Source organism: Phalacrocorax carbo, chromosome 2 (assembly GCF_963921805.1).
Source record: "Phalacrocorax carbo chromosome 2, bPhaCar2.1, whole genome shotgun sequence".
Classification (NCBI taxonomy): Eukaryota; Metazoa; Chordata; class Aves; order Suliformes; family Phalacrocoracidae; genus Phalacrocorax; species Phalacrocorax carbo.
Genome location: NC_087514.1, coordinates 37,626,506 through 37,870,298, shown reverse-complemented (window position 1 = coordinate 37,870,298; position 243,793 = coordinate 37,626,506). Strand labels below are relative to the sequence as shown.

At 37.9% G+C, this 243,793-nt stretch overlaps 1 protein-coding gene across 1 annotated transcript; it reads left to right on the top strand.

Annotated features, from left to right (window-relative positions):
* Positions 1-3,467: 3,467 nt before the first annotated feature.
* C2H8orf34 (chromosome 2 C8orf34 homolog) lies at positions 3,468-174,311 on the top strand. Its single transcript, XM_064442579.1, has 14 exons — positions 3,468-4,014; positions 36,832-36,979; positions 37,920-38,051; positions 49,486-49,614; positions 59,926-59,954; positions 66,645-66,814; positions 71,966-72,132; positions 113,021-113,156; positions 135,161-135,246; positions 140,330-140,403; positions 151,448-151,568; positions 156,213-156,715; positions 161,935-162,043; positions 173,279-174,311. The coding sequence occupies exons 1-14, from the start codon at positions 3,946-3,948 to the stop codon at positions 173,284-173,286; spliced, it is 1,881 nt and encodes a 626-aa protein (XP_064298649.1). The 5' UTR covers positions 3,468-3,945; the 3' UTR covers positions 173,287-174,311.
* The last annotated feature ends 69,482 nt before the right edge of the window (positions 174,312-243,793 follow it).

Sequence of the window (243,793 nt, the reverse complement as noted above, 5' to 3'; positions counted from 1 at the left end):
TGCCAGGCAGTGGTAGCTCTGACCCCTGAAGTACACGTTCTTTGCATGTAAAGCCTGGGTATTTTAACTCCAGCAATGATGAATGGGTACTGCAAGTGCCTATAACTTTGAAAATCTGGTGCTCAGCATTGGAATTGCAGCAATCTTATTCCTGAAAAATGGATGACAGGACTGAAATTATGTAGAATACTATGGAATTACTTAATGGGTCCCTGCTGTAGAGAAGTTCTTGAACTAAGTAAGTCAAATCAGACACAACCTACCAAAACATGTATGCTTTTCTCCTCTTGGTGAGAAGAGCGAAGGGCGAGAAAACCACTAACAGATGATGGTAATAAGCACGGAGCTCAGATATCACAAGTGCGGACACAGAATAGAGCGTGGTCACAAGCTTCTTAAAAATTAGCTCTGTTCTTTTGTCCCTCTCCCTGTTTTTTTTTTTTTTTGAATCTTGTGGTTTTTACTTTGTGTGGTGCATATAATTTGAAATTGGGACACCTTTCATTTTTTGATGCCTGTGTGCAAATTCTTGCAGTCATTTCTGTTCTTGCAGTTCAGTCCTGAGTGTTATGTAGATGTGCATGCTGTGTACTGTTCTTTAAAGAAAAGTATCTAAAAAATGAAACAAGGATCATAGCAAAGCACAATACAGAGACTATATTTTATTACCTGGGTTGTAAAGTAATTTATTGTTCAGTTACTCATAGAAAAACATTGCCGAGAGTAATATAAATTTATACATGTCCCTTTCAGTAATTTTAATCCAAGAGATTTTTTAAAATCTGTGGTGCTTCAGTATTAAAATGAAAGTTCATTTTAAAAGACCTGTATTGATAACAATTTTAAAAACAAATTTAAAGTATCTTAATTAAAATAAATTAAAAAAAAGGGACACACCCAGCTATCTGTGCTTATTCCCAAATCACAGGTATTTATTGATAGCTATCTCAGTGTGGCTTGTCTTAAATATAGCAAACATTTTTGTGCTTTCTTGGAAAAAGAGGAAAAAAAAACCACTAACACTGGAGTTCCTTTTCCTACCCTATCGTGTCACTGAGCCTATGGTCTCTGCAGGACGCACCTGCACTCCCATACTTGAGCACTCAGAGAGCTTTCTGTTAGAGAGCTGCTGGAGACCTTCAGCTAGGAAACAGTAACAGGGAGCTCTTGGAAGGGACTGTCTGTGATCATGTCTTCCTGAAGTGCCCAATTCATATCAAAGGATAACCTGTCATTTAAGTGTTACGGGAGCTGTGGGATTATGAGATGTGTGTCTGTTCAGAAAGCTAATTCTCCATTTGCCCATGGAAGCTTTCCCAGCCACAGTAAGATTGCTACTGTGTCTCCCAAGCCAACTGGAAACTCTAGGATAGTCTGGGTGAGAATCAGGAGAGGGAAGAGAAGGTCTAGGGAAATAGGAAGCAAAACTGACAAGGTATCAGAAAGATCCAGCATCCTTGGTAACACTCAAAAGCCATCTGGAAGTAGTGCTGGGCAACCAGCTCTAGGTGACCCTGCTGTAGCAGGCAGGGTTGGACTGGTCCCTTCCAACCTCAACCATTCTGTGTGAGAAAAAAAAACAACCCACAACCAAACCCCAAAACTCTGAGGTTTTAACAGTGAGATCTTAGAATCTAGATAATTGCACAATACGAAACCATAGACAGTTGTACTATCTTTAAAACCTCCTTTAGTAAGTTCTCTATTCTATTCTATTCTATTCTATTCTATTCTATTCTATTCTATTCTATTCTATTCTATTCTATTCTATTCTATTCTATTGCCGATAGTCGTCTTTTCCTCAGCCTTCTAATTGATCTACGCAGAGCAGTGATAGTTTGCAGATCGTGGTGCGGTCAGGTGCCAGCAGGTCTGGAAGTACTGCTGCTTTGAAAAGTCAGGCCATAGAAACATATGTTCTCATTTTCGGACCATGGCTGGGAAGCATCATTTTGCAAAGAGGGAGACTTTTCTCTATTGGCACAGTCTGGGTTCTGGTTAGATTTGTGAAATTTTACAAACATCCTCATCTGATGGGAATCATTAGAGCCTCTGTAGAGAACCTGCATCACTGGCAATTACCCTTCTGATCGTATGATCCTCATTAGGCTGATTAAACTAGCTTAGCACCACATTATTTAAGTGGCACCAGGCAAAGCAGCTGTACTTTTGCTGGAGACAATATGCTAAAACGTTGAGCTGATATGTATTTTAGAAGACTACCAACACACTAAAAATCTGAATTAAAAAAAGGCCATTTTTTAGTGGGTAGTACAGAAAATAAACTGCCTCACTGAGTCTGAGATGAGCAGTGAAACTGAGCATGTTCCAGCACAACCATTAAAAGAATTCTACAAGCTATTGCTTATGTTAGAGCGCACTGCATAGTCTGTAATACACCTGGCCTCCTTCTAGGTAAAGGTAGGAGTTTTAGGTCAGTAGAGAGGACTTTGAAGTCAAACAACAGTCAATGGCGGTGGGAGCAGAACTCACGATCTTTTGACTCCTGACAAAATTCACCTTTTTCTTTAACGGTTTCTGAACCAAGAGAGGCTCATACTCTTGCATTTGCAGAACACTGCAATTGGGAGCAGACAGCCCGATTCTGCAGATGTGCTGGATGTTCCCAATATTCTTCAAAGCTGTTTTGTGCTTTTAAAAAATTCTTATGAGAAAACTAGCTTTTTTACTTTTTTTTTTTTAACAGGTGAATTCAGGTACAGCAGAATCAGTGATTGCAGAAGAACAGAAGTGTCAAATCCCAAGACGCATGTTTTTGTTTGTTTTTCTCTAGAGAAGGAGGGGTTAAAAAAACCCAACTGGTTATGACCCTGCTTCCAGAAAAGGTGGGGAACTAATTACTTGAAGTGGAGAAAGGATAAATCCTGCTTCTTTGATGTAGCCGTTAACTCACTACTCCCTGAAGCCAGCTGGAAATTTCCAATTTACTCCACTGGGTTTTGGACGAGAGCCCTTGGCTGTCGGAGGGAACTCGACACAACCCGCGACCAGGGTGCACCTACACAGCCACTCGAATCACTGCTCGGTGTCGCTAATTGGGATTTTAATCGGTGTCCTAAGAAAGGCAGCATTTTAAGATTTAATTTAGACAAAAACTAAGGAAAAGCACCGGCTGCAGTCCCTGCACCCCCATTCCCTGCTCGCCGAGCGACTCGTTTCGCTCCCCCCGACCCTCCACCCGCTGAAGTTCCCAAGCTCGGTCAGCGCCCCCCCGCCGAGCGCCCCACGGCGCTCACCCCCGCCCGTGGGACCTCCACCCGGGTGTGTCCCTGGCGGGAGGCCGGCGGGCAGCGCCCCCGGAGAGCGGGAACGTGGCTCCGCCGGGGGAGAAGCCCGTTCCCGAGAGGGCAGGGGAGCGGCGGGAAGGAGGCAGAGCAGCCCCCGCCTCCCGCCCGCTCTCCTCCCCCTTCCCTCGCTCCCGCCTTTCGTGCGCCGGAGCCCGGGCGTCAACGGGCGCCGGCGGCCGCGGCGCTGACGGGAGCCCGCGGCCGTTGGCTTCGGGAGCGGCGCCGTCGCCAGGGCGGCAGCTGGAGCCGCGGCTCTTCCCGTAACCAAGGCGCTGCCCAGCACCGGCACCCAACGCGGAGCGGCGCCGGCTCGGGGGCCGCCGCCTTTGCAGCTCCTCTCCTCCCTGCACCATGCTCCGCTCCAGGCAGCGCTCGCCCGCTGCTCCCTGAGGGGAGACGGCCCGCCATCGCCCCGCGCCCAGTTAAGCTGGCGACTGGCACCCCCACCCCCCCCGGTTACCTGAGTTAGCTCCGTCCCGGGGACTTCGGGCTGCCGCCCCTTCCCAGCGCTACCCGCCCCGCTCCCGCTGTGCCAGCCCTTGGGCGGCGGGGGAGCCAGCCGCCAGCAGCCGGAGGGACCGCAGCCGCCGCCGCCGCCGGGGGAGAGGAGCTCCAGCCCCCGCCTCCGGAGCTCTTCATGGCGTCTCACCAGCAAACCAGGATCCAAGCCTACCTGGAGAAGAATAAGATCGGTCCCCTCTTCGAGGTAAGGTGCGCTCCTACCGGCCGGCTCCTCCGCGGCGGGCAGCGGTGGGGCCGGGGGTGCAGGGGCGAGGGCGAGTTGGAGGCGCCGCTTTCCCGCCTGTCCGGCCGGTGAGGGGAGAGGAGCGGGGGGCAGCGCCGGCATCCCCTGCCCTGCCGCCCCGCACCACACGCGTGTGCCCTCGCGTCCCTCCCCGAGTGTCAGAGCTACGCGCAGCCCTTCCCGGCCATCCCTCGGATGTGCCCCGCTTCTTCGCCCCGCCACGGACGCGCCGGCAGTGAAACAGGTGCCCCTTCGCCCGCCCACCCACCCGTGGACCCGGTCACTGGAGGCGCCCCCGCGGGACTACCCGCCTCGCCACGTCGCCACCGGCTCACCTTCCGTGCGCTGAGGCGGGGGGAGGTGGTTCCTCGTCGCCGTCCCCCCGGGGCGGCAGCGCTGAGCCGCGGGGCGTGGGCACCCCACGGCCCCACCGCGGGCGAGACCCGGGGCGCTGTCCCTCCGTGACCGGCGGGCGGGGAGGGAAGCGGGGGTAGATGCCTCCCCAGCGGGAAACCCGCCCTCTGGACCGGGCGCTCGGGGTGAAATCTGTCCTGCGAAAAGTCCGTGTCCGTGGTCTGCTCTCAAATTTTTATCCGCAGTCGTACACTTGGGGACCGTATTTTTGCTCTAGATTTTCTTTGGTCTCACAAAGATGCACTTGCTTGGATTTGTAGGTGCACAGATGTGCATATTTTACTATTTCTGTGCATAAGCTATGAATACTTAGAATTTAAAAGGGTACTAGAGCAATCCTGATCATTACCATTTTATCATCCTGTTTCTCATATGGTTTCTACATCTAAATGCACATATATTATACTTTGGCAGTGTTATCCCACGACGCAAGTCTCCCCTTTTCAGCATTTAACTTGTTCTCAGTCAAGCTTCCTACGTAGGAATTCTCCTTTATTCTGGTGTATTGAATGTTTCGGGTAGCATTTGCCAACCCTTATAAGACAGGTTAAAATTTTGTCAGAAAACTGTTTGCTAAGAGTCAGTTTTTTATATTTTGCATGGGCTGAGGCTGTCGCGACAGATTAGGTTGGCTCAGTGTCAGAGGTGTTATGTTCATTTTGCAATAAATAAAACCCCATTTGACGGAACTGTAACCGGGTACTAGGGAACAGCCGGTGATTTTTCTAGTTCTAGAATTCATAGAAATGGAAACATTTGTGCTGTTCAATTTCTGAATAAAAGACTCTTCAATCAACACAGTTGCTAGGGCTATATACGTAACTGACTCCTGTGTTTCAATGGGAATTAAGGGCTGTTGAGGAGCTAGGCCCTCAACAGCTGTCATTTTCTTCTGAATTTTCTTAACCCGTTGTTTCACACATTAAAATTCAAACAAACTGCTTGACATCGCTGTTCTGAGTCACTGTGTTTTAACCTAGTTTCTCAGTAGTGTAAGATGCGCATCTCTCTGCTTTAAATAGTACGATTCTTTGGTTATCAATAGTTGAGGGAAAAATGAAGAAGTTGTACCTGTTACAGCGTTTCATGTATCACTAAATATTTCACTAATCACTGTATTGTAGGAATTTCATCGTGGTAGAAGTAGTCTGTGGAACGCTCGTCACATAACCTTGCAGGCTGTCTACAGGTTGTTAGAGCACTCCTGAACACCAGGAAGAGACTTTTGTGTGAAATCCACTTAGACCTGAATACTAGGGAGTGGATTTAAGATACAGTGCTGTAGCATTCACATAGCTGTTCAAAATTATTCTAATCCATAACACTGGAAGAGGATCGTAATTCTTATCCACTTCCTGATTAGCCATGTAAAATCTACTTACATATTTCATTTTGGTGATGCAGTTTTTGTTCTCAAGAGGTTTTTGAAGATCTACAACCTGTGCTTGATCTTTTAGTCCTTAGTAAGGAGAGGGCATGTATGTGAAGTTGATGGGAATTGATCAAAGACTATGCATTGGGTGAAGCTTATGCTCTGTACTAGTATTGCTGTTGCATATGCATTGCGGTGTATCAAGAATACCATGTGTTCAAAGTCAGATATATCCATTAATGCATCAGTTTTTCAGGTCTTTGAAAGTTCTGACACATTGAGAAGAGAGACCCGTGCTTCGTCTTTCATTCAGGAACAGCTAGCATTTTCTTACACCACTTCTGTTTTTGATGCTAATTAAGCACCGCTTGTCACGGATGACAGCCGTCTTTTTTTGCAGTGAGTACTAATTTTCTAATACCAAGTCAGAACAGAGTAGGCTTGGATTCAGTTTTTTTGAAGTGTTATTTGCTGAGCAGGTTGTGACTATAATTGCTTGATATATTCTTCAAGCCAACATTTTAGGGAGTTCATAAAATAATATTGGGTAATTGAGGGCAGTCACAGGAAAGAAGAAAGCAGAGAGAGGACATGCAGGCTTTTTGACACGAAGGCAGGGATGGTGGTACGTAAACAGATCATATTGCATGCTTGCATAATGAATGAGCAGTGATCAGGAGGACTTCACACCATAGATGGTAGACAATTACGCAGGCACAGTTAGAGGATGGCTGGAACACTTGCTGGTTTCCTGATGATGAAGTGTGATTTCCCTGCACTACAGTCAAGAGCTGTAGATGCAGTTAGCTGCTAGCTGGTCGTTCTGTTTCAGTTGCTTGCACTGTTCTGGTAGTGTTTCTTTTCTCCCTTCTGTCCTGTATTTGTGGCCTTCTGTTACGGTAGTTAGGGCTTTTTGTGCTTCATTAACCAGCAGTATCTACCTAAGAACAGATGTTCTTAGGTACTTCTGCTTTTTGTTTTTTTGTTTGGTTGGTTTTTTACCTTCAACGCATGCTGCATATGCAGATGAGTTTTATTTCTTTGCTGAAGTTGTGTATGGTGTGACACTTGAATTATCTAATTAGTGTAAAAGAGAAGTATTCAAGAGAAGTGCTGACACGTGAGATGCCGGAAGACTGTAGGTCCTCCCTTGGTTAGAAAGTTATTCCCATCTCTACAAAGAAAGGTAGGCATAACCTTCTGGAGAAAGAAATAATGAGCTTAGGCTGGCTCAGCAGGCATCAGTCTCCTAACAACTACCAATACCTGTTAACGGAGAGTAGGAAGTCCTGTCCACTCAGCTACGAATGGTAACACACAGATACACTTGGTTCCAGACATTTTTACGGGTTAAATTCTTATTTATGGCTTAAAGGTGGGAAGGAAGGTAGGTGGGAATTAGCGTGTACATCTGAGACTGTGTAAATTTTGAGACTTAAGACAGATTTGAAAAACAACTTTGATACTTCAGCCTCGTTTCCCCCTGTTGAATGTAGGTCCAAAAATCGTTTTTTCACATTGCTACTTTGTTGCCATTTCATCTTAGAGTTGCCTAAGGTTTTTGCAGGTAAAATTCCTGTGAACCTATAAGTCAACTTCTAAATGCCCCAGGCCATGCAGGTGTCCTTAGTGCTGACAATAAGGTCTTAAGTTAACCCCTTAAATTCTGTCGGGTTTTGTGATCTGGCTTATCCTGTTCTGTGTTGGTTTTGTGTATTGAGGTTTGGGTTTTTTTTTCTGTTGTTGGTTTTTTTTTTTTTCCTTTTACTTCTGAAAACTTAGGCATCTTCCTGTAAGAGATTATTGGCATCTGAGAATACTGTGGTAAGACACCTAGTTTAGATTTGAGGAATGCCCTTTAGAAATGTCTCTCTTCTGTGATTTTTGTGGTAACATGTAGAATAGCACTACCTGGTTTTAATTTTTTTTACATTTAACTTGGACTGTAACAAGAATTTTAAATATGAATTATTTCTGTGATGAAGCTTCACTGTTGTTTTTTTCCATCTTTCTAAAATGTGAACAGGAGGTATGTGCCTAAAATTGGCTGGGACAGAGTATTCAGAATCAGCACCCACTCATTTCTGTCTGAGTGAAGTATTGACCCACTTTGCGTTTCAAGCATCCAATCCAACAAATTGTGTGCTAATAATCTCAATGAATAATCCTGCTGCCTGCGAGTATCCATACATCTAGACTTCTGCATGACTGTATGTCTTCAGCATCCAGTTGTGTTCTCATTTGGGCAACCTGACAGTTTCTCTGAATTTGAGAGCTAGATCAGCACTCTTAAGAACAGATTGCAATAAATCTTCAAGAGCTCTGAGATAAGAAAATTCCAAAACACTGAATTTATTTATAGAAGTGCAGCTGAAAAGCACCCGGCAGGTACACTGTTGTTATGCAAACAAGAAGACCGTAATTCCTTTGAGTTATAAAAAGCCAAAATAACTCTTCTCAAAATAAACATACCAAACCCCTGGTTACCCAAGTATTTTTCTCAAAGTAATGTGGGTTTAAAACTGTAATTTTTATTTTGAACAACATAAAGGCTGTGTTCATACTACCACACTTACCTTGTTTTCTTATAGCAGACAAAATTCCTGAAGCAAATATAATGGGAAACTTTTTTTTTAATTTACGGAGGTTTCTTTTTTCCTAAATGAGGTGGCATTAGTGGTAGGTGTTATGCGCTGGCTTCCATTATTTAAGATAAATAAAATAGCTGTGCTTCTGACTTAAACCTTAATACTTCCTAATGCACCTGTTTGGTGACTAACAGTATTTATAGTGCACCTTCTGACTGATTTAGTCAAAGTTTGGGAATGAATTTTGGAGTTTGGATGTCATCTGAAGCAACATTTGCCCTCAATTTTTAAATTCACAATGTAGACATAGTTAACTTAAGTGTCTCCTTTACCAGTTTAAGATTCCTTACAGTATCAAATTATGTTTTAAGTCGCAATAGCTACAATGTGAATGATAGGGATGCCCTCAAAGAATCGTTTTCTTTTGAGCTTGCTCAAATAATATTTTATTTTGGTATTATGCTCTATTGGTTAGATCCTGCTGCTAGCTTGAAAGGGTCTGTATTCTGGATGATGAGAATTTACACAGAGAAGCATTTAATATCAGGCAGCTAGATGGAGCCTTTGGAAGATTGAGCTTTCAGTACTTAGACATCGTGAGCATCATTTTAGGTACTATCTGATTACCCAGTGACATTGTTTCAGCCCAGCAGTTGCTCTTTCAGGGGAGCCAATGTTAGCTGGTTTTCAAAGGATATGTGGAAACCAGCAGTGATCTGGAAATGCTGCCCCGTTACACCATGGGGGGTAGGGAATCATATATGTGTTCTAATTTTTTTTTGTTGCCTGCTGCAGTAGGACTTTGTGGTAGCCTTGATGTGCACTGAAGTAAAAAACCTACTTATAGGGAATGAAAGTCAAATGGAAAAAAATGCTGCACAAATGTCCTTTGCTTTTTGGAAAACTCACGGTTCATTGTGATAGTTGCCTTGATAAAGTTGTCTTTAAGGCAAAACTGGTGAACAGCCCTGATTAAAATTATAGCCAGACCTTTTTCCATTAACAAACAGTTCCATGCACAGTGGTTTTATGCTTTTTGCTTGGGTTTTGTGGTGAGCAATGAGATGCAAAAATTGTCAGCAATTTCCCTGTGGATGAGGCATTCATAATTCTTCTCTCCCGTGGAATCTGGGTTTAAGAAAAGAGGTTCCTGAATGAGGAAAATCTCATGTTTCAGTCTTGCTACCTGACTAGTTAATCTCCCAACATTTGAAAGAACTTGCAGCTTTGTGATGTCTACCCCTCTGGGAATTTGTCTGAAATCAGTTGAAGGTTTAAAAAATATTGTAAAGAGACAGTGAAAGAGATCACAGATGCAGGTATGCATTTGTGTGGCCACAAACATGGAAGATAACCACATGAACCATGTTTCCGCATTGGCAAAAACATTACTTTCCTGAAAGGGAAATGTGGGCTTTCTTAATTGCTTTTTTTAAAAAAATGCCTTCTGGGCACAAGACACACAAAGAAATAAAAATCAAAGTTATATTCTTTGTCTAATAGTAATAATTTAATTTGAAGAATTGCATTTAAAATATGGAATGATAAAATGAAAGAATCACAATAACTTCCTTTTGTTACATTAATTTTTAATGTTTTTAAATTTTCAAAATTACAGTTACTTTGTTTCTTGAGACGGGGAGCAGAAGGCATAACTAGCTTGACATAAAAAATTGCTGGGCAAATGAGAGAGAGTTCTCAACTGAGTTGCTCTCACCATCATGTACCAGCAGAGCCTGGCTACTCAATGCTAAGGTCTAGAGCTAGCAGGTGTTCCTGTTTAAAATAAAATGCCATGGGTCTAATGTCTTTGCTCTAGGATGTGTACTGGGACAATGATGATTTTGAATTTTTGCCTGGCAACCCCTGTAGTAATGATTCAGTCTGGATCAAAATAAGCCCATTACTACTGCTCTTTTTTTCTTTGTGTTTTATCACGTTATGAAGTCGCTTCCAAGTTTTGGATGATATTTAACGCATGGTGTTAATTCAACCTGAAGTAAGCTCTTTGACTGTTTTGTTTCTTTTGATTAATCCAATCTTTTTGTACAAAGGACAAATGTAAATGTCAACTATTACATAAAAAACTTTAATGACCTTAAGTCAGTCTTTAATTTTTTTTAATGTGTTCTTTGCTGTTACTGATTTATGCTTTTCTGAGCGGGCGAGGTGCTATTCATACCCCAGAGTCAGCACAGCCTCAGCCTTCTGGTTGTTGTGGAGCTTCTGAGAGGAAAGGGGACACCTAGTACCTTAGCCAGCATTTCTGCTATGTGTGATGCGCTGCTTTACTCTTTGGGAGCAAGTGGATTTCTTAGTTAACTTCTTTGTCTTGGCATTGACTAAAAAGGCACAGCTAGAAGGACACCTGCTATTAGTGCTTGCTTCTTTTAAAAGTGTAACTTTGTAAACAAAAGCATTAAAAAAAACCCTTAATGTCTAATATCCAGATAAAAATGAAGTGTTATTTACTGTATTCTGTATTATCCCCCTTGCAGAGACGCACACTTTCTTATTCTAGCTGTGAAGTATGAGAGGGACATCTTCTGTGTTAAGAGAAAATGCTTCTCTACCTGAGACCATGAGAAGCAGTTAAAACCCAGCTGAAAGCAAAATAATTTTCAAATAGAATTGTTAGGAAGATGTTGGCCTCCTGACTAAGGCAGTGTGCTGTTTCAGACATTACTGAAGGTGATTGAAAACCAGCACTCATTTGACAGGAGGAACAAAGATTCATGAGTTCAATTCTAGGATGTAGGAAAAGAGCATGATCACTTGAAATGCGCACCTATGCCTCTGCCAAGACAACCCAATGTCCATATCTGCTCTCAGTATAGAGGGTAATATCCTTTTAAAAAGCTTGCAACAGACACATTTTTGATACCCTTAACTTTTATGCCAGGCACCATGTGCCAGGCTGTGTTACCTTCTTTTTCCGCTACTCAGTTTCACTGAATACCTAAGTTTAGTTCCATCCAGAAGTGTTCAGGCAGAGTCTTTCGGCTGAAGTCATGATGCCCCTTTGGTTTTGCTCTACTGTTGTTTTGGGCAGTTTTCTTTCCCTGCTCACATAAAACTGAAGTATTACCTTTGCATTAAACATAGAGTGAAACGCCTCGGTTTTGAACATAATTTTACAGAGCACTGTGGGGAAATATGTTACAGTTTTGGGAAAAGCCCATACAAAATTAAGAATGTGCGTGAATTTACTTACCCATGCATGGTAAGTAGAAGGCTATTTTACATTAGGCACCCTTACAAAATTTCTGTCCATATGGAGAGTGGAAATTGCTACCTTCTTGTGTATTTACATGAAGCATTCTCTTTCTCTCCTCACGTTTGCCAGCTCCCTGCAATATTCAATGAGTAAAATCACTCTATTCATGCACCAGATTTCTCTATAGTAGCTGGAACAATAAGCTTATCAAGCTCTTTTGTTGGATTCTGCAGGAGCTGTTTTCTAGGGCAGGAATCATGAGAGTTTGGGTCTTTCAGCGGTGTTAGAGCCTTTTTAATTGAATCATTCCTGCTCTCATAGCTTGTTTTACTCCAGACACTCTGGTGGTTTAGTACTTAGAACTGCAGGTTGTGAGGCTGATCTAATAGCCGGTTACTGCAGGTCCTGTTCATCTTCATTGCTGGCTGCCCATTCCTGCTGTTCTTGTTCCAGAACTGATGGTTGTTTTATACTGCAGTTACCCAGTTTGGGAGGATGAAATAGAAGAAAAGGAAGTCTGCAAAGAAATGAGAAGTGTTCAACTGGTTTAGCTTGGTGGGTCATGATGTGGTCTTATGAGGAGCACGGCATTGACCCAGGAGATAAAATGTAGATGTCCAGAGGGTGAGGGGAAAGAGAGGAGCACAGTTGCCTTTTTCTTCAGTCACAAGCAGCTAGATGGGTGTAAGTGATCTCCAAATCAGTCAGTGAGTTTTAACTAGTTAGTTAGAACTCAGCCCTGTATATGAGGAGCTTGTGTGCTTAAGTTAGCTTTATATGGATCTTGCCTTTTAAAGGTGCAGTTCCCCATAGGTCAGGAAAATGTCATGAGGCCCAGCCCAGTCGCTTCTGTGAAGGAGCAGAAGAGGGAATTGAATAATTAGGAAGGATGGCCTAACGAATTAGGAGGAAATGAACCATATGAATACACTGAGTGTGAAAGTGAGAATGGATAGGAAAAGGAAGGGGGTGGGATGACAAAGATTAATGCTACATCGACAGTGCATTCTTTTTCTTTTCTATTTTTTTTTTCTTATTACCTCAGTCCCTCCAGTCAAATGGTTACCTGGGTTCTGCACATACTTTTTTTCAACACAGGTCTAGTGCTTGTGGTTGCTGAGAGTATGACTGAAAGGTGAGAAACACAGGGCAAATACAAGAAAATATAATTTCTCATCATCTAAAGAAATGTGCGTGTTTTGCACGGCCTGACTCATACTTCTAGTACTTGGCAATACTGCTTGGGTATAGATTTGCCAGGGAGTTAAAGGTGTCTTTATCGCTACTATTAACACTGGCTGCTGAGCCACAAACTGCTTCATCAAGATTGCATTACGCTCCGATTTGAAAGGCATTGCATCTCTGCTGACATTTGTATGAGTGGAGAGGTACGCTGATAACTGTGAAGGATTCCTCTGGTCAGGTATCTATCTCAAAGAAGGGGATTCTGAATTATAAGTTCTGTGCTTCTTTTGGTGCACTAATGCAGAAAAGCTGCTCTGTATTGTTGATAGCAGAATTTGTCATAGAAGCCTGAATAAGTGTGGTGGTGTTCAACCTGACAGGCAGCTAAACACTACACAGCTATTTGCTCACTTCCCCCTCAGTGGGATGGGGGAGAGAATCGAGAGGAAAAAAAAAACCCAAAAGTAAAACTTATGGGTGAGATAAAGACAATTTAATAGGACAGAAAAGGGAAATAATAATAATGATAAAAGAATAAACAAAACATGTGATGCACAATGCAGTTGCTCGCTGCCCAATGCCCAGCCAGTTCCCGAGCAGCAGACCCCTGGCCAGCTTTTCCTTCAGCTTTATATACTGAGCATGATGTCAATATGGTATGAAATATCCCTTTGGTCACTTTGGGTCAGCTGTCCCAGCTGTGTCCCCTCCCAGCTTCCTATGCACCCCCAGCCCCCTCGTTGGTGGGGTGGGGTGAGAAGCAGGAAAAGCCTTTGACTGTGTAAGCATTGCTCAGCAATAACGAAAGCATCAGTGTGTGATCAACATTATTCTCATCCTAAATCCAAACCACAGCACTCTACCTGCTATAGGAAAGCTGAAACCAGGACTAAGTGTAAGCTGTCTCTTCTGGAGACTTGGGAGATGGTTTGTAGAACTGAAAAGGAAGGGTATTTCATATGTAGATGACCTTTGGAGAGAACCTGCAGAAACAATTACTGATTGGGCAGTTAGGAAGAAGAAAATTTTATGAGGCAAATTCTGTGGTAGTTTTGTAGAGGTGGAATTGGGGATTATGGGTGTGAGTAAGTCTATAGTTTCATTTGAAGGAGAAGAAAAGAGAGAGACAGGATAAGATTACTGGATCTTTTGAGCAGGTTTACTGGGATTTCTCAGAATGAAATGTGTGTGTGTGCGCATGTGCATGCACTATGCAATGCATATAGTCTCTCTGAAGCATTGGGACACACCTGAGAATCCCACGTGCACTGGACAAAGATCCTGCATTAATGCGGTAGGTGCTGTATGTTCCTGTTCAGACACATGGTATTAACTCGACATGTCCAGGCCAGTTGGACACGACACACTCAATATGCCCAATGGGACCTGGTATTCATCTTCCTAAGCATTCTGAAGAATCTTGTCCTTCCTGCCTAATCAAGACAAAGCAGAGATGTCCAGGGAGACACAAGCTGAGGATAAAACCAAGGTTTGCAGATGCAGAAATTCCTCTGGGTGTGCCATCATGAAACACTACCTATAACTGTGAACTCTGCACCGGAGAGATGGCAGGCTGCAACTTACTCACCGAGCATCTTTTTGAGACACATCCTTTTGCATGGTGTAGACTCCCCAGGAAAAAAAAAAGACGTTTCCGAGCTCCTCCTAAGTGTGCCCTGGCTCAGAATAATGCCAGTAGATAATAATGCCTGTAGTCTAATATAAGGTGTAAGATAGTGAAGCTATTTGGAGACAAAGTCTGAATGGAGAGTTACCAATATGGAGCAAAGAAGGGTTACACAAAGAGAAGACTGAATTACTTGAGTAGCAGATTTAATCTTGATTTCTTATCCTGTGAGGGGAGAATACCTGAAAGAAAAAGACAGCAGGGGAGAAAAAGGAACAAAGGTAAATAAGAAACTCAAGAGAATTTATTTTATTCTGTGTTTTCCTATGATAGTAGGAAAAAGATTAGAAGAATGAAGTTGGCCAAAATGAAGTACCACTTAACATTTACTTAAATCCTGAGGAAAAAAGTTAAGAAGTCAGGAGAGGAAATAAAATGTACAGTAGTTAGGGAGCTGAAATGGTAGCCAGTTATTTGGCTGCTGTTCCTACTTCTGCTAGTGCTGTCCAGCTGCAGTATCACCTATTATTCTGTACTTGTGTTTCCCCTTCCTTTGTTGTCTTTATCTGCAGAGACTGCAAACCCCTCTGGCTCATACAGTCTTCACATGGTTTAGGAGTTTTCACATCAAGGCCCTGAGCTGGTTATGGCCCTTCTGCTTCCTTTTCTTTCTTTGTGCTGCCTCAGTGCCTGGTAGAGCTGTTAATCCCATGAATTGGTGCCACATATTTTTTTAAAAAAATAAATTGATTTCTCCTCCCTTCTCCCCTGCTTAGTGTGGCGATTCAGAGCATCGACAAGTCTCAAGGCTGCAGCGCAGTCCATGTGAGCACGTTGTGTTCCCATAGGGAGCCCTGCTGCAGTTGATGAGGCCCTGATTTACAAGAGGAAGGCCTTCACTCATAACCAGGCAGATTTAGTCTAACATTAAATTAATAGCAATCAAATCATCAGGAAGCTTTAATTGGGCAATCACTGTCAGGGTTGGGAAGTTACTTGCTGTGTCAGAAACAAACAAAAACATACACCAGTGATTTGCAGGCATTGTTTTCTAAATAAAAAGCATTAGAAAATAAGATTAATAACGCTTTGGCTATTACTAGAAGTAGCTCTACAACTCAAAAACCTATGACATCTTCTAAAATTACCCAGATCTCATCTTCTAGAAATGAAGTGATTCTTAGTTGCCAAAGCCATTGCAGTCTTGATGGTTGAAGTGTTAGATGAGAAATGATGGACCTAACTGCAGTTCTAGGTGCAATTTAATTCTGTCCTTCAAATGGGTAGCAATGATAATTTTTAAGCGTTCAGTTGTTAGTACAGTATTACTTATTTAAATATCCACTTAAGGCTCTAGCTTTCTTGTAAAATATACTCCTTTAGTCATTTGTTTGAAAATCTAAGCCAGAGGACAGCTTGTGGATGTTGCAGGTCGTATCCTGGGTAGGTTAGCAAGGGCATGCTGAGTAGATCCATGGTGACAGTTTACATGGAGGAGATAGTCAAAGTGCAAATGACAGTTTTTAGAAATATACCAGTTTTGTGTATGTGTTGAAGTCACCTTGTTTGGGCTAGAAAGTGATTTTGATAAGTTGATCCATATGATGTAATTATTAGAACTCTTGTTTTTTAATAACTTCTTCTAAAGCCATTTTTCCTGCTATTTTTTGTCTTGGAAAAAAATATTTGTTAATTTATATTTTTGTTACACAGAGACCAATATTAATATTTTCTCTTATTTTATACTTAAGCTTTGCATAATGTAAAAATGGCTTTAATATTGCAATCACATATGTAACTTAGCTTGTCTATAACTTGTAGAGTGGAAAGTGTACCCTGCTTATGTAAGCTGATATTTATTTAGCTGTCCCCATTATCTCAGACCTACTTTATCTGTGGGCATGATATGATAAGTGTCAGCTTTAAGCCTGTGCAACCAATGCCCTTGTCCTCCCAGAGGCCAAACAGAAGTGTCCAACATCCTCTCATTTCAGAGACTTTTTTTCAGCTTGGCATTGACATAGGTCTCAGTTTTCAACTGCTCTTTAAAGCTAGCGTGAGGGAGGATTTTCACATTACTTAGGTGAGGATTCTTTAAGGACTTGGGCATGCAAGGTAACTTTTTGATGGAACAAATAACAAGTAATCCATGCAACAAATCATGAAGGTAAACTTTATACATGCTTCAGCTTTTTTCTAGTAGCATTATATATGAATCTGCATTTGAATGAATCTCATTTTTAGCCATAAGTGCTGGTATTATACTGAGAGGAACAAAAGAAAGAGATCCAAAAATATGATTAACAGTAGTTGGGTCACTTATACTTTAGCTTAAGTCTCCATATATCACATTTTGTGTTTGTCCTCAGGGTACGAGGTATGCTACCTAAAATTCCTTCATAATGACACATTAATGAGAAGATGTGAGTAGGTCTGAGAATGTAAAATTTATAGCCATCATTTTTTGGAAGATAGGGATTGTACAATTTAGGACTGGGTAGAAATATTTTATTCTTTTTTTATTCTTGTTTAAAAATACAGCTCCTTTAAAACTTGTAAGTTTGGTAAATTGCAACCTTCAGTGTTTTTGTGATGAGTTGACTTTCAGCTGAACTTCCTCATTTGGCTGAATTTCTTGATGGAAATTTTAGTTCGGATGTCTCTTAAGATTCTACAGTCTTTCTCTGTGGCTTGACCTTGTGGAGAGCAAACTGATAAATGCTGTGTGGAAAACATAGGCCTTAAATATCAATGACATTAATTCTGTTCTCCCTCTTCATAGTTCTCTTTCACATTAACCAGCAGTGATCACAAATACAGGCCATCGATATCAAATTAAATCACTACACAGGAATGCAAGAGTAGGATATGTAGGGTTTTTCGTTGTTGTTGTTTTCTGGAAGTAATGTCGAAAAAGTCCATTGCTGATGGATAAAAAAGTGAGCATTAGTATTTGGGTAAAGCTAGATTATTGCTTTAGATTTGGAAAAGAAGCCCATGAGAATAGACTGTTATGCCTGTGATGGTCTGTCTTTCTGGAGCTGGACTATTAAGCTGAATGGCTATTCTCAGAACCTTCAGAAGAGTGTTTGGCCAGATTTTTGGACTGGGAATAGCTGGACATTTATTCACTGGAAAAATATTGCTGAATCTTATTTATGTCACATTACTGTTTGTGTTCAACTGTAATCAAATCCTAGATATTTTGAGGCTTTTTCCAATTAAAAGAAAAATTGAAATAATTGGAGGCATTTGAATTTAAGATGTTGCAAATAATAGCTGTTATGCTGCAAAAGTGCTTGAATGATTTTTCCATGACTACTTAAATGGTGTGTTTGATAATATTTAAGCATATGAAAATTTACCATAGTATTACACAAAATGGGATCTTGCTGTCTCATAAGTCCTTATAATATTAGGTACCATTATAATAATCAAGAGTCCTTTCTCATAGCATCTTTTTGCCCTACATTCAGTGGAACATTGTGTTTATTTCTTCTAGTTTTCTATGATACCAAAAGATTTTGTGAGCCTGATGCGTATCAATAATATATATGTATATGTATTTGTGGGAAAAGGGAATGCTTTCTATGCCTCCCACCAGCTGGATTATTTTTGCATTTGATCCAGTATTTGAGCGTTATTTTTATATTTCATAGAAAAACTGTTCAAATAATGACATTCAAGTAGAAAGTCAAGCTGAATGAGTGTTACAGAAGGTGTTTTTGAAGGTTGTGTGATTACCACAATATATATAAAAGTGAACCACAGTAAGTTTGTATGAGCAATTTTAAACATAACTTTCAAGTGTTTATGGTACTTATTTTTTATACTCTGAAGCATACTTTTGTTTTAACATAGGAAATGAGATTTGAGAAACAAACACGGAATTTATCCAAATCAAGAATTAAGAGGACAAAGCCCAGTTATGTGCTATTACAGTCTAGGGACAGTTACAGCCCCAGCCTGAAGCGGAGTCTGCAGCATCAGTGCAGCTGCATAGTGCTGAGTATTAGAAATATGCATTTGGCGTTGGACCATCTCTTCTGTTAAACACATGCCTGGCTGCAATCCATCACATCTAAGATCTGTTGTATATTGTCAACAAAGTTTTATATTTTCCTTTGTAGACTACAGCAGAGACACTGTTCTTTCACTTCTGCTAATCAGTTCTCTTTTGCTTGAAGAGTTGTTTTCTGGGGCACCCATTTCTGGGCATGATTATAAGACATCCAGCCTCTGAGTAGGAAGGGTGTTGTCAGAAGCAAGTCTTCCAGTGACTCTTTCTATGCAAAAGTTGTATGGGGATCTGTTCTTCCTCATGGTGCCTCAGAGGAAGGGGCATGCTTTGCAATATGCTGAGTCTGGAAGGCATGGGAGTAGGGTGAGAGTCTTCTGATGGTGATCAGATCTCTCTGTGATTTGTAACATCACCTGTGTAAATGGGATTGTGCACTGGTTAAAGGTTTTTGTGGTTTTTTTTGGCTCTGTGATTCCAGTAGCCAAACCTGGGTAAAAAAAAAAATCATTCCTGTTACAATTCCACATGAGATGCTGTAGTTACACTTTGGCATAGGGAATTGATGTTTGGATGTGGAAATGACTTGATTAATGCAGGACTGTCCTGATACAAGTGTTTAGATTGAACCTTTGACATTATGTTCTCCAGGTTTGAAATAAAATACAGTATTTCTTAAAAAAACAAAGCTAAATGTTACATAGATATCAGTGCTGTTCTTAATATGACTACCGAATTATGCCTGCCATTTTCTGGAGTGTAATAGGTTATCCTTCCTATAGGCAGTTAAATCAATTGTCTGCTGAAGAACTCCACTATCTTTATATTGTATTTTCATATGCTGGCTGCAGCAAGGAAAAGGTACCGTATTGTGATAGAAATTGTCCAGACATATTGCAAATGAGAACTTCTGCCCAATGAGTTTTGAGTCTTATTTCAAGGCAGCACAAAGAAGAAGCAGTTTACGACCTGCTGTTCCACCTGAACACTCACAGGTTGATGGGATCCACCTGAGAGTACTGAGGCAGCTGGCAGAGGAGCTCGCCAAGCCACTCTCCATCATTTATCCGCAGTCCTGGTTAACAGGGGAAGTCTGAGATAACTGGAGGCTTGCCAGTGTGACACCCATCTACAAGGCGGGCCGGAAGGAGGATCTGGGGAACTACAGGCCTGTCAGCCTGACCTCAGTACCAGGGAAGTTTATGGAGTGATACATCTTGAGTGAGCTCACCAAGCAGGTGCAGGACAACCAGGGGATCAGGCCCAGTCAGCATGGGTTCATGAAAGTCAAGTCCTGCCTGACCAACCTGATCTCCTTCCATGACAGGGAGACCCGCCTAGTGGATGAGGGAAAGGCTGTGGATGTTGTCTACCTGAACTTTAGCAAAGCCTTTGACACTGTCTCCCATAGCATCCTCCTAGAGAAGCTGGCGGCTCATGGCTTAGAAAGGTGTACTCTTTGCTGGATAAAAAACTGGCTGGATGGCTGAGCTCAGAGAGTTGTGGTGAACGGAGCTAAATCCTGTTGGCAGCCGGTCACAGGTGATGTTCCCCAGGGCTCAGTTTTGGGGCCAGTCGTGTTTAATATCTTCATCAATGATCTGGATGAGGGGATTGAGTGCACCCTCAGTAAGTTTGCAGACGACACCAAGTTGGGTGGGAGTGTTGATCTGCTCGAGGGTAGGAAGGCTCTTGCAGAGGGATTTGGACAGGCTGGATCAATGGGCTGAGGCCAGTTGCATGAGGTCACAACAACCCCATGCAACGCTACAGGCTTGGGGAAGAGTGGCTGGAAAGCTGCCCAGCGGAGAAGGACCTGGGGATGTTGGTCAACAGTCAGCTGAATATGAGCCAGGAGTGTGCCCAGGTGGCCAAGAAGGCCAACAGCATCTTGGCTTGTATCAGGAATAGTGTGGCCAGCAGGACTACAGAAGTGATTGTTCCCCTGTACTCGGCGCTGGTGAGGCCGCACCTTGAATATTGTGTTCAATTTGGGCCCCTCAGTACAGGAAGGACATTGAGTTGCTGGAGGGTGTCCAGAGAAGGGCAACGAAGCTGGTGAAGGGTCTAGAGAACAAGTCTTATGAGGAGAGGTTGAGGGAACTGGGGTTGTTTAGTCTGGAGAGGAGGAGGCCGAGGGGAGACCTTATTGCTCTCTACAAGTACCTGACAGGAGGTTGTAGAGAGGTGGGTGTTGGTCTCTTCTCCCAAGTCACTAGCGATAGAATGAGAGGAAACGGCTTCAAGCTGTGTCAGGGGAGGTTTAGATTGGATATTAGGAAGAATTTCTTTACTGAGTGGTCAGACATTGGAACAGGCTGCCCAGAGAAGTGGTAGAGTCACCATCCCTAGAGGTATTTAAAAGACATGTAGACATGGCACTTCAGGGCATGGTATAAGAGACATGGTGGCGTTGGGTTGACAGTTGGACTTGATGATCCTAGAGGTCTTTTCCAACCTTAATGATTCTATGATTCTAAAGCCAGTAGATGAGGTAAGCAAGTAAATGTGTGGAGGGGATTTTGGAGGAATGGTTGTATGAACGTGCATTTTCAGAAGGTAAGCTTGGTGCCTGCTTTCCAAGCACAGATTTTGCTCTGTAGGATCAGTCAGTTAGGCACCCTGTTGTTCATTTTCAGCAGCTTCTGTATTCTCCTGGGTTCAGTCCTCAGGGTAGCCAGGTCTGTGTGTATTCAAACCTCAACACAGAAGGGCCTGCCTTTCAGGAGAATCCCAGATAGCAGCCTGGGGATTGTTTTGCAAGCCTGGGCCATTTTTAGATGGAGGCAGAGGCAGTGACTGTACCTTCTCAGGGCTCAGACAGGACAATGAACCTGGTAGTGCTGGTGGGAAGCAGTTTGGGAACCCTGGAAGGTGGCTGGAGACATGTAGACCATGGGTAGCTTGGCGCTCAGTGTTAACATTTCCTTCCCCTAGCAATTTCGCTATTGTGCCTCTCATACCCAATTCTTCATGGTTCATGTTGCACTCTAGGTCTGAATACTTAAAGCCTGCACTGTTTAGGTCAAAATGGGCACCTGTGTGATTTTTTTTTTTTTTCCCTATGTGTACCTAATCTTCAGTTTGTTTTTTAGTTTGACTATGATGGGATGGGTAGTCATTGCTAGAAGTTTCTCTGCTTTAAGCAGCAGAAGTATCTATTTTAATTTGACTTGAAATGAAGAGATTATCCATGAAGGTAGAGCATGTTAGAAATCTGTCAGAACTTTGAAAATAGTATTAAGAAAAAAAATATCATTATAGTAGTTTCTCTGTCATCTTCCTCAATGATAGGGAAAATCATACAAGTCATTTTGGCTTAACTGATGGTTGATAAAAATGCATATGGAAGCAATCACGGGTAGATTTTACTTGCAACTGAACTGGAATTATTAATGTGTCTTCCCAGCTGGGGCTGAAGATAAATTCAGGTACACTGATATCCAACAACTATAATAGTTGCCAGTATCATGTGGTAGTATGTAATAGATGGTAATACTCTAGGGGATCTTCCAGCATTTTGTATATGGAAAAAAATTGGTCAATATTGTTTTTTATTAGTTAACATAGTTATTTAGCTACTTATAATATTATGAATTCATGTATTTATAATCAAAGGTTATTGTTATATTCATGGTCTGATGGCTTCTGCATGGCAAAAGATTCCTGTATTCTTGCATTTAAAGTGACCAATTCTTGTCATTCTGATTTCACTGTGGGGTTTGCTTTTTTTTTTAATGGCAAAATTCCAGTGATTATATATCATTAAGCAAAAACTTCATATACCCCTAAATGAACACCGGTTAAAATGACTGCTAATATAAAAGTGTCACTTTTAACAGTAAACAAGGAGATCTTTATAATTTTCACTTGCAGTTAGAAAAGTACAGAGTATGAGCTGTGTAGAAGTAAACTGAACGTGACTGTGTGTTTTCAGAGGTGTTTGAGAGCTATCTGGTATCTGCTTGCAGATGGGTTTCAGTGGCTTTGGTGATTATTCTGACAAGACACTGTGCATCTTGTGTTACCTGTAAAAGGCAAATCAGTGTGACCTTTCCTGTGGGGGGGGAGGGAAGGATACAGGTAGCTTTAAATCAATCAAGCAACTGCTTATATGTGAAATAACCTTTTGTCTTCTTAAAATGCTATGTAAAAACTACTCGTTAGTTTTATTTGAGGAGTTCCAGCCACATTTGCAGTATATAAAATCTGCAGATATAAAAGAACCCTTTGTATTTTGCTGTAGTGAAAATGAATTTCCAGGCTTTTCTAGGGCAACAAATTCTGACCTTTCCAGTTCAGAAATCTCTGTTGTGTTGGAGCATGTTAAACAGTTCTATTTAAAAAGCGGATTACAACATTGGTATGAAGTCTTACGAGACCAAGTCAGTCTCTCACAGGTAAATAATAGGAAATTAAGATGCGTATCTGAATAGATACTCATCTATTCAAACGGTATGAATAAAACTTGTAATTAGACTATTACCAACAATTGTTTAGCTGCTGTACTGAAGGAACACTTCCAAATGACAAATTAAGTAAATTCTGACAATCAGGGAGCATCTGTTAACTTCATTGGAATTTGTTTGGTGATCATTAGTTGAGCAAATTTAGGGTTAATTTATGTAAGCAGCTGAAGTCAGAATAATTAAATCTGTGTTAGAACTTCCCTACCCTGGACTCTGGTAACTTGCATTCTTCATTTCATGTCACTGTAATTGCTGGTTATTTGATCTTCCATGTGAATAGTTTAAAAATTCTTGGTCAAGATTAAAGAAAAATTCTGAAAACAAAATTTTTGTGATTATTTTAATGCATAGAACTTCTACAGAATATTTAATAACTTCTGCAGTCCAGTGTGTGTAGCCAAACTTTTAAAAATATAATCTCCTATTTCTCTTTCTGTACAACTTGAGTAAATGTAGTGTTGTAGTAATGTAATTACTTGTATCCTTTTTCCACAGGCAAAGTAATATTGATTTGCCTTTTACAGATCAGGTATGATCTACAGTGCCATGTTCAGAGCTGTCAGAGCAGAGTGTCTGCTAATGGACACCTAATAGCTCTGAGTTTTAATTTTTCTGCCAACATGAGCTTGACTGTCTGCAGCTTCATCATGTCTATTATCCTGTGGTTTGTATGTTACATGTTAGTTGTATGTGCTGGTTGAACCCATGGAAGATGTCCGAGTGGTGGTTTCCAGAGGCAAACTACATATTGTGGAATGAGCATCAGGCCAAGATGCTATTGAAAATAAAGCTTTGAAGTCTGAATGGGATTTTGTTGTGTAAAAATAATACAAACTTAAAGAGGTTCCCTAATGTTCATACTTCTGTGATTGCAGTTACGGGATTTCTCAAGGCCTCCTTTTTAAAAGAAGGCCAACAAACAAAAAATCATCAAGGGCGGGATCCAAGCAATGATATGCATTTAGTTACAAGCCAAGTTAGTCACATTGATAGATCTGAACACTGCATGGGGAGTAGGTTGTGGATCAGAATGGTGATCCAGAAACTCCACACACTAAGCAAGTACTCACCCATAGTACTAAAAGCCAAAGCACAGAGAAATGTCTGAAATATTAGGCAGGTTTGGAGTGTCAAGCTGGAGCTGAAAACAGGTATTGCTGTGCACATAGACACAATGATCTGAATCATCCTGAGGGGTGATGCTAGCTGTGTTTCAGAGATAACAGTTCTGTTTTCAAGTGTGGCTAGAAATGAAGCAGCTCTCCACAGTGTCAAAGGACTGTGTCTATATTTTATCTAAATGCTGCTTAATACTAGCCACTGGGATTGTCAAATCGTGCTCCCTCTTATGTCACTGCCTGAATTATCTGTCTATCTATCTGTCTTACTGTGCAGTAGCACAGGTTTAGGAGGCAGCTTGGAAAGTGTCTTTTCCCTGATGCCTTATAGCCTTGAGTTTAAGACAGTATCCTGCATGGTGAGGGATGTGGGTTTGAATCTCCTCAGGCTGATGGTAACCAAGGTTCCAGTATGCTGAATGAGAACCAGTGCTCATATGCAGCTGGCAGGTATTGGCTTTACTATATTTGTAAGGGGTCTAATATTGGGCATGCATTAGGCATGGTCAGAGAACACCAACTCCATCAGACCTCTCAGGAGTCTTAGGTGCAGTCTGTCTAGTCTTCATCAGATTTTGTAGGATCTGAAAGACTTGTTGCTGGGAAAGTTCTGTGATTTCCTTATAAATCGCTTGTAGATCCTGTTATCTTTTCCAGCACCTGAGTTACTAATCTCCACAACTGTTTACATCCAAAGATTCTTATTACATGGACAGATGATCCCTTAGTAGCCTTATAAAACCAATATTCTAAAGTCTTTCTTGTGTCATTAAATCTTCAACTTTTTGAGAACTTTTTGAGAAGCCCAAACTAATCTATATGAGCTCAATCCTATTTAGAAACCTGAAATCCAATGTCATTATCACCTCTATCCTCCTATAATGGAGGCTGCTTTCCACAACTTCCTATGCAACAGCCAGTGTGGAATTTGCCTGTTGTTCACAGGTACTTCCCACTTGCAATCTCATGCAATCCAGCACTGCCTATTCACAGTTATTATTTTCATTATGCTTCCTAGCATTTTGCCCCAGGTGTATCTATATTTGCATATAAAAACACCACCCAAAGCCTTAACTAAAAAGGCAAAAACCTATTTACTCAGGGTTTTTTAATTTTCTTTATTTTTTTAGGGCATTCAGGCCACTCTAGAAGATCAGGATCTGTTGTCTTTCTAAAAAGCACTAATCAAGGCTTACTTCTTGAATTTAAAGTGTGGCCAGAAGAGATGGTCACAGAATCACTCTTCACTTGCTCAGGGGCTGAGATCTTGTGTTCAGTGTCCTGTTCAGCCTGCAGGGATCAGGCTAGCATGCCCCACCTCTTTGCAGACCGAGTGTCAGCAGGCTGTAGCATAGTTATTCAGGCAGCTACTTTGGAAAAGTAGACATGCATTCTGGTCGCTTCCCTGTCATTGACTTTGTTTGATCCTGAAGCCTTTGGATAAAATGGGCTCATTCCTGAGGTATATCAGATCACAAAGGTTCACTTACAGTTTAGGTACCTGGAGTATTTTCAAGTCAAGCTGATGGTATCAATACTACAGAGATTGTCTAGATGCAGTTTTAGTTTTGGGTAACTAAATTTTCCTTAACTCTCAGTTTAGATACTGAAATCTTTTACTGGCCCATAGCGTTCCTAGTACAATCATGCATAACCCCACAGTTGTTGAAGTAATTATTTGAACTGTGGTATTAAAAACTTTTACATTTAATTTTAAATGATTGAACTGAAAATGAAACAGATTCACTCACTCTCTTTTGTAATAAGCCATACTTAAAAATAAATCCATTAGATTAAAACCATTCATTGGGTTGTACTTATACTTCAGAAGTAAATTTATTTTAAGGGTCTTCATTAAAGAAAGTAGATATGTAAGTGGAAAAAACATTATTTCTAATTCTAAATTTGTGGCCAGTGTATGATTCTAGCATCTTAGTCCAAAAGGTAGTTTCAAAACTGTTTGTATAGTAAAGCGACCACGTAAGAAGCACTGTGCAGGTGATAGGATTTGATCTTCAGTCCAAAGCCTGAACCAGGTGACAGCCTCAAAATGGCCCAGAAGGTCTGAAATGGTGTGCTGAAGTTTGTACTGTGGACATTCTAATAAAACTAGAATTTCTTTTTCTAGAACTGCAGATTAGTTAAGTACTGGAAATCTCTGTATAAATCCACACCCACCCCACTATGAGAGGTGTCTGGCAAGATTCAATGATTTAAAGATTAAGTCTGTGACCCTGGAGTTCAGGTTTTTTACTTGCACATCCAAATATTTGTGTTTATGTTAATATCTTTATGATAGGTATTTTATTGCTGATTTGGTTTTCTGTTGTTTTGTTGACTCCTTTGCTCATGTGTGAGATCAGCCTCAGAAGTCTTCCTCATGCCTGCTGGTAAATTATCCTGTGGATAAATGAGCATTTGGTGGCTGATAGTGTACCTGCTATGCTGAAACCAATGAGTAGGCAAAGCTGCATGACCAAGTTGAGTGAAGGATCAAGGATTTGGAAACGTGTGTCCACAGCTCACCCAAGAGTCCTGAGTGTGCTCTCCTGCTGTGTGGGTGGCTGCTGAACTGTTCCCAGTGGGAAATGTCTCCAGTGGTACGCATTGTTAAATGGCTTGCATTAACTTCTTCAGGAAGTCACTGTTTGGAAGAGCTGTGCTCCTGACTCTGGTCTGCCTCAGAGCCATGGTTTGGCGTACAGTTAGTGGCTTTTAAAATAGAAATGTAAAAAAACATAAAAGGGCTTGTAGGAAAACTGATTTTAAACAAATTTTTTGAATGTTAACTGTTGACATGTAGATGTCATATCATAATTTTTTCTTCATTCTAATACTGCTGTCCACAGAGGACGTTGTCTGAGAACAATATCGGGCCTTCTAATGTGACTACTCTCTACCATTTTTTGTTATGCAGCTAGCAAAGTTTTGACAGGCTTTTAAAAGGATTAAATATGAAGTGGAGGAAATGTAGATTGTTCATTCTGAATGTCAATATTTCATGTATATGAAGAGATACTTTGTTACATGTAAATGATATAAACTTGACTTACTGGGAAAATGCACGGACTACATGCATTTCTAACTTCTAAAATACATCTCAGCCTGTAATATCATTTTTACGTTAATGTAATTTTACAGCAAATATTTTTTTAAAAGAGAAGAAATTAATGCTTTTATGTTTTAGATAGAGTTTGGACTGCATATTATGAATATATTAATGAGTATATGAATTACCATTTACCTCAGTTGTCCAGTCATTACAATGATAATGAATGCATTCTCTTGAATATATGCAAAATACAGGAAAATCTTTTTCACTCTTTTTTGCATTGATACCTATTAAAAATACTGAATATATTCAGTATTTCCAGCTATGTATGTTTTGCCCCATGTGTATTTTTTCTGTATGAGAGCAGAAGCCCTATTCCTATAAGGAATTTAGACTACTATATTTAAGCCCTGTTTTTAAATTACCTAGTTCAGATTGTTTTGAAATGTTTCATTGACCATTTTCTGAATTAGCCTCATACTTTCAGTAATAGTAATGTTTGATATTGTGAAATTGAGCAGTGCTGAAACTCTTGGTATTAGAAAATAGTCTTTACTTAATGCTATGAACTTATTTGGGGTGTGGCTGAGCCCTAGGCTTTTTTGGAAGTTGACTTTTTTCTTCCAATTGCGTGCGCTCTCAGCAGTGCTTTGGCATCTGACCTAAACTAGAAGTTCTTTGCTGGTTTTAACACTGTTTCAGGCAATGGGTGTGCACCGTGCTTATGATGGGGACTTTCATTAGCTTTACACTTAATCATTACTTGATGCCCAACTCCAGACTTAGGTCCTTCTGTCTTCTGCCAGAAAAATTAAGAGTAACTGTGTTGAATTCTGGGATTTTAAGTAGTAAAAAATTTGGACTCTTAATTCCTAGACCAAATCTATCAATGTCATACTTGTGGTATTGTGCATTTAGATATTATAATGTGACTGTAATTGGTAAACAAAAAAGTATATAATTGTCTTGCATAGTAACTTTATTTAAGAAGTCACAAATCAACCAGTTTAATTCCCTCAAGTTGTGAGAATAAGGCCTAGAAGAAAGCATGAGAAGTGATGAATATGCAACATATATTCCTGATAAGTTTTTCTTGTGCTAATATATCAGTAGTATATCTGATGTGTGATCTAATTTGGAAAGATGTATTTACATTTTTTAGCTTTACTGGGATAAGTGATCCAGCAGGGCGGGGGAAAGAATTAAAAGCACCTGACAGGTGTGGTTGGTTGCTGTACACGTTTTGTAAATGTGTATTGTCCAAGTTTTCCATGGGATGCAATTGAAAAGATTTCCATCAATCTTCAAAGCATATTTGCATGGTTACATTCTAAAATAGACCTAATTTTTTTGGGGTAGGCTCCTGGAAGGAAGGAAATGCTTGCAATTCTTCAGTCACAGAGCAGTGATCTAATTCATCAAGGCATTTTAAGCATGCACCTGGCTTTATAATTATTTACCTCTCATGCATAAAAAAATACCTAAGCTTAAGTCCTTTGCTGAGTCAATCCCTTAGTATATACCAATTGTTTTTCTCATGTACAGCCTTCTTTTTCTGATCACTAATCATAAACACTTAATAAACGTTACCATAGTGGTACTGTGTTGGATCTGGCTGGGGTGGAGTTGATTTTCTTCATAGCAACCCATGTGGTGCTGTGTTTCAGATTTGTGACTAAAACAGTGTTGATAACATACCAGTCTTCTAGCTATTGCTGAGCAGTGCTTGCATAGGGTCAAGGCAGCCTTTGTTCCTCACTCTGCCCACCAGTGAGTAGGCTGGGGGTGGGCAGGAGGCTGGGAGGGGACACAGCTGGGACAGCTGCCCCAACTGAGCAAAGAGATATTCCTTACCATATAATGTCATGCTCAGCAATAAAAGCTGAGGGATAAATTTTCTGAAGTAGCTGTTGCTTAGGGACTGGCTGGGCAGTGGGAAGTGGTGAGTGATTGCCTTGGCATTACATGATTCTGGTTTTGTTGTGGGTATTTTTTTTCCCCTCTTCCCTTCACTTATTAAACTGTCTTTATCTTGACCCATGAGGTTTTCTTGGTTTTTCTCTTCATATTCTCTCCCCCATCCCATTGGGGTTGGGAGTGCGTGAGCAGCTGGTGGGTGCTTAGCAGCTGGCTGGGGTCAACCCACCAGAGGTAGCCAAAGAATACCTGCTGCTTTAGTTCCTAGTATCACCCTCCCTTGGAAAAAAGTTTATTCCAGATAGGTGGAAGCTAAATCAGCAAAGTTTAAAGTGGAAATATGATGCAATTTTTTTTTACGGTTACAGTAATGAATCATTGAACACAGAGGAAGAAGTGCCTTCACCTTAGACCTTGAAATTGGAATAAGATTGCTTCAGCTGATCAGAGAAAGATGAGCTCTGAGTTAGGTTTTAGGAAAGGCAGTGATGTGCAGTCAGTGTTGTTTTATGGCTGTAATTTAAGGAAATCAGTCCAGGTTGTAACAGTCTCTCCTAGCCTTTGTCTATGAGTATTCCTTTCCATGAAAATCCTACAGACCTTTCTAAAAACCAGTAGTTTTCATTTTCTCTTGGTTGAACTCTGAAGTGCTTTGCCTTCAGGGTAGAATTTCCACTGGCTGATAGAGTGGGTGGAAACTCAGGAAGATTTCTGAATTACACTTCGGGGAAACCTTACAGTGTTTCTGCTGTAACACAAACTACCCTTGTTTGATAAATCCTTGCTGAGTTCAGATAATGATATGGCAGGCATAATTCCACAAGCGTGAGATTGTTATGGAGAGATACAGGACTGATGAAAGATGTGTAAGCTTATCACAGAAAATCTTTGTGATTTGAAAACCGTGGAAGACAATGTGATATCTGTTGACATGCTTGGTGTATCTAAGAGCATGTCTCTGACCTTTTGTTCTTTTACTGAGAAGTAGTTAATGTTTTAGAGTAACCTAGTGCCGGTGACCTCCCTTTTGACAGCATTCTTGTCTAAAGTGATTGAAGGGCCGAAAGGAAATCTTTTAGTAATAAAGCCAAAGATGAAAGGTGTTTGAAGCTATTTGGTGAACTCAGAAGTGGTATCATTGACTCAAATGTATTATATTTGAAATACCAAGAATAAGATAATAAGAAGAAAACCCTCAAAGGATACATAAGTGGGAAAATACGTCAAGAGGTTGATAGATATTGCACGTTATGATGTGCATGGTGGAGTTTGATAAACTGTCATGAGCTTACTCAGTGAAACTTCAGAGTTGTCCACCAGACCTCATCTATGCAAGAAGCTTTTGTTTCTGGATCACTAAGTAAGATCAATGATGCATATTTTATCAACTATACATACATGAGTTGGGTTTATATCAGACAGGGCTAGTTCATCCAACTCAGGGAACTGATTATATGGTTTGCAAAGGGTTTGTAGTGGAAAAAACATGTTGTTTCTTTTCTGCTCTCCAGATTCTTCCTAAACATATGGTTAGTAACATAGTCCCCAGAATTGATCTTCTGTTATTGAATTGGTACAGGTATTTAATGAATGAACATTTAAGGAGGGCTGTTACCTATTCAGTGATGTTTGCTTTCAGGCTCCTCATTATTCTCATTGTATGATCCAAAAGTATACCAATTTTGTATATCAAAGAATTATCAATGTGATTCAAGATGTGAAAAAAACAGTTTGAGGCTTTGAATGGTAGAAGTCTGAATCTGAAAATGTTACCTGTGCCACTAAACCAATATTGTAGATTTCCCTACCAGTTTCACCTTTAGGGGAATTTTGTTTGCACCATAATAGCAGGACCACCTTATCAGCTTTGTCCTTTGTTTTTAGTTGTATGTCCAAAGTAATTTCTTTGTGGGGTTTGTGCCATGTGATGTGCTGCAGTTTTGTGAGATTAAGTTTAGCTGCACAGCTAGCTGACGTGGTGGGAATGAGTAGTGTTGAGGCTTTGAATGAAGAAAGAGTTGGTTGAAAAATTTTTTGTCAGTTCCAGGTAAAAGTCTGAATATTTTCACAACCAAGCTGAGTAATCCTATAGAGGTTTGCTCTCAACTATTTTTCTGTCTTGGTTAGTTTGAAATGACTAGCATGGTGCAGACATGTGAATTGTGTTTATGTGGAGATTTGCTTTGTGTGGAATGATTTATTTCATAGGGAAACGTGATGATAATTTCATGAATGCTTAAAATATATTGAAGCTTGGTATGATGGTATTTTTCCTTCATTTCTGTAGAAAATATTTTGTGGTGGAAGCAGTGATGTTCACCTTTCTGCTCTCATTTAAGAATTGAAAACTTTTATTTTAGCCAGTAAGAATAATGTTGAAATATACTTTTAATTATTTTTTTATTTCCTTGCTTTATTACTGCAGAAATCAGAAAGGGATTCCAAAGAAAAAAATGTCAATCACAAAAAGATTATTAAACTTACTTTCCTTTCACAGGTTTTCACTCAGTTTTTATATCTTCTTTGTTCACTTACAGCCTGTATGAAGTGACAAGCAAGCGTAAATTTATATGTCTGCCTGTCTTCTAAGTGTCTAAGCTTCATTGTTGTCAATGGATATATAACCAGTACAGTCAGTGGAGCCTGGAGAGCCGTTCTTCTTATTCTAAGTGGACATACACTGGCTAGTCACTTGAGAGCTCTCTAGGCTCCTTTACTTCTTCATTGATGAGATCACCATTGGCATCGGTGTGAAGACTGCTGTATTGTCTTAATTTTGAACCGAACCCCATCAAAACCTTGTAGTTCAAGCTGAGCCACCTAGACTTGTTCTTTGGCCAGGAGAGGGAGACAGACATCTTCCGAGGGCAATTCACTCTACCTACTTTAAACATCTAATTAAATCCATGAAATGAGAGCGTAATACAGCCAAAATCTGTGCACGCTTTTCCATAGTCTGTAGAAGTCTATATAGTTAAAAACAAAATCTGTGATTGTTGTGTAGTTACTGTTATCAATTACAGGGCAAGATAGGATGTCTCTTAATTAACTTAATAACCTGATAGGTATGTTTAGACATAGCTAATTAGAGCTTTCTTGTAATTGGGCCTATGATTAATAGACTGTGAAGACTGTTTCATTTGTATTAAACGCATGGACAGGCACAGGGAAATTAAAATTTGAGCCTGCATTAAATAACTAATAGAGGACCTTAGGATAACACAATAGTGAAAGATTATTCTTGTTATAAAGAATTAATATATTAAGTTGCTAGTTTAGACCTGTTTTTTTCAAGATCTCTTGCAGCCTTATCAATATGTGCGTGAATCTCTCTTGGAAATATCCACAGATCAACCTTTGCAAGTTTCTTTTAAAACAGTCTATTTTACATAGTTTAATAAAACTAGTGAATGAAAAAGCATATAAAGATACCAGTACAAAATAATATACAAATAACTGGTTTTGTTTCTGGTTTGCACAGTGCAAGGTAAAACCCTTGAAGTTAACTGCCAGTTTTTCTGGAGCTTTTATCACCTTTCTGCCCGTTCTCTCTCATTCTGGTCATGGCAGAACCTAATTTGGGGCAGCAGTGGGGAAGCAGCAGAAACTACTATATTCACCCTAGTGCTCTGGTCTGTAGTAACAGAAGCTCCCTTTCACACCTTTCCTGTGCTGCAGTGTCCCTCATGGGTGCACAGGGAATTAATAGCTACTGACATCTGAACAGGCTTCTTTCCTTGTTACACAGCTGGGAGTGAGAGACTGAGGGGGTCCTACTGATAGAAAAACCGAAAGCACATAGAGTGAAAGAAAGTCCTAGTAGTGGAAGGAAGATAGGAGGAGAGAAATTATGGGTAGTGAACAGTTCATCTGGCAGCATGGAGACCCAATCCTCCATGGCTTTTTATTTGTTTTTATAAGGCATACTGTGCACAGAAGAACATGTTATAAAGGTAGACAAATTTTTTCATTTTCCTTATTTGAATTAAGTAAAATAGGGAACAAGTAGAAAACATAGAAATCTGAGCTAGAAAGGCAAAAAAGTATAGTTAATAATTTTAAGAGACATATAAATGTCTTGCATTTCTGTTTTCATGCATAGTTGAAACTTATCTGTTGAATTTTTCATCAATAAATGAATCTCGGTTTCTTGTTTCTTGTGCCATTTTTATTCTGCCGTTAACGCAGAGGCGGCTTCATTGAGACTAGTTGGTCTTTTTTCCTTTTTCTTGTGAAACCTTGCCTACTTAGCACATTGTGAGTCAGAACAGACTGCTGCTAACCAAAAAGGAATTTTATTTTTGCAGCTTGTTGTACACTTTGGTTTTTCTTATTTAATACCTTCACTTTTGTCATCTTTTTTTGAACCATTTCAAACTTGTAAGAGTATATTTAGAGTACCATGTAGTATGTTGTTCCTGCTGTCTATTAAGATCTCATCTGAGCAACAGATGAGAGCATCAAGTGAATTTTGGATAGTTTCAGCAAAAGTTTAAATAGTTTCTCTTACTAGGGAATGGTGCTAAATTATGAACACCCCTAATAGGCATTCCTAATTCGTAATGTCTTTTCACCTTCAGTGAAGTACATCTTTGTACTTAAAACGTGACCCGAGTGCTCACTAAGTACAGTAACTACCTGTGTGAAGTTTTTTGCTTTTTTGGTGAGGGTTTTGTTTTGTTCTCTTCCCCATCTCACCCCTCCACCCTGTGGTGATGCCAAGCAACCAAACACAGGCAGATAACATTATTTCCTTGTAATTGCCAACTTGCTGGGGATGACAAGAGTCCCAAAGGGAGCATAAGCTTGAAGAGCATGGGTTAGGAGCTGAGGGGATGGAGTTACGTCCCTGATGGACTGGGTGGCAGAAGTTGGTAGGAGAGCAAAGGCAGTGAGGATCATGGAGTTGTGATCCTACTTCTGGGATCTCTGAAAGTGTGTGTGGCAGGAGGGTATGGAAGGAGATAACACCTCCTGCATGTGAATATGGATTTACACAGAGCATGTGTCTGAAGCTATTATCGCAGCTATTGTTATCACTGGTTGGTGGGGAGGTGTTCTTTGCAAATTCTGCAGAGTTCAGGAACCCTGGTGCAGTAAGTTGGAGGCCACTTTCGCACCTTGCTTGGAGCAGCTTGAGAAGTGAATCTCTAAAAGCTTCTTCGCTCCTATTTTGCACCAGAATGCTCATACTAAAGAGCTATGTGTTCCTTAAATGGCAGGCTTCATAAGCTGAGTCACACTTGTGTTGACTTAAAGTTGTATTTACTTTTAATAACATGTCTGAAAGTGCTTGAGGCAAATCAGTTTGAGGCTTATTGCACAAAGTAGTAGTATTTTTTTGGAACTGCATTCTATTTTCTGTTTATAAGATTTCCAGCAATGTTGTGGGGGTTTTTTTGGTTCTTTTTTTGCTTTAGGTGTACAGGATTGGTACAACTCATCTGTTATTCCAGATAGATAAATGTAGCTTATATCTGTAGTTCTTTTAACTTTTCTAATTACTGTCACAGAATAGAACTGATTATGTCCTGGGACAGCACAGATCTCTATATCACTCAGGTCTTATTATCAATATGTTAACAGTAGCTAAAAAAGCAGTCCTTTTGAATAGGAGCTAATTTTGCATTTCCTCAGAATAGCACTTTTTTTTTTGGTACTTTGTGCAATTGTGTTCTTTAGTTTCATTGCTTTGTCTCAGAATAAGGTAAAGAATCCTATGCTCAGTTTTATTATCTCTTTCTGTTACTTAAAGACCATTTCTTCTATGACAAGCAAGTCAGTGATGGCAACAGTCAAATAGCATTTGTCCTACATTGACATGTAGGCATTTTAAAATTTTTCATTTCTGTATTATCTTTGTTAATGATATATTAATTTTATAATGTATTATTAATAGATTTTCACCCATGCATGTCTTTAAAAAATTAATAGTATTAATGCATGTATCTCAGTTCTCATCATCTTGTTTTTATTAATCTAAGACAGAAAAAATAATTTTCAAACCATGATTCAGAGAAATGATTTAAATTACAAGTCAGCTATTACAGATTGACACTTTTCCTTTGGTAATAGGATCCTCTGCAGCGGAATTCCTACTGCTATTGTGGTCCATTACAAGCACAAGATTACATCTTTCCACTTGTCACTAGTTCTGCATTTGGCAGGGGAAAAAAAGAAAGGTTTGCTGTTAGAGTGTTGCCAAGCAACCAAAATATGAATTACTCCAATTTCTGGATTTTTTTTTCTATGATGTATATCAAAGGGTTTCTTATACCTTGGTGAGAGACAGTGTAGATGTAGTTTCACCCCATAGCTTTACCTTTTCTAAAATTAGTAGAGTAGCTTAATTTCAGTTTTTAATTAAAACTTGGTGGAGTTTCATTTCAAACCAAAGACACTATTTTTTTGTTCCCTGTAGATAATTCTCAAAAATCATGTCACATATGATGATGTATTCACAAGACGTGAGGTTGGGCATGTTTTCTCCTTTTTGTTTTCTGAAGTTAATTTTCTCTTTCTGAAATGGAAAGCTTGTTTCTGTCTCATTTTCATTTGTACCTCCTTGTTTATACCACTACTTGAATAAAAAGCATGTAAAGTCTTGGAGTGGACAAAGATAATTTGCTGCATCTTAAAAATCCTGCATGCTGTTACTCATGTTTACTGTTATTTGGTATACTCCCTCTTAAGTATCTTCTTCCAATACAACTAACTGATGGTAGTACCAAGTAACTACTGGTATTTAAAGAATTATTAATTAAATGAACATGTGTGCAAAAGAGGAAGCAGAGATAGACTTAAGTGTGTGGAAGTTATGTTAAGATTTATGCTTGGGGATAGATGAAGAGAGAATAAATGCTTTTAATAACTTAGCCAGTTTTTTTGTCCTGATTTTGTTGTACATTCTGGTAATTTTTTACTTCAATGGAGATTTTTCATTTTGCGGCGGCAGTCACAGATATCCTGTGGAACTATGTGGATTTCAGTGTCACCTCCCACGTTAGTCATTGACTACTTCTCAGGGCACATGCCCAGCACAGAGCCACAGCTTCTTTCTGGTTTCCTAGCCTGTGTTTTATCAGTAGGGAGCCAGGAAGAACCTCAGTGACAATAGGGAGAGTGCTTCTTTTTCTGCAGCCCTGCAAGGCCAGGGTGCGTAACAGCAATTAGGTAGTATCAATGCATGGCACAGGAAGTGGTTTCCTGTTGGCACTGAGTTTGTATCCATGTCTGCAACAGTGTAATAAAATATTTTCTCATGTCTATACACTAATATTTTGCTTTAAAAAATATCTGCCTGTTTGATCAGGCCTTGGAGTTCCCAGATATGAATGCATATTCTAACCAGATCATTGTTGCATGTCTGGGTGAGATCAAAAATGCACCAGCCTCCCTCATACACCAATTTCCAATGAGAAGAAACGTGGATATCTGGGTCAGAGAAGAGCTACTCGCTGCTCTGGAAAGGTGCTTGTTCTGAATGGTTAAATGAACAGTATTCAGATTGTTTTGGGCAAATTTGAGAAGGTTCGGGGGGATGGGGGGGTGGGGTTTGGGTTGTTTAGCATAAATTCCAGTGCCAGTGGATAAATGACTGTATAGGCTTAAGAGCACTTCCAATGTGAACACGTCATAGGGCTAGCTAGCAGTACTTTGAGGAGATGGGCATTTCCAGCTGTTTTCTTCAAAGTTGAAAAGAGGCTTTTTGTTTTTGAATGCTCCTTTACTTTTGGTAAGTACAAGATTAGTTTAGGTGCAATATCCCACTAACTTTTTGTTTTGTTTTAATTTTCTAAAGGAGTTGATGACCAAGCTGATAACAGAGACACCTGACCAGCCAATCCCATTTCTAATTGACCATCTTCAGTCCAAACAGGGGAACCGCAGTCAGCTTCAGAGAACGTTGTCTGGCTCTGCTGCCCTTTGGGCAGAGAGTGAAACATCAGGTATGTTGTATATGCTGGAAAGTGCTAGTCTCCAGTATAATCCCAGACTTTCATTCATGATTTCCTGGATGCACATGTACCTTGTCCAGTAGATACTGAATTTACTATACATTGTTGGCTATCAGCTCAGCCTGTGTACATATCGTGTGAGTATGGGTTAGAGTTACAGGGTGGAAACAATCACAGTCTCAACGAGAAAGAAGGTGCATATAAAGGTCCCTTGATTCCCCTGTTGTCCTCTTTGCTTCCCCTTTCTTTTTGCTTCGTTTTACTGTTTTCTCCCGTGGTGTATTTATGCCTTAGAGTAGCCTCTATTGAGGTATTTTCTTTAATAATACACAGTTTTTAACAATCCATTGTTCCAACACTTAATGAGAAGGTGCTATTACTACTTCATTAACTCCATTGTGGATAATTTATGATTGCAGATCTTCAGAAGCATAAAAAAACCCTATGAAATAATATCTGCTCTGATTATAAGGTAGAAATTTTAGCTTTGATATTCTGGTACAAGGTACTATTAGAGTATTGGTTTTGTATTTAAAAGTGGACTGATCTCATTCACGCTATAATGGTTCTCAAATAGTTGCTGATAGTCAAAATGATAGTTGCCTGAAATTCAATTTTTATTTATATCAAATGTAAAGTTTTAAGCATAGACAATAAAACATGTAAAAGAATAAATAGAGGTTAAGAACTTTTTCATAACAAAACAATAAGATGTTATGTTTTTAATGAAAAATGTATTAATAAATTTCTAAATTTTTATATTTAGGAAGTGGAAGATATATATGAAATTTAGCATAAATCAGAAACAGGAGAACAAAAAGAGCTGACTTTGGTTTGGACTGATAGGTCTTGCTTTTTCTTGATTGTTTATTAAGTTTTTGAAAAATGACCCTACAAATGTTATAATTGCCTGATTTGATTCTTTTAACAGAAAATAAAGGAACAAGGAGAGATTTTAGAAGTTATGATAAACCTTGGCAGGTAAATGCAAAAAAGCCTAAAAAGTCAAAGAGCGACCTTGCCGTGTCCAACATTTCTCCACCGTCACCGGAGTCCAAGTCATGTAAGAAAGCTTCACTGTACTATTAATTTCTGCATACTTCCAAATCCATACTATGTTTTTCTGTTGAATTAGGATTGAAATAGAAGGCATAATTTTATATTCAGATACCGATTATGATTCGATGTTTTAGTTTTCATTGCCATTTTGTGTGCGTAAAATGTGTTCTGTTGATATTGGTCCTAATAGATTTTTTTCAGAGGGTGAGGCAGTGCAAGTCTATGACTTACAACCAGATAGTGTTCGAGATATGGGGCAGTGTCACCAAAAGAGGTGTACTGCTCTGAGAGTTGCTGAAGGGATCTAAATGTACACTGAAAGAAAAGACAGAATAGAAATAGAGTGACTGGAGAGAGTATTGTCAGTGACCTGTAAAATAGAAGTAGTAAAAATACGGGCAGCAAGTCTTAATGAAATATAGTACCTCCTGTTTATTGGCTATTGAAGAAATTTAATATTTAAGCTTGGTTTTTAATGGGTCTTTTACACAAATAAGTATATCTACTCTATATATATATGGATGGGTACACAGACACAGGTGTGTATACAAGATTTATTCTCCAAAGTAAGTTACAAAATTATATTTTCCTCTGTTGACCATTGTGGCTTTTTGAAATTTTTGCAATAGCCAAATCTGTTTAATAACTCAGAGTGTGATTAGGTGGACCAGATGAGAACAGAGATATATAGTACGCTGCAATAGAAGGCTTGCCATCTTTCCTCTAAAAGCAAGGTGGGGAAGTCTAGACTTCAGTGGAGTCAAAGAAAAATCTCCCAGTGGCCTCAGTAGATCAAAATATAGCACAGCAATAGGTAAAGTAAATCATGATAGATTTATGCAATAGAGATGCTGTGGTTTTGGGTTGCTAACAGTCTTGTATGTGTATAAGTAACTGTAACAAGTAAAAAATAGCTGTACAGGTAGCTGTGTCCCATAGCACAGCTTTTTTCAGGACTGTATTGTCTTAGCAAGATTTATAGATTATTTTTTCTGGAAATGGAGCATGACTCTCTGTTTCTTCTTCATGAAGTACATTTCCTGCTTCTAAAAGACTCAATTTTGATCATCGGTTCCACTGTACTTCTCTATGGGTGCATGAATTTTTAAGTCGGTCCAAAAGTAGAATGTGGATTTTAATTCACTTTCATGAGTAAACAGGGATATTCAGAGAAGTGGTCATAGATTAGACTCAGATTATGAGTGACTAACAGTCTTTGCTGGATAACAGCAATTTATGGAGGTACGCTGTTAGAAACAGTGGTGTTGTGAGCTGTTCCTGTCATCATATGTATTCCTTCTCCTCCTTCCCAGTGCTTGCACTTCAGACTCTGTGATACATATCAACTTCGATGCCATCTCCTAAAGATCTCAAGTTCTCAGTCTTTATCCCAGGTAGGGGTGTGACATCATGTCACTCCATTTGTGTGCCAACTACAAGTTTCATGCTTGTTGGTCCTTAGGTTGTCCCAGGAGAGGGACAAGAGAAGGCTGGGCACTCTAAACTACCAGGTCACATGTCAAGCAAAGAAATAATTTACACATCCATAATTTGACTGGACTTAAAGATCTGTCTTTGTGGACTGAAGGGCATCTAATAATGCTCTTCAACAGATAAGGGTTGCTCTCAAGCTACCCAAGTCCCTAAGTCTAGCAGCAGAGTTTGTGGGAGTGCAGCGTTACCCGCAACAGAGGAAGATAGAATTAGGGTGTGCTTAAGGCAATTGGAGATACATAAATACATGACACTATATGAGATTCATTCTGAGCATGCTGAGAGAAGAGACTAATGTCATTGTAAGGCCCTTCTATCATCACTGAAAAATCACGATGATTGTGAGAGGTTCCTGGTAACTAGAAAAAGGCAAACATCACATCAATTTTGAGGAAGGGCAAGAAAGAGACTTTGGGGACTACTAACTGATCAGCGTAGCCTCACTCCTGTGGGAAGATTATTGAGCAAATTTTCTGGTAAGGTGTTCCCAGCCACAAGAAGGGAAAAAATGTGTTTGGGAACAGCAAGCATGGATTTATAAGGTCATACATGCCTGATCAGATCAGCCTGATTGCTCCTTTAGATGAAATAACTAGCCCTGTAAACAAAGAGCGAGCACTGGATGTTTAATACCTTGACTTTAAAAAACCTTTGTCAGTCTCCCATGGTACCCTTATAACTCGATTGGTGAGATATGGACTGGATAGGTAGACAACAAGGTATGTGGAAAGTTGGCTCAACTGTTGGGTTCAAGGGTCTGTGACTGGCAGTGCAAAGTCGAGCTGAAAAGCCTATCACTAGAGGTAGAATGTCCTCTTAACAGGTTTGCAGGTGAGACCAGATGGGGAGAAGTGGTTGGTATTCTGGGTATCAGGGCTGCTATTCAGAGGGACCTCAGCAGGATTGAGGAATAGGCTGGGAGGAACCTCAAGAAGTTGTGCTGGTTTTGGCAGAGAAAGAGTTAATTCTCGTCACTGTAGCACCTGTAGTAGTCAGGGACCTTTCCAGCTTCCTGTGCTCTGCCATGTGGGCAAGAGGCTGGGAGGGGCGGGGCCACAGCCAAGTCAGCTGACCCTGACTGGCCAATGGGGCGTTCATTTCATACCATGTGACACCATGACCAGTATATTAATGGGGCAGTTGGTGCACAGGGGGACAGTTGCAGCTTGGGGACTGGCGGTGTCGGGTTGGCTGGTGGTGAGTGGCCGTGTCATGTGCTGTTGGTTTTGGTTGTTCATTTCCCCTTCTACCCGCCCCGGGTTTCACACCTCTCATTGTTTTCCTTTCCATTGCATTATTGTTGCTGCTGTTGTTGTTATTGTTTTATTTTAATTATTAAACTGTTCTTATCTCAACTCACAAGCTTTACCCTTCTGATTCTCTGCCCCATCCCGCTGGTGGGGGAGCGAGCAAGTGGCTGTGTGGGGCTGAGTTGCCAGCTAAACCACAACAGTCTCTTGGCACCCAACATGGGGCTTCTTCAGTACATGTCACCACCTCCTCTGGTGATAATCCAAAATCTTCGCCTTATGGCCAGTCCATGATCACTTCGAATATTCCTGGGCAACTGGGGTTTCCTATTTGAGCCCGTTGGGTGATCAGTGCAACCCATTTACTCCATGTAGCATCAGTTGCATGATGTGTAGAGGGGACCTTTCCTTTGAATGTCCAGCCCAGCACCAGCAGTCGGGGTGCCAGGAGCAGCTGTGCTTCAGTACCAACCACTTCTGAAGCAGCTCGAACCCCTTCATATGCTGCCAATATCTCGTCTTCAGCTGGAGTATAGCGGGATTCGGGCCCTCTGTATCCCCGACTCCAAAACCCTGGGGGTCGACCTCGGGTCTCCCCTGGTGCTTTCTGCCAAAGGCTCCAGGTAGGGCTGTTCTCCCCAGCTCCGGTGTAGAGCACATTTTTTACATCTTGTCCTGCCCGGACTGGCCCAAGGCCTACTGCATGAGCTGTTTCTTGTTTAATCTGTTTAAAGGCTTGTCGTTGCTCAGGGCCCCATTTGAAATAATTTTTCTTCTGGGTCACTTGACAGAGAGGGCTTACAATCAGACTGTAATTTGGAATATGCATTCTCCAAAAACACACAACACCTAAAAAAGCTTGTGTTTCCTTTTTGCTAGTTGGTGGAGACATGGCTGCTGTTTTGTTGATCACATCCATTGGGATCTGATGATGTCCATCTTGCCATTTGATTCCTAAGAACTGGATCTCTTCTGTGGGTCCCTTGACCTTACTTTGTTTTATGGCAAAACCAGCTTTCAGGAGGATTTGGACTATTTTCTTTCCTTTCTCAAAAACTTATTCTGCTGTGGTGCCCCACACGATGATGTCATCAATGTATTGTAGGTGTTCCGGAGCTTCTCCTTGTTCCAATGCATTATGGATCAGTCCATGACAAATGGTAGGGCTGTGTTTCCACCCCTGGGACAGTTGATTCCAGGTGTACTGGACGCCCCTCCATGTGAAAGCAAACTGTGGCCTGCACTCTGCTGCCAGAGGGATTGAGAAGAATGCATCAGCGATATCAGTTGTGGCATACCACTTGGCTGCCTTTGACTCTAGTTTGTATTGAAGTTCTAGCATGTCTGGCATAGCAGGACTCAGTGTTGGAGTGACTTCATTCAGGCCATGATAGTCTCCTGTTAGCCTCCACTCTCCAATAGACTTCCGCACTGGCTATATTAGAACTGTTAAAGGGTGAGTGAGTCTTGCTGATCACCCCCTGGCTCTCCAGTCAGTGAATGAGCTCATGGATGGAAATCAGGGAGTCTTGGTTGGTGCAATATTGCCACCGGTGCACTGTTGTGGTGGTGATTGGCACCTGTTGTTCTTTGACCCTCAGCAACCCCACAACAGAAGGGTCCTTCGAGAGGCCAGGCAAGGTAGACAGCTGTTTAATTTCCTCCGTCTCCAAGGCAGCTACACCAAAAGCCCACCTGTACCCTTTTGGGTCCTTGAAATATGCTTTCCTGAGGTTGTCTATGCCAAGGATGCACGGAGCTTCTGGGCTAGTCACGATGGGGTGTTTTTGCCACTCATTCCCAGTTAGGCTCACTTCGGCCTCCAATGCAGTTAGCAACTGGGATCCCCCTGTCACTCCAGCAATGCTGATGGGTTCTGCCCCTATATAGTTTGATGGGATTAAGGCACACTGTTCACCAGTGTCCACTAAACCTTTATACTCCTGTGGGTCAGATATGCCAGGCCATCGGATCCACACAGTCCAGTAAGCCCAGTTATTCCTTTTCTCCACCTGGCTGGAGGCAGGGCCCCTCTAGGCCTGATCATGGCATTTGCAACTCACTTCCTGTAAATGTGAATCAAGAGCCTCTCTATTAAGCTCAGAAATAAAATCAGCACTTCTACTCTTGTCTGGAGAACTGCTCACTGGAAATTGGAGCAGCAGCTTTCCTGGAAGAACCTCCCTGAGTGATTGTTCTTCCTTGCAGTTCACGTACTTGTGCCTCTAGGGTCGAGGTAGGCTTGCCATCCCACCTCATCATGTCCTCTCTGTGGTCATGCAGGTAGAACCATAGGGTGGCCCGTGGTGTGTATCCTCTCCTTTGAGCAAAAGGACGCTTATTCCTAACAGCTGAGATGCTAGCTTGTAGAGGTGAGGAGTAGGACATATCTTCCTTGAGTTGCTGGACCTCTCGGGATAGTTCCTCCACAGCAGAGACAAGGGAGGAAGAGATATTTGCTTCGTAATCCTGGGAGCTACATGACCTCCCGCAGCTCCCGCTGCACCACCTCTGCCTTCTCCCGCACCTGGGCCCAGCCCGCCTCGTCTCCCTCGGCCTTCTGCCACCACAGGGCCCGGCAGAGCGTGGCCAGCCACGCCACCAGCCCCACTGCCTCCACTGCCAGCTCCTGGGTGCTGCCAAAACCAGCACAGAAGTTCAACACAGGCAAATGCAAAATCCTGGATCTCGGATGGAATAACCCTGAGCAATAGTATAAAATGGGGTCTGAATGGCTAGAAAGTAGCTTTGCAGAAAAAGTCCTGGTGGGCTAATGGATAAGAACTTGAATATGAGCCAGCTGTGGCTGTGTGCTCTTGCAGCACTGAAGGTGAGCTGCATACTAGGCTGCATTAGCAAGAGTATAGCCAGAAGTGTTTATTTCATACTATTGAGGTGGCATCTGGAGTACGGCAGTACAGGCAATGGTGTATCGGAGCAAGTCCAGTGGAGGTCCACCAAGATGATGAGACGTCTAGAGCATGTGATGGACAAGGAAAAGCTCAAGGAGGTTGGGTTTTCATCCTGAAGAAATGAAAGCTGAGGGGAGATTTTATTGTCACCATCAACTATACACTGGAGGGTGGTAGAGAAGACATAGCCAGTTTCTTCTTGAAGGTGTGTACTGAAAGGATAAGAGGCAATGAAAATTATACTGTAAGGGTGGTTAAACACTGGAACACTTTCTACAGAGAGGGTGTAGAATCTCCATACTGAGAGATACTCAAAACTTAACTGTGTAGTCTGAGCAGCGTGCCTTCAATGGACCAGTTTCAAGCAGCAGGTCGGACTAGAAGACTCTCAGAGGTCCTTTCCAGCCTAATTATCCTCTGATTCCATGCTTCTCCGTTTATGGCCTTACCTATTTTCTTGTCCATACCACTATTTTAAATCTTGATTCCTCCTATTATTTTCATAACTGACTTACTCCTGAAAATATTTGTCTCTGCAACTTTTGGAAAATACCTTGTGTATTTGAACTACGTTTTTTTGAACTGCTGTCACAGAGGCTATGTGCCTTTTTGCCGTATCTTTCTTCTCTTATTTTCTACCAACAACCAAATTAATACTGGTGTATTTTTGATTTTTTTTATCCCTGGATTTGTGCCAAATTCAGTGGGTACCGTATGCCCCTTCAACCACTCAGATCAGCAGAAAGCAAGCATGTTCAGAAGATATTTATTATTCTGTCCAGATGTGCACAGCATATTCCATTTATTTTGTGCCTTTAGCTTGTACCTCAAAACAGCTTCAGGTGTCACTGTACATTTTTTTCCAAAGAGGTAGTAAGGACTCCTCTGAGAAACAGAATGTTTTGGGCCTGCTGAGACCTAAACAAAAATCTGAGAGTAAATCTTTAAAACAAATAAACAGCCCCCCATGCCCAACAATCTAAAAAGCCCCCCAAAACTACCTAAATGAACCTAAGATTTAATGGAGTCCTTAAGCAGTAATATGTTCTGTTGCAGAGCTGCTGTCTTATGGCTATCTTCTTCAAATGATCCTGAACTCCAAAGTTTATTCAGAACTGAGAATTGTCATTTCATAGGAATCTTTGGAAACATCAGGAGAATTGATTTATTTAATTAGAAAATATTTTTTCCTTCAGCAGAGCTGATGTTGACTGCATTGTGCATGTTATTCCTGCACAGATATCTTTTCCTTATGCATTCATCTTTTTTACTGAAAAGATTCCTCCAGTCCCTCCTCCTGCCTGTTATGACCTCAGTCACACCTGAAACAAACACACCAACAAGAAGCCCTGGTATCAAAGGGATCTGACCACCTGTTTGGTGTTTGCAGAAACATAATTAAGCAGAAGATTCTGCTGTTGTCTGGCAAAGAGGAGGCTTGAAGCTAGGGCTCCTAGTGTGTGTGTGCGTGTAAATATATCTAATGAAATGTTTAGATGATCACATTCTGTATTTGAAGAACAACAAATTTGGAAATTTCTAAATAGTTTGTGAAACAGAGTTCTTGCCTAAAAGTAGCTAGCTGGGAAGCAAAGTAGGTTGATCTCTTCACCACCTCCGTTTTAAATCAGATCACAGATCTGACTTTCACTCTGCTTCAATTCGCCATTTTCACCATATCTCATTTAAAATTACAATGTTGTGTATTTGTAATTGCCCATGTCAGTCTAGGACTCTAAGCCATCATCCTCTTAGCCTTTTTAATATCCAGATACTGTGTAAACCAGTTTGGCTGCATTATGAAAGAACTCTAGTTGGAATGCTATTGAGAGTTTTAAATACATGAGCATTTTTATGTTCAGTAATAACACATTTTTGTTCTTTGACATGTAAGATGGTCATACAATGTATTAATGAAATGTGGGTTTTAATGAGCAACTGGTCTGATTCTGTCTGCAAATCACGTCTCAAAAAGACATGTATTTATATGTAGATAAAAATAGTACTGATCTTGTACCATCACCCAGTAGAAAATAAAGGTCTGCTGATTTGTGACAGAATTCATAACACATCTGTGAATGATTCTGATGTGCATTTGCTGGGGAGGGGGGTGCCACCAGAAAATCAAAAATATTGGAAAGCATGTCTTTGCAGTCTTCTAACATGCGATATGGAGATCTCAGCTCCATATAAACCTAAATATTTCTATGCAAATACTATTGTGCATATGTAATAAATCTTCTGTATCATAGGAAAATAATTTCAAGAGGAAGTGTTACATAAATTTCTCAAATAACAGAGATGAGGTTGAGGCAGGTTATGTGATGAGGGATTTAAAATTACTGATATAATGATTTTGAGGAATGAGTGAGTAAAGGAAAGAGGAAGGTCAGTATATTATGAAAGGATTTTTCTAAGGGTGTAGTGACATCCATGGAAGTGTTATATGATGAACTTCATACATACAGAATATCATATGTTCCAAAAGATCTCAAGGAAGGGTCATATGATCTTTATACAGTTTTGCATGCTTCACACAAAGCTGTTCATTTGAAAATAACCAGTGCTTGTTGATCCTGTAGTTGGGAAGATACAAGTTTATGGTTTTAAAATATTTGTAAGCAAGCAGAAAATGAACCCTGAAGGGAGACACACATGACACGATATAATGAAGTAGATTTTAGTTGTTGTAACTATTCATTAAGTTGGAAGAGTAGGTAGGCAAGAACAACTGTGTCTTCTGTAGGAGTAATAGAAATTTCAATCAGTTCTAACTCTGCTTAACTTTCCCCTCAGTTTTGGTTCAATAGAATGAGCCAAACTCATTGTTGAAACGAATTATATTGAAACTCAGAAATATTCCATGACAGCAACATCTGTTTTGGTACATTTTCACTGAAGCACAAAACGGTTCACTGAAACACAGACTGTAATACACCAGCATGCAGAGCAAATTTCCACCATGTTTTTGACTGGTTTCGCACTCTCTATCTAGTGAGATGCAGTCCAAGCTTCCTGTGTTTGTGGGACATTTCTCTGAAACTAGGGACAAGACCATTGTCTCTTTAGCAAGTTTCCCGTCTTTCCAAGGACAGAGTCTTGATACTCTCATTTTCTTGATGCAGGTTGGTCCATATACTTGGCAGCTGTTGATCCTGGAAACTCCACAGCTGTTGAGTAGAACTTATATTTGTTTCAGTCAGCTTCTGTCCCGTGACAAATTTTATTTCAAAATCATATGGTTTCTCAAAAATTATGTCCTTTGGTATTTTGAAAAATGTGGTTTGTTTCAAATTGGCATTATACCGAATTCCAGCTTGTTGAGCTTCCAGGTTGCAGAAAATTTCTAAGGTTTTGCCATCTTTGTACATGGTTTTACTACATTAAATTATTGCCCGTTTGTATTATGGTGATACTGTGAGATTTCTGTGGTGTAGTGAGTTCAGTATAAACATGGAAAGAAAAGTCTGTCAAACCACTAGCAGGCTAGAGTGAGTGATGCTGTAGAACACAGTGTTGGTACACTGAAGGGAGAATTGAGGTGGCTGAAATAGCAGGCAGTAAAGGAGCATGTGTTTTCAAAATAAAACAAAGGTGAACAAAAATAGAGAGACCTCATTATAAAATTTCTTTTCTAGTTTACTGATTCTTTATATTTACAGTTAGTAAAAGTTTGGAAAAAAATACTAAATGGAACATTTTGTTTTCTGTAAATAAGAGAAAGGATGAGAAATATTGAAGTTGTCCTATTTAAGTTAATTATGCTAGGGTCTATGAATGGAGGCAATTTTTGGTCACACAAAAATTTAGATAACCTTTAATGAACATAGCGATTCCTAAACTAGGGAATTATAAGTTAAATGATTGGCATTTAAAAGTATCTACAAAAATTATAAGCTGTCCATCTGAGTAGAGGCTAGTCATAACCTAATGCCTTAAGACCTGTATCTATTCACTAAGAACCATCATAGCTTATTTCCATTGTCCTCAGAAGCAAATACATGACTTTTCTCTCTTGAACACAAAGCAGAACAGGACTCCGACACTCCAGCTTGCCCCTCTCTCGTCCTCACTGAGGCTTCCCGTGTCTCTTTCCTGCTACTCTTATCTCTGTAGGCCCTTTTTAATATCTCCTTTGTCTTCTGTCTTTGAGAATGTCTGTAACTTCTGTCTAATGTATTAATTTCCCTAACACTTATTCAGGTTCCTGAGTGAGTGTTACAGATCAGAATATAGTCCGGGTTGTCAGACTCTGTATAGATGTCCGGTTTGAAGACGGCTTGGTTTATGTCTACGGGAGATGGAATGACTTTCTTTGTGAGAGGAGGACTTAAACATACCATTGTCCCATTTCTTTACCTGGAAAAGGTGGCTATTGACTTAACTTCAGCTTTCCCCTGTGGAGTTGATCCATAGTGGAGTAGATTCTATATTCACACAGAGGGCAGTCAGCAATAAGGCAAATTTCTATAGCAACAGTTATTTAACACATTTTGTGATAGATACCAGAACTCGAAGTCAGAGAATAATTTCCCCATTCCATCATGAAAGCACTCTGAAATTCCAAATGATCACAAGATATCACTTTTTTTGCACTATCTGTAGGAGTCTGCTAGTTTCCTTCTTAGCTGGTAATGAAAATGAAGTTTGTAAGCATAAATTAGTTGTCAGCTGTTGAAATAATAAATACAAATTTCAAAACTGGCCAGGATATATTGGTCATTATAGACTTCGTTTTTGAAGTTAATTTTAAGTGAGTAGCTGCCAGCCATTGGTAAATGCAACTGGTTCTTTCTGCTGGGAATGTGGACTAGGCATCATCATCTTCACACCAACATGTGTAGTTCTCAGCACGGCAATACTGTGTTTGGAGACAACCCAACAATTGCGTTTGGTGGTAAAGGCAGCAGATCGCTTAGTTCAGAACACTGGCAAAAAGAACATGTTAAACTGCAGTTCCAGAGACAGCATCGTTCTTGTTCTCATTTCTACAAATTGTTCAAAATGTTCACATTCGTCAATGCAGCTCTGTTCATTGTGGGTCCTACATATCTCAGAAACTCTTTTTCTTCCCTGCCATTGTAGGTAAAGTTAGTTCAGCAGTTGAGAAGCTGTTATTTTAAAATTAAGTCAAAGCTTCTGGTAATTGATAATGACTGTAAGCTTAGGACTGTGTGACCCAAAAAACAAGTTTATTTAAGTATTGGAATAAAGTTTATAGGCTGTACAGCATGAACAATAGGGACATATTTTGTTTCACTGTTTTTATGAACTCTGTTATCTACACTTTATGATTTTTTTTTTAAAAAGTATATACATGTTGTTTTAAAACATTAATTAAAATATTTCTTTTTTCCTTTTTGATAAAATAAGTAGTGAAGCCAAAAGTACCAGTTACTCATTTTCATTTTGACATTTTTCTTTATTGGCCCCTAGGACTCACAATTCTATTTTGGTGTAAATGAATTACCTTCATATGCAGTATTTTTATTACATTTTTCTGTTCTTGCATTATTTTTATTATTTTTAATTGTTAATATTAATTATTCCTGTTTACCAATGAATTTAGTCACAAGAAACATCATAAGTATGCATTTATTCGTAGATGTTTTCCTTTTTACTTCACATTGATCAAAGAAAATATTTCCAGCTGTTAAAATAGTTAAATAATTTCCACTCAAGGTACTTGAGCTTATAAACTCATTGTGCAGCTTTTTTTTTTCTACTGTAGCAGTCTGAACTACCAAGTCTAAACTTCATCTATATATCTGTGTATATTTAGTGCCAAGGTCAATAGAGCATCCTAAATGGGATTGGAGGACAAAACCGGAGAACCATGATTTTGATGAACTAAATCATATTCTTCAAGAGAGCAAAAAACTTGGAAAAGCCCTTGAGAATCTGTCTCGCAGTAAGTTGATTGATTTTAGTTTTTTGATGTAATCATGCAGCCTGAATTGTAATTTGGAGGTATATATCAAGAAGGTGGTCTTCTAGTCAGTGAAGACCAAGTTCATTGACATCAACAGTTACATCCCTGTTGATGAGGTTCACAGAAAGTCTAAGATAATTTAGCAGCATTCCTGCTGACTGAAACTACTTCCCCTGAACGTATCTTTTTTTTTTTTTTGTTGTTGTTGTTACATGGTTTTCTGCTAGTTTAGTGAGCTGAATTAGTTCATAAGGAGATCAACACAAGAGGCTGGTTTAAGGAAAGTGGTGGGAACGTGCAACAGTAAGACTGCTCCTTTGGGTGGTGGCAGTTAGATTGGATTAACCTTTGTGAAACTTTAACCTCACTGATGGAGATTAGATCTGTCATTGAAAAATAATTAGGTGTTTTGTATCCTTGACCCCAATTAATTAATTCCAGTTTTCAAAAGCAATTCAAGTAAATATCTTAAAGCATCTCAAATAAATACTCAAAAGCATGGTAGCCAATTAGTTAATAACAAACCCTAAGTATTATCCCTTAAAAGACATAGTTAAACAGGAGCACTGTTTAAAAATATCATGCTTATGTAAGGAGTAGCTCTGAGAATTACTGGATATGATGAGGAATAGGATTTTTTGTTTTGTTTCCTGTAGAAGAGAATTCTGAAGTACGTTGGTGGGAGCAAACACTACTAGCGATTATCAAAGTAAGAAAAGTACTGTCTGCCATGGTACATGAAAACTAAGTATGGTGTGGTCTGGGAAACATTTGAATGAGAAATATTTTCTTTTTCCTCTCATTAAATTTTATCCATGGCACTTCTTGATTCACTGGAGGAATTGCAGATGGTGAGCTCAGAAACAGAGCTGAATGAAGAACGGAAGATCTGTTTTGTGGATAATTTTGAGATTCAGCATTTTTCCAAATTGTGTCAAATACCCAAAACTAGTTTGCCCAAATTCCCTCTCTCCTAAATGTTTTAGGCTGATCACCACAATTATATTCTGAGCAATTTTCATATTTATGTGAATTATAGTAGTATAGTTACAGGGCTCTTTGCAAATACGTTTCTAGTAAATTGGTCTATCTGCCCCTAAGGAGCTAAACAACCTCCAGTTGAGGGTCTCTGGTTTGCAGCCCCACCATTGCCTGACTGTGTTACTGTGATGGATGCAGTGTAATTTTCAAGCCTTTCTCCTTTAGAGACTTGTAACCAAGCTTAACACAGTTACAGAAACAATTTTTTTTCAATTTCAGAAAGGGTTATTTATTCACTGTCTGGAGATTCAAACCAATCAGATGTGAGAGTTCAATAATAAAGACTAAATACACTCTTCAATCCTACATCTTTGTCTTTCATTGTGAATATTGTGTAGGTTCCACTGAGCTCTGGCTTCTTTATACCTACAATACCGTTTGCAGCATTCTGGGCCTCTCTTTGCCACAGTTTTCTAACTGGAGTGCAAAACACTACAGCTCTTCTGGGTTCTACACTTGGACTGGAAGTGAATGTACCCGGTCAGTGTTGTTGGAGTCAGGTTTTCATAGAGCTATTTCACAAATGAAACATTCTTCACTGTTTCTTGCTAGTACTTGATGTTTTCTTATGACTTATCAAGATAATATGGAATTTTAATCCTACCCCCTGGAGTGCTTTAAATCACTTGCAGCCTGATACTAACTTCACTTTCATGAATGTGCTCTCTATTTCTTCATCCAGATCATTAATGGAAATATTGTCAGACCTCTTCATGATTCCATTTCAGATCTGACAACCAGCCCTTGAAAGCTACTCAGTAAGTGCGTTTTTCTCCCACCAGATGCTTATCTACCTTGCAGTGATTTCACCTAGAATGTAATTCTCTGATTTGTTTACTGGAGTATCATCTAGGACAGTAAATGAAGTCTTATTTTAGCTGAAGTATTTTACATCTACTTCCTCCTCTTATCCACTAGGCAAGTTTCCCAGTTGAGAAAGACTGATTTGATGTGATTCATTCTTGATAAATTCATGTTGGCTGGTTCTTATTAGCTTTCCTATCCATTAGATGTTAAATTGTTTATTTAACAATTTTGTCAAATATTCTTGCTGCTGTCAGATTTAGGCTTGCTGGTTAGTAGTTCCCCATGTCTTCCCTTTTTCTTCTCTGAAGAAAGATATGGTATTTGCTTTTTTCTGTCCTCTCCATTCCTGAAAGACAGTTGCTAATGGATTAGAGGTTTCTTCAGCTAGTTAGTTGTCTGGAGTGAATTTCACAAGATTCTGCCAACTTGAATGTATCTAAGTCATCAGAGTATCTTTCAGCTTTCCATCATCTGGCTTGCAGTTTTTCCTCTTAAAATCACTAGCGTTAAGCATCTGGCCACAATTAATTTTTTTTTTTTTAAAGACTGAAGCAGTGAAAGTATTGAACACTGGGATTTCTTTGTATCATCTGTTATTTGCTTTCCTTCTCTTTGATGTACTAGTTCTGTATTTTACTTTGTCCTCCTTTCCTAGTGTATTTATATAAAGTATTTCTTTTTTGTGGCTTTTTTTTTGTTCTTTGATAGTCGTTACTCATTTTGCACTTTAGCCTTTTTGGTTGTATCATTTCAACACTTGCATCAGATTAATCGTAAGCTGTATGTCCTTGTTTCCAGTTTTTGTACTCTTGATTTTTAAGTCATTTCAGGAAATAAATTTGTTCTGTGCTGTGATTTGTTACCTGTTAGGATGATATAAAATTCAAAGTTAAAAATGTGAAAAGTTTGGGAAAAAAAGAAAAGGTATAATTTTGAAAATAAATGTGGCTTTGTTGTTCTCCCAAGGCTAGAATACAGACTGCACATAGAAAATATCTCAGAGGGTTTCAATGAATAAACACATCTAGAACTTTAGAAGTGTAAGACATGTGAAACTCATTCTGTGCTGTACCCAAACAAGCATCCCATGTGGTGAATTTTATGAAAGCTGTGACAAGGTCCCATGGCTACCTTCTCCAGCGTTAATTCTTGCTTTGGAATTTTCGTTAAGGCTAGTCAGTGCTTTTGATTCTACGAGCACATCTGTAAAGTCTGTGAAACCAATGCTACATTTGATACTAATCTTGATTTGAAGCAATATGGGTCAGGCACCGGGCTCAACGAATAGTTGAGTACGCAAGTGATCACAATGTACTATCAATGGCTTTTTTAGAGCACTGTCTCATTTCATTCTTCAGATTTTAACAAGGAAGAGTGCCACATAAAAGCAGATGTTTGTAGTTAAATGAATTTTCCATCAAGTCCTGGACTTAATTTCAATTTTTAAAGATAAACTTTGGATCTTATAGTGAGTTTCCAGGACCTCATTGCCTGCTCTGCAGCTGACACACAAAATTAAAACTGCCTGAAAGCTTTGGAAGGTGAGGCTCAGGCACTTAGATGTCTGGTCTCTCTTGTGTTCAGTCCTTCTAGTGATTACAACTGAACTTCCTTATATTTGAAGCCCTCCTTCCAAGCGCCATCAAGACAATATGTGAGTAATTCTGTGCTGCAGTAGATCTAATAAACCAAAGGTGACTTAACACTCAATGTTAAAAGAATCTTACGAGTTTTGAGAGACTGGAGAAGAGTATTGCCATAATTATGGTCTAAGTGCATTGAAGCTTTGTGATTTAAGTATACCATGTTCCAGAGGCCTACTTGTGGGAAACCTCAGTTTTGTTTGCATCTCGTCAACTGTGTGTCATTGAAGTGGATTTTGAACTATAAATCAACTATTTAGGGGAGATTTGGGTTTATGAAGCAACATGCGGGAATATACTGTATTTCTCTTGTGCATGTTTCGTTTTCTTCAGTTGCAAGGTTTCTCATCTTTATTGCTGTCATCCTTCTTCCTCAGCTGATCATAAGTAAGAAAAGTTCCATGCTGTTTCAAATGTATGCTTTTATATTTCCCCTTCTGGCCTGTTTGCCGTTCAAAAAGAGTTAAAATCTCCTGTATAGCTAAGGGTCTTGCTCATGAATATACATGTGTTCAGAGGTATATACCTCTGGTAATATACCCTATTTTCTGAGGATGAAAAAAATGGATAAAAAGATATAGAAAACAATGAATTATGAATGTTTCGAGTGGGAAAAATGAGGACTAAATCAGCAAGAGCTCACTGCAAAGTAGATATGAAGTCTGCCTGCTTTGTGAACAACTTTACATCTTTTATATGAACATTTAAGGATTAGGGTGCATATTGAAAATGTGTGTGTATTGGATGTTTAAATTTACACATGGTAACATTATTTGATGACAATGTGTTCTACTGTGAGATAGGTCCTTTTTCTTAATTACACATAGCCTTTCAACAGTGATAACCAACATTTTGTTAGTAATGTTTGAATCCTTGTTAAGTCCAGGTGTATACTACAAATCAGAAGGGAAGAAACACATTTATCATGCTTTGAATTCAATAGACATTTTAAGGTCAGAAAATGGTAGTAAGTTAACTTTAACCAAAGCTATTTGGGAACTAATCCAAGTGAGCTACCTGGAGGGAATCCCAGACATAACAGTATTTAGCTATAGCCAATAGGAAAAAAGTATTCTTTTTGTTTCTTAATTTGGAAGGGGAGTAATCAATAAATAAATAATCAGTTAATAAGAAATCCATTTGCAATCTAGTAGGAAATATTGCTCGAAACCATAAAGAATCATAAAATCACAGAATGGTTGAGGTTGGAAGGGACCTCTGGAGGCTGTCTGGTCCAACCCCCCTGCTCAAGTAGGGCCATCCGGAGCCAGTTGTCCAGGACCATGTCCATGGTTCCTGAATATCTCCAAGAAAGACAGATCTCCAAGTTCCTCCAGAGTATCTCAAACAGTTATTTCTCATAATGTTAGAATCAACTGATGTTTATGCATAGCTTAAGATCTAACCCCTTTAAGAAAAATATAAAACAGTGAAATGTAAAAGCCTATGTTCTGTTTATCTTTTACGGGGAAGAAGATAAGCAACAAGAGTAAAACTCTCATAACAATAAGGGTAGAACTCGTTCAGAAAATGATCACAATATGTTAACAAACCACTAAAATCATGTCTTCATTTTTGTGGATGAACCCGCTAGTATGTGGGATGTGAGAAGTTTAATATATACATCATTAACTACTTCAGTGCATTTAGCAGTCTCTGAAACACATTAGAATGGGCTTTCATTTAGAAGCATTTACAGTATAAGAAGCTACTAATGATTTACATTCTGGTTATGGAAGATGTACTTGGATGGAATGCCACTAATATTTATCAGAGGCCTCTGAATTTTCCCATTGAAACCGGGCATTTCTGATGATGATAATGTAACTGCAAATGCGCACCTGCATGCCATATAACTAGACTTTTCTCAATCACCTCATTAGGGGCATTGTTTTAAGACATAATACTTCGGGGTTGTTTTTTTGTCATACACAGTTCTTGATCTGAAATGGACCTTAGTCTGTAAAAATGACTTACGCATGATCACTTGAGCATCTAGTCCTATATGTGTTCTGCTAATTGAACCACAAAACTAGTCATCAGTATTCTGAAGAGGATTTTTTCTTTCTTCTGTTCAGGCTGAACTTTAAAATCGTGTTATTCTTGTGTGAGATCAATGTTTGTGATTTATTTTGAGATCGACATTTTTAGATAAGCTCAATCAAACCTTTAAGGAAGATAATTTTATCTCAGTACTGCAGCTGTTATCCGATACTGCCTTTGCTTATAAAATCCATTTGCTTTTAGTGTGATGTATGAGTAATAATACAAAATAATGATATTTTCTGAGATTGAAATAGGAAGAATGTGAACATAATTATTGCTATTCAATTATAAAGCAGGGCTTATATGGCTGGGACATCACTGTTACTTCAGTCATAAGTATCTTTTCCCTACAGATGTTAAATTTTAATTACCTTTGTGGAGGTATTTTGCCATTCTGATATAGCCTACTCTAAATTCCAGGATTAGAGTCTCTTTTCTGGAACAGTATTTGGCTTGCTAAAACTTCCCCTAATGCTACTGCAGAACTGGGGTTTGTATGACTGTCATCTCATATACAGTACTTTCTAGTTCTTAGAAGGGGGTTGGCATTCAGGGGGTAGGAGAAGGGTGAGCTATGACTCTGTCCTAGGCTACTGGCCACTGTGGGCTACCCATCTACCACACAGTGTACACCTTTCCCTAAAATCAAGAGTTCTGAAAGACTCTGCAGTGTTGATTATTGTCTCTGAGATGACCTTGGCCTAGGAGAGTTTCTGGGTCATAATTGGTGGGTACTTTGCATTTTGTTTCTATTTCCCTAATTTATTACTCAGCAAACCTACCTGTATTCTCCATTGGAGCCACTCAGAAAATTGGATATAGAAATGCTGCAAGTCTAAAGCACAGATTCTTTTGCTGGAGATTAATAATTTTTATCTTTTTTAAAGCCATCATGGGGAGGAGAGATTAAATACGTGTTTCCTAGATAGTGACTATAGTGATGTACAGTGTGCTGATATGTTAATGTGTGGTGCCTTGTAGATGACGCTGTTTCCCTTGTTCTTATATGGCTAGACATTGGGAGGAATATAATCCTAATTCAAGATGGATAGTGCTGCAGACACTTGATACATAGTTGTTTAATAATATAAAGACATATGCTCCTCATTGCCAAGAACTCTGAGGTTTCAATTCAATATGCCTTCACAGAAAAATCTGAGTTACTACTGGAGGAAATATGTCTAATTTTGAAAGTTATAAAATTACTCAATGTAAGTAAAGGAAATAATACAGAATGTCTATTGTGACAGTCAATGACAAATCTGTTACAAAGTTCCTATACAGAAATGACTGAGCTGGTTTGGTTCTTGTGTACGTATTTTCTGGGGGAAATGCTTTGTTTGGTGCAACCAGAACAATCATTTTATGTCATTTATAATCCAAGTATGGTGTGAAATAAATAATTTCAATTTACTTTGTGTTTAATACGTGGTGCAAACAGGCACAGAGGCTAGAATTTACTATGCTGCCAGCTGCAGTATGGCAAAAGGGTTTTGCCATGGGAAATGCAAGTACATCTGAGATGGCCTGTCCCATCAGTGAGGGAACATATGCTTCCCCTGATTTACAATGGATAGGAGAATGCGTTGGGACAGTTAACTGCCAGGCAGTTGATATATGATACAGTATTCCTGTGTTCATGCTCAAAGCTGCAGTATTAATAATGGTAGATTAATAAAGCTGTTTCTGTCCTGGAGTTTGTTACAGAACTTGTGATGCTCTGTGAGGTTGACAGTCCAGCCATCCACAAGTTCCCTGGCCTAGACTGATCCTACGAATGTATTTTGTCGAGTTAGTCAGAGTTGCATAGGAGTTGTCTTAGTATGTCTTAAACTCTGTATGTCAAATCCAGAAGGCTTTGTTTGGCGAGTAGGGAAACTGGCTATTGGGAGCTCTGTGGCCATCTTCTGGATGTTTAGGAAAATGCATAAACTGTTTGTTCCCATTGAGCTGAATAATGGTAGTCTGGCATACATTATAGTAGTAGCATGTTATTTTCTTACGACTTCTATAATTATTTAAGGACCACAAATAAAAGCAAAATGTTTCTGAAGCTTCGTTGTTATCAGAACACCTGTTCTATCATTTCAGGTGTGTGTAGCATATGAAGATAGTGCAAGTTTTTAAGCTACTGTAAAGCTCATCAGGAAAAATGTAGCAGACAGGGATTTTATGACTTGCCATTTCAAAAAGATGTGAACTCATATGGTGCCTACTGTTTTGAAAATTAGTTTTATGCTGTTGAATTGAGAGCATCCAAGTCTAAAGATCACTCTTCAAAGAGGAATAACGTCACTGAGTGGAGAGGCGTTAGGGACTGGATTAGTTGTATCCAGTTGTAATTGTTGCAGGAGAGCAGCAACAAATAAAACTCTTCTGCTACGAATTGCTCATGAAAGAGCTAGGCACTTTTAAGACTCATGGAACTGTTGTTAACAACGTTTCCTTTGAAAGAAAGTTCATTTCCTGGTAAGCTAGAAATTAAGCAGAATGTCCTAAGCAGAAAGTCTTTTCTTTACCGTGAAAGATACTCATTCTAGACTTAAAAGGCATTTTATTTCATTAAAACACATTGCAGGTACATTTTGGGAGGTGGCTTTTTCAACAAAGATGATGCTATAATGCTGTAATGATCATGATCTTTATTTCTTCATTCTTACCGTTGTGCTGCTGCAGGTTGCCAAAGGGATAGAAGATTTGGAACAGAAATCTAAGATAATCTTGTAAAGAATGTTTTGTATATGTATGGGCAATTTAATAATCCATGCTGATTTAAAAAAAAAAGGCATGACAAACAACTGGTTTAATATTTTAGGTATTTAAAAAAAATGTAAGGTACAGGCCTAATACAGTGAGATATGCTTTGGGGCAATCTGCTTAATGTAGGCATAATAATAGTAATTAAAGTACAATAAATACTAATAAGTTGTGTTATTATTACATTGTCTGGTAGTCATGTTTCATTTAATCCTACCGTGCCAGACCTTTCCTGCAATTAGAGAGTACCTTGTTCTTCCAGTTCTCTTCAAAAACCAAGATACTGGCAGGATAAAAGTGTTCCAGTTGAGAGCGGCTGTGCCAGCATGAACAGCCCCTCTCCAGATTTGTTGCTGATCAGAGATGGCAGTAGTTGTGGCTGTGGAGCATTTCTGAAGGACTGTGAAAGCATGTTCAGACCAATTACTTTATTGTTCCAGCACCCTTACAGCACAGAGTCATTACCCTCAAAAGCAGAGACAAGTGCCCTGAATCTGTCTGTGTAGTTCACCAGACAGCTGAGTGGGCTGGGTACTTGTGATGCCTGATCAAAATTCAGCACCCTTAATTACTTGTAAAAGGGAGGATTTTTAAAGACATAAAATTGGCAGTTAGGTGCCTAATTCCTGCTCTAAATCTTATGTGTGAGCCTTAGCTGCTGGTGGCAAGCAAACTTCTCACCCTGTTAGTTGGAACACTGCACTTTCTCATTGTAAAAAGAAAGAATGGTAGGACTACTGTATAGTTGTCAATTATAGTATGATATAAAACTATGGCAAATTTTGTCTGTGAGAAACAGCGCTGTGAGAGAAAGGGTAAAGCCGTGCTTCTTTATTTCTGAAGGATTTGCCTTTGACATCAGAAGACCTTCCCCAATAAAGGGAGGAGAACTTTTTCAACAGTCCCTTTCTTGTCCACTGCTCAGTGACTTGAGGCAGAGCAATGGTGAAGCAGCCCTAAAACCTTCCATTCTCTACATTCACTGTCCTGCAGAGTCAGGCGTTAAATGCTTTAAGCAATAACATCTCTTGCATTTCTTGGAAGAAGTTGTCTTCATAACATATGAATTGGAAAACAAGTTTCAAGTGTGTGTTCTTCCTATGCATGGGTACTTCTCCACTTTATTTTCACCACCAGGAGATGCTTTTCTTTGGTTTTTGAATTGAAGTTCTAACCTGGAAATGCTTCTTATCAAACCTCATAGGAACGTGGGAAATGATTTTCTTTCAGTACATCAGAATTTTCAAAATGATAGTATTAAACGTATGATTACTTGATATCTCCATGTGATAGGACTGAGGTGTGTGGATGTGTTGGAAATTTTGAGACCAGCTGTGCATATTTAACGTGCTACAGGATAGTCTTAATTAAAAGAGTTAGATGACATGATGGAAGCAAGCATAGGAAAGCCTCATCTATGCATCAGCAGAAGTGACAAGAGCAAAGAAACAAGTTCTTCTTAAGGCGGTTTATAAAAACTGTTTTGCATTCTATTGTGAATTTTTACTTTGCAATTTTCCTCTCTTCAAATTCCATCTCTCTTCACAGAATCATTCCTACACTGAACCATAGAGAAGAAGAGAGAAGGCTCACGTCCACGTTGCCCTGTAGTTGCAGCATAATGTTATGCATGCTGGTCAGGGCAAGATTTGCATAATAAGGTGTCCATATGTAAATATTATATTGCTGGTTTAATTTTAGATAGCAGGTAGAAGTATACTTAAGCTTGTTGTCACTTTACTGGCACATCTGCTGTTACCATTTCCATAGGTTTTTGAAAACTCATTTTGCTAATATTGCAGCTGAGGAAAGTTAAAGTATGTTGTTTCCAGGCAATTTCACTAATGGAATAAAATATGATACGTTGTATGGTACAGCAGTGCGCAGAGAACAATATGTAAACTTTTCAGATTACACCTTGCTTTTACTTACAGTAGTAAAAGACATTTATAGAAAGAATATTTATAAATACTTTTTTAATCTGTTTTGTTTTCAGGCATTGCTATTTCGGATGAACTTGATAAGGTAAGATTCACTGTATGCCTAATGAACAGTACAAAAAGACAGGTGATTGTAATAATTTTAGTCAATGAGAGCTGCATCTCCCTGTCCTGGTGTACGCACTTCAGTTCTATTGGGTTGAGAGGAAGTTTGGGTATGGAAAGCTATATAGGTAAATACATTATATGCTGATATATTAAAAGTTGGCGCTGTCAACTATGGAAAAAAAAATCTTGCTGAGTTTAAGAGAATCTTAATGAGGCCATGGAAATGCTTTTGATCTTGATACCATCTTTGCTTAATATAGTCTGTTGGGTTAGTTTGTGTACATTTGTGTATGTTTGGAAACATTTAGGTTTAAATATCCATAATCTCAGCAGTGAAAAGCAGTACGCTTCTAGTGCCAAAAATCTTGGGTTGTGTTTGTGGTGTCAGAAACCATTGCTATCTGGGAAATAGGATCAAAAGAGATGGGAATAAAACCTAATATATGAGACAATTTTAAAAATAACTTTGTTTTCTCTTGGTAAAATGAGGCACGAGCATTTCAGACACAAGTGCGAATAAAATATCTCCACTGGGTTTTCCAGGAAAGGCCAGTTAGACAGGATTGATCACTGTTACCATGCAGTAATGTGCACATGGGGCTGCTGTCATTTCAAAACCATGGCCTTTACTTATCATTTTCCCCTTGATCTTGCTTTATTTTGTTGTTCATATTAGGAGTATAACAGTATCTAAATCTTCCTTCCTACTATTTCCTTAACTGTCCTCAGAAGTCATAAGAAATACAATTAGAAAGTCCTTCCATTAGGACCTTTACCTTTAAGAATTACCTTTAAGAATACTTAAGAACAACTCCATTTGGTTTTGTTTGTTAGAAAAAACATACGAAATATTGTTCATGGGAGGAAAAACCACTTTGGGCTAGAGCCTGTTATCATGTACTTTTTACATATATTTTTTAGGAGATACTTCTGTGTTAATTTTTTTAAAACAGTGATAGATTATTGTTCAAAAACATTCATATTTTTAAAATATAATTATTCAGTATAAAAATTAAGATGGGGAACATCTTTGGTAAATTTCCTCAGGATCAAGTCTGAGCAGAGTTAATTTTCTTTATTGTTTATCATTTAAAATTGGAAGGTGCTGGGTTTTTTAAAATAAAACTTGACATTATGGTATGTATATTCAATAGCAAACATTACCTGACAATTTACAAGACTGCATCTGCTTTGACATCTGTTTCTGATGAGGACAGGTGAATTGAAAATCAAAAGTTATTTGGAAAACAAATAAAAAACCAAACAATAAAGCTCTTTGTGCTTCCTTTGTGCAGCATTGCTCAACAGGCTTCCAGGAGAAGCACAATTTTTTTTTCTTCGTGGGCTTTAGTGAACTTTAGAACTTAACTTCTATCACTTGTTTTACCCCTTAAAGATTTTTAATGGACATAAAGACTAGTTTTGTGATAAGAAATTAAGCATAGGCTGGACAGTTCTATGGAATCCTGCCTCTTAGGAATGATCCCTTACAGGACCTAATTCCTGAAATGTTCCTGTGACTTATTTCTAAGTGTATTATTTGGCTTGGGCCAAAAGTAACCAAAGACTACCTGATAATGTTTACCATTAGACAGAATTTGGTTCCATTTCACTGGTGCATGTTCCCAGGCGATGTGTATTTTTCAGGTATAAAAGTAGGCAAGTTCATTGTAACTCCTTTCCCAGAAACACATGCTGATACTACAGTTTCTTTATCTAGGCTGTGGCAGCACAATCAGTTTTGAAACCGCATTCAGCTGTGGTTTGGATTAACCATTTAACCCTTCAGGTACATGTCACAGGTCAAACAAATTTGGCATTGGATTCTGTTATAGCATTGGCATTATACAGATGTCATGAGAGACATAAAACTAAACACAATAATAAATTCTTCTATATGTTTTTCCTTGCTTTATTTTCCCAACAACTGGGAACATTCTTGGGGATTAGGACAGAGCCCATAATCCTGCTGCTTCATCTGTGTTTTAGACTACGAATTTGGAGGCAACAGAGAATGCATGTGTATGTTTATTTTTGTTTCTCCTCATGTAAGTATTTTTCAAAAAATTAATTTTTTCTGGCTGCAGTAACCTCTAGCTGCCTTTGTCAGGGGAGCACTTGATCAGTATTGTTGGTTGATGTAGCTCTTCTTCCAAGTAATCCAGTTAATTAGTTAGTTGCTTAGTTACTTGAGCATTTGGATTTGGAAAGCCAGTTTGCTCTGAATTACAATCACTTTTGTGGAAGGGTGTTTCATTAACAGTTTCTTGTCAAATATCTGCTATTATTAGCTTTGTGCCGGGACTTAGGGCTTCAGTCCAATACAGAGGTAGAGAAAATACTGACAGACAAGGTCAGTCAAAATGGAAGCTTTCAGTTTGACATAGTCTAATAAGATTTCAGAGTTCACTGATGTAATTGTGAAAAAAAATTCCTAAGATTACTGCAATTAAAACAGATTTATTGTATAGATTCCCTCTTTTTAAATCTCATTTACTTCAGACTTGCAGAGTTTGGTGTTCAGTCTCTTGATGATTCAGAGTGTGCCTCTAGGCCATGGAAGGTATGTAAGGAAAGAAAATGAGACGGGGTGCCTTGTGACACTCAGATTTGATGGCTGAAGTGCAGAGTTAGTATAATACAAATTTCTGAATTGACTCAACCTCCTTACCACTGCACAGAAACTATGCATGAAAGTGTGTGGTTTCTAAAGCTTCTCAATAATGTGAAGAATTTTATGTACACATACAAGAAGTTGAGCTAGGATGTTAGCCTTTTGGTGAAATTCACAGAATTATAGTTTGATTAAAAAAATCATAGAGGAAAACCCACTGAGTTCACTGTGAGTTTCAGGATTTTTCCTAAGTCTGTTAGGGCACTTCCCTGGGAAGTGGAAGTTCAAATTCATGCAGAAGTATAGACTAGCCAAACTACTGAAGCTCCAATGTCCAATGAGAATGCTTTGACCATGGGGCTACTGATGATGCGCCTCCTCTAGGATTTGCTGCTGCTGGAAGACCCTACTTGTGTTTATGTCACAAAATAAACTGTAATATATGTTGCACTGTAGCATGTCTACATTGTAAGATGTGTTGGGGCAGAATGTAGTGAGGATGCTACAGTGCAGAAATAGGTTTAAAATGGGTTTATATGATTGTTCCCCTTTCAGCAATATATTTGAACCATTCCGTGCAAAATAAGGAGTCACACCCTTTTCCTCTTGCCACAGTAGAAGACTGAGTAAAATAAAATAATTCTAAAGCAATTTGAAAGGAGGCAGGGGAAGGTTTATTCATCTTCTGGCTTTTGATTGAATTGCTAATAGTGACCTGTAGCTCCACTACATGAATCTTAAGTAAAGCTCCAATCCACAGAATGTCACATAATCCCAATAATCTCAACTATTTAAGAAGAAAATATTTCTAGTCTTAGTATTTGCAGTTGAAAAAAACCAGACAAATGCTTGGAAAATATTTGCTAAGTGTTCTTTAGAGAATCTAAGGTCCTGTCATAACATTGTGAAATTTGTCTGGAATTCCCAACGATGTCTTTCATTCACTTTAAAAATCAATAATGGGAGACAGCTAAGTGTTAGAGATCTGGAATCAGACTGAAGTGAAGATGATCTAATAACTCGTAACAGATTCTGATCCTTAAGGTTAATATTAAATTTTTTTGTCTATGCTGTGTCTAGGGCATACTTTCTTCTTACATGTAGTATTACTACAATGAACACAGGTTATAATTAATAAAATAAAAGAAACAACTACTCTAAGTCATAAAATTAAACAAATTTCTGCTCACCCAAAAGTTTTTCACACTATGGAGCTTCCCTCAAAATCCGTATCAGAAATTAGAATTACTGAGCTTTTTAAACTCTGCTCAACTATATGGATACACAAATGATGTGCTCCCTGGTAGGGGTTGCACACTGCAAACACATCTCAGCCCAATGTGAAGATGAGATTCAGCTGTCCTCCAGCCTTTCCCTTCTTCTCCTGCTCTCCATAAAAAGGAAGCTCAAGTGTGTCAAGTTGGTAGCCACTGATGTGTGTAAAAAGTGAACGACACCTGGACTACCCCATAAAATAATCCTCTAGATCCATTTAGTGCAGATATAAATACCTACCTGTCCTGAAAATATTTCTGTGTACACTAATGTTACTGTCAATCTCTTCTGTTATACGTGAGGGAATATAAAATGGAAATCAGTCAGGATTCTCAGGTTTCTATTTAAAAAAAAAGGACAACAAACAAAACCTATGAAAACTTGTTTGAGAACAGGATACTTCATCTGAATTTATTGAAGGTTTTAAAACAAGGTGCCAGCTAAACTTTCTGGTATTCTCAATAGAGCTGTCTCTGAGTCTTCATTTACTGTTTTCACTGTGGCTTCTTATATAGTTGAAAGGAGGAAAATAAATTAGGTCACTGAAAATGCAGTGTAATAATCTAACAAGATTCAAAAAGGAAAGCAAGGTGAAAAAGTGAGGAAAAGCATGACTATGTAATGTAAATTACATTTCTATTAAGTAAAATATGAAAGTGCTACTTTAATCCGTAAAATGTCTAGAAAAGAAATCAGCATAACAAGGATAGACACAGGATTCATGGTTTACTTATTCATATGCTGATAGTGCAGTGTGCAGTGTCAGGAAAAACTTGTGTACTGAAAAAAGGGCAAATTTTTAGGTGCCTTTCGTTTTCACTTAAGGGACTGAAAGCTTTTAGGAAGATTAACTCTGCAGGTTGTTGCAAGTTTAACAAGTTTTGGCAACCTTTTTTTATTAATTATTAGAAATTATCCTAGGGAGAAAGTGGCTAGAGTAGCAGGAATAAACCTTAGAAGGAGCCAAATAGTTCTTATTTAAACTACTGTAGGCACTTTGTGTAATGACAGCATTGTGGGCAGTGGAATATCTTTTTTCCTAGCTCATAGGCATATGATGGTAGTCATACCTGTGACATGTTACGCCTGTCAAGTGACCAGAGGCCACTGTCATCTAGTCTACATGACCTGACTATGACACAGCACCAGACAGATGCACAAAATATATATTTGTAAGTACGTAAAAGAAAGATGCCAGAGGTTAGGTATTCTAAAACCTCTGAAGCCGTGATGTTTTCCTCAGATTTCTCTCTTCTGTTTTGTCTGCATTCCATTTTCAGTGGTCCTACTGTGTCTTGTCAACCTTGCAGAAAACAGACATTGTGTGAAAAGTGTATTAGACAAGTGATGGAGAACTCTGGACAGAAGTATGGAGATTAGAGTGTGGTAATACACTCACAGGCACATTGCAGAAGGCAGAACAAAAGAACAAGGGGGAATGAGTCTAATCCAGGGTCTGGGTCATATTTGGCTCTGCCAAGATGGAAGCTCTTGGAGTTCTGCTGAGCAAAATTACAGCATCTAGTGGGAGCAGGGTAAAGATATTAGTATGAAAGAAGTTTGCAGACCTTTTTTGTTTGTTTTGTTTCAGTAGAGGCCTCTACTTTAAACTGTGCTTTTACCATATCTGTGTCCATTAGGAAGACACTTTTAAAATGGTTTGTTTTTAGGAAGATGAGAAAATGTGGTTGCTAGGCTAGGTAATTACTGTGCTGTACTTTTTCCAGATGCTCTTTGTTTGGAAAACATTGTTTTCTGGCAGGAATATTTATTTGGACTCTGAGCTAGGTAACAGCCAAGGATTTGTTTTCCTAAAAATTTATCTCATTAAAGGATAGGAATAAAATATATATCTCCTAATTAGGAACACTGTATTTGAAATGTCTTTGCTAGCCTTGAAAAGAGTTTAATTAAAGCAAAATAAATATTCCTATCCTGTCTTTTCATGGCTTTTTTTTTGCATACATTCTTGTTTTTTAGTTTGACTGTACTGTTGTACATGACCCTTTATCTACAACTATTCTGGTAAAACTGAGAACAGAAATACTCACCACTTCAGAACAGCTTTTTCACACAATTTTTGAGGACAATTTGTTTCATTGATCTAAATTCCTAATATAATGATGATCGCTATTGTTTTGAATATTCCAGTTGGATTTTACTTGCTTCGTGTAATCCTCTCCAGCTTTTTCCAGTAAGTGGTTAAAAATATGAGTACTGGTTTCAGAAATGCATTTTATTAAAATGTTAATACCGTTTTCAGAACTGAAAGATACATTATGTAAATCCCAGCAGGGTTATTTTTAAAATGCCAAATGCAGATGTATTTATTAGTTTTGCATTAATTTATAATGCAAATAAGAGTGATGCTATTAATCTACAACAGTCTCTCGGTTGGGGTGTTCATTATACAAGTGACCTCATCTGTTGCTTAGCAGAACTGACACAGTACTGGTTTTGAGAGCTGTGCATTTATTAAAAAAGATGTCTAATTTTTCAAGTTGATACCCCAGTTTTCTACTATTGCTATTGAAAAGTAAAATAAGAGACATTTGAGGCATCGGGGTGGGCAAATCTGTCTTGGAATTTTGTTAATGGGAATCTTTCATTAGTCCATGATTGATTCTGGGTATTTTGTAGCCCTCTGAAATTATAATGCACTGTACTGATTTTGTACTTTTGTAATGAATAGTTTTATTTTCTTCTTCTCTTCTTATTTACATGTGTGGTTGAGAACAAGCAGTGCAGTGTTTCTGGGTGTTTTTTTTTTCTCTTCAGGACACAACAGGTTTTAACACCCCCCTTCTCAGACCTCGTGTGATTGGAGAATGGATTGGTCGTGAAGAGAACGATGCTGACCCCCTAGCTGCTGAGATGCTGCAGCCACCAATACCAAGAAATAAAAATGAGCAGTGGGACAGTGAGGATAGCAGCAGTCCTGGAGGAAGGTGGGATTTTGGTTCTGCCCAGATATTTTATAATTTCTGAAGTGGATCTGTCTTTGTAACACTCCGGTTCTGAGAACAGAGTGCAGGGCTATTAAATTGCTGCACCATAGTGTGGCACCATCCAGAATAAATGGAAGATATTAATATGTGAGTGGTTTCTTCTCATGCTTTTTTATATGTGATTAGCTTTATACTAATTTGCAATCCCATGGTTTTATCCCCACGTATAAAACTAAGTGTATGTTGACAAGATTGGGGCCCATTGTGTAATTATTTTGTGATGTATCACTTAATTCAGATGCTTCAAACCCTTCTGCCTTTCAGCAGTTGGTAGCAGCTGTTTGTTAATCTCCTTGACACTTTAGTGATAAATCTGTTTCTTCTCATTTAAAGGAAAGCTAGACAAGGGAAACAGTATCTATGTTATTTTTAACAGGACTTCCAAATTAATCTTCGGTTCTTATATTTAAAGTCTTGGTGTTCATAACAATTCTTGGAGAGAAAATTGTATTCTCTGCAGTTAATAACTTCTGACAATTTATTGCACTTGACTGAGGGTGGGACAGCATGCTTATTTGTTAATGTGCTTCAGCTACATGGAAGAGATTATAATTTTTCAATATTTTTTTCTTAAGAGTAAAGCTTGGACATTGCCTCTGTTAATTGCCTTAAACACCTACAGTTCTCCCTCAGCCCTGTAGCCTTTCTCCTTGGTTTTAACTAGTACTCTGACTGCAGCAGACACCTTTTTTTCCTCTCTTATGAAGGCAGAAACTCTCTGCCTTCCCTTTGAAAAGGTTTAAGGTATTATCATAGAATCATAGAGTATCTCAAGTTGGAAGGGACCTATAAGGATCATCGACTCCAACTCCTTGCTCCTCACAGGACTACCTAAAATTAAGCCATATGACTAAGAGCATCATCCAGACACGCCTTGAGATCTGACAGGCTTGGTGCCGTGACCACTTCCCTGGGGAGCCTGTTCCAATGATGGACCACCCTCTCGGTGAAGAACCTTTTCCTAACCTCCAGTCTGAACTTCCCCTAACGCAGCTTCATTCCATTTCTTCGTGTCCTGTCGCTGGTCCCCAGTGCAGCATGGAGGGGGACAATCGTCTCCCTTCACTGGCTAGCTATGCTGTGCTTAATGCGCCCCGGGGCACAGGTGGCCCTTCTGGCTGCCAGGGCACACTGTTAACTCATATTCAACTTGCCATCACCCCAAACCCCCTGATCTCTTTCTGTGGTACTGCTCTCCAGCCTCTCATCCCCCAGTTTGAATTGTGAATCTTCTTTCGTGATGTCCTCCATGCACCTTCTACATGGCAATTCACCTCCCTGAAACAGAGAAACTAGTCTGTCACTTGCTGTACTCTTACAGGCTGAATTCATTAACTTTCCTCACATGTTGGGAATGTTTGTTACCCGTAAGCACTTTTTTCTTCTTTTAATTAGATTATTGTGGGGGAAGCTGTAAGTACTACTATTTCAAAGAAGTAGGAACATGTAGTAATGATCCCTCAGCCAGACGTTGGACTGGGACCAACAGAACTCAGACACTGGGTCTCTCCAGTGCAGTTCCTGGCACTGTAGCTTGATTGTGAGGGCCTGGTTTCTTTTTTCTTATTCAGCACTCCAATAAAGACAGTGAATCAAGGTCTGTTCCATGTTGCAGAGCAAATTGAGGATATTGTATCCTTTCTGTCAATAAGAAGGAGCAGAAATAAGCATCTCTGGTCTCTAGATGGGAGCAAAGAGGTTTAGTTCTGAGTAACAAAGATGATTCAAAGCAGCATATTTTTCTCTTTGTAGAGGGTGGTACAAGCTGTGAGAAACCTCACAGCTAACGCTATAATTAAAAAATGTGATGAATGGCTTTGAGAATAGCATTTGAGAGGTCTTGTTGAGTATCATGACAAAATCACATTGCCTGGTGAAATAAGGAGAATATGGGGTACTTGATGCCAGGAGAGACTCATGGGATGTTGATATCTCTAGTTTTTAGGTGCAGTAAGTGTTGAAGACCTGTTAGAAAATATGTATCGTTAAGTGGGAATACTGATTTTCAGTGGAAATGAATAACTATTAAATTACATTCAGCATATGGATTTACATTTGGATGACTGATTTTTTGTCTGGGATAATTCTTTGCTTCATTAGCATTTCATCAGCTTTTGTAAGGTATTTATAAAAGGCATGTTTGCAGTGTTGCAAAATAATCATAAAATCACAGAACTTCAAGATAGAGGTGATACTGAAATTGATGCTACCTATATATGGAAGTTTGAGAAACCTGTATTGATCAAGGCTACTCTGAATCTTTAATAATAGTTCACTAATAACAGGCAATTTCTTCAAGGTCTGATTCAGTGTTACTGGGAATTAAAGTACTATTAGCAGAATTTGGAATTGACTATATACCAAGTGCATGATACAAGTAATAGGTAATAATAATTTAGTTTTAGTGTAGCATATATCTAGGTCATCCAAAAGTAGTGGGAATAGTATGGGGTTTATGAGATTAAAAGAGATTAAGTGAATTTGTTATCAGTTGTAAAGAATTTTTGGCTACCTCATCTGTATTTCATTCATCTACGTCATAGTTCGTGTAACCTAAAATCAGTTACACTTTTCACCTGGCAACTGAAAGAGGGAGCAATTTGAAATTCATATTAAATGATTCCTGTTATATCTTGTTAAATTTGATATAAGAAATCTTTAATAAGAAGTGATAGTTGATTGATCACTTATTACCAGGATTTATATGATAAACCAGCAAACTTTCAAAACTAATCCTAATCTTCAGTTACAGCATAAAAACAGGAAAGTGAAAACTGTAATTGTCCCATTATTTCCAGGCAATATGTTTTCTATTCTCTATCACTAAACATAAGGAAATACTACATAAATGAAATACTATATAAATATCCAGAGGATTAGGTATTGACAGATCAGTGGTAGAGTAATTGCCATCAGTGTCGTGTGACTCCCTCTCTCTGTATTGAGTTCATGGACCGTAGTGTACAAGTTTGGGTTTTGTTTGGTGGAAGCAGAGGCCTTGGGTCCTTACACATTTGTAGCATTCTATAGGGGACTGAATGCAGAGAACAGCATAGTCCTATGGACCACTGGTCTGTCGATAATATGCCCATTTTCAATATTGGTCTTTTCAGCATAACACAGATTTTAGTGAATACACATAGTACATGGTATTTGGGAATCCGTGAGTTGTCTGCTTTTTCTGTCTTTGCAACCATGAACCTCACTTTTTGTTCCATTCAGCAGTGGACAGTGGGAAAGAGCCACTATTTCCTCCTTAAAAAACATATATTTCTGTGATGATGTGCAACGGAAGCACACGTGATGTATATCTGAAAGCCAGGCCCAGTTATTTAAAAAAAAGGAGAGAAATTAATTTTGAGCAGCTGACAGGACAAGTTTCACTACTACTATGACTAAGAAAGATACTGTAGCCAGTCTGATGTAGCTGTATTAGTGATGTCTTGTCAAACTGATGAAGGGTCACGTTTTTGCCATTAATATTCTGGATCGCTACAGAGCAAAGATTGTATTCGTCACTGTGTTTGTACTGCTATCTGTTGCTGCTGTAAGGGAGCAAGGTATGGTATTAATATGTGATAAGAGACCACATAAAAGGGCTGATGGCAATCCTGCTGGTACCAACCTCATCTTTCAGAAATTCAAACACTGTGAAAATAGGATTAAGCTCATTTCCAAGTCATTGTTAATAGTTTTCTACATGAAAAATTGCTTAGAGAAATTCCGAGAAGAAGCAAGGCTCTTGGGAAGCTTCCTCGAGGGATAAACTTAAAGCCTATTTTTCATCTCCAAGGTCCACTTTGTTGTATTAGTGTTCATCTTTGCAGTGGGAAACGAACTCTCATTGATTATTGTCATGGTTTAGCCCCAGTCAGCAACCAAGCACCATGCAGCCGCTCACTCCCTCCCTCCCAGTGGGACGGGGGAGAGAATCAGAAGAGTAAAAGTGAGGTAACTCATGGTTTGAGATAAAGACAGTTTAATAGGTAAAGCAGAAACTGCGCGCGGAAGCAAAGCGAAACAAGGAATTCATTCACCACTTCCCATGGGCAGGCAGGTGTTCAGCCATCTCCAGGAAAGCTGGGCTCCATCATGCGTAACGGTTACTTGGGAAGACAAACGCCATTACTCCAAAATGTCCCCCCTTCCTTCTTATTCCCCAGCTTTATATGCTGAGCATGATGTCATAGGGTATGGAATATCCCATTGGTCAGTTTGGGTCAGCTGTCCCCCTGTGTCCTCTCCCAGCTTCTTGTGCACCCAGCAGAGCATGGGGAGCTGAAAAAGTCCTTGACCAGTGTAAGTGCTACTTAGCAACAACTAAAACATCTCCACGTTATCACCGCTGTTTCCAGCAAAAATCCAAAACATAGTCCCATACTAACTACTACAAAGAAATTTAACTCTATCCCAGCTGAAACCAGGACAGTTATACTAAATTTCAAACATTTGCAACAGATCAACAGATCTGCCTTCGTGCAACAGGCTGTAAGACAGTCTGAGGTGTTGCTGATACCCTCATGTGGGGCACCAAACTTCTGTCCTGTTGTATTTATCTTGATATTGTAAGGAATCAGAAATTGCTAACTGTAGCAAGTCCTGCCTTAGACCCTTCTGCTAACTGCTCTGCAGTTCCAGCTGTCTACTTAGGTTAGGAACACAAGTCAACAAACCATGAGAACTGTTATAACTATATAGTCCTTAATCCTGTGGGATTGTGGTAACATAACCACTCAAGGGAGCAGTTTTGTTCTCAGCTTTGTTGCTGTGCGATCAATGCCTTAGCAGTAATGATTAGTAATTGACATCCTGTTGTTCTATATATGTGGCTTATTTAGACTTGATTAATGCCCATAAAGGCAATGGGAAAATTCCCACTCTCATTCAATCAAAACTTTAGACAGGAACTGAAAACACAAACTGACTTATGACATCCAATGATCAGGGAATGAGTGATAACCAGCTGGTTTGTGTGACCTGGTGGCATTAACCTTCTGATCTGGAGGACATTATGGGCTACAGTAATTTGACCAAATGTGTGACGTATTTTGTAGAGAGAACCAGTAAAAGTTGTGCTTTCCTCCCTCACAGCTTAAAAATGGAGCCAAAGACCAAAGGACTAAAACAACAGCAGCAGCAACATAAGAAACTCCTGGCTGCCATGCTTTCTCAGGACTCCTTTGATTCTGCTCAAAGCACAGCTCCATCTGTAACTGAGGAAGATATTGACAATGAAGATGATGCAATGGAACTGCTGGGTAACTGCAAAAAATTATGTGTATTTTCTGATACTTTTTAAATTATAGATTAATCTAGAAAGTGTAATATCAAATCAAACATAGATTAGTTTGAATCTGCTCCCTATATTTGAAGCTAAAATATCCAGCAGCTCTGTGAAGGTTCATAGGGCTTAACTTGCAACTTTCAGGAGTGAATGTAATGAAGACTGTATTTGTGTATGAATAAACTGCTAGCTGCATCAGAATCCTATGAAATATCAAATGTTTCAGGTGCTTAAAGTAATTAATTTGATTTTCTACATAAATCACTTGCAGGTTCTACGTGGCGAATGTATTTATGTACATGGAAGAGAATCAGCTTTACTGTCTTTCATGTGGTTCTTCTTTTTCTTAGCTGTGTCATAGTTCTAACTTCAGTGGGTTTATTTGAGACTTACTAGCTACATAGCTTATGCAATGTGAATTTGTAACCTCTCCAGAGGATTTGGTTGTAATTTTCCAGTAGACTGTATTGTATGCTAAATTGCACTGTAGAAGGCTTTATGCTTACTGCTTTCTCCCTTTCCTAGAATTACTAGTTGTGAAAGGAGGGAAATTGTTGAAGAAAGTTAATTAATAGTCTCTCTTCTGCCATTTTTAAATGCTTCAGTGTAAGATGGTTACAAGGTAGTCATGGATTCCAATTTTTTTCCCAATTTTTGCTATATAGAACTTAATGTGGGATCAAAGCACAGGAAATACACAATCTGAAGATATCTCAGCATTCTTATATTTACAAATTCTATCATGAATTATTTGTTTCAGGTTGGTCCTTAATCTAAAAATCAGAAAGACGTGTGGTGCTCTACTCTGTTTCTGTTACATTTCTGTTGCTTCCTTACTACAGTCTTCATAGAATCTTAGAATTGTTGAGGTTGGAGAGGACTGCTGGAGGTACCTAGTCCAACCCCTTGCTCAAAACAATCAGCTAGAGCAGGTTGCTCTGAACATTGTTCAGTTGTTTTTCACTCCCTCCAAAGATGGAAACTCTACAAGGTCTCTGGGCAACCTGTTCCAGTGCTTGACTATGCTCATGGTAAAAAAAATGGTTTTTGCTATGCTTAAATAATTGTGAATTATTACATACTTTCTTTTTTTCAGTAGTTTTAAGTTTGATGCATGCATTTGTTTCACAGAAAGGAAGAGATAATGGGTTGGGTCACTCAGGTGTAACAGTGGGTCAATTAGTTCTTTGTGTTTGAAGAAAGTCACACTGTTTGTGACCGTGGCTTGTAGTCTTCATGGAATCAGTTGGTATTTCCAAAACTAATCCGTGGATTCCAGTGAAGGCCTTAATTAGTCTGTAGCTACATTATCTCCTTATTTCCTCCTGCAATTTACAGATCTTTCCAACTTTATCAGTGTGACATAAAAAGCAAGCTGAATGGGTGTCTTGTACTGGCATAAACTACAGGACTCCTAAAGTAGTATTCTGTGGCATCTGGAAGGTACAGTAGGTAAGTGTGTTTGTGTGTGTGATGTTATTGGGCTCATTATGTATCACATACAGAATAGAGTCTTTTGTTAACTTCTGTGGGAATAGTGAGGAAAAGGTATCCAATAGATCTGTAGGTCTTTCCTTCTGGACATTTGAATCCCTCAAGGTATCCAGAACCAGAAAGGCAGTATAAGGAAAATTTTATTTTCTAGTGTCTTGACGTTTGGGCAGAATATTATCTGTGTACAAATAAATGTTTTGGGTTTTTTTTTTAATAAGGACTTAATTGTAAGAATCCATTCTGGTTTTGTGCCATGCAAAACCTGGAACATTTTTCTCTCATGTATTTTATTGAAACTGGTAACGTTTTATACAAAATTAGCTTAAAACCAGGAAAGGTCACAAACAGGACCTCTGGTTCGGGTAGAACGTCATATAAGTGATTTTGAGGTTCTGAAGCAAAACCATGGCATATTTGACAAATAGCCATGGTTACAGTGATTATGATATCGCCATGTTATACTAACTGCCACTGGTAGAAAGTTCAATGTGCACATCTTGGTGTTGAAAGTGCTGTGCTTCTGAAAGGCTGGCTTTTATTTTAGTTCTCATTTTGCAATTTGATGACAGTATGTGTTTTATGTTTGATGTAACAGTTGGGTTACATCCTGCAGAAGTGCTCAAAACTTGAGGATATGACAAAGATTTACACAGGAAGGATGTTTTATTTTCTTTTGAAGGTAACATAAAGAACTTAAGTTTCTATTGGTGAACATAGGTATTTTTCTTTGCTATATTTTCCAGATCAGTAACTGTATGATACTGGGGTTGAATTTTTTTATTATGTTCTGCATTAATCCATTAACTGCTTTGATGCTTTTTACACTGCTTATATGCAGTATAACTAATTTCAAATCATGGCTTTCTGCCATCATTGAATTGCAGGGCATTGTTGCATATAGCTACTTGACTTGTTCCCTTTAGAGATCAGTATTGGTTGCTTATTCAGCCCTTTCTTAAAAAATTACAAACCCTCATGCTCCTAAGTCTGGATTCTGGGAAAACAAATTCTACTATTTGTAGCAGATGATTTTACTGCGTACCCTACTTGTAATGCAGGGGTTTGCAGAATACAAACTTCCATCCTGATGTGCGTTCCAGAGAATCTTTTTCAGAGTCTGGTTGATTTATTTAGGCATTAAAAGCATGAAACTGACCATAGATATATTTTCTTTTAAAAAAACCTCCTAGTACTCACACCAGAATTGTTGATGAAGGTTTAGCTAGAATGAAACATTCCAAATAGAAGAAACAATTAAGCTGTTCTACTTCTGAAGGATCCATTTCAAAAGAAGTATATGTGCAAAGATGAAAAAGAATATTATGGGGCTATATTCTCATTTCAGTTATCACTCTGTGTATAACATAAGATGCATAGGAAGGCCATTAACACACTGGTAACTTTCTAAGTGGGTTCAGTTATGCAGGTGGCTGAAATAGATTACTGGCAGATGACATGATAGTGGAAAGGATTTTCCTGACTTTAAAAAGCTGAGAACTGCAACTGTAAAATCACATGTATTTGTAAATGTAAAAGGGTAATGCAGTTGAGGTCTGTGACTGAAAATTATATCAAGTGGCTTGTTTTGTATACATTGTAATGCCAAGTATTGTGTTTTCTAAATCTAATCAGGAGCTGAAGTAGTTCTTTGTGAAACTCTGCAGTCCTTTTGGAATTCTGTGACATTTGGGCTTAAACTGTCTTTCGCATTTGGCTGGAGTCCATTGAGACTTTGAAATCATGTTATTCCCTCCGTATCTCACTGATGTCTGTTGGAGAGGACTGAACTGTATTTTCCCTGAAATTGCCAGGAATACTGATTGAATGGTCACCAAAGCATGACTCATTTGGTTTTAAAAAAAATCAATTGTTTGATTAAGTGTAAGAATGCCATTGTTTAAATGTATTGCTATGCATAAACATACACATGGTAAATGCATCAGGTTTTTTGTGGCACACTTGGACTTAAATATACATTCTTGAGCTTTTTACAAGAAAGATGAAAAATAAATTCCGTATAGTTCTACACAATATTGATGTTTAGTCATAATGCTCAATCACCTTTTTCTTGTTGTTGTCCAATCTTTGTGCATGCTCACAATATTAAAAATGTTACCATATGTTAATACATGCTATGCAGTAGTTAACTGTGAAGCACCACTCCAAAGATAAATGTACCCAGGAAGCTCACACAGGTGTGGTTGAAGTGAAAGGTGGTGATAACTGAAGTCCGTTTCCTGAAGGTACATTGACGCGTATGCCAGTCTGTATGATTCTGAAAACCCACCATGATTTCAATGCAAATAGTCATATATTGGAGCGACATTCAAATGTTTGCAGCATCAGGACTTGTAAAACGATCTCGTCTTTTCTTCAGAGCTGGTTTCACAGTAATAGTGGGGTTTTCTGCTCAATATAGAAATGTTAAGTGAAAGTTCAGTGATTGTCTGCATCATGTTTATTATGTGTAATTCTTGCTATGCAGTAACGAACCAGATTCTTTAAAGATAGAAATGTGCTTTAAAGTAGTAATATATTTTTAACTATTGCTATCAGGAGATACCTGATGTCTTCTGTTTTCTTTAATAACTCTTCTTCTAATCTTTAGAATTTCTATTTTCCTCAAGAGCTTTCCAAATGTTAATTACATAATAATTGTAACATCCCTGAAAGATTGGCTGGTGATATATTTACATTTTATAACAAGTGGAGATAAACAGAATTTAGTGGAGATTGTTTGTAGGATGAGACAACAACTCAGTGTCTGGTAGTCTACCCCTTATATAGTCTATACTGCTTTTCTAATAAGTCTCTGAGTGCTTTAATGAAAGGGCGTCCAATCTTCAGTGCTTTTGGTACATTTCCTCTGGTTCAACAGACATTCCTGATTTCCCTGTTTCTTAGAGGTCTTTGGCAACATGCAGGAAACAGACTCTAGACCTAATAAATTATTCTAATATTAGCAGCAGGTTGTTCCTCTTGTTGTCTCTCCCAGCTGGACAAAAACTTCTCCTCCGTTATGTGACTAGAATACATCATTTGCCAGAAGAGAGGCCACAAGGCCCTGGGAAAGATGGTATGTGAGTTGTACTACATCTTCAGAACAGTTTTCTGGCCCACAGCCTGTTTTGTTGGGGTTTAAGTAGAATGATTGTGTGGGAGAAAGCTGTGTGAATTGCTCATCATCTCCCCTTTTGCTGACTCTTCTTTTCTGGAAGCTATTGGGAAATTGGCAACACTGCCAGTGAGCATCTGCTGTGTAGTGCATGCACAAAAGCTGACGCCACTGGGAGGCAGTAGGCCTCTTCTGCATGCAGAGACTGGCTGTACTATACATTGCAAAATTTTCAGTGGCAGATGTTGCACTGGTGCAAGCATGTTACAGGTCTCCGTTAGAGGGGCACTCAGACTCCATAAGGTGTGGATTTAAATGCCTTTTTGAAGTGGAAAAAGGGGATAGCATAGAAAATCTTACATCCCTTGAGATGCTGGGAACCCTAAGTTGTGCAACATTGGACAGACCTCTAGTCGTGGCATGGTACGCAGCACAGATCCTGCCATGCTAAGGTTCACCAGCATTACAGTCCTTAGAGCTCTTAGAATTAAATAATTTAGTTTCGTTTTTCTTATAAGTAAAGAATTTGTATTGTCAAGCAAATGATGTTCACACGACAGCACGGTGGTTCACTTTTAAGATAAGACTATGCAGGCGCTGTAATCGGCAAATGCCAAGTGGGAGCTGCCTACAGTCTCCTCCCTTATGATTAGCAGGCTAACTTTATCCTGTGGCCAAGTGATGTGTGCAGCACAGCATAGCACAGCACAGACCTGCACTTGCTCGGGTCAGTTGTGTGGATCATGAACTCCTCATTGTATAATGGTCCTCAGGTTTGAATCACCAGAAAGCAGGAAACTCAGTGTAGCACAGTGGAAGATGATAAGTTTTCTCTTATGTCAGAGATAGTGATCGCTGCTTTAGCCCAAGTCATGGGAAAGTGATAACAGCAGTGTTATTTGTCTCATGTTCTTATCACTGAATGCTGACTTAGTACAGCAATAAGCATTGATGCTCTCAGATTGCAATAAGATATTTAGCAAAGTATGATCCAGCATTATTCTTCTCTCAAAAAAAATGCAAAGTTGTTCATCTTCAAAAGTCAAGTGAAATGTCCTTGCATGCATGAGTTGACTATCTGCATCACTACTGCCTTCCTAGTGAAATTTCTGAAAAAAGTTACTGTGTAGATAAATATGTAGGTGCAGCTTTTTTGGAAATTGCCATAGATCTACATGCTTCCATTTCTAATGTCTCACAGAGTGGTGGTCATAGCTTTTATGAAGCTATTTGTATTAAATTTTCTGTTTCCTTCAAATTTTAGCAGCTGAAAAGAGGAGGCATGCTCTGTATCTAAAAAAAGCACTGGTTTATTGCTGCTTTTTTTTTTCACTTGCATTACATCCCAAAGTGTGTAAAGCATTTACATACTTTTGTCCTCCTTGGTGGTTATTACTGGAGCAAAAGAAGGATTGTATTATATGGACCAGGCTTAGCATATGAACAATCATGATGTTACTGCTCTGTGAATTATATGATTAGTATGAATGAAATATCTTAAGCTTTCCTTTTGTAAGATGTAATTGACTTTCTAAGTGATAGGTATTTGACATTCAGTGGCTTTTTATTTAGGCTGATGTAGTTCATCCCAATTTGAATAGAACTATTTGATTCTAGGAAAAAATATCAATAAATGCAATTTACTGTTATCACAATTTCTAAGAGCTCTGATCTTCAGTCTTCCATTTATCTTCCATTTATATTCTTCTTCATTTATATTATCTTCTTCTATCTGTATCACAGGTGATTTCTGATAATCTTGATTACCAAGTACTTTGAAACTCCTGAAAGATTTAGTATTTGGATGGACAATGAACTGTTGCAGGCAAAAGTTCCAAAAGATGTTTTTTTCCCTCCTTGTGGGTTGTCCCCAGCAAGCAACTGAGGACCACAGAGCCCCTCGCTCATTCACTGCCCCACAGGGGTAGGGGGAGAGAATAGGAAGAGCAGAAGCAAGAACAACCGTGGGTTGAGATAAAGATAGTTTAAGAATTGAAAGAAAGAGAAGGAAGGAAGAAACCCCCAAACCTAAAACAAGTGATGCCGTAGCAATCACTCATCGCCTCCCACAAGCCGACTGATGCCTAGCCAATCCTCAGACTACAGCTAATTTGGAAAAAAGCACCGCCCAGTTTTTATTGCTGACCATGACATTATATGACCTGGAATATCCCTTTGGTCAATTCAGGTCAGCCGTCCCAGGTGTCTTCCTTCCCAGCCTTTTGCCCCCCCTGCTGTGGGGCAGAGTGAGAAACACAGAAAGCCTTGACCGCGCAAGCACCATTCAGCAATAGCTAAAAGCTTGGTGTGTTATCAGCACTGTTTTAGTCATAAATCTAAAACACAGCACCATGTGAGCTGCTATGAAGAAAATGAACTCTATCCCAGCCAGACCCAGGATATTCCATAAAGATTTTTTTTCCAAATCTCTACTGTCTTTTTGAAGACTGAGTGGTTGCATTGACATGGTGGAATATTTCTTCTCTCCCTGGCATCTTCAGGGACATAGCTTTCATTTCTTTTAGATAAAGGCTCCTCTTCTCCTGGGAGAGCTTGATGAGTGAACAGTGAAAAGGAATTTCTCTTTTAAAAATGGGCAGTTAAGGATAACTTGTATTTTTATTTTTGGGCTACATTGATTAGCTTGTTCTAACTCTAGTAAGTCCCATTAAGTCTTTATCTTTTTTGCTTTTATTGCAATATATGAGTTTTTATGCTGTGCTTCAAAAAATCAAGTAAATGCTGATCATTTTTTTCGGAAATATAGTATACTAATAATGCCAGGATTGGTAAAACAGTTGGAGTAATTATTTTTACAAAACAGCTAAGGTGAGAAATAACCTTGAAAAGATTTTGTTATTTTATTTTTTTGTGGCACTTCACTGAAATTTTAACTGCAACATTATTGCAGATACTGTCAACAGTATTTTTTTTACCAGATTCCTTGATCTGCAGGACCGTTGTCTAGAAAGAAGCCATAAACTTGAAATGTACTACTAGTTTTAAAGCAATGTTTTCATGCATTATACTTGTCACCGAACACCTGTGTAAAAGTTTAACAAATACCATATTCAGTATTTGTTTCTCTCTACCAATATATAAAGTCATTGAAGCAAGAGAGACATGCAGGTCTCTTATGTCATTCATGGAGTTCATTGCTTTCAGTTCATCTTGTGGTCCTATGCTAAAAGACAGCAACATCAGTGATAATCTTTTAGTTGATCTGAGTTTAAGCAAAGCTCTAAATGGTTGTCCAAAGAACAGGGATTTGGTGTTTCAAGTCTTAAAATAATGGAATCTTGCTCTTGAGTTTTACTGTCAGTAATACTACAGGTTTTTGATGTTTACACAGAATCTTTAGACTGACAATAACTTCTAGTAAGCTTAGTAAGTTCTATAGTTTGGTTAAGAGGGTGTTTGTAAGGTTAGGATAAATTATGAATTGAATTAGTCACTGCAACTATTGTGTAGTTATTTCTGGTTTGATAAGCATAAAATGGGTTGAAAGTGAAGTTGATTTTGCTTCATATTGCTAAAGGGAAAATAGAGAAAATAAATTGTGGTTAGAGATATTAGATTCTCTTGAGTTGAAATGAGTTATATAAGCTAATAAAAACCTTCAAAAGAATGATTAATTTTCAAGAAATAGATGTGTACTGAATATTATGATGTGCAAGAGCCTAAAATGTCATTCGTCTACAGTTCACACAAGGAACCAAAGCTTATTTTAAGCCTATACCTAAAGAACAGAGCAGGGACACTGTGTAATTCTAGTTCCCTGATTGTCCAGATCAGAGACCTAAATGTCTGTGCTAACATAGGCTTTTTATGGCCTGTATGCCTGGGATTTCTTCGAAAGGAAGGCAAGGTGACACAGCATCATGGTATTATATCACTCATTATGATGTGACATTGATCCCAATATCGTGGGATCAGACTGATACTCTTCTACACTGTCAGTGCTGGCTGTGGAGACACAGAGGTCCCGTTAGAGAAGCTACAGGAACAAGCTCCCACCCCAGCACCATTTATAAGAAAGACAAGGTGGTGACTCTCACAGCCAGCTCTGTTCCCTAATCTTATTTCTCTGCCCACGTCCAGATGTGCCAAGCACATGAGGGGCCAGGCAAATAGTAAAGAGCTGTGGTTGAGTCAGGTGGCGTATTTTAGATAATTTAAGCTATGAAGTTTCAAGAAGCATCTTTTAATGAGTTTGTGGAATGCACTGCCACAGAAAATTGTGGCGACTACAAGTGTAAATACACAAAACTAGATAAATTCACAGAAGATCAATAGATAGATCAATACCACTTTACTAAATATGTTGGTTCTTGTACATTCTCTATCTCAGTCCCAGATTTGGAAATTGCATGTAACTGAGAGGATCTTTACTTAGTGTCTATATGCTGCTGGTGATTTTGAGTCAGGACACTATGCTAACTGCTCCTCAAGTCTGATCCAACACAAATACTTCATGTACCTTGGTGCCTCCCATCATTTGAAGAGGTATAATCTGAACCTGTATATTTGAGGACTGCATGCTGTATAATTGTAATTCTTTCTTGAAATTTTAGTGGCTGAAATGGCCACAGATTTTCAACAAATATTCGTATTTTTACAGAATGGAAGAACTGACATAGGAAAAATGATAGGCCTAATAGGTGTTTCTTTGTGTATGTGAGAAGGGCAAGGTAAGGATTTCAACCGCCCTCATCTTCTGTGTTCCCAGTGATTGTCTTTAGCACCACGTATCCTGCTTTGCTATATGCTTTGTGGCTCTTTGAATAAGGCCAGACATTCTATAGTGTATTGTGTTATTTCTTCTGAATAAAAATGTATTTTATTGGGAAAATATCAGATGAGCTGTACTAGTGAACTACCTCAGTCAGACAACATGTTCAGTAGTAGGTAGGAAGCTCACATGTTCCTTGTATGTAGAAGGTAAACATTTGCTTTACTAGGTTGAATCAAGGCTTAAATGAACAAGCATTGCTATAGTAAGTTGCTGGAGTCAGAACAATAGGTTACTAGAGCTAGGGTGAACAAGGTACAACCAGTTACTGATTTTTCCTTTATAAGAATTGTGGGGCTTCAGTTGAAACTGCCTGTAGACAAGTTCAAAACAAATAAAAGGCCATATATTTTCATATACTGCACAGTTAATCTATGGATTTATTTGCTAATGGTGTTGTGGATGCCAGAAACTTACATTTGCTGAAAATGAGCTGGACAGGTTAATGGAAGAAAAATACATCAAGGGCTGCAAGATATACATACTCCTCTGCTTCAGAAAGTCCCTGGCCATGAATCAGCTGGGGCTGAGGGATTATGCTAGTAAAGTATCATTATGTGCTTGCCCTGTTCTTGTACTCATCCCTAGGAACAGTATATCCTTAGGATGCTGGATAAATAATATCTAAACTACTTCATACTTCTTAAGGACACTTAGGTTAGTTTAGACATACTGCTGGGAAGTATGTCAGTGGCAATATGTAAGGAAATCCAGCAATGGATACGATTTCTTTCGTGCCTGAGTCAGTTTTAGTGAGGCCACTGACTCTCCAGTATTAGTAATCTGCAATAACCTCTGCATATTCTTATTCTATACTTTGCGCTGAAGCTCAAAATATGAATGTCAGAGTTCAGAAGCCGTTAGGGAGATCTGGCCCACTTGATTGACTAGTCTGTGTGCTGAACTGCTGCCTGTTCCTTAGCAATCTCATTCTCTTTATGGGGCATGCAGGGAAAGGGATCATGAAAGGAGGAGTCAGTTACAACTGTCGAGCTCTTACTTTCCTAAGAAATGACAGGATTTCTTCACTTGGAGATTCAGAAGGCAGCAGTAGAACTGCATGAGCTCTGGTGAGGCTTCCTTACTACTCAGTTGTTCCCAAGTCTGAAATCACTGTCTTTGTGATGGGAGAATAGGACTGATGCGGAGTTATCAGGACAATTTAGGGAGGTAGCAGCAGAGCGAGAGGTAGGATGATTGCCTGATTTCAGGTATTATAACCCCTTACTGCCCGTGTTTGACCTGCTGCAGTGAATTCCTCGGCTTTGGGGCTCTTTCAGCTACTGAGGAGATTGTTCATCAGAGTAGTAGATAGGGAGAGGGCTTATTCAGAGAGACATTTGTGAATTTATTTCATATTGGGAGCACGGATGTGAAGGCAAATAATTATATGCAAACACAGCACAGCTTTAAGTTATTTTTCATGTTAATATGTGGCTGATTAGTGTCATGTTTTTCTGAATTGCTAGAGCATCCTTTCCTTTGAGTAAATTTATTTTATATGCAGGTAAGTTTCTCACAAGAATATAATTACTGCCAGTAAGGACACTCGGGGAAGTATAAATTTAGTAGGGTTTTGGTGGGTGGCAATAGAGATTTATTTATGTATTTAAATAAATATAATAAATATTAAAATACAAATATTACAGTAATAAATATATTAAAAATAGAACAAATAAAACATATTTCTTAAAAGAGAAATTGCTAGTTATTACACCCCAATTCATGGAGCTTTTTATAATATCTGACAGATTATGATGAAACACAAAGTAAGAATTGAAACAAAATGAATCAAGACAAAACTATGAATGAAATGCTTCAAAATGTAGTTTTCTATCTTTATTTCTAAACTGGAATTTGTTGAGAGGACAGTGTTGGAAATCCCTGTAGAAAAACTGATTCCATTGTCATGTGCTGCAGAACACCATAGCACCTTTTCCAAAAATTCATATTAAGTTTTTCCAATACATTCGTTACTTGGTGAAGCCTTTCCAATTGCTGAAACTGTAATTTAATGCTACTTCCAGAAAATACTTTTTCATTTACATTTCATAATGCATATAGATGTTTTAGGTTCTGATACAGTTAGCAGAAAGTGTGTGAAATTTCTAAAGTAAAATATTTGTTGAATCTGATGCACCCAAAACTCAGGAAGTAGTATTGTAAATACAGAATATTATGAACATCTTACCTTCTTATGTAAGTATTGTGATTAAAAACTTGTTAGGTATTGTTTCCCAGTATTTTATACTGTATTTACTTCATTTTTCTCTTTTCTTTGGTTTTGATAGTTGAGTTTGGCACTATAAGTGTATTCAAGACATAGGTTGTGTTTTATTCCTAACTCATATTATTAAAGTAAGTTTTAATTAGTGCTTTTTTGATGTTGATTAGTGATATTAGTGGCTTCTATTAAGAGTTCGATTTCAAACTTCTATTTAACATGTGTCCCCCCAAGGCTGATGATGTATGCCATGTAAAATGATCACAATTGCATTCCTATTCAAAGCATGCAATTTTTGTTACATTCATAATCTTATAAACTTAATTTTACCTGACAGTGAAATGGTGTTGGCACCTGTCAAGACAGGAGCCTACTTCCTTCTCATGTGGAACACTATGGCTCTTTCAGCTGGGTTTTGGGAGAAACTAATGACTCTTCAGTTTTAGACTGACTGCTGAAGCTACTCCTTCCTCTGCTATTAAAGAAAAGTAAAAATAGGGAGGAGAAGGTGTATTAATGTTATATGTTAATGTAGATAAATACCACTTATAAGAAAACTTCATTTATGTTACCACATGCGAATAGCTACTGGAAGGGAACAAAGGGTATTTTGATAAATCATATCCTCAAGTTGTCACAGAACTTGAGAATCGCAGAACTGTGTCCTAGTCTCAAAGGCAGAGCCAGCTTTTAGGTGATGAGCCATGAAAAGGCTCAATCTGCTTGAATTTCTTACTTAAAAAGTCTTGTGAAAGCTAAATGTGTGTGATTGAAATATGTAGCTGTACTCATAGTGTAAGGCACAAGCAGGTCAGAAGACTCAGTGGCGGCATAGTCACTTTTTCATACTTTAACTGTTTTCTGCATCTTTCTCTGTGTCTCAGTAGATCAGTTAAATTTGTTTCTGTTTCAAGTGGAGTATTTATTGGAGTTGATACCAGGTCTGATAGTGCTAGAATGGGGCCATGGGCTAGGATTTTATGCATGCCATCACAGTCATGATAAACCAGGTATCTAATACATCGCTGTCCTCTCACTCTCCTTCATGCAACCAGCTGTCTTTTGATGTGGCATGTAGCATTTGATCACTGAGTACTAGATACAGTTTGGGGACTTCATACGGAGCAGTCATGTGTAGTTTGCCTTTAAATGATAAGTATTTCTCTCATTGTTTGAGGTTAGACAATGCCTTTTCTATCCTTACTGTTTACATTATACTCTTAAAGCATTTCTTTGCCCCTAAATCATTCATGAGTTCACTGTTGTGTTAATTATTCCTGCTCTGCCAATAGGATGGGAAAATGACACAGAGTTAAATAAAAATTTATTCCCTGAGGCCTGATTCCCTGTCTCTCTTCCTTAAGAAAATGGACAGAATATTTTCGGCTTTTCTCTGGGCAGGAAGGGGATTGCTTCTTACTCATGCCAGCAGCTTGTACGTTTTGATTCCAGGATTTCCTACCTCATCTCCCCCAACAGCTTTTAGTTAAAGGTAAGGTGATCTACAAGTTGTGTGAATACTACTCTATTATTCTTTCGGTGGGTTTTTCCATTGTTAAAAGGCAATGCTTTGTGTCATTCAAATTAACTTGGCCTCTGTTTGCAGGGTAGTTGTTTGTCATGTGGCATGATAACACAGCACCTAATGTTACATTTTACAAGATTTGTAAGCAGCAAATCGTATGACTTGGTAGTGTAACTACTATCAAAACCAGTGTCAAAAATCAGTGCACAATAAAATAATAGTGGATGGCCAAGGGGAAAAAAAAAAACAACAAAAAAACAAACCCAAACAGTATCTATACAAGCAGTTACTAAAAGCCAGCTCTTAATTTTGGCTTGTGAAGATTAGCATGTGCTAAGAATTCCTATTTTGTTTAGCAATTGGTATAATGTAATTCACAACTGTCACTACAGTTTATTGATACAGAACTAACAGAAGGAACATTCAAAACATATAGATAAACTCTGGAAAGTTTCTGAAAGGCAGAAGGTGAATGGGGAATACTGAATGTCAGTTCGTTACTTTGGAAATTAGGTTGACAACTATATGTCACACTAGACACTACCGATGTTATTAACTCCGTAAGACTTAGTTGTTGATATGTAATTAATTATCTGGGTTTAGATTCACAGATTTGCAATGTGAATTTTTAAGTATGAGAAAGAGATTGAGAATTATGTAGATAATTTAATTGAGAGGAAGTAACTGGATCATAAGGTCTTTGCTCAGACTGTAAAATTCTGCCATTTTTTAGTATATGAGTCCTAGCACAATGAAATTGGAGTTGACAAGTACTGTAACAGCCCAAGGGAATAATATTAGAGCTTCAGTAACACATTTTTCTGCAGAAACGTGGATATTCAGAATAACTAGAATTCCCAGTAGAAACTACAATGAACTAGTACTTAAAACATTTGATACCTCATGTAAGCATAATATTGTCTGAAGCTAAAATAATAAATTAGAGGAAGTATTCATGATTTAGAGAAGAAGGTATAGTATAGTTAGGAGAATGAACAGAAGAACAGAGTCTTACCTTGCTTTTTCCTCTAGGCTATGAAAAACAAACCATGGCAAAACTTAATGAACAGAAATGTGGGTCAAATAGGAAGTTCAGCTTTCCTGAAGCTCCACCTGCTGCAGCAGATTTATCTACTTTGATGTGATGGGATATAGCAGTTTTGAGATAAGGTGATGGTAACATCTCTGCTTCTTTACTATTTTCATTGGGAGATTCACCCTGTTCTTACAGCTTGTGTTTTATTAGAGCCCTTCTGGAAAAGAAAAAAAGAAAAGCTGAATGCATGGAGTACTGTACAGTATATAAGTTGTGGTAGTAAAGAGGTTGCACAAGTTACTCTGCAGAAAGTCTAGCAGCTAATAGCAGATGACATCTCTTTTAAGACTGTCCAGCGTTCATAATGTAGGGGTCCTACCTATGGGGTGAGAACTCACCAGTCAGGCACTGGAACAGGCTGCCCAGAGAGGTGGTGGAGTTACCATCCCTGGAGGTGTTCAAGAGAGGTGTAGACGTGGAACTTTGGGACATGGTTTAGGAGACATGGTAGTGTTGGGTTGATGGTGGGACTTGGTGATCTTAGTGGTCTTTTCCAACCTTAATGATTCTATGATTCTATAAAATATGGGTGTATTCGGTGCAAAGAAGCATCACAAAATTACACAGGCAGGCAGATACAGTCTTTATAGACAATCAGCAACAACCTCATGTCTCAAATCCCTGAAGTAGACTATGGATAGTACACATGATACAGGTAACAAGGTGATGTTATTTAAAATGCAATGAATATAATGATTTTCAAAAGAGATGTTGTCATGACCCATACAAAGCAGTCCTGGCTATTGAACAAGTGAGAGATGATGTCTTACAGAAGTATCCTATGGACATGTAGATGTCTTACAGACAGATGCACAGTCACGCTGCTCACTGCTGCAATCTGCAAAGTAACTACAGCATTGGCATCTTGGGAAGTGAGGCGAGGAAGATACAGAACTAGAAAAGACTAGTGCTAGGAGAGGCGTGTGGGAGCCTGAGAGCCAGAAACACCTTGCCCCTTTTGACTGCTGCACAGCCTAGTCAGGATATGTTGGAGCCTCTACCTCAGTTGAAATTTTCTGTATCATATTCTTCAAAATTCATTAACGTTGTGATATTGCTGGGGCTTATAATTACTTATTGTGATTGAAAATTGATGGAAACAGAATGTTTGAATCAGGGTTTTGCAAGCATGTAAATTTTTGTTCAAATTTGATGAGACTAATATTTTTTAATAAAAGAAATAATCCGCAGGCAAAAGAAACTGCTGATGGATAAGTAATATTTTCCTTTAAATCAATTATGAACAGGCTACATGAACAGGGGACAATAATGAAATCTTCTATCTCTCTATTGACCAGACCTAAGGATTTTTGCTTGTTTTGTACTGATATCTTATGAAAACAGGTTCCCTTAAATTTTATACGGTACAGTGAATTCAGTGGAAGCTTGTTTAGAGGATTGTCTTTGGATGCAAAGTTATCTTTTAACTTGAGTATCACCCTAGCACATGTAGTTGGACATACACAAAATTCATTGCTCAAAAAGTCATGTTTTTTTCTGAAAATGATTGGTATAGGCTTCATCTTCTGCAGTACTCTTCAGTACTGTCTCAGGCTAATGCATTTGCTGCCTGTGACACCCTTGAATAGTTTATTTCCAGTTCCAGAATGGAGTTTCCTGTGGTATACAGGAAATAGTATGCAGAATGACTTGGCTTATGCATCACTGAGAGCCCTGGGATGTGACCTCAGATATATTCTGCACACAGAGATTAACCCAGTTCTAGAGTGGACTCCTATGTTCCTGACTTACGGATAACTGCTTCTGGCATACTGGTTCCAGGCCCTACTGTACATTTGCAACTCACTGTGTATCTTGTTGGTGCTCCAGTGATATCTTTATCCTGCACCAAACATTTTATACTCTGACAACATTATAATTGGGACACTGTGGTTGCTGCTTACCCTGAAATTCCAGTGATATCAGTGGGAATTATGTCCAGGTGAGACATTTTATACGAATCTACAATGTTAAAAGCTGTGCAAAACTTCTTACTGTGAATAGCGCTGTGAACAAACTTAGGCTTTGACCCTACAAACAGCCTTACTAAAACAGAGACTGTTTCTTAGTGCAGTAATGCTCCTATACCTTGTATGGACTATTATGTCCATTTGCAAGAGGATTGGACCCAGCAGGTTCAGCCTGTGATTCTTGCGTTCTCTGTTTCATTTTGAGTTTGCAACAGTTTTCAGCTTATTTTAGAATAACCAGCCAACATAATAAATGTGACTTAGTAGTTCTAATTAATTCACCAGAGATCGTCTTTTAAATATGTAGGTAAAATAAAGAACTAAGTTACAGATTATTTTTCATAAACCTGTTCCATGTATTTTATAGTAAAAATGGACACAAATGTGAATGTTTGGGCTAAAGAAGAAAATGCTTCTCCAGTTTGCAGATTGAGTTCTGTAAACTACTGGATGACTAGAAAATACGAATGTCTGGGAAGGGAGTTAAATACGGTGATCAATGATTATGGCTACTACAAAATAATCCAAGGATAGCGAAGCCTTTATTGTCAAAAGGAAGCTGCGCCCACCAGGGGGAGCTGGCGTTTTTCTTTACAGGTTGATTAATCTAAATGTAGATTAGATTTAATGTATTTAAAAGGCAAACAAAGTGGAAAAAAAATACCATGTGTGCAATAAAATGGGAAAATCGGTACACTGTAAACGTGGTATTTTTATTTTCAAAGGTTATAAAAATAAAATAGGTGCTTTATTCAAGTGAGAGATGTATGCAAATTCACACTGAAGACTGCATGTGACTGCAAGAACTGTTAAATAATTTTAAACTAATGTTCGGTAGCTCACTGCTGTAAGCTCTGACAAAATCCTTTTTGTTGCTTTTTGCAATGAACATGAATTTTAAACCTGTGATTGTAGATACAGGTCCAGCATTTAAAGAAAACATGCAGAAGAAATGAGAAACAGATTTAATTTTTTTTATTTTTTTTAATTTCAAATTTAATTTTGAAATTAAAAATTAATATTTTCAGAGGAAGCAAACATTTTATTCTTCTGTATAATCAAGAAATGCTGTAGTGTGCAGCAAAAAATTAGGCTTTACAAACCTCCATTATACCCTGAATTATAGTGGCTGTCTTTGAAACTGTCCATATTTGTCCATTTTAACAAAACGTGTATCTCTTTGCCAGATTTCCCAAGTCTAGGTCAGTGATCCTGTAAGCCTGTCGCATGACTCATCTAATCGTACAAATTGTGAATATCTGGCTTATGTCATCTTGATTAATGTAGAAGCAAGTGAACTCGGAGAGCAACACTTGTCAAAATGTGGCAGAGTCATATCAACAATTGTTGCTCAGAAAGACCGCTGCTGCCCACTTATATTCATAATTTATCCCAAATTCTGTAAACCCTCCGGCAAAGCAGTTACTTAAGCACAGGGAAGGGAATAAATATGTAGGGAAGAGAAGAGGTGCTCATATTCAGCTAACAGTGATGTTTAAATTTTTGCAAGAATGAATTTTATTGTTGTGATGCATTTGAACTTAATTTAATTGTATAACACTTGCAATTAACTTAGCGTGTAGTTAATGATAGACTTACCAATTGCGACATTTAGATAGTGCTGGAAAATGATTTACAGACCAAAATTCTGACATAGTGTATGGCGTAACATGTGGTTCATTGAAGCGTACTACCAAACTACACTTAATTATATCAGAATAAACAAACTGATTTGAGTGGGACAAAGGAGATGTGAAATACAAAGTGGTCATCAAAATGGTAATCTTTGATTCATCCTTCTACTGAAAAATTTATTGAATTAATTCCTGTTTAGCTACAGTGATTATGGTATCCTTTTCCTGGGTATGAAATTGATGTTATTTCTATAAAATGTTTATCACAGAATAAGGTTTTAAAGTAGCTTCTCTGTAGAGACCAGAAAAATAAACTTTCTAAGAAAATGTAAATTTTTAGAAATTAAAACATTGGCTCAGTATCTCTAACTTCAGCTGTTTAGAATTTTAACCAATCTGATACTCTTTAATGAAAATAAAATGGTCTTTGTTGGTAACAGAATTTCTGCTCAGTTGGTGTCTTCAAAACACATGGGGTGGTTAGATTTTTATAATTTAAAAAAAAAAATTTGATTAGAACTCCTGACATACGTGCAATTTTGCAATTTTCTTATAAAGTGTTTGTTGATCACTGTAAAAACTATGAAGTTAGTGATACAGCTGCTGTCAAACCTCTCCTACTAAACTGATCATATAATTTGTTTTCTTCTAAGGTGGTGCAGTTTGAATGAGTTTAACGGCCGGCCTTCTCTTTGGCAAAGCAAATTTTTCATTGTATATGTATTGCTTCCTCTTTTCAGACTGTACTTTACACTTTTACTTTGTAGCACACCTGGTCCTTTGTTAGAATCATGTGGAGAAATTGAATTTTAAATGGTTCTAATCCGGGCACTATTTTTCTGCTGAGTTGTTTAAGGTGCGACTATTTTAGCTTCTAGATTTTTTTGTTGTTTGAGTTGTCTATACAAAAGCCTGTCTTAACTAATTGGCTGAGTTAGTTAAGCCTGTTGAAAGAAGGTGGTGTTCAGAGAACTCATGGTTTAGGTGGAGAAAAATCTAATGCTTCCCTTTATCTTATAAGGCAAAACTTGTTTTGTAAATTATATTGTAAAAGAAAATGTAGTGTTGAGATATAATGACCTATTTTTAAGGGGATCTTTCTACAAAATATTAATAGAAGCTTTTGACCTATGAATATGAAAGGCTCAACAGTCTGTAATCTAAAAGCCACTGTGGATAGATCTTTTTGTGTGTGTGTGAGTGATCACGTCCTCATAGAAGATTAGAGGAAAGAAAAAGCTAACACTCTTCAAAAGATGCTTTTAAATAATATCTATTTCTAGAGCACAGACATTGCCCATCTTCCTTTCATTGAGATTGTCTGTAATAAGCTAAGGTGGTTATTATAAACAGGTATAAGCTTGCACAGAAAATGCTACTGAAAAGCATCAGTCACTTGACTTAAAGTTTACTATAGAGAATAAAGTATTTACCTGAATCTATGATCCAATTCAGCTGTAATTCCTCAGAAAGAAAAGTACAGAATGGAGAATAATGTGAATTACTTTGTCAGGGCATGGCATATAGTAACTGAAGTGAGTTGGAATGAGCAAGAAGCGAATGCAAGCAAAAAGAAAGGCATGATTATAGCTTAACAGGAAAAAATGTAAAGTGCATTTATAAGGAATTTAATTTGTGACAAAACTACACCTACAGGAGTACTTCAAGGAGCAGTAACTTTGTGAGCTTTACTATTAGTAAGTGGCTTATCAAACATATAACCAGAATGTTTTTTAAAAGTATATGTATATATAAAACGACAGGACATTTAATCAGAAATTCAGAAATACTAGACTTATGGTTCTCCTGCATATGTCATATGAACTCCTTCTGCATATGTGTAACAAGATTAATTTTTGATATAAGATTACATTTTTTTCTTCTCTGTGCTTTTTTTCCAGCCAAGCACATCCTTCCCTTTTTCCTCCATTTGTATTGCATTCCATCTTTTCTTCTTTCCATGCTGACTGTCAGGCATGGTCTCAGTTCTGGTGCTTGGTACAACTATGCTGGCAAGCATCCAGCAGGGAAAATAAAAAAGGTTAATTGGCCTTTGAGAAGAACGTATTATGTAGAGATGGAATATTCACCAGAAAGGATACATCTGTCCGTATTCCCATACTGTAGACAGAATAAGCTGCTAACCTTAAGAGCTTTTACTAACTGTGGATGAACGTGAAGTTTTGAGACACTTACAAGGAGGCCACATTGGCTGGGTTTTCCATAGAAGTGACAATAGGATGTCTGATAGCAATGAAGTTCTCATGACTTGCCACAAAATTTTGGATTCCTGCTTCAGTGTCTGAAGTCAAAGAACTTCTCAGTGAAACAGATGCTTAATTTTCCTAACATGGGCAAACATACTTTTATGTTCCTAACGCTTAGAAAAATGGATTGAACAGTTTAACTCAACAAATTTAATTAAAAAATCCTTTTGAGAGGCACAAGAAGTATGGAAAAAATCAGCTGAAATTGCAAATATTTATTAATATTATAAGAAACTGAAAAATAGTTGTACTGTGGAAATTGTTCAACAGTTGAAACTGTACTTATCACAAAAGTCTCTGTCTTAAATAACTTTTTCAGGGAGATGACTGAAGTAAATCTGCTGAATCTGCAGAATCAGATTACTTAATCTGCAGAATCATGGTCTGTTGTTGAGAAAATATACGTCACTTTTTCCACCTGAAGTTCAGTGTATTTATATGAATGACCTCAAGTACTCTCCAGCAGAATAATCTGTAATGCACACATATATGTTTGTATACATTTTTTTATATATATGCATATATAATCTTTTCTGTGACTACAGGGTTTTGCTGTTCTTCATTACTAATGATAGGGGCATTGTCACGAAGGGGAGAATTCCTGTAAGATTATGAATTTGAAGTCGGGAATTGCAGTTTAAGAATGAATGTTGGAGCATTCTCATAGTTTGTTGTTAATAAAGGGCTAGGCCATTGCCTGTGACAAGTAGTTACAACTTTCCTCTGTGTTTCCCTGTTACCATGGGGATCACTGAAAGTGGCTGATTATTTTTTCAGTGCAATTTAGTTTTGAAATCGTAATTGTAATTCACGTGGCTATTTAGACATGCCTCAAAGAAAAAAATGTGATGATTAAAGTGGACTGAATAGCAGACATTTTTATTATTTTCTTCAAATGTTTTTTTCCAAATAAGATTGAAAAAATAATTTTAAAATTTGCTCTCTGTCTGAGAATGCCCAATTCCCCTGCTGCAGGCTGGTAAAATTGACCCTCTTGTCAGTTTCCCTGCTAATGATAGCTGTGAAATTGACAGGAATGTTCATTCCCCACCGGGGACTGGCAAGAGCAGTGGCTCAGGGGCAGCCCCTGGGCGGGTTGTGCCACTACAGACTTGGGCCACCTATCTCAGAACTGACAAGTATGGTGCGTGTCCAGCCTCTGCATGAGGAGATGGGGTTGTAACGGCATTTTGACTTAAGTGTGCAGCATGTAAACTTCATCTTCGGTTAGAGCTAGAGCTTCTTTAAACTGTGGGTTTCCAGCTTCTTGGAAACTCCAAGGCCCTGTGCTCTGAGGCGAATGCTGACTGATGCCACGTAGGCTTTCTCAGGCTTGTGTGATAGACACAAGCAGTTTCCAACATCACTGTCTCTGAGACAGACCTACCAAAATGATTGCTGCTGGGTATGAAAGTTGGAGTAAATCTGTTGTGAAGTGGGAGAAGTATAGGAAACCTGGTATTTTTGGAATGAAGGATGTTTAAGCTTAATGATACATTACTTATGAATATAGCTGAAAGGATTAACATGGACATCTGAACATCAGTCTTCCACTGTTGGTGTGAAGACATCACCGAAATACTTTTTGCGATGTTCAACTAGAAAAGATGCTAGTTGCAATATGTGAAATACAGAACAGGTACCACAAAAGTTATCTTTTCATTATCAGCTTAGAATTGCTTTTCCTAAAAGAAGGGATGAGAATCTGGAATATTGTTGGCAATCATCAAACTGCGTTTCTGTTTTCAGTGGTCCAGAACAGTTGCTCAGTTTTGAAAAGCTTGTGCTCTTTTCACCTCTAGAGAGGCATTCCTTAACTAAAAGTATAGCAAATACTTCTGTCTGTGGTTTTACATATTTTAATAGGATGGGCTCTCAGCTCTTGTCCCTTTGCATGTTAAATTAACAAAACAAGCTGAAATCTAGATAGAGAATAAATAGTGCATGGACCCACTAGGCATTGCATTGTTCCTTAAAGGCAGTCTGCCCAAAACAAAATAAATGGATCTTCATTGTTAAGTAGATAACGTTTTCTTGGTGTAATCAGGCTGCATCAAAGGGGAAGCTGCCAAGATTTACAAAATCGTTTCATATGAGGAAGGGTTCTGCTGAAAGAATTGTGTATGCAAGGCAAAACCACATTTCTTTACCACAGAATTAAATTTCAGAAAGTTTGTAACTGTAAGTTAGACTCTGACTCTTGGTGTAACATCACATTTATGCAATATTTCAAGTCAACTGTATGTGAAGATTAGTTATGACCTTGACATAGCAGTATTCAGGAGCTTATAAGCGTGTTCAGTGTCTCACTGGGAATAAATAGTCGGTTTAAGTTCTGTTTTTTGCTTGTTAAAGTCCCCTGACCCGCACATTTTATCAGCGTACATCAGAACACTTCTATTGTACCCTACCATTCCAACAATTGTTAAGAATTATAAATATGTAAGTATTTTCTTGTGTGTTACTAGCATCAGTTTTGTGACATGGAATATTACGGGTTTGTTTTTCAGCTAGTATGTAATGCCCCAGTGTCATTAACTCCCACTGAATATCTTTCTACAAATATCTTTACTTAAACTATTACAGAGCCCCGCAGTTATTTATTAACTAACATCTTGTGTAATAAAAATAGAAAATATCCTTTTTTAAAGTAAAGGCTTATTTTAAATCAAAACTAAAATATTCTAATTGATTAGAACATTTGTTTCAAGTGGCGTAACTCACTTAAGGAGTTGGCATTTAAATTTTTCTGAGTTTACCTATGCAGTTTGATTAATTTTTAGTTAGCTAGTTATTAGGCCCAGTTTTGAGATAAAAGACATCAGAGGGGTTTCTGTATAAATATTTCACAGCTTCTGATAAGAAATGGGTAGTTAGGATGTGAGCTATAACATTGCTTCTAAGGTTAATATTGGGCTTGAACACTAAATACTCAATCATTGCTTTCTCCTTTCTCTCAATATTTAGTAAACCAACCGTTTTAGCAGGGGGAATTTTTACCCCTTTTGTAAAGGTGGATGTGCACAGTGATGTCGTTTGTTTTTAGCTCTAGAAAGTTATTAAAAGATGACTGTTCTAGTGACTAGGCTTGAGTGCAGTTCTTTTCCTTTTTTGTGTATGTCATTATGATTCTATGAAGGTGTTGGCAAAATATTGGCTAAGGAGTTCCAGTAGGTATGACTTACTTGGACTTTCACAAAAAACCTTTGTCAAGATCTCTCACAAAAGAATACTAAGGAAATAAAGTAGTCACAAGGTGAGAAACAAAGTAGTCACAAAGTAAGAAATAAAGTGCTGTCATGGATTAGAAGCTGCCCATGTGGCAAAATAATAATAGTGGATAAATATGTGATGCTTTTTAATATTTATTATTTTAACAATTCAGTAGCAGTGGAGTGCCTCTATTAAGCTGCTATAGTTTAATATATTATTAGTCTCTACTGGGAGGCAGGTGATAAGTGAAGTGATATTTACAACATTACACAAAAATATCCAAGTTGGTCAAGACCAAAAACAAGTGAAGAATTTTCTAAAAATCAACAACATGATGGTAGATGAATTTTGTCGTTGAGATATGTCTGGGAATATATGAGAAAAACGATCTGAACTACTGCTGCTGCAATTGTCAGACTGCTAAATTAAAGTGAACAGTTTTGACGAGGTGTTTGCAGGCCCATTAACAGTTGTGGACCTAAAAGGAGCCAGGTACATTTGACCCATGCTCTTAGGTCAAAATGTAACACTGTCTGCAATGCATATCCTGTTTGACTTCTTTCAGTTCTCTTTTAGTTGTCCCTGTGTGTATCCAGTGAGTTATCCTGGTTTGGTACAAAGGCTTTCTGTTCTAGTCGCCCTCATCTCGGAGTGGATACAGCAGAAGGGAAGGAGGTTGGAAAATGTGAGGGAAGCGATTGGAGACAGACAGAAGTTGAAGAGTTTAAAATATACCAGTTTAGAGAAGGAATAAAAAAGGGCATGTAAAATCATTAGTGAGTATAAATTGGTTCTTGTTTGACTTCTGACAGTCTTGCAGTGGGAGATTGTTGGCTGAAGTTATTGCCACCCTCAGCCATCTGCCTTGCCCTGCACCTTTAATAGATATGGAAGCCCTCAGGGCAGAGACATCTGATCTGCTTGTAAATCAGCTTGTGAACCACTGGTGTTTTCAGCCCGGTGCATTCAGGAAGCCTGTTTCTGCCTAGGAGAGCAGCAATGTCTGTCAGAGGAGGGGAAGATGGTTTCTGCTAGTAGCAACATCAGGCAGGGTGAGTCTGCCAGAGACCTCATACGTTTGATATTTCAAGGACAAAGGTTATAAAACTGCAACTACTGAAATCTGATAAGAAGGGAAATGCTTGTTTTATCCAGTGTGTATTTAACTGGTGGAAACGTTCACAGTCACATAGCTGCAAAGCTATGAGCTTAGTGTGATGTAAACCAGTAGTGATATCCTCTGTATACTGTTTTTTTCCCCTGTGTGTTTTCAGCCTTTGGTTTCCTGTGAGGCTGGTTTTCTTTGCACTTACATGATTTTGTAAGGTGTGCCCATCTGTCTTTGAGTTCAAGTCCTTGTAACTTCTAAATCTACTAACAAATTTCAACAGAATTTGTCAGGGCTCTAATATATGAATTTTTTTCCAATTTCCTGAACATTGGTATCCAGATAGAAGACACTCTCATTAGTACCACCCTGAAGCTTCAGTACAAACTAAAGATGTGCTGTTGCTCATTGATCAGTATTATGGCTCTGAATCAAACAAAGCATCTGCTGACTCAGTCAAGCAATTTGGGACAAGCTGTTTGAGTTAATGAAGGAGAGGAAAAGAAGGAAGACAGGCAGAATTACTAGGAGGAGGATACTATAAGAAATATGGATGGAAACAGCTGAAATTAACATGAAGGAATTATTGGGATATAACACAAATCCATTAGAATTCAAGATTCATTAGGTTTGCTGCTTACAGAATAACTACCTCTACTTTTTGTTTTTCTTTTGCTGACCAAGCAGAATTTTTATTTTGTTGTTTGTTGCAAGGTGTGTGCAACATTGAATTTAAAAGTAAGTGTAATTTTAAATGTTGTAATCAGTAAATAATATGTCAAACAGTAAAATAACATGACAAAATCCAAACTTTGTTAACTTGTTCCTATTTGAAAACAGTTGATTCAACATATATTAAAAGGCTTGCTTGGCCAGCCATACTTTCTTATAGTGTTTTGCATGTGAAGAGATTCTGAGAGTGTTCTGTTTTATAAAATTAAATTGAAGGGGAATAAATATTGTTAATTAATTTTGATTATAAATTTAATTTATTATAAATTTAATTTAATGGTCGTAATTGCTGAAAGCAAAAAAGAGGATGGAGAAAGAATAAGCATGGAAAAGACAGCACAGAGTGAAGTAAAAGATTATTTATAGCAAAGTAGATTTGGAACAAATGCTTTTTCTGAAAGGTGACTCTTTCAATACCTGCAGTACTCAAAATTAGATTTGGAAAGCCATGATAAAAATGAGAGGAGAGATTGAAAACAAAAGCATCTCTAAACAGCTGTTCAGCCCACCTACAATTTCAAGTATCCCATTTGTCTACTTTGATTGCTGCCTTAACAAATTACTCGTCAGAACTTTCATCAGGTAAAATTACGAATACTGCAGTAAATGCTGCAACTGCCCTGCAAACAAAGGGTAGCTTTGAGCAGTCCAAGTCAGATACCGCTGGCGATGCCAGCTTTTGTAATGTGGATGTAGCAATTTCGAGCAGACCAAGCAGCTCATTAGCCATTGCTGTGATTCGCAGGGTTACTGTGGCACACAATACCTTGGGTTTGCAAGTTCAGTGTTGGCTTAGACACATCGCCGTAGTAACTGCAGTGCACCTGCTGACATCAAAAGTAGTGCTACCAGCTTTTCTTGCATTTTCTTTAATGACCCAGCATTCATGAAGACATAGGTCTTTGTATGTGAATATACCGCCAGTAAGTATTATTACATTTTGACTATTAATGTAGCAAAGATGAGAAAGAGGCAAAATGTAGCAAGAGGAGTGGTGGAGTAGGAGTCTGTGGAGACTGAAAAGAATTCAGGATATGAGAAATTCAAAAAAGAAGGATTAATAAGAAGAGAAATCGGGGTAATCATCAGTTTGTAACATCACACAATAAGAATGATGGAAAATAAATAAAAAAGAACCTAAAGCAGCATTTCAGCTGAAGGATGCCTATCTGTTATAAATAGCTGCTAGATCCTTTGCATAATTAGTGAGGACTGGGAGGGTGAGGGAGAGGAAAGTACAGTAAGAATACATCCAGATACTAAATCTAAAAAAAAGTGTGCCCATGTAAAAAGATGAGCCAAGAAAGAGCAAATATGGTAGATTTAAATATAAGGATCTGAGTTATATTTGATATTAAATAATTTGAAATCTACAGAATTATAATTAGTTGACATTGGAAGCTGTTGTATGTAATTATGTATTCTGAATCCTTATTACACTTACCACTGGTTTTTTGCTGTAGTCAGGAGGAGTGTTGGTTTAAGCTTAATACCAATTTTTGGAGCAGATCTATCTTTTAGCCATTTGCTTTGCAGCTATGAACGTTTTCGCAATTTCTGTATGTTGTCTCTCTACTAACCTACTACTGCAATGATCTAAAGATATTACATAGAATATTTCTTGCATAAACTAAATCCAAAGCAAGAGATGTTAAATAACTCCTAAACCTAATTTCTAATATGAACTGAATATATTCTCAAATTGTAGCCTACAGGATTTCAGCTTCACATCCTAACAAAAATAAAAGTGATATTTCAGGGTGACAAAGATTTATTGTTATTTTCCATGAAGATCCTTCCTGGTGAATTTTCTATTTTAACTTCAATACTCAGCCATGAACCTGGTTTAATTTAACTGGTTTTATATTACCAGGCACTGAATTGAAAAAATATTAAGCTGTATTTTAAAATCAGCTGTTCTGGTTGCTGTTTAAAACAGTCCATGTCTGAATAAGAAACCTCAAAGGAGATATTGAGGAGTGATTTTGAGCTGGGCCAAAGATCAACCCAGCAAAAAAGAGATAACCTTGAGGCAGATGAGCTCCCTGGCCCAGCTCACTGTGGGCCACACAAGCACTACTGCTAGCGTAAGGATGGGAAGTGTTAGCTAGCCCAAGTGGGAGACAGGCAGGTCTGACTCTTTCAGTGGCAGCTCAGACTTAGTTTAGCATAAACTGATTGTGAAACTGCTCCTTAAATCATCCGTATCATGGAACAAGAAGCTGCACAGGAAGCGCTCTTAAAAGAGTTAAATCCTGGCTTTGCTGCAGTGAAATATGAGTTTGGCCACTGATGCATATAAAGCCAAGGGTTTGCTGGGAGGGAGTATGATCATGGGAAGAGAGAGGTGGTGAGTCACCTTTGGAAGAATATATAAAAATGAGGATGGAAATGGTTAGCAAAATACTGAGATATTGAGCAGCTGAAAAAGAAATGAAAATTTAATAGGATATGTATGTATGTATGTGATGTTAAATGCATAAGGTTTATACATTCCTGGACTGAGCAGTGGAGGCTACAATGTGCCTTTGTGACAGAAGGAGGAGTTACGAACACAAAAAGGTTACATTCATTGGCTTACTGTTTTCTGGGTAACATTGATGTAGCCCTAGTTTCTTCTTTGTGAAGAAATAGTGTATCTTTGAAGTATCAAATAATGAAGGAATAAAATAGAAATGAAAAAAATTATAGTCATTTCATTGTTTTTCATTCTCTTCAGAGAAAGTTTACAGTCCTGGGAATAATTAAATAAAAATAAATATGCAAATAATAGGATTTTTCAGTTTTGGTTTTTAACCAGATGCAAAGAGAGACAAATCCAATTGTGGCTTCAAAAAGGTTTCTCCCCTTATTTTATTAAAACCAGAAGTTGTAAAGAGGTTGTTTTCTTTTCAATATGATGAGAATAAAAACTTGAAAAGATGTTGTAAATGAAACAATAAGAATACAAAATTGTTCTTAAAGGCGTAGTTCATAATAAAAAAGGGATAGTCACATATTTGTCCTTTCCAACAAAGGTAAAGAACATACTTTCTTTTTTCTCCAAAACATTCCTACTTTATTGCAGAATTTTTAAACCTTTTTGACTTTAAAATTTTCCTATTTTTAAAACTATAAACGCTGACATTGAAGTACCAAAGTAATGTTGCGTGTAATCCTTTCTTAGTCTTCCTTCACGTCTCTTCTGATGTAAAATTTCAGCTTCAAGATTGTTCAGAGAATTAAAGTATTGTCCAGTAGGTTGGAAAAAGTAACATTTGTATTATATAAAGTTTGCGTTTATTGTTATTCATAAATCATTATCGTTTATGTGAAATGCAAGTGAAGGATAACTAAATTTGTTCTCATACGTCATCTTTTGCCTAACTAAACTCAACTGAAAACCAAGCTTGGAGATTGAGGAAATAAGCCGTATTTGCTATGTGCATGTTTTAAAGTTTTTATGTAGAAACATTCCTCCTGTTGCTTGTAGATTTCTGAGCACCTGAAGGCAAATCAGCTCGTTTCATCCACAAAACACTGCAGAGATGGGTGCATGTGCTGCATGTGCCTTACAGAGAAGTTACCATTCACTGTTTTAGTCCTGTGTTACAGTGCAAAAAAGTAACTGTAACTGAACCTGTATTTCCTTTTTCAAACATTGAACTGTGGACCAGAGTCCTCATTTCTCTCCTACACATAGAGAATACAGTCATTCCCAAGTAATGCTTGCTTGTGGAATCGTTTCCTCTTGCTCACCTGCCATGTCTGTAAAAGATTACTCCAGCACATCAAAGTCCAACATTTTTTCTTGATATACGGATTATTCTACATTTTATTTAGGATACTCAGAAGCTGGTTGTCATTTTTACATATACAAAAGAACCTTATATAACATATCATTTCTATTTCTGACTCTTAGGAAATTAATGACTGAGGAATGTCACAGATCTAATTATTCACTCACTATCACCTAACTGCAGCAGTGCTCTAAGTAATGTTTGGGATAGAGGGGACCTGGCAAGGTGTCTGACAATAGTTTGCAGACCTATTTCTCCATTTGGCTGTATGGGGAAATGTATCTTTGCAGGGGATTTTATCAAATGTTTTTCATGCATACTTGGATACCCTTAGAGAGAGAGAGAAAAATCTTTTGACATATCTGAGTATTTCTGAGAGGAACTCATTTTCCTGATGTTTTTCAGGAAATGGGTAGCAACTGGCTTATGTCAGTCACAAATAATTAGGCCAAATTTATCGTTGCGGTTTTTTAATGAATCCTCACATAATGATTTTATAAAAATAATACTTGTGAAAGTTGCTCTAAATGTATGTCTAGTTAGCAGAGACAAAATATTGTTAAAGTCTAGCTGCTGAGCAGTAGTTATTTTTTAATCTTTGAATACTGATTGTCTGTTGAAGTGTTCAAAAGCATTGGTGAAAAGGCTTGAATAATGTTTTGCTTAAGGAATCAAAATTCTTCTGTAAAAACTTCCAAATTCTGTAACCATCATAGTTATGCCACCAGTGCCTTGGGAATTTTGTTTTTTTATACCTGTTCTATTGAATTTGTTTGGATTATATTGGTTTGGTTTGTTTGTACTGGACATAATTTCCAGCCTGTAAATGGTCAATAATTTGGCAATATTTCACAATATATTGAGTCTTCACATAGATAAATCTTTCTTAAGTAGGTGATACCTAAACAGAACATTAAACAGATGGGACACTTTCACTGGTGTGATGGGAAGTTATGTTAGCTGCTATGGGTATTTACGCAGGGTGCTTACTGAAAGGGTTATGAGAAGGTCTACTACTAAGCGGCTCAGCTGATATGGAATAGTGAGAGTTTTTAACAGCTCAGCTGGGAGAACTTCTTGCTCAGGACTGTTTTAGGGTACTCATCTGAAAGGGAACTTTGTACGTAGAGAATTGAAAATGTCATTTGGGAGCTGAAAAAAGTATTTCTTTGGATCTGCTGAGGTATCAGGTGTTACAAACGGCTTTTGTATTTTGGGAAACTGGAGGGGTGCTGCATTTGGAGGAATGCCGTTCAACTGTATGACATCATTTTGTGGATGCGCAAATGTATCTGTATATTAGTTTCAGAATAATATTTGTATCCATGATGATGAAACTGATAAATTACTAAGTGTTGAAAATTTCTTTGAGCATGATGGTGACCTCTCTGCTATAACTTTCATAGTAGCTGCAACTTCAGTTTTTCTTTCAACTCGTGGTAGAGCAAGACTCATCTATTAAATCTGCATTCACTTTGAAATTCTTTGTACAGTCATATCATAATATCAGAATTCATTTAATTCAGGTACATTACTGTATTCCAGGAATTCTAAAACAGATGAAGAAAAGCTGGTTAGAAGGCAAGACACTGTGTTAATAGCAAGAAAGCTTGAACATGAGAATCAGGTTAAGATCATTTACAGTTTCAGTCATATTAGATTGTATCAGGTTGGCGTTAGTTAAATAAGGAAAAAAAAAGCTAAATGCAGCGACTACTTGGGGAATGTAACAAGTTTTTTTAAAAAGTTAAAAATCCTATCTTTAATGTGGTAGAGCATACTATTAAGAATCATATTTTGATAATATATTAGGAATGCTTTTCTGAATACATGCTTGAATATGCTGATAGAATACCAGTTTTAGAAAACTTTGACTCTTGTGTCTTGAGAGAAGCAAAATTACACTAAATTTTAAGGTCCTTAAAATCAGCCAGTGTGAGTTTATACCATACCCAAATGCAAATGGGGTATCTTTCCATCAGTGAAAAATGATGTCTTGCTAACTTTTATTTCTGATACTTTGATAAACATATATTTTTTTTCTTCTGGTGCTTTAGTCCTGTAGCAACACGTTCATATTCTGAATTTAGTGTTGCTTAAATACCCAATGCTTTTACCCCTTGGGGTATGGTTCTGGGAGATGGTCTGAACCTAACTGAACATGATAGATTTCTTTCATTAAAGAAGGCGGTCCTATTTCCTCCTCTGTTCCTCCACACAGGGCTGCACGTTCCTGTTGTTTCCTCTAAACTGATTTTAATGCTTGTGTGACCCCGTGGTGTGCCAATGCAGCTTATTAAGCCAGAGGCAAAAGATTTCACAATAACATAATATTTTTCCCCTGAATGAGCTCACACCAGGGTGAGATAAGAATCAAGCACCAGTATCGCTGGGAATGGTAGAAAGCGGAAAGAGCACCGAAATAAATGGTACTTTCTCTATCACTGGTAACAAGCTACAGGATTACAGAACTGCGCTCTTAGTGCCTGCTAGTTAGCACCTTGGAGTTTGACCTCATTCATCCACCACCTGAGCTAATAGTATTTCAGGGCCAGTGAGCTTTGGAAGTGTGCCTGAAGACTGAAAACCATGAATCACTTGGCCTTTCTGTGTTGACCTAACTTTCCTCTTAGTGCAATGCCACCTGTTTTCTTTTTGCTTGGAATAGATCTCCTGTTATATATTGTTGAAAATGCTTTCAGTTTAGACTTCTTAATGTTTTTATTTTCTCTGTTGTTCCTCTTGATACTGTTTGTACTGTAAGTCTGAGCATTTCATTTTGAGGTTATCTATCAAACTGCCTGCAACCTAGCAATTTCGTGTGGTTCTTTTTGAGAAGGAAAATATACTGAAAGAGTAATTTATCTTTTGTGATACAATGTACTCTTTTCTGCTGCCTCCTTTTAGCGCATGACGATTGTGCTTCCTAAGGTTTTGTGTTTCCTTCATCCTTGTTTTTTTTTTTTAAAGTCTTTGAGGAACATTTGCTATCTGATGTTGAATGGCTTTCCCATGAGGATCTCTGCCTCCCCCTCAATTGAAAGAATTTGCTTTGAATGGTTAGCCTGCAGTTTTTATACCCCGCAGAGGATGGCATAGAGTGGCCACCAGGGGATGTGGTTCACATTCCGTTCCACTTCTGTGGACTCGAAAGTTAAACATGTCTCAAGATCTATGGGGGTTTCACAGATCTCATATCAAGGAGCTAAATCCTGAGAGAGAGAAACTTGCAACATTCTGGATAAATTTTCACTCTGTGGAGTCAATGACAAATTCCACTTGATTTCAGTGGAGCAATGATTAATCTTAGTATGTCTTGAGAAACAGAATTATCAGGTAACATTCTCTGATTTGTTTACAAGATGATTTTGTAGTTCTGAAATGAGATCTGGAGAAATGTGTGGTTCTAATTCATATCCAGAAGCTAGTGTTGCTGAATGAAAGCAAATGTATCTCTGTGATGTAGAAGATAGTAGGCATGAGCTAACATTACATGAACTATCATGCTGCAGTGCCTGATTTATTATTTAGGCAATAATCTTTCTTGTCCTGCAATATTCAGTGAAAGTGCAGCAACCACATGTATTATATATGCCACTAGATTATTTTCCATGTCAGCCAGCTCTCTGTCTTGTATTGCAGTATGCTTGCACAGGCATTGTAGCAAAACAAAAAACCTTCTAATTGTCTCGTATTCAAACCAGAAGTATGAGCAAACATAACCTGATAGTGTGCGGAACTGGTAGGTTACACAAAACAGTCTAACACAATAAGCAGCACCTATGCAACACCCCCAACTACACAGGTTTTTCAGTAACCAAAAGTTTATTTATAAAGCATTTCTTTCTCTTCAGTAAGAAAAAAAAATTGGAAAACTGTGTGCTTTGTTTGGAACTTTATTACCTGGCTAAAGTATTGAATGTGTGGGATGGTTTTGACATACCTGATAGCTTATCTGCTTGACCCAGCTGGAGGGATAAAATTATATTTAAAAATTTTGTTCTATCCTCTCTCAAAAGACATCAGTGGTATAAATTTAATCAATGAGTGGAGAAGAGCATGTACTGTCAGCTGTGATGCCATTGGTATGCTGATGGTATCCAGCTCAGTGTCTGCTTCTCCTGAGTGTAGACAGCCCAGTCTTCCAGATGTCCCAGTGTCTGGCCAAAATAGGGATGGTGATACAAAACAGATGGTCTTGTCTCAGGACAAGGCAGAGTTGATGGAAGCTGATAGAGGGATGGAAGCAGAAGAAACAGCAGAACTGCAGTTGTTGGATGCCACCTTATACTCTTATACTTAACTTTGATTCAGTTAGCAAAGGTAACAAGGGGGGCAGTTGTCCCTTTGCAGCTAGGCAGGAGTTTGAAGAGAAATAACAAAGATCCACAGTTAGTTTCTTCTAGCTTACTATCTGAGAGTTTTGGTGATTATCATAGACTTACTGGTATGTTACTATCTCAGTCAGGATTTTAATGCACCTAGAGCTTACTGTGAATTTTCACATACAACATACTAAGTACCCTTTGCTAAATGTGCCTGTGCACACAGAGAGTTTAGAGATTGCTTTGCTTTCTTGCTGACTGCCCAAACTGTCCAGTCTGAGATTACTCTTATGAGTCCCTAAGTTAACTGGAACTTTGCTAACACAGCAGCTTGGTCTGCAGTCAGGTGTATTTGGGTGTAGTGCTTGAGTAAAAAGCACTTTTTTTAAAAATGGGAGATGTGCTTAGTTTTTCAGTAGAAAATTTAAGGAGTACAATCATCTTGCTTCTGTGCATTTCTGTCTTCACACACCTTACACAAGTAAGGTGTTTGACTACCTTTGGAATTTGATCATTTTAATTAAAAACAAACACACAAACAAAAACACAAAGAAGTTGGGGAAAGAGATATTTCCACTGTATGAATCCTTGATCTAGATAGGTTTATGGAAGAGAGTATACAGATGCTCTAGTAACTGGCACTCCAGAAATGCTTGTACTAATAATTTTTTGAAAGAAAGCTGTTGGAAGGTTCAGTGTTACTGGAAATGTTTGGCATAAGATTATTTGTAATTTTTCTGCTTTCCCTCAACTTTATTTTCAATAAAAGGTGTATGAATTTCCACTGGCCTCTTGACAAGCCAACTAAGCTTAATCCTGCCAAGGGGCAGGTAGAGTAAATTAGGTAGATGCAAAGAAATATGAATGTGGCCCTCAGTGCAAAAAATTGATTCATACAAAGCTGAACAGTTTAATATCTTCTCTGACTGGCTGAAAATTCACTGTAATTACTGTATGCTTAGAGAGGTGTACTACTAAATTAATGAATTACCATTCATCTTAGCTCGTTTTTTTAGAACTTAATAGGAACGGCATGCAAATTTTCAGTTTAATTCAAAATAGATTTAATTCAAAGTAGATTTAATAAAGAAAAAGTTAAGTGACAATGTAACATGAAATTCAATATTTTGAATATATATTGCAAGGAACATCTGTACTATGTTAACCACATACACTTGAAAAATATAGCTGGCTCCTCTGTGTTAGAAAATAAAAAAACAAGCTGAAATTAAAACCAAAATGAAGCCTTTTAAATATACATTCTTTTCTAATGCTTTGATATTTTTGATATGATTGAAAAAAAGCTTACTGATTTAAACATGGCTCATTCTATTATTATGACAAAGCTCTTTTTTGGTGGTTTTCTTTAACAATGCAGAGTTGGACTGAGGTCTGAATTGCGTATTCAAATAAATCTAGTTGTGAAAATAAGTGACATTAGAATTGTAGCCTATTAGAAATATTGATCAAAATTTGTTTTTAATTTTAAAAATTGTTTTACTTAAAGCTAAAGTGCAAAAAAGAAGTTGTTTGTCTAGGAAAAAAACATTAAAAGTCATTCCTTTAGATGCCTTCTGAAGTCCAGAATTTCTGGTTGTTTTGTGGATTTTCTCATTATGACCTTTTTGAGGTTCTGTGTTATTATAGTGCAAGTTCTTTTTTTACATTTATGGCAGTTGCAGCAATTTGTTATAGAACACGATGTAACAAGTGAAATATTCTAAATTTTATTTTATTGCAAATGTAGAAATAATTAATGTGGCCCAATCAATAGTAGATTCCCGTTATTGTAAAAATAGTGTGTTTGAGATAATTCTTTAGCACTGAGTTGAACTACCTAGTTGACCGTTTAGGCCAATGAGTTTGAAATCTCTGTTGGTGTGGAGCAACAGTGTTATATAGTTGTTATTCTTGCTGAACTAGCGGGTGAGTAGTGGTTATTTGGTGATATTAGATCATTTGTCCTAGGATTATAAGAGGGCGCGATGCCAGTTCTTTTCAACTGTGGTTATGGACTTTCTCATTTAAATAAAATGAAGCTATAACGTTGCATACAGTCAGTGGTTTGGGCAATTGGGATATCCAAGACTTGTTTATAAACTTCATCTGCCTGATTTGGAGCAAGGGTCTGAAGCACCAGACACTGCATTTTAGAGACATTCTCATCCCCCAAGTCAGTGCTCCATCAGCCTTGCCTGCAAGTAGTTAGTCTCCTGTAGTGAACAAATATCCCACCTAGTGGAAAAAGGGAGAATAAGCAGGAGCCCTGTGCGCCGTGCTTGGTGTAGTTGTCTGAAATACCAAAGTGTGCTTTAATGAAACTAGAACATCTTCATCAGAAAAGGCTACCTCCTGTGTTAATTCCAGTCCCAGCTTAAAATAGGAAGATGGAGAACCTGAAGACAGATTCCTCTCACTCTTGCTGATTAAAAGTGAGAATTCTAATCAATGATTCACTGAATACTTCACTACCTGCAAACAATGCTTCTTTCTGTAGTCCATTTTGTTTTGTGTTTTTGACTGTGGGGTGGGGTTCTATTAGATTGGCTTTGACAAATCATACAAGTAGAGGTGGACATGCAGACTCAAGGACTTAGCAGCATCATGTTTCAATTGGTTTTGTGTGCATCCATCAGTAGAACCACAAACATTTAGGGAATTTATTGTCAACTTGAGATGCTTTATATAAAGTAACATGTCTCCAGGACATTGGGTTCAGGAATCTAAAATGGTGTTAAGGAGTGAAAGTCTCTTGATGGATTTACTTAAGATGATATTTGCATCAACAGACTATGGCATGGGTCTGAACTGGGCCAGATTCTGATATTTGAAGATGTTACTTGGAAGACATATTAGAACATCTGTACCAGACTAACAGCATTGTCTACTCCATGACATCAAAGTCATAGATGAATAAGAAGAAACCAAGTGAGATGTTCTGTAGCTAGTGTATTGCAGAAGATAATTCCAATTTTGCCTCTGTTGAAATATATGATTTTAACAACATTTTCAGGAGTGTAGCATCAGGTGTTCTAGATTAATGGTGGTTCTTTGTCTGGAAGCTTAATTCCTGTTTGTCCCAACAGTTATTTTGGAATTAAGGTGGGTTTTGTATTGGGTTCTCTTGATATTGGTAAGAAAATTTATCTAAAACAGAGAGGATTTGTTAACATAATAAGAAACATACAAGTATGAAATATAAAGCAATATAAATTCCTGGAACAGAAGATCTGCTATCAGCAGTATGGTTTTCTTGGTTTGGTTTTTTTGGATTGATTTTTCTCTTGGTTGTTGGGGGTGGTGGTGTTCGTGTTGTTGTTGAGTTTTGTTTTGTTTTGAGTTTTTTGTTATTATTTTTAATGAGAGTAGTAGTGTGTATTAAGAGTCCGTGCTTCAGTCAACAATCCTTGACAAATCAATGCTATGTACATGGAATAAATCAGCATCTATCATGATGTAAGAACACTGCCTTGGGGAACTCATTGCTTCAAAGAAAGAGGCATTATTTTACTGGTGCATCAGAATTGACTGGTGGCCTGCAAGAACATAAATTAGAATTCATTATCTGAATTTTTTTACGCTCACATGAAAATATTTAGTGCTTTTCTTAGCATTAGGCTGAACGTACAAACTCTGAGTTGTCATAACCTCTCTAACGACGAACCAGGACTTTTTCCAGCTTTGGACCTTACACTTCTTGAATTACTTCTGGGAAATTACTACATGTTTTATAACGGATGAAGGGGACAAAAGTGACTGGATCATATCAAACAATGCACCACATAACCTGATTACATGAGCCTTCTGTACAACTGAATTTTCACTGCATTTAATAGGAATTTTGCATAAGAAGAGCTCTCTCCTTAAAGTGAACAGTGTGTGAGTCTTGTAGGAGATGTTTGTAAGATGATTCCACACACTCTCATCCAAAGACATTAAGGAGTCTTGCACAGTTTCTAGAACGCTTGGCAGTAGTGCCCTTTTCCCTCTCCCCAGCCTTTCCTCCACAAAAAGAAAGGAAGTAAATAATTACAAACAACACCCTATTTAAAAACATTACCTTGTTACTGGGCTATGTTCTTGTTTAGCTGAAATAGATACCCTTTTTCCCCTTCCCTTTTTGATGAGAGTTTCTATTAAAAAATCACAAAGAATTTAGCTTAGTGCAGCATTATTAGTAGTATAGAAAACATCTGGTTCTGTGCTATGCTATATTACACTTGTGATCTTTATCTCACTTTTAAGTATTTTTGTGTATTATTATGGCAATGCGTGAAGATTGCAGCTGTGTGAATTTATTTTGGTGAATTGCTGATTTTAGAAAAAATGTAAGTTTTTTTGTTTGGTTTGTAGGTAGTTTGTTTTTATTACACAGAACATACTTAATAGAAATTGCTGTAGGACTGGGGTAGGGTCTTCACATACCCTATTCCAGTAGGGAATAGCAGAGAATTAACATTAGATCAAAGAAATACAGTGCACAGTAATGCATTAAAATAAAAACCTTTTATTAGCACAAGTGGGATTCTTTCATTCATGTGGACTTTCAGCCTATGACTGCACAAAGATAGGTAACAATTTTCTAAGGATTTGAGAAGTTTCACAATATTCTTGTCTTCCATAAGACGTACAGGCATAAGCAGTCATCAACTTGGCTTTTACTTCTCTCTTTCCTCAGTGAATTACCTCATTGCTGCTCAATAAAATCACTGAACCACTCAGCTGTATCATCACTAGTTGGTCTAGCAAAGAATACAAAGAAAGAGAAAAGATTCAGTGTTCCAGACCCTGTAACTGAATTGACTTCTCAGTGAAATCCTTTTTTGCTAAGACTGATTCTTTCCGATGTCACGTAGAAACATCTGAACCTTTGCAAACTTTTTTTTTCATTCTTAAAATGCATTATTGCACTCACATTTATTTTAATAACATCCTTATTTATGAACAAATATTCTTCTGCAAAACTCGCATCAATCGTTGAACAATATACACCCATGCGGAGTTTAGTACTAAAATTATAGTATGATTCATTGTTGGGTTGTGGGTTTTTTTAATTAAGGGCCTTCAATAATGAATGTGGTCAATCAGGAAGATTGCCAAATGGCACATGAACTGGCTCACAACTCAAAAATTCCCATCCAAAGTTATAGGTATTGGGAACCAGGCAGCTTCTCAAAGCCCAGTTGCTTTAGTGAGAAGAAAGTGCAATATCTACACTGTAAACCTGAGGCATCCAGAAGAAACTGAAATCATTGAATACGGATGCAGAAGTACGGTAATCAAAGCTAAATCAAATGTTGCGGTTATTCTTCGGATTTGGTAGATGGAGTTATACTGCTTTGTCTAGTTGGAATAGTAACAGCTTTTAGTAACTTGCCATGGACAAATTCCATCCAGTGCTGAATTAGATCAATGAAAATCCCTTGAGAAAAATTAACAATTGTATATTACGTAATTTGTTTGCTTTTTTTAAATCTGCATTTTAGCATGCACATTACTGCTGTTGGTCTAACAGCATGTGACAGTAAATCAATACTGCATAATATTCTGCCTACTTGCCTGTTAGCTACAGTTATAGGTACCTCTGGAAGCCATGTTTCTTGCACAAAGTTTCACTTAGTTTTCTCTTGAGAGAAAAATGCTGGTATTTGACTAAAAATGAAAAAAGGCATGTTTTTGATACACAGATTCAAATATAAAAGGTGTGATAGAGGGCAGCTTATGTCATCACTCTCTTGAAACAGTCTTAGTCGTCAGAGAGCCAAAACTTAATCAAGCAGGGAACAGTTGATAACCTCATTTAAAGAAATCACATCTGTTTAGGGGAAAAAAAACCTGAGGCATATGCTTCAATTTCATTTAAACTGTAATCCATCCAGTGGTTTACATCTGTCACAAAATATGGAACTCTTCACACCTCTTTAAAGCACAATTAAACTGTATTTATTTTAATGCATAATGTGTTCCGAATATGTAATACCTTTCCTGAAATGACTCATAGATGATTGATTTCATAATTCTTTATCATATAGCCTTCCAAGTCCTTTGAATCAGTTTGTATATTAACCATAGATGAAATCTAAAGAAAAGGTGTGGAAATGGTGTAAATCACTGCCAGAAACTTCAGTGGAACTGTCAATTTATACCATCAAGCCAACGAATTTTGGGAGAGAGGAGAGTTTTCTTAAGCAGTAAAATAAAACATTACAGATAAGAAAATCTAGTACAAGGACTTTAGTCACAAAAATTTCATTTAAGTTTAGCCTTGCTGTTCTTGGATGTTGCTTATTAAAATAAGTGTCTTCCAAAAAGAGTGTTGTTAACATGGCATAATCCTGACAATCTGACCATACTGCCTGGAGTTTGAAGCACAGTGGTAAGAGTAGTGTCTATGAATTATAGAGGAGAACCAGAAATATTTCAGGTCGTGATCTGGGGTGTTATTTCTCACTCTCTTGTCAATGAAGAGGAACCTGGTACTCCACTGTGTATCTATATCTATAATTGAACATTGGAACATTGCCTCTTCTGATTTTAAAGTTCTCTATGATGTTTCCCCATCTGATGTGGAGATTTAAAGTCTACCTTTATGTGCTTTTTGCTACACTCAGATCCTTAAACATCAAGTTTCTTTTATGGAAATACATGTGTATACATTATCTGAAAGACACTTTAATTAAATGATTACATACTGTATACCATAAGCCACATGCATCAGTCACTACATGGAATGGTTGGTGCTCATTTAGTAGTAGCTAGGTAGTGTTTTGCTTGTTTACCTTTCAGCTAGAATCTAACCAAATTATAAACATCTGAAAATTGGGCTTTATGGATACCTTAGGTATACAGAACTTGCCTATTTTCTCATAGTAGGATCTATACAGATTATCCCTAAAGAATGTCCTGACAGTATACCAAGAGAATTCATTTAAAGTTTAACAGAGCTACACTATTCCAGTGTCATCTTGGGCAAAAAATTCTGAGAGCCTCAGCTGTCTTCCTGCTAAATGGGAATGATTTTACAGTAGCAGAAAATCCAGTTATTATTCTGAGTTGCCCAAATATTACAGCAGTGTGGTGGGTATATGTATGCACATTATAGTCTCTTTCAATGTGATATATGTATCCATTTCACATCTTCTGGGCTTAGCAGAGCACTTTTATTTTAGCAATACTTTTTCATTGCTAAGTGAATAGATGATGAAAAAAATCAGAGGAGCAGCATACAATCAAAAAACAAATTTTCTCTTTGATATGCCCTATGTCAAATAGAGCTATGGGACAGCATCTCTTGATGACAGGTTTTTTTATAAACGAATCAGAGAAATAAAAATTGAAAAAATATGCAGCACTGTTTGAAGTGGAAATGATACTGAATATTTTTCAAGGAATCCCTTGTAACGGGGTGGTATTATATATATAAATAAAAGTCCTCTCAAATGTCTTTTCCTATGGTTATACAAGGAACTGCATTTGTTTACTTCCTGATTTTTGAGTTGTTCCGTTCTTTAGTGATTCTACAGGTGAAGCACCCTTTTTGCTACAAATTTTAATTGTGTGTTCATCCAGTCATTCTGTCTTGTTGCAGAGGATCTTGATGATCTAAGAATGGAAGGAGTAACAAGTGTGATGTCTTCTGGGAGCAAATTCAATCAAACTCGAAGTGCTCATACGGCTGAGCCTCAAGCAAAGGTCACGTTGAATATCTGCGCAAGATGTGCCAGGTAAAAAGTAAAACAAAACCAGGTCATGCTAACCAATGCATTCTTTCCCCCAGCTTTTCAGCTATGTATTGTGTTTATGGGCCAGGTGATGACCTCTCATGTGCTAAAGAAAAAATAATTACTTAGCTACTGGCTACCCTATGACCTCTGGTATTTGGGTTGTGCAACTTGTGTTTATGCTTGATATGTCTCATCAACAATGAATCAAAGAACATAGTTAGTCTTAGGCCTTACTTCACAGCTTGAAAACTATTTTAAGCCTTTCTGTCTCTGAATTTCATTAGTTATATGAGCTTCTGTGTTTTTTCAGGGGATGAATCAGGGAATTTAAAAGTTCAAATCCAATTTGAAAAGCACCTGTATAAATGGAGATTTAGTTGCACAGGTGCAGTTCAGGATTTCAAATAGTTGCTTCTTAGCACTTTATAATCTCATCCTGTTTCACCTCTGAGAAATAATTTAATCGGGTTGAACCTCTTTTGGTTTTGACAGCTGGAAATAATTCTTGCATTTACAGCACGAGGGCCAAATAAACAGTTTGGTGTTCCTGTAGCCAAGTCAATTTGAGAATGCAACACTAACAGGAACCCCTTAAATTTCCTAGATGCATTCTTCTATGTAGACAAAAGTTCATTTGGCGAAAGGATTTAAGCCTGTTTAAATGACAAAACTAGCCTTCTCGCCCTTCTGTTAATGGTTCAGATTAGCAAGAACAATACAGAGGCATGCCAATTTTATCTGCCTGCCTTTGCCAATGGCTGCTCTATTGTGTACTTTGAGAGGGGATTAGCGGCTTGTAAATAAAAAGCAACCTGTGGTGAAACTAAGTCAAAAGTTTGGCCATATGCCACCCTACGTTTCTTCTTTTTTCCCAGTTTGCTTGTAAATTACTACTTTTAAAAGGCACTTATGTAGGAAGAGGGGCTCCACAACATTTTCTGATGCTCTGGGAGCATAACTGCAGGCATACTGAATAACCCATGCAAGAGCATCTCTTTAGTAGGGTTGTGGAGCCTCAGGGAACTTGAGCTCACAGTACTACCACAGCAGCAGTGACTGGATGGCCTTGTAGTTCTGGAGAGTTTTGCTGCCAGGAGTATGGCCTTATGCTTTAAGAAAAGAGCAAACATGCTAGTCATGGGTTTCTTCCCAATTCACTAGAAATAAACTGCTTATGTTGTAAAATGTTTCAAAACAACTAGCTACATGAAAGCGTGGCACCTTTTTTCAACTGGCATTGGTTGTTCATGGATTAACAAGTAGAAAGGTAAGGAAAATAGAAATGTTAAGTTTTCTACATGGTCTTTTTGAATTTACATAAAATCTTGATTGGATTACTACAAAGATTAATTAAATTTTAAATTCCCTAAGGTAGCCGCAGAACAGCAGGTGCCAAGATACTATATAGTCTCTCAGTCCTGCACACCAGGGAACAAATGGCTCAGATCTTGAGCCAAACCTAGCAACCTTGGCTATTGCTATTGCCGTTTAACTGGCGGTACTATTTGGCTCTGCAATCTAAATTATGAGTTGTGAGAGAAAGTTCTCATAAAACCTCCTTTTGTACTTCACTTATCAGAAAATGCAAAGCAGTGCTTTATTTCGCCTATACACCTTCATTCATTCCCTACCCTATTTAATGAAGTTGATGAGGAACTGGATGGTGCTTACTTGACTATGGTTCATTTCACTCTTGCTGCAGTTCAGCAGTTTCTTTAAACTTTGGAGGATTAAAAAAATATACCATCTCATCAGTAGCAAGAGAAGTCAAAAGAGAGAAATTAGTATTGCTGTTGTATTCAGTAGTGAGAAAACTAACATTTATTCTTCAAGATGATGAAGTTTATACATTCTTCTGGAGCTTTCCTTCCTTCTTACTGAGTCTGACGACATCTTTCCTCTCATACTTCAAGACAGAGTTATTAGTGCAGTTAGCTCTCTTTCGATACCTTTGCAGAGGATTTGTCCAGTGCCTTGTCGCAGCAGCTGAAATAGTGGGTAGCAAGTGGGTAAATAGTGGGTAGCAAGTGGCTTCAAGGACATGAAGACAGAGGTTTTTTTCCTGTTTGGTTCCAAGAGCAATTCAGTTTTCTGTTTCTCAGTGATAGAGCCATTGAAAATTCAGTGCTGTAAAATCACAGCCTGAGTGTTTGGGTCATCTCTATGAAAGTTTCTCAGTGTTGGCATTTTTCTCCATTATTATGACAAAGCCAAGTATTTATTGTGAGGTCATAATACAGAATCTATTAGTATATTTATTTGTTTCAGAAATTATTTTTTTCATATTCTCTACGTAGTTTTGTGTGCTGTACAGTTTACATATAAATACTATAGGATTTGATTGTAGACACATTCAAATACAATTGAAAAAGAAGTCAATATAAACTGTTATGCATACTTTTGATTACAATTTAAGAGGTGTCTTTCCTCTTAATTTTACCCATTTTTTGGTTGTATTAAGTGATTTGAAATGAATGGAGCTATTAATGGCTGTGGGTGTTCTGTAGATAATAGGGCTTGTCAATTCAGATTTGCTGAAGGTGTTTTGGCTTGTCTGTAGGAGGAATATGACTTTTTACTTGAAATTTGATTGGCAGACTTCCAAACGTTAGGAAATGTGCTTCTTGGCTCAAACAAAAAGTTTAATTTTACTCTTGCATTTGCATAACCTAGTTCTTTCACCTTGCTGTATTTTTTAAAAAAACGCTCTGCTCTGATTACTCTCCAGTCAATTTACCTTCCATGATACCTCCTCCAGAAGGTTCCACACTTCCTTGGACATGTAGGGGCTCTTCTGAGACGGATTTATATAAACAGTTGAAGGAGTTCATTGGTACTAGCTTAACTTAATTTGGCTTAAATTTTTGGGTGTCACTTGGAAAGGACAAATAGTCTTACTGGAGTTCCACCCTACTTCTTTAAAATTGTGTGTAGTGTTTTAGACCTTCCTGCTACTAGGATTACATTTTGTTGCCATAGATCATTAGCGCTTCCTCATTATTTGGGAATTAGAGCAGGTCTATGACTATGTGTAAATTATGTCACTGTGAGAGGAGTGCTGGTTTAATTCCATGTGCCCCCGACAGCACCTGCAGTAGGATACAGGGCAGCAATATGTGTTATCTCTAAACATGGAAGTACAGTGACTTGTAAGAAGAACGGGCTGAACCAACTGTTTCCCCCATGCTGAGATATTTGTCATCAAACTTCATTTACCTCCAATTTAGCTCCTTCCCTTTATAATGCTCAAATATATGAGAAAATCAGAATCCAAATTCTCAAATGCAATACTAAGAGGGCAATACTAGCAGCTTCTGGTTCCTTCTTTCTCTGTCAATACAGCCTTATTCCTTTGCTAGTAAGTGGCATTTAGTTCAAGCCAGTATTAAATGTCCCATGTAGCTGGTTTTCTCTGACTGGCACTAGGCTGTTTACTCTGCCCAGTAATAGTTCTTCCCTTTGAACTCCCCTGTTCTATCTCTGATGTAGTGTTTAACACCATGTCAGAGGAAGATCTTATAAAATAATGCCAAATGGAAGTGACTATAGTTAGAGATAAAAATCTACTTTGTTACAAGGCAAACTAAATCCCGTTTATAATGTGGGGGAAACCTGCAATGCTGTTAAGGTGCTGCATTTGGCAAAGCATTCTCCCTTGCCTTAAGTTTCTTAGACAAAAATAAGAGCTTTTTCATGAATTGTAGGAAGTGAGACTAAGAATGGACATAATTTGAACTGGAATAAAATGCCCAAACTTCTAAGTTTTCTTTTTTAGAAACTGGTGTCTAGCCTTCAATGCTGATGATTTCACCAGTCATCTTCAAATAATAGATAAAGTTATCACAGCCCAGGTCAGTAATTTTAATAAAAGGTAAAGTTCTCCACCCAGACATCTAGGAGGTAAAGATGGGGGATTCTTTTAAGTTATCACACCAAGCTGGTTTTTACAGCCTATGATTAAAAAAACAAAAAAAATCCCCCCAAAACCAACCAACAAAACCCCCCACCCCCCAACTCCCCCAAAAACAGAGAGAAAGAAAGAGAAATGAAAGGAGGGGTTAATTCTCCTTGAGTAAAAAATGGTTTGTAGACTGGAATATAGCTGTAAGGAACAGAGAGCTTACTGTTTTCTGTATAGATGTTTCACACACGATGAGCGAAATGCAGATGGATAACAGCTTTAAGAGGTTTTTCAAATGGGAAAGTAGCTACAGAACAATGTTATTCCCATAGCTGCTCTTGGACTACAGTGCAAGTTAAGCAGCATATTTAGTCATCTAAATAAAGGAGTGACATCATTCACAAGGTGGAACAAAACAAGGTTTATAGATACAGAAAGAAAGGCTACAAAACCCCCTGTATTTGCTTTTTGCTATTTAGTCTGGAAAATTAGCAAAGACACTTTTAGTAGAACTGATCTGGATTTAGGTCATTTGAGCATAATTATTATAATAAAAATTCCTTCTTCATCTAAGGGCGCAACTAGTCTGACTGACTTAGAGAATAGACTGACTCATTCTATAACACGATTTTGTGAATCCCTTCTCCATACAGGCAAAACAAAGAAATTTCAGGTTTTGCCAATGAATCATAAGACACCCTCACACATAAGCAAAACTCATATGGGTTAAATAAAGATCTAAATGACAATCTGTAAAAGCCAAACACCACTTCCATATTTTCTCATGTATAGTGACTCGCACATTGAGCATTTTGAAGAATTTAATCAGGCATAAGGTATAAGATAATATTATGTAGTATTAAAAGAATTTTAGGGGGTTTTCTTGTTTCCTTTTTTTTTTTTTTTTTCTGTAAGGACCACCCATTAGCCTTGTATGCCCACTGCCATGCTCAAAAGTTAAATCTTGTTCTTGTGGAGTCTTGCCAATGCATTCCTGGAAGTAAGAAGCTTTTTGTTTTTAATAGCGCAAGGGCTGCATTCATTCTTCTTAACATCAATAGAATACAAAAAAGGGGTTGCATGTGATTAAAAAAGAAATGGGATTATAGAAAACATACTGTGCCACAAGCTTGAAGGCTTCTGAACAAGAATGTTGGGAAGGAGCACTGGTCGCATACAAATGTAGGTTTGAGATGCAATATTTTAGTTAATATTTTAAGATTAGCTAAAGCAAAAGCATGATGTCCTAAGGCCTTTTAACATATTAGAGAAATCAAATATATAGGTATAAACAAACAAACTACATCTGTACATTAAAACTAAATGTGGCTTTTCTAACTGTCACCATTGGGATGTAGAGTACAGTTCAAGTGTAGTAACTTGTGTGCTTGAGCTGCTAATGTAGAATAAATGAGATGCTCTATGCATGCTACCATTTACAGATGCTCTCTGAAAACTTAATTTGGAAAAAATACTCAAAATTCTCAGGTCAGTTTGCCTTGCCTATGAAATCTTCAGTGTTGCTCTGCTCATCATCTGTATCTCTGACTTTTTAAGATGTCTTTTCCTCCCAGCAATCTTCAAGTTAGCTTGCTTATTTACCAAGGCCAGTTAACTTTTCTTTAACTGTCTGGATTTCTGCAATATTTTAGTAAGTTTGGTTTTCTACAGTGTGGTCTCCACCACTTTGATGCGTACTTGGAAACACAGTCATATAAACTGCGTGGTACTATGTACAATTTAAGAATCACCTGTAGGTTCTCTGAAATACACGACTGGCATAGAGCCATGAGGACCATGAATGTGTAGGGTAGAAGACAAGAGAATTAAAGGAACCAGCTATAATTTGTCATAAATTGGACAATAATGGTGGAAAGTGTTGTCTGAACTGTCCATGTCTCCGTAGAAGAGAATAGGAGTTTATTTTGTGGTCAGGGCATTGTGGTGTTAATCTAGCTTCTACCATTTTAGATTCTTACGAAGTAAGAGTTTGTATGGAGATGCTTTATCTGAGTATCACAAAGCTATAACAATACCATTGAGACTTGAGGTCATTAAGAAGCATTTGGTGGAAAATTTTATAACGATCTGTGCAGAAAATTGTGTCTGAAGCTTGACAAGTGGGTCTCATTTAAATACCAAAAGCAGAAAAGCTGATGACTGTAAATACAGAAAATACTGCTGTTAAGCCATGTTACTGTATGTACTGTCCACAGACAACGCTAATGAAACTTCAGACAACAAAGATTAAAATGAATGAAATTAATTACCCCGTGAAAAGGATCATAATGCCGACCCAGAGACTACATTTAAAAAGCAGTTAAAGATGATGGGCTTCTGGAAGATTTCCTTTAGTGAAGGAAGGAAGCTACTAAGCTTCCTCAACTTCAGCTGTGCACTAGATCCCTTCCTTATTGTTAACGGCTAGTCTGCTCTCACTGTCATTGTGTTCCCTGCACAGAAATCTTTGTGATGGCTGACTTGTCTTTTGAAATAGGAGGGTTCTCCTATCTTGTCCAGGCATGTAATCCCAGACTAACTCCACAGCTGGGGACAGGAACGTGCCAGGGAATGTGTGCTGCACCATGCAACATTGGGATAGAATCTGATCAGGTAGGGTGAAGAAGAGGGGCAAACTCTGACATCCCATATAGATTCCATAGATGCTAGAAGAAGGGACGATACAGAGTGTGCTGCTGGTGTGGTTTTTAACAGGTCATCTAGGTTTATGTTCTGCCGGATTAGACCAAGCCATCACTGTAGATGCTTCTGTGAGTGTGAAGTCTTTCTCAGGCTGAGCTGTTTTGGTGTGAGTCACTCTAAAGGGAGTAGTACTTTGAAAATGCATGCAGGACTAAAAGACTTTATAACTCCGTGGACTGTTTTCCCCTTATCCTGAGCACACGTAGCACTACATGGTGTCTGAGCGAGATGATAAAAGCCTATGCCTACATGGAAATCTGGCAGAGAGATTTCTGCGTTGTCGTGGTTTAGCCCCAGTCAACAACTAAGCCCCACATAGTTGCTTACTTGCTGCACCCTGGTGGGATGAGGGAGAGAATTGGAAGAAAGTGGGAAAACTCGTGGGTTGAAATAAAGACAACTTAATAGGTAAAGCAAAAGCTGCGCATGCAGGCAAAGCAAAACAAGGAATTCATTCACCACTTCCCACTGGCAGGCAGGTGTTCAGCCATCTCCAGGGAAGCAGGGCTCCATCAAGCGTAACGGTTACTTGGGAAGACAAACGCCATCACTCGGAATGTTATCCCTTTCCTTCTTTCTTCCCTCAGCTTTATATGCTGAGCATGATGTCATAGGAAGTGGAATATCCCTTTGGTCAGTTGGGGTCAGCTGTCCTGGCTGTGTCCCCTCCCAGCTTCTTGTGCACCCGGTAGAGCATGGGGAGCTGAAATAGTCCTTGACTCTAGTGTAAGCACTACTTAGCAACAACTAAAACATCTCCACACTATCATCACTGTTTCCAGCACAAATACAAAACCTATCCCCATACTAACTACTATGAAGAAAATTAACTCTATTCCAGCTGAAACCAGGACATGTTTGTGCAAAAATTCCTTAGCTGCTACACGAATTGTCGAAACTATTCAGTGATAGCATCTGCAGATGCTAATTTAAAGGTGATTCAGGTATGTTTACATGAACTATAATCATCCCTTTTACTGCAGTGTTAATATAAACCAAGAGGTGATGGAATTAGAAAGAAGAGAACCTGATCACTGGAATATAAAATTACCTATTCCTAACAGAGTTGCGGGTAGAGCACTGTGTGACTTCAAATGTTGTTTTTAAATCCCTGTTTTTCTTTACAGAGTTTAACTTCTTTCCTAATTTAATATTTTGTTGGGAGTAACCTACAAATGGTGGATCCTGGAATGTACATGAATCTAAATTGTGTTTTGAGGACAATAAATTGTAGTTTCTGATATCAAAATCATGATATAACATGATATGTCTATTTGGAAAACCTAACATTACATTTTCTTTTTAGAACTGACCCATAGTTTTGATTCCTCTTTTTTCGTAGCTTTCTTTGCTACTTCCCAAAGGTCTGTGTAAATAAATGCATAGCAAGTTTTCTGTCAGAGCAGAAGGTGCAGAGCATCCAGATGACTTGCATTTGAATCTTTTATTATGTTCCCCACTAAGTTCCCTTTTTTTCTGTTTTTATTGATTGCTTGGTTTTGAATCATTATGGCTCCTTTTTCCCTGCTAGCTTGATTCTCCATGGTGAATTATAGGTAAATTTGTCCTTTTGTACATTTTAAATGGGTTTTGATTTGTTTGCGTGGAGCCTTTTACACAGAAATGTAACAAAGTACCCCCTAGGATTTGCATTTTGCTTATTTGTGGGTTTTATAGAAGTTTTTAGTCTTTTTTCTGTGCGCAAATACCTTTGAAACGTGTGATCTTTAAAGTAAACAGTCTCTGTCTAATCATGCAGCAGGAAGGTAGGAAACAGGATGATATCGTGTCATACAATTTATATTTTTAATTAATCAGATACAGATGTGTCAGAATGAATAACCTCTCAAATCCTCCCTGTAATCTCTGGTTTGGCTCTGTACACTGTGATGTAATACTTGGGAATGGATTACAGGTATACGTGTGGTTTGGTACATGTATTTGCATAAAGAATAGTTTTTGTATGCCTGCCCAGTAGTGGTAAGGCCAGCTTAGTGACTCAGTTTTTGGCAGAAATTTCTAGTTTGTTAATATTCCTGAAATTTGGGAATAAATTACTTCGAAGTACCAAGGGGAAAAAATGTTTCCAAACTGAAGTGGTTTGTAGAGAAATAATTTTTGGGGAAAAATTCTCTGATTGGAGTTCATGCACGGAATGTTAGGAAGTTTATGTCTTCAAATGTTACCAAACCTTTTGATTATATATGTATATTTTTTTCTTTCCTGTCTTGCATTTCATATTAGCTTTCTGTCTGCGTGCTATTGCTAAGTGGCTATTCTTAAAGAGGAGAAAGTACTAAACATTCCAGCTTACTTGTGTCACTATTTTTCATTCTTTTTTTCCTTTCTTTTCTTTTTTGTAACCTTAGTTATATTGGACCTATTGTTTCAAAGAGCTGAATTTTCCTCATGTTTGTTTGGGCTAGCTTCACAGACTTTGTCTTAAACAAAATGTTTTATTTGCATCTTTTTCCTTTTAAGAGTGGCAAACAAGCAAATGAAACTCTGTATAGTAGTGCTTTATAACTTTTAAAAGTCTCCTTTTACTTTGGAAGATTGTGGAGAGACCCCATATTTTTCCTTTTGTTACTTAGAACTAATTGTAAGGTAGAAAAATGAAAAGAATTACAAGAAAACAAAAAGATGTGGCAAAAAAAAAATTAGTAAAAAAATTTTCATTTAGCTTTTTAGCTGAATTGAATCTGGGCAGTGATTAATTTGCCCAGCTTTGATGCATAAATCACCACAATAGTGTCTTCATTGTCTTCTCTTGATTTTGTAAGTGTTAAATACAGCTAAAGTAAACCATTTTATCTTTTCTTTTCTGGAGTGGTGTACCACTTTGGTATCTTACTTGTTCGTTCAAAGAACTAGGAAAACACTAAAGAAAAAAAAAATCAGAAAATGTTTTTACTGTTCCTAGTGGTTATCAGAGACAGAGAACATAAATTAACTTTTAAGAGTTGGTAGGTTGTTTTGCTGAGTTGTCAGAGTAACACTGGCTTGCCTTTTCTTTCACTGACTCTTTCTTTTGAAGATCTTACTATACGCAAAATAGAGAATATCTCTGTGATTTCAAATGATTTTTTTGAGTTCATGGATCTAAGTTCGACCTCTGAAATGCACAAGGTATTATCATTTTAAATTCCATACCTTAATTAGTTTAATGGCAAGCTCCCAATGAATGTGTGTTTTCAAAGACTATCCAAGGTCTCTCTATTTTCAAAATCTTAACTGTGTCTTGGGAAGGGAACAATATAAGACAGGAGATTTATATTGAGTGCTTAGACAGAAATCCCAGGAGGCTCAGACTTCTTTCCTCCCTCTTTTTTACCAGAGTTTTGCACTGGATAAATCCATCAAGCAATAATTTCAGACCAATCGTAAGTTGTATAAAATACTGTGACAATAAAAAATCACCTGCTATCAAAAAAATATGTAAACTGAAGAAACCAGTATTTTCAGATTAAGCATATATCTCTTAAAAGGAATAGTGTGTGTCTGTGTGCTTGCATTGTGCAGTATTTTCAGAGGCAAAGCATTTCCCTCTGAGTTTGATTTAACAGCTATTTTATTTCCTTAAAGGCTACACATGTGGGGTAGACTTGTTGTTTTTGACATAAGTGTCAATCAGCACAAGAGAAATGGAAGAACTTTGAAGATAAGTGTTTGCATGTTAGTGAAAATACACTTACACTTGAAACGTGTACACTAGATAGATAAAATTTGCATGTGAATTGCATCTTATACATACGTACTAACATATTGTTCTCATGGTAGTATTGGTTTTGGAAATGCGGCACAGAGTGCCAAGTTCATCTGGAGGTAGCTGTACTGTAACTTTACTGACAGGGAATTAGTATCTGGTTTTGGTTATGAAGGCAGAAGACAGGATAAGATGCTGTGAATTAATGGTGTGTCACTAGAAGATCTTTTTTAAGAGCTATTGTTCAACAGTAGCTATATATTTTTATCTCAGGCTGGTTGTAAAAAGATAGAACTGGTATGAGGAGATTGGTACATGTGTAAATATTTAAATATGCTTTTGAGAAATCCTAAGAAGAGTAGGCTTAAAGGATATTTTAGTTCTTTTGAGTGTACCAGTTGGTTTGTAATAATGAAAGCAGTAGGAGCATATTTGAAAATGAAATTAATATTACTTTGTCTAATCCTGAAATTATTGTACTGTCTCTCAATTTAATAGAGGGTAACATCCATTTCATCCTGTCCTTCATTTGCAGATCTTGTCAAGTCATCTTTCTCTTTTCCCCTACAAAACACATTTAATCCCCTCAATAATTTAAAAAGACAAGTGCTTTCCCAAGCCTTTCCCCCATCTTTTAGCTTGCTCTCTGAGATGTGTGCTTTGCAAGCTAATTCTTTATTGCAATGTTTATAGATTCTTTCTGTTTGGTGCTACACTGTGATGTGTAACAGCAATAGCAGTTGCTTCTGGATGCAGACGATATAGGGAGGAAGCCAGGAGATCATGAGCCTGGGGTAGCTTGTTGGTCATAATTTGATGCTCTGGATAACAGTTTAATATAGCTCTTAAAGACACACTTGCACAAACACACACACACACAAAAAATCCCCACCTCTTTCACAGGTCCTAGAAAACATGGTTCACAGGGGAAGAAAGAGTGTTAAGTCTGAAAAGACTGACAAAGACTGTAATTTTTCTCCTGTGAGATAATGGTTTGAAGCCAGCAGCAGATAAAAGATTGCCATAAGAATGGCTTAATTCCCCATCTTGTAAAAGGATTAGATAATTCAGTCTCTTTATGGATTCCTTACGCTGGGAAATATATTTCCACTTTTGATTCTCCTCAGAAATAGCTGCAGAGTGTACTTATTTAAATGCACAAAGACCTGCATTCAGACATTTTGAAAGGGCAAACAGCACACAGAAAAGATTATTTTGCAGGCTGTGTCAATGTGTAAGTTTTGCTCAGCAAGTGGATATTCTAGTTTTACCAGATGAAAATATCATGGCTGTGAATTTTGTATTGGTGACATGGAAATTTTCCACGAAAATCTTCAAGAGTGACTGGCAAATAATGCTTTGAATTTGCGGAAAGGGAATGGACTTTAACCAAAATCCATTTTTAACTACAGTTTTAATGAATTTTCAGATAATTTGCTGTGTTTTAGTGTGAAGTGAAAAGTCACACTGAGAAATAGTGTCTTTAAGAAAGTGAGTGCAAAAGTAAGAAACAGACTGTGATCTGAATAGTATCAGTGAAAATCAGCGTGAAACTCAAAGAATACGAACCCTGTAATCTCACATAAATAGAATTGATGGTAGTTACAAGAAACTCCTGCCTGGGAGCCTTGCACCACTTCTTCAAATGGATTTAAAGGAATTATAAATCTCTGTTAGAGACCATGCTGAATATGTCACTAAGTTTATATTCCTACATTTTATTCAGAAATTTTGTTAACTATCTGTGTTTATTAATGTAGTTTATAGTTTAATTTTGGAAATGTCTGCCTTCCTGGATAATGTTCCGCAGGATAATCTAATAGTACTCATGCTTCATTTCTCTTCAATGCAGATGCTTCCTGTATTTTAGTCTATGGTGAAAACAGAAGCTACAACGCTGATTTTTTTAATATAACAAGGTGACATGCTGCAGAGCTTTCCCATTATTACGTCAGACTTGAGAGGTGCCAGCCCACTCTCATTACTCAGTGAATTTGCAATCCTCTGTTTTTTGCCCCCTTAGATCTAAGACATTTTTCTTCTATAGTTTATTGATCTGAAATTTTATAAACTTCCTTTAAAATCTAATCTTTATTAGGAAGCTAGAGTATATTGCTAAAGCAGATGGAGAGTTTTACTAGCAACAGAGTACTTTTGCCTGTATAATGTTCAATAATATTTATTTAATATAATTTTACCATTATATTAACTGGCATAGTCTGTACTGGAGAACTGACATCTTTTTTCTCTGTACCTGTGAATACACTAAGAATTTTGCTGGCACAGTTTTAATATTTTTAGTTTTGTAAAAGACATTAATAGAACAAATGGAATAGGTCAGAAATTCCTGGCTTTATATTTAGGTGCTGGAGAAGCTTTGGATTTTACACCAGTATAAAGGAGTACAGAAGTTGTGGAGACAGCAATTCAAGGTACATGAGATCAGAATTTGGATCAATATGGTTGAGAACAATGAATGAAATAAACTCACCATATTATAGGCAAGACAAATTATTATAAAGCTCGGCATACTGTTACTGGTGTGGTGTTAAGGTTGCTAGGGAGAGGCGCAAGAAAACATTCAATGTAACCTAAAAGCATGTGGGGGCTTTCAAGACTCGTGTTGTCTGATCTCTGTTGCTATAACTTCCCTGGAGTTATGTATTCGTTCTAGGGAAATTATAATTCAGTATTACAGTGATACCAGAGAGAGATATTAGATGTAGATGTAATGTTCTAAATTACAGAAAGGAAGCAGATAAGTTGAAAGAAAAGAAAAAGGAAGTCCAATAAGTCCAACTTATCCTTCTCCTCATCTCTGACTGAAATTCCCTTTGGTTGCCAAACAAACATCATCATGTTTATTTTGTTAATAAGTTCATGATATTCATTAGTCTTACAAAATGTATATTACAGGTTTTGATCCAAATTTATATCTACTTCATAAAGAAACTAACTTTAAATCACTGAAGTATTTGTTAGGATTTTTTTCAAGAGCGTAGTTAACTACTACTTTGAAATAATTTAAGAAAAATTGGTGATTCAACAAACCAAAATCTCCTTAACCAAGGTTCTAATACAAACATGACACTACCTCTGTTTTCCAGAGTGGAGAACTTTTCTTTGTGATTGTAGCCTTAAAAATGTACACCGATCTTGGCAGAACATCACAACAGCTTTACTGCTCTTTTTGCTGAAAGATTTGAGGATTCTTTGCTGAACTTTCCCCTACTTCTCACCATGTTTATGTAAAAAGACAGCTGAGTCTTCAGCAAAGCAGATCAGGAACATTCCAATGAAATGTTTGTTCTTTAGGAAACAAGGATTCACAGAAACCAAAATGTTTTACAGAAATTAGCCAGATTGAACAAAATTTAGCAGACACAGGGCAGAGCAGAGAGAATGGCTGGAGCTGCAATTCTCAGAAATGTGATTTCCCACTTCCTCCTCAGGGAGTGCGCTTCACTGGTTTGGAGCCCCTGGAGGAATTTTTCTTTATTACTAAAAAGCCAGCAGAAGCATTTGTATTGCCTTGAAATAACAGGTTTCAGGATTTCTTCTCAAGTGGAATTTCAGACTTTCTGTTGCTGTTCACCTCTTGGGAACATCAGAATTTGAGCAAGTTTATCCAGCTGTAGTCTGCTATGTTTAGAAAGAAAAAGCAGTCCCATAGCCATGTACCAGAATTTGAAAGCCAGCCACAAACACAGTAATTATATAACTCTTGCCTGTAGTTGTTTATTTGGGGATTAAAAGAGAGTTTGTGAAAAAATGATAACCCTTCTGGGGTTTTTTTGTGGGTTTTTTTGTTGTTGTTGTTCATTTTTTGGAGGAATAGAACGAGAATTTGGTTTTCTGAATTAAGTGACATATTTCTTTAAGGCTATGTCAGAATAATATCAATCTAAATATAATCCCACTTCCTCTGTCTGTGAGTGAGCAATCGTCATCCTCTGAAGGTGAATCTCCTCTCATGTTTAGTATTTGATTTGACACAAAATTTCCTAAAGCACAACTTCTACTATACATTAGCACAAGGCAATTTATAATGCACATACTTTGAATTAGTAGTCTACACAACGAAAAAATACTAAAGAGCCTATATCTCAATATTAGGTAGCAGAAACCTTTCTATTTCTTTTTCAGGATACTTTATCCCTTCTCATTAGGCCCTGATGTTAGAAAGTACCTCTGCTTGTGGTTATGTGTTTTTAATTATATTTATGAATCTGAGGCAGTCCTTAGAAGTATTTTTTTTTTCTAATCCATTAATATTGCCAGAATGGTGTTTACCAGTGAACTTTTTTTAAATTATTGCAGTAGTTTGCTATAACGTGGAGTTTACTTTAATTTCATTTATTACTAATTTTAAGAATATCATAGGACAACAGTGTTCACATAGGGGACAATCATAGTGTATGTCTACATTTAGTGCACTGGAGGAGTTCATAGGTAGGAATTAGTCCTGCATCTGTATTTGCAGTCATATACACACTCAAGCATAGACGTAACCGTAGTTGCCCTCAACACAGGACTTTGTTTTACCTCTTAAAAATCTGTTTTGATCAAGCGTAAATGTTTCCACAAATTTCAAATCAGAAAATGTATGGCAACTTTAAATCATGGACGAAAGTCCCCAATTTTAATTCAGCTACCTCAGCTGTTCCCTGTTACTTTTTCCCAAAGATATAGTTAAATTCCAGTGGCCTATTGTCTAGAAACTCTGTAGCTGTATGAGGGCTACTGCATTGTTTTAAGGGTGGTACAAGTGGAGAAATCACAGCTCCTCTAGCATTACTCTCTCCTTCCATCTCTACTATACCCACACTTCATTCAGTACACATTATAATTAGTCATTTTAGGTTGCAGTTAGATGGATTTTGGATTCATATAAGGAATTGTTTTATAGGATCATCTTGTCTCTCTTCAGCTTCTAAGTGAGGTCATCAATCTAACATCTTTCTAAAGCAGCAGTTACCATAATGTCAAGAAGCTGTCCTCCTAATAGCTCATATAAATTGGATATTGATGGGTATCAGACAGATTTGAAAACAAGACTACTAGTTCTGTCACACAAAAAGAGTGGGGAAGTGTAATGACATGCCATGTAGCTGATGACAATAAAGAAGAGCAATAAACTCAACAGGACTTTGGATACTGTCAGCATTTATTTTCTTGTCAAATACGTCAAGTTTTGGGAAGGACCGACTTCAAGAAAGCAGTGGCAAGTTTCACCACAGAGTCTGCTTAAGTAATATCAGTTTGATTAGAAGAAAAGATCACTAAGAAATATGTCCTAGTGAACTGTGATAGGAAAACAGATGTCATTTCAGATTTGCATTATGCAGAGCACAGGCTTTTCTTATGTAAGGGTCCTTTCTTGTGTCTACTTCTATATAGTTGTAATTAGATAAAATTATATAGATAGTTCCAACCGTAATATTTTTGGCATAATTAAGTAGCATGTGTTACAGTCTCAAAAGGACTCATTGGTAAATTTCAGAAACTAAAAGGGAAAAGCTCTTATTTTTTCAAAATAATCTAATGGGGAATATGTTGCCACTATGGAAATCTCACTGTTGACTTTTAAAAAGTCTTTATGCAAATATGTGGAAGAATCTGATGCTATAATCTGATTCAAACAGACAGTACAATCTAGAAACAAACGACATGCTGGATGACTGTTCAAGCTCAAAGCAAAGCTGATCTTGCAGAATGACTGCTCATACTGTGCCAATTTATTTCCAGCTGCTAAGTAATGCTAGAGGAAAGAATGAGATGCACTCAGTGTTTCCTCCTGATAGTAATGATTGGACAGCCACAGGAATGGTTTTGTTGCTTTGAAAAGAGGGTGGAAGGATGAAGAGGTTTCTGTGAAGGGAAATAAAGTTAGTCCATGAGGCATTTTCTCATTAAGTTGTGCCATCAGAAAAGCTCAAGAGACTTTCTTCAAGTGCTAAAATGGGTCTTTCTGAAAGGTCAGGCACAAGAGAAGCTTGAGACTTGTAGCACTTGATCAGTCTGAACAACCACTCAACACAGCTTACCTACCAGGCAGGAAATGCAGATCTGCACTGAATCCTTAGCCCACCTGCATGGTGTACAATGTCCCTGTCACTAAATTCATGTTACAGATACTTACATGCTGTATATTTAACCCCTACAAAATTCCCTTGGACATTCTGTCACCTTGAAAATGGAAATAAGTTGAAACATTTATGGCTATTAGTCTGCTTTATTTCACTTTTTTTTTTTTTCCTAAAGTGGAACTAGAGTAGGAACTAGTATCTGATACTTCTCTAAGGTATTGCTTCTTGCCCTGCCTGCAGGATGAAATCAATGAGTCAGTGAGTTGTTTTCCACCTCTGGAATCACAGGGATTTACTAGTGTTTCATTAAGACTGTTGGTAATTGTGATACGACAAAACAATGTGTTCTGAGGCATTGTCAGGCACTCAAAATTGCCAGAGAAATATTGAAGATGTTCACAAAGAGGTTCTTGTATCAATCAGAATGGGGTTTAATGTAGGTTATTTCACATAACCTCTTTGGTGAGAGGTTATGCAATGTAAATCATGGAGTTAACCTCATTTTCATTTCAGTTTAGCAGCTGGGATTCAAATAATAGTTTCATCTTAGTATTTCTTAATCTGGTAAAATAGGTGACTTCTATTGAAATATCAAATTATAATATCCTCATCTTGATGACATGCCCTGTTCTCCAACAACAGCCTATGTCTGAAGAAAGAAAAACATCCTAAATGCTTAAGTTCAGCAATGCATTTAACATGGACATGATTTTAAACCAAAGAGTTTAGATAATGTATTGCTGAATCAAAACTGCATCATTTGTTTCATATCACCTTTGTTCATGCTGAAGTAATTCTTTGCTTTTCTAGTGAAAATTTAAGATGGCTGAACTTTTAGACAAAAAAAAAAGGTTGGGTTTTTTGGGGGTAGGTTACTCCTACTTTGAAGTACTACACCATCGCTAATAGAATAATTAACATAGCAGTTAAAGGTAATTTACATGTAAACAATATAAAAACTTTGGTAAGGTGATAAATCTTAAACAATTGTAGAAAATGTTGCTTTTTCAGATATCAGCTCAAGAGGATATATTTCCCTAATCTGAATCCTGAAGGAATCATCATGTTTTCTTTTTGCTGATTCTAGTCACTGCCATTTCTTAAATAATACTGTGTGTGCTTATAGATTGTTCAGGAGTGTAAAAAGACCTTTCCAAAGTAGTGGGTGAAAAAAAAAAATTGCATAATTTCAATCTTGACTCTATTTTTCCTATTTGCCATTTCCTTCCTCTGATAAGGCAATATAAGATTTTATTTTGCCGTGACTCATTCAAGGAACATAGATGAAATAGTTTTGTCCTCTTTTTGCATACTCATATAGTGTCATATTTTCTAAATCATACTGGCAGTACCACTGTGTTTCACAAGCTTGTTTGTAGTGATAGACCTGGTATAATGCTGCTGCACCCATCCTGTGGAAATTAATCGGAACATCTTTGGTTGTGAAGTCCTTGGCAGTCCTACAGAAAGCATTTTTGGGTCAAAGGAAATTGAAATATTTGCCTGGAGGCTGTTTCCCTTTGTAGCTCTTGAAGCTCCAACATGCAGCTGGTTGAATGTAACTGAAACAATGGCCTGTAAGCAGGAGTTACACTATAAACAAATGGATATAGAAAAAAATGTGGGGTGTCAGGTATCAAGTTTAGACTCCCATTAAAATAATAGCTGAAATAATGTTTCCATTAATAACTGAAATAGTCAATAAACTATTAGTAAGATAGTAATTTTTAGGTAACTTGTTTTTTTGAGTTTTGGGGTTTTAAGAGTATGCATTGAAAATAGCAGCCAAGGTTTTCAAAGCTAGCCACCAGTTTGGAAAACCTTGATTCTTTTTAGAACACTTTGCAGACAAGGATGTGACTCTCATGTATGTTGCTCTTTGTATAATCACCTTTTCCAAAGCAGTGGATTAAAAGTTCCAACTCAACATTTTGGTTATCATTTTACCTTTTTTTTACTAAAGGAATTTCTGTGGTATCTGGCAATAAAGAATCAAGCCTACCTTGGAGTTTACACTTCGGTGTACAACTCGTGTGCAAGAAAAAGAGTTGGAGATGAAAATGCTTATGTAGTACCAGGGACCGGGTAAGTGGATCTCATAGCTTAGGCCTTCCAACTTTAATGATGCTTGCAGCATGGTGCAACACACTCTTCTTGGAAGACATTCAGCAAGAATGAACCAGGGAAGAAAGTGGCATAAACAAGGGCAGATTAGAAAATACATCTCTGATTGTACAATGAGATTCTGAAGCATTCAGAAGCTCTTCTAGATGTATGCTTCTTTCTAATCTATTGTTAAAGAATTTTTAAGTGTTTTCATTTTACTGTGGAGGTGTCTTATAAATAGTATTACTATTGAAAAAGAAACCAGAATAGTCCAAGTAACATTAATTCCTTTGGCGAGTAATAGTGTTTGTGGCATCTTTTGTTGCTTGAGTCACATAAGAATCTATTCCAATACGAATCCACGTTTAAGAAACACATAAATAAGTTGAAAATTGGATGTGAAAGTGAGATACATCAAACATCTTATTCGCCCATCCACCCACCCAGTTCACCCAGCAATTTCCTCATACAAAGGGAAATAATGTGAAATGATGTTGTGGAGGACAAGTCTTTTGAGGATCAGCTGAGGGAACTGGGGTTATTTAGTCTGGAGAAGAGGAGGCTGAGGGGAGACCTTATCGCTCTCTACAACTACCTGAAAGGAGGTTGTAGCGAGGTGGGTGTTGGTCTATTCTCCCAAGTTACTAGTGATAGGATGAGAGGAAATGGCCTCAAGTTGCATCAGGGGAGGTTTAGATTGGATATTAGGAAGAATTTCTTCACTGAAAGAGTGGTCAGGCATTGGCACAGGCTGCCCAGAGAGGTGGTGGAGTCACCATCCCTCAAGTTGATATAAAATGTGTAGACGTGGCACTTTGGGATATGGTTTAGGAGGCATGGTGACATTGGGTTGATGGTTGGATTTGATGATCTTAGAGGTCTTTTCCTACTTTAAAGATTCTATGATTCCATGAAATGTCTTTTCTGACTAGATACATTGAAAAGAAATTTTTTTTTTTTTGCAAGTTTTTCATGAGGCAATGGGCGGCTTAAACATGTAATTTCTAGAATAAGATGAGGATAATTTCAGTTGCTTATGTCTGGTTTGGATTTATGAAAGCTCAGAAAGGGAATGTATTATAAAATCTGGAAAATTCTGATGAGGTAAAAGAAGCAGCTCCTACTTCTAGAGATAATTTTTTTATGACTGCAATATAAGGAGAGAATGTTGGAGTAATTTTCCTTTTAATTAAACACAAATAAACTATCAGCATGGCTGCAGAGAAAAGTACACTGCTTCTGGTTCCTGCAATTCCATGCATATCCTTTTAAGCTTGAATACATGCTTGCAGTAAACACGTGTATGTATGCAATGAAGGAGGACAGGTCAATTTTAATGCAAAGGAAAATGATGTTATTTTTGAGATCTTCCTTTTTTTGCGTGGTTGTTTCATTTGCAACCTTTTTTGTCCCTGTTTGAGTATCTTTATGATAATGGTACAAAGTTATTTTCTTCTGTTTGACTGTCATCTTTAGAAGAGCTTGTTTGACAAGCTGGGCTTTTAAAGAATTGGTAACTAGAGCATTACAAACTTTATATAGAGAGCTATAAAGGATTCATAGAAGTAATTTTCAAAATTAGGTCTACAGCCTCTAAGTTTTACACTTTCATTGCCTTGAGGAGTTTTTTGTTCTGTGGAACTGCCTCCTCAGGTAAGAGTCATTATGAATTGACATTGAGCTTTCTGTCATAAATAAACTATCCCAGGGGCAATAAAAAGAGATAAAGTAATTGTAGGGGGTGGGGGTAAATGGTTTTGAGAAGGTACAAACAAATAGATGACTTAAGATCCAAATATATTAGATAACTGTGAGAGTCATAAAATATGAAATTCAGATAGGGCAGATACGGTGGTTCTGCATGGCTTCAAAGGTTAATTCAAAGTGTATTGTAAAGCAGCTGCAGAGAGTGAGAATACAGAGTGAAAGAAATTCTTTTAAGAGATAAGTTATTTCTTTCCCCAAGGTTTTACTTCAATGCATTTTTATGATTCCTGGGCTTTGCAAAATTGAATTGCATTTTTCTTATTCTTTTCATGTCTGAATAAATTCAAGGTAAGATAACCTTTATGTAAATGGCAGTTATATCGTGTTAAGAGCTACAAACTGTTTCTTTAGAGCAGAATATGTACTCAGGATTCATAAGAACCTGAAGAAAGATGGTGCAACTCTTGGGATGTTCATTTAAAAGAACAGATACAAGGACTATTTTTGTAAATTGCTGTCAAGGCATAGGAGTTAGCTGATGCAGAGGGAAAGCCTGAAGACAAAGCCTTCTGTAATGACTACATTTTTCTTTTAAAAAGTAACAAAGGAGGGGGAAATATTATTGCATGTGTTTCCCTGTGGTGGGTTAACCTTAGTTAAGGGCCAAGCCCCCACCCAGCAGCTCGCTCAGTCACTGCCCTCAGCAGGACAAGGGGAGAAAGTAGGATGTAAAAGCTTGTGGGTTGAGATAAAGACAGGGAAATTGCTTACTGCTTACTGTTGTGCGTAAAACAGACTTGACTTGGGAAAATTAGTTTAATTTATTGCCAATTAAAATAGATTTAGGTAATGAGAAACAAAAGACAAACATTAAACCCGCATCTTTCCTCCCCTCCTTTCCCAGGCCCAACTTCTCTTCTTCACTCCAGACTCCTCTCCCCACTCCCTGAGCAGTGGGGGACAGGGAATGGGGGGGTTGTGGTCAGTCCATAACGGCTCTTCTCTGCCCCACCTTCCTCCTTGCACTTTTCACCTAGTCCAGCATGGGTTCTGCTCACGGGCTGCAGTCCTTCAGAAAAAAATCTGCTCCATTGTAGGTTCCCCATGGGCCACAGTCCCTCCAGGATATATTCACCTGCTCTGGTGTGGGTCCTCCATGGGCTGCAGTGGATATTGGCTCTGGCGTGATCTTTGCTATGGGCTTCAGGGACTTACCTGCTCTAGAATGTGGAGCACCTCCTCCGACGTTGGTGTTCCCTCTGCTGTTTCCCACTCTTTCAGTCCCTGCTCTTCTGCCTGTGTGGCATTGTTTGCTCTTCCTTAACTATTTTTTTTTCTAATTCTAATTCTATTCTATTTCTATTCTATTTCTATTCTATTCTATTTCTAATTCTATTCTAATTCTATTCTATTTCTAATTCTAATTCTTTTTTTTTTTTTTATTTTGGCTGAGGGGCTCAGCTGTGTCCTGCTGTGGGTCTTTTGGAGCTGGATGGAACTGCCTGTGCCTGGCACAGGGCAGCTCCCACCTTTCCTCAACGAAGCCACCCCTGGTGGCATCCCACTGCCAACACCTTGACAGGGATGCCCAGTACAGTCCTGTTTAGTTAAAATATTTTTTTAACTAAAATGATGATATTATTGAACCATGGAAGCTGGCTTTTCAGGAAAGCTACCCTTTTAATTAGGACAATGTTGTGAGTGGGGTATGTAGTCAGAGATAACATTTCTTCTGTGTCTTACCTATGGAATGTGATTGCAAATGTTTTTGTTCCATTTTTCCACAATTTAGATTGCAAGGAGAGAATTTGGCAGAAAGGTCAGAAGATGTCTCCATGGTGTCTCAGACATCTGAGCCAGCAGTGTCAGACTCTGATGGTAAGTTATATAAATATTTGTTGCTCATGGAAAAAAAAAACAAACTAAATAACACCTTGAATTTAAGAGTAGAGGTTATGTCTGTAAAAGAAGATTAAACCTTGCCAGAGAACGTTCCTGGGTATTTGAACTCAATCATTTACACTTCAAATCTCTTAGAGGAGCCCCTAACATGGCTCTTGTCATGGCCCGTTAGCACTCCAGAATAATTCCTAGGCATATTTTGGGAGCAGCCTTGGGCCAGGATACATTCTTAGTAGACAGTTTGTATTTTAGCACACTATTTTGGATGTAAAATAGCTAAATAGCATAGACATGGGTTGTTCATTGCCAGTTGACCTCTATGCCAGAGAATGGTCTTTGAAATACTTAATACTACAAATGCATCCACAGGATTCAAATAATAAACAGTAAAAATAAAGTTATAGAATTTGTTCCGTTTTTAAACTAAGTATCAGAAATGCTTCTCTGATCTCTCCAAGCACTGACTAGAATTGAAATACAATAAAAAGGAGTTTATACAATAGCTCCGAAGAACATTTTTTTTCTCTGTATACAAACATAATCATACGATGCACTAATCTGCAGTCAGGACACTCAGCCTTATTTCAATTTCTGTTCAGGTGTTTGAACAGAATAACACCTGAAATCTAATGGAAAAGGCACTTCCTAAAGGATACCTTGTCAGAGAATGCCCTGCTTTCCTAAGAAACGTTAAGTTGATGAAGGTTAACTCTATCTTAGCTGTCACTGGAATGGAGACAGAAGGGAATAGAGGTTTGGACAGAGAATCTGCAAAGATAAATCCTTCAGTCCATTCCCTTACTGTTGAGCAGAACCAGCCGAGTCTATTAATTGGAGGATTTGATTTGCAGTTTAGTCTTCAGCAGCCACAGACAAGTTAGCTATGTTGATTAATTAATGCAAAACATATCAGAACTAACTTTTATTGGTTTTAGTTATCCCACTAACTGTCTGCTATTTAGTGCTATCAAGTGTGCTATTAGGTATGACAGCAACCTGCGCTTTTGGTCATCTCTCTTGCCTCATTTGTTAAACCAATGTATGTCAGCATTAGTAACTAGTACGTCTTTAAAGATTAATTTTTCAAACTGGTTTTGTGAGAGTGCCTGGCTTCATGCAGTCATGTCATTTGTTTTTCCTTTCATCTGCCGTTGTTCAATTTACAAAAAAATTAATAGGGGACACAGAATCTCAAAATATGATGTTCTTACAAGCTTGATGAAGGTTGCCAGAAAGAAAGACCCAGACTGGTGACTGCACTCATGTCTTGTGAAAGAAAGGCAAAATTCTTCTGTTATAAGTCCCGGGAAAGGAGGTGGTGGTGGCTTGTTTGGGATAGTCAAGGGATATGCAAGCATGAGATTATTGCAGCAGAAACAAGGAGAGGATTAAGACATACATGTAGGAAAAAGTTCTATAGTTTCTGAAACAATTTATTCTGAACAGATCTCTGCCTTCTTTTTCCTTCCTGTGTATCTTTCTTCTTGCAATGGAAATAGTCCCACTTTGCATGCCATCTGAAACTGTAGGCTTCAGTAGAATAGTAAGCTGTTGCTAAGTGGCAGGGGCACCAGGATTAAAGAAAATGAAACTGTCAGAAAGTGCTGGATGCTGTGTAATAATGAATGATGTAATGATCACAGAGTATGGAGCACAAGAGTGCTATAGCGGTTGTATCTTGGACCACTTTATATGCTTCTGGATACTCTGTAGTCAGTATGGATATAGAGAAGACAGAGAACACTTTCCCTACAAAAACACCTCCAATAAAAATATAGGGAGTAAAAGTTAGGTAGATGTACAATGACATTCATGTTGTTATAAACACATCTATCTCACGTCTGTGAATATACATGAACCTGTTAGTCATATAGCTAGAAAATAGCAAAGCCCCTAGGGCAAAAGGGCTGAGGTCAACAGTGAGGTACTGCCAAATTTCTGTCAAGAGGCGCTCTCAGAAATGTTCAGCCTTTCAAAATATATATTTTTTTTCCTGAAATGTTGGCTAGTAATACATTTTGATTTGAAAAAAAAGCACAGCTGGATTTTACAAGTAGGCACAGACGAGAAACAGGCGCAGAACTCAGGCAACTGTCCATTCTATCAATCTTTCCTATAAATGCAGCATATTGCTTGTTTTCTGTGCATCTGATATTTATTTCCAATAAATATTATGTATGAGAAGATGATGATAAAAGAGACTCCCAAAGATATTGTTGGAAAACCCAAAGTAACTGAGGCATCATGTTGCACTGAATTTTTAGTTATGTTCTCTTAAGTATGTATTATACCATAAGAAAGTGGCTAACAGGCTTCACTTACCAGGTTTATTTGAATTTATTTTCTGCTTTTATCAGTACCAGTGACCTCACTGAGAGAAAACTATGCATTGGGAAGTGTTCAAGGATATGCAAGCAAGGTGCTGATGCACAGGAAAGTTGAGGGTAGCTTTCTTTAGGTAATGATCTGTTTCTGGGTTAGTGGGAAATTCTTGTTAGATCTGGAGCATCTCTCTTGTGGATTTCAGATGAACTAGGTTCAGAAGTAATTGGCAGCACATCTGATCTAACAGTCCTTATAAATATGCCTTACTAAAGCAATTCCACCTAATAAAGTCAATGTAATAGCTTTTGTCTGCAGCATCAGGCACTAGATGGACTCGACTGGCAATCTGGATCTGGTTCTAATTAGCCGCTACACTGATTTCCCTCTAGTATAATACTGCTGAATTGGACAGGGTTGTGTTTGATCTAAGTAGTAAAAATGAGAGATGGGAATCAGGTCTCAAGATCGGAGAACACAAGGCACTTTAACACTGTGGTTTCTTTTTACTGTCCTAAACTATACCTCTCAAAACTGTTTCTCTTTCCCATTGGACCACTTCACAGCAAAGAACTAAAGGAATAATTTAATAGCTAGGTTCTTGATTTCGATTAGAAGAAGTTGCTTTGGTGACTGCACAGCAAACGCCCCCTGTAGATGCCAAGCCAGTCAAGTTTGTCTCTTGGATTGGTCCTCCATTAAGCCTTGCTCTTGTTCTGTACAGATGGGGAGAATGGCTGAAGCTTCAAAGGGATTGAATGCTACAGGATTGATCCAGTAAAAATCTGCATCTGTCAACCTGCAATCTGTTTTTCAGGGCGGGGGGGACTGTAGCGGTCATCTACTACTGTGGAGTTTTTTTGTTTTCTTTTAATTTGGATATTGAGAAATAGTATCACTAAAGGATAATTGTTCATTTAATCCTAGTTACCTGTAAGTACCATAGGACCTTGTTTCACTTGTTTCAGTCTCTTTTGCTGAAAAGTACCTTAACTTTTGAGTGAAAGCCATGATATAAGGTTATTGCAAATAAGATCTTTGCAGTCAGTGCATTCTTGTAGAAGGAAGCTTAAAATACAATAACTTATTGGGGAGTAAACTTTTAATATTGGGTAAATTAAAAAGTGTAGCACTTCTAAATGTCTAAAACATTCCTCAATTTGCCTGAGAAAAACTGTTTGTAAAGTAAGTTACTTTGCTGTGTAGTATGTTAACTGCACATATTTCTGAGATGTGGGCGAAGAATTGTTTCTTTTATGGCTTTACCTGGAATTATATAATTGGACTGAAAATGATAGATTATATGGGATTATGCCGTAGTGTGTACATGTACATTTTCTATTCAATTGTGTTGTTATATCTACAGATTATGCTGTGGTACATAATACTTAGTTTGTTAAATAAATTTTACTAAGCAAATCCCACATCAGTAGTTCATTCCCTATCAAAAGGAGTTACTGTTTTTTATTATTTGCAGTTAACCAGCTCCTGTTTCTATCCAGTAGAAGTCAGAAAGTTTCTACTTGAAGAAACTTGAAAAGACTAGGATGTGTAGCTTCTACATGTTTCGTTTTTGGTTTGTTTTTTTTTTTTTCCTTTAAAGTGCCAATGTAGCAGAAAGTTTAAAACGGGCATTTGGATGTAGAGGAAAAGTTTGAAATTGGGGATGTTCAATACAAATAGGAATGTAAGAAACACAATTTCTGCTATTCCAGATGGAATTGCATGACCAGGGTAAAAAAATAATAAGGATGTAAATATGTGGGAATTAGGGTTGAGGACTAGATATGGCAGTGGCAAAAATGTGGTGTCATCTCCCAATTCCTGCACAGTTCTCTGACCACAACTTTGCACCATTATCACCTCCTCTTCTCTGCTTTCATTTGTGCTTGCAATGAATGTGGTAACCGTAGTTGCCATACTTCAGTATAGTTCTGTCTTTGTAGTAAATATAGTCTGAGATGTTTAATAAATCAGGGCACTCTGGAAACATAAGGACCTCCCTGCTAAGCATCTGAATAATAGCAGAACCTGGGGAAGATCAGGGCATCTTGTTTTCTCAGGCTACTTATGAACCGCATCTAAGTGCCTAGCAGCCTGTCAGGCAAAGAGTGAAACTGCATAGCATGTTACCTGGAAATTGCTTTCTCTGATACAGGTACATAAATTCTGTTTTAAGTTATGACACATGTGTCACAGAGGCATCTTAGACTTCTCACCATGCCATGTTGTTACAAATGTGGCAGTATGGGCACAAATTATAGCTTGCATGGCTTTTAAACGTTGCCTAAAGTAACCAGAACTTCTTATTTCGAGGATTTTAACTATATTCTAGTTAGTTTAACATAATTAATTAAATTTTAAATTAAATTAAGTACATTTTATTGATTTTATTAAAGCTGAAGATCCACTATTCACTTGTGTAAAGGACAAACGGTATTTAGCTTTAATAGTAAAAATAATAACCTACAAGACACCTTGGCAGCTGAAGGAAGCTTGCTTATCACTCTAATTGTGTTAGAGACAGTTCCACATTGCATTAAGCTTATAAATTAAAATCAGACATAAATTAAAATCAGACATAAATTAAAAACCATTGGAGTGTAACTGAAAAGCAGTGCATTTACAGTAGCCACATTAACCTTCCCAGCAGTTAATTTATAGGCATTTTATTTTCAAAGTGACTAATGCTTACTTAATTAGAGTGATTTACTTCTCTTTTACCTCTTTGGAACAGCTCAAGTATCTGGGGTTGAAACACTTACAGAAGATATTGATGAATTTCAGAGTGCCTCTCAAGTGGCAGGATCTGTAAGTATCTTCCCTTATGGATAATCCTGTAATTTTTAGAAACAGTTTGATAAAAATTAGGTTTTGCATAAAGATAAATGTTGTGCTTGACAGCACTATCAGCCTAGAGAGAAGAAAGCTTAATTTACCTAACCCTTCTGATTTTTCAGTTCTCTGGCTGTTTTAAAGTTTTCATTCTAGGAAGGGTGATCTTTTGAAATAAATTATTATAATCTCATGCAAAACCATGTGTTGTTGAACTTACAAGTATAGCTCCCACTGAAAGTGCAGTCATTTTATACTATGTCTGTATGTTCTTAAATATGAGTCAAATATCTATTTTACCAGATAATATTCAATTTTACAAAATTAAGAGAACAAAATAATTCAAACTCTAAATTTCATGGTGAAATATGGCATTATAATACCTCAACTATAATTTAGCTTTTTGCTAGCATTCACTTGGAAACTAATGAACAAGAGGTGTCTATTTAAAATATATGGCTAATTTATATTTTTAAAAATGCAATATTATGCTGGGTAATATCTTTATTAGTTCTTTTATTCTGAAATTTAAGAAAATCTCTGCAGATTTGCAGTTTGCAGAAAATATAAGCAGCAATAAAATAATTTTTAAAAGTTATATAACCAGAATTTTGGCACTAGTTATATTGCATCAGAAATTTGAATATAGGTTAAAGAAGGGATTGCTTTTTTTCCTAAGGCAAGTAAATTGACAATAGTTGTTTGGTTTTGCAAAATTTTAGACAGTTGTAAAAGGATACATTAATTCCTGTTCAACCATAGAAATACTGGTTTATAGCACACATTGGTGATAAAGTAAGTGAAAGGAAGGCCTCAGTATTTGTTAGCTAAGGAAAAAAGGACAGTATCAAAGAAAAAAGAAAAATTACAGTGCAGACTGCTCCTGCAGTCTTTCAGGCAGCTGATTAAGTACTACTAATAAAGCTAAATAATACTGAACATATAGTATTTCCAACCAGAGTTATCAAAGCAGTTGGCAGATCTAGAGTTCCAGATCAATTCTTATAGCTCTTTGAGAGCTTGGGGTGTAAGAATCTCACAGAGGATGTGCAGGTGTTGGGCAAAACGAGTAAGGAGCAGAACTTCAGTTGCCGTTGCTTTGAGTTTCCTTCTCAAGCCTCCTTCCTGCCTCATACCAGTGAACAGAGAGGTACAATAAATTTTGCAGCAGTTTCTGAACCTACATTTTTCTTATTGACTTGGACCCGCAGCTACCAGCTTTGATTTATGAGTTCTGTAAGACATTGTAGGATAGGGAAAGAGCAACAAATAAATTGAATTACACAGAAAAAGAGATACAAGACAAACAAAAGATCATTATGTTTATTAGCAAAATCTTGCTACAGAAATGTACAGCCCTCAACTGAGTATTTTTAGACATATGCTCTCTGTGTGCATTCTTACGAATGGACAAACAATATGTACATGTATCATTTAATGCTCTGCTAGTTCTAGGCATAGGTAAGGTTGCCTGGAGCAGTAGACTAATAGAGGCAGCAAAGTTGCCTGGGCTGCATCCCTGAAAGTCACACTGGCTATTGATCTTATTACCAGTGCTGCAAAGAGAAGGCAAAAAGAGCAGTTGCAGCTATTGCTCTGCCCACCCAACCTCTCCCTAGGGTAAAGGCAGCTAGCTTCACTTTCCCGAGCTCTTGGAAAATTTCTTTGCCTAAGTTACTAAGGAGCCATAAACCAGTAACTGTTAGTTCAGCTCCTTTTGGGTTTTTTTTTGTGTTTTGTATCTTAAATCTCTTCCTTAAATAGTGTGTAGCTAGCCAGTTGTGTACTTTTACCTCTTTAAAATGGCTTGTTATTCAGAATGAGATTAGTTATCCAACACTGTATGTTTGTCTGCAACTGCATCTCCTCAAAAAGAAAAAAATGATAGAACCGTTGTTGCCTTTTAGGGCTCTAAAGGAATAGAGGTCTGTTCTGTGGTCCCCTAATATCTTCCAGTGAGACTTATCCTTTGACAATCTTAACAAAGATATAGAGGTAAAACTGAGTTTCCTCATAGGAAGGCTGTGAAAATAAATGCATCCTTGCAATGGATTCCCACAAATCCTTCAAAACATTAAGAAAAACGCCTGTAAAATTACCTCAGAATAGATACCAAAATACATTCTCGTGACTCGAAATGATTTTTGGATATTATATGGGATACTATATGAGATACAAGATGAGGGGAAAATAGAATAAATATGATGTTGATCAGACATTTCTCATAAATTGGACAAATTGGCTCATGGCATTCACCCAAATGTGCATATTACATGTAAAAATTCCTGATCTGTTTCAAGGTGTGCCATGTTTCATACTGGTACTGCATTCCAATAGGGTAATTTGAGTCTGTTGCTAGTTAAAGGGATCATTATCATAAATTTTTCTCTACTCATGTATATTTGACAAATTTTCTTTAAAAGCGCTTCGGCCTTCAGAAAAGAAGTGTTTTGAGAAAAATTGTGAGATAAAGCAGCAAGAACTATGCATAAGGATCTTTAGAAGAGAGTGGTGTGGACTCTTTTTCATGTCCCACGTATAAGTCCACATGTAATATATTTGATGTGGAGACTAAAGCAATATGGATACCCACCCATACTTAGAAGAGATAGGCAACATCTAGGCCTATAGCATGGTTCATGTAATTTATACTATGGTTAAATTATAATTTTCGTGTAACATTGTGTAGGTTTACTGTTCTATTTCTGAAGAATCTGGAAGTTTTTGTAGTTAAAGCTTTTTCCTTTAAACCTTTCTTAATAGAATCTTTTGCTACACTTTTTCACAAATCAAGAACTTACATGTTCAGTGCTGCACAATCCCAAACGAGGCGTACTGAATGAATAGAAGTGTAAAGCTAGCAAAAAGCAGTTTGAAGTATTTACAGGAATCAGCACTCTTCCCAAATGTTTTGCAAGGATTCAAAATGGAAACAAGCATTCAAAATGTCCAGAGAGATCCTAGTTCACTGCAGGGCTCATTTTCTGACAAATATTTAATGTAACAAAAAGTGCTAGGCAAAATGCAAAGATTTTTCTTGAGGTTTTGGCAGTGTGGTAAACTGAGTCCTACTTTATGTTTCTGTAAATGAGTTCTATAAATATTTGACTGGCAAGCTCTAAGAAAACACTGAAGTGATGCTAGGAAAAAATTAGGGGAGCTGGAATTCTGAGAGAAATGGAAAAGTAAGGTATCAGGGGAAGTTACTGAATTTATGGTGACAAACAAAGAAAGAGGGCACATGTACTGGGCAATTCACAGGGAATATCCTTTGCTTTCCCTCTGAGTTGCTTCTTTTACCACCTGGATCTAACGGGACTCACGCTTACTGTGTTTTTTGTGTGAATATTTGCATTCACTCATTTTGCCTTGCATGTGCACATAAAAAGGTATATTTTTCTTTGCAAATTATTCATGTAAGGAAAACCAATCCAAGCGTAACAGAAAGTGTGGAAAAAAAAAAAAGTTGTCCAACTGCAAAAGGCATTTCTGCATGAATTTGCTTTGGGTTTTTGCTCTTTATTACTGTGGGAAAAAGACTCTAATGACTTGTTTTTTAAAGGTGTTTTGTTTTAAGTAAATTTTCTTCTGTTTTCCCTACTGCTTTGGAACATTTCAGTTGTTTTCCTAGAAGGAATACAGACATGGATTTTGTGTGATAAGTACAGAAATTCCTTAATGGTAATTCAATTTTTGAAATTACTTAAGTCTTCAAGCACAAGGGAAAATTAAGCTTTTAATTTTTACTATCAATATATGCTGAATACAGCTATATTCTAATGATACAAGATCTAAATTGTAGTTGCTAGAAATTGTCTTATCTTTTCCCATCATTTTTCCTTGGAGCAATGCTGAGAAGTAACTTAATTACTTGTACAAGTCTGAGTATAATTGACAGCTCTAAATCACCAACACTTCAGTGTTTAGCTACATCTATAAACTATTTGCTGGATCAGGGTCACTGTTTAACATTTAGCAGGGTAGTCAGTAAAATAAGTATTTTGAGCTTCCATTGCCACATCAGGAACAACAGCAGTGTGCCTGTGAGGTAGTGTGAATTATAAAGGCCCTATTTACATATTATATGCAAAAAATTAGCATGTTCTGTTACAAAAGTTTTCAAATCCAAGTTGACTTTTTTAAGTATGTGGAAATCCGGACACATAAAGTTAAAATTCTAAATGTTAACTTTATATTTAACATCTGTAAAAATAATAACAGGTAATATCAGATTAGTGCACCTCTTCCACAGCTAGTCCAAAAAACCTGCAAATGTATAAGTTTAATTACTATTAGCTAAATTAACAATACAAGATAGTAGAAGAACGTAATAGCAAGGATCTTGGGAAATAAGTCATATTTCCTGCAAGTAGTTACACGAGTAGTCTGAATTACATACCTTAAACCTCTTTGCTTGAGATCTCTATGTAAAACAAATTCCATAAAATAGAAATAGCATTTTGTACATGCAGCTGCAAAATAATTGTTTCTTACTTTTAAAATTCTCTTTTACTTTGTAAAGCACCTGGAGTACTTAAATTTTTCTTTCACTTCTTACCTGCTGGGGTTCTTTTTGCATATTGCAAAACTTGAGCCCCCCGGGTGCCTGCCTGACTCCCGTGATGTGTGGCAGGGCTGCCTCGTATCCTTGCCTGGACACCCAGGGCTAAGGACTGCTTCTAGAAAGGCCCCTGCTCCTCACAAGTTCAGTGCTTCAGCCCCACTGGCAGGCATTACATGCAGTGTGTGGTTAGTGCTTCCAAGGAGACCTTTCATGGGGCAGACAGAAGGGCATACGTCTTCTGGAGCAAAAATACTCTTATTTGAAAAATATTTAATCCTCTAAAAGGTAATTTTAAATTGAATTTTCTGAATTTTTAAAAAAAGTGTAAAAAAAAATCAATGAATGCCTCATTTTTCCCTCGTTTTTTTTGTTTCTTGGGCATGACAAATTCCAAAATATTAGTGCAAATAAAACAGGACTGAAGCTCAGAAAAAAATTATTCTTGTTACATTTCAGAAACTGAAATAAATGTCATTTGCAGGTGCCCACATGTTTCCTTTTTCCCTCTTGCCCGTAAACAGGAAAACTACATGTAAGTTAACTCAAAACTACCATTTTCTTAAGTGTAAGGTTTAGTGTAAAATGTGCTGGCCTACTGCCATGGGAAGCAAAAAGCTTGTAATTTCAGTTACATGGCATTTCAAGAAGAACAGGCCCTAATGTGGAAGATGAGGATTAGAGGAGGCTGCTAATCTTGCAAAACAGCTCTGAGAAGGTTTATTATTTTTACAGTACCAAAAACCATGTTGACTAGCTCACCTTATGTCCTTCAACAGACTATGAAAGCTGAAAGATTAAACATTTGGTGAACCCTTACCAGAAAATCATAGAATCATTAAGGTTGGAAAAGACCTCTAAGGCCCATTGCCTCATGAAAAACTTGCAAAAAAAAAAAAAATTCTTTTCAATGTATCTAGTCAGAAAAGACATTTCATGGAATCATAGAATTGTTAATGTTGGAAAAGACCTCTAAGATCATCAAATCCAACCATCAACCCAACGCCACCATGCCTCCTAAACCATATCCCAAAGTGCCACGTCTACACATTTTTTGATCAGCTTCAGGGATGGTGACTCCACCACCTCTCTGGGCAGCCTGTGCCAATGCCTGACCACTCTTTCAGTGAAGAAATTCTTCCTAATATCCAATCTAAACCTCCCCTGACGCAACTTGAGGCCATTTCCTCTCATCCTATCACTAGTAACTTGGGACAATAGACCAACCTCCACCTCACTACAGCTCCCTTTCAGGTAGTTGTAGAGAGCAATAAGGTCTCCCCTCAGCCTCCTCTTCTCCAGACTAAACAACCCCAGTTCCCTTAACTGCTCCTCATAAGACATGGTCTCCAGACCCTTCACCAGTTTCGTTGCCCTATTGTGTTACTACCCCAACACAAATGCACATCGTGTAAAGAATCTTCAAACAAAATATTGCACAAAAATTTGCTGCATCAATAACAGCTGTCCTTGCCAGCTACTTTGTTAGAATGGATGAAACACTTGCAAATAAATTGGTCAATAAAGGTTTTGGGTGGGGTTTTTTTTGTATTTGAAGGGATTTCTCTCAAATGTGTCTATATAAGATATTTAAGCTATTCAGCAAAGAACTGCTAGGTTATACACGGAAGGCTAAGCATGATTGTCTGTCTTACAGTATCATCTCCTGAAATTACTGATAAAATTTGCACTTGATTAGGAAAACTATGTAGAAGAAAAAGTTCAATCAAAATGCACTGCATATATTTACAGCTTGCCAGGAACTAATTAATTTGTTTTCACCTCCTTTTCCTCATTTCATTGTGATCGTGCAATTCAGATAATTCTTCAAAAATGAAGAAGTGCTTCTCTTATGAGGTGGGGACTGTTGCCACACCTGAAAAGAGATTGTGTGTGTGCATGGATGTGCATGTGAATACCTGGGTGGGTGGGGACTGTTCCCACACCTGAAAAGGTGGTCAGTTCCCGCACCTGAAAAGAGATTGCGTGTGTGCATGGACATGCATGTGAGTACCTGGGTGTTTTGCTCTGATGGAGGCCAAAATTACATAGAAATATAATGTTGCATTGTTTATTACAACTTTTTATGGTCAGCAAGAAAGAGTAATTTTTTTTCTAACAAGCACTTGATTTCCTGATGATGATGAGGTAATTTCGAGGCCTTACCCCTTGGCCTTAGCTATTCTGAAATGTTGCACCTCTGTAGAACTCCCCAGGTGTCAGTGGGTATTACACAGCCCATGTCAGGTCAGCTCAATGGTGAGATCAAGGCATTCACATCTGCCCAGGATTTTTTTTTTTAGGATAAAAGCTCTATTGATACATGCTGTCAAACTAACATTGTGCTGCGGGTTGAAGCACATATAGTAATCTTGTAAAAACATGCAGGGCTGTTTCTACAAGTTAGAAAGACAAGGATGTCTTTCAGGAACATCCTCATATTTAGATCTTGTTAATCTTGTTAATGTAAATAGGCCATTTATAAATTTTGTGCTAATATTTATAAAGCTTAATGAACAATCAAGGGCAATTGTAGTTTGGAAGATACTGAAGATATTTCATGCACAGAAGACTTCTATGCACATACTTCATGCATATATATTAGATTTTTCAACAACTTTCAGTCTACTGTCATTATCATTAAAGTCCAAGTTAACTGGCATTGGTGTTTTATCTCTGCAGTTCTTGGCCAGTAGACAAAAGATAGGTTTTGGTGAAGTGGAATAAGAAGGTTTAAATAAATGGCTTTGTAAGCCTGAATCTCTTTCTTAGGTGACATATCTGAATGGCTGCCATTCATCCAGTGGAGAGAAGGGGTACCAGTGAATTCTGCTAGAGCTGTACAAATTCATTTATCCTTGTGTTTGAATATACATGCTTCCAAAGCCTCCTTGATAACACCCCCTGCTTTCAACTCATGTTTATCTTTTAGGAATAAGGCTGGTGCATAAATTTTGTGCTGGAGACACTGAGGACCTCTGTCTGTGTTTATGCATTATTGACATAGATGAACTCATAGTCTCAAAATGTTAAATATTTTTTAATTTTCAGTATTATCTAGAAACATAGAGAAAACCATTACCTGAGCCTGCCTCCAAAAACATTTGTTATAGCCCTGAAATATCTAGCTTTAGGGAACAAAAAATGATTACACTACAGTTTTAATGTCTTAATGAACTCTTGCACCATTTTATTTTTCCATATCATTATTTTCTATCAAGTGAGTGTTTAATTGGAAGGCACTATATAATCACAGAATTTATCATTAAATTAAATTCCTGATATTAAATATCTCACCTTTCATAACTAGTATTGCAATACTGTTCTGGTGTTTTGTGAAGCTATTGCCTGACAAAGTGCCATAAGCTTATGATATTATGTAGAACAGAAAAACAGACAAGAGTTACAAAATTTGGGGAAAAAATTAATACAAAGTTACCTCATTAATTTCACAGGGTGTTGTAACTGTGTATCTGAAAGGGAGTTTGAACATCTAACAATATGTAATGGTAGAGTCTGAATATATGTAAATGTTTTATATCATATACAAGATCAATACTTATTCTTAGACTTCATACATCTGTGCTACATCCAGAGCTGAACACAAACTCTGTATGTCTTTGTAGCTGTGTGTTAACAGGATGAAGGCAGACACAAATATTTATTAAATGCATGTGTGTACCTGCCTTTGTGTGCCTGTATATGCTTATACACAGCTACTCAACCTTATCTGTATGCCTTACATGAATATATATGTGATTTTAAAACCTGTATTGAAACATACAAAAGTATTGCTGATGTTTGATGATCTTTTTGATTTGAAGTCTTCTAACTGCAAATGATTTAATTTAAACATTAATCATGTTTTTATAAACATCAAAAACACTGTCATGATGAGTACAATTAAAGAATCATTTTCTCCATTTATCTTATATTCTATTGCAGGCAGTAGAGCACTGCCTTTACTCAGACAATCACCTTAGTTTGATGTGTCTTACATGATTGTTGTGCATGAAGGAAAAAAGTACAGTAGATGAAAAGGCAGAATGTAATAAGAAACAGTAGAGGTTTGTAAAAGAGAAAAAGAACTCCGCTTCCAAAAAATAGGACATAGAGAGTGAAACCCTCTCACCAGGCTAACATTTAGAAGTCTGTGTTTTTAGGAGGTTAGGGAGTTATTAAGAATCCATAATAATATGCTTATGATAAACTTGAATAGTTAGAGTTAATATTAGAAGAGCAGTTTGGTCTTCAAGTATTACCATAGTCCACTGACTGGGTTTTTTTTCTGTATTTCATCAGAGTTGTATTTGTGCTTGAAATTGTGTATTCAAAAAGGATTCATCCTCACAACTTTGGGGATTTTTTCCCCCCACAGTCATTAAGTCCTGCTGTTTTTTCCCCCTTATGAAAATATACACTATAAAATGTATATAAAAATGGCCTTTTCCACCATAAGAATCTGGGGACAAAAGTATATCTAAAAATAGACTGAAATATTAGAGTTTTGTTACAGGCTCTATTCCCCCTTCCTGTCTATTATTTATTAGTTTCAGAGGAATTGTTCACAGAATAAAATATTCTTCCATCTAGAGATGGATATTGCATAACTAACATCTATTTGAAATAAACATTTAGAGATGTGAGTGATTTAATACAGGTTAATATTCTGTAGTGATTTCAACAAACCAGATTATGATTTGGATTGAGAGCTCACAATTAGGACTAAAGTGACAAATGCTCAAAATCTCTTGGGGGAACAGGTGAATCAGGTCTAGTGATTTGTCTGAAATAAATGTGTTTGCAGAATCAGTTCCACTTCTGAGTAACTTACTGTTTTATTCAGCTGTTCCTGTGTATTCACCTGGGATTAAATAAGGGTAACTCTAACCAGAGCAGGACTAGTGTAAAAACCAATTGGCAAATCAAAAAAATGTCATTAGTGTTCTGAAAATGTTGTGAGTTAATACCAACAAAATTATCTCCAGCTTCTAACTATTTTGTATACTGGTAAATATTGCTAGGCTTTTTTTATGTACGCATGTGGAACATTGCCATATAGCTGTCGCTTTATAAATATGAATCTTTGTTAACATATTTTAAAGATACGTGGTTCACAATCATTGGTTGCATACAAGGCAGTGTTTATTTGGAACAGATTAAAAACTATGTAAATTATATCCCATATGACATTTTTACTTCTGTAGAATTATGCTTCATTTTCTAAAAGGGAAGGCAGCTACAGCGTTCTACTTAGTGTTTACGGTTAAAGCAAATTTTTTGTGAATAGAGGTGATATCAAACCTGCATTTTTGTGTTCATCCTTTGAACTGTGGCAGACCTTTCCCTACGATACGAGAGTCCAGCCAGAAAAGTACCATCACATGCTGCAGCTGCCTGCAGCAACCCCCATGTTGCTGGTGATACAGTTCCAGACCAGCAGGCTGCATAGCGGCGGAGCCCTGTATGCCTCCGTGAATGGCATCACCAGTTTGGGTCTCCCTCCTCTGCTCAATCATTCTTCTCCCTGAAATTGCATCAACTTAATGGCTTCAAAACAGTGGCCCCTCTCTGTATTTGTTTGACATTTACCAAAAGATTAAAAAATTAGTAAGAGGTGAACAACAATAAGACCATTACATAAGCCTTGTTTCTTTAAGAAACCTGGGAAATCAACAAAACCCCCTAGACTACAGATGAAATATTTTGGTGAGGTAATAATGTGAAATTTATTTCAGATAGCCTGTTAAGAATGCTTTAATTAATGTTTTTGTTTGTTGTTTTTATGACCAAGTCTTGCACACTCAGTCATATATTTTTTGTGTAGTTCAAATAAACATTAAAAAACTTACCAAGTTTCCCTCATAGTGTATTTTAAAATAATTTCTTAAAACTGTATTAAGTGGATTCCAGAAACTGTGGATAATTCTGAGTACCACAGCGTTGTACTTCAGTAGTGAAGTAACTGGGGAGGTGGTCTGTTTGCTGGCATCCCTTCCAAACTGCTATATTGCCCTGATGATTTAGTTGCAGTACCTGAAAGGAATACTACTTGTCGTGATGAAACAGCATTGGCAATTTTGATTAGGAAATTCTGTGATATTCCCAGAAGTGCGGCTTTGCAGAGATATGGTGCCAAACGTTATGGTAATTTAAAGTAAGTGCAACCCCCACTAAGTAACTGGAACTGCACAGAATGTAAATCATTGAAGAATTTGTCCTGTTACGATGTCTCAGCGTGGAACAAGAGCTTGTGTGTAGGTATATATTTGATTTACTTCAGGACTGTTGATTTTAAATAATGACTAATATTTATGTTATTTAATATAAGACACGATATTTTGTAATATTTTGCACCAGATTCACTATTCTATATGAGGATACCACTTTTTTTTATTGTTTCACATGTAAATGTGAAACTAGATTAAAAGTATTCCGTTTTCTTTTTACCTTTGTAAGTCTCAGACAGTTTGGACCCTGGATGCCATGGGTGTCAGACCTGGAGGTTCCCCAAGGCAGAAACTCTTAAAGGACTCCTTAGCAGCAAAAGAACTTCAGACCATGGAAAAACACCTAGCTGGTATGTATGGTAGCAAGGGATCATAACATGCCTAGCAGTACTCACCCAGCTAGCTCCGCCAATATTTTAGATGAAGGAAAAAATTGTCTCACATGCTGATGAAAACAGATAAAAGCTTTAAACTTCCCTTCTTCACTGAAGAGAAACAGCACACCTATTGTTGTTTGTAGATGTAATGAACTTTGCTATAATTACAGTAAATACAGTAATTAACCAGTGATTAAACTGTGTTAAATATACTGCAGTCTGACAGCTTACTAATGTGCCTTTTTTTTGTTTGTTTGTTTTCACATTTCACCAAGACTTATGCAATAAGGAGGTACTGATGCTTAACCTACAGTTATGTAGTCTTTAGAAAAGCCTACAGTGGACCCTCATCTTGAGAACAGATTGCTTTGTGGGAAAAGCCCACCTTTTCATGAGACTTCTGGCTAAGTGAAATCTGTTAACTTGTGTGCAGTGGAGCATCTGCAACATCTTTGACGGGGTAACCATTTGTAAAAGGTCAAACAAACCCCCCTTTTTTTCAGTGAAAATATGTTTCAGAGCTCTATAAAAATTAATGAGGGATATTCTGGGATATAGTTTGCAATTTGTTATTCTTTGTAATCAACATTTTCCATCTTCAGATTTAGTTATAAGGTATGACATAGACCTATAGCATAGTAGTCCTATATTATGCCTGCTATTTGTCATACGGTGAAAGCTGAGCTTCACTGGCCAAGTCTATGAAAAGTAATGCAGAACTGGAACGTAAAGACTGTATATGTAAGGTGGAGGAAGAAATGACATTTATTCTTTCAAGTGATTCAGAGTGAGATAGAGAACTTAACACTTGCAGTGTGATTTTATAAAAGACTTTTGGACGTTTTTCCTACTAATAATACCGGTGTGAAAGGCTTTGGAGCTGTATCCTCTTTAGAGGGACGTACAGCTGTTGTACTTCTGTCTAGGGGCTGTTGCAGCTGAAGTCAAGGCAGAAGACAAAGCTATGAGCACAGTGAGGGAAGCTCTTTAGAAAAAGTTTTTGCTTGTATTGGAGCAAGAACTAAAAATTATGATGTCTACAAATGAAGATATATTAGACAGTTTTTGTTTCTGACAACAGATACACTGTAATTTTTTTGACAGGTTCAAGTCACTGTAGCTATTAGAGATGTAGCCACTGCCAAACTAGACTGAAAATCCATGAGCCCTCCCTCCAAGCTCAAACTGCCCCATCTGGTGGGAACCTGGAGACCAGCAGGCCAAGCTGTGGTCATCAGGTTTTGGTGGCATAGCAGGGACCTGAGTACTGCAGGGGCCTCTGCCACTGAGGTAGCACTTGCCTTCCCTTGTGTTGCTGCAGTTGTCGCTCAGGAGGGGTGTGTTGAAGATCGCCCTACTTTGATTTATGTCCTAACTGGTTGCACCTCCATGGTTGTACAAGCTGTTCTTGTATGCAGTGTGCTCTGAAACATGCAGTTCCTTTAGTTGTCCCTTGACAATGCTGGCAGTAATAAATACCATACAACAGAATATGGAATTTTAAGAACCTAATTAACTGTAAGCTAACTAGCTACATTCACTTAGTCTCTGAGATTCAGTCTACTGTTACGTGACCTACAAGGTCTTCTCACATCAGTGCTGCTGTTGTCATTTGGCTTTGGGTCCGTTATACCAGTTACGCTGTAACATGGGGTTCAGTCGTTTTATCATTCAGTAATTTTTGTCTGCACAATTATTAGACATTGGACTCTTGTATCCCTAATAATTCATGTCCTATTACGACACCAGTGCTGCTTGAGACAATTATTCCCCTCACAGACAAGCATAACATAATTTCTGTGAAGAATCAGCTCAGAGGACCTCAGATAATAATGCTGTGGTTTTGCTTAGCCTTATTTGTCTCACACATTTGCAAAAGTTCAAGTGTCTCTGATATCAGCAAGTCTTGTTTCAGTTCTCTTACCAAGCATGCTGGAACCTATTAATTCTACTCAATACTAGGCAGTCATCTGGATGCCTGAATTATTACTTGGATTATATGTGTAATGATGAAATGGTGTCCCCTGTCTCAGATATACCTCTTCAAGAGCCTGGCTTTCTCTTATGGACTGCTTGCTGGATAAAACTCACTGCTAACATAAGGCACAATTTGGTGCCTGTGCCTAAATTAGGGACTAGCACCAACTGCCAGCAACTGCCTCAGTACCTTGGTATTTGAAAGCAGTGTTTTTACAAAATCAGATATTGAAGCAATTGGTTTTCTCTTCCTTCTCTATATATGTCTCATAATACTTTTGTCTAAGATCCACTCTCTTATGTAACTGTGGCTGCTTTATAGCACGCGCAAGCAGACAATATAATTTTTTTTGGTAGTTAATTCCAGCATCTTGCCAATTTGGTTTGTTACACTGATTCTGTGGTCATTGGATACTTCTGGAATATATTTTATCACAAGAAGAACTGTTAATGCATAAACAGTTTGGAAGTGCATTATGAATCATATCTTTATCCTGGTACTTCTGATATGAAAGCAAAATGCCGATGTGTTGCTCTGTTGCCTGCATTTTATTTTCCTTTAAATGACATGACAAGGAATTAAAAAACCCTAAGTCATAATTCAATTCTGGTATTTACTATGGATCAGATAATCTGTAAAGCTGGAGATGTGTGATTATTTTTTTCTTTCTGGATGAGAAGCTGATATTGAAGAAAAATCAAGAGGAGGATCAGTGCTAAATAAAACTGAATAATTAGGTTATGGAACATGTTAATTATATGTGGAAAATTATTAGAATAATTGGTTTATCTGCAGGCTTGTTTACTATATGAAATTAAGGAAACATGAGCCATAATAAAATGTTTGTTTGACTCTTATTAAATCATTCAATATTCAGATAATTTCTTAGCACACTGAATCATCACAGGGAAATTAGAGGTCTGTAATTTTGCAAAAACATAGCCTAAGCCAAATCTTTAAAAGAACGTATTCCTCATTTGATTTAAATCAGGTAGCCCACATTGTCATTTATTGGCCTCTGAATTTTTGCCAGGCATCTTACAGGTTCCAAAGTGATGTGTTTTGATTTTTTTTAAAAGGATAATGGAAGAGTACTTCAAGACGTAATTTTTTCAAATGGAAAGAATTAATTTTAGGAGGTTAGCAAGGTAGCAATTAGAAATATTCTTAACTGTGCACTAGAAACAACTGTGTTTTGAAATTTTTGAAAAACAAAACATTTATTCTTTAAAGAGTTAAGAGGCACTTTTACCTGAGGCTTTCACAACTATTTCAGTTTTACTAGCTTTTGTAGTAATATCATTTGAAATGTGTAGAATATCTTGTATTAGGCTAGTAACATGAAATTGTTATAGCTTATTTTCCTGTTTTCAAGGTGTCATCATAAAATAATGTTAAAGCTGGCACATCTTTAATTATTTTACCTACGCTTTACATACAGCACATATATAATTTTATACCTACTGGTAAACACAAGTGAAAGAAAATCTGATTTTCCAATATGCATTTTAAAATAGTTTCTTCTAGGACTTTCGGAACTTGAAATTATTGTTATCAAAATAAAAATGAAATACTTGCTTTATGTAAGTTCACTTAATAGGTGTTTAAATCAGTAAAGTCTTGCTGATTTACAGCTTCTGGGACTGTGACTGGTACAGTTTCATGGGAAATGGCATTGCTTTTCTAAAGATAACCAACTGTCCCTATCAAAACCAAGATACAGTAGAGTACATGCCAGTGAGAGTGCAAATTCATAACAAATGTGTAAGATAAGGAACAGTTTACTCAATTTTATTTTAAGCTTGACATTTTTACTTGCAAGGATTTTCAGTATGTTAGCAATGCTAACCTAAATTCCAGCTACCCTCACCTAACTTTGTTGGATGTAGCTGATTTAGTTAATTAGAAACATTGATTTAGTTCATTAAAAGCATGATTTAAATGAATTAAGACGACACTTTTCATTACTAGCCCTGATCTGTTCTGTTTTTAAATAGGATCTTATTCCTTATGGCTGTGTGAGTGGTAGGGACTGGCCACCAAAAGGTGGCCACCTTTTCTCCTAGGATTCTAGATGTTGGAGATGCTGTCACCTGCTGTGGCACTGACAGCAGGCCAGAGCACAAAATTCAGATTCAAACAGGATCACAGATCCAGATTTCCAGAGTTCGAGGGTTATTTCTCCCAGAGTTATGGTTGGGCAATAGACAGCGAGGCCAGAAGCAAAAGTCTTGCCTTGAACCAGTTTTGGATTGCCCTTCACTGCAGCTGAGGGTGGCAAGTTTAGCTCACTGCTCCATCTTGGTTTGATATTGTCCAAAAGCCACAGAGAGATAGCTTTGAAGAAATGAGAGGGGTTTTTATGGGTTGTACTGCCATTCAATGCAGTGGTACTATTTAATTTATGTGGAATAGCTGTGTTTGCAGTAAATCAAATGTAAATAAACTTGCAGGAAATGCTTGTCAAACACTTGAACTGTTAATTCTGATGCCTTGTATTTTAAGGGTGAATAGATTTTCTCTGCACAGCTTCAGGTTGTCACTTATATTGAAAATAAATAAGAGTTTTAAACCATAGAGAGAAACAAAAATTAGTTTCTTTCTTTTCTTTTTTTATTTGCTTGTGTGTATGTGCACAGATATTGAGAAGGACCTCGCACTATGGGAAGAAGCAAGGCTCTCAAGAAGCCCTAGTACCCAACATCATAGTTTAGTTACATCTGACCATCAAGGCAATCTTCAGGCTACACAGGGCCAAAATCCGAGGGCTCAGGTGCCAACTCAGATGGGAAAGAACATTCAGCTCCAAGGAAACAAATCACCACCGCTGCCCACTAACAGCAGAACACAGGTCTCCAGCGTTGCAAACAGTAGGCCTCCAACGGCCAGTACACAAACCAACAGGCCACCAACTCCATCAACTCCAGGGAGCAGACCTGTGACCCCAAATAGCTTGCTGTCACGGCCTCTTACCCCTAGCAACCAAGGAAATAGGGAAGGCATCATTAGTATGCAAAGAAGCAGATCTTTGACATCTAAGAGCCAAATGGGGAGGACCCTCAGCGCTGCTTCAGGGCTCTCTGTGCAAATGAGTGGAGACATTGTTGGAACTGTCACTACTCAGAGAAGCAGTTTATCAGAAGTAAGATTTTCAATTTAATGTTTTTGCTATGTTTAAGAGCTGCTATAACGCGAAGACTAGATTATGTTTTATGTTGAAGTAATATCAGTATACCTAATGTAATTTACTAGTCTGAAAAGAACTTGAAATATAATGGTGAGAAAATTAGCGAGGAAATACTGCTCGGCTTTGAGAGGTACTGATTAGAGAATGTCAGCATTGTTACAGAAACCATACTGAAACATTCATGGCCCGCAAATTTTCCGTGAGCTCTGTAGGGTTTTGCCTGCATGATGCATAGCAGTTTTATTAGCCTTAAAGTTTCTAAGACGTGTGTACCTCTGGAATATTAAACAAAACTTTATGATACCAGGGTATTTTTCCCCTGCCACGCTGGCAGTGTATAATATTTCCTTGGTCTGCTTTTTCTTTCATTTTTTGGACACATTGGAATGATTAGTTAGGCATCGCTTAATGGACAAATTTTCTGAAACACAAAGCTGAACTGCAATGAGAAAATGTCCAACATTATTGAATCACTGTCTAGTACTATATGCGTGTTAAGCTGATTCAGAGCACAAAAACTTCCTGTCCCATATTAATGGCTTTTACAGGATTAGTCTTTGTTTAAAACAAAACAAAAAGTATCTTGTAAATTTTGAATGGGATTCTCCTCTGCTAACCTTAGCTGCCTTAAAGATAACTTTAGTGTGTAGGCAGTGGAAATAAAAGCACCTGTGAAAGAATAGCCCTGCTGTCTATCTCAGATACATGCCTTACAAAGGTGTGTTTTTACTCAGGAAATTCCAGTCCTTCTATACTGACTTGAGAAGGACATATATGTCTAGATTGCTGATTTTTTAATGGTGGAATAAGTTGATTCCCACCATTTATTACGAATCTCTTTGTAAACCATTTGTCAAAGCCTGGAGAGCTTTTTTCCAAGACCGAAAAAAATATCACACCTTTAGATAATTGTTTCTGAGAAGTATAATTTGTTTTAAAAATCTGTTGGGTATGGTATTTGACACAGTGTATTATCAGTCTAATGACTTCTTGAAAAAAATTTAAAATGTTTATAATAACATTGCTTAAAGATGCTTGTAGGAAGATTAAAGATTGATACTTAGTATAATCTTGCAATTAAATATATGGCTTCCATTATTTATTATGAAAGAAAGGAAATGAGGCACAGATACCTAAAACTAAAGAATCTGGGGAGGAAATCTTACTTAAATTTGGTGGTGAAAAAAATCCTCAATTTGGCGTTTGAATGGCAATGCACTAATCCCATCACTCAAGCTACTTCTTCACCTAGAATTGGATATCCAACTTAAAGACATGAGGACAGAAGGTGACTACAGTTCTATTGAAAGTATCATTACTGACAGTTGATATATTTTCAAACCAGAAGTTTTCCATGGAAAAAAAAAAAAGTAATTTTAACAAAACTCTTCTTTGACAAACAAAACCACTTTTTCTCCTGTTTTGAAGGGTGGGTGTGTTTGTGGGTTGGAATTTTCTCACATACCAGTAAATGAGAATTGAAATTCATTTTTAACTAAAATGTTCAGAAGAAATTAAGCATTTCATTGTTTGCCACTAAACACTTCACTCTTTTTCTTTCTTTTTAAGCAGTCCTGTTCTTAACTGATACATAGTCATGTGATGCCAACTAGAATTATTGTATAGACTCCATGTAATGAGCACTGCATCTCTACCAAGGGACATCCAGTCTGTCCATCACTTCTGATCTTTCCTATAACAAGGCAGGCAATTAAAAATGCTTTCTTCCACAGCCTTTCTGTAGTTATAGTGATAATAACCATGAGTCCCATTTCATTTCCTGTGACTTGTTACTTCTGTTTGCCAAATCCCAAGTTTTGCTGATAGCTCTTACAATAAGTGTCCTGTTATACTTTTAATATATGTATATGTGTCTCAAGAACTTTAAGAAATGAGCAATATTATTACCCTGTTTTACAGTTAGAATAGCATGTCCAGTTTCTTCTAGCCAGCCCACTGTAAAGCTGGTGTTAAATCTCAGCATCTTTATGCAGGATCTTATCCTCTGTTATAATCCCTTCTAGAAGTGACAAATTCTTTCTCTTTGCTCACTGGGTACAATAGTATGTTGGCTGCTAGTGACCCAGCTCAAACCCTATTTATCCTTTCCTGACATGCACAAGTGACCTTAGACTGAATGGAAACTCATCTTGGGACTAGCTCTGCTTCCAAGGGGAAAACTGCTAAGAGGACATGTTCATACTGAAGACCTTTCTCTGCCAAGATGTAAAGGCCCTTGGATGTTAGAAAGTAGCTGATGGAGGTCTGGCCAATCTGCTGCTCCCAGCCCCATCTTTGGAGTGTTACACTAGAAGCTTTGGGAGCTCTTTTAAGCTATCTTTGCTCACTGACGTTCCTGGTCACTTAGATAAGTGGGTTTAGACAGAACATACCCAGGAAGTATCTCTGTTCAGTGACATTTTTTGCTGTGTTAGAGATGACCCCCTATTTGTGGCCATGTTATTTCATTTTCTTGTGTCACAGCTTCTCTCGGACAATGGAGACAAATCTTAAAAAGTCAAAGGTGGCCTGGGGTAGGAGAACAACAACAGAGTTCTGTCTGTCTTTGTACTTTTACAGATCACAAACGTATAAAACTTGAAGCTGATACTGTAAATTATTTTGCAACTTTCTTTGTAGGTTTTGTATCCTCTTCCTGTATAAAAACAGTAAAATAAAAGAAGGGAAATTGCCTTTATTCTTCTTAGCCTTATGTTGTGAACTGGGAATTTCTGCTAGATGTGAATACACTGTGATTATATTGCCAGTCCTGTAGAAGATACTATGATGAGATTTTGCAAATAATTCTGCTTCCTTACTTTTAGGTGGTGTTAATGGAATTAACCAGTACACAGTTGATACATATTTGATGAGAATAACTCAGTGAAAACGATGTGATTACTGGCTACCAGGAGCATGTTTGACCATAAGGAGCTTGAATTAAAGAATTCAGAATCTGCCTGGGTTTACACTGTGTGCTGACACTTGTTTATCAGGAATTTTAACATATCTCTCAATGCCTTATGTATGCTTCCTAGTTTGTAAGGTGTTTCAGAGTAACATAACAAGTCTAAAATACAAAAATATTACTGATAAATACAACTCAGAGTAGTTCTTAAGTTTTAGTGAAGTTCATGCTGTAGCTCAGGGTGGTTTAATCTTGTAGCACAAATCTTAAATAATTTAGCAAGTACTTAACATATCAGCTGTGAAGAATGTTTTGGGGTTTTTTAATGCTCAAGACTTAAAATGATCTGAGATTTTGTGGACGAGTTTCTGTCTCTTGGCACACATAATATTATGAAGTTCTAACAGGTATGTTTTATTATCAGCTCTGTTCAAGGTTGAATTGAATTATAGCAAAGAAATGCTACCTGGAGAAATAGTTTTATTATCTCTATAAAACTAATAAATCAGGGTGCAAATCCTTTGGCAGAGATACTTTTACGCGTTTACCTTATCCTTTGGTGTTTTGTATAAATTGACAAAGGAATGTTGAATCCTGCTTATCTCTTTAGGATGGGTTCCATTAAAGTGACACAATTCTGTGATAGTTATCAATAGCTGTTGAGATGAAAATACTACTGACTCCCTTGTTTGCCATCACATTTTCTGAACACTTGGAACTTTACAAGCACTTTATTTATCCAGCTAGTTTAAAGTGATATTCAGTAATCTTTATTGGTCTTTCATTATTAACAGCAGTAAATTTCAGCTTATTTGAATATAGCATTGATTAACACAACTTTTCCTCCTACTTACTGGAGTACAAGGCATAACTTGATGTGATGACGACTCTCTTTTCGGTCAGATAATTCCATTCCATTCTGCTGCCTGGCGCTCAGTTGTTTGCTCTGTGTTTTTGCAAGGTTAAAAAGTATGCTGACCAGTGTGAGAGCCACTCGCCCCTGCTGCAAGAATCCTGTTCTGTGAACCAAAACACATTGCCCAGTTCAGTGCTGTAGTAAGCAACCTTCCTGAACACTGAGCACGTTTGAAATGTCAATACATGTAAGGCCTGGAGCTCCTGCCTGAGTTTAGTGTTGGGCCATTGCAGCAGTCTGTGCATTTTTTACACATTACTAACAGAATTAATCACTTACTCCAGTGAGTTAGATATTGGCCGAACAGCCTTCAGACTCCCAGAACTGTTTTAAACAAGCCTGGTTTCTGTTTTTTAAACCAGATAGCCTAACAATAAAAATTATGCTGTAGCGCTGTGCAATACAATTTAACTTTGAATAGGTAGATTCTGGTTTTCAGCTGGTGTAAAAGAAGATAGGTCTATTTTCTCTTTTTTTTTTTTTTTCTCCAGGTACTTATAAGAATCTGGCCAGTAATTTTATGATATCTGGCCAATGTTTAAGTTCTCTTTTTAGAGACTAGACTTGCATGTTGGAACTGCTTTTGAAAATAAAACTATGCATTCCAGTCTCATCTCTCACCTTGAATACTGCAAAAGAATCCATCAGTGTTTTATATGTTTGTGTGTGTACGTGCTCACATACATATATGTGTGTGTATGGAAAAATATTTTTTTATACATACATATATACATTATATAAAAAATGAGGCAGTTGTAAAACATTTTTAAAAGCATATATTCAGCTGTGCATGGATTTTTAACTGTATAAAACATTCATATTTTGATGCTTAGAGTTTTATGGTATCTTGGAGACAAAAGCTTCCGTAGTATTTTTCCTTCCTAGGCTTTCTCCTTCTCCAATAAAACCGTAGATTCTAAATCAAGTTTGAGGTCCTTGTGCTTACTAGGTGGAGACAGTGAAAGTTCTGACAAATCAAAGCCTTACTTAAGTAAATCATACATGATGTCTAGGCATAGTCCAAAACCTGCAGGGATAGATGGAATATCTGCATTAAGATTTTGTTCTGTGTTGCTGCGTTTCTAAGATGAGTATGTATATATCTGTGGCTGTAGTAGATAGATAGCTGGAGAGAGGTTTTTCTCTTTTTTTGGTACAGAATAGGTAAATAAATAAGAATTAAATTTAAAAAAATCCTAGGGAGCCTACATATCCTCTACGTTTTGGTTTTATTTTGCAGCAAGGTTTTTTTTTATTAAAGTCTTCCTTCTCTCTAGGTAATTGAGGCTAGAGTGTTTGCTACAGTCTGCATTTATATAGAACCATTCTCTGTCATTTTATCTAAAATAGATCTGTTTGTGGCAGGATGAATTCTTACAACAGCTTCAGCTTGCTCATCAACCTTGGATATTGCCGAGTGACACAGAAAGTGAAGGAGTGGAAGCTGACCAAGACAAATGTAAGTATATTTGTTAGGACCAGATAATATGTCAAAAACCCTCAAACTTTTTAACTTCTCTTTTTCATATCTTCTTATCCTGTGAAGATGTCATGCCTGCTCACAGGAGGCATGACATAAGTACCAATTCCTCATTTATTTGAAGGCTGAACTTTATAGGAATGATTTACATAAGCTTTCCTACAGTCACTGAACAATGAAAAAATGATCACAGACCAGAGTTTACTTAGCTAAGTGAAACAATTTGTCCTGATGTGTTAAAGTAGCTGCTCCAGAGAAGTAGCATGAAGTTGAAATAGTTGCTCTGTTTAATAAATTCATATTGACCACCAAAAAAAAACCCACAAAAAACCCCCCGTAGCTCTCAAAAGTAGAGCCTAACTCCTCAGGCCCATGACTCCATTATCTCTATTTTCCTGCATTCTTTTGAATTCCTCTGTATGGAAAAAAAATGTTCTTAATCACACAAGTAATCCTTAATATCCTGCACTCTTTGAAGCAGTTGTCTAATAATGAAAGCAAAGGTCAGCAGGATCATAACCTAAATGGCAGAACAAGTAACAACAAGTAACATGCTATAAATTGCAATACATTCAAACTGTAGCAAGTTCTATCTGCCTACAAGGTACCTGGAAATAACCCTGCTGAAAATATTACATGTTTTGCATTTTCTTTCTTAATTCACAGTAGTTTTGTGGTCTGCAAGGATGAATATGCAAACTATTTCCTAACATGTTTTACATGATATAGTTGAAAAGAACAGGTTATTTAATCAGCATGTTTAGAAAACTTAATACATTCTACTAAAACTGCTTTAAACATGCACAGTTAAAATAAGAAAAAGCCAATTTCTTCACAGATGGAAAAGTAGTGTAAGGGATTAATAAGAATCATGCCAGATAAACAGAATATATTTTAAAATTATGCCACTTAAAAAAACTAAGCTTTCTGTTTGTATACCAGTTTCACAAATCCATACTAGCCCGGGGTTTGACTATGAGATTTCAGTTTACGTAGCGAGATACTGAAGAGCATGTGTCTGTTTTTTTAAAACCAGTACAGTGTTAAAATGAAGTTCTGTGTGTCCAGCTAATTTCAGTCCAAGGCCAGTGAGTCCAGTCTGACCTGTACCTGAACCTTTCAATTATCTTTGGGCTGAAGCCCACCTTAGGTGTTCAGAGGAAGAGCCTCGTACCTGCCTTTTCTGTGTATGTGAATTTTCCTCTGTATTTCCTGGGACGAATTTACAATCCCACAAACATTGTTAGGACTGGCTGTGCACACATAGACTGGTGATGATTATGTGATCAGGGAGACTGGTGCTTCAGGACATATCACATGCACAGCATGGTTCTTTTATAGCTGCTGTACCTGAATTGCATGGGTGTGGGGACTTCTGAGCATCCAAGATCCTGTGCTGTAAGGTTCCAAGGATACTGGTAGATCATTGTCACTGCCCAGTGTGACAGAGCGGTAAATCATAGACAAAAGTTTCAGTCCTACCACCAGATCAGTACAGATGATAGTTGCCTAACTGATAACAATTGTTTTTCCTGGATCTGATGGCACCAAGAGTAGAAAAGGGAAAGAAAGTAGCTGTAAGCTATTGTTTGAGACCAAAAGTTAAAGCCTGTTGTAAAGGGTGTTGTCCAAATGCCTCTTAAACGCTGATAGGCTGGGGGCATTGACCACCTCTCTAGGAAGCCTGTTCCAGTGTTTGACCACCCTCTTGGTAAAGAAATACTTCCTAGTGTGCAGTCTAAACCTCCCCTGCTGCAGCTTTGAACCATTCCCATGAGTCCTATCACTGGATACTGGAGGGAAGAGATCTGCCCCTCAGCCTCCTTTTCTCCAGACTAGACAAGGCCAAAGTCCTTAGCCGCTCCTCATAGGCCATTCCTTCCAGCCCTTTCACCAGCTTTGTTGCCCTCCTCTGGACGCATTCAAGGACCTTCACATCTTCCTGAAATTGTGAGGCCCACAACTGCACACAGTACTCAAGGTGAGGCTGCACCAACACTGAACAGAGCGGGATAATCGCCTCTTTTGACCAGCTGGTTGTATGTGTTTGATGCACCCCAGGATGCAGTTTGCCCTCTTGGCTGCCAGGACACACTACTGACTCATATTGAGCCTGCTGCCAACCAGCACCCCCCATCCCATTCTTCAGGGCTGCTCTCCAGCCACTCCTCTCCCAATTTATACTTGTGCTCAGCATTACTCCATCCTAAGTACAGAATCTGGCATTTGGACTTGTTAAATTTCATGCCATTAATTATTACCCAATGCTCCAATCTACCTAGATCATTGGCAAGGCCTCTTGTTCCTCAAGAGAGTCAACAGCACCTCCCAGTTTGGTATCATCAGCAAACTTGCTAGTGGCACATTTAACTCCTGCATCCAAGTTGTTTATAAATATATTGAACAGAACCGGCCCTAGAATTGAACCCTGAGGAACACCACTGGTGATTGGTCGCCAGCCAGATGTAGCACTACAACCATTTGAGCTCTGCCCTTCAGCCAATTCTTCACCCAGTGCACTGTGAACCCCCTCATCCCACAGTTGGACAACTTGTACAGAAGAATGCTGTGAGGGACATTATCAAAAGTCATACTAAAATCCAGAAGAACTACATCCACTGCCTTCCCTTCATCCACCAGGCAGATGACCTTATCATGGAAGGATATCAAATTAGTTAAACAGGACTTTCCTTTGTGAACCCATGTTGACTGTGCAGTTAACTGCAGTGTAGTTAACTGCGGCACCCTTTATAGTAGTTCAGTGTTTCTACTAATATAACTGAAGGTGTAGAAGATAAATGCTTGATCAAAGCTATACTTTCTGTATCTGAAATCTAATAATGATAAATGTTATAAAAAATAAAAATGATAATGTTATCATCCCCATCTGAGGTTATATGCTAGTCATTGGCAAGCAGAAGGTGCGGAACTGCCACTGCTTACAAAGAGAAGCTGCCAGCTCCCAGTTGTAAAGTGGAGAGTCTGTGAGGGGCTTGGCATATTTGCTGATGCCAATGCTTGTAGGCAGAGCAGCTGGCAAGATTACACATCATTTTTCACCCTAAAGTTAATAAATCTGTGTGGATGTTGTGTGTGTGATTTAGTGTTGAGGGGGCCCAGGAGTTCATAATTTATGAGTTTGAGCAGAAGAGCTGCAAAATTAATCTTTGCAATAGCAACACCTGTTCTTTGACTCAGCTTTTAATAAATTATATGTGGATAATATTTACCACATTCTTTGACTACTTTGAGATAATAGCAGCCAGGTGTAAAGCTAGTTTTTGGTAGTGGGAAAACTAGCAATGCAAAAAGAGAAGCTGTGTGAGTCACCTTGAGTTCTTTTAAATTAATACCTTCTGGTTAGTGTTCTACAAGAAAAATGAAAAAATTTGGGGGTAACAGTTTCAAATGTAGTCAGATGTAAGAGTTTAAAGAGGCTATTTTCAAAGCCAGTGATAGCTGAACAGAATTGGGTCACTTTGGAATCTCAGCATCTCCCAACAAACATCATTTGCAAAACAGATACATCAGTGCACATCTTGGCTTACGGAGATGAGATCTACATTCTCAGCTCTTGCAAATCAGACTTTCCTTTCAAAATCCTTCAGGCTCTCTGACAGCATTTTAAAAATTTATCCTTATCAGCAAGATCTGAAGATAACTGGAAGTCTGATTTTTAAAGCTTCGTACCAATTATGACAAAATTTTAACTCGGATACTCATATAAAAGAGTATAAATGATTACGTGTTAAAAGATTTGTTATGTTAAAGAAGGCAAGAAAAATATTTTTAAGCAGCATTATTGATTTATTTTTTTTTTAGCATACCCTCTCCTTCTTCATCTATGTGCTTAATTAAGTTCACGGCTGTATGTCAGAGAGAGAGATGGGTGTATAATTGTTTGCTCTTGCAACACATGCTTTTTTAAGAACTACCGTAATTCAATAACTGAATATCTTCTGCTTGCTAGATGTGTTCTCCTTTGATACTGTGTACACGCTGAGCAAAGAGAAGTGAAAATGGCCAAGGCAATATGATCTAAAATCAGGGGTTTGTGGTTCTTTTTTGATTTTAGTGTCACTAGAAAGCCTGTAGATAGGGCCTCATGTGTCTTCCTCCTCAGCTATCATTCTGAAGACACTTCACAATTATTACCTGTAGTAGTTTGTATGCCGACTCTCTGTAAAGAGTTTTCAGAGGATGCACAGAGATCGTTCTTGGAAAGAGGTCTAGAGAAAATATTTACCACTTCCACAATACTTCAGTTTGGTGGGAGTTCTTTGAGCTGGCAAAAATAATTTGCTTCTCTATGGGGTACTGATGCAGGAAACAGAAGAGCTGCATCTACAACCACCAGAACATTTCTTAGCCTGCTTTTATGAGAAGAAATTAATCCTTTCAGGGGACTGGCAAGAGTCAGCTTGAATTTTCCCTTGTGAACAGGTCCTACAAAGACTGCTGGTTGGAAATTTCAAATGCATCACTGGCTTCCAAGAACGTTGAAAACTCACAGTCATTTGGTGTAACTTGACCTACTGCCTGTAGTCCTGGTGTAGATTTACTGCCCAAAAGCCTGAGTATGCTTTCCTGGGTGCCTAACTTAAGAAGTAACCCACACAACAGATTTCCCTGTGTCTCACAGCCTTGGACATAGAGGATCCCTACCTGCAGTCACTACATTTGGCAGATATACTTGTTAGGTGAATTATATAGACTCTTAGCGAGCTTGCTATTCGGTTAATCCATATTAAATATATATCTATGTGTATAAACATTCCTTTGCCCTCATCCACTTAAAGGCATGTCAGTTTCTGTAGTCAATGGCACACTAAGTGGTGTGGCTACTATCACTTCACTCTATTTCAGCTTGCCAACAGGAGGACTAGATGCTCATTTCTAGCTCGGCTGATCTGGGGCAAGGCTTGAACTCTCACCTACTGACCTGTGGCAAGAAAGTTAAATGTTTTGCCACTGTACATCTGCAAACTCTTTTGTAAGGTTTGCGGTGGAAGATCTACTGCTGATAAATCAAAGCTGATTGCTGGGAAAAAGTGGGATTTCCACCTCATTCATTCTTGCACTGCTCTTGAAACTCTGCAAAGACACTCTGCTGATGACTTCGACAGGTAGTGAAGAAAACTTTCATTTTCCCATTCTGCACAGATGTTCACCGAGGAAAAAGGCCCAATGAATTACAGACAGTTTTACGTAGACTCAAGAAATTCAGACTGTGTTCCAGTAAAACTCCAAACCATATGATATTTGCCCATGGGTAAAATTCCTTACACTGAGCAAATTCACATGGCTTAGCAGTTTTTTTGATTATGAAAGTAACTGTTCCTAAGATTTGGAGAATTGCTTGATCAGAATTGATAATAAGGAGGAGTTTACTGCTGAAATACGTTTTTGCTGTGAAAGTTTCCTTTTGCTAGAGCCAGGTACTACTCAGTATGAGTAAGACTTGACAGAATCAGGCTTAGAGCAGCAACTGTTGATTGCAACCTTCAGGATATTAGCACAAACACATTCAATTTCTGTCAGTCAAATTCAGCTATTTACATTTGTGTTCTGCTCTGATGGAGTATAGCAGTACTGGAAACATCTCTTTCAGTGGGTATGAGTTTAGGGCAAGACTAGATTTTGAATCTCTGGGGAGGTAGTTATGAGGCGTTGTTCAGACATATTAGTCAATGATATGTCTGGTTAATAACAACATAATATTTGTAGTTGGAAAGTTTTCCCGGTGAATAGTAAACTCGCTTTAAATATGTGCCTTTTTGTCCCAAAAGTGAACCTGGGTTGAATTTCTGGGAGACTTTAATTCCAGATTCATGAAACTTGTTGGTATCTTTCTTTCATTTAATATTTCAAGAGTGGTAATACAAACTGCAGTAAAAAAAGCCATATCTCCCCACCCCACATAATCTTTCTAAGAAGTGTCATAAAGCTTTTGTCTGCTTGGGGTATGAGTAATTTTCCAAATTTCTCCAGTGTGCACTTACGTATGTTAAAGATATGTTGTCTCTTTCTCCCTACCAGTGGCTTACCTAGGTATTTAGCTTGAGACAGTTCTATGTGCACTTCAGAAATGAGATACCAGTAAGAATTTTGTCGCTGTAAACAGAATTTCCCCAGGCCTATTGGATGGTCTTGGCTGGATGTCTTGTAACACCCAGAGCTGAACCTGCACCATTTCATATAACTGCTTTTTGAGCCTGAAAATGAGAGAAAAGAATTCTCTAGCATGGAAGCTTGCCCACTTGGATTTAATTATTTATAGACAGTGAAACAAAAGTAGAGATTGACATTATTTCTACCAGAAGCTAGATGACTGTTGAATAGTGAGGAGAGAGTTCAAATACAGCTAGGGAAAGTTGGAAGTAGACTCAAGATTCCTGTTCTTTAGTGGATGTGCTTGAATCCTAAGCTGCCATTATCTCCTTATACTGTTAAGGATTTAGCTCATGTCACTTTATTTCTAATGACTAATATTTGGTTTCATCTTGGAAAAGTTCACATTGAACTAAATATTTGGGAGGAGGAGGGAATTTTCCATTGCAGTGAGGGAAAAAAAACCTCAAAATTTGCTTCAGTGCAGAAAGCTGTTTTCACTACAGCTTCCAAACCTAAGGATATCTTTTTCTGCAACTTGCATTATTATGGTAAACTTGTATTCCCAAAGACATTTAATGTAATAAAAAATGACACTGTAATTTAAAAAATGGCATAGAGAATTATCAGGGCACACATTAGGTAAATTAAAAGCTGGCTCACCAAGGAATCAAAAACTAGAGTTTCTAATGGGAAGATGTAGATGAATGGAGCTCATTAGGGTCTGATAGGTTTGGATAATTGGTGGGAAGGACAAGTTGAAGTTATTAAATGATATGAATCCCCTGCTATAATGGCCACATTCCAGTAAAATACACTTTATTATAACCAGATGAAATATATTTGAACCAAATGAAATATATCTGGCACCAGAGAAATGTATCTGTCTCTGCTGCAGAATAATGAGGCTTTGTCCTGGAAAGCAGTGGCCTAATGTATTTAGGATGATCATAGAAGGTCATCTCAGTGTGAGCTCTCAGCATAATGCTGTCACAAAGAAGGGTAGACCATTCCTTGAATGCCTAAAAAGTTAAATAGCAAAGTAATTATTCCACATCATATCAGTAAAAAATGGTGGGTTTGGTGTCTTGCCATTAAGAAAGATTGGAATTACTTGAGATATTTCAGAGGATGATTAAAAACGACTGAGTTTGGGAAACCCTGGTAGGAGTTTGCCTCACCTGAAGTCATTCAACTAGGAACCTTGGAGATGACTTGGTGTCTGTGGGTAGATACTAAATAAAAAAGATTCAACTCATCAAACTGTGATGAAGGAAATTAAATTATATGTCCTAGCAACCAGGAGTATTAAGCACTTGTAAGCAAAAGTTAAGGGAGGCAATGACTTCTAAGCTTTCAGGAAAAAAAATTGGCTGCCCTTAGTTTTTGAATTCCGCAGAGTTCTATGCCTTGCATAAACCACTCTGGATAGTTATAGAGGTGAGTTCAACAGATAATCATCTATACTCATCACTAAAAACTGTACTAAGCTTTATTAGAATTTTGTTCCAAAATAAGAATATAAACATTTATTGATTTACCTACACCATAATAAAAATACTCCACTAGCTGTATATTGATATAGCAGGCTATACATATTGACACAAGAACTTCGATTTGAATCACAAAGTATAGTGTATATGTTGAAAGACAGGTTGTTTAGTATTGTGCTCCTAAAAGATCAGTCTAAAAGGACATAATAAAGTAATAAATCTCTAGGAAAATAAAGCTCTTCTCTAATATTAAAGAATTTCAGAATATAAAATAAAGCTTTTACTAATTGCTGATGACCAGTTAATAAAGCTAGCCATTATAGTAAGGAAATGTAACTTAAATGGGAATGCAGCCTAATTTGCTGTATGTTGATGAAGGAGCTTTAATTATATCACTTGATTTAGTTTTGATTATATCAGATTGATCCATTCCCTTTTAGACTTTGCTCTTCTAAAACACTTGTTGAGGAAAGGTAACTTAAATGTAGCTCTTTGTGAAGGCATGCAGTGAACTGAGAACTGATCTCATTGAAAAATCAGTTTGTGTTATTGCTCAGCCCTTTGGCTGCCCAATGTTTGTGCCGCATGAATCAGGAGGAGCTATGGAGAATAGCAGAGTCTGACAGTGGTAAGCTGAAACTGCTTCAGCTGGAGTTTCAACAAAAAAATGCTTGTGAAGCAATACCCCTAGGGTTTTAGTAAAGACAAGTGACTGTAACCCTATGAAAATTGTGAGGTGCAAAGTCATCCTATGGAGCTGCATCTGGCCTGAGAGGGGCATATCGATGAGCTGTTCAACTGGGGGACTGCTGTCCAGACTTTCCAGCTGGAAGGGATTGGCCATTTAATGTGTCCTTCATACACAGTGCAGAGCACTGGAAACGCTAGGGACCAAATCATGCTGATGAGCTCATTCTTTTATGCCTTTCTTGCTTCCTTTGTTTGCCATGCTGGCTGAATGCTTTCACTACAGACTACAGATCTTGCTATAAACCTGTGTGTGCTTTTTATTCCATTTAATTGTCCCAGCTTTTTTTCAACAGCTTTCAAACCCAGTCATCTTTCGCCAGTGCCTTGTATAGTCATTTAGAAAGAGCACGAAGTAGCCCTGAAGTACTACCAAAGCACACTAGTCATGTTCTACACCTACTTTTCACTCAATTTGTTCGAATGCAAATGACCCCATGAAGTACAAAACCCAGGGAGCAGCAAGCAGGTATATTGTTTTGCATTAAATAAGGCCTTGAAAGGCTTTTGGCTCTACAGCTGACTGATTGATTCAGCAGAGGGGCCAGATTGCTGCAGAAGCCAGAAGAAATGTAGAATGCTTGACTGTAATCCCAGGGTGCAAAAATGACCAGGAAGCAAAGGATCTATGAAAGAAATCTGTTTTCTTTCTTTGGCCTTGTATCCTCCAAGCTCTAAAAGAAATTAAGATTCCTTATTATCCTATTGCTGTAAACGTGTTTTACAAGGCCAAGATTTATCCTGAGCCAAAACTATAGAAATTCCTCTTTTATCATGAAGAGGAAGGATTTCAAATTCAAGTAGGAAAAGCTCTGTAATGGAAAAGGTTGACATTTTGTGACATAATTACGGTGACTGTTCTTGACCCTGTCAGTGAGAAAATCCATGAATGGGGAGACTGGGGGCGAGGAAGAAGAGAGGAGGGTTGATCCTTGATATGTGACTTCTGTTCATTTTGGTTAAATCTTGTTTGGCAGTGTGTAGTGCCAGTGTGAGCGTTACGGCAGGATCTGGGCAACTCTTCTTTTCTCCTTGTCTTATTTCCCTGATCTGCGAAGTGGGATGATAAAATGTGATAACTGACAGCAAACCCATGAGAAATCACCAGTTAATGTTTCTAAAATGTGTCATGAGTCTGGGCCCCAATTCTAATGTCTATCTGTATTTCTTTCTGGTGTGATTTCACAAATTTTAAACTGGCTGTAGTTTTTCATTTATTTTCCCCAAGTCAGTGGTAACATCCTGCTTGTATTAACTACTTTAAAATTATTGTCATTTGCTTTTATATTGGAGAAATCAGCCTGTCAGGGTATGACTCATCTCTTCTACCTTCATCTATATAAAAGTGAGAGTCTAGCCCAAGCTATTCATTCTCTGAAATAAGGAGAGAAACAAAGGCACCTCAGAGGACAGCTAGAGAGCTGTCTTTTCTGGGGGACTGAGACAGGTACACTGAATCCCATCACCCCTTCAGGGTATCCTTCATCTCTTGCATCTCCACCTTGATGCTTCTCTGTCTTAACAGCTGAAAGTTGATTTGATCTTGCCAATATAATTTCTCATCAGTCAAGAATTCCATAATGGCCATGGGATAGCATGGAAAGTATTTTCTGGCTGGCGTCCCATTTCCTTCTGCAGCTAAGATGACCATGGTCCCTGAAGTTTTTGTGGATAACAGTCAAGAGAAGAATCTGCAAACGAAACAGGCTTAAATACATTTGCTTTTCTTTTTTCCCCCTTAAGACAAATTTGTTGCTTAAAGATTCAGTGTTTGAATACCTGCTAAATTGAAGGGCCTCCAAGGAAATCGGTTGCTAAAGATTAAGTATAAATGACAAAAAAAACATATATGAGGTTAATAAAGGATAAGAACTGTTGCTAAGATTTCCTAGGTTTTCTTTTTTGTTTGGTGTTTGGTTTTTGGTTTTTTTTTTTTGATGCAGAGGTTTTCACGGTGTGTACCTTGCTCTGTTGAATATCAGTACAGTATTAGATATAAAGTCCAGGCTTATTACCTGGCAAAGTGAAACTTAAAGATCTTCTTCCAATTGATTTTAATTGATTAGCTGGAGATAATGGGAATAATTTGTTCCTGCCAAGTTTCTTTAATCTCCCAAAGAGGGCATGCGTATTCTTATGTTCAAAAGGAGTGAATACATGTGAAGCTGCTGTGCCTGATTTCCTTCAGTGTTTAAAAATGGTAAGGTGAAGGCTTCTGAGGTAACATACAGACCTTTGTGCATTCAGCTATGTAATTAAATGTGGTTGTGATGTTTATTTCCAGTTTATAACCTCTAACTGGATCCATGCAATAGGTCCAGTTGCAGCATTACATTTTTTACAGACATTTGGGGTGGGCAGGTTGTGTTACGGTCAGCAACATTGGCGAAACAATCTATTTCAATATGCGTGTGTAAATATTTGTAAAAGCTAAATTTCCCTTTTGCTTTGGGGAAGGTTTTCAACCTGAACATAATCAGAAATTAAAACATTGCTGTTTCCACTTATCTGATTCATCACAGTTACCTATTGCGTTTGATGCTTTTTGCAACACCAGTTATTTTTTGCAATCCATTACTACTATTGAAAAAGAAGCAGCAGAAAAACCCTCCAAACCACCGAATATCTGGAACAAATAATGTAATTAAAGAGGCTGTGATGTGCTTCTGAATATTTTAGAAATAAAAATGTTTCAGGATCCATCAAAATACTGATCAATGTTGCTTATTTAACACTGAGTTCAGCATTATGGAAAACTTTTACAAAATGCAAACAATGAAGGATTAATTTTTCCCTTTTATCCTATTTTTGTGTACATTAAATTTTAGCCCTAATTTCTGTGTTTCTCTGTTTGATTTCACAGGTTTGTGAAATCAGTGGGATTATTGAAGAACAATTTAATTAAAACAAAATTATGGTGATCAAAACTACACCTGAATATTTGCTTTAGTTTATACATAATAATTTTAAATGAAGTTATTTTTCTAGTATCAGCAGTACATAAGTGGAACCGCTCTGATATGTGGATGCTCTAATGCACTGAATCAGAGTATTTACTGTGGTACAGTGGCCTTAGGAAAGAAGGGTAACTGTCGCCTTTTAGTATAAAGCTACTATAATGTCTTTGTTTAGTTTATACCCCTGTTATTTTGGATTGACATTTGATAAACTAAACTCTGCCTGACCAAAATAAACTTTACCTAGAGATTTTATGTATTTTAACTTGTCTAAGGTTTTCTACTCCTTATATTTTTGTAATCTTTACTCTTTTTTAGATTAATAAACATTAAAGTATTCGCCCACATCTGCCAATGTGTATGTCCCATTCAGGTCTCACAGAGAACTAGCTGTTCACTCATAGTCACCTGCAGAGAGAGGTCAGGAGGGGGAGTGAGTGAAAGAGTATGTGTGTGGGTAGCAGAAACAGGTGTTGCCCGTGCCGCATAGCTTTGTCTTGAGTTTATCTACTTTGATCTTTAAAACAAATAAAGACTCTATTAAAAAGGGAACATATCAATAAGAAATGGAGCATGCATGCAAAAATAAAGCACCTAAAGGAATTTCATATATATATATATGATAAAGCATTAGTTACCCATATGGATTACTGAAACAAATTTGCTGTTTAAAAATAAGCTAACTGGTGTGTGCTGTGTGCTTGGAACTTTAGAAGATGCTTTTGCACAGACATCAAATGAAGGGATGTGGCAGTTGCATTTACTGATTTCATTTACCTGTTAATTCTGTCAAGTGTGTTCTCAATTTCCTTTGTCTTCAATTATGTACGCTTGGTTCCTGTATCTTAGACATAATGATATAATGGAATTGCTTGCAAGTATTAAAAAGAATACAGTATAACAAACCATCTATTTGTTTAAGAAATAAAAATTAATTGTCTGTCATGAATGTTTCATAGTGTGAACTTTTTTGCTGTCTCACGTATAGGCTAAATACACAGAGAGTGTATGGTTTGTCTTAGTCACGAGCAAGTAAAACTGAAGGTAACGCTGTGGTGAACAAGTGCTTGCTATATGTATCATCATAGTGTAGACTTCCTATATGTCAAATGTTTAGCACACTGGAACCCCATGGGGATAGTCCCTTGAAATTCATTTCAGGAAGGGGCTTCATTAATTTTTCATCAATAAAGAAAATCTATTATGCTGTGTGTTTTTACAATATACTTGAAGACCCACTTGCATATAGCAGAGCATATTATCACTGATATGCTCTATTTAGTCAGTTGTGCTTAGTAAAGCATTCTTGTGAAACTAATATCTCCTTTTCATGGGTTTTATTCTTCCTTAGTGGCCTGCATTTCATATTTTACCTTGGCACTACCGAAAAGTGTAAAGTAGGTTTGCCTTTTTTTCTTCTTAAAGTTGCTTCACCAAACATCTGTTAAGCTTCATTCTTTCTGCTTCATGCCAGTACAGGGTGAAATTACCATATTTAATCCCTGGGAAAAATCTCATTGACCTCAGTGGAACTAAGATTGCTCACAAGTTGAGAAAGAAATTAGAATTTGGCAGCATCTTAATTCTAGAAGTTCTTGCATGCCTAAGAACTGGAAGACAATTTTGCCTGAGTAGTGCAGAGATTTGGTCAGGGACAGGTCTGGTTTTGTATTTTGATTACACGTGAAGGAACACAAGGCAAGCTTTAGAGAGGAAGGCAGAATATCAGTCCTGCTTCTGGTCTTCAGAGGGCAAAAAACTTTTCAGTTACAGATATAGTGGGTACCACCAACACTCACTAGAATGATTAATAATTTAGCAAGTGTGAATTGTATGCAAGTGTCTCGAAGTGTGATAGGATGGCTTGACTCTTGAGTGGTTCCAGTTGTAAAAGCTATGAAGTCTTGAGCTCCTGAGAGCTGGCTGTTCTTGGGACTGGCCAGAGCAATAGTATTTTTCTGGGACACTTTCTAAGCTGAAGGGTAGAGGACAAACCCATGGAAAATACTGCTTCATTTTCATCCTAAAACATACAGAAAATCCCATGTCATTTTCTTGTTTTAGTTCCCATGATTTTTTAACACTTTTGGTTGGCACTACTCCCTCTAAAGCGTATGGCAAGCAGTGTTGGCTGATACTAGCACTCAGCCCAGCAACCACTACTGGCACTGTAAAGGAGAAGCAGCCACCTGGTACCCTGAATGCGAACAAGCTGGCAATGAAGCGTAACAAGTCAGGAGAACTCCAAGGAGGAGCTGAGATGCGCTTAACAGGCAACAAGCAGCTGGGCTTAGGGGACTGGAGAGCATAAACAGCAGCTGGGAAGGCCATGCAGAAGGCATGTGTGATAAACTTGTTTTCACCTTTGAGCTCCGGGAAGCCTTACTCATTTTCTGTTTGACCTTTTTGGCTTCAGGAAGCAGTTTCCATTTGTCAATTGATTATGGAATAAACTCTACCTCCATGGTGCCTAATTGAATTGAGAGTCAGCTGTGGAAGTTCTTCATGTTGATGCTGCTCTAGTTAGTTTGGCTAAAGTATCAAGGGGAAAGGGCAGGGGATTGTTTTCGTTTTGACTTTGCACCAGGGACTTCAAAGTCTTTACAAAAGTTCAGTGTAAGCTATGTAGAAATGTGCTTCTCTAGTTGCATGGAGCAGAGTAGGTTTAGTGCTTTTCAGAAAAATACTTCATGGGTCATTGCTGACGCTATTCAATTACTGCTTTTTGCTGGAAAAAGAGCCATGATAAACAGACTAATTTTTTGTAGCCATATGTTGACATCATAGTTTTTAAAAAAACATTTGCTAATGCAATAATGTAAGGGCATAATATTCTCAACTGTACTTGTTAATGAAAAAAATACAAACGTATCTCGGTATATAAAAGTGTATGTAGCTTGTCTAATAAGCAGCTGTCTTTCTTTCAAAGGCCAATTTATAATAAAATGGTTTTTATTGCCATATGAGTTTCTGCTGCTTCCTTTTAAGACTTTCACACCCTTGATACTTTATCTGGATAATCTTAAAAGCAACCTTGATGTATGTCTATTCATTTCAGTAACGCAATGATACATAACAACCAGCATGTACTGTGCACATATAGGATTAACAAAAGCTTCTGGCCCTGTGGGAATATGCTTCCTAAAAATACAGCTATATTTGAAGTTTAAGGCTCTTTCTCCTGAGTCACTAATTACGAAAGAGGGCGGCAAACTTGTTTCCTACTTCCTGGAGTATTGCTTCAGGTATGTCTATGTTTGACTTAGAGAGGTAACTACCTAAGTGCAGAGGAAATTCTATATTGCAACAACTAAACTCAGAGAGATATATGAACTAAATGAAAGCCAACTCACACGCCTGTGTGACACTGTTGTTTCCTTGCTCTGGCTATATGTGGACGTGCTTTACATTAAATCCAATGAACTATTAATGTAAAATACAGAAAAGCTCCCCTGGGATAGATTACAGCAACCTGAACTTCTCTGCAGCAAGTACACTAATCATGAAGTGGCTGCGCTTTTAGTAGCTTTATATGACTAGTTCCAGGCAGCTTCCCAACAAAAAAAGAGGTGCAAAAATCCATACTCAGAGGCAAGTAGCTCTTCCTATGCCTATAGATGTTCAGTGCCCATTCACTCTTGGCCCTGGTTTCTACTTTGTTTGGATTAGGCAGCAGCTAGTTAGGCAATGCAAACACCTAGTTTTGTAGATATTTTTGCCCTTTACAGTTCTAGCTGAAAATGCAAAGCTTGGGGTTAAACTAGTAAAGTTTAAACAGACCACTACTTTGACAGCATTAGCTTACTTAATGGTATATTACTGAAATATTAGTCAAATTAGTTTTAATTACTTTTAACTACCAAGTTGCTGGTTAAAAGAAGACACATTAATTTTTGTTGGGCGGGGCTCTGAGCAACCTGATCTAGTTGAAGATGTCCCTGCTCGTTGCAGGGGCGTTGGACTAGATGACCTCTAAAGGTCCCTTCCATCCCAAGCTAGAATTCTGACAGGACTGTTCCTTTTGACTTTGGTTGCTGTTTTGTTTCCTGACGTGTTATATAAAACTAAAGCATAGCCAAATAGAATTTAGTTTGATGGCTTGCTTTTTTATTCTTTGGATAGTCCAGTCAGATACTCTTTTCTATGGCTTGCCTGCTTAAGAGAACATGCAGCAAATTTAATATGTAGCGTCCACAGAAGTTTCCTCTATGACAGCTTTAAACCTGTCAAGGTGCATTGTCAAGTGGAAACAGTGTACAGGACCTTAAATTCGGTTCAATTAGCAAAGCAGTCTAGTGCTGTTTTCACTCACACAAACACAGTACAAATGTATAAATTTCACTTTATGGAGAACTGGAACTTAATATACAAAGCTCCATACATATCTCTGCTGTTGCAAGATGGCAGTGCGTTAGTGATTAATACTATGCCAGCTACTATTGCAGAAGTTCTACTGTAGAATTTGACACACTCTCCAACTAGTGTATCTTTTTTGTATGAATAGTATCTGTATTATATTTGAGCTTCACTTTATTTTTCTTTAATTAATTATCAGCCACTTCTGGAGAATACTTCTGGTTCTGAAACAAGTAAGTAGAATCACTGAACCAATGTCTTCTGCGGATTTATGGACCTTCTTTTGAGAGCTTACTGATGGAGTATTGTTCTGAATTGTGTGTGTGAGAGAGAAGGATCTGTCTTTTTGCCCACCAAAATTGGCTGCAACACAGCTCTAAAGAAACACCACAGGAGAGCGAACATAAATAGTTCCTCTTGTGACTTACTTGAACGCTGAGCTGCTGATCCTCACCAGAGGCCTCCTCTCCCAGAAATGTATGCCTGTGTTTGCCTACAGAGAGAGTGTAAGAGGAAATGGGGCTGGGAAGGGCCTCCAGATATCATTTAGTTGCTAACCCTGAGGCAGCATAACTGCAGCTAAACCATTTCTGACAGATGTTTGTCTAATCTGTTCTGAGAATGTCTGGAGATGGAGAATCCGTCTCCTTATCTTTAGAAAACATGTACCCAAGTGCTTGTTCTTTTGCTAGACAGTGGTTTCTCAGAACATGTTCTTTTCCCCTTGAACTTATTCTTCACATCTTGAATGTTTGCATCTTTTCAGCTCAGATAACGTTGAATTCAGATGCCACCCAAAGCAACAGAATGGAATACTGGTCCTGTAAAACGTTTTGAATTTTTGATGTAAATGTGGCCAGGATTTCACCCCAGAGTTACAGGCAGTTATTGAAGAAGCATTGTTTCAGGCCGTGAGATGTGTCAGCCACTAACAGCAAGGCTTTACAGGATGCACATGTTGCTGCTATGAGAAGCCCTGCTTTTGCACTGGAAATCACATGTGATGAAACAGCAAAGGGTCATTCAAGCCTCCATGCTTCAGTCATTGTAGCTGTCTCCAAAAAGCACATGAGGAATTCATGAGTGCATTACAAAAACTTGCCAAAATGTTCCCTGGGGCCTGATAAGTACCGTAATTCAAAATCTCTCCGTAAGTGCCTCCAGAAATCATTCTCTTCCTATTGATGTGTGTAATCCAACACCTACACACTCACAACTCCAGGTTTAATAAAGTGTGGGGCCCTTCAGCTGAGATTCCAAAGCATCTTATACTTCCTATCCCCCCAGGTGATGCTACATTTCTGTGTCCAGAACACATTATCTATTATTGACTTTTCATCTGGACACAGATCTTACAGAATTTAAAATATTTTCCTATGAGGATGTGTTGAAAACATCTGATGGGCTTGCCTGGGGTACTGTGATGCATAAGCCTTCTGGGAGAGACTGTAGCATGAACCTCATCCATAATTTTGTGTCTGCGCTTTGCAAAGACAGTAAGCTATTTAAAAGACAGAGCTAAAGCTCTTCAGGTAAAAACATAGCCAAAACTCCAGATAGAGATGTATGCTCACTGTTTCCCTTTAAAAGCAATTAAGTCACAGTATGACAAATTAAACATTATCTTCTGTCACTTGTTCTGTATGGTAAATGTTTGTAGAGAATAATATCATGTTCATCTGCTGGAACACTGATTTTTTTCAGCCTGCAGACATGTCAGAAGAAGGTTAACTCATTTAAGAAAAGTAAATGTTGTACCCTGTAGATTTTCAAAGTATAAGAGAATGAATTCAGGAACGTGGAAATTTTTATACTTGTATCCAGAAGTAGCTGTGGTCTGAATGTTTTGTTTGGGGCATGATGTAACTTGCTGTAAAATAATATACATTATCTTCTTCTCTGCTCCTTTCCACGGGCACTGCATTCAAGTAGATAAGATACACTTCAGCAACCCTTCATAATACTTTTAATATTAATTCTGTCTTCACTAGTGATTCTGAAATCTGAAAACCTTGACAAGTGTCATGCAAAGTGGTCCTTATATCTTTAGAGAGGTAAAATGAAACATTACAAATACTAAGGAGTAAGATCTACAGATAATGTGGAATATTAACATGGATTTTTGCTTCACTTCAACCTCTGATGGTTATGTGGTTTGCTTCTGGCTAAATTGCTTACCTGGCTCATGATACTTTTCAGCGCTATGCTTAGTCTAGTTATAAAATGCTATACATTGGTCTATTATAATGGGGACACTGAGATAAAGTTTTGTCCTGTACTTACTGATACAGAGGAAATATTGCTATTAAGCTTTGTGTATACAGTATTCCCTTCTGTGACACTTTTTGCTACATCCATTAGAATGGTCTTTCGTTATTTACAGCATTAATAAATTCCGTGTTCAAAAAGCCATCTCCTTTCTGAACTGTGAAAAGCATCATACCCAAATTGCCCTGTTGCCTTCTTAACCTGTGGTATGCTCTTCTTTGGTGGGCAAAGTTGTCCTAGCAGAGAGCAGGCTCCCAGCAGCTGCATCCTCTTGCCACACTGAAGGATCATTCGCATCCTTGCTGCTGTTTCCAGCAGATTCTGCACTGTATATTGACGTTCCAGTCCTTGCAGTCCTTACATTTTATGAGCTTGGAAGTCATCCAGTTTTATTATTGGACATTTATTAAATATAATCTGAATATCATATTTGGATATCATTCTTTCTAAATATTTCTTTTGGGGATAGGAGAACTTTGACATAGATTAATTACAGGGCTACAGTTTTTCCATTAGGAATATCTGTTCTCCTCCTTCCCATTGCCTCCATATTAAATATTGTTTGAAGTACTTAACTGAGGTGGCCACTCTAATCCAAATATAGCATTTTTGAATGTGTCTGGGAAGCAATGCTAGCTTTCCCTCCTAGTAATTGTAATTTACCACTGCCATGGGGTTTTGGGTAGAGTTAGGGTGATAACTGAGAGACTTGAAACTTAAGTTGGCTCAATTTACAGAAAGTGCTTAGGAGCAAGGGACATCTTTAGGTCATCTCTCTGCCTATCCCCAGCCCCCCAGCTCTTAACGTATTGCTTACTGAAGTGGAACACAGCTGTTTGTTTCTTTCAGCACAAGGAACAAGCCTGCATGGATTTATGTTTCATTGGTACCTTGGCAAGGGAGGAAATACTCCCCCTTCACCCCCCAGGGCATTTCTCTCCAAGAGGAAGCTGAGGTCCTTCTTTTCAATTTTACTTTTTGGTCTGAACGCAGCTATGACAGACCATTTATAAAAAATATTTAAGATATATCATTTGTTTTAAGATTTGAACTATCATACCACTAATGCAGTGCAAATAAGAGTAATATGTTATTATTTTCCCTGTTTGTTTATACTGAAGGATTTTTTTGGAAAATACAGATCAAACCCACCAGATGTCTAAATAATTATCTGCACCAGACAGTACTGACATGGCACTGTGAGTTCAGGTTGTTGCTCAAGCTCGATGGATTGCCACACGTTCTACCCTTGAGAGCACCATAGGCAGGTCTCTGGTCTTGTCATAGGTCAGTGCTTGCCCAAACAAAATTAACATAGTACAGTCCTAATATTTCTCCTTCCATACCTTTCCTGCTCTGGAGAGTCTAATTGCTGATTTTAATATATTCATTGCCAAAACATGGAGTCACTTCTGTTCTGAACAACAAGGCGATGCCAGGCAAGGCCACTAAGTTCTGAAGTGTGGATACTGGAACGGAGCCATGTGAATAATGTGTGTGTAATGGCACGGTCTGAATTTTACTTTTTAATGAAGGTTGGTATAGCAAAACTGAACTTTGCTTTTGTGTCAGAGAAAACTGATTTCCATGAAAATATTTGGGGATTTCAAGAATAAAATTGTGGGGGTTTTATGAATAAACTTCTATTTAAATATAAATAGCTTGACCTTTTCAAGTTTCTTTTTCGACACAGTACGATAAAGTAATGAATTTGCTGAATTTTATTTATGGTGTTGTATTTCTTCAATTTTACCAAAAGCATTTCAAGGAAATGGGGGACTTTTAAGGAAATTTTGCCTGCTTGGTAGTATTCACCTTATGCTTGTAACTGTAAGTTTTATCTCGACATGTCTGTCTGTCTATCTATGTCTTTATCTTAGGATTGAAGAAATGACGCACATGAGAAACAAACTTAATCTTTTAGCATGCTGGTGATGTTGTATTCTTTGTAAAAGCTGAATTTTTCTATATGAAACACATTCATAAGATCTGCCAGTTAAAAAATCCCTTATTTCTCCATTTAGTATGACAACAATTGGCTTACATTTTAATTTCATACCCTATGATGTCATAGGAACTCTGTAGTGCTTTGTTTTCTGGTCTTCATGCTTTTTCACTATTAGAAAAGTTTGATCATAGATTACTTCACTGTCAGATTTAGCAAACTAACATGTAACACTCCCACAGGCTGGTGTGAATTTTTACAGACTCTTCTCCATTCTTCAATGAAAAATGTGTCGTCTTGGCTTATAATTTAGTTTGTATTAGTTCATTTTTCTCAGTTGGAAATCACATGCTACCAGATAAGAGGAATTTTCTGGGCTTTTCCTGTCTGTATCTTTTGTTTGGTGTTTTTTTTTAATTAGTTGGGTGAATGGCATGGCATTTAGCCACACAGAATATGTAGCTGAGTGTGTGCTAATATTATGACAACCTGTAAGTGTTTATTAGCTTTTCACAGATCCAGAGTGCCTTTAGGTAGAGGCAACTGTGGGCATTTGCCAAGTGTACAAGACTGAAGGGCAGTAAAATTTGTCCTGAGCTCCACAAGTTTGTGTGTTTTCCTTCCAGTGCTCCGAGCTCTTCAAATTCTTCTGCTTTAAAGCTTCTGTAATGACATCTTTGCTGCACCTTTTCTGTTCTCTTCCTGGACTGTCTTTGGTAGGTGGCTTGCCACATGGAGCTCTTCCTTTTGCATGTAGGCTGGGCTGCTCTGTGGCCATTGTTGCTCTCCCTGGTGGAGTATGGGAACAGCCTCAGCTGCATCTTCACAGGTAGAGAAAGTTTTGTGTGCATTGGGATGTGGAAGGAGTTTGTACACAGGTGTTTCTGTACTGCTGTATGGGCTGTGTGTGCATATGGATATTTCTGTACTTCTCTCTATTGCTGTTTTTTTGAAGAAGTGGAACTGGGTGGGCATATCTATGTACCACGATGGGATGTGTCTGTGTTGCTCACAAGGAACATTCAGACTTTCTCCAATGCTTGGTCATATGTTTCTGAAGGGCCTATGCCAGTATTTCATCACAGAAGCCCCCTGAGTAAGCAGACTGCTAGATCACTTTGGGAAAGAAAGAGATCCTTGTTGATGTCCTTTGATGCACCCCAAATCCTTTGTCTTCTCATAGTTCCCTTGCACCGTTGACAGCACTTTTGAGTCTTCTATCGTCATCTGACACTGGTGTCCCAGTAGGATGCCTTGCTACTGTCCCAAGATGAATGGTCCTGTCTCAGGTTTGAGAACAGACTTAAATCCACAATTGAAGGGTGCTGGTTTTATCCTTAAAATGATGCAATTTCGAGCTGCTTATGCTGCTGCCAAGTGACTTTCTAGCGCTGGACAGGGCTGTGAGAAGGCATTTTAAAATGCTTTCTGAAAACCATCTATTAAATGCTGATGTGCTGAAACACCGCAGAAAGTGCTTCCACCAGTCCCACAACTTGACTTACAGACAATATTTACTGTAATCTGGTTTTGACCTGCAGAGCTTTCAAATCTGCCCTTTGCTTTGTGCATTTTGTACAGAGGTACCAATTTTCTCTTTCGTGAGGGAGGGAACAGTTATTTACATGGTGAGAGATCCTGTAACTTTACAGAATGAGGAAATCATTTTATCGATGGCAGTGGAAAGGAATAGGAATATTTATGTCACAGATGGGAGGAACGCTTGCCAATATATTATACAGGACTCTAAATTTATTATACACTTTCCATTTTTGTATTCTAAAATGTCCTTTTTGATAAGACTTAAGGTTCCTATGATGAACTATTTAGAAATTGAGAATTGTCTTACTGCTTGTATTGCCTTGAAGTTGAAATTGTTGATTTAATAAAACATTCCCTTTCTTTACATGTTGTTATGAAGCTTTCTGCTCTATAGAATAACTTTCAGTGACTGGCATACTGGCACATTTCAGAGGAACGAGATTTAGTTTAAGCTAACATACAGGACTCTGGAAACAGATAGAATAAGTCAATAGATAGCATGTTTAATCTACCACTGTGCTATTTAATATATTTTTTGTGTGAGGGTTGGGAAATTAGTTTTTGAGCCGTAGCCCAGTGCAAAAACTAAACAAGTAGCGGCCTTTGGCCCTTTTGGAAAGTGATTGTGTATTTCCAGTGATGACAGCCAGCACCATTCTTTGATTTATAGCAGTGCAACTTTCATTTAATATTGACCATATGGCAATTTTCACCACCTACATTGTTCAGGACCTATGTCAGTAGCACACGAAGCAGTGAACCTTATTTCCAGGCAATTCGACTAAAGACAGAGGATGCTGCATTGTGGCGTATTGATTGATAGCACAGAGTGGTGATAATTAGATCTCTCTGAATCCTTTAAAAGCAGGTTGTGGGCTTTTGAACCTTATTGCATTATTTTGACACTATTGAGATATCAAATGTGCCGGCTTGTTTTCAAACTGTGTGTTTGAAATACGTGATGACAAAAAGGTGTCATGGAACAAGTTTACATAATATAACCCACAGTCTTATTTTAATTTATATTAATAGATAGTTTTAATTTATGCAAGAAATGGGGAGGGGGGTGTTATTATTGGGAATCCTTGATGCTAGAGCTCACATCTTCAGATGAGAACATCCCAGATCTTTTACAATGAAAATTTTCCTCCTACCAATTCCTCTTTATTTTTACAGTTCTAATCGCTTTGTTTTTACAGTTCTGCCACATATTGGAACAAAACTGAAGGCAGGAACACTTATCCTAGAATTTAGAAAGGAAACATTTTTTATTATTATTATTTGTGGAAATACCCATTACTGGGATTCATTGAGGTCAGTGACTTTGCTGACATGCAGGGCTGTAGGAGGCCATTGTGGTACAAGTGAAGGGAGCTCAGTTTGGTACCTCACTCTACCTGCCTTATTTATACACTGGTTCTCTGTGGCTAGTTGGAAAGGGAAGTTTTTTGTTCCATCTAGTGACAGTGCCACCAGATATGCCAGACATCCTTACGAAGGGACATGCTGCTTATCGTATTTGTCCCCATTTGGCAACTTTTCTTGCCGAAGGGGCGTGTAGAGCTCTGCCCTTCATTGACTGACTCAGAATGATTTATTGAATACCTAAAGCTTTTTGAACTAAACGTGATAGTTTCACTGAGGTTGGATAACATCTGTCTCTGCAGTTTGACTGCCTAATGGCCAGTATGTGCATCCTCAGGTCATCAGGGCCTGTTCTGTTGATACTGGATCTACACCAGCTATTGCTGTGAAACTACCTGGCCCTTGTGCCAGGGCTAATGTATCACCAGCTGTGTGATGACCTGAAAATGAACCACTGGTTTTTGTCAATTGCCTTCAGCCAGATTGGTTCCTTGGGGTACTGCTATTTGCATTTGAACTAGCTACAGGTTTCTGTAAACATCAGTCCAATCTTGGATCCAAGATACAGATTTCATGAGTCCACTATAGGCATATGGAGGTGGGGTGGGAGAGTAGGGGGTGAGGGCTGGCAAAAAGAAATGCTGATCCAGTATAAACAGACAGTGCCTATATATAAACAGTAAAACCACGTGGATAAAATGGTCAGTACACATTCTCTAAGATTGCAACATCTCATCTGGTCCCAGCTCCTTTTGCAATCAATTATGAAGTATTGACTTTACTAAGAGTTCTGTCAGGTGCTTTCTGATCCTGCAATTGCTTCTATAATGGAAAATGAAATTAAGTGATAAGAGAGAGAGAGAGCTCAAAACACATTTTCTGTGTCTGTGGTGAGAATGAAATGCTGTGATGATAAAGTTGGTGAAAAACAAGTTCTGGGAAGGACAAGAGTGATAATTTTTGTCATCAGGGAGAAGGAAAATAAAGTAACCTGATAAAAGAAAATTATTATGTCCAATGCCTTCTGCCTCAAGAATGCTAATAAAGATTGGCTGGACACCGCTTAGGTGTCAGTGAGACTCATTCTAGCCTTTCCAGACATTCACTTGCTTGCAGGTCCTGCAAACCAAGCTACCTATTAATGTACGCGCAAGGGGCTGGCACTTGGTTTAAGTAAGTATCCTTTATAATGGGTCTTATCAAAACTTACAGAATGACCCTACAGGATGTCACAGAAGGAATACACTTGTATGCTTACTCGCTTAACAGCAAGTCATGTGAGGAGCACCTCCATGGACTCCTGCTCCTTAACTCTCCAGAACAGTTATGTGTCTTACTTCCATGAATTAATCTGTTTGGTGGTGTTTCTTCTTCTTCTTCTTTTCTTTTTTAAATCACAGTGAAGTACTTCTTTAGACGCACACCATTGTTTGTGTATTCATTTTGGCCACATTTGCTCTAATACTATCTGTAATTGTACAAATTTAGTAAATTGATAAGGATGCAGCACTTTCATTAAAAGTACCTCAGTCCTGTCATGGACTTGTCAGTATCCTTAGACTCCTAAATATATGATTTGTAAATGTGTACTATTTAAAGTGTTACTCATGTTTTGTTTCATATTAATGCATGTGATACAGATTTTTAAGGAGTGCTGCCCACATTTTGGGAGGCTGGATTTGAAGTGCATTTCTTGGGTCTTTACATAAAAAGAAAAGAGCCATATGGTAGTCAGTGTAGCTACAACACTTTTGTCACTGGCAAGCCCTTAATTTGTATAGGTTTCTTGGTTTGGTTTCTCTTGAAGGTAAAAAAATGCTGCTGCTGCTGCTAATGATCACAATACTGAATATAATATTTCCTTAGCAGAATTCTGATGGAAATTCATTGTCCTTGCCTGACACATACTTTTTCAGACAAGCAATAATTTATTTTTGGAAAAAGAATCTTAAGTTCTACCCAAGTATGCCAAATCTACCTATATAAATGCCATATACTGACTTTGTCTATGTTGAACACCAGTGTTTACTGGCTGCAGAAACAGACAATACCGTGACAAAAATGAACAAATAAAGGAACCCTTTTTTTTTAATTATTTCTAGTTCTTTGCAATCATCTATCTTTTACAGTCAGGTAGAGCCACTTTTTACTGCCTTTGATGAAAGAGTAAAAAGGGAACTTGACTGATGAGAAAAATACAATTCTTAGACTGAAGTGATGAGAAACTTCAAGCTATAGGCTGTAGACCAACACCACTAAAACTTTTAGAGCTTTGATATTGATTTTTCCAGCAGGGGAATTTCACACCTTTTGCTTTCAGATTTCATTAGCGGTCTGGGACTAATTAAAAAGGGAGAGGCTTCTCTTAGATGCCAAGAGAGTCGGTCACAACAACACCTAACAGAATGGTACTAATATGATCATTGCCAATTTGTTTATTGCCTATAATGCCTTAAATTTAATAATGGTGTTGTGGCAATTAAAACGATACCAACAGCATGCTGGTGTTTCCTTTTAGCATACTAAGAATCCTGAGTCTTCATTGCTTAAAAAAAGCTTTAACATCTGAAGTCAGATATAATGCATGTTTCACTGAACATTTATAGACTTCCCAAAATTGTTTGACTCTATGCAGCAAGGAAGAGAGAAGTTACTTTACGTAGTTGGCAATTAGCTGAATAACATATCTCACTTAGCTGTAGAACCACTCAGTGCATTGAAAGATTAGCTAAAAGGGTCTCTGGAAAATCTCCAGGCCTTTTTTTTGTTTGTTTTAAAATTAATGTAATCTATTTTTAATAAATTTTGGCATGGCACTATCTTTACAATTATCAGGCAGGAAAAACAGCTGTTCCTGTCTGTGCTTCCCTGATGTGATGGAGTCCCTGATCCCCTTCAGGAACCCATTCGCTCTTACCAGAGGAGGCTGTAAATAAGAACTTTTCCTAGCAACTTGATAGAGGGATGGCTTTTGTTAGATGAAATGGGGTTGTCCATACTTTATCAGTTGTGATGGTAGACTAGGAAATAACTGTTGTCAAAATTAATTCCTAATATACTGTCTACAGTGAAAAGAATGCAAAAAATACCCCATAAGGAGAAGTCACTTGCTTGAGCCATTTCTTTTCTCCGTAAAGCACGCATTATGATTACATCCATTGCAATGCCTTTAGGTGTCGATCTTCTTCCATTCCTGCGGTCTGTAATTCAACATGCAGCTTTTCATTTTTTTCATCTACTATTCCTCGATATGTTGCCAAATGCCAGTTAATGTCCCTGTCCAAGGAAGTACTTTCCTTACTCATGCCTATAGTCAGACTGAAGTCAAAAAGAATTCAGAAGTTGGCATGATAAACGAGCTCTGCCCTACTGTCAACAGATACACTGAGAACACACTTTTCTTGTAAGTAAAAGCACTAACTGCACTCTGTCCCTTGTGGGTAATGTTTTGAAGTAGTCCTTCAGGAGCTGTAACCTCCTTTCCCAGAATGATTCTTAAAAATAGTCAGATACATTTCATGTCTAAGAGGCGTCTTGCTCCACATAAAATCCTTAGCCTGACCCTTTTGTTCATTCTCCACTCGTATTGACATTCCTGCCTTTCCAATGTGCTGCTTTGCAACTCTGCCAGATGAATCTGCTGAGCACTTCTAGTTTACAGGACTTCCACTGGTACCTGTGGAAGCTCAGCCCAAGGTCCGAGGACTTTACGTCCATTGGCCATGTGCTTGGGAAGAACAGACCTGGAAATTAAGGAAAAGATTACAGTCTGGTTATCCTGTTCCTGGAAGTTACTGCAGTTAGTGTAGCTTCCCTGCCCTGTTATATAAATAAAATGTGGGCTGGACACAGTTTCAGCCACCAGCCTTCCATAGGATCCTCCTGCTATTATGAGAATTAAGTGTGAATTTTCTTGACAGTCATTTTTGTTTGAGATTAAAAAGTTCTTACATCAATACTGGTTGAAGTCTTGCTGCCCCATGTCCCCTCATGATAGGTTTGTCATTGCTGATGTGCGCTGCCCTCCCAATCCTGTTGGTAAAGGAGTTTGTGGTGGTTGCAATGTGAACTGGATTGGAACTGAATAAATTATTTTCCAAGATGGAGGAAAAAGCAGCAAGCAAAAAATATTGTGGTTTTTTTCACACTGATCCGATTCATGATGTAATTCCAGAAATATCCATGCTGGTGCAGTGTGGGTATTGAAGGGTACCTATCCAAGCTCCACACCAGACTGCTCAGGTGCTGGACTTAAGAGTAATGCATCTTCCACAGCAAAGGAGCAAACTGAAGGGATAACAAATTGTGACACAAAGAGAAGAATAATTACTTGTCTTGGTAACTTCCCCAGGCTGATTTGACTTTGGTTACCAGCAGTACTTGTACATGAACATGCTGTTAAACAGGCACAACTTGATACTGCAATGAGTTATGTTGTATAAAGATGGATATTAATCAAGAACAGCTAGAGAAAATAAGTCATGATCTGATAAGATTACTTTTTAACAAGGATCCAATATTAACTTTATTTCCCTGTGATGGATGTGTTCCTTTGTTTTCATGTTTATATTCTGATTGATTTAAAACACTAAGTTAGTAGATCTCAGCAATGAATAAAAGTTATCTTAAATACACAATAGCAATAGTATTTTCTTGTCATAGGTATTTTTGAAGAGTGGCTTTTGATCAAATTTCACTTAAGCTTTTCTCAGCAACTGAGAATGTAACTGTATTTAATAACATGGGCTTTTTGTTCCTCACAAATACAGCACCCAAATAGTCTGCTCTGATTTTAACTACTGTACAACTACTGTCTGTTGATATCTGGTTTTAGTAGATCTGATAGGAATTCTTCATATTATCTCCCATCTATTTATATGGGAAAATCTTGGATGGCTGATAGTAAAAGCAGAATCAAATGAAATGCAGTATGGCTTCAATAATAATTAAGGTTGAAGCCCAACAATTCATAGTAGCATCATGCATTGACATCTTTCTCTATCAATTGAAAAATCCCGTTTGGATTTCTGCTTTGCTAAAAAGCATATATGAATGAACGGTTGAATGAAAATTTTTAAAAACATTTAAAACATTTAGATTTATATTAACGTTTAAAAACATTTACATGCTAAGAGTAATAATAATTCAAAAAGCTTTATCTTAGTATCTTACTCCAGTTAAATATGAATGCTAAAATGCTGAACTAAATTTCATTCAGGCTAATGATTTGATTTTAGTATTTATTTGAATACATTTTGAAATTTTTGACAGGTCAAATCAGCTGATACCATATGTGCTGTTGGCTCAGCTGGTGCTATCTTATTCGAAGAGATAACCACTAGATGAATACCATGAGATTTAAAGAATTCAGGACAGTTACTGGTTTTAGCCTGCCTCATTTTAAGGGCATTTGATTACCAAAGTCCTCAGGGCATAAACCAGGATAACACCAAACTAAACTATTTTTTATTTTTGTAACCTAACTGAGAGATGAGCCTTGCGATGTTTGCTGTATACTTCTGATTACGTTAAATAAGCATTGCAGCGGTGACAAATCAGTCCATTCAAATGTCAGATTTGAAAGTATTTGTGACCTAAATAAGACCTATTTTCAAATATACTTTCCTATTCACAGTTTAAACATAAAATCACTGACAGTGGCAACCAGCTTCACAGCAAGGCATTTGTGCAATCCTGTTTGGTTTTAAAGACTATACAGACTATATAGACTATACCATGCTTCATATTGTTCATGCTAAACTATTTAGTGATTTAACCTTTATTAATTAACAATGTCTGAATAGTGAATAATAGAGTAGATAAAAAGGCTATTCTTAAGTTGTGCCAACATAATTGTTAGAGTTTGTGGCCTCTTTGTTATTGTTCATCTAGAAGCTACGGAAAATAGCTATATTATGAATCACTGTATTAAATAATTTTGAATGCCATGTTATTGAATTCCCTGGGGAACCTGGCTGGATTACAGCACTGCTTCTTTTCCTATCCATTATCAATAAAAACCCACAGAGATCACGGTAGACTTTCAATGACCTTTGCTTATAAAAATATCAAAACTACATCTATCTTAACTTGACAGCTAATTAAAAAAGGTTTGTCTCAAGTCTGATGTGGACATTGGTTAAATAACCTTTTCAAGCACCTCCATTCATACTAACACTGTATTATGAAATAACAAAATTTAATAGTTCAGACACTTTTCCTGTACAGAACACAGGCATTTAATCAAAACTAGAACATTAGAAACACAACCCAGCATTGAAACTGCTATTTCTCAATTTTGACATGAATACAAGCATTTGCCAAGTGAAATTGTAGTCATCACAGCAAAATTATTGCCCCTGTTTCAGCTATGCTAAAATCAAGTTTTGTCTTCTGTCCTTTAAATCTCCATGGTAAGTATTCCTTCTTCCACTGAGAGCAATGAGGGATCTGGATGTGGGATAAAACCTTATACAAGAATATTTTTCATGTACTTATTCCCATAGCCCCACAGTTTACAGAAAAAACACTTATTCTTCTTTTCTCTCTCTCTTTTTTTTCCCATTCCTGTCTTTTCAGGCAAAATGGAATGAAAACTGCTAGGTGAGTTTCTGACTACATATGGACACTGAAGCAATGTAATGCACAGAATGCATGATGCCTTTAATGGAATGTCACTAAATGCATACGTAGATTATCTCAGCACTAACAGAATCTCATTTTTGTATCCAAATCATACTGAATTAATCACACAGACCTCACTTTATTGAGCCTGCACATAAATCTCAAATTTTAACAGCCCTAAGTTAACAACTAACACTAAATGTCCTGAATCTTTTCAGACAAAAAACCCAATGGATAGACTTTAGCATAGATAGGTGTTAAAGTCAGTAAGGGCCTCACCAGAAAAAAACAACTGTCCTGTCTTTTGAAAAGCTGCAAATTTAGAAAGTGTCCTAGTCCTCACTGAGCCCAAATCAAGGTCTTTCAAAAAATGAGAGAAATGGTTACTTTCACTCTCTAGCTCACTCTGGTGTTTAAGAAAGCTCCCACAGAAAGACAGCTGCATGGTTTTCCTCTTCTTGATTCAGAATAAGGTTTGAATATGATTTTCCAATACCTTGAGTGCTTCAGGCAGCAGGATACAGAAGCATTTTTTTTTAATTGGTTTTGCTCTAGGCTTGTGAATACTGAAGTTTTATGAAATGTGGAACTGCCCTACCAGGCAAAAGAGCTATGTCAGAATAGTTAGTGCTCTAGTTGTGAGGACACATGTTTGAATGGGTTCATGGCCACTCACTTTTGCATCCAACCTTTTTGAAAAGGCTGTGCATGTTCCTGCAGGAAGATCCTGTAATTAATATTTTCCGATTATTAAATATTTCACTGAAGTTCTTGGCCTTTCTTTACTTCCTAGTGCCTCTGTGAAGGAGTTGATAAAGTCTCTGAAATTTGTTTTGAATAGCTGAAAAATCAGTAACTAGCCCTAGTGGACAAAATAGATGTTCTGTACCACTGGCCTCCTGCCATGTGTTTCACTGAGCAACAAAAATAGCTCTGATAATGCCAAGACAATGCAAACTTTACAAATTATTAGTGTAGGCATTTTTAAATTACATTTCTAGATCAACTATTGTCCTGATCAATCGAGGCTACAGATAGTAATTTGGTGACGTATTCAACCATTTAGATTTTGAGCTCTCACATTAATTCAGGGAAGTGTCACAGCGACTCATTTAATCCACTGTGAAAACCAATCACTGTGATAAGGATGTGACTATTTGTGTGGTGTTCTTTGGAGAGGCAATTATCTCTAAGCCCCGGACCCTGAGTCCACTAGAGCTGATTCAGGTAGACTCTCACACCCAGGAGGCTTGTCCTATCCCAGCGTGATGGATGTGGCTGCTGCTTTTCCCATGTGTGTGTTCAAGAGACTTATGCTGCATTCCAAAGAGCCAGATACACAAACACACGCACAGACTTACACAATTAATGTGAATGGCAAAACAGATTGACATAGAGCAATGCCTTTACCAGCACCTATGTATATGTAACCACCGCTTACAGAAACAAGAACACAATCCAGTCCTTTTCTGCCTTTCCAGATGACCAGGACTGGATGTTTACTAGTGAAACATAAACACACCATCACTCCCTGGATTCGTAAGCACTGCATGTGGAAATTAAGTACATGTAGTATCTGTGGCTGGATGTTGAGTGCCTTACCCAGTTATTGGCGAAAACCTTAGGTCTTTCTAGATAGAATGTAGAACTTTTAAATATGGCACTGCTTGAAAACATAGCTCTTCTGGTAAAGTCTACAGAGCTATTATTTAGTCCAGTGCTATATTGCACATCCTGTGCCTTCCATCATGTGGCATTGCTCTGTACCTGTGCATGTGCCATTTTAGTTGGGAACAAATCCAATATCGATTTGAAGACAGTTAGATGCCACATGGTAAGATCCAGCATACCTAGAAAATTATGCAGAAGGCTACCAAAAGTGGTTAGACATCTAGGAAAAATGCAATGCCGGGGTGGGTTTTAAGCCTGGCTCTACACTCACTGATTGGCATTGGAAGGAGCTGTCTCCAACCATCAGGCTATCCAGCTTGAAAGTCGCTTCTAGAGGGACTCACTAACACTCTCTGAACAGTCCTCCCTCCCTTCTTTCCTTCCTTCCTTCTTTCTTTCTTAATCACAGGCTACTGGCCTTGCAGGCATGCAGAGTTTTGTTTGGTGAGCAGGCTCAGTAGTTGCCAGTTCTGCTGTGAAGGTTGAACTATGCTGAAAACGATCTTCTGGTTGTCACACATGGGTAGGTCAGAGGTCCAGTTACCTGAATGGAACTTTCCCTGGGTTCAGTGCCCTGATCTCCCCATTAAATCGGTTTCAGGAGGAGGCCTTTATTTTGCTATAAAATGTGATCGCTATCACAAATGGAATAAAAAATATTGCATTGGTTTGTTGAATAACAATCAGTTTCTTAATATGACCAGGTCACCTACATGTGAACATATGGTTGCTACAAGCCTGGTATTGTAGCCCCAATAGCTGCAGAAGAAATTTTCCTTCTTTCCACCCACTTCCTGACAAAGAAATACCAAAGAAATATCCCACTGTGTCTTCTGTTTAAAATTCATTGCTAAGAGTGGATACTCCAAAAATGGGAAAGCAGTGGAGCTATTTTGATTTATCCTCCTGCATAAAAATAGACAGTGCTTTCATAAGCAGGAAGAAATAAGCATCATTAAGAAGCACATTCGGACTAAGTGCATTTTTCTGGACATATTTATGCTCTGTTTCTTGGATTTGTGATAGTACCGATATTTGCCTACATAGCTGGGAGGAAAGTGGGCTTGTGCTATTTGCTTCATTGAGGGGTGCAGGCTGGTCCTCTGAACTATTTTATGTTTTCTGGGGTAGAAATAATCTCCATTTGTATTATGGTTGATTCCCTTTTTTTGTTATGTGCATCTAAGACATCTATTCAGTCTCAGGGAAGTTCCACATTATGCAACAATTTAAATTACTTTTATTAATTACTTATTGTATATAGCACTGTTTGTATGGGAAGCCTATCACAAATCACATCAGTCAGAAAGGGCATGTTAATGGAGCTAATTCCTTTGATGTAACTGTGATTAGTTACATTCACAAGTACTTAAATATCTCCAAGCAAAATGAGTTAAACAACAGTTCATCACTTTTTAATGGTTTTAAGGGGCTAGTAGTTATTTCATGCTTGTTGGAATATGGTGGTCATGATAATGTTGGTCTCAGAGCAATGTTTTCTTGGGCTAGTAGAGTTTTTTGGAGATGTTTTCTCTTTTTCCAAGTCTCCGTCTTTTGAATTGATTAACGGAGGCTAACACATATGTAGGAGATATTGGTTAAGCCTTTGTCAGCTCTTTCAGTTCCCACCTAATTTAGGATCTGAGTGCTAGCCCCAATTCCATTAACACTGAAATCATCAAAGGCGTGATATTTTGGACCACCTTAATTTACATTAGTTTGTAATCTAACCTGCATGATCATCTTGAAGCACCTGACTGTTAAACTCAGACATGTAATGGTTAATGTAATAATGTTTACATAGTTTATGTCTTATTAAAATTGATTGTGTTTCTCGGGCAATAGCTGCTGCACCACCAGTCCCAAGACAGCACTATAATTCAGCGCTCCCTCTGAACGCCCTACAGACAAAGACATGCCCACCTGCGCTCTGCATCTGTACACTGCCATCATGCCAGCAGTGAAGCAACTGACATTTGCTGCAGCTTTGCTGCAGTTTTGTAGCCTCTGCTTTTTTTGGACTCGAGAGGAACAGTCTGAAGACTGAATTTGTTTGGTATTTTCTGAGTTTTCTCCGAATATAATTTGAATCCATCACCTCTTTCTTTTTTAATATAATTTGATTTCAAAGCCTTATTTTTCCATTATGTTACTGAGCTAGAGTTTCACTTTCACTAACCAGGATTGGAATAACCTCATATTGTCTCTCTGAACGTGACAGTTGACGTCCTGAATGTATACATTTATATATTTTAAACCACAATTAAAATACACTATGCTGCACTTTAAAAGCTGATATAATTTTCAGTTTAGCTCATTTTTCCCTCCCTTCACCCATGCCCCCATTCCAATGGTGGATTGAAACCAGGCTTTCTGGCTGCTGCCTTTTGAGATCTGAATTTGATCAGTGATAGAGCACTGGAATGTTTGATTTGAAGGAGAAAAGATTTATTGCAATCAATGTTAGTGCATGCAAAGTCACGCCATCCTGTTTTGCAAGTTACCTGCTGCCTCCCTCTTCTTCCAACCACTCTACCCCACTTACACCTTACTGTAGAACAGTCTACTTGCAATCCCATCTCAAACAAGGGTGTTTGTTTTTTTTTTAAATGATTCATTCAAATATGTAATAATCATGATCAAAGAGTATTTCACAGATTGAAATTAATCACGTTTTTAGTGTTGGCCCATGAACAATAAACTTCCTCTTGTAGGGAGCCCTATTAGAGATTAGTGAAAGTTCAGAACTTAATTTCTCTTCAGTGCATTTTTGGGGGGTAGTAAAAGATTTCACACAGACTTTCTGGCTCTGTGTGAGCTTTCCTTTTGGCACAAGTTTACTTAAAAATAAAAATGTAGAACAGACGGTAGCTGCATTTCATAAACCATTCTATTATTTCAAGTAGATTTTTAATACTATATCTAAACTGACAGAAAGAAAAAGCTTGGCAAGTGTGTTAGATAAATTATCTGTGATGCTTTTAATTTATAAGGGAGATTGTGATTCACTTTTAAGCACGAAATCATATTAGCAATTGGCAACTTAAAAACACATTTTCATTCTTGTTGACTTTCCTATAAACTGTACATGGAGTAAATAAAAAGTATAGCCATCAGTCAGTAAGAGAGTTTGTAGGGCTTTTCTTTTTCTTTCTGTAACATTACATATGTACATGTAAAACTTAGCCCAGAGGGAGCAGTTTGTTTATGACAGAAATCTGTTTCAAAGGGCTTTTAAACACAGAGTTTATCTCACATAGTGTGAGTCTATCTGGGTTTGCTGTCACAGAGATTCTTATGGCATGCTCATGGTGTAAAGATGAAATGAAGCTCCTTTCCTGAAATATGGGAAAGATTCCACAAAATGTCTGTTCCTCAAAATCGAGAGTGGAAGAAAATAAATTCACTGAGTAATAGATCACTTCAAAAAGTGCCAAAAAGCTGTGAATTATTTGAGGGATATGACCTTGCTGTCCTCTTACTGTCCCAGAGGATGACAAAAGTAGAGAGAGTTAATTTCATGTATGTTCCTTATGCTGATATTTATCATCAGAACTGATATAATCTTTATTTTTTAAAAAAGCCCTTACACTACACCACATCCTCCAAGATGAGTTTCTAGTGTTGGCCAAACATTCCAGATTAGTTGCAACACAAGCGGAAAACTTTAAAAAGTTTGAGAAAGAACAGACATGACAGCCTTGAGGGAACATGCTAGCTACTTTGCAAAGGAAGTACACAACATGATGGAGCAAAATATAAGGCATACTGGAGCACAAAGTAGAACAAAATTCTTTAGAATTATCTTTTGGATGTCTCTTTAGAAATGGTCTTTGTCTAGGAAAATCAATGAGAAAGGTTCAGCACAGCTCTTGGTGTGGCTGGATTCACTGTTTAGTGAGGCTGTTGGTACAGTGAAGTCCCAGAAATTCCAGATGTTTTCAGGTTCCACTCACAAGACAACTAGAAATGTGGTTAAAGGCCATGTAGGTAGCCCAGGATCCTCAGGGTTATTGTTATTCAGCTTTGCCACAACTTTTCACAGAATATGCAGAAAGCTAGATTAAAGACAGGATTCTGTATCTTGGTTTATACCAGTGGTGTGGACCCACTTTTCCATGAACCTCTGCTATGAACAGGCCTTTGCCAATGAAATTTTTTGTCTAAACCAACAAAGATAAACTTTCCTTTATCTTAGTAGAAGTCCCATTTTCTGGAGGAGTCATGAGACCCTCTTTCCTTTTCCCTGTGCAGAGGTGGCAGTCCTGTCACTTCATGTCCCAGATACCCTGTAAAATGAAAAGGTGAAGCCTCAGATTTGTACGGATAGACTTTGGAAGCAGGGGAGCACGTAGACTGATGTTTCTCTCCAGAACACTGAGCCATGAAGGTTAGGAGCAGATTCTTTAATTGACAGTTTGGTACTTTGAATATATGCAGAGCTGAAATCAAGCTAAGCTTGAGGGCTAAGAGTCTAATCAGCTGCTATCAGTTTGCAAATCATATGTTTAATTTACATGTAATACAGTTTTCCCACTGCTGACACTGGAGGAAGTTTGCATGTGCTGACAGCCTTAACCCATTGAGATTGTATTTGATTCTAGGATTTATGAGTGCACTTTCCAAAACCTTTTCTGAATGTTTTGTGCTTCAGTGTGTGTGTGACCTGCCATGGCAAGATTTAGAGAGTTAAAAGGGAGGACACTTTTGAGAAGTTTTTAAACCATATTCAGAAGTCAAGTGTTTGTTAGAAGATGATTACTCTTGCAGAATAAAATTGTGTCCCTTTTGTATAAAGTCTACTGTAATTGATTTGCTAATTTTGACCTAATGACTGTAGTGAATTGCTCAAGGGTGGACTATTGGTTACTGAGCTTTAGTTGTTTTACCTGAATGTTAACAACGTTAATGATTTAACAGAGACAGGGTGCACTTACTGTAAGAGCTAATGCCACTACTAGTTCACAACATAAAGTTACTTCTGTTTATTTTCCTTTTAATTTATTTGAATGATGCAATCTGTGCTGTTGCCTCTTGGTCTGTGCTTACTACCTCAGTGCAGCGCCTTCTGATGTGTTAAATCACAGTGATTTTAGTAGTACATGTAATTAAAAACCATGTCTGGATGTATCTTAGTTGTTTTACCTGTTGTAGGTGTAAAACATACCTGCTTAGGTCACGGAAGAAAGTCTGTTTAATCTGTCTCAGGTGGTTAATCTCAAAATACCTCTAGGATCCTCTTTCTACTTTGTCAATCTCCTCTTCTTCCACCTCGTGTTGATAACTCTTCTGGCTGCTGTGGTGGACACAACTGCCTACCTGCACCACTTATCCTCTGCTGGGTTATCCCATGTCTGACCTCTGTCCTGGCGAAGACAGCCTTGCCAGCCTCAGTAGCCATCATCTGCTGTCTTCTACATGCATTCACAGGAAAACTCCAGCCAGGTATCCACCCATTCTGTTTAAATCCCTGCTCCTCTGCTGCAGCACTCTTTGCTAAACAAGACATCAGTGAAAAAGTTGGCTGTTCTAAATTCATCAGCTGAACAGGCCTTCAAGTAATTTTTATGATCCATCTCAGTTTATTCTGGCTACTGACCTGCCTTACCTTATAAGATGCCCATTGTACCCCTAATTTATTGATATTTATTTGGACAGCAGAAGGGAAGCTGACTGGGTGGTTCTTGCATAGCCTGAGTCACTGGAAGGTACTAGTGAGTTGCTGGGACGCGAGGAAGACCTAGAGGTCTCTCCAGGGGAAAGTCTGGGACTATGTGCAGAGCTTACTACAATAAGGCCCTTATCCTTGTTTGAAAGTTGTACCTACTCCTCTAATAGAGAAATAAATACAAATAATAACACCTTCATCTTAGCTCTCATGCTCTTCTGAGTTTTGTGTTTGCCAATATATTAACATAGGCAGGCTTTGGCAAGTAGTTTTTTCCATGTTTTCCACTGTGGAAATAAATCTGCAAAGGTTAATAAATGGATATTACGTATTTCTGAAGTACCACATAGCCAAGTAGAAGAAATCCTTAATTATTTATTCAGGGACTACCTGGCAAAGTGAAGGCAAAGACTGTGACTGAGGTCCTTGTGCATATCAGATACAAAGCGTGCTTGGATCAATTCCACAGAGACAAAGACATATGCACAGCTCAGCTCACCTACCTCTGACACATAAGCCCAGGTGGATTTATTCTCCCAGTATGTATGACTCTTATTAATGCTATTAAAAATTATTGCTCCAAACAAGATGAAAATACGCCCTTAAGCTAGCAGTTTAACATACATTTCCAATCTTATTTTTGTTTTTTTGGAAACATAGAAGAGAAATATCCCTCATTTCCCAGGTGGACTAAAGGAGAACAATATAAACCTTGTATTTTAGTGTTAAAAATGTAAACACAGATGAAAAGTACTTCAGAGTTCGTTTTGCCAAAGCTTTTCTTGGATGATTTCCATCAACGTACTTATTGTAATTATTTTCCAAATGTTACCCATGTGATTCTCATTTGCTACATGTTTAATTCCCTACCTTAAATTGGGGCACTTACGTAAAACTAAAGATGGCAGACACCTAAAGATTTGTAGGTTCAACCTGCATAATAGCCCAACAGTGGTCACACAGTGCTCATATGCTGGTTGAAATTCTATGTGTGGATTCAGTCTTGTACCTTCTGAAGCTAAAAAGGAGATGTTATCCATGGCATGATACTTTACGTATAAAACTAATATATAAAATTTACTCTTTTTAATTTATTTCCTGTAATCCACATGCAAAAGCCTAAGGGTTCCCATCAAAAGTAACTAAAACAAGTCATTAATGATCAAAGAAATTTGAGTTTAATTAGGGCTACCATGGAATTATGCTATCCTCTTCATCTACGTCTCTTATTCTTCCTACCCTAGATACCAGCCACAAATAAGCATTGTCTCTCAAATACAGGTTAAAAGCCAAGACTTGTCAGTTTAAACACTCGTTTATCAGTCTTAAAGGTGTAGCTTATATCAACAATAACAGTTTTGGAGATAATACGCCTTTCACTTATCTTTGTTCTTTGGCTAAATCAGTTCATTGAATTGAATACCAACTGCCAGCAGTAAAATGCAGAGTCTTTCCACTAAAATGTCTTCATCCTACTTGAACACAGTCTTTCTTCTCCTCCTCTTTCATTTCCTCTCCTGCTTTAGAAATGTCTGGTTGGATCACAACGGTGTTGACAGGTTATCTGGCAGTTGGGGACACTGTAATGTTGACACCAAGGTGACTTTCCTGCAATTCCAAAAAAACAGTGAAAAAATCCTACAAAAGGGCCAGCCCCACGAAAATGTTAAATGCTACTCAAGTCTATCATTTGTAGGCTAGATCTCAAGACAGAGTATGATTTCCTCTTGTGACATTTGAATGTCTTCGCATAGCTGTGAAGATCTTGTAATTCCCTGAAAAATATTCTGCACAGCAATTTTTTGTTTAATAAATCTTCAATTTGTGTCAGAATATCTTTTTTATTTTATGTAATACAATATACTGCCCCATTTACTGAGGCAGAGGGTAGAACACAGAAAAGCCGATGGATGACATCTGTCAAAAGCAACCGTTTCCATCACTATCACCTACATCCCTTCCAGTGTAAGAGGCAGAGGGCAGCCTTGCGTTTCTTTATTTTCTGTCCTTCTTGGCTTTACTTCATGTTTTAATTCCAAATGTTATGAGACACAAGGTAGGTTATTCAAAACTATTTATTACCTTGTTAAATTGAAATGCCTTTGCTCCTTGGCCAAGTTTTATAGGATCCCACAAAACATTGAAGTACCTCACAGGCAGTGCCCCACCTTTGTAGATGACATCAGTGCAACAGGACCTGATTTTTCAATATATCTTTAAACATATTTTTCTAACAAGTATACATTCTTACATGTATTTTCTTTCACTTAAATCAGCCAAGTTATACGCAGTCATGATTTATGTCTCCCAATGGATCCTAAGAATTTAGAATCTATATGCCTGATCCTAAAGTCTTTACTCAAGCAAAATGCCTGAAATAAACCAGGGGATATATAAGGCTTCATATACATTTGGCCACAAAGAAAAAAACAACATAAACAAAAGCAATTACAGCTATCAGATCTGAACTTTGCCTTGTATCTAAAAGTGAAGGAGTAATAGTTAAGATATACTATAACTTACTCCACACATACAACTTTCATCAGTTTCCTTGATGGGCTCTATCTTTCCAGAAAGGGTCATGTGTTCCATCACAACGGGCATTCATACACGAGTATGAGTGTATCTTTATAAACATATTAGCTTGGAGCAGGCAAGCACTCCTGAGGAGACTCATTCCCAGTTGCTGTCAGTCCGCCTTGCAGAGCGCTCTCCCAGCACACACACCAGCTGCCTTTTGGACTAAGCCAAGCCAAAAAATGTGCTCCAGGATTTGCACTAACGCACCCCCACTGCTCAATGGCATTTGTTCCACATGGCCAGAATACAGCTCATCTGAACCAGCCCCCTGCCCCCCGAATGCAGATAGTTTGGAAGTCAGGTCCTCGGCACCCACCGTTTCGCTCTCCAGATCTGCTTGTCTTGGCCCACATGACTCGCCAGGGTAGATACAGCCACATACCATGTTCCTCATGATCCTACTACAAAGCAGACTGTAACTGCAGCCTCAGCAACTAACCTACATGTCTGCTGCACATCTGTGCAGTGAAGCCTGTGATATGGGTTTCTTTGGTTGGGTTTTTTGTTTTGTTTTGTTTTTTTTTTAATTTTAAATTTCTGTCAGGGAATCATGAAGCTGGAGTTATGGTTTTCTGTTATCAAATGTAATTGCATTGAAAAGATCTGTTGCATCTATCTGCCCTACTCAGTCAGGGTCTCCAGCCACCATGATCTCAGTGTTTGTAGATAAATCATATGTTATTTGAAAATCTGTTACCTGGAAAACTGCTCTATTCTTACGGTGGCAAGGTTAATTTCCTTAAAACCAACACAATTTAGGTTTATCAGCTGATAAGTTTCAGAGATGTATGTCAAAGGTGGAGTCCCACAGTGGCTTGAGCTGATTGAAATCCAGGCTGCCTCTGCTAAGCTGGTATTCCCTCCGCCTTAGGCCACACTAGGCTGCCCAAATGCCTGCACAAAGGAGTAGTTCAGGGTGCTCCCCATCAAAGGTTCGTGGTGGAGTGGTTTTCAGCAAGTCAGCTACCTGTGGCAGCTTGCTCTGCCATTTCTCAACCATGCTGCTATGTCAAGGATGACAATGGGACAGGGACAGGAGTGGGGATGAAGCCTGAACCATGATAATGCAGACTTAAATAGTTTTATGCTGCAGTGGAACTGAGTGACACCATTTTATAGCCATTGAGAACATGACCTGTAAAATTTAAGTAAAAATCTTATCTGGTACCTATTTCAGAAAGCATTCACTCTATTCAGTGTGAACCACTACAGAATTGGGATTGTCCAAGTTAATGGAATAAATTGTGATACAGTTCCTAAAAAAAAAACCCAAACCCTTTTAGTGGAATCTTTTCCCTGGTTTATCTCTCTGTTACCCCTTTTTCCTCTGAGTGGAAAGTTCACATTATACCATGACAAGAGAGCACTAGCAAAAGGCAGGGGAGAGCCCACTTCATGTACTGTTTTGGAAGTTCCCTAAAGTGAAAGATGATATTCTTGAGGATGAAGATTCCACAATGCCTTAAGGTACAGTACATTCTCTAAAAATGATGCCTAAGCATCTTTTTTTACTATCTATAGCACTTTTCAGCATAGTAAGATTACAGACATGCTGGTAAGGATTTGCTGGGAGCTATAACAGTCACATCTTTCATAAATTATCAGCACAAAAAAGCAGCCTTTTACTAGAAATTGATTTAACACTAACAAAATTGTGCGTATCTTAATGAGTTAATTTGGTGTTCAAGTGCATATCATATACATCTCCTTGGGGCTTTAAATAGAATCTAAAAATACTTGTAATGGATATTTAAAGTGAATTGTCTCTCTCCCACAGCATGGAAACATTAGGTCTATGTCTGAATTAATGCAATGGATATTTAAACAGATGAAATGGAAATTTCAATGGAAAGACAGAATGGACTTTTCAATATATGAGCATGTTAATTACATTCCAGGACTTGATTTATGGGTTCTTTCATTAACGTATTTCAAATAAAAGGCTATAAAATTGGAAGGTCATGAAGAATTGCTGACATCACTTATTATGATTATTTGCTGTCTTGGACACTTTTATCAATGCCTTAATGCTCAGTAGCTTTAAGCTACCTACCATGCTGAAAACAAAAGATGATTGCTCCAGTTATCTTCAATGGCTGTATATTTCTTAACAGTAGAGTGGTGGTGCCATTTTTTTTTTTTTACAGCAGAAATGGCTCTTCCTTAAAGCTATTCAGTATTTGTGATGACTTAAGATTTTAAAAGTAATTGAATACTTAATTAAGAATTAATCTAAAAGTTTTAAAACTGACTAAAAGGTCAGCTTGGAGAAGGTCAAACAAACCTGTTTTTTTAATGGGGAGTGGCTTCAGGGTGTGAAGTCAGCCCAGGTGATGATGGCAGTACCTGAGTAATCAACGTCAGCAATAAACCAGCCCTTCAGTCATGAAGAAGAAAAAGTCCGTTTCTTGAAGGTGTAACATTCAGGTGAATACTAAAACCCTCAGTGTAAATCTGGTGCCTGTTTAGCAATAATATTTTTGTCGCTATTCCAAACAAATTCTATTTACAGATTACATTTACAATATGTTTTACATTTATAGTCTGATGACAGATTATATTTAATAATTCTTCTTCTTCTTCTTACCACAGTTGTCCCCAGTTCCTCTAGAAAGGTTAACATTACTGTACTGTTGTGAGCAAATGCACATTGGTGTCAACAAACTTAATATTGCAGAGAATTGAGAATTCACCAAAAAAAATATCGTAGTACATTAGAGAGTCTTTCTCCTAAAAATAAAGAGATGCTCTACAAGTGAGCATCTGTAGCATACATAGGGAATGTAGATGATAGCCACTGCTGAAGAACAGTGCTGGAGTCTTTTTAATCCACTGTTCTGGAGAACAGACTTCTTAACATTATGATCTCTCCTTAGCCAAATGTTTTATTAAGCACAGCCAAATCTTGTTAATCCCTATTACCTATATTTCTAGGAACACCCAGACTACCTTGTAGTTTGCACTGCTGTTTTGTTCTGTAACATTGTATAACATGAATAAAAAACTGTAAAGCCAATTAAACAGAATCCTGCTCAAAACAAAATAGGGCCAAACCCAAAATAACATTAAAATTGAAACAGAGAAGAATATATACCAAAATTTTCACCCTATAAAAAAATAAAAAGGGAGTAGAAACCTTTAGTCCCCCCATATATAACGCTTTACCTAGATATTTCTATTCTCCCTTACAGTCGTTTGAACAGTATGTTTTAGTATATTGCAATACTGGTTAGAAGTTTATTTTAAAAATTAAGAAATGTTTAGGAAATGACACAGTTTAGCCAGTGGCAAATAAGTAAAATTAAAAGTTGGCCTTTTGCCACCGAAAACAGAGACATGCTTCTAATGTGTTGACTCAAAGCTTATAACATTTCTGGCAAATGAAGCATGAAACATATTGTCAGCTACATAGAGACTGTTACATCCAGAAAACTGCACTGCAGGAATGCTAAGATTGCAAGTCAAACACTCAGAAGTTAAAAATTGCTGGGGTTAAAACTGCCTAAGTAATATTAATTCAACCTACTTGTACGTGTTATGGTGTTCTTTAATTACATGATAATTGCAATACCTATTAAGTGCACAGAATGTAGTGTACTTACGAGGGCAAGATCCAAGTGTTAGTCCAGCTCTGGCTGGACTATTTCCATCCAGTCAATTGCTGTTCTTCCATATGGCCAGATGCTTGGACCTTGCCGGGTCGCCTTGATGGCATCCTTCTTAGAGGGGGAGGTGGGAGGCACACGTCTCTGCAGAGCCAGGCTCAGAGCCAGAAGTCACGGTGCCAACATAACCTGCAAAAAGAAATCCCAGGAGCAGGAGCTAGCCCTGTATCTACAGAGCTTTGGTCACCTGATTTATTGCATGAGTCTGCTTGTGGGAACACTTGTTATATTTTTACAGAAGCTGAAAGGTGTCAGTGAATAAAACAGAGGCTTTCAGGAAGAGAAAGGATAATATTAGTACTACAAGAAGCTGAAAAACACTCCGATATTGAACTGGCTCTTATCTCTGTTTCTGCCACGGAGTTCTTCCTACAATGATGATCAAATGCTTTTAATTAGCTTTCTCACAGCTGCCTAATGCCAATTCCAGCACCAGCTGTAGGAAATGGAGAGAGCTTCTTAAGGAAAATCATACTTATTTGTGAAGCATTATGATAGTCCTAACACTAAGATTGAACTCAAAGACCAGGAATACTTATCCTGTATTTAATACATTGATCTGAGAAAAAGTATAGACTAGCCAGCTATGTAGCAGCTGTTGTGTCTTGCATAATCAGACAAAGTTGATCTGTACAAAAATTTGATCAACAACCTTAATTCTGATGTTTTTCACTTTTGGGGGGGTTTCTTTGTTTTTCTGGGTTCCATTTTTAACGTTTTTTTAACACAGAAAACTGAGGGGAGGGTAGGAGCAGGGGAATGAATGCTTGTCTATAACTGCAGGGCCAACAAGACTGGAAACTTCAGAACTCAGCAAAGACCTCAGCCATCTGAGTTGTCCATGGTTGCAGTGGCAGGCTATCACCTAGCATGCACGCACACATTTTAGTAGCAGTTTCCACAGCAGTGGGTTTCATTGCACTACAGAGGACTCAGGACTTCTGCTTCTCTTCCCCAATTTCTGAAAGGAGCAATTTCACCACCAGCTATAGATGTGTTCATTTCTGTTTCCCATCCCTCTCCTGCTCCCTCCTGCTTTGGTCCAGACCCCCAGCTTCTGACCTCTCTCAATACATGCTTTTTGGTTCCTCATCTCTCTTTCCCTTTTGATGGGTTATTTCTTCCTTTACTGCCAGGACACCAGCATGAATGGCATGCCCGCTGGACAGAAACTGGTTTTCTGTCTTCAGTTCTGGAGTAACTGCAAGACAAGACTACCCCAGCCCTTGCAGCACTTCCCCCAGGGAAGCGCATACATATTTCCAGTATTCTCAGCTGCAAGCGTTTAAAAACTAAGCAGGCAGACCACAACAAATCATGAAACTGCCTTTACAGTCATAAGACTGTGTTAAAAAAATACTTCTGTTTTTCTTTTTATTAGACTTTTTGGGTGTTGAGGGTTTTTTCAAATCTTTTTCTGAGACTTCATCATGTACTCACACCATGTTTTCAGGCTTTTCATTGTTATAGTGAGAGCTGGATTCCTTTAAAAAATATTGGCAGCTGAGATACTCTTAAGCTCAGTGGGACTTCAGAAGTTGACATTTTGAGAAAAACACAATATGGTGCAAGAGATGGGCTAGAACCAGGAGCATTGTCAGCTCTACCCCTTGGCCAGCACACAGGAGCAGTGTGGGGACAAGGCACGCTCAAGATGCAGAGGATCCTTGGAGAATTTAGCTCCAGCTGACTGTGCTGAGCATGTAGCAATGTGCTTTCCAGTGCTATCTCCATCAGCTTTTTAATTGCCACAGACTTTTGTAGGGAGAAACCTACTGAGGAGATTCATGCCCCTGCTCCAAGTGGCAAGGATGCTAGACTTCATTCATGAAGCAGCTGGAAACATTTTTACTTGGACGGCACCATTTTAATCTTATCACTATCCTGTAAATAGGTGAACCATTCAAGATGACACTCTAGAAAAACTCAGCCTGAAGCAAGGAAACAGCAGGACATACTTCAGCATAAGCAACTGAAATATGGCAAAATTCTAAGCAACTCAAAATAGAATCTTACCAGGCAAAAAAATTTGGGCAATTAGGCATTGTTGACACTCATGTTTAACTTGTGGTGAACTTGGAGATCCCAATGAATTAATTTAATATTTACTTTAATATTTGCTTCAACATTTAATTATTTATTGCTATTATGGATATACATACCTAATTTTAATTCAATTATGCATCTAAAAGGATCTGTTCTTTCATATTAATGGGCAATTCCTTTATTTTAAAACCTGTCTTTAAATGTACTTTCAGCAAGAGGTTACCCTATTCTAAAATTGTGGATTATACAAAGATATGTTTCTGAATAAATATGCCTTCAGAATTTCATTTTTCTATCTAACATTTAGAAATAAATAATTTAGGTATTAAGAAAAGCAAGGGTTTCTTTGTCTTTGTGGCAGTTTTGGGGCCACATTCTGCCCTGCCACTTTGGAAACCCTGCTTTATTTAACATGAGTTGGCAGCTTCTAGAATAGAGAAAAAGGGGCAAGATAGATTTCATAAGCTTCATATTTACACTTCTTGACTGTTTTGTACTTATTCCTATACAGATCTGAATTCAGTTGGTGAATAGATGCCTTCATAAATTATGGATATCACAGGTTCACTCACAAGCCAATGTTTGAAAACGCTGGAGTTTTTGAAACAGAGGAAGGTGGGCCAAACCCTACCCTATTACACTGGAGTAAATCCAAAATAATTCAGTGAAGAAAATGAACATTAAGAAAAAAAAAAAAAGACCTGGAACTCAGGCTTACGCCAATAAATTCATTCCAGATTCACGTTAAAGAAAGGCTCAGTAGAGTATCTAGCTGTGAATGCACTTTAATGAATCAACTGTAACTCAGATTAGTCAGGAGGAGGACATAACAGATGACTGTTGTGGTATTTGTGTCACACTTGTATTATATTCCAAACATGACTTTCTTTTTTTGCTTCACCTCCGAATCTGCCCCAGATACAGAATACTTAAAACTTTGTATCCTATAAACCTACAGTTAGAGCTCTCATAAACTGTGAAAAAATTACATCAGTCTTCTACATACAACTCTTAAAGCTATTAAATGCCTACAGTATGCTGCACACAAGTGATAAAAGTATGTATGTGTGACACTATGTCTGCTTGGTAGTGGAAAAGGAGAGAGAGATGTTGAAATACCCAATTCTACTATTAAATAATGACTTGCTTATGAGACTCACTGACCTATTAAATACAAACATCTGGTTTAGGTGTTCAGGATTCAAATGAATTACCCACCAAAGACTAACCAGGCATATCAGACCTCAGCCCACTCCCAACAACCAAATCACCCAATATTTCACTTGTGAAAAAAGTTAATGTTTGTTAAAGGTAGGGCTAGTCACATAAAAGTTGATTTTTCCAGTACTGACAATAAGGCTTTATGATTTATGTTACTGTATTCTTCAGCTGTGTTCCGTTGCTATTCTACTAAAGCTACCAAACGACTTCAGATTTCTCATGACTATCCTCAGTCATGCTATGATCGCATCCTACCGATAATTTATGATAAGCTCTTGTTGGAACTGGGAAAGAACAAACCTCAGAACTGTGGAGAAGGGTTTGTGTTATCACTTGAATATAGATATGCTTTAGTGTGAGTCAGTATTAAACAAGAACTTGTGCATGGTGTTGAAGGAGCTGTGATAAGGGGTAGAGCTAAAGATTTTAGTGATTCTAATCTGGGACCTGATTACTTGTAATTATTCTATTTTTATGACCCTAACGGGCACAGAGGAGGCTTGGTTTGCCACTTGTATGGCTTGTTGTGGCCATGCCATATAAGCTTCAGTGTTGTTCTGGGAGAGAACTGCTCAAATCTCCATGCCTGCTGATGACTGAAGAGGAAGAAGCATCAGTGTACCTCCCTTTGCTCTTACATTGTCTGATATCTATTCTAAACACATTGAGGAGCAACACATGATGCTGCTCTATGGATTCACTGAGACACAATTACCCTTGCCTCTGGAAAGGCAGAAATCAGACCACTGGCTTTGTATTGCAGAGAACAAACAAGAAAGTGTTTCACTGCTGGGTGTTTGCCACTTCATGAAATGGTGTTTTCTCAGAAGCCTGAATTAAGCCTCCCTTCTTTGCAGGAGAAAATTTGTGTCTGTGTGCAAGCCAGGTGGCTGCAATTCCTGTCTAGCCATGCTCAGGTCTCAATTATCCAACAAGGCATCTGCATCTGCTACGGTCCTGGGCCCTTTAACCCAGGGGGACAGATTGGATTTTTCTAGGTAGATTAAATGAGCTGGCTGCAGAACTAGTCATAGCAAAGCTCCTGTCTCCAGCAGGTGAACTGAACGGCTTTTTCTAACAGGAGCAGCCGTTGGACCCTGGCACTACCTGCAGAACAACATCTGCTAGGAGGCTGGCGGGGAGCAGTGGGAAGAGTTGGCTCTATGGGCTATGAACCTTGGATGGTTTCTTGCCCAAATTTTGTCACATTCTCCTGTTAGTGAGCCAACTGTTGCTGAAAGAGAAAGGAATATGTTGTCTCACAGAAAAATGAACACTGGAGGGAAATTCCTAACCCTGATGTTAACACAGCTAATCTCTCCTTTGCCCTGTTGAAGGAATGCAGAGCTGTGTGTGAGGATGTGAGGATGGGGAATAGAGAACAGGTGGAAATATACTTTAGCAAATGCATGACATCTGCCTTCTTACATATTCTCTAAGTGAGAAAGCCCGTGCTAATGGCTGTACATCATTTTCTTTCCTCTTTCTCCCCCCCCCTCTTTTCTACTCCTTATTTTTCATCTGCTGGAAATGCTTTGTAAAGACAACCTATGCTCCCACTAGACTACAGATGAGCTTCTTGCAGAAAAGTGCACAGAAAATAACTTTGTGTAAAAAAGTCATTAACTGTTGATACCGCAATATTAACTAGTCTCATCTTCTGTTTGCATGTTTTATCCAATAGATTTCTGATAGTTCAGACTGGAACTGCATTTTACTGTTTTTACTGCATTTTACACTGAAATTGCAAAGAAAACAGTTTAAGTTTACACGGAGCCAGAGCCACGAAAATAAAGCTCACTGTACTTCTTTCAGGACCTTAAGTAACTTTTCTGGTACTAAACCGACCAAATCCAGGCCATACTGTAATATTTAGCATAAATATACGATCACTTGTGTTAAGTGGAGCCATAGTTACAAAAGCTTTCAACTCATCACAGTCAATAATCACCAGTGGCAATGCAAAAATAATAGTATTTACAGACAGGAAAACTTCTCAGATAAACACATTAATAACTGTTTAACATTGCCTGTTGTTGCTGTTCCTGATTATTAGTTACTCTTCAAGCAAGTTAATTTGAAAATGTTAATAAGTGGCTTAGAACTCTGCCATCAAATGCAATAGAGTCCCCAAATATAGACTTGTAAGGCTAAGCTAGCTTAGTAAACCAATTTAATGACTTATATTTAAATATACTTAAGGACAATGCAATAAACCTAAACAAGTCACATACTAGAGCTGTTTATCCTCCATGAATCTGTTTTCAATAGCTGACTCTTGTTTAACCAACATAAACAACTCTCTTATTAAATAATGTATAATTTTGGAACTTGGGTTAAAGCATTCCCACAATATTTGGTGCAGATGTTACAAAGTTGTAAAAATCTGCAAAATACCCTGTTTGAAAGCTGGGTATTTTAGGATTAGGAACAAGATGGGTAAACTGAATGAATGTTGAACACACTATAAATTGTGAAAACACTAGGCAACATTTTTTTGCCTTGCTTGCCTTTGTGGTGAGGGTAACAAGTACTAGAACAACTGGGAGTCTGTGTGATCACAGACCATATCCTGCCATAGAATTTTGAAATATTATGGATTAAGGCCCAACACTGAATTGGGTCCAACATACAAATTCGTTCTACAAAATGGTTGTTCTACAGGTGTCATCATTTGTTAGGTATCACCCTGGGAAGGCTGTTCATTACTGCACTGGAATCTTCAGAAGAAATTTACTGTCCCTTGTGAGTATGGTCAACCAGCCTTACACTAACCAGGGTGGAAAACTTATCTTTCTTAATTTTGACCTGACTGATGCTTGTCCACTTGATTACCTGAGATACCAGGTAGATAATTTAACCCTTTGGGCCACGTTCACACTCTGAGCAAGACTGAATAAGACAAGAAGGGCCATGCTCCCATTCCCCCAGTTAAGGTTTGAGGATAGTGATATGGTAATAAATTGAGCAGAGCAGCCTCACATTTCGTATTGTGTTCCTGTAGCTGGGCACTATGGAGGTGCCATGCAATGATCACTGAGGCAGGGGGACACCCTAGAACCATATGAAACTATATATGAAATTATGTTTGGAATATGATTGCTTGTAAAACTACCTTTGAAAATATTGACTGAGAGTGAACAGTGAAATACTGTTTTGAACTGTGGGTGTCAGGGAGCACTAGATCTAAGGAGCATGAATCCTGATCACCTTGATGGGATGCCAGCTCTGAAATCTGATGGTTTCCTGTAAGATGTCACTTGGGGGTACAGAAACATTTCAGTGCCCAACCCAGTATTTCCTTAGAGGTTGCTGAGGGGTGTTACAATCTCATAGTCTATGTACCAAGGGAGAAACTTAGAGAACTCCAGTGGAAGTGGTGGCTTGCGCAGGGGATTCAGTGTATGAAAAAAGGATGAGGCACTGCAATAGCATCTCAAAATAAGTAATTTTGGTTTTCAGTTTAAACACTTCACCATTTTGATAAATCATTAAGAAAAACAAAAACCTTAATTAATGTCTTTTCCTTAATTAATGTCTTTTTTTTCCTTAAGCATGCACAAGTGTACCACGTGTGGATTAAAGCAAAAAGAAGGAACCTTGTGAGCCATGTGAACCATTTGCTTTACAAACACTGAGTTGTAGAAAGACGAGATTAGAACATCCAATTCACCCTAATGTTGTCCTGCACGTGCCGTACAGTAACAGATTATAATTGTGGAATTTCAGCATCTGTGGAACAGCCTGGCATGGCTGTGTAAACCGCTGGTAAAGGCAGGTCTGTGCAAGGGTTCTGCTTCTGAGTTTGAGAGCTGGAGCATAAGTGCACACTCTTGCACGTGCCCAGGACTTGGATTTCTCTCTGATGACTGAAATGGCTGAAACTGCCAGAATGTTTCAGTCACACACCAGTTTTGCTCACTCGTACCTTTGGCAGCCACCAGTTCTGCCTACATGTTACACTAGTGTCTTCCAAAGATACCCCAGATAAAATGAGTGGGAGTAGCTGCCCACGGACTAAGCAACAACCATACTTCCTCCCCCTCCCACCTGCCAGCCTTCACCCCATGTCTCTCAACTCCCCATCCCCTGACACACATCCCTATATTTTCCCTTCTGTCACTCAGGCACACACTTAAAACAAGTTTCTTCCTCTTCCCTGCCTGCTCTATCAAGTGGATCTAGCGTGCGCGAGGACTTCTGAGAAGCATCTTATATACATAGTCACATTTACTCCTGCTGGATGTAACTGAAAGTTATGAAATATCACCAGCACCGTTCCCTCAAATCTTGTGCTTCAGAGCAACTTGTTGAGAATTGCTTGAAGGGTGGCTATTTCCCATTGTGCTCCATGACACTAAAGCCAAATGCCCCCAGGGAGAAGGATGACCTCCTAACTGGTTAGGAGATGGAGACAAGAGAATCCCTTTAAGAACAAAGGGTTAGAAATACCATTTGCAAAATCACAGCCTACTGAGGTCAACTGCAAAAGAATAAGGGGAGACGGCAGCCATGTTGAAAGGGAACTTCCCAAGGCTTTGTGAAATTTCTCTGCTGACGAACTTTGTTATGCAGCTTGTTCAGTGAAGAAAAATAACACAAAAATATCAGGAAGTCACTAAATTTTCCCTTTTCAAAAACTGACAATAATTCAAGGGCTTTTTTAGCACTTTTTAAAAGAATTATTTTTAACAAATGTGGTGGCTCTGATGAGTCCCTGCCTGTGAGTGAAGTTATGCAGGGTTCCCAAAATGCTTTGAGAGTGTTCCTTGCAAATATTGTGCACTGTACATCTAAACCTAAAAAGCATGTTTGATTCCCAGTAATTTATCTGTCTCAAATAAAACAAAGCAAAACAAAAGACTGCAACCTGAGACCCTGAGAGACAGTGAATAAATTAATTTTTTGGGGAAAAAAAAAGATGCAAAGGCACGGACATATGCTTTCTTTTTTGTTATAACTTTAAAGAACTGATCAGAAAATAAAAATCAACAATTTTATTTGTTGGCGGTTTTTTTTGCTTTTATAGTGGGAATGATGCTTTATTTATAGGCTTGCCACTAACTGTAGCTAGAACCTAGTGTTCCTTCTCAAAGTTAATACCTATAAATAACTGACGTTGGAGAGAATAAAATCCAGAGTCTTGCACACATACTGTATTTGTACATCTTCTGTATTATTTATCTTTGTGTTTTGACCTATGTAATTTTTCTCTAGATGTCTGGACGAATTTAACTTTAGCAAATTAAAACTTGAAATGACATTTATTTCTGTTAAACAAATATGTAGCTTTGAGAACATAACTAAATATGTTATGAGTTATAACTGCAGTGCACTAAGTCACATACTTGCTTGACAGAAATAAATGTTGGCTAGAATCACATTGTAGAACTCAGAGTGTTCTGCTTTAAAAATAACTAATCAAAAACCCAGAATATTTCTTTGGGATGTACTAAACCAGGATAAAAGGAAGTGCATCTTTGGTGTAATTGTATTAGTTTTCACACACTCAATTATGATCTTCAGACAGCAGGGAAGAAATCAGGAATACTGTTAAAAAGCATCTGCTAAGCAGATACTTGTGAAGGAATGTGACTCATTACTGTATACAGTACATTGCTTTAAAAGAAGATTTTTGATGCATTAAATGTTGATCTATGTAATCCTAGTTATCCTTCCTTGTCTCAGCTGTTTATTTCTAGGTACAAGGTCATTCAGCTCTTTTCTGTATCTTATGTTGAATTTTACATTAGAGCCATGAAACATTAATTTCCTTTTATTTCAGCTGCGTGGTTTTAAAAAAGATCCCCTAAAAATACAGATGCAAAGTATTTTGAACCTTAAGAAAAATCTTAGCAATTTTTGGAGAAAAATCTTCACAATTTTCTTGCCTGAGATCTTGCTTCTCATGATATGGATTATAACTTGGCTTTCAGGACCATTCTCATTTGTGTTAAGTCCAATATTGAGATAAATTTGGAGCTTTTCCCACTTATTTCACTGAGACATAATCAGTTCCTTGTTGAAACAGTTTGTTGCCCTGAACATTCTTTCTCATGTGATACTTTCAAAATAAATTCTTAACATTAAGCTAGGTGATCAAATTAATAACAAATCTGTGGTCTTACCCAAGCAGTGAGCTAATAGAACACTCAACATTTTCCTTTGTTCCTGGAAACAAAAGTTATACCAATATTGAAGGAGGTATGGTTTTTTCGTATTACTTTTAGCTCCAGAAATTTAAACCATAATCCTGAAAGCTGCATGTGCTCTACATCTGCATGATGGAATTACCTTCACTGGGACCACTCAATTCTTTATCTAAACAGCTCCTTAAGTGTGTTTGCAAGATTGGGGTCTTAGAATATTTTGATTTTAAACAATACAATACCATCAGTATGTAATGGTGACTTGGTGCTGCCATTCATTCAGAAAAATGGAATCTAAATTGTTTCAGCCAGGACTAATCTTTCTCTTCAGTGAAAACCATGGGTTTGGCTTTTTCTTGTTCACAGTGTTGCTTTAGAAGAGTGCCTGGTCACTTTTTGAGAAGGATTATATGTCAGATTGCCTGTGATAGCAACGGACTCAGTTTGATGACTTTGGAGATCCCTTCCAGTCTTGCACTTCTATATGAACTCAGTCAGTCTTATTGTTGCTGTTTGGATGGGGATTTTTTTGTTTTTACATCTGAAATATTGCCCTGCACAGCAGCACATGTGTTACACTTAAAACGCAGGCTGGCGGGAATTCTACAAAAGTAACTTGTAAAAAGATATATTCTGTGATTGCAAATTTACTGGTATATTCCCGCAGTGGCAAATAGAGAATGCGACTGTATCCACGGCTTTTTTTTCCTTCTAGGTTATCCTCTTTTAAAAGTGTACCCTGTAGGTGTTCATGTTAGCTGGTATTTCCTTTCAGCGTCTCCAGTAAGTTATCCTTTCATTGTGGGTAAGTAAGAGTTTGCAAAACTTTGCACCCTTATTCTTAAATTAAATACTGACAAGGAATGGAAGTGTAAAGCATGCTAATAAGCAAGACCTCCCTGTGGGAACCTGTGATAGAAGACTGTTTCTCATTGAGAGGCAGACAGCGCTGTTGACACAGGCTGTCAAAAAGGCTTCATGTCTTTGAAAGAAAATCTTAATCTTCTTTATTCATGTGTGAACAGGTCCAGGCCTTCATCCCGTAGCTCATATGCATTGACTGTTTAAACTGTGGGTTGCTAGGCTTTGGGTAGAGTTTGTTTGCTTGTGTCTACATTGTACGAATGGATGAGGACTGAAAATTAAAATCTGTCTGACACAGAGCACTGCTTTTCTGTCTCTGTTTGAAGAGACATGGCAACCCAGGGTGAAATGAAAAGGAATTTTATTGAGCGCAAAAACCGCTCAGTGTTTAAATGTTGGACGCAGGAACTGAATGGTCAATTTGGGAGGCTTGTAGGTTGTTTATAGACATTGGGATGGCTGTCAATCACAGTACAATGGTGAAATTTGTGTCGGAAAAAAAGTGCTTTTTAGTGGCTGAACTCCTGTTTCCTGTTAAAATGCTCACAGCAACAAACAAAAAGGGGTTTTGTCTGAAGTTTACAAGCAAGAAAATTTCAGAATAACAGAGATGCTGCTACTGTTGTGGCATCTTTTGATCATTGCGGCACTCACTATTTAACATTTAACACCAAATTTTACAGAGAAAGATCCTATTGCTCTGTGGATCAGATTCTGCTCTACTTCTGTGGCTTATAAATCAGGAATAGGTCAATTAAATGAATGGAATTGTGCTACTGAAAAGCAGTATGACAGTGGACTCTGAGACTTTGTATACATCTGTGCTATTAAATACTTAGATATGTTTTATATGCTATTTATATGTTTATAAATCAATAGCAAGGAGAAACAAGATAAATTGCACCAATAAAAAAGTAATCTCTTTCAGCACTTGTTAATAATAAGTAGAGGAAAGGGGCTTATTTCAGAAGCAATATTCTCCTTTCCAGTTATTGTTAAAGCTAATTGGCAGCATTTTGCTACTTCACTTTGCAGAAGTTTATATTATCTCAGCTATAAAATTTCATACTGAAACTTGGCCAAATGTCAAACTTGCCACTATAGGGTTTGGAACAATTAAAAAAAAAAAAGTAGAAATAAGCCTGTTTTAACAGAATAGAATTTAAAATGTTAAAGCTGTTGGCTTTCTCTGGTTTTATAACATGAAAAAGCATGTTTTACGGAACACTGGCTGAGAACTCAGCCCTCAAAATCTGATATAAAATGTGGTTTCTGGGCCCCTGTGGGATTTGTAGGAGGGAGGAAAAAGAAAACAGTTTCTCCCACTGTTTTCCTTTCACCTCAGACCATTGCAGCCCCCCAACCCTAGATCTTTCTGCTCCAATGGTGGGGGAAGCAGAGAGGTTCAAACAGAGCAAGGCATGGCAGACCTATCATCCAACTGATAGGTCATATTAAGTTCCTCCCAACTTTATAAGCATTCAGCCCTTATGTTTTCCATAAGCACTGGGGGCTTGCAAAGCATGGTAGGAGATGTCACGCAGTTTTCAGGTTCTGAGCAACAGGGTTCTTCCTTCGTGTTCACCTTCATATTTTCATTAGCTTCCTCAATGTACATATATGTGTTTACACCACTTTTCATATCTGTCTGAGCAGGTTTTTCATTGGCATGAGCAGTAATTAACCATTTGCCATTTTATATGGCAGAGGTGTGTGTATAATTAATCCTGGAAAAACTACCTCTTTCAGTGCTATCAAACATGGTGGCTATTGCCCAGATCACTTGCTGCTTCTTCCTCCTCCCCAAATATATAGCCTTAAAAATCTACAATATGGATAATGGCTGATGTGCTCATGATGAGGAACTCTCCTGTGTAATTTTTAAATGAGAGGGCATATGTGAGGGCAGATTTTCAAAAATAAAAATTTCTATCTCTCTGTAGATCTCTGAAATTTTTGGCTATCTATCTTTTAGAAACTTTGCTTAATTCCTTTAGCGGCTTAAATTATAGAGTTCATACAAAACACAGAGAGGTAATCGTATCACTGCTTTCCAAACCGGAGTTGCTCTTTTTTGAGATCCATTTTTCCTCCTTTCAATTTAAATTTAGTGTAGTAAACCAGGTACAGCCCTAAACTGTGATTTAGTAATTGGTTATTTACTGCAACTCCCTCTCTTTTGTTGTCTTTAAAAGCTTCTGTTCTTGCCCCTGTACTTCCATCCTCAGCAGCTTTGGGTGATTTGTATCACTACTTTGCTTAACTATAAATCATTTTTTTCTTCTTCTGTAAAATGGGAGCAGTCATAAGGGTTCTTCGTAAAAGCAATGTCGAGAACTGATTTTACGAAGAGCATAGTTGCTGTTGTTTATTACTGCTCGTAAGTCTCAGCTGAGTAAAGTCTTCTAATTTCTTTACAGTTTCCTTCATCAACACATCCACACAGCTTGTATTGCTTCCTTCCTGCGTGAATAAGAGGTAAATATATCTTCTCTTGTGGAAAACTAGAACACATATTTGTGCTTTCACTCATCATCTTCCACATTAACCCTTGTAATGTCCTACTACTTATTATTCTTGTTCTAACCTCTTTGAAGTGTAGCAAGGTGGCAATATATGCTGGTCTTGCATGATAATACATTATTCCTGTTTACTACCAAGCCACTTCCCCTTAGAGTGCTTGACAGACATAGCTGCCCCTGGAGACAGCTTCCTTTAGCCTCTCCCAGCTTTATCTTCTGTCCAAAGCTTGCTCCCTTTGCTGTCAGTAATGCCAAATGCAGAGCTCTCTTAATATGCTTACCCTATTGATTTCTTCCTCTCTGCCATGAGCTGCTTTTGAAGTCTTGATTTGCCAAGAACTTCCCATTTTAAAATGTCTCCTAAAGACTGACTTACTCTATAAGCATTGTAAAAGGGAACAATTTTGCTTGCTCTTCTTTCCTGGTGTGCTTTAGTCTTTCCTCTGCAATGTAGAGTCCTTGGGGGCAGGGACTGGGTTGGATTCTCTGCATGTGGACAAGTAATTTTTTTTTAAGAGATTATAGCTGGCATAGATGGGCTGCTGCAAGCTCGGCAGATAGCTGTGAACTGTACGCTGCATAAGGTGGTCGAACAACAAACTACATCTTTCAGGCAGCAAGTGTTCCTCCCCCTCCCCCCTTCCTCCAGGCTTTATTCTAGAGGTCTAAGTTTATAACAAAAGAAACAAAAAGGTTTTTATATAAATGGAAAAGCAAATGGAGCCCAGCTCATGTTACAACTCAGCCTTCTGACAGCCAGGAATGGGGATCTGCCCTACTTAGAGGCCTCTCTTTGCTCTGAACTGCAAGGGAGCTTTTAATATTCCCTCACTTGCTCTGAGTGCTCTCTGATTAGACCTTCAGCTCCAGCTCAGTACTAGCCCAAACTGTACATTTGGCAAAGGTTGCTGCAAAAGTTTTGTCTGTACAGTAACTGCAACAGTGGAGCCATTATCCACTGCCTCGGCGCTATCAGGGTATAAATAAGAAGCAGGGTATATATGCACAGTGTTGCGATGGCTCGGAAAGCTCCACTGTGTTGCAAATCCTTTAAAATAATACACCGAGAAAGTATTTTGACTTTCCATTAGTCATAAAAGCCAACATTTTTAATATGCGTGATTAAATTTAGTCAGGGAGATAAATGTCTGTTGTTTTTTCTTTTCCTTCAGAGACTGATGGAAACTGCCCAACACTTTTGGTGTTGGTGCTTAAATATGTTTAAATTTAAGAGGGTGCTTTAAATTAATAAAGCAGGTGCCAGAGGCGCCTTAGCTAAATCCAAACTTCTTACTCAGATGCCTGATTTCAGGCAAGGCATTATCTGTAGGATTAAATATATTTTATTAGACTAACTATTTAGAAAAAACAGTCAGGGGAACACAAATCGTTCTCTTGTTATGCACTTAAAATTTTGGAGAAATCATTCACTTTTCAAAAGACATTCTGTGCTGAAAATAAATGACACTTTATACTTGATTTCGTGGTGTGCAGACTTTCTGCAAGCCATATAACAAAGGTGGAACTAAATTTTAAAAGGCAAATGCCTGGAGAAGGTGCAAAATGTAGTGAAGCCTGCATTAGAAGCCACAGACCGCTGCCAGACTGGGGTTGAATTATTGTAGTTTCATGTTAAGCTGATTTGCAGGTGACAAAATATTTTCATATTTTAAAATTCTTTTCTTCCTTTAAAATGAGAGCTTACCTGAGTTTATGGTCTGTAAAATAATTTTTGGGAGAGTGAGAGAAAAGAACAAGATTATGCTATGGCCCCAAAACAAAATAGAAAGTGTGGTCACTGACAGGAGCAATTTGAATCGGATACATTTCATAGAATAAATCACTATCTGGCTTCCTGTAGGATTATCTCAGTACATAAAAATGACTAAAGAGAATGAGAAACGTGGGCAGGACTATTCAGAGTATCGCAAACATGGCATAGAGAGCATCCCACAACTCCTTTCCATGCAAGGTTCATCCAATGTCATAATCTCTTTTCTTAACTTTGCCTTTTGTTTTGCTTTCTGCCTTTTCAGGAGAGGGAAGCTTGAGGAGATTTCAGGGATATTATTTGCTCTGGTTTTATAAAGGGACGAGATAACAAAACAGAACCCAGATGACCTTTAGGGCTGTGGGTGATCCTGTTTGATGTATGCTGGTCACTCATACTGAGATGTGTCCTTTCTACTTAGAGCCCATAAAATCTAAATTCCCAAAGTGAGTAGTGCAAACCTGCGCTGGTGAAGAAACATATGTATGTAAATCATTGATATTTGGAGCCAACCAGTTTTACGATGCCAGCTTTCATGTATTGTAAAAATGGCTAATTGCTTTTCTTTCCTGACTGCCTTTCACTTGCTGAGATGCCATTAGCCTTTAGGTGTTTGTTTTTATATACCTGCCTATTTTGTTAGTGCTCCGCACTCTATACCCCTACTTCTGTTTCTCAGGATGTTAGACAGTGATCTGTTCAATTCAGAGACATCCTTCCCAATTTTGAGAATGAACACAAAAGGGAACTTGGATAAGCGCTTTGTTTTCCTAATTTAAAATCTACTAAAAATAAATTATGTGTGGGTTGGTGTGTCTGTGTGTGGGAAGATCCTTCAGTTTCTGCTAACAGTAGAAAGTTCTATGGGGAGAAAGACTTCTTTAGATGAATCTTGCTGTCTCATGAGAAATACTATATGCAGATTTACAGATCTACCCAATTTTTATGCTTGTACATTCCTGCTTAAAAGGATTGCCAACTTTGTCAAACAGTAAGGTTTGGGTACAGCTAGCTTTTCCGTCTCCTGGAAAGAATACATTGACTTTGACTGGTTTGCCCTTTGTCAGCCTGGTCTTTAGGACTCTGAACCTCATCCTAAAGCCCAATCTGTAGACAGCAAAGTAGAAAACGAGCGTTCATTGCCTGAGCACTGCATTGCTTTAGCTAAAACCGAGAAGACTTCATTCTATATTGTAATGGGTCTGGCAAAAGGAAGCCAAGAGCCTCGCAGGGGGCCAGCAGGTTTTTGGATCTCAGTCTGAGTTTGCTTCTGAGCTTTTTCTTAATATCACAATGGGCTCTTGCTGTGTACTTCTAATGCCTCAGCAATGAAGTCAGGGTATATTATGCCATCTGTCCAGGAGTCAACACTGCAGGTCAAGCTAATTTAAATTGGCACTTTTCATCTCCCTATGCCTGTATGCATTACATTTAATAGTTCAAATGAGTGATTGTATCTCCTGACCCTGCAACAAAGGACAAAGCTCATGTTTGTATTTTTTCATTATCTTTAGTTTTCAGGGATAGGGACATTTGATCCTTTAATGCAAAATATAGCTAAATCAGGGACTGATACTCAACTTTTGTTTTAGGAATGGTTGGGGTTTTAAAAATTGTTTTGCATCCCCCCTTCTATCTTTTTTTTCCTGAAAGGTTAGTAGCAAGGCAAATTTATGTATGATATTAAATGTATGTATGTATATATGTATGTATTAAATTTTGTAAATTTAATCCCCGATTGAAAAGTTTAAATGTAAAAATCAAAACTATTATTTCTTCTTCACATTGGCAGTTAAAAATTTATGGGGAGAACTGTTCGCCCTGTGTCAAACAGAAGTGTTAAGTGATGATCCTGGAGCAAAATTATGTTAATAAATTAATAAATACTTTGGGTGCTATGAAAGAGCAACCTCTACATCATTATTTCTCATCTGAGTTCCGCAACAAACTGTAAGAATTTAAATGTATAGAAATAATAGGTGAATTGTCAGAATGGAGGTATGATAAATGGAAAAATGTGCATAATAATATAAGAGATGTTGGAAAATCCAGGGAAGCTTGTCTGAAGATTAGTACTCCATTTGATTTGTCCATCATTATTTTCCTCCTTCTTTCTGCTATTTCTCCGACCTGCTATTTCTCCAGGCCACCATGTTTCCAGCATTTTCCTTTTTCTAGCCCCAGAGAAAAAGAATCATTGCTGAGGAGGGAAGGGGAAGAAAGACCACACACAAGTACTTATTTCTTAAACACATCTGAAGCTTGGAACAAGAATACTGTTCATATGATTAGGTTGTCAATAAGCTATTTTTCCTCATTTACAAAAATGTTATACAAGTACGTTAACATAAATCTATCTCCTGCAGCCGTACTAGCCCAGGGCACCAAAGTTATAACTGTTGATCTGGAGTTAATTTCAGAACCAATTGAGGTATAACTATGCAAATTAACTGTGTAGACAGATATATGGGTTGTTATTTTTTATTGCAATAAAGATCTTCTTAAAGAAAACCTAGTCCTGTCTGACAGCCATGGCCAGCTATTGATCTACTACCTTTTCGTGATGTGAACCTTTTGTCATTAATCAAAGCTGGCACCATTCAACGCACATGCACACAAAAGTCTAAATGTTAAGAAATAAGAATAAATACTTTGAGCCTCAGATGCTGCACCTGGGGGAGAAAGAAGAGGCATATGGCCCTCCTTGTCATCCAAGAGCCCCTGAAACTGGGAGGAACCAAGGGAGAAAACGTGACTGAGCCGAGAGCAAGCATGCAGGCATAAAGGTACAGCCTGCCCAAGGTACAACTTATAGCTAAAAACGTTTGAACTGCCAAAATTAATGTTTTTACAGAAAGTTATTAATTTCACACCTACTTCCTATGCTAGTGATGTTAGACTCAGTATGAGGAACACAAACATATTGAATCACTCATTAACAAGGGTAGAAGGAACAGAAAACACAATATGCAATAGGTATTTTTCATATAATATGGAATATAATTTCATATGCATGTCCTTATATAAGGAAATTTCTGTGCTAGAAATAGGTACAAAAAGGACAAATAACAAGACTTTTAACTAGGATTTAAAAATTGGAAAGAACTATAGTTCTTTCAGAAACATTGGCAACATTTTCAATATTAATCCTTATATTTTAATACTGTTTCTCCTATCTATCTACTGCATCTGAAATATACTGAAATTTGGTGATACTGATTTATGGTTTATTAATCAAAATGTCACTGTAAAGTAATTCTTACCATTACTGTGAGTTAAATATTGTATTCTAGGTAAAGGTTACCTATCCAGAAGCTAGATTCTTAATTGAGAAGTATGACTAATGGCATATTAGACCATTGGTGAAAGAGGAAAATTATGAGAAGCTATAATGGTGACTTCATTGGCTGTTATAAATCTGGCAGTGTAATGATGTCACATAAAGCTGTGTCTTTAAAAATACATTAAATTAATCCAGTAAGGCAAGACAAAAGTGGCTTAGAATTACATGTTAATATTAATCCAGAGCACACCGTACTATAGACTCAAAATCAATTTCTGAAGAAGGGCTTTGGCAAATGTAATTAATAAGTACAGAAACTCCCATTATCAGTAATAAAACTATTTAAAAAATTGAAGAATGGACATTTAGTAGTTTAAATGTGTTATACCTACACAGCATGATAGAAAAGTGAGGTACTTACTCATGCTTGCAATTCTAATGTATCTAAATCACAGGAAGGACCACTGCAAAAGAGAGAAGAGGAAAGGGACTGGTAGTCATTAGCAGCAAAATAAGTCAGAAGTATTTTTGGGAGAGGGAGTGCTGGAAAGTGATTTGGCCTCCTTTGCTTCCAGCAGACTAAACGATGTTATTCTACATTATAAAAATGGACTTAACGGCTGGGCATTTTCCTCTAATTCAGATTAATTCCTGCCTGTTGTTGTGTTCGGCCCTTGCTGCCATGGCAGCACATTTCCGCCTACGAAGCACCAGAGTCATTGATAACAAACACAGTCAATGGTTCATATTGCAACTGCCCCCTGTACTGTTACCCACAGGGGAAGACACATTCTGGATTTTTCCTTGATTGGCATGGCATAATGGGTCCTGCACAGCAATCAGAAATTTCCCACACAACTTTCTGAGATCCTTTCCAGCTCTGTTTTCCTACGGATAGGCTTTTGGTCTCATAGTCCCAGCTGAACTTAGGGGTGGGCTTGCTCTTTTGCATTTCCCGAGAGAGGAAGTCTGTTGAGGGAGTTGCTGTTCAGGACCCCAAGGTTCAGGGATCTCAGCCTCCAGAAGACTTTTTTAGAGCACAAAACATCATCCAAGCCCATGGCTCTCACTCTGCTTGTCTTTGTTGTAATTCACCTGCCTGTTTTGTCTCAGACAGTCCTGGATTTATGAAGTTTTACATTTTGTGTACATATCAACCATAGATTTTTGAGTGGGTGAAGACAAAGCTGTTTATGTATCATTTACACTATTCATTTTCCTTCCTGAAATGTTCATTTGAAACATGGCAAACCACAGAATGGTACCTTACTGCACTCTGAAGAAATTTGGTAATATAGCCCTGTATTCGTTTTTTTCAGCAGATAAAAATGCAGCAGAACAGAAAAATTCATGGGATGTGGAACCCACAAATCCTTTTTGTTTGCATAAGCTTTTGGGAACATAAGATTTTGTTTTCCCTGCACATCTGACTACATGAATTTTGCTTTTCAGGAAGAAAGGACATTCTGTGGTTTGGTCTGCAGATGGCTGAATGGATGATCGTCCCTGTGGGCTTTATAAACCAGGCTTTTGGCTTGGTTGGGAATACCTTCTTAGGAGATTCATGCCAGTTTTTGGTTTTTATTCCCCCCCCCCCCCGCCCTGTGCATGGTGCTCTGCTGATCTATCTTTGGAACAAGTCACATGCCAGTTGCTTGGGAAAGGAGATCTATCAGTAACTGACATTACAAAGAGTCCACAGAAGATTAAAAGAAAATTGTTCTTTCTTCTGCTTTTCTTTTATCTTCCCCTCTTCTCTCAGAGCTTTTATAAGTTTATTTAGTAGGCAGTGATAAGGTATGTAATAAATAAGGATATTTTATAACAAGGTTCTGGCAAAAAATATACTGGGCTTGCTGATGCTTGATGAAATATGAAAGAAATAAAGTGACAAATGCACAGTAATATTTGGCTAGTTCTAGACCTTAATAGACATTATTTGTTTAAATACTTTTCAAAATCAGGAAATGCTTGGAAATTATCAGAAATCATTAAGATTGATGCTGTTGCAATATTAATATATTTCCTACCTGTTAAAATTTTATTAAACCTTTCTTCCTATTATGTAGGTACTACAGAAATGTGAATCTTATTCACTGTGCATGACCAATAAACAAATTAGCCAAAGATAACCTTCAGTCTTATCTCTTTTCCCTGAAGAAATTTAAATTAATAGGATGCTTTTAATATGATGTTAAAGGGGAAAAAGAAAAGGAAAAAAACCCTATTATGTATCTTTGGAACAGAATAGCTTGAGCATTTTTTTTCCAGTAGTGACATACTGCCATGTAGTGGCACCTTATCTCAACAATTACTCCTTTTTTTGTTTAACAAACATGTAGTTCCTTCAGTCAATCATGCCTGGTAAGCAGACATTGCTTTAAATAGTACAACTAAAAATGAATTGGGTGCTAGAGACTCAGAAGGCTGTCCTGCTTTAAGAAACTGGAAAGCCCATTTCTGATTTGGGAGTATGCACAGTCAATCTGAGTTCAGCGTTGGAGGCAAGTTGTGTTCTGCGGCCTTATTCCCTTCCTGACATATCCTGCTTCATGCTGGTGTTGCAGGGCTTGGTCTGCACTTCCTGCGTCTGTCTGTTGCAGTACAAGTGCTCAGGATGATGAGCTGAAGTTGTGGTTTGCTGTTGAAGTTATAGGGGTGACAAAGCCCACTGCTATCTTTGAGACATTCGCAAAGAGCCGGTTGCTGCTGTGGCATGTTGATACACAGCCATTTTACACAGGAACACCTTTTGAGAAGTTTTGCAGCTTTCCTTCGAAAAAAGACTTTGCCTGCTTAACTGGAATTTTTTTTATATGCACAGTCACTTTGAATTTGTTTCTTCAGTTTGTTTTCTTACAAAGGTACAGCTGACCTCACATATTTATAAGCAATAGATAAAAATACTTGGAAAATAATTAAGGGTGTCATTTCTATTCTATAAACTGGCTTGGTTTGATTTTAATAAGTGCTGAACTTGCTCCATCTGGAAGTGAGAGCCTAGTTCCTTCAAACAGATAAACACACTAGAGACTTTGTACAGCTAAGATGTCTGCAATTTTTTATTAGCTAGCAAAGAGGCTGTTTTTTCACATAGTTAACATTGAAAATATGATTTGATTCTAAGCTTAAAGGAGAAGCGCAAATTCTAAACCACAGGCTTTGTTAAGGCTTTCTAATTCCATTCCAAGTATTATGGAAGTCTGATGTTTGAATAAAGCCAAGTCATCTTTTAATTCCTAAACTGGTTCCAAATAAAGTCTAGAAAGTCTTTGATCTATGTAAAAGAGAAGATCACCAGGGAGAAGCCGCTGCTTCTGTTTGTCCAAATGTTGCAAGTGGAGTCTCTAGGCTATAGCTAACAACTCAAATTATATTTGTTTGTGTCTTAGACAGATTTGTTGATTTGCATATAAAAGGGCTTTCAACAGTAATATCAGCTTTCATGGGATTTGCCAAGGAGGAAAAAGGCTATTTAAATTTTGATCTAATAGACTGGCCTGGAATGATGTCATCTAATTAGCTTCTAGTGGTATAGATATTGCCTGATGTCATTTCTAAAGTTATCTGGTCTGCACATACCAAGGCCAATAAAGGCCATACAAAACTGAGGGATAGAAACTTTTCCAAAATGAGGCCAAAGGCATGGAAATAGCATAGAGCAGCATAGTGTAACAGAATAGAATAGAATAGAATAGAATAGAATAGAATAGAATAGAATAGAATAGAATAGAATAGGAGTAGAAGAGAATAGAAGTTTTCCTGAAAGGAAGGAAATATTTGGAAAACTTATTCTAAGAGAACTAAGGGAAATTCAGCCTCCACAGATGAATATAGTTTATAGCAAGGCCTGCTGGATTTTTTCCATTGGTCATTGTAGAGGTAAATAGAAAGTACAGACCTAGGCTGAAGAGCAGTCTGATTATTTAACAGGGAACAATGTGAAGGAAATATGAGTTTTGTAAAGATCATGCATCAGCTTATGTTGATGGCATCTAGTTTTATTTTGGGTGAAGTGGGAAGTACAGTATTGTGCAACAGCACTGTTGTACTTCTTGTAAGCAGAAAGGTTATTTATATTCACCTGCAAAAACTGCCTACAAGTAATTTTTCGGCATAGCACACTCCTATAATGGCCTTTTCCAGAGAAAACCAAAGACAGTTTCATGAACAAACATTCCCAGTCTTTGTTTTCTCCCTTCCATTGACAACCTCATGTGGGGGGTTGGTTAGGAAGGAAGAATAGTTCTTGCAACCCAGACCTTGCTGTTCTTTTCCTGAGGGATGCACAGGCAATAAGTAGTTGTCACAACCAAATGCATGTATGAAAGGCTGTCCTACAGAAGGATGATCAGCAACCATGTGATCAGACTAGTCAGGTGTTCATCTCTTCATGTCATGAGAGTCCTTGACCACATGCTAAGGATGATACTTGAATTCACACCATTATTCCCATTTGACCATTACCTTATTTCCCTTTTAATGATAGAGAAAAAAAAAATCTTAATTTAACTCACATGACCAAACTTTATCCCCTGAAGCCTTAAGTATTCCTTCTCAGTATGAAATATAGCAACCATGGAGGGAAATGCACATTTTTAACTGGAACATTGAAGATGCTAACTAGATTAGAACTTGTTTCTGGTATTGAATATAATGCTTCAGCATGTTAACTTTTACTGTTTCCATAAGAATACTGTAAGATCATGACCTCATATGAAAAGCTAGTGCAAAGTACACCTGCTCTTCTCCAACGAGCAACTAGTCCTTTTAATCAATGGAAATGTGTTGTTTTCCTGTCTGCTATTCTCAGAAAGGCACATGTGCCTCAAATACTACCTTTTAAATTGATGTAGTTGGAAAAATAAAGGATGTCATCTCTTCCTGCAAACTTTGCCTCCGTTATCTATGTAATGAGTAATAAAGGGTCTGGATAATCTTAATGACATCTGAAGAGTTCAAAGGAAAGTCTATGAAGTTTGTCATCACTGCTTAAGTTGTCAAATCGGAGAAAATAGTCCTGGAAAAGACCTCAAGAGGTCATGAAGTCCCTAAACTGAGATTAGCTATACCTCTCTTTTTTCCTGGAAGATGTTTGTCTAACCTTTTCCAGTGATGGAAATTCTGTGACCTTCCCAGAAAATCTATTCCAGAGAGCTCTTTCTTGATGTTTAACCTTTGATGCTGTCACTACTTGTTCTTTCCACCATGAGCAAGTAGAACAGATGATTTTCTTCTTCTTGACAAGAGCTTGTCATGTAATTGAAGGATGCTATGATCTTTCCCCTCTTTGCCAGCAAACTATTTTTCTTTGTGTTTTCTAATCTCTAACAATTTTCTGTGCTCTTTTCTGGAGAGGTGATGAAGCAAAAAGACTTTATATCCTCCTTCTAACCCTGTTACCCTCCTTTCAATCTTCCTGCTAGTCTAGCAAGGGGAATAGAGATAAGACTCTTTGGATCATCATATTCGCTCCCAGCATACCTGAAGGATTTACTCTGGTATTGTTGACTATTTTTACTTTGTTTAGTTAGCTCTTTGTTTTTGCTGTTGTCTTTTAAATGTTTCTATGTTGAATACAAAAACATTGAAATGACTTTTAAAAATTTATTCTTCGAAAAAGCTTTGTCACTTCTTTTCTTGCTGAACACATTTCTATCTGCCTGAGCAGGCCAGGTTAGACCTGCCCCTTTGCATTGAAAGCTTTGGTTACCTTGGTTTTCATATGGTCTGCACCTGTAGTTAATGGTATTAATTACCTTTGGTTAAAATAGCATCACCTTGGGTTCTTGAAGCCAGTTTTTTTAAAAGACATTTTGTCTTGTTTAGAGCTTCACAATCACCTTTGTATTGAAACTTCATAGTTACTTAGCAGCAGGGTTTTTGGTTCATTTTGTGTCTGCACTTTTACTATTGACTGAACTCCACCCATTTTCACTATGAAGTGTGGGTCACTGCTTTTTTCTTTTTCCCTAAGCAGCTGTCCTCCTGGCAGTCCTTGTGGTGAACTTCTTCCAGGTTTCTTTCAGCCCCTGAACTCTACAGGACTGAGCCAAAAACTTTGTCATATAAGTCCCATTAATAATCATCTGTTTCTCAGGCTCATGGGATCAGTCTTCTGTTATGTGCTCTGTCTGGAAACTCCGAAAGCCATGCCTGATGGGTGATCTCCTTGTAACATCTGTTCTGGGACTGTGCTGGTAAGTCATTATCAACTGACGTGTTGTTGCCTTGCTAATGCAACCCATAGACAAGAAATTAGCTGGAACTGGTAAGTGTAAAATCGAATGTTTAGCGTTTAGACTTTGGAGAAGTGTGGCACAATATCAAAAGTATGTGACAAAAATGGATGTCTAAATTGGACATTGGAATAAATTCTCTCCCCCCCCCCCCCCCCCGAGTTAAGTAACACTTAGTACTTGCACAACTTTGTGACGTAGAAAAACATTATTTGTTTTAAGCTTACTCTGTGTCATATTTATTCTGTGTGGTTCCAGCTGAAAACTGAGGGCGTATCCATGCTATATTTACGTGGTCAGCAGACACCAGATTAACACTGTGTCCATGGACAGACTTGGTTACATTCATCAGTTGCTGTCTAGCTATATAGGCTTGCTCTGAGCTCTGAATCAGTTCCCTGGGGAAAATCTTCAATCCAAGCACAGTGCTTCAGCATAAACTGAAGATTATCTTCAGGCAGTCTGAAGGAACTGGTTGTTGATAAGGACCAAGCCAGCTGCTGCCTGGTTTAGAATGGCACTTCTTAAGCACAGCACTCTTATGACCTTGTTGCTAGCTGTGTGCATGGTGGTTGGGTCAGCATGTAAAATATATTTTACATACATATATATATACACATTTCTATATATGGAAAACAGTAGGTTTGGGCCTTCTGACTTTGGCAGAGGACTTGGGAGTGTTTTACTGCTCTGAATCCCTTGCTTGTGGCACCTATTGGAACATATTAGTCCTGGGCAGGCGAGTTGGACTTCCTTCCGTACATAAACGTGGATACATGACTCAAAATAGCTTTATATGTAAAAGAACATATAAATAAAATTTTAAAGGACTTAAGTCAGATAATAGCCTGGGGATATGAAATTACTTTAGCCCCAAAAATCAGTTTCCTGTCTTGAGACAACCTTTAATGTGGCTGTCAAAATTAGCTATCAGTCCTTAAGAACATCTATGTGAGTCTTGTGAGGACTCTTTCTGATTTTCCATGACTGGAAGTAAAGGCAATGAGTCCTTTCTCCTTCCCAATGCCTTTTGTGATGCAAGTGTTCTGGCACGCATCACCACAGTACTGAAGTCCAAGAAAGCAAAGCCTTGAGACCAGGGGCTTTGAGAAATGTCAGTAAAGCTGTATATACATCTTGCTTTTATATGTAGAAAAAAATAATGGTTTCCTCTCATATTTGAATTTGAGGGGAAAAGAGAGTTTTCAAAGGCATGAAAGAGTTCAGTCTTCTGAGCATGAATATCTAAGCAAGATGTGATCCTAAAATGACAAGGAGTCAGCATCTGGGTATGTTTTCCCACATTAGCAACTGCTGTCCTAAACTGTGCTGTTGTATGTGATGTTAAACAGCTGCTCAGTTTCACCCCAGAGGTAAGAATATACTGTATCTCACTTATATTTTGGTTTTTTTAGAACTTTTGAGATGAAAAGCTCTCAGAGAATGTGTAAAGTAGTAGCACTGAAACTGCACTGCACTTGGTACCTAAAAATCATGTTTTAATTCAATAAAAAGCTGCTGACATATTATAATGCTTATTCTTGGCACTACCATATTACATTATCCAACCACCGTTTCTCATTATCTACATACCAAATTGTTCAAGTCAGTAATCTGAGTCAGTCCCCACAATGTACTAGTGAAATACCATACAAATAGCTACCACAAATATTAACAGCTGCTCCATTTCAAGGTGCTGTTGCCTTTGTCTACAATTTACAGTAAGAATGAAATGTATCCTGCCAACAGCATCAACCCATCCCACATGCTAAAATGCCCGGTGGCTTTCGAAGCTGTATGTGTAAGTAGGGTTTCTTATTAATCTGCTTTTTGGGGAAGAAAAAGGGTTGTATAGGGTCAGGGAAAGAATTATTTGGAAGTTGTTCATATTTAGTAATATTGCACTCAGGAAGTTTAGAACGGATAAAAAAAAAAGACGAAGGTTTTGTAAACTACACAGGCATTCTTCCTGTAGTGATTATACACAGGATACTGAAATGTAGCACACCAGTGCCTGTGGTTTTTGTCTTCATTTCTGTGTCTTAAATGAGATGAATCATGCTACTATAAAGAAAAGACATGACTGTAACACACCTGCACTGAACAGGACTTTCACATCCATAACTCCCTGAAACCTTCATGACTTTGTGTAAACATGTTCGTAACAGAGCAGAAATACAATTTTCTAGGTACTTGCACACAGAAATAAGGTGCAAAGGTAGGTCTCTTACAGAAGAATTGCTAAAAAGAGAACTGTGGATGTCACTTCTTTCCAAAGTTTCATAGTAAAGGTTTCTTTTGGAGGTGACCTTGTTTTCTAAGTCAAGCTGGAAACAGTTAATCACTTTCCTGGTTTTAAGATCAAACTTAGCTTTAAGTGCACTTGCAAAATCAGTGGCTCTGGAGTTAACCTTCTGTTAACTAATGTAGTTCAAGCCAATTCTTTGAGCAATTACATAATTTTTTTCCTTCAAAATGAGGTCATAGCTTTATTCCATAAGAGGATATGGTGAGATGCTGCTTTCCAGTTTGTCTGAACTGAATCATTGCAAAGGATCTGGCTTGCAGTGTGAGAACTGCAAAGAATATTCTAAAAATTCTTTCAAGTACAGATCTGTAGGTATCTCTCTCCTAAAATCTAAGGAAGAACATAACTGAAAATGGTATGGAGACATTTATGCTGCTTATTAACTATGTTGTGTCTGAATCATTGCCATAAAAGAAAAATTAAAAGCTGGATTCAAAATGAGTAGCTGGAAGTATATTTTGAGCTGATGAAACCAATTGAGTATACTAGGGTTGAAAGAGTCTTGTCCAGCCACTTTTGCCCTCTTAGTCCCTAGCAAAAATGTATGAGTGTTCTCACAGTTAACCAGACTGGGCAAAGGTTCATGTTTTTACTACTTTAATAAAATAATCTGCACACAAGTGTGAGGTACCTGATATGCACATTAGTGAATTCTGCTCTACTGGGCTGTTCACTTTCATTTATTGTAGGCACTTTTGGAATTTTAATTCGGTGCTGTAAGTCTTTCTCCACAGTAAGTGGTACTTTTAGAGTCACAAGAAAGTCCTACAAAGTGTTCTCTCCCCCTTGAGGACTATTACTGTGTATTCACCTCACATAACATGGCCTCTTTACAGATTACAAACGTCATTCAAGTCAAACCAGTCTGGTAGTGAGTCTCCTCTAAATAAACTTTCTTTTATTCCCCTGGTCTTAAAGTCTGTTCACTGTCTTTTTATTTCCTTTGCTCTTTTGTGTGCAGCTAAGATTTATAAGGACTGCTGTTACAAGTTATACATTTTCTTACATCAGTCCTTTTGGTCTCAAGACCTTGGAACAGAGAATTTACAGTGGCCATAAAATGGACCCCCCAAAAATACAACCCACCTTTGCAAACATTCTGAATTTGACGCAGAAAACCAGTGGGATGAAAGGCTGTTCCCATTATTCTCCATGTGGAAAACCAGCTCCTGACTACCATTAAAATTAGCGAGGAGCTTACACCAACTCTCTTTTTAGAAGTTAGAGGAAATTCTCACCACTGTAAGAGTCTTCATCTGTACCTTTGTAGAGAGCCAAGCTGGCTTGAGATCTGAGAAACTTTCATCTTCAGGAAAATTCAAGCTCGGCTCCCAGACTTATGCTTAGGCCCATGTCTAAGGGAGCTGTAATTCTTGATGGAACATAATGGAATATTCTAAACAAAACATGAAAACCTGTTATAAATAAACCTAATTAAGCATTTTCAGATGAATAAACAGTAGTTTTATAACCCTTGCTATGAAATCTCATAATCTTATAATTAATTCCATCTTTAATATAAAAATGGCAGTTTGATGGAGTTGCTTTGAGGATTAAATAGGGAAATGTACCACATGCAGTTTTCCTGCTCCATACACTACAGATTTTACATGGAAATGACATCACACTAAATAAAAAGACTGGTCATCTATCACCTGGATAACGTGTGCTACAGTGACGAACCTGGTACCTTGCGTGTAATTTCCTTTTTCAGAACTGAGCTCCCAGAAGTTCCTTTTGTTCACATTTCCCATAACTGGTCATCTCAGTCTGAAGCAGCATCTGTGCAGTCTATGAAAGGTAAGAAAGTGAAAATCAGACTTTGGTTTGCTTAGGATGTATTCCAAGATTATATGACTTGTGTGAGGTATGTTTCCCACTGTTACTAGCACGCTGGATGAGATCTTAATTGATCTCTTGTTCTTTCTTTTCTGGGCAGAAAGAAGTCTTTGAAGATGAATACTGGCTCATAAACTAAATGCTTTCAGCTGTTGCTGCTGAACATAACAATTCCTAAGAAGATTTTTGTCAGTTGCTTAGAGATTTCCTTGTTTTTATGGCAAAGAAAAGGTTGTAGTTTAACCCTTAAACAACAACTGGATAACATTACAAGTCACGCTATATGTCTAGAGTAGAAATTTAACAGCCAGAGAAGCAAAGCATGCTTTAGTAAGGCAAAGCATTTAGAAATGTGACCACATGACTTGTTGCAGGATTTAGTATGGCCTGTTATGCAGGAGGTCATATTCATTGATTAAAATGGTCTACTCTGTACTTAAAAAACACGACTGAATAACCTTAAATAGGCTTCAGTATTACTACTGTGTGTATACGTAGCAGATAGGTGAGAAATGGTTGCAGGACAAGACCAACATACAGCTTGCTGACACAACACAAAGTAGTATCTATCTTTCACAGAAAGTCATTTCAAGCCTTTTCTTTCCTTCTTCCAGAAAGGAGTGACGTGCAACAGGGTGCAGCTGGCAGATTGGCTTGGCTTGATAATGCATGATCAGAGCCTCATGAAAGGGTTTAGTTGGAAACCCCCTGGTACATAAAACATGCTAAATGAGAAGCAGAAGCACAGTGGGGTGAGGAGGAGTTTGTTTGGGAGTCAGGCATGCCTGAGTTGAAATCGTCCCATAGCAGAGCTTCGCCTCTCTGCCTTTCTCTCTCTACAGAGAAGCAAGGCACAATATTCTCTTGTCTGCCTGCTTTGCTGGAGTAACCGATGATAATTGGTGTATTACTTAGAATATATACTGGCAAGTTGTCATTATTGGTTAGTGTTTGTCTTTGTGTTGAAATATGTATTAACATGAAGCCATTTATTCATCTAAATAGGGGCAAGACTCCAAGTAAAGTTTGCAGGTAACTTGCTGTACAATCAGTCCACTACTCTATCATCCTTATGTCCTCTACCATTCTCTCACACATCTTGAACGACACACCCAGCTCTCCTGTTCTTCTACTGAAGCCCCAAACCCATTCTCTATATAATTTCACATGTGTATTTTTTTTTTTTCTCACTTCCCATAGTTCACTCTTTTGATTGTCTTCACCAAGACAGCAGATTGCTTCAGGTACCTTTCAGCCCTACACACATGATGTTAACCTTGCCCTCAGGCAGCAAGAGGCTGTGGAGCAGTGGAGAGGGGGTAACTGGAGTATGGGAGCCTTTTGACCGCTGCCTGGAGTTATTGCAGGGTCCAAAACCAGGCGAAAGGGAAAGGAGAAACTGGGATCTCCAATACATCTGGGGTTGGACACAAAGCTAACTTTATTTTATAAACTGCTGTGACCAAAATGATAAGATCTGAAGCCTCCATTTTACTGTGTGTTTGCACCCTCTGGAAAACTCCTTTGTTGGAAACCCCTTGAGCAGCTGTGGAAGTCTTGGATGAGGTGGGAGAATGAATATCTAGTTACTTAAAGTAGGAATAAAAGAAATATATATGGAGAATGTGGAACAAATTGTGAAAGCTGGGGCAGGTTTGGGAACAGTGGGAAAAAAGGCCTGTCACATCTAGTGGAGTTGTCCAGCACCTGTGAAGTACCTGGAGTTCCCCATTCTCCTTGTTCCTCTGCTGACACAAGACGTCTCAGCCGCTTCTTGACCAAACTTCAGGTTTGCACATAACAACTGACAACCCACTACTCTTCCCAGCTGCAACTCAGACAGTTCATGCTGTAGCCTGAGGAACTCTTACCCTGATAATATACTCGAACTCACAGGAAAGACATTTTTTTTTATTTTTGTAGACTTAACAGCCCCCCTGCCCGCAGAGAGTAAATCACATAGTTGAGACTGCCTTTGGGTTCAAACTCATGTAGATGTAAGCTAGGAAATACCAGCACTAAGGTTGTTTGTTTGTTTGTTTTCCAAAATTAATTTAATCCTCTAGTGATTGGCTTTTAGATCATCTGTACTTTTTGTGATCAGGTACTTCCTTCCTGCAAGATCCCTGCCTCATTCAGTGCAGAGAGTACTTACTTAATGAACAACTACTTAATCTTTTCTCCTCTTTGTGTTTCTCTTAGCCTTGTAGTGTACTACCTTGCTATGAAACCACACTAGTAATTGCATGGAGTTTTCTGTAAGACTTATCACTTAGTGTTTTCTTTTTACAGCCCTTAACAAAAACCAACCCTATTTTTTCCCATTCCTGTGAGATAAAGGCTTAGTATTTTCAATATTTTCTAGAAAATATGAATCCAAACTTTAAAATACTGAAGTGGATTTTTTTAAAAGTAGCCCATTCATTTTGGATACCCAGTTCTGGGCTCATAACTTGAACACAAAGGGATAAGAACTTCCACAAAGTGAACAGTTACGATGAATGCGAATAACACACCTGGCTGAGCAACACCTAGGACCTTTGGGGCAAGTTGAATCTACTTGTTAAGAGGGCACAAATGTAACTTACTGTGAGCACTGTCTTTCTTTCACAACACTTTACTATACCATGTCTTGTGTTTCTTTCAACTTCTGCAGCAAGCAGAGGTCTTGCATGTAATAGGTACCTATATTCAAATTATTCCTGGGTAATGATTTACTCTGCTCAGTCAGTTGGAAAGAGGCTCTAAAGGAAAAATAGTACATTACAGTCTTTAATTTCACAGTCTTTTGAATGTACTTGCAGAAGGATACTAGCTTAGAGCTACGTGGGCAGTCTTATTGACTTCTCTTAATTGTCGCAACCTTAAATATTTTTGTAATGTATTTTCTTTTAAGCATTTCTCTTCTTTTGCAAGAGGTTTGCTAAATTAAGTATGACTTTGGATGTCAAAGGAAATGTTCTATTTTAATTCCCCCATGTTTTCTTACATATTTGTAAATACTTTCTTGTATAACAATATGAAACAAACTCTTAGAACTGAGAATATCTCCACTACTTCATAATTACATTTAGTGCTTCAGTTCTCCTGCATAATGCTTTCATGAGAGGTAGAAGAAGGAATGGAACATTGTTTAGTAACTCTAACTGGAAGAAAATAAGATCTTTGTGGGCCTTAATATTTTCCTTGCTACAATTAGCTTTAACACATGACACTACACTCAATTTGTTGAATTTCTGACCAGTGTGTACTGCTAATACATTAGAGAACATGCTGAAGTTGTCAATTCTGTACTTATTTGTGAAACTTCTAACAGTTCATAACCAGTGCTTTGCCTTAGACGTCACAAAATCAAATCCTTATTATATCCCATGAGTTCCATATTAGACTGGAATTCCAATGGAAATTCATGAGGGACTTTCTGTCTGCGGGGTTTTGTAATGTGGCTATGAATACCACTAAGAATGTTTTTCTTAAAAGCTGGATATCCACACATGCCCTGTCGGTAAACCACTGGGTTGCTGAATTAAGATTTTATTTACCACTGGAATAAATATACTACCCAGTATACATATAGTCCGGAACCACATATGGGAACCATTTGTAGGCTATATCAACATCAGTTAAGTTGTTTGCTGTATTTAGTGTTGTACATTAGCATTTGGAAGTATGTATTTACAATCATTAACCTTGCCAATTGATCTCCTTTGAGCATCTTGGCCCTTCCGAACTTGGAAGTATTTTGCTGTCCAGTCGATCATGCTCTGAACCTGTTTTTAGAGAAAATTCTGTCATCTTACTTGACTGTCCTCCCTCCCCAGTGTGATATTTGCTTCAGTTTTCGTGCTGTCAAAACAGATATTGAAAACTTGAGATTTTCATAAAAGACATACACAATGCAGAGGTGTGCTGTATTTTATTGAATTCTCTTATTTGACAAAAAGTAATTATACTGCTCTTAAGCCTTTTTTTTTTTTTTTTCTCCCACAAGAATCTATTATCATGCATTACATATAACTTCTGGAAAAAAGGAGTAAAATGCATTGGCCTGACTTAGCATTTTACTTCTAATTTGTTACCTGATGATATGGGTAATGAGAAATGACCCTCTGAATAAAACATTTTTCCTGAATATTTTAATAAGCCGTTTACAATTTTTCCAGCTTATTTATGGCCATAACCATTTGATACTATATACTTTTTAAAAAGCTGATTGTTGGCACTAGCTGATACACCTGTCATAATATCTATTTACAATATATACATCCTCTCTGCCAAGTTAGGTCATAGTTTACAATGTGGTTAGTACTGAATTCACAACATGGCACGATTCTGTACAACAATCTGAACTTGTGAAACCAACTAAATGGTGGTAATCTTATAGGGGGTTTTATTAAGCAGCAGCTACACATGGGGATATTGGAAATATGTTGCTGAAGTGAAACTAAAATTTATATAATTAATCATTTTGAAACGAATTTTCTTCTCTGTGTGTGTATTTTTGTTCAGGATAATTAGCTAACCACAGTTTGTTTATATAAGGTGTGTGTAATCTGTTTATAGAGCATGGCAGCTGACATAATGTAGCTCTTGGCGAGCTGTGACATTCCCTTCCCACAAGTAACATTTGAAATGATAAAACAACATTCAGATGAATAACTCCCCACCAGGTAAAAATCATTACAGCCCACATTCTCCAATAATATTTTCAATCCACCTTGTTAAACCTTTCCACAGGAGCAAACACAGGTACAAGCCCATTTGCTGTAACTGTAGAGCAATTCTTTGGCCAGCCTGGGGCCCCACAAATGTGTCTGAAGTAAGTATACTGTTACTGAGAAGTGTGTTTGTTGTAGACCAAAATGTTATTATACGATCCAGACAAACAGAATGAGATTTGATTAGGGGATTAGAAAAATGAACACAAGTTTCATGTCATTCAGATGGAAATATGACATATTAGGCCATGGGGAGTTTGAGCCAAAGTATTTACCATCGCTGAGACTCACATCATTGTGCCCGGGCTTTGCAAAGGCTCTCTCCAAGATCACCCCATGCTGCTCAGAGGAGAGCTTCCATAAACCGCAGGATATCAAACTTCTCTTTCTGATGGCCCCAAAATTATGCATATTTTTTGGATCAGGATCCATGTGAATATCTTCTTTCTGGACTGGTGTATTTTTCCCTGCAGAACAATAAAGCAGGGACCACATGAATATCATTGTGGGATCTGCTCCGCGTGGAAGTGTCTGTGCGAAGATGGACCATAGACATACTGCCTGCAGCTTTTGGGAGACAGGCCGTGCCAACAGGAGTTAGAGCTGATGTGAACAGTCTAGATTTGATTTGCAGAAGAAACACTGATCCCTTTTGTAGGGAGAGAGTACACTTCAGGAGGCCTGTATTTGATGGAGCCAAACCCCTGGGGGAAAGGTAACCTGGCAAAAGCGGTGAATGTTGAAGATCAAATTTGCTGGCCCCCAAACAGCATAAACACATGTAGTGGGAGGATCTGAACTAGAAGAAATTATCCAGTGAAATAGTCTGGCAAGGGTCCGAGGGCTAGGCCGTGAATACCTCCTTCCTTCAGTCTGCAGTGGTAAAGCCAAGGATAAAGAAGAAAGAACAGTTAAAACAAGCAACCATATTGACAAAAGACTGTGGAAAAACACTGCTGCTTCTTTTGCAGTCTTTTCCCTCTAGATAAAGCAGCTTTCAGTTCTTCATGCTTTCAGCCTGTCTCTTAGGACATAACAACAAAGCAAGGAGACAAAGAAATGTTGTTGGCTTTTGCTAGAGATTTGTGTCAATGAGACCCTCCTCCTGCCCTGAAGGAAACTCATTGCCATATAGCATGCTATAGTATTGAAGCAGTGCTGGAGTATCTATACAATTGCAGATGTTTGATCTGGATTCTGTATGCTCTCCAGCCTGTGGAGCCTCTCACAGTCACCCCATTGCACAGCCTGCAGGGTCCTTCTGTCTTAGAAATTCAATTTGCAATATCCACTAATGCTGATCCTACCCAGCTGTAGACTTTTTTCATGTTGGTTTGATCTTACAGCTGCTGTTACTGGTGATAGTAGGTCTTTTATCTTAGCTTGATAGCACAGCAGATGAACTAGGTGTTTTCCCCTTTGCCAGCTCTGAGCTGCAAACTCCCTCTATATGCCCAAACCATCCATTTCTGCAGAACTGTGCTTCCAGCTGAAGAGCCAAAAGAGAGTAGAAAGGATCACGTTCTGCGAATGAGTGAACTTAGTGCTGAATTCTATAACAGTAGTAAAAGTGGGTGGGTGACTGCAGTTAGCTTTCTCATACTGCTGCAATTCAAGACCCAGCAGGCACAGGTGAAATGGGAGACTGACAATTTTCTTCTGCTGGAAAGACATGTCAGAAAAGATCCTTGGCTGGTACAGTGGTTACCCTGAAGTGGATTGAGACATGTGCAATTAAGGATCTACTCCAAGGAGAAAAGTTCCAGCTTTATTGAAGTAATTGGAAATGTTGCTATTTAATTCAGTGAGACAGGTGGTCAGTCCCAGTTCCTTGGGACATAGGAAGACTGCAACATGAAACTGGAAGAGGTGTGTTTTTCTTACTGCAGGTAGGGCTAGGATACATGTAGGAATGAGGTAGAAGGGCCAGGTGGAAGGAGAAGATGTCATTATTTCAGTAGTTTGGACTGTGAGATGCTTACCAAGCACCTGCCATACTGTGCAGTATATATAGTTAGATGCAAACGCTCTCTCTGCTAAAAACAAGCTGCTATGGTAATGATACAGAATGTAGCGTATGCTGGTTTCTCTGAGAGTAGGATGCCCTCATACTCCTCTTTAGTGTCAACCTGTGACTGTTCAGTCCTCTGACTAGTAGGTGGGCACCGAAGACTTCCCATGCAAAGGCTTTCATGAAAAAGTGGCAGATATTTTCATTTTGTAGCTATGTGTACCTGAAATATTTATCCTTAGTACTTTTAGCCTTTTGGGAGGTATTTGTTGTGCGTGTGCTCTGTCTTCTGGAAATGTCCAGTATTTCACCAGAATATTGTGAGAGGGAATAGGACATGACCTACAGATTTATTTCTGAGAACATTCCTGCACGACAGTTATGTTTACACGGAGTGTGCATCCTCAAGACCGCACTTAAAATGTAGATCAAACAATATTGCCAACATGTATTTTTCCTTATTGAGAATTTCTCCAAACATGGAGTCATATTTGCTGTTCTGCCAGTATTCTTGCAGCAGTGTCTGTTTTATATTTATGTGCAATTCCTCTTGTTAAAGAAAGAAAGAAAAGCATAACGGCCAAAGACTGGTTGAAATGTACAATGGGAGGATTGACTCTATCACTATTTCAAATGGGTAAATGATACATAAACATGCAAGGAGCATGCAGTGATGAAGCCTTGGGTATAATGTGGCTATTCTACCATTTCTAATATGTTCAGGTGACGCTAAGATAGTCACATACCAGTAGCGAATAGAAATTGGCCATTTAAGTAGCCTGCTCTCAAGATATTTAATATGCAATGTACTGCTCAGAATCCTGCCGCAGTGGTGATGCAGATTAATAGCTAGGTCTTGCATGTTTGATTCATAGTTTGTTAATAATATGAGATCAGTTAAACAGCACAGAATGAATACATAAAATTATTTATTCACTTAGAAATCACAAAATTTGCTATACGGTAGGGTAAAGAAAATTTAATTTGTTCAGCTCTTTGTCATCGCAGAACACTCCAAGCTAGCCTTTCATTTTCATAATTGGGTCAAGTTACAGTGACAGGTCTACTTCATGGGCATTTATGAAAGGCATATTTAACAATCTTCATTAGGAAAAATGCTCTGATTTTTCCTGAAGGCTCATAAGAAATTGCACAAAGAATGAAATAATATTAGGCCACTGATTTGGAAAGTGCTTTCTTTTTTGGCATTCTTTATACCATAAAAGGGTAAAAGCCCAGTGTCTGTGATGTTACTCAGTTTAGTACATTTCATCTTCTTCAAAAGACTTCATCTCTCTGGACAACCAAAACCCATTAATCTAGGGAAAAAGAGTCAGCACTTAATAATAGAATGTAACTTTATTGAGCACTTAAACTGTGGCCAGGAAAAGCAAATACACTCTGAATCAACTCAGTGCAGTGAAGTGGAATATAAATGTTGCAGAGCTTATCTATGGAAGCATGTTGTCATTTTTCTGAGGTTTCTATCAAACTTTTAATCAAAACCACAGCTGAAATTGGACCATGTTACTGTGATCATTTTTGAATGTTCTGTTCTGTAAAGTCTAGCACACAGATTTATAACGTTTGAACACTAGTACTGTTGCCAAAAGTCACAAGAAAGTTGTAGGCTTCAGACACACATCATCAGTACATGTTATATATCTACTTCAGAAGCAAAGGGAAGTCCATTGGAGATGGCCACAAATGCACTCCAGTGGCTAGAACCAATGATGCTGATAAAATTGCAAGATGATCTGGGAAATGTATTACTTTAATGAATAAGGAGGAATGTATTCGCAAAAACCAGCTGCAGACGAAGCAGGCTAAAGGCCTGTATTAGCTCCTGTAAAAGTCAGTTTGGAATACCTATAGGCAGAGTTCAGCTCTGAATTGCCCTGCAGAATGGCAGCACTGATTTAATATGTTGCTTAGTAACATGTGGTTTTTCTATTCATCTACTTTTCTTAGCACAGCTGGTCATTATGCCTCTTACCTTTCCTACATACAGCAGTAATGTAAGAATCATACCAATATATATGAAGATAATCTCCATATATGGTCCATAGTGCCTATTGCACGTACCTGAAGTTCACATTTAAAACTTCTTCGGGTAGAAGGATCGTACTACAGCCATGAGCTTTGTTTTAAGTTTGCTTCTTGTTTTGTTGTCTTCAGTGCATAAAAGCAAACACTTGCTAATGTGTTCTGATAGACCATGGAGGCAGACTTGCCTGTTAGCAATAGGCAAGTTCTTTTTGCCTGATTATGCTTCTACTAGAATAGCTATTAATCTAGTGATTTCATACAGCACTTGATTTTATATACAGACATCAAAAAACGCATATCTCATGTTTCAGCTATCTTTGGTTTATATTAGAAACACAGAAATGAACATAACAGTCTAAACGAAAACCAGAAGAGAGGTTTATCTAATGCCACAGCTGATACTTTTGTACAGATCCTAATACCATAAAAGTGCTGTAAGGAGTATAAAAGAAAGAATAACTACATGCACATAACTATATAATATTAATGAAGTGCTTATTTAGTAAGTTATAATAGTTAAACATTCCCTCATTAAAAAGTTTTGAGAAATATAGATTGATCAGAAAAGATAAAACATTACAGAGTATAAATTAGGGAAAGGAGATACTATGATTATCGCGTATTGATACTTATTTTTTCCAGGTAGAACACTTATATTTTGATAATGGAATAAGTGTGAAGAACTAACTTCAGGATAAAAAGTGGTAAATGTAAAACGTAGGGCTTTTTACTAGTGGGTTAATAAGTTAGTTGTTTGCTTTTAATAAACAAAAGTTAGAAAATATAAAGAATATGTATATGGTGATAAGATGAAATATCGAATTAATTTTGTGAGGCATACCAAATTTGGAAAAATGTAATTCAATTGGTTCTCTTTATCCTGAACTCCTATCTAATTGGGCACTGGCTTTAGAGTAACTCCATCCTATACTCAATTTTCAAAGAATTTCCGTCTGGTTTCATGATATTGGCCCAGCGTTTGAAAGGTAAATAGGCATTCAAGCATGCAAGATACTTTGCAGAGTTAACTGACCACGATCAGGGCTTTCTGAGACAGTCACATAGTCAGTTGGGGGAAAACCTGACTCATTTATATGAAGCATCCAGCTTCATTTTCCTTGATGTAGCCAAGACCCCAAATTACCCTGATGTGCTTGGCCGAGTATGTGATGAATAGGCTGGCTAGAGGAAGGAACTGGTACTGTCTATAATTTCCATGTACCTCTGGGAGGTCCATGTAAGGAAATCCCAAGTAATAATTTGAAGAGTCTTCACATGAAGTAGTTCACAATTGCTATTTTTCTATTTTTTGAAATAAATTGCATAAAGTGCTTTGGACAGTAAGAGTAGTAAATTATGAAAATTCCTTCAAAACAGTACACTGTTTCCTGCCCAACATGTACTTTTCCCCTTTTGATTCTTACCTGGCTACTCTCCCTGTAGCATCTGAACAACTTAAGTCTTTCATGTCTCTGTTTAACAGCAGCCCTGTAAATTAAGGGAATAGCTGCGTTTACACCTAAATGACTAGATTAGGGCTTTCCAGGCTCCTGAGTCCTCGGTGAGACCCTACTGTGTACCAGCCCTCTCCAGGGTTTCTGGAGAAAGAAAACCCAGAGGCTCTGGCTAGAAGGACTCTGCAGTGGCTACCACCCTTGTCCCAGCCAAGCTGTGGTCTACGCTGTGACCCACTCAGTCTAGGTGCTGCCGTCATTGC

Coding starts and splice junctions, on each gene's coding strand:
- C2H8orf34 (XM_064442579.1), top strand. CDS start 3,946: ATGGCGTCTCACCAGCAAACCAGGATCCAAGCCTACCTGGAGAAGAAT. Junction 66,815..71,965: donor AGCAGCAGTCCTGGAGGAAG/GTGGGATTTTGG, acceptor CCTCCCTCACAG/CTTAAAAATGGAGCCAAAGA. Junction 72,133..113,020: donor TGATGCAATGGAACTGCTGG/GTAACTGCAAAA, acceptor GTCTTGTTGCAG/AGGATCTTGATGATCTAAGA.